The 288,358-nt window shown below is 40.7% G+C and overlaps 7 protein-coding genes and 1 long non-coding RNA gene across 8 annotated transcripts; 7 read left to right on the plus strand and 1 right to left on the minus strand.

Annotated features, from left to right (window-relative positions):
• The first annotated feature begins 4,466 nt into the window (after positions 1-4,466).
• LOC134221926 (uncharacterized) lies at positions 4,467-5,622 on the plus strand. Its single transcript, XM_062701091.1, has 2 exons — positions 4,467-5,164; positions 5,259-5,622. The coding sequence occupies exons 1-2, from the start codon at positions 4,467-4,469 to the stop codon at positions 5,620-5,622; spliced, it is 1,062 nt and encodes a 353-aa protein (XP_062557075.1).
• Positions 5,623-6,173: 551 nt separating this feature from the next.
• Positions 6,174-8,296, plus strand: LOC134221927 (uncharacterized). The gene is made up of 4 exons (XM_062701092.1): positions 6,174-6,727; positions 6,784-7,526; positions 7,884-8,192; positions 8,255-8,296. The coding sequence occupies exons 1-4, from the start codon at positions 6,174-6,176 to the stop codon at positions 8,272-8,274; spliced, it is 1,626 nt and encodes a 541-aa protein (XP_062557076.1). The 3' UTR covers positions 8,275-8,296.
• A 16,686-nt stretch (positions 8,297-24,982) lies between these two features.
• LOC134221928 (uncharacterized) lies at positions 24,983-103,561 on the plus strand. The gene is made up of 19 exons (XM_062701093.1): positions 24,983-25,366; positions 25,429-25,669; positions 26,779-26,998; positions 44,742-44,973; positions 45,035-45,263; positions 45,333-45,389; positions 45,800-45,878; positions 73,287-73,515; positions 73,582-73,801; positions 82,904-83,003; positions 83,141-83,185; positions 83,265-83,432; positions 83,586-83,651; positions 84,005-84,205; positions 84,436-84,493; positions 89,119-89,188; positions 102,317-102,458; positions 102,940-103,264; positions 103,326-103,561. The coding sequence occupies exons 1-19, from the start codon at positions 25,018-25,020 to the stop codon at positions 103,523-103,525; spliced, it is 3,231 nt and encodes a 1,076-aa protein (XP_062557077.1). The 5' UTR covers positions 24,983-25,017; the 3' UTR covers positions 103,526-103,561.
• On the plus strand, positions 45,396-74,401 carry LOC134225381 (apolipoprotein D-like). Its single transcript, XM_062705400.1, has 4 exons — positions 45,396-46,053; positions 73,287-73,515; positions 73,582-73,801; positions 73,948-74,401. Exons 1-4 carry the CDS (start codon positions 45,889-45,891, stop codon positions 73,988-73,990), a joined length of 657 nt encoding a protein of 218 aa, XP_062561384.1. The 5' UTR covers positions 45,396-45,888; the 3' UTR covers positions 73,991-74,401.
• On the plus strand, positions 82,259-83,570 carry LOC134225382 (uncharacterized). The gene is made up of 3 exons (XR_009983229.1): positions 82,259-82,431; positions 82,904-83,076; positions 83,141-83,570. It is a non-coding gene; the product is annotated as an uncharacterized LOC134225382 (long non-coding RNA).
• Positions 103,562-120,334: 16,773 nt separating the features above from the next.
• On the plus strand, positions 120,335-121,960 carry LOC134221929 (uncharacterized). Its single transcript, XM_062701094.1, has one exon. The coding sequence runs from the start codon at positions 120,335-120,337 to the stop codon at positions 121,958-121,960; it is 1,626 nt and encodes a 541-aa protein (XP_062557078.1).
• Positions 121,961-126,974: 5,014 nt separating this feature from the next.
• On the plus strand, positions 126,975-139,014 carry LOC134226730 (apolipoprotein D-like). The gene is made up of 4 exons (XM_062707694.1): positions 126,975-127,259; positions 127,360-127,606; positions 138,504-138,590; positions 138,657-139,014. The coding sequence occupies exons 1-4, from the start codon at positions 127,137-127,139 to the stop codon at positions 138,890-138,892; spliced, it is 693 nt and encodes a 230-aa protein (XP_062563678.1). The 5' UTR covers positions 126,975-127,136; the 3' UTR covers positions 138,893-139,014.
• Positions 139,015-209,570: 70,556 nt separating this feature from the next.
• On the minus strand, positions 209,571-211,797 carry LOC134220893 (mitochondrial import receptor subunit TOM40 homolog 2). Its single transcript, XM_062700056.1, has 4 exons — positions 211,454-211,797; positions 211,062-211,390; positions 210,047-210,271; positions 209,571-209,759 (listed from the first exon to the last, which is right to left on the minus strand). Exons 1-4 carry the CDS (start codon positions 211,769-211,771, stop codon positions 209,651-209,653), a joined length of 981 nt encoding a protein of 326 aa, XP_062556040.1. The 5' UTR covers positions 211,772-211,797; the 3' UTR covers positions 209,571-209,650.
• Between the last annotated feature and the right edge of the window lie 76,561 nt (positions 211,798-288,358).

Consider the following 288,358-nt stretch of genomic DNA (forward strand, 5'->3'; position numbering starts at 1 on the left):
TCGGCTACAGTTTACGGTTGAAGAGGAAGTGGGAGGTAAAATCAAGTTTTTGGACATGATGTTGGAACGGCAAACCCATGGAATAACAACTTCGTGGTTGCCGAAAAGTCCAAATGGACGGTATTTAGATTTCACTTCTAAAAGCCCATTCCAACACAAACAAAATACAGCTATTAAATTGACATGCGGAGATAAACGGGTGGAATCCTTAAAAAAGGCCACTCAGATTCTGATTAAAAATAACTATCCAGAATGGTTTATAAGCAGAATAAAGCAACGACGGGTCCATAAACATTATAACTCCCTGGAATAAAATAGTAACCCTGAACAACAACAAAAATATGTATCGGCCCCATACGTGCCATGCTTATGCGAGAAACTGAGGAAAATCTTGCAACGTAATAATGTGGTATTAGCTTCCAAACCACAAAATAAAATCAAGCACAAGATTTTCAGCAAGATGAAAGATGTAATACCACCAGGGAAGCAGAAAAATGTGGTGTACTCTATACCTTGTGGAACAGACGACGGTAAAGTATATATTGGCCAAACGAAACGGATGCTGGAGGTACGCATTGCGGAGCACACAGGGGGAGAAGGCGGAGCACTGAATCCCTACCCCAACATGTGCGACATCTGGATTTGGTTCTAAACTGTAAACAACAGTGTTAATTCTCTACCACCTTTTTGTTATGGCGAGGCAATTTTTATGCACACTTTTGTTTTCGATATTTTATTAAAATTAAACACTCAATCATGCAGCAATATAACGATGTGATATGCTTGAGATATCTGCTTGATTATAGGGACTCGAAAAAGAATTTATTTGCAGTAACTAACCGAATATAAAAATGCTCACATTAACGATTGCGCCCTAACACCGGTTCTAAGCTTCGATGCAGAGTACACGAGCTTTGTTCGCCAGTGACAGGCGTATGAGGCCCTTGGGAGCACAGGAATGACTGCACAAAGAGGAATCCAAAATCAGGCTTAGCAGTTCATATGATGAATGAAGGGCATCTGTTCAACTTCGAGAAAACCAAAGTGCTCGAACGAATCGCAAACCAGGAGGTCAGGACGATAGCGGAGGTCTTCCACATCAAGCAGCAAGGGGAAAGCAAAACGGTGAACCTGCAGCGAAAATGTGGAATTTTAACTCCATATACAACGGACTGTTGTATCGACTGGGTGGCGAGCTGCAGACGAGATCGAACACGAATAACAGCAACAACGATGACGCGATAAACGAGATGGGGTGTTGACCATATGCAGAGTAGGCTAAGCTTGGGATGGAAATTCTATTTAGTGTAATTTGACTGGCCAAGCTGACAGGCACTATGGTCCAGGATTCAGATTTACGCGGAAAGATGCATTTTACGCCAAAACTATATTTTTTAGAAAAAACTGTTGTTCTACAAAATTGTTCGAAATAGTAAGGCCATCATTATGGTTCTACCAAAAAATAGGGTGGCCCATCATATAAAAAAAATTAGAAATTTTTTTTTTTATTTCTCAGAATATTGACATGTTATGTTCTACAATGTTGTAGCGTAGCTTATTCCAATCAATTTTGCTAAAAAAACTTTTTCTGTAGCTCTTAAGTTGGCTGATTTAGATCAATTTTACCTAATTGGATTAGGGTGTACCTCAAAAAAACTGTATTTTTGATCTACTTGTTTTGTTTTACATTTCTCGAAAAAGTCGTCTTCAGGTGACTTTTAGAGCTCAAAAAATGCAACTTTTGATGGGTGAATATGCTCAATATCTATTTCTGATCAAAAGTTATAATCGTTTTTCTGTCAAAATTACATTTTTTCATAAGTTGATATCTCCGGTTAGGGCAGACCAAAAAAATATATTTACACAGCATTTGAAAGAGAAATTAATATTCTTTATTATGTCAAAAAATTGGGGATATGTTATTTTTTTATCTCAAGTTATATCAATTTTACTAAAATCATGGTTTTTCAAATAAATTGATATAACTCGACAACGGAAGAAGATACAGACGATATTCTTATAGCAAAACACGCATTTTAAAACGCCCCAAAAGTCTTCCGTAGATGACATTCGTGAGAAATGAAAAATGAAAAATCTACAGCTTAAACACTTTTTATAAATTTTATCATTATCATCGTATTGCAAGATTTGCGAGAAAAGATGCATTTTCGGTCTGAAGCATACTTTTAAGAAACAAAATTTGTTCTACAAAGTTGTTCTGGATACTTGGGCCCTTATTATAGAGTAACTGAAAAATAGGGTGGGCCATTTTATAAAAATGTGAAATTTTTTTTTTTTTATTTTGCGGAAAATTGACATAAAATGTTCTACAAAGTTGTAGCGCAGCTTTTTCCCATCAACTTTGCTATATAAACTTTTTATGTAGCTCTTAAGCTCACTTGTTTAGAGTAATTTTACTTACCAGGATTAGGGTGTCCCTCAAAAAAGAATATTTATAATCTGCTCATTTCATTTTTTATTTTTCACGGATGTCATCTTCTGAAAACTTTTGAGGCTTTCTAAAACGCGTATTTTGCTATAAGAATATAGTCTGTATCTTCTTCCGTTTTCGAGTTATATCAATTTATTTGAAAAAACATGATTTTAGTAAAATTGGTGAAACTTGAGATATAAAAATAACATATCCTAAATTTTTTGACATAATAAAGAATATTAATTTCTCTTTCAGATGCCGTGTAAAGATATTTTTTGGTCTGCCTAACCGGAGATATCAACTTATGAAAAAATGTAATTTTGACAGAAAACGATTATAACTTTTGATCGGAAAGATATTGAGCGTATTTACTCATCAAAATTGCATTTTTTGACCTCTAAAAGTCATCTGAAGACGACTTTTTCGAAAAATCTAAAACAAAAAAAGTAGATAAAAATAATGTTTTTTTGAGGTACACCCTAATCCAATGAGGTAAAATTGCTCTAAATCAGCCAACTTAAGAGCTACATAAAAAAAATTTAAGCAAAATTGATTGGCTTATTCCGCTACAACTTTGTAGAACATAAAATGTCAATATTCTGAGAAATGAAAACAATATTTTCAATTTTTTTATATGGTGGGCCACCCTATTTTTTGGTAGAACCATAATGATGGACTTACTATTTCGAACAATTTTGTAGAGCAACAGTTTTTTTTTCTAAAAAATATAGTTTTGGCGTAAAATGCATCTTTCCGCGTAAATCTGAATCCTGGACCATAGTGCAGTGTCCAAGCGAGGAATTCTGCGGCTGCTGATGAGCTTATTCGATCCCCATGGATTGATCTCCAACTTTCTCATCCATGGAAAAATTGTAATCCAAGACCTGTGGCGTAGCGGAGTGAGTTGGGATGAAGCGATTCCTCAAGAAATCTTTACTCGCTGGAAACGTTGGATCGGACAACTTCCCAATCTGCAGAATGTTCGTGTGCCAAGGTGCTATTTCCCAGAGTACAACGTAGACGACCTTCAAACTCTCGAGCTGCACGTTTTTGTCGACGCGAGTGAGTTGGCCTATGCTTGTGTGGCTTACTTTCGCATCATGGAGCAGGGTATACCTCGGTGCGCTTTCGTGTCTTTGAAAGCCAAGGTAGCGCCACTTAAATCGCTATCGATTCCACGCATGGAGCTGCAAGCAGGTGTAATCGGATGTCGGCTAGCGAAAACCATTAAAGAGAACCACACTCTTCCGATCAAGCGTACCGTCTACCATAGCGATGCTAGTACGTTACTGTCGTGGATTAGGTCAGACACACGGAAGTATCGGCAATACGTAGCAGTCAGGATAGGAGAAATCCTTGAAAGTACCAATATCTCCGAATGGCGGTGGGTTCCCACGAAACTAAATGTGGCAGACGAAGCAACGAAATGGACAAAAGAGCCTGCCGTTGAGCCTGACAGTCGATGGTTTGAAGGACCAGAGTTCTTGTATCTGCCGGAAAAATTATGGCCTCAGCAAGTTGCCCAACCAAAAGAAACGACTGAGGAGCTGCGTCCGGTTCACATGCACCAGGAGATAGTACGACCTTCTATTATCGACGTCTCTAGGTTTTCAAAATGGGAACGCATGTTAAGAAGTATGGCTTACGTTTTCCATTTCATTGATTGCTGCCGTACCAGAAGAGATGACAGAAGAAGCATACTGAGTCAAGAAGATTACAAGCGTGCTGAAAATGCCCTTTGGCGATTAACACAATCTGACGAATATGGAGATGAAATAGTGGAGTTAACTAGAAACTCGAAGGATACAGCCAGGCGGCAAATTAAGTCAGGCGTTTTACGCATGCTCTCACCCTTCTTGGATGAATTCGGGTGATAAGGATGGAAGGTCGCATTGAAGTATCGCCCTTCGCCTCCTATGAGGCAAAGTACCCAATTAATTATCCTTCCGAGAGGACATTACGTTACTAAACTTTTAGTTGATTGGTACCACAGGCGTCTAGGCACGGGTTTGGTGAAACAGTGGTGAACGAGATGAGGCAGAAATTCTATGTATCAAGCTTGCGTGTGCTGGTGCGTGGCGTAACAAGGCGTTGTACATTTTGCAAGATTCAAAGAGCCGAACCGAAGAGTCCAGGAATGGCTCCTCTTCCTGTGGCGCGAATAACTCCGTATGAACGGTCATTCTCCCAAGTAGGCATCGGTTATTTTGGAACATTCGCCATCAAGGTTCAACGAAGCAACGTAAAAAGGTGGGTAGGCTTGTTTACATGCCTGGTTACCCGCGCAGTGCTTTTAGAAGTAGTGGCGTCATTGTCCACGGAATCGTGCAAGTTAGCATTGCGGCGGTTTATAGATCGACGGGGTGTGCCAACTGAAATCTACACCGATAATGGGACAAATTTTCAAGGAACGTGTCGAGAGTTAACCAAGCAAATGACCACTGTGAATACAGGGTTAGCGGAGACGTTTACCGATGCCAACACCAAGTGGTCGTTCATTCCGCCGGCCTCTCCACATATGGGAGGAGCGTGGGAGCGCATGGTGCGATCTGTCAAGGCAGCTATGGATGGAATACGTCATCTGCGGGCGCCCACTGAGGAAGTATTCCAAACACTGTGTACAGAAGCTGAATCAATGGTGAATTCTAGACCTCTAACATACATACCGCTGGATGGCTCGGACCAAGAAGCCTTAACTCCCAACCATTTTCTTTTGTTGAGTTCTTCGGGGTTAAGCAAACAATCAAGAAGCCTACGAGCGATAAGATAGGGCTTCAGGTGACTGGGATCAATGCCAACTGATGCTTGACCGTTTCTGGACTAGGTGGATTCGCGAGTATCTACCTACCATCACCAGGAGAACAAAATGGTTCGAGGACGTTCAACCGATAGCAGAAGGCTCGCTGGTGTTCATCGTAAACGAAAAGGAACGTAATAGCTGGGTACGAGGTAAAGTGGTTAAGCTGATTTCCGGAGCAGATGGACGAATCAGACAAGCTGATGTGCAAGTGGCTACAGGAGGAGTTCTGCGACGAGCAGTAGCGAAGTTAGCAGTGCTAGATGTGCTGCAAAGTGGTAAGGCTGCCAGAGCCGGGCATCCTTACGGGTCGGGGAATGTAAGCACTGGCAACACGGACGGTCACATGGCTATGTGTGCAATAGATGGTGGCAATCAGGATCACCCTTAGATCACACGTTCGTAGATAGATGTGTATGTACCTATATTGTGTCAGATATGATGATTGGCGAAAATTGAATTAGTTGTTTACATCGGTAGTCATACAATTATATACTGTTTTATAAAACGTAGAGAATTTCAGTTAAATAATTAATAATTACTAACTGTGAGTAAACATTTCAGTGAATTTGATAGTGCCTAAACTTAATGCAATATAATTTAATCTTATAGCTAGTAATACGGATGAAAATAAGAGTTATTATTAGTACGGATACAGTTCAGTGAATCAGCTCTTAAGGTATACTATATCAAGTACGTTTTGAGATTTATTACCAATTAACTATGTTTGAATAGTCTTGCCAAGTGGATTGAATTGCTCGAGATTGTGGTCAAGAAGGGAGTTTCTAGTAGAAGTCACCGAAACTGTAAGTAGATGGTTTGATCAAAACACAACAAACAACTAAATTAGATTTTCGTCCGTAGCTTAAAAGCAACAACAAAACCAATAAATTTGTTCGCTAAAGAGACGTTGGCGCGTTTTCTTACCCCGTCGGCCACACCATGCATGGCGCCGTTTTATGGCAATCTCTCGACTTCTACCCATTGGTTCAAGTTATGCGACAAACCAACGAGCAGTTCTCCGGCATTCTCACAAAAATTGGCAACGGTGAGCGGATGTCGTCTGAGGAAATCGAGCTTATTGAAAGCAGGTTCCGTACGGAGGAGTGGTGTCGGCAGCATGTCCCTCGAGGGATCCGGTTATTCCATCGGAACGCTGATGTCGAACGGTATAACTCTGTGGCGTTGATGGATCGAGAGGCTGTCGAATGTACTGCAGATGACCTATACTCTGGTTATAAGGACAATTCCCAGCTGGCCAGTGCTCGCACAAAGGTGCATAAGATGAGTGTAGTAGAGACTGGTGGCTTACCGTATCTGTTGCGTCTTGTTCTTGGTACACCTTATATGCTGACCACCAACGTGGATGTCGAAGATGGCATCGTGAACGGAGCGATCGGAGAGCTCATGCATGTTGAGTACAACGAAGGAAATCCGCAGCAACAGGCAATCACGAGGCTTTGGATGGCATTCGAAAATGAGTCCATTGGGAAGATGTTGAGAGTGAAGGCCAGACCGCTGGTGTATTCGAGACCTGGGGTGCTACAAACAGGCTGGACTCAATCGTCAAACGATCGGCGAACGTAACCCTTAACGGTGGTGTTAAGTGCAAAAGAGTTCAGTTTCCCGTTGTAAGTGCGTGTGCCCTCACAGTCCATAAGTCCCAGGGAGGCACATTCTCGGAAGTCGTATATAATTACGATAAGGGTCAGGAACAGCAGCTAGTTTACGTTGGTCTTTCCAGGGTTACATCAATCGACGGATTGTATCTGACGAATGCCAGTAACTCATTCCGGTTCCACCACGGAAAGGGTTCTATGACCCCTAGAATGAACGACCTTCGGACGGAACTTGAACGTTTGAGTAACCATCGTATGCGCACCATTACAGACGATATCATGGAAGCTATAACCGCAAACAGGTTGGCTTGTACGTTGATGAGCATCAATGTACAAAGTTTGAATGCACACTCGTCGGACATTGCAACAGATCGGGTGCTTACCGCCGTTGATTTGCTTGCAATGAGCGAAACTTGGCTTGACAACGGCACAACCACAAACATCAATGGATACCTTTGTGTTTGTCAAGAGAAGCGTGACGGAACAAGAGCGGGAGGAGTGGCAATATTTGAACGTGCTGGTTCGTCAACTATGGCCGTTTCTCACGCCATTACGAAGCTCAATGAAAGCTATGACCCAGCATTGAGTGTAGCAGACGAATATGGGGACTGCTGTGCTGCAGAGGTTTCGATCATGGAAACCCGCACGTTACTGTTTGCGGTATATATTTCACCAGGTATAATCAAATTCTTCTTATTGGCATTACGTCCCAACACTGGGACAGAGCCACCTCGCAGCTTAGTGTTCATTAAGCACTTCCACAGTTATTAACTGCGAGGTTTCTAAGCCAGGTTACCATTTTTGCATTCGTATATCATGAGGCTAACACGATGATACTTTTATGCCCAGGGAAGTCGAGACAATTTCCAATCCGAAAATTGCCTAGACCGGCACCGGGAATCGAACCCAGCCACCCTCAGCATGGTCTTGCTTTGTGGCCGCGCGTCTTACCACACGGCTAAGGAGGGCCCCTCAAATAGTATAGTTGTGTTTGTCTTTAAGTATGTTGCATTAAATTTAGTATATTTACTAGGCACCACCCTGAAGCAAAAGAAATATTTCTTAGTGCGCAACCTCATAAAGTACACCCATGTTGCCATGCCCGTGGTAGTGTCGGGAGACTTTAATATTGATGTGACGAAAGAGGAGAACAGAGATTTCATCTGGTTCATGAAGCAGTTTCTCTATCTGGATTGTGCTTCGGATCCAACTATAGCGACTACTCTGGGTGGCACATGTCTCGATCTAACGTTCACCCGGAACGTAAGTGTGGAATGCAGGAGATACTGCACGTACTTCTCCTACCACCGGCCTATTTTGTCGATTCTTGCGGTGTCCCGAGGTAAAACTAATGATTTAGAATTAAACATAGTTCTCTTCATCAGTTATGTTATTTTATTCTAGAACCGATGCCATCCCAGTGAAGTGAATTAACGTCACTGATCGTCGTTAGTCCGCTAGTTCATCTGCCAAAACGTTCGATTTCAACCAGAATGACCAATCATTGACATCAGCCGGACAGTCCGTAGCAAAAATAGATAATTGATCCTGAAAATGAAACTTGAGTATTTGGCAATTAAATTTATATTTAGATCATAATGTATTTAATATGAAACATTCTTTCCGTTTTGTTCTTTTCTTTGTTTTCTACAGATTCAGCCCAACAGTGGATTGATGCATCCTTTAACATTCATCGGGACCACGGCGTACATCACTTCAAAAGGCTTCAAGCCAACATAAACAAACGGCCCTTTTCAGGGCCACCAAATATTCATGGAGGAAGATGTTGTTGAGGCTGTTGTTTACCGATCTTCTGTTTCTTTAATACTCTACTTATAGTTATAAACCGAAATGAGTTTATAGTAACAATCGGGTTTTCGCCCATTTATTTCCAGGATATGCGACATGTCGAGGATATTCCAACCCAGATTGAATATACAGCCCCATCTTCAAAAATCAGCACCAAGAAACATATTTAGAGTTTCAAAATAAAATCTTCTACACTTACGTAATCCTACGTCCAATTGGCGGTCGTGTCTCGGATACAACCTTCTACTTTTTTGTTACCAAATTTTACATTCAATTCCGTCGTGTCTAATTTTCATAATATCTAACTGTGAACGTCATTACTCAAAATACTATTTGGAGACCACATCACTGCCAGTCAGTGGGGGTGTTGCATTGTACATTTTTGATCACCTTTCCTTATATCTTATCATGGTGTGCTTTCTGGCATAGCTCAATAGCAGTGCTTGTCAATCTCTTTTGGTTTTTTTTTGTTTTTTGGAGTATCAATGAGAAACCAAACCCAGATAAGAACAGCATTAATGGCGAGGTATCGCGTGTCTAATATGCTTTGCAATAACAATACCATTTTGATTTAAATCTCGAACATAACTCATTATCGATTCTACGACACTATCCATAATTCCATTAATACCAATAATGCCATTACCCCGAAGGTCACTACCCAGAAAGCCATTACCTCGAATGGTATACTGCCCGGAATGAGCCAGTACCCCGAATTAGTCATTATTTCGAATTTATTTTTCATTTCAATGAAAACAATTGTTTGTTCAGAATTCTTGTGAATGATTAACAATTGTTTTACGAAATAATCAATAGCAATCCTTCGTCACCTTCTTTTTTCGTCTTCTTCAACAAGGTTCACCATGTAATGCTAGCAAGTAGTCGACAGTGCGTTGCGTTCTTCAAACTGGAATTGTCACAATACAATATAGAACGATTAATTCTTGTTTCGTAAAATTCCATTCCACTTCGTGTGCCTATTAAGATTGCAGCATTTTTCATGGAAAGAGAGTTGGTGTTTTTTTGATGGGTCGCCCTCTTATTCGATTCTATTTGATGCCCTACTGCTCTGGACAAAATTCCAGCCAAATCGGTCAACGTTTGGGTGGTGCTAAACTCGTTGGGAGTTTATATGCAAAAATGTATGCAGAAACATCCAAAAACAGTGATTTGCAGTTGGACGGCTTAATTTACAATGAAGAGCTATGATGCTTATTCAGTTTTTGGAGAATTAAATACAGAATTTTATGCTTAAAATCTCGAGGAGATTAGAGTTTATCAGGAAAATATATTAGCATTTTACTGGAGTGTTGTATGGGTGAATTGATTTCTTTTCAAAGGTAAAATAAACCAAATCTGCGAAACCCCACTTCAGAGAAATGTTAATAACTTCGCCGAGCAAACAGTAATCTTTTCGCGATTTTCAGCATAACATTCTGTATTAAATTCTTCACGATCTGAATGAGTAGCATAGTTCTTCATCGTAAATTGTGCCATCTAACTGCAAATCACTGTTTTTGGATGTTTCTGCATATTTTTTTGCATATAAACTCCCAACGAGATTAGCACCACCCAAACGTTGACCGATTTGGCTGAAATTTTGTCCAGAGCAGCAGGGCATCAAATAGAACCGAATAAGAGGGCCATCAAAAAATTGGAAAAAAAAGTTTTTTCCATACTAATTCCATAATGTATGGAAACCCGGCGGTATACCTTGTTGCACCAAGAAGAACGACAGACGACAAGAAGCTAGAAGGACAATAAAAGCGTTATCTCCCCTTTTTGTCTTTTTATCTTATTTTATAACAGGCAAAAAAGGAAAAGAAAAGCCAGACACACCGTCTTCGACCAGAGATCGTCACACTTAACACTTAACACCCAGCATGAGACAACATAACACCCAGAAGACCAGTGAAGTTTTTTTTTTCGATCACGAAAAGTTTCCTCCTTACCGATTCGGGAATCGAACCCGCACTCCATAGCTCATGCGCTTAGACGATTCACGTCGCTAACCGCAAGGCCATCAAGCCCACTATTATTTCTTCTTTTTGCATTATACCGGGCAGACGCATTAATTTACTAAAAGAAGCCATTATCTACCCTTTTTTTGTGTCTTTATTAAGGAGACTTTCAGCCCGAGGCTGGCTCGTCTCCGGACAAATTATCTATCCTTATACCGGTCAAACGCGTTCATTCGTTGAAGATATTTTTCTTCTTTCTGCCTCATACCGAGCAGACCCTTTGATTTTAAGAAGGCATTATCTCCACTGTTTGGCTTATAGCTGCATAGTTAAAAATTCTGAATATTACACGCTATGGAAATATTTGAACTCATATTTTTGTTTTCAATAGCTTCGAATTTCATAGTGCAGTAAGATGCGCCATCGTGTGATTGGGTGGCAGTCAATCAACGCAAGGATGTGCAAGCTGAGGATTAAAGGCCGTTTCTTCAACTATAGCATCATCAACGTGCACTGCCCACACGAAGGGAGACCCGACGACGAGAAAGAAGCGTTCTACGCACAGCTGGAGCAGACATACGATGGATGCCCACTGCGGGACGTCACAATCGTCATCGGTGACATGAACGCTCAGGTAGGAAGGGAGGAAATGTATAGACCGGTCAACGGCCAACGATGCATAAACTTTGACCACGTTCTAATCGACGTTAAATTCTTCTCCGACATCACGAACGTCCGCACTTACCGCAGTGCGAATATTGAATCCGACCACTACCTCGTTGCAGTACGCCTGCACTCAAAACTCTCGACGGTGTACAACACGCGTCGAAGTCGGACGCCGCGGCTTAACATTGGGCGGCTACAAGACGGTAGACTAGCCCAAGAATACGCGCAGCAGCTGGAAGTGGCACTCCCAACGGAAGAGCTGCTAGGCGCAGCATCTCTTGAATATGGCTGCAGAGATATTCGATCCACCATTGGTAGCACCGTAACCGCTGCACTTGGCACGGTGCCCCCGGATCAGAGAAACAACTGGTATGACGGCGAATGTGAGCAGTTAGTGGAAGAGAAGAATGCAGCATGGGCGAGATTGCTACAACACCGCACGAGGGCGAACGAGGCACGATATAAACAGGCGCGGAACAGACAAAACTTGATTTCCCGGAGGGAAAAGCGCCAGCAGGAAGATCGAGCCGTGAAGAGACGGAGCAACTGTACCGCGCTAATAACACACGAAAGTTCTATTAGAAGTTAAACCGTTCACGTAAGGGTCACGTGCCACAGCCTGATATGTGTAAAAGCATAAACGGGAACCTTCTTACGAACGAGCGGTGAGGTGAGGTGATCCAAAGGTGGCGGCAGCACTACGAAGAACACCTGAATGGCGATGTGGCAGACGAAGACGGCGGTATGGTGATGGACCTGGGAGAACGCGCGCAGCACATAATTTTACCGGTTCCGGATCTCCAGGAAATCCAGTAGGAGATTGGCCGGCTGAAGAACAACAAAGCCCCTGGAGTTGACCAACTACCAGGAGAGCTATTTAAATACGGTGGTAAGGTACTGGCTAGAGCGCTGCACTGGGCCATTACCAAGGTTTGGGAGGAGGAAGTTTTGCCGCAGGACTGGATGGAAGGTGTCGTGTGTCCCATCTACAAAAAGGGCGATAAGCTGGATTGTAGCAACTGCCGCGCAATCACTTTGCTAAACGCCGCCTACAAGGTACTCTCCCAAATTTCATGCCGTCGACTAGCACCAATTGCAAGGGAGTTGGTGGGGCAGTACCAGGCGGGTTTTATGGGCGAACGCTCCACCGCGGACCAGGTGTTCACCGTTCGCCAATTACTGCATAAATGCCGTGAATACAACGTGCCCACACATCATCTATTCATCGACTTCAAAGCCGCATATGATACAATCAATCGGGACCAGCTATGGCAGCTAATGCACGAACACGGTTTTCCGGATAAACTAACACGGTTGATCAAAGCGACAATGGATCGGGTGATGTGCGTAGTTCGAGTCCCTTCGAAACTCGCAGACGGTTACGGCAAGATGATGGTCTTTCGTGTCTGCTATTCAACATCGCTTTGGAAGGGGTAATACGAAGAGCAGGGATTAACACGAGTGATACAATTTTCAATAAGTCCGTCCAGCTATTTGGCTTCGCAGACGACATAGATATTATGGCACGTAACTTTGAGAAGATGGAGGAAGCCTACATCGTACTGAAGAGGGAAGCTGAGCGGATCGGACTTATCATCAACACGTCGAAGACGAAGTACATGATAGGAAGAGGTTCAAGAGAAGACAACCACCATCCGCGAGTTTGCATCGGTGGTAACGAAATCGAGGTGGTAGAAGAATTTGTGTACTTGGGCTCACTGGTGACCGCCGATAACGATACCAGCAGAGAAATTCGGAGGCGCATAGTGGCTGGAAATCGTACGTACTTTGGACTCCGCAAGACGCTCCGATCGAATAGAGTTCGCCGCCGTACCAAACTGACAATCTACAAAACGCTTATAAGACCGGTAGTTCTCTACGGACACGAGACCTGGACGATGCTCGTGGAGGACCAACGCGCACTTAGAGTTTTCGAAAGGAAAGTGTTGCGTACCATCTATGGTGGGGTGCAGATGACGGACGGTACGTGGAGGAGGCGAATGAACCACGAGTTGCATGAGATGCTAGGAGAACCATCCATCGCTCACACTGCGAAAATCGGGCGACTGCGGTGGGCCGGGCACGTAGTCAGAATGTCAGACAGTAACCCGGTGAAAATGGTTCTCGACAACGATCCGACGGGCACAAGAAGGCGAGGTGCACAGCGGGTAAGGTGGATCGATCAGGTGGAGGACGATTTGCGGACCCTCCGCAGACTGCGTGGTTGGCGAAGTGCAGCCATGGACCGAGCTGAAAGGAGAAGACTTTTATGTGCAGCACAGGCCACTCCGGTCTTAGTCTGATAATAAATAAATAAATAAACGTGTTGCTCGTGTGCCCACGTTTTCACGCAATGCGTGACCACATGTTTGCCCCATGTGGTCTGGACACTACTACTGTAAAGATGAAGTTGGCTGGAACGCCGTTTTGTCGGCTATCGTCCAAATCGTCTCGGAGCTACACAGAAGGTGGCGCGCGGACTCAAGGGTGGCTAGTTCAGGCGCAAATAAGAGGTGGTCCAAGGGTTCGGAGTCGGCTTCATGGGTCATACCGGTGGTCATGCCCTGGGGTCGAATTCGATCCTTTTATCAAACAAGTGGCCGTGCGGCATGTGTACTCGCGAGCATGATGCCTATCAAACTGGTGGTAGAGGAAGACGAGGAGTGCTACGCCCTCAGGGGCACCGATAACGCTCGAAGGAATATAAAGGCAGCAACGGTAGCCAAATGGCAGAGAGAGTGGGACAACTCGCCTAAGGGAAGGTGGACCCATCGCTTAGTCCCAAGTGTGTCGGCATGGATTAGCAGACCTCATGGGGAGCTAAACTTTGGCTTGACCCAGTTCTTAACAGGCCATGGATGCTTCAAGTGGTACCTACACAGGTTTGGTCACGCGGCTTCTCCCACCTGTCCGCAATGCCCAGACGTGACAGAAACGGCTGAACACATCCTGTTCACATGTCCTCGGTTCGAAACGGAGAGGAGTGCAATGTTGGGGGCATGCGGAACGGACACCAACACCGATAACATCGTCATAAAAATGTGCCAGAACCCAGAACAGTGGAGAGCGGTTGCAAGAGCGACGTCCAGGATAGCCGACATCCTGCAACGAAGTTGGCGCATAGAGCAGCAGCAGGCAGCCGTTACGGATAGCGGACCATGAGTCGTGGAAGTCGTGAATATATATGTCGATAATGGATGGGAACGACAGCGTCGCAACTGTATTCAGCTTGCGGCGAGCGCGTAGCCGCAGAACGTGGCGAAACGGCCGGGTTCGGAGGAGCTCCCGCTTTCGGGGAACTTCTCGTCGGAGTAGGTTAGATCCGCCGTCGGGGACTATCCGAGTCGTTCGCGATCGCGACCGAGGCGGGAGCTAAATAGCTCAATGAATAAGGTGAGAGCTGAATGGCTCAAGGCAAATAAAACTCGGTTATCGGAGTAGGCTAGGTCCACCGCCGGGGATCAGCTGAGTAGACCGTGGCGTGCGAATGTACCGGCTTCGGGTCGTCGGGGCACCATTGAACTGGAAGTTATCTCCACCCGGAATCTTTGGATTGACCTCGGCACTCGCCCGGTCACCCGTTGAGACGGGTCGTCGGTTACGGGGGAGCTTCCGACGTCGGGGAACTCCCCGGGTAGGATTGACCAGCGCCGGGGACTATCCGAGTAGTCCGCGACCAAGGTGAGAGCTGAATGGCTCATCGGTTAAGCAAGAAGCTGAAAGGCGCAGTTTATGGGAAATCGGTTAATCGGGTAGGCTGGGTCCACCGCCGGGGACCAGTTGAGTAGATCGTGCCGCGTGAATGCACCTGCTTCGGGTCGTCAGGGCACCACTGAACCGGAAGCTATCTCCACCGGAATCTTTGGCCTGACCTCGGCACTCGTCCGGTCACCCGTTGAAGTGAGAATGTGCGTAGGACTTGAGCGGATCTATGAACATGCATACCAGGTGAATGTGTAGTGTTGGTAATGTAACAGCCATCCACGAATGCGGGTCGTCGGTATCGGGGGAGCTTCCGCCGCCGGGGGACTCCCCGTCGGAGTAGGGTAGATCCGCCGCCGGGGGACTATCTGAGTAGCTTGCGAGCACGTTGAGAGCTAAATGGCTCTAAAAATAAAAGGAAAGTAGATGCGTTGCTGAATGGCACAAGGAAAAAAAAGTAAAGGGCTTAAGGGCCCACGCTTTTGTGTGCTTGCTGGCACCAATAAGGGAGCCAAAGGGCTCAGACGTATGACAAAACATCGAAGAGAGGCACTGTGAAAGGTGTTGTTTTGGGAGGAGTACTTTTAGTACTGCTTTTCCCCACAGAAGTAATACTGAAAGGTAGTCCCGGGGGGAATTGTGCATTAGAAGAGAGGGTAACTCAAGTAACCTTCTGTTGCTATGGTGGGTTTAGTGGGTCCGGCGGTCTGGCCTTCTGCCAACCGCGCCAACCCCACTCCCTGAGTGATAATTTCAGGTGTCTGTATGCAGATTTGCCTTCATCCCTCTATAAAAAAAAAAAAAAAAAAAAAAAAAAAAAAAAAACACACTCTTACTTGCTCATTTTATCTTAATCATTCACTTACTCACTTGCTCACTCTTGCTCACCAACTCACTCTTACTCACTCGCTCTTACTCACTCACTCATTTTTACTCACAAACATTCTTTTACTCACTCTCATTAACTCATTAACTCTTTTTTTTCAAGTTCGTTTATTTGGTGGGCTCAGGCGTGTATAACACTTTACGGAGCCATTGTTCTTTGTGATATATACAATCAATATCATTTAATTTTTCAGTTAGTAAGAGAGGGGTAGAAGCCAGCGTACTCGTGGTGACTCGAGGTTGGTCTACAATGTTTAAGGATGGACAGGGCTAAGGATTTGGGATCAGATAATTTCAGCTTCTCATCCGGGTATTAACTCATTAACTCTTACTCACTTACTCTTACTCGCTCACTCTTACTCACCCACTCAACCAATCATCGATTCCAAGACCACGCTTTAGCCATCATCCGTTGCTTTTACTACAGTGACCAAGAAACAACTTCAACCTTGTTGCCCGTGTAGCCATGCTGACGTTGATCGCAAATGCCTCAGGCTCTCTGCATTCAGCATAAGATCGTGCTGCATAATCTCCCTTTACCTTTCATGACTCTCTACCCTAGGGCCGGAAACCTCGTAAATAACGACAATAATAGTAATAGGGTATCCAATGATGGTTTGAACTAGTGAAAAGCGTATCATGGTTTGAATCATTTTGTAATCAGTCGAAATTACCATCTCATGAACCCAAAACAGTATGCATGGCATATTTAGGTATACTGGAAGTGATGGAGTTCATTTAAACTTTCGTATATATTGTTTAAGTAGAAAAATGGAGCGATTTAAAAACGTCCTGAATTTGCGCTTAAGGTCTGAGGAAGGGTTTTCCGTTAAAAAAGCACGTGGTAGCACTCTCTGAGAGAGAAAATTACCCAATTCAGCCCACCAGAATGACGCTGTCAGTGTCGCCAAGAGTGGTTCGGCGAGAGAACAGCAGCAGCGCCGACCAATCACGCAATGAGGAAATCAAAATAAACAAACTCCAGCTGGTTTTGGAAAATGAAAACATGAGCCGTTTCTAGAACAACATTAGAAAATATCGTGAGAGGATTTCTGTACAAGGTTCCTACAAAAGCTTTGAAAAGAATTTGGGTGATAACAGTGGTGCTGGTGTAAGTAAGACAAATAAGATAAATTATACAAATAAGATAGATAAGACTAAGAAGAAAAATAAAGTAAGTTCCTAAAGGAATTCCTTCGGAAGCTCCTCCAGGAATTCGTTCGGAAGTTCCTCCAGCAAATCCCTCGGAAGTTCCTCCTGGAATTCCTTCAGAAGTTCCTCCTGGAATTCCTTCGAAAGTTCCTCCAGGAATTCCTTCGAAAGTTCCTCCAAGAATTCCTTCGGAAGTTCCTCCAGGAACTCCTTCGGAAGTTCCTCCAGGAATTCCTTCGAAAACTCCTCCAGGAATTCCTCCTGAAGTTCCTCCAGGAATTCCTTGGGAAGTTCCTCCGGGAATTCCTCCAGAAGTTCCTCCGGAGGTTCCTCCGGGAATTCCTCCGGAAGTTTATCCGGGAATTTCTCCGGAAGTTCCTCTGGGAATTCCTACGGAAGTTCCTCTGAGAATTCTTCCGGAAATTCCTCCCGAAGTTCTTTCGGAAATTCCTCCGGAGGAATTCCCGGGGGAACTTCCGGAGGAATTCTCGAAGGAACTTCCGGAGGAATTCCCGAAGGAACTTCCGGAGGAGTTCTCGAAGGAACTTTCGAAGGAATTCCTGGAGGAACTTCTGAAGGAATTTCTGGAATAACTTCCGAAGGAATTCCTGAAGGAACTTCCTTCGGAATTCCTGGAGGAATTCCCGAAGGAATTCTTGGAGGAACTTCCAAAGGAATTCCAAGAAGAACATTCCGAAGGAATTCCTGGTGGAACTTCCTTAGGTATTCCTGGAAGAACTTCCGAATGAATTCCTGGAGGAACTTCTTTAGGAATTCCTGGAGGAACTGCCTTAGGAATTCCAGGAGGAACTTTCGAAGGAATTTGTCTTATTTGCTTTATTTGTCTTATTTGTTTAATTTGGCTTATTTATTTGATTTGTCTTATTTGTCTTATTTATTTTCAATTGTTTATCTCATCTCATTCCTAAATGAGATTTCAATTTATATATTTGGTATCCTCGTGTTCACAAATAGGAATACGCTTTTTTCTAGTGTCACGCTAGATACAAAGTTGGTGGACTTTCTTTCGCTCTCATCGCTCCTTCCCTGACGTGCGCCACAAGAAAATATGCTGTTGGCTGCTCTCCCGAAATGGTAACTTTTGTATGGAATTTAAAAAACTTGGTTGAAGTAAAAAAAGCTTCCTGCAAGTTTTATTGCGGTGACATATACTTTTTATTACATCAAAATGATCGTTGGAAAAATTCAAAACTTTTGTCAGTTGGGTTTTGCGAAATTCGGTTCCTTTGTGCCTCAAATCATCGGAGAGAAGTACTGAGAAGCGATAATTTCAGTTGTACAATTGTTCAGTATTTAGAGCTTAATTCAAATTTGAGAAATAGTAGGTCCATGAAGGTGGCAGAACTGTACACCCGCCTGAAACGTGAAGCAACAAAAGTCGGACTGGTGGTGAATGCGTCAAAGACAAAGTACATGCTTGTGGGCGGAACCGAGCGCGACAGGGCCCGCCTGGGAAGCAGTGTTACGATAGACGGGGATACCTTCGAGGTGGTCGAGGAATTCGTCTACCTAGGATCCTTGCTAACGGCTGACAACAACGTTAGTCGTGAAATACGAAGGCGCATCATCTGTGGAAGTCGGGCCTACTACGGGCTCCAGAAGAAACTGCGGTCGAAAAAGATTCGCCACCGCACCAAATGTGTCATGTACAAGACGTTAATAAGACCGGTTGTCCTCTACGGACATGAAACATGGACAATGCTCGAGGAGGACTTGCAAGCACTCGGAGTATTCGAGAGACGGGTGCTTAGGACCATCTTTGGCGGTGTGCAAGAAGACGGTGTGTGGCGGCGAAGAATGAACCATGAGCTCGCCCAACTCTACGGCGAACCCAGTATCCAGAAGGTAGCTAAAGCCGGAAGGGTACGATGGGCAGGACATGTTGCAAGAATGCCGGACAGCAACTCTGCAAAGATGGTGTTCGCTTCCGATCCGGCAGGTACGAGACGGCGTGGAGCGCAGCGAGCGAGATGGGCAGACCAGGTGCAGAACGACTTGGCGAGCGTGGGGCGTATCTGAGGATGGAGAGATGCGGCCTCGAACCGTGCATTGTGGCGTCAAATTGTTGATTCAGTGTTATCTGTTTAGATGTTAACTAAATAAATGAAATAAATGAAATGAAGGTCCATGAAATTTTGTAGGGACATTCCTTGATAAATTTCAAAGAGATTGTCAGTTGGGATAAGCAAAATTCGTTCCCAGTTTCGAGTTATAAACATTTTAGTACGAAAATAGCCAGAGGCGCGGCCACGTTCCGAGACGTGGGTAGGACAAGAACTGGAGTACTTTTATGGAATTTCAGCGACTTTATGGAGGTCCTCTCGGATGTCAAGAGATTTTTCGGACATCCTCAGACTCAGATAAGTAATAAAACTCCTTATGACTATTAGGACAATCATAACATTTCCAGTGTTTATAAAACATTTCTAAAAAAAACATGTCGTCAAACATTTATTCCAAAAGTGACTATGTATTCCTGTAAATTGTATAAAATATTGAATGATTTCAAGCAATTATCACTAATTTCTATAAATTCGAACCTTTAGAAATATTCAGAAATTTCACTACGACCTACCAGTAAAGCTTATTATCGTCTAAGAATCTTTAAGGGTGTTCAGTACTATTTAAGGGTTTTCAGAAATCTCAAGAGCAATGTTACACCGAATTTCAGACTTTTTCTTTCTAGCTTCTAAAATTTCTTACAAACGTAGGTATATTTGTAATTCCAACAGATTCCAATCAACTCTTAGAAGCTCTCAGAATTCTTCTGCTCATAGGCCTGCTACTAGACATCTGGATGTACTACAATCATCGTAAACTGCTTCATATTCGCATATTCCAAAGATTGTTCTCTCATATCCTTGTATAGTTTCTTAACTTTTGGAGATGAGTTCAGCAGTCTAGTCGCTTCTGCCTTATTGACAGGAGGTCTGGCATAGACTTCATCACTTTTCGAAGTGAATCCTGTTCATCTACCTTACAAGTTAAAGAAATCTTCTTTCCTTGCTATTGTGAGGATACAGAGGTTTTTTCGATCTCTAGTAGCATCAATAACTACACTACACACTAATAGTCCTTTCCTTTCCCAACTGGCTGGAGCCGTAGGTAGTTAATATCAATCTTTATTCATTTGGATCGTAACGCAGTTCATACCAGTTCTAAGTCACGGAGAAGCAACCATTGACAACTACAGTCGGTCTTTCTTAAGTTTAGCTAAGCTATATCCTTGTTTAGATATACAACTTTAGATTAATTCACATTCAGCCTGTCAATTCATATAAAATTTCAGATATTGTCTGAGCCTCCCTGAACTAGCAGCAATTACGTACAAAGTTTTCCACAATTTTATGGAAGAGCAGATACTATTAGAAACTTCAAGACTTCTTGGAAATACTCAATACATCATTGAGCACTTTTTGGAATGAATACAATTCCACAAAGACTCTAAGAAGCCTTTCGAAGCAATCTCTGGCAACCTCCACGATTGTCAGTTTAACCTCTGATAAACTTTTAAACCTCTGATTGACTTTGAAACATTTTAATGATATTTTTATAGATCTAGAAATTGAAATAGTATTGACAATATTAGATCTTTTAGTTATCCATGTGTATGTTCTTACCATAATCATGGGTAGGACATTGCTTCGACTGTCCTACCCAGGAATTTTCATGCGTAGGACATGTCCTACTTGTCCCACCCACTCCCGGCGCCACTGAAAATAGCGCTCTACCGCGAGAGAGCTTCCCTCAGACCTTAAATCCCTCTCCAGTGGAACAAGCTTAAAAAGCTCATAAAGGACGCATTTTATGACACAGTAGTGAGATCAATTATATTAAAAGAGAGCCATTTTTATCTGTAATCGAATGACATCATCGTACAATTGAGACACAGTTCTAAATAGTTAAAATAGCAACATTTATACAAGGTAAAAACTTATATCATGGTTTGCACTAAAATGTATTGTGGTTTGAACTTGAAAATGCAGTCATGTTCTATACTGCTGTCCGCTAGGAGCACTGCATGCACCTAGCTGGAGCATTTTGTTTACATTTCCAATGTGAAAAAATCGCAATTTTCATATCGATAATTTAGAAGATTTTCATGTCTCGAGTTACCAATCCAATGCGAGAAGATGAATAGTAAAACAAATTGCTTTCCTATAGGTTTCCTCAGCGCTTCATGCTTGTAATTAGTATTATATTTAGGAGCTGCTGGCAGTAGTTCAAATCATGGTACGAATTCAGTGCAAATTATGAACATTGTAGTTCAAACCACGGTACGAATCAAAGTTATGTAATTATTAAGTTTTTCAATGAAACTAAGCATAAATATTTGAACCCAGGATGTTTTCAGGAAGATAATGAACTAAGCTATAAACTAGTGTTCACAGTTGTAACATGTCTCTACAATAAAATATATGAACTTTGTTCTGGCGGCTCATCTGATGCCTGCCATTTGGTTCAAACCATGATTGAATACCGTACACTTTTAATAAGTTTTTTTTTTCCATTGGTCTGATGTATAAACTTGTATTAATGACTAATTCGGGGTACTGGCTCATTCGGGGAGTGTCGCATTAGGGGTAGTGGCATTCGGGGTAATGGCATTATGGATAGTGTTGTAGAGTTCCCCGCTCTCATTATCGCATAAGTTGAATTAGTCAAGTTTATTTTGTGCCAATCCAGGACACCTGATATATTGCATATTGTATATGTCATTTGAGATTACGTCATTGAATGGCATTTTGTCTCTCACGCCTCAGATTACATATTTACAGCAATGTCATGTATGACAGAGTCTTATGTGCATTTAAGCGCCACAAGTTTATCATACCTTCTGAAAACAGCTATCGGAAAATAATACAAATTAATGCTGATGATATTTTACAACACTGGCACCAATTAAGTATGATGATAATTTAATAATAAGTTCGGCCGATATCATTTACCTACAGTTTAGGTCATGCAATCCTGCAACGAGTAGATAGTGTTCGAGATTTGGGCGTAACAATGGATCAGTCACTGACATTTAACGAACACATAAACAGACTCATTAAGGACACATTGCAACTTTTTGCTCTCACCCGACGGTTTGGACGTGAGCTTACTGATCCACATGCAATTCTCACAATTTATGTTAGCCTCGTTAGGACTAAACTGGATTTTGCGAGTGTGGTGTGGCGGCCACAATATGAAGTTCATATTCAACGGTTGGAGGCAGTACAGAGAAAGTTTTTAAGATTTGCTGTGAGAAACCTTGGATGGAGAGAAGAGTTACCGGAGTATGAGAATCTCTGCTCGTTATTTGACCTCGACACCATCAGTAGCAGACACAAGATTGCTGACATCGTCTTTTTCTGTAGCATCTTGAGAGGGCGAATTAGTAGCCCATATCTCTACAATCGGCTCAACTTCAATACTAGCCCGGTTACTGTTCGTCGTCGGAGGGTCTTCGATCCTCCATTTAGATCAAGGAACTACACGCAGCACGAGCCCACCAGCAGATTCATGACTGAATTTAACAGACTACAAGATGTAATTTCTACAAACATGACAACAGATGTAATTCGTGATAGATTAAGATTATTTTTAAGAGGACAATTGTATATGTGACAACAATTATGTGTATAATGTTTTAAGTAGGGTAACGGGCTTACAGCCTATAGTCCAATAAATCAAATAAATTTGTATGTCTCCAGTAGCCTTGCGAGCAAAAGCGTAGGATTGTCAATCCGGAGATGGCGAGTTCGATACTCAGTTCGGCATAGGATGTTTTCGGGTCGAAAACATTCTCGACACCCTGCACGGGTAAAAATCCATTCCCGGGAATGAGAAAATAATTCATGATTTCATGAATCCAACGTGTTTTCATGTTATGAAAATACACCATGAAAATAAATCATGATTTCATGATTTATTTTCGCGTAACGCAACCAAAGCGTTACGATTTGGTTATTGAGATCGAAAAAAAAAAAACAACAGGGTTTTGAACTCGAGTACACCGAGTAAGAGTCCGGCGTGCTACTTTTCAGCCGTTCTCACTTCTTGGGAAGGAAGTGTTCGAAGTATAACCGGTTATGCATTTTGTCGACTGTTGAAGATTGCTCAGTACCATGAATAATGTTCCTGAAATCATGCATTATAATCATGATTTCATGAACTGGCATGATTCATGATTTCATGATTTTTTATTCATGATTGTGGGTATGCATTTGTTTCCGTGTGGGCATAGTGTACCCATTGTACTTGCCACACAAGATACATACTTATGCAATGGCGGGCATAGAAAAGCTTTCAATCAATAACTGAAGAAATGCTAATAAAATACTAGGTTGAAAAGCAGTTCCAGTTCCAGTTGAAATTTAGAGACATTGAAGAAGAAGAAGAATTTGTATGTCAGTTTAATATTTCAACATACTGCACGCCGCCGCAATAGAAGCAAATAAGATAATTTACTGGCCAAAATTATGTAGGTATCACGATTATCGTGTTATTTTCTATAATATGATGTTCAACTAAGGTTGAAAACTGATTTAGATAATTTAATTGCGATATTTAATTTTCGCCTCCATTAGTGATGTGGAGGCGAAAATTAAATATCGCAAATGGATTTTGCATAATGGACACCATGCTGTCATCGAGCCAGAGGAAAATTATCGCAACAGGCGTATTAAAATAAAGAAAAACCCAGTAAATTGTTATTAATACATAATAGACTTTTAACGACTAATTGTTATTGTAAACTTAGAATACTCTTATGGTTATTCTACAGACTATCATCGTGTGATATGGAGCTATATTGGGTTTATTCATTTTCATATTTTTGGTGCATGGCTAGGTTTTGACTCTAATCACTCCGTTGTGCGCTTTGGGTGTCGCACGGAACGCAACGCGCACACTGACTGTAGGTAGAGTCACGTGAAATTTAAGTCTGTGACCCCGAGTGGTTTTCCCGACTGATAACAATAATATTTTCGTATTGCTTATCAGTGTAGTACTTGCCACACACGAATTGACAGGCATACATTAAAAATATTGTCTCCTAATTTCCATAGAAATTTTGCTACTTCTTATTCTTCTATGGCTCTACATTCCAACTGGAGCTTGTCCTGCTTTTTAATTTAGTACTCTATTAGCATTTCCTCAGTTATTAGTTGAAAGCTTTCTATGCCCGCATGAGTAATGAGTATGTATCTTGTGTGGCAAGTAAAATGGATACACCTTGGCCAGGGAGTCGAGAATGTTTCACACCCGAAAACATCCTAGACCGGACCGAGAATCGAACTCGTCATCAACGCCTCTGCTTGCAAGGCCAACTGGAGAATTTGCACTAGAAAAGTATGTAAATATGGTTTTCTACGTTGTAATGTGACTTTTCTACGTTTCTTATTAATATGCAAATATTATATGGGCAAATATTATTTGATTTAAACAATGCCGATGAAAATGGCAGTTTTTACACTACTAAAAATCCATACATATTTATTCAAAATATCATATAGATTTAACTCATCCGCAAAAATCCATAGATTCAACTCATGATGTATATCAGCGCACACATAATCATTCTCCACGCGAACTACTAATAAAATATATATCCAAATAAATTTTATGTGTGGTCCCGAATTAGCAATTATTTAATTTATGTGTGGTTCTATTGTTCTATATCGATTATATTAGGGTGGAGCTATTGCAAAAATTTATAACGGCGACACATATATCTTATATAGATATTTTTGGCAGTGTAAGAAGTACATCAATTTTAATGGGGGAAATTAAAATTGCAACTCATTCGTTTTGTCAATGAATTGTCACTGATCTAATTACGTGTTTTATTCAAAGATACTCTTATCATTGATAGTATTCAAATTTTATCAGTGGTGCGCCTAGTCTCTTCATGACTACCTTATATAAACGAAGTTTCCACCTGAACGATGCTTCAAATCGTCTCCAGAATTATCAGTCCTCACAATGAATCTCGTGACAGCGAGTTTAGTTATACTGCTGGCAGCATCAACATCGGCTGATGTTTTCTACGACAGGCCCTGCCGGACCGACGTGGAAGTTGTGCAAGGCTTTTCCGTGGATCGCTATCTCGGCCGGTGGTATGAAACGCAGCGATACGAACAGGAGTTTGAAACCAACCTCGACTGCGCCCAAGCTTATTATGAATTGAGCGACGCGACGACGGTTTCTGTCCGGAATTCGGCATATAGTTTGATCAATGAAACGGCGATAGAGATACTTGGCACGGCGAAGCTCTCCTTCCCGGATGAAGAACCTCTGCCGGCAAAGCTGAATGTGGCTTTTTTCGGAGCTCGTAAGTAGTTAAATCGTTTTGAAATGGAGCCATGTTTTTAAGTGTATCTCGCGTATTTACAGCTAATGACAGATCGAACTACTGGGTGTTGGACACGGATTACGAAAACTACTCGGTAGTTTGGTCATGCGAATCTGTGGAAGAAAATCGCTCTCGTGAAAGTTTTTGGCTCCTGTCCAGAAGTCGTCAGCTCTCTCAGGATGAACAAGTTGAAGAAAAGGTGAATGACATTATTCAAAAGTACATCGATCCTGAGCAAATCAGAATAACTGATCAATCCGAGGACAGATGTCCAGATTTTTTGTGAAGTTAAATGACAAAGAAAAGATTTTGTGAGGTGCAGTAAATAAAATATAAATAAATGCAATTATAACAGATGCAATAAATCCGAAAATATTGAAAACCACGTGCTAAGTCGAGCACTAGCTGAAAGAACCAATACGCGAGTAGAGCAATCGACTTAAATTTGTACTCTATACGAAAATTATTGCGTAAGATTTGGGCTTTTTGAAATGGGATTAGAAAAACATGTTCACACATCGAAATCTCTCCAAAAATTTTCCTTAATTGACTGAGATCGATGTGGCAGACGTGCAATACGTAAATGATCTATCCCATCCGCTTGGTTAGTAATTTTCAAAAGCATAGTTCGACACCAATATTTCAAAAGGGCGAAACTGCTTTGGTAAACAAAAGCTTCTCACGTCGCTGGAGGGCTAATTTGAGCCCACCCACGCAATCCAACGCCACTGATGGAAGCAGCGAATCCTCTTCTTTCAATCAATGGTGCTGGATGTTGTGGGTGGGCTCAAATTAGGCCACCAGCGACGTGAGAAGCTTTTGTTTACAAAAACAGTTTCGCCCTTTTGAAATGCTGGTGCCGAGTTAGCCAGTATGGATTTTAAAACATTTTGTGGATTACATTGTCTATTACGTAGATTTAATAGACGAGCGGAGACACGGTTGAGTAATTAAGATTTAGTGTGCTTTTCTGCTTTTTCCACGCAAATTTGATGCCGTGATCATTCGGCTACACTAACTGGCATATGACAGTTCATTTGACTACACCCGCCTTTGTCTCAGCTCATCTATGAAAACGATAGTATCTATAAGTAAAACCCATGTTTCTAACAACTCAATCATAAGCTGTATAGAACTGTTAACATTGCCAATGATAAGTCACTTTATTTTTGATTAAAACCCCATCTTAGTTTGCGATGTTTGATTTCGTAGTGTAGCTTAGCCCGCTATCTAGGCAACACGCACTACACGAGCACTATACGTTCCACACAACTGGCGAACCTTTTCCGTTGCCGCAGCTTCGCGCCTCAACAAAACGCACGCACGTGTTGTCAGCTTTTTAGCTAATGTGTGCGCTAATGCCGCTCCCGCTAGGTCTTTATCTTTGGAAGATTCACCCTTTCGGTGGTCAGTTATAGGTGTTCGTTCGGACGACGCGGATCGGAATTGGTGTTCTTACAACGGAATTTGATAAAAATGCAGCGCTATAGTTTATTGCTTTTTGTGATGACTCAGCTCGTGTCCGAAGGATATGGATACATCGTGAAAGACGGGAATTGCTCTCTGGTGTCCAGCGATGTACCGGTGGTGACTAATTTCGATGTGGAAAAGGTTTGTAGTATGTTCAATGAGTGAAATTTTATTGCCCTCACGTTATTGTATAGATTCTACTCGGTGTTAGTGAAAAAGGATTTCTACTAAGTTACTGAATAATCTTCAATTTTGCTGAAGCCGAGTGAAAAAGGCCAAGGTAGATCCATGTATGTGCGTCATTGCGTTTTTTTTTCTTATTTGACAAGATATATCAGTGTACAATGGTTCGATCAAGAAACTTGACAGGAAGTGCGCACTTTTTATTTATTTTTGCAAAATAAAAATCAACTACAAAATTCACAGTCGAAATCCATCTTCAATTTCCGTGGAAATGATGTTAAATTTCCCTGACACTTTCTGTTGTCTCTTAAAAAAATTCTTCGGGACAATTCCGATGATTTTCTTAAAAAATCCAGGCAATATCTCGTTGAAATCTATTATCAATATGAAGAATTCCCCTTGGAAATTCTGAACAACCATTCTTTGAAGTCTAAAACAAATCTTTATTAGGTTTAAAATATTTTCCAAGCAAATTTCCTTTAAAATTCAGAAGAATTTCCAGAGGAAATTTTTGTAAATTTGGTGGACATTCCGAAATATTTTCCGTGGAATTTAAAAAAAAATCCAAGTAAATTTTGTGCAATTTCTTGAGGAAAATCCAAGTAATTTAGAATTTAGAAACAAAGCATCCTTTATAAGTTCCAAAGAATATTCCGTAGATGTTCAAAATAATTTAACGTGGAAGATTTTTAAATTTCTCGTGAAATTTTAAAGCGAAGCACCCGCGGAAATTGCAAAAAAATCTCATAGAATCTTCAAACAGTTTCAGTTCTCCAAGAGACTTTTCAATAATCTTAGAAGAATTTTCAATTCACAAGAATTTCATATTCAGATTCAGAAAAAGTCAGAATTCTGGTAAGGAAAATTTGTGGAGACGCGTAGTAGATTGTAGGTTAGTCGCACTAAGGTGTTTTGCCTAGCCAAAATGATAGATGTTTCATCAAAATGTGGATTTTTTTTTGTTACGAAACTCTACACGGTTTCTGGAACGCATTTCTTGTTCAGCCGCCCGTTACGGATCAGACGCCATTTAAGTTCGCCCCTAACATGGGGAACAGACGCTCATGCAGGTTTGATCAAAGTCTCCTCACTTCAGGACTAAGCTAGTGCGCTTTGAGCGGCACACGATAGCTTTGGGCCTGTTTTCCGATTTTCGCGGTGTGAACGATGGATGGTTCAGCTGTTGCAACTCGTGGTTTATTAGCCTCCTCCCTATACCGTTTTCAAAGATAGTACGCAAAGCTTCCCGAGCAGGAGCGACGACCTTGATAACAAAAATTGGTATGAACTAGCCTTGCAAAAGAGGTAAAATACCATAAAATAATACCAAAAATTAATATGCAAGGTACTTTAGGCATAACATGCTTATCCAGCTTTTTACGCAGCTAATGCTATAAAATCTGAATCACCCCCTTTGACATTAGCGTCGTCCACTATAATTTTTATAATTGGGTCAAAGTGTGCTCTGCTATTTTGGAAAAAAAAAGTTTATTTACAGAAACGTCAAAATTTCGCAAGTGATACTGATTCCATACAGCTAACATAATTTTTCAACATATTAATCTCAATTCAAATACATAATTACTAATTTTTAATTTATTTCAGCTCTCAATATAAATCGACTGACTATGGCAGTTAATTCTGCTCGATGGATCAAATAAATTCTCAGGTGTTTTGATGTAAACAAATTGATACTGGAAATCAGATTCGTATGAGAAAGTGGAGAATTTGCAAATCTGTTTTATTCATTTCCTTAATGATTTTACAAAATCTATGGAAAATTTGAAAAAAATGTCCATCGGTATTTTTTCTGAGCTTTAGGATTGATCGGATATCTAGGCCATATTTTTATCAGGATCTTTCCGGTTGTTAATGGTGATAAGTCAAAGCATTGTGATAAATTAGTGAAGACTCATAAACTATTGTTTAAAACCGAGAACGACGTTCATTTCGCTTTGTTCTAGAACCAGTTTGGGATAATATTTCCAAAATATCGAGAACGTTACCGAATGACACATTTGAGCTTCATCAACGAATAGAATTATGTGAGAAATGGCGATTGCGACTAGGGTAACCGTACCCTTAGTGGAGGTAGCACCAATAGTGGAGGTAGTGGGGTTTTGATGAGATTTATCATATTTATACACTTTACGATGGTTTCAGTTGATGCGTCGTGCTTTAAATATCCTTTTAAATGCAACTTACCTTAAGATTTCGCTTGAAAAACTATTGAAAACAATTATTTTCCTTAACAAAATTGACTATAGTGGTGCAACTGTACCAATAGTGGCGAGTCTCATAAGAAACCAATGGATAGCACCACTATAGGAGCCAAAATTATTTTTTACCGCCACTAAAGGAACAGTGTACCCATAGTGGTGCAAGCAATATTTGGTAATTGTTGATGTTAGATGACATCTATCTCATTTTTGTTAGCAAATTTATTAGTATATCTATTGACTAAGATAATAAAGCAATAAATTTCCCATAATTATCAATTTTTAAAAAATACTTTCTTTTGTGGATCTACTAATACCTCCACTATTGGTATCGTTACCCTATTCTCACTTGAATTCGCGTAAATCGAGTGGGAATGGGGATTATTATTTCATTTGATTCATCTCAGTTTACTCTACGTTTAGAAAAATAAGCATAATTATGGACATTTTCATCACCATCGCGTAGCGCTTACCCTCTGAACCAAATTGAAAACTTAAAAGGTAAAAATTGTTGTACATGTTTTTAATAGATGATCAGAGAGAGAAATTGAGAAATGTGTGTTTGGTATTTGAAACAATTAAATGTCGGCGACAACTTCTATTTGTGTCATGCGCCGAGATTTTTCTGGCTGTACGCTACAAAAAACGTTCTGAGCTCAATTCCAAATTAGTCAACTTCTTGGAGACTAAGCTCAAGTTACTCCTGCTTGAATTCTGAAAATAAAACATAAATTAGATGTCTTTTTACAATAAAAACCAAATCAAAAATCCTGAAAAGCTTGAATTTGTGATTTAAAAACATTTCCAAACGAAAAAATATGACAGTTAAATATTTACAGATAGATTCATGGCTACTGAGACAAAATTAGAATATTCTGTCCACAGCAAGTGTCAAAACCGATTCACCCCTTAGAAATTTAAAGCTAGCGTAAAAAGCTGGATTGCTTAATTAAAAATAATTTGTGATGCGTTTGCTATCCAGCTTTTTACGAGTCGGTGCCATAATACTTTGGATCTAGGATAGGATGTGCCAAGTAGTCAGTAAAAATCGTACCGATTTGCTGTCACAATCGTACCGGTTGCTGATTGGTTGAAAATGACAATCGATTACTTCGATTGGTGGTGGCGCGTTTTTCATAGGGCAGTATGTTGTTAGTTTGGCCGTGTTGCAGGTTTGTAAAGTTGATATTAAGCAAAATACGTAAATGATTGAGTTCCAGTTTTTGGTAAAAAAATAATTTATATGGAACTGCAAACGCCATATAAATTATTCTCAAGGGTTGTAATGGTTTAAAACTGTTGATTTTAAGCATTATCATTCACCTTTTTGTCATTTCTGATCTCAAAGTCACATTTTCTTTAGCGAAAACTACTATCTGTTAGTTTTTCGCTTCTCTTACATAAATAATGGATAGAACGGAAAGAAAACATGAAATTTTGATACCTGATATTTGGAAGATTTTGTACCAAATTAATTTGGCAGCACTGGCGACCACCTCGTCAGAGCAACCAACTAAAAAACAACAAGGCAGTCTCAATTGAGTTGTCACATACTATCCTAGCTTTGGATCACCCCTCTTGACACATGCTGTGTCCACTATAATATTCATAGATGGATCTTAGCAATCGGCGATTCATTGATTTTTTGTAAACATCATTGAACTGTCATAATTTTCCTTGAAATTCTAGCATGCCTTCATAACTTGGTTAAATATTTTATCCATTAAAATATATTATTAATTTGTACTTCTTTTAAGTATCTTGATAATATACACAGTTGAAATTTCTGATAAATACACACTATGGAAATATTTGAACCCATATTTTTGTGTTCATTGGCCCTTACATTTACATCCATCTTGTACGCAATATTGAATACAAGCTCCATAGTAACGACGACCTGTAATTTTGAAAAGTGTTTGAAAAACGAGTCGAATCAAACGGAGCCTTTTTGTTACATCATATATGCTGTAACATTTTTATACTGTGTAAGCTTGCCTAGCGATTTTGGTACGCATTGGGATTAATGGCGATTGAGCTTCCCTCAAGACTTCTCTGCATTTTTCTACAATACAAGAACACATGCGTTCCACGTCAGTGTGATCCTCTGATATTATCTTCATTTATTCATTTCATTTACTTAGTCTACATCTAAACAGATAACACTGAATCAACAATTTGACGCCACAATACACGGTTCGAGGCCGCATCTCTCCATCCTCGAATTCGTCCCACGCTCGCCAAGTCGTTCTGCACCTGGTCTGCCCATCATGCCCTGTCCATCGTACCCTTCCGGCTTTAGCTATCTTCTGGATACTGGGTTCGCCGTAGAGCTGGGCAAGCTCATGGTTCATTCTTCGCCGCCACACACCGTCTTCTTGCACACCGCCAAAGATGGTCCTAAGCACCCGTCTCTCGAATACTCCGAGTGCTTGCAAGTCCTCCTCGAGCATAGTCCATGTTTCATGTCCGTAGAGGACAACCGGTCTTATTAGCGTCTTGTACATGATACATTTGGTGCGTGGGCGAATCTTTTTTGACCGCAGTTTCTTCTGGAGCCCGTAGTAGGCCCGACTTCCACAGATGATGCGCCTTCGTATTTCACGACTAACGTTGTTGTCAGCCATTAGCAAGGATCCGAGGTAGACGAATTCCTCGACCACGAAGGTATCCCTGCCTATCGTAACACTGCTTCCCAGGCGGGCCCTGTCGCGCTCTGTTCCGCCCACAAGCATGTACTTTGTCTTTGACGGATTCACCACCAGTCCAACTTTTGTAGCTTCACGTTTCAGGCGGGTGAACAGTTCTGCCATCTTTGCAAATGTTCGGTCGACAATGTCCATGTCATCCGCGAAGCAAATAAATTGACTGGATCTGTTGAAAATCGTACCCCGGCTGTTACACCCGGCTCTCCGCATGACACCTTCTAGCGCAATGTTGAACAACAGGCACCAAAGTCCATCACTTTGTCTTAGTCTCCGGCGCGATTCGAACGAACTGGAGTGTTCGCCCGAAATCTTCACACAGTTTTGCACACCATCCACCGTTGCTTTGATCAGACTGGTAGCTTCCCAGGGAAGCTGTTCTCGTTCATAATTGTCCATAGCTCTGCGCGGTTTATACGTATATGCCGCCTTGAAACCAACGAACAGATGATGCGTTGGGACCTGGTAGTCACGGCATTTTTGAAGGATTTGCCGTACAGTAAAGATCTGGTCCGTTGTCGAGTGGCCGTCAACGAAGCCGGCTTGATAACTGCCCACGAACTCACAATTCGAACTCACAGATGATCTGGGATATCACTTTGTAGGCGGCATTAAGGATGGTGATCGCTCGAAAGTTCTCACACTCCAGCTTGTCGCCTTTCTTGTAGATGGGGCATATAACCCCTTCCTTCCACTCCTCCGGTAGCTGTTCAGTTTCCCAGATTCTGACTATCAATTTGTGCAGGCAAGTGGTTAGCTTTTCCGGGCCCATCTTGATGAGCTCAGCTCCGATACCATCCTTACCAGCTGCTTTATTGGTCTTTAGCTGTTGGATGGCATCCTTAACTTCCCTCAAGGTGGGGGCTGGTTGGCTTCCATCGTCCGCTGAACTGACGTAGTCATCTCCTCCGCTGCCTTGACTTTCACTGCCTGTACTCTCAGCGCCATTCAAATGTTCCTCGTAGTGCTGCTTCCACCTTTCGATCACACACGTTCGTCCGTCAAGATGCTCCCATCCTTACCCCGGCACATTTCGGCTCGCGGCACGAAGCCTTTGCGAGATGCGTTGAGCTTCTGATAGAACTTGCGTGTATCTTGAGAACGGCACAGCTGTTCCATCTCCTCGCACTCCGCTTCTTCCAGGCAGCGTTTCTTCTCCTGAAAAAGGCGGGTCTCCTGTCTCCGCTTCCGTCTATAACGTTCCATGTTCTGCCGGGTACCTTGCTACAGCGCGACCGCCCGCGTCCTTCTCCTCCAGAATCTGTCTGCATTCTTCGTCGAACCAATCGTTCCGTCGACTTCGTCCCATATACCCGACATTGTTCTCCATTATTTATTTATTTATTCAGACTAAGGCCGAAGTGGCCTGTGCAGTATGTAAGAGTCTTCTCCATTCGGCTCGGTCCATGGCAACACGTCGCCAGCCACGCAGTCTACGGAGGGTCCGCAAGTCATCTTCCACCTGATCGATCCACCTTGCCCGCTGCGCACCTCGCCTTCTTGTGCCCGTCGGATCGTTGTCGAGAACCATTTTCACCGGGTTATTGTCCGACATTCTGGCTACGTGCCCGGCCCACCGCAGTCGTCCGATTTTCGCGGTGTGAACGATGGATGGTTCTCCCAACAGCTGATGCAACTCGTGGTTCATTCGCCTCCTCCACGTACCGTCCGCCATCTGCACCCCACCATAGATGGTACGCAGCACTTTCCTTTCGAAAACTCCAAGTGCGCGTTGGTCCTCCACGAGCATCGTCCAGGTCTCGTGTCCGTAGAGGACTACCGGTCTAATGAGCGTTTTGTAGATTGTCAGTTTGGTACGGCGGCGAACTCTATTCGATCGAAGCGTCTTGCGGAGTCCAAAGTATGCACGATTTCCAGCCACTATACGCCTCCGAATTTCTCTGCTGGTATCATTTTCGGCAGTCACCAGTGAGCCCAAGTACACAAATTCTTCTACCACCTCGATTTCGTCACCACCGATGCCAATTCGCGGTGGGTGGCTCACATTGTCTTCTCTAGAACCTCTTCCTATCATGTACTTCGTCTTCGACGTGTTGATGACTAGTCCGATCCGCTTGGCTTCCCTCTTCAGTCTGATGTAGGCTTCCTCCATCTTCTCAAAGTTACGTGCCATAATATCTATGTCGTCGGCGAAGCCAAATAGCTGGACGGACTTATTGAAAATTGTGCCACTCGTGTTAATCCCCGCTCTTCGTATTACCCTTCCAAAGCGATGTTGTATAGCAGACACGAAAGACCATCACCTTGCCGTAACCCTCTGCGGGTTTCGAAGGGACTCGAGAATGCCCTGAAACTCGAACTACGCACATCACCCGATCCATCGTCGCTTTGATCAACCGTGTCAGTTTATCCGGAAATCCGTTTTCGTGCATTAGCTGCCATAGCTGGTCCCGATCGATTGAATCATATGCGGCTTTGAAGTCGATGAATAGATGATGTGTGGGCACGTTGTATTCGCGGCATTTCTGCAGTACTTGGCGAATGGCAAACACCTGGTCCGTGGTGGAGCGTTCGCCCATAAAACCCGCCTGGTACTGCCCCACGAACTCCCTTGCAATTGGTGCTAGTCGACGGCATATAATTTGGGAGAGTACCTTGTAGGCGGCGTTCAGCAATGTGATTGCGCGGTAGTTGCTACAATCCAGCTTATCGCCCTTTTTGTAGATGGGACTCACCTTTCATCCACTCCTGCGGCAGAACCTCATCCTCCCAAATCTTGGTAATGACCCAGTGCAGCGCTCTAGCCAGTGCCTCACCACCGTGTTTAAATAGCTCTCCTGGTAGTTGGTCAACCCCAGGGGCTTTGTTGTTCTTCAGCCGGCCAATCTCCTCCTGGATTTCCTGGAGATCCGGGGCCGGTAGAATTATGTCCTGCGCGCGTTCCCCTAGGTCCATCACCATACCGCCATCTTCGTCTGCCACATCGCCATTCAGGTGCTCTTCGTAGTGCTGCTGCCACCTTTGGATCACCTCACGCTCGTTCGTAAGAAGGTTCCGTTTATGTCCTTGCACATATCAGGCTGTGGCACGTGGCCCTTACGTGAACGGTTCAACTTCTCATAGAACTTTCGTGTGTTATTAGTGCGGTACAGTTGCTCCGTCTCTTCACGGTCTCGATCTTCCTGCTGACGCTTTTTCCTCCGGAAAATCGAGTTTTGTCTGTTCCGCGCCTGTTTATATCGTGCCTCGTTCGCCCTCGTGCGGTGTTGCAGCAATCTCGCCCATGCTGCATTCTTCTCTTCTACTAACTGCTCACATTCGCCGTCATACCAGTCGTTTCTCCGATCCGGGGCACCGTGCCAAGTGCAGCGGTTGCGGTGCTACCAATGGCGGATCGAATATCTCTCCAGCCATCTTCAAGAGACGCTGCGCCTAGCTGCTCTTCCGTTGGGAGTGCCACTTCCAGCTGCTGCGCGTATTCTTGGGCTAGCCTACCGTCTTGTAGCCGCCCAATATTAAGCCGCGGCGTCCGACTTCGACGCGTGTTGTACACCGTCGAGAGTTTTGAGCGCAGGCAAACTGCAACGAGGTAGTGGTCGGATTCAATATTCGCACTGCGGTAAGTGCGGACGTTCGTGATGTCGGAGAAGAATTTACCGTCGATTAGAACGTGGTCGATTTGGTTTTCCGTTTCTTGGTTAGGTGATCTCCATGTGGCCTTGTGGATATTTTTGCGGGGAAAGAAGGTGCTTCGGACTACCATTCCGCGGGAGGCTGCGAAGTTTATGACATTGTTCTCCAATGCGTCGTTAATGGCTGCTTTAACTGTATTCCAGTAGTCCTCAAGAGGGGCCCCATCGAGCTCACCCTCTTCCGGCAACGCTGCCTCGAGATGCTGCGCGTATGCAGTTGCGACATCATCTTATACTATCTCTGGTTTGTAAAATCTATGATTTTGTGGCTTCAAAATGATAGTCGGATAGTCTCTCGATGCCAATAAATCTATCACAGAGCTTTGTGAATGAGATCATTGTTGTATATTATCATAAATATGAGGTGCCTCTCTGAATGATCTTGTTGAAACTGCGTGTTTCCGGACTTAATTACTGACAAAATTCAATGTGAATCTACTAATCGAGAGACGAATAAGATGGTATGTGGCTTAATCTAAAACCTCACTAGTAAGATACGAGATATTTTGTTATAAATGGATTAGATAACAAATATTTAAGGTGTATTCGACTGAGACTCGTAGTCAGTTAGATTTCGAAAAAATCTAACTATGGCTCTGCCCTAGAAAAACCCTTGAGTGATTTGAGACGTAATTAGTTGAAGAATTTCACGATAGATGAAATCTGACTTAATAAGTGACAGCATGCAAAACTTTAACCTAGCCTTCAATAGAATTAAAACATGGAAAATAGCTGCAAAGGGTGTCGTCGCAGAGTCACGGTACGGGAGTCTCGGATTGTTTGTAGAGCCAAGGACGATCCTAAATTACTGGCGATCCATGGTACAGACCAAACAAACGATCTCTAAAGGCTTAATTTTCGACACCATTGCTGATACCAATTAAAATATCGTTATAGAATATTGTGGCCAAATTTCATAAAATTTGGTCGACAAAAACCCCCCTGACAATAATAGAACAAAACCTGTCAAAGCCGTCTTTTCTCCTACCTAAAATGGAAGAATGCTTAGGGTAAAATTTCCGATAGTCGTTGGTGTTCCTATAGTTGCAGTAGTATATGGTATACTCAAAATTTACAAATCAATCGCAGCAACCCACACTGTCAAACAGTTAGTATATCTGTCGGTTTCCGAACCGAGCCACAATATCTTTGGTAGCCCTTCTAAACTGGTAAATATCATCAAAATACCTTAAAAACTTTCATTTGTATACAAAGTGTTCCTATAGTTGCAAGTCCCATTAGAAAACAATGGGATTCGCAACTATAGGAACGCAAATTAAAAAATATCGCAACTATTGGAACATTGATCGGAGCTTTTTGCGGAGTCCATATGACGATTTTCTGTCATGATGCGTCTCTGAATTTCTCTGCCAGTATCGTGATCGTAGCCCAGGTACACGAATTCTTCAACAACGTTGATTTCGTCACCACCGATATAAACTTGTGGTGGATGGATTACATTACATCTTGAGCCTCTTCCTATCATGTACTTTGTCTTCGACGTATTGATGACTAGTCCGATCCGCTTTGCTTCCCTTTTCAGTCTGATGTATTAGGGGATGGACAAAATAAGTAAGATAGGCAAATTTTGGGTAAAATTATATGTGTTGTAAATATATCAGTTATAATCCGATTTTGACAATTCAGGCATGCCTGAACTAGACAATTAATGCAGTTTCACGGTATGCCCATGGAACCAACTACACAGTATGAAAATGTTACAGCATATATGATGTAACAAAAAGGCTACGCGATGAGAACATATTAGTGTGTACCAAAACTAGTCATTCTACGGCTCTTTTGTCATAGTTTGGATCAGGGAACAAAATATGAATATAAAATGAACCATTGGCGGCTTTGACCGCTTGCAGAACCAACGGATTATTCCTCGAGGGTGATCCGTAGGTTCGCTTGACTGTTTTTGGTGCTAAAACGAAAATGTCCCCTTCAATCAATTTATTTGTTTCGCGAATGACATGGACATTGTCAGCCGAACATTTGCAAAGGTGGTAGAACTGTACACACCCGCCTGAAACATGAAGCAACAAAAGTTGGACTGGTGATGAATGCATCGAAAGCATAGTACATGCTACTGGTCGGATCCAAGCGCGATAGGGCCCGCCTGGGAAGCATTGCTCGATAGCCGGGGATACATTTGAACTGTGCGATGAATTTTTCTATCTTGGATCCTTGATAACGGTTGATAATAATGTTATTCCACGGCATAAAAAAAACAAGGCAGGCTCAAGTAGGGTAAAATGCCCAATAGTGGACCCCCTAGTAGCGAAATTTTGCTCTTCCTGGCATTAGGAGTGGAATGTTTCAAAATATTAATTCTGCGTAATATCTAATATCAAGCTCTGTATCTCCTCTTCACGATACATACATGAAACACGCAAATACTCGACGTTATTCGTTGAAATTAATATTTTGAAGTCTGACTGAATTCGCCCTATAGTAGACCCCCTGGGGGTCCATAATAGGAAATTGCTTCCCTATAGTCGACACTTCATTTGATTTTTATGTTCCGTTTCGGGACGTTCTTCTTCCCTATTATGGACCACCCAAAATATTCCTATGATGGACACTCTCGTGTTTATTTTTTATAGAATTGTAAAAAATAATCTTTTTTTACTTTCCATAGCATTTCCAATGCATGTAATCAAATCATTGAACTGTAAGGTAGGTTCTCCCGATGGAATTTCATAGCAAAATGTTAACATTGTGCTGTAATAATGCAAAAATGGCTGGAGGGTCCAATATTGGTTGGGGGTCCACTATTGGGCACTTTACCCTACGTATGCAAACATTCAGTTTGAATATAAACATGGGACGTCACTCCTATCTTCGCACAAGCTGAGCCGAAACAATGCTCTACTACAGTTTCAGCGTGCCTACTTTTTACTCCAACATGTGGCGATAAAATTTACGTCTCTCTTGAAGTGTCATTTTTCTAACGAGCCTACCTTGTTTTCTCAGGTGGGTGTCATCCATACCTCGCACAATAGGCTTGTTTTGCGCGACTGGTCCCCACTGACATTTCTGGATCCCAATGGGAATCAAATCAGATGTTGGTAAACAACACAAATACTACCATTAATTTTACTTTGAGATGTTGGCCGCAAAACATGGCGTCGTGCCAGGTGGCTGTGTTTTCTGTATACCGTTTATCAAGGGCTAGGATAGGATGTGACAACTCAATTGAGACTGCCTTGTTGTTTTTTAGTCGGTTGCTCTGACGAGAGGGTCGCCAGTGCAGCCAAAGTAATTTGGTACAAAATCTTCTAAATATCATGTATCAAAACTTGATGTTTTTCTTCTCGTTCCATCCATTATTTATGTAAGAGAAGCAAAAGACTAACAGTGAGAATTTTTCGCTACTGAAAAAATGACTTTGAGATCGAAAATGACGGAAAGGTGAATGATAATGATTAAAATCAACAGTTTTAAACCTTTACAACCCTTGAGAATAATTTATATGGCGTTTGCAGTTCAATATAAATTTACTTTTTACCAAAAAATTGGAACCCAAACATTTACGTATTTTGCTTAATACCAACTTTACAAACCTGCAACACGGCCAAAATAACAACATGCTGCCCTACGAAAAACGCGCCACCACCAATCGAAGTAATCGATTGTCATTTTCAACCAATCAGCAACCGGTACGATTGTGACAGCAAATCGGTAGGATTTTTACTGACTACTTGGCACATCTTATCCTATAGGTCTGTGGAAGTCAGGCCTACTACGAGCTCTAGAAGGAAGGTCAAAAAAGATTCACACCCGCTCCAAATATGCCATGTACAAAACGCTCATAAGACCGGTAGTCCTCTACGGACATGAAACTTACTTAGTCCATAGGTCCATACTCGAGGAGGACTTGCAAGCAGTGATCCTATCTGCCAATACCCCGATTCCCCCAGGAGCTGCCGCTTTGATGTTTAGCCACAGAGAACAGACGTTCATCTTCATCCGCGTGCTTGTGTAAAAGTTTGTACTGGTCATTTTGAAGTATGTCGTTATGCCCCCGTTGCGCGGTGCTAGTGTGCAGATAAACATGGTTAAAATTCGCCGTGTTTTACTTTTTAGCACTAGTGTTCATTCCGAATCGCTCCTAGGCTCGCTCCTAGATGGCAGCACTACATTGTTTATGCAGTGTATGCCAACGCCATCACTTAGTGAGATTGAGTTTTTATGTCGGGTAGCCTGCGTTGGCGGCGCCGAGGTGCAATTTAAATCTTTATACACGTTTTTAACAAAACTTTTTTCGAGCATCCATGTCTGTTCTCTGTGGTTTAGCACTTTTTTTTCTGATGTTTAGCACTTTACGGATTTAATGATTTGTTTAGTAAAAATAAGTAAACGTCAGGATAATCAACATAATTTTTCACCGAGATTCGGGAGTTTATTACTGACAAACGTCGTTGGTCTACTAAAAACAAGAATTCCAGTAAAAAAGAAATTTTGCAGTTGAAACTCGGCAAACAAAATACCGAACATTGAAATGCTTATTAAGTGTGCGTGTGAGGCTTACTTGGGTGCTCAGTGCTCACCCTTTACGCACCATGTGTGACTAGCTTGGATGCCACCTGATTCATGCTCTAGCTCACCAATTTGCGACTTAATCACCACACTCTAGCACATTCTAGTAAACCCTGCCACTTCTTCTGACACACCATGTAGGACTTACTTAGGTTCACACTTCTGACATGCTATGCGAGGCTGACTTAGGTGCTCGCCTCTAACATACCACATGAGGCTACGTCTACAGGCACACACCTTGGAACTGTTGGACTTCATCAAATATACTCTATTACCAATAGAGTCCACTCTGGCTGATTTGAAGAGACAACGAAGTAGCGCCACGGTGTCACAAAAGACAAGCAATGTAGTGAAGAGACATTCCGAGGACTGTTTAAACGTTTAATTCAATATGCAGTATAACATGTCGAAATAGTATGTGAATCACTGCATGTTGAACCGACTTGCAGTTGTTGTCGATAACCACTTCCGTCTTATATTGAGCGAGCTCCAGGCCTCTAGCGCTCATCCAATCCTACACCGTGCTGATCGCGTGTGCTGCTTCTACCGCGGGAATTGGCTCCCCATAGACCTCCAAGGGTACGTCATCGGCGAAGCCGACGATCTTAACATCAAGAGGGAACTTAGGCTTCAGAATCCCGTCATATATAAGGTTCCAAAATACCGGGCCCAGTATTGAACCTTGCGGAACTCCTGCGGTAATAGGAACGCTTCACTGACCGGCATGCCGCGGCATCCGTTTCGTATAATGGAACACGGTTCTGGAAATAGCTTTCCAAAATCCGGTACAGGCCCATCGGCAGGCTAAGCCGGTATAACAAGAGCATCAAGTGTCACTAACGCACAGTATCGAATACCTCGCCTTTTCTGTTGGATCGCTATCTCGGCGGTCTTTACCACCGAGCTAATAGCGTCCAACGTGGACTTACCCTTGCGAAAACCGAACTGGTTGCTAGATAGGCCGTTCGTACCCTCTGAGTACGGGGTCAGCCTGTTGAGGATTATCCTCTCTAGCAACTTGCCCGTCGTGTCTATAAGGCAGATTGGTCTATGCGCCGATGGGTCGCCCGGCCCGGCTTTCGGCAACAACACCAATTTCCGATTTTTCCATCTTTCGGGGAATCTACACTCATCACGGGTCGGACAGGAGGGCGACATCGGTCCTCGACTGCGAGACCGACTGCCATAACAGCTGCTAGGCAGTTGCACAGAGGTTAAGATTCGGCTGTGTTATTTGCACGGCTTCTTCTTGTTCGTCTCTCCGATGGGACACGAAGATCCACCCATAACGTGGTTACAGGCATGCTTTTTGCTGGCACAGATGTGACACTTATCGCATTCCTGGGTGGTGTGCCCTTCCTCACCACAACGACGACACAGGTTGCTACGGTCTGGGCCCTCACTGAGCTCTATTACCTTTTTGGCTCCCGCAACCGGTAGCCTAAGGTAGGCTACCGGCGTGCCAAACGCCTCTTAGGCGTACAGAGCTCTTCTCGATCTCTGTACCGCACTGGTCTCTGACGGCAGAGACCACGTTGTCCGCGTTAGTGACCTCGTTGCACTGGAGGGTCATATCCGCCCCCAACGACCTCACCGCAGTGTCGTCACCCAAGACCTCTGTAGTCAGTCCTACTATCATGCACTCCGCTCAGAACCAAGATCATTTCACCGGTATTGATGCGTCTGATTCTTCGCACGTCCTGACCCAGCGCCGAAAGGCCTCGTCTCTGTCGTTAGCTTTCTTTGTGGGTCGAGACCCGTTCGACTTCCGCTTTGCCCTACTGACCAGCTGTCAGGGATTTTCGGAGTCTTGTGTCGATGGCACAGACCTGCTGGTACCCTCTTGCGGTACAGCAACTTGCATCTGGTTAGTGCCTTTCGCCTTTTTGGGCCGAGAAGTCTTCTTTTTGGGTCCACGCCCTTCAGGCTCCTCTGCACTCCGATCAGTTCCTTCCAGACGACGTTTGGTCTTTATGGTCGCACGTCGTTTGGCTTTGCTCTGAGCGCCTTCGCCGGATTGCTGCCTGAGCCGTTTCGGGTTAGGCGCAATCTTTTCTTCATTGGCCGTCAGGGCGAAATCAATCTCCCTCTTCCCACCACTCGCATGATGAACGCATCCTGCTCTTGTCTTGCGATTCGAACAGCCTGGTGGAGCATCCGAAGGTTCTGTTTCAGTTCCTTACTGATGTTCTGCCTTGCGCTCGCGACCTCGATTATATCATCGAGTTTTTCGACGACCACCCGCTACCCCATCACTGCTGGGGAGACTCCGGTGCTGTTAGTTGCAGCCTCCGTCACTCCGCTCTCCGCCTCCCTGGGAGGAGACCTCACCAAACCCCCCTTGGCATAGGGGTTTACCACCTCCATACCTGAATCATCGTTAAAAGAATTATTTTTAGTTTCACTCATTGTAATTGGGGCCCCCTTGAGGCTGCCCTCGAATCCTACTGGAATAGTCGCCTTTATTGATCCCATGTTTATCTATCTGTGGGAGGCCATGCAAGGGTGGACACTTACGTGTTCAGAGCCAGATCAGCGCAAGTCAGGAAAGGGCATCTGGACCTACTCACACCCAGCAGGCAACGTTTGGTGGCATCCTGATGTGCCAACTGGCACTCCCTGGGCTCCTGTGCGCTTTGAGCGGCACACAGTCGCTTTGATAGGGCCTGCTTGCGGACACATTCAGCTTTTGTAGAGGTTTAACAGAGCCCGTTGCCAAGACCCACCATGTCCTAGGCAAGTCCCCTAACTCGCAGAGGCCGTGGGGAGGGGTCGTTAAGCCCTTGGTCATAGTCCCTGCTGCCCCAAACTGAGTCTGCCTGTGTATATGTAAGTGTGCAAAACAAAACTCTATAATTTTTAGGCACTTATCTTCAATCAATTTGCTAGCAACGAGTTGCATTCGACGGGGAATCCCGCCCCATTATTTCCTATTGAAATTTGTTCAGATCGCAAGATGGGCCCAAAAGTTATAACTAAAATACTATTTTTTATATGCACGAGAAAGGTATCATCACCGCAAGGGTATTCATATACGCATTCACTGTATGTACAATGTTTTGATACAGTTCCTATATTTCAAGTAGAACAGGAACAATATTATAAAGCGCCGATTTGGTGCAATGAATTCTCATATATTCCCCCTAATAAGATAACAAAAAGGGAACAAGGAAATAATTACCTATAGAAGTTTTAATAATCGATGATTGATTAGCTACTGGTCAAACGTTATATGTCGATAATCATTAAATCTCATAAGATACAGATCATATGGAAGCAATGTTGGTATACCACTGCCACATACTCTTTTAAGAGAATAATATTCCAAATGCGTAATGTGATCGTTCATTTCGATTAGCTATATTTATTTATCATTTATTCTCTGACTTCTATGCCTAGGATCTATAGTCGTGAAGATGGGAAGTGAACCGACGCGACGCGACATGTGCACAACTAGAGAAGCAAATCCCTTGCCATTTGTTATTATGCGTTACTATTTAGTGTACATGAATGGAGGAGACACACAAATGGAATAAAGCAACAACCCGTGTGTACTACACCTTTGACTTGTGATCCGCCTTGATTTATTCACAGTAGATTGAAAAAGATTGACCTTTTCATTTGAGATTATTCGACACTCAAGAAGGCGTTATCCAACTGCACCCGAGATGCGGATGAGTCGCGTAATTTACCTGTTGGTACAGCTTCAGTCGGTCAAATGGTTTAAATCTAAACACAGCGTTGACGAAAAGATACCGAATTTACATAATTAGTCTTCTGCTTCAGAAATGTTAAGAGTTAATTTCTAATTGCGAGTATGGGATGGTCTTTGCTGAAGGAGTGTTTATCTTGGTCCGTTGCCGTTGGTACATGTGGGATTGCTTCGCAAAAACTGAGTTGCATAATGTATACGCAATGAATTCCGCGACGGTTGTTGATGTTGTTGAGCCTTAAACATAACAGAATCCGTTTATTGGCAAGGTGGCGCATGGGCGTTTCCACTTTGCATATCTATCGTTTGTTGTCCATCTAATTTGATGACGTGCGGCCCCTATTCTACGATGAATTCGGACGCCAATTTTGCACTCAGAATATTTTTGAAATGCAATATCAGAAGCATAGCATAGCATAATTACGGTGTACTTCGTAGATTGGACACTAGTGATACTCATGTTTTTCTTTTGAAATCCTTATTCAGATTGCTATCAGAAATCAAGGTGGGTGTGGTCCTTGATTTCAATCTATGATAAAAATCACAAAAGCATGAGGATTACTAATCCTGGCCACGCCCATTTTCACCGTAACTTGGGAGGTGAAGGAAATGTTGATGTACTTAACGAGAGGCCCCCGACTCAGTGACACCCTCATAAGCACCACGGAGTTGGATATTGGGGAAGGTATTCGTTGGGTCAGGATTTGCCTGTAGCTGACAATGAACCGTGGTAGATCTTACACCGTAACACACCACGTAAAGGTGTCTACCCAGCGTTACGGGGATATTTTTAAAATGCAATATCAGAAACACATAAAAACAAGTGAGAAACAAATGAAAATTGTTTTATTTTCAATATATTTACAGTACCTAGGAAAGTGGTATGAAATAGAACGCTACGAGCAGGACTATCAGAGAAATCTGGAGTGTGTAACAGCAGAGTTCACCAGAAGCAATCTGGATTCATCTTTGGATGTCAAAAGTAAAGGATTTCTACTATCAAAGGATGCCTACGCCTCGTTTTCTGGAATAGCTGTTATGTCAGATCCAACGGCTGATCCTGTCGATGGGAAGCTGAATGTTACTTATGGAATCAAAGGTACACCAAAGTAATTCAATAATAATTCTTTTCGTTATTAATTCTATTCTTATATTACCAGCAAGCGGTATTTCTAACTATTGGATCGTCGACACCGATTACGACCGGTACGCTGTAGTCTACACGTGCACCCCAATCGAAGACACTGAATCTGTTATCGAGGGCTATTGGTTGTATTCGCGGACTCCGACGCTCACTGAAGAGCCCCTGATCACAAGCAAACTACAATTCCTGCAGTCAAATTATTTTGTTCCATCCCACGTGAGGCCTACCAATCAAAGCGAATCACTGTAAGTAAATTCTCATTTTTACATCGCACCAATCTCGACAGTTTACCTTTATGATGTTCTTGTCAACAGATGCCGGAAAGAACCTGAATTGCCTCCTCTCCCCCAAACGGATTTTCTGCCACCACTGCTATAACATATCATATCATAATTCCACAGTCTCACATACTTTACCACGTAGTCACCATACGAAATGCCGCTCACCATCATCATTCAGTACAAAGTTACCTAATCATACGGTCGCATGTTCTCACTTTCCACCGTTAGAGTGCGAATCTCCATTGATACTTTTACCGCGCATCCGTCCAACGAGTTAATGTTATGTAAATAAATGCAACTGATTAAAAATCGTAGAAAACAAACAAAGTCCGGCCGACCGGGTAGCTGTGGGCAAGTTCACCTAACCGGTCGGTGTGACGATTAACGTTTTAGTATCGTTCCGAACTTGACCGACTCTGGTAGTGGCTATCGACACCGTCATCGGTAGCAGGCTGTCGCATCGCTCAACCCCACACAATCACCCGGTTGATTATCTCCAGTCGTCAACGCGGTTACCGTCGTGAAGGATCCCCGCTGGTGGTCAACCCGATCCGATATCGGTCGTCAGTGGGTGTGGTGGTGAGTAGAGATGAATGTGATGTTGATGTTGATGATGATGCCGCCGACCGTGGGGCTACTGAGCTGTGCGCTACTGTTGATGGCCTCGACGGGGGTCGCCAGTCAGCGAATCGTTCAACAGCCGTGCCCTGACCCGGAGACGCGACCGATTGTGAAAAATTTCGATTTGAACAAGGTGAGTTGGATTCCGGGAGTGGAATGTGAGTTGAAGTCTTGTATTTTGCACACATGTGTCAAGTATCAGGTATCACTTAGTCATACTTCGAGATTCTCAAACCTCCTGCTATTATAGGTCCTTTGTCCAAGGAAAATAAAAATAAAATATTTGCGGGGAGCGAGATCTTTGAGCATATTTTATTCTAATAAATGACAAACCGGTTAAAAATAATATCAAGAACATCGAATACTGAACAGTTGATTTAACAGAGAGTAAAAATAAACGTTGCGTAATACTTATCATTGAAGTATAGAAAACGAAGCCAATATAAAGTCTCGTTTGTGGTATGGCATGAAAACCTTGCATCGAAAATGGGGTTCAATCGCAGACATAGCTATTGCGATTGACATAACGTTTCCGATAACGACTTAATAATTTCTCCAAGACAAGGCGTGGTTTGGCTGCAAGCACCTGCTCAGTTTTTATCATAGATCTATAAAACAAACTTTGTTGGACGAAAAAGGCAAAACAGAAATGAATAAGGAGATTGGCATCTATAGAAGAGTCGTCACCTTGTGATGGATCGCAGATTTAAAATTCTATTTTCAGGATAATTTTAATATCTTGTCGCACCCTGCGACAACCTAACATCTGGCATTTCCATGCTCCAAGATCCTCTGGGCGTCGCATAGGTTGTTTGAAATAATTGATTTTATATGCGGCTTATCAAAAGCCAGTACCGTCCACAAGTGAAGAGGCTGAAGTTCGCCGGGATGAGGGCCTACCCTGGCACAATAAAGCCGCAAGAAAGGCAGCTGCAGCCAAGAAGAAAAGTGTGCGTAGAACTAATTGTGCAACGTTTAGAAAACGCGACAAATCATGAAATAGAAACAAGGTAATTATGTGTAAAGAAGATAATATAATCTCCTGGTGATATTGACATCATAATAGTAAAAGTATGTAACAATCGACTAGCTAATTGTTAGTCTCACAAACTACATAAACAATAGAAGAGAACGATACGCCAAAAATGGAACCCCGCTTCCGTGAACAGAGTAGCGCAACACAACAAAATCTTCATAACATAGGTTTATTCATTCCTCATTCTTTTGGACAAAGAAGAGGGAGAGAATCATAAATAGTTACTTGCCAGAGCTGGATCACCGGCGGGACGATGCACGAGGATTCGGATCGACAGCATAAGGAATATAGATGTCCGGAATTGTGTAATTACCGGCTGGACCAGAGGTTCTGAATCGCTTTTTGCAGGATAAGATCGATGAAATCGAGTAAGTGCCTAAATTAGAAGAAGGAGTTATATTCTTTCTTGCGTTCTGCCGGGAAAATGAGTCCCTCAACGAAGAGATCATATGTATCTCCACTTGCCTTAAACAGACCAAATGTCTAAATTTGAAAAAGGAGTCATTTACTCTCTTGCATTTTACTGGGCAAATGCAACCTTGGAAAGATGGAATCATATCCTCCTTGCCTTAAGCCGAGTGAATGCCTGAATTGAAAGAAGGAATTATATTCTCTCTTATCTTCTACCGAGCAAAGAAAATGATAAGTGGAAAAAGCAGAAACATCATCTCTCTTATAATCTAAAAGCTATTATAAAGAATTGAACATATTTTTCAGTTCAAGTTCATTACTACGGCATTATGCCCAGCGTCGCACAGTGGCGGGCCCTCATACAAATGCCGGACAAAACCTAATATGTTCTCGAATCTTCCACCAAAGAGTAATTTTGGGACGCTAAATTCACTTTAAGGTTAGAATTGTTATCGAACATATATTATGCTACTCGAGTACTTCTGGAAGCGCAAGCCTTAAGGTGTGAAGCATTAACAGCGTCCTCATTCTACATTGAAGCAGCCAATTTCCAGCTTTGGAGCAACTAGGAGAAAATCACCACACGGAAAATAGACCAAAAATAGATTTCAATACATGATACCAGATCGTTCCGAATCGTTCCCGAAAAAACTTTAGTAAAATTTTCTTTTTCTATACAAGTTTGTTCGGGAGATGCTTTACATCATTAACTTCAACAAGCCAACAGAAATTAAATTTACAAGCTACAATCATCAAATTTTGGAATCATGTCATTTAATATGCAATTAAAAAAAACGTTGTTTCACGAAATAAACAAAAAAAAATTTGAGGTTTTGTCTAGCACCGGACATATGATCCCTTCTTTGAGCGATACATTGGCCCGGCAAAAGGCAAGATAGAATATGACTCCCAAGTAACAATTTCATTGCTTCTTGGATTTATTTAATTCTTTTAGCGGATTTATAACAGCAATCGTCATAGCTAGTTGCTCAGTTTTATTGTCAATCTTATTGCTATCAATAAACCCCTTATAAGTATGCTGAAAATGCTTCAAACGTCAAACGCCTATTGATCTTATGAGCAGCTCTACGATAGTGATAAAGAGCGTGATAAACCCTATTTTCAAGGCTTGATAAAAGCTACAATTTTTGGTCGTAATGTGGTCAAATTAATTACCCCAATAAGGATATTTGCATTGCAAAGAGCTTATGACGGTATTTAATAAAAGCAACATTTTTCTGATCGAAATTTGTGATGGCCATGTTAAAAAGGGACAAGCATTTTAAGTCAATGCAATTTATCCCTGAAATTCGTGATTAGATAATGTTTCAACCGCGTAAAACGTTTTTTTTGGTGATTGATTTGCATTACAAATATTTTAGGGTGGAAAATCAATTGATTCAATTGAGATTTACGATATTGTTGTTATAATTATTCCAAATTAAATGCCCAGAACTACATTAGTTGGAGAGCGAGTGGTGTTCAATTTTATTGTTTCACTATATTTCCAATGAAATTGAACGCGCACCTCATTTAGATATAAGCGAATTGAAAAGCAATCCTGAAAGAAAATTATTTTATAGTCATCCTCACCATGATCGCCATCAACAATTTATTTTGTTTTTATTTTTCAGTACAGTTTCGTTTGCCTTTTTTAAGCAACATTTTTGACAGCTGCCGCAACCAATTTCCTTTTTTTGCGAGTGGTTTAAGGGGATACGGGAAACACGAACAATCATCAAATCGTCATCATTTTCAACATTGAATTCCTAATTTGTATTCTACAACAAATATGATTTGAAAAAGTATCAACGGCGTGTGCATACTCGCAATCTACATGCTGGTGCATTTACAGTTACATCAAACAACTGAAAAGCGAAATACTCCGCTCCAAAGTTACGAGGTGATAATGCTAGAAAGAGACAAAAGATAGGAAAAATAACACGGTGTGTATTGCTTCCCCGAGTCACCTTAAAAAGGATTTCTAATACTCTTATAATAGGTTTATAGTGGTTATCTAGCGTAGAGGTGGGCGCTCCGCTCAGGAGCTGTTCGAAAGATTCGCTTCCTTATATTGAGCTGATGAGCCATGGATCTTTTTTAAAGAACCCCAGTTCAGCAGCTCACTTTAAATTGATGAAAATATCATTTTCAAACACGCGCCTAGAGAAACTCCATCGAGCGTACGCACTCGAGTACGCGCGCTGTTGTAATTTATACAACATAAACGAAAATACCACGCTCGCGGTACACAACACAAGCGAGCTTGTATGAGCATTCCAGTCCAATACCGCGCCGTGCTGATCATTTATTATTTGCACCTCAAGCACCATCAAGCCAAGCGACAGCACCATCTGGCCAAGCAACAGAAATCAGGGGCTGTCCATAAACCACGTAGACTCTTGAGGGGAGGGAGGGTTTCGAAAAGTCTACGTTAGTCTACGAAGGGGGACGGGGGGATATACCAAAAGTCTACGTAGACTTTTTTTTATTTTTATTTTTTTGGAAAATAATTTATACAGAAGCTATGTGCAAAGTTCACTTGTTCGATTTTTTTAGGAACTCCCGAAAATTTTTGCAAGACTTTATCGAAATAATCTAATGAATTTATAGTAATAGTAATTTTGAAGTAATAGTCTGAACTACGGCTTAAAACTATATGGATATTCCCAGGAAATTCTTCTGTGCTGAGCAGGAAAATTCTACGGAGTATTCTATAAAAACTTTCGAGAAAATTTCAAAATTTCCACTTGGATTTTATTGCTATTTTTTTTTTAATTTTCCTCGTGATTCTTTATAATTTTCAAAATTTCCGCGAGAAACCCTTCACTGGAGATTTTCTGGGAGGTCCCCGGGATTTTTTTCTTAATTGCGGAAATTCTTCGGAAATTCTTCTTGCGGAAATTCTTTCTGATTTCCGATGTATCACAGCCGAAAATAAATAAACATACGCAATTTCCACACAGATTCTCTAAGAAATATAGGGTAAGACGGTGTAATATACGTTTATAATTTAGGGAGTTCTTTTCCAATGAACTACACTCGATGACTTTACATCCATGATTGATTTTATTTAACCATTTTGACTTAAGCTAAACTCTTGTGACCTGGAGGTATTTGAAGTCATTATATATTTTGTAGCCAATCAGTGATCAATACATAGAACGACAAGGAGAGAGACATGATTAAAAGAGAATGCACATTGCAGCGTTAGCACGCTCATGTGGCATGGGAACAGCGCCGGTTGGAAACAGGCGTAGAACATTGACTTGGTAAATTGATCCTTTCGTTGGAAATTTATTATGCAGTACATCGACCATTATGGCACGGTCGATGACTGACGAGGGTTGAACAATTCTGACCCGGAGTGGTGCAATGAAGAAATATGGGACATGTAGAATTTTGACTCAGCAGGACGCAACAATTGCGATCTGCTTTAGTCGAACGAGAATCGATGACATCTGTGATGCAGATGCCACACCATCCTCCTATAGGAAAAATGATTGAATTGCATGATGTCATTTTTATTATTGACTTCAAGTACCTCTCACAATTTAAAGAGCTGTGAATTACGAAATGTTGAAGAACACAATTTATTTGTTAATTTATTTATTTATTAATAGTTTATTCATCTAAGTTTACCCTTCCCGCTAGAGAAGAATGGTTTTATATATTGAAATCATTCGTTACAAAATTTTAACTATTTTTTTATTTGGAACTTTTTAAACCTATATTATATTGATAATATGCATTTCTAAGTTTATCATTATATGCATTTAATTTTTAATAATTCTATTTTTATGAACTGTTTGTTCTGCTTGGTTTACAATATTTCTTATTTTCACATTAGGGTGGTTTATATCAATAATCTCGAATGGTCCAGAATATACTGGATCCAATTTTCGTCTATTCTGCTGCTTCAACCAAACATGGTCTCCTATTGTTATACATATGGGTTTTGAAATTGTTTGCTGATTCTGAATTCTTGTACCTTTTGCTTTTTCTAACAGTGTTTTGCCTTACTGGACGCTAGTTTCATTTTATATCTCAATTCATACATATATGATTCGTGATTATATACTGGATCTACTTTTGTGACGTTCAAAATTGGCTAGGAATATTTGCTAATCTTCCAAAAACTAGTTCAAAAGGTGTGTAGGAATGATCGGTATGCGGTAAAGTGTTGTAGCAAAATGTGTAGTAGTTAAGCCAAGAATCCCAATCGTCTTTCTCATCGCTAGTAAAGTTTCTGAGGTATTCGTTGAGACAACGGTGGTTTCTTTCGAGGCTTCCTATTGTTTCTGGGTGATATGCTGTTGAAAACATTTGTTGAATTGATAATAATTTGCATACGTTGTCGAAAATTTCGTTCTTATATTCAGTTCCCAAATCTGATTTAATTGCTTTTGGGCAACCATATATTAGAATGCAATTTTCTACTAATGCTTTCGCTAATGTGTTCGCTTGTTTGTCAGGTATTGGGGTTGCAATCACGTATTTTGATAAATCGCACTGAACTGTTAGTGCATATCTATTTCCACTTTTAGATTTTGTTAAAGGACCAATAGTGTCTATTGAAATTAGATCGAAGCAATTGGTCGGTGTCGTAGTCTGTGTATAAGTTTCATTCGTATTTATTTGATGCTTATTTTGCTTACATTTCAAACATTGTTTGATATATGTGGATATGGTCTCTTTCATATTATACCAATAATATTTTGGTCTCAATCTTTTGAGTAATCTATTTATACCACAGTGACCTCCCATAGGCGTGTCGTGGTTTTCAGCGATTATCTTCTGTATAGTGTCCTCATCATTTATGATCCGGGCTGGTTCATAAATTAGGATTTTCACATTTTTCAAAATTTGGTTGCATATTACTTTAAATAATTGTCGAGGAATCAATGAAAATATGTTGTCAACGTCTTTTAGTGCTAGCAATTTTGTGTTTGTTTTGGCGGCCATTGTATTTATTGTCTGCAGACATTTTTGTAAATTAAATTTTCCTCTGTTATAGAATAATTGCTCTTGAGCGATAATTCTTTTCATGTTTTTCGTTAAAATTCGTAAATTTATAACGTTATCTTTTACTTCAAAAACAATCTTAGGTGTGTTGAATGCGTCTAGATTGTTAACCGATTCATAAGCTTTGAGGTGATCAGTCTCGTCAGCAGATAATTCAGTTTGTGTATCCTCATTAGTTGGATTTGTTTGTTGTCTCGTCATAGCTCTTGTTTGTATAGGTAGTATAGTTAAATTTTTCAGTTCCTCAGAGTCGAGCACTATACGGGATAAAGCGTCGGCGCCAACATTCTTTTTTCCGCATATGTATTCAACATCAAACTTGTACTCTTCTAAGTCTAGTCTCATTCTGGTCAATTTTGAATTGGGGTTTTTCATGGAAAATAGATAGACGAGAGGGCGGTGATCTGTTTTCACCAAAAACCGTCTACCATATAAATATGGTCTGAAATAGTCGATCGCCCAGTGTATGGCAGTCAACTCTTGTTCGATAGTGGATTTATTGCTTTCGCCTTTTGTAAACGTTCTGCTTGCATAGGCTATTGGCAATTCGATATCACCATGTAATTGCGCTAGTACAGCACCACATGCAATTTTTGATGCGTCTGTGCTTAGAATAAATTTTTCCTTATAATTTGGGAATTTTAGAATTGTGGGTGATAACAATTTTCGCTTTAAACAGTTAAAAGATTCTTTACATTTTTCGGTCCATTCAAATTTTACTCCTTTTCGCAGTAGCGAATTTAGAGGAGCTGCTATTTCTGAAAAGTATGGAATAAACCTTCTGTAATAATTACGGAAAGCAGTAAATCTTCTTACATCATCGGAATTTTTCGGTTCAGGGTAGTTGAGTATTGCTGAAAATTTAGATTTATCGGGTTGGATTCCTTCACTAGATATGTGATGACCTAGATAGGTTACGTCACTTCGGAAAAATATACACTTCATAGGATTCAACTTCAGGTTGAATTCTCGAAGTTTTCAAAACTTTTTCAAGATTGGATAAATGATGTTTTATGGAGCATCCAACAATAATAATATCATCAATGTAGAGGAAGGCGCTTTCTGGAGGAAGACCGCTCAGTGCTAGGGTCATCATCCTCTGGAAGCTGTTTGGTGAAATGTTTAGACCGAATGGTAATCTATTAAATTCAAAATGACCTTTCGAAGTGGAGAAGGCTGTATATTTTTTTGATGAGTCATCTAGTTCTATCTGGTGAAAACCAGACATTAAGTCTAGAGTTGTGAAATACCTCGCTCTACCTAATTGGTCGAGTATGTCATCGATCCTAGGGAGCGGAAATTTGTCAGCAATTATATTTTTATTAAGTCGTCTGTAGTCGACAACAAGTCTCCATTTTTTATTTATGCCATCGCTCGATTTTTTGGGCACGAGCAGGATAGGCGAATTGAAAGGAGATGTTGACGGACGAATTGTGTTTTCTGTCAATAATTTGTCTATCTGTTTATCTATTTCTTCTCGGTGTACTTCCGGAATTCGGTAATTTTTGGTGTAGACTGGTGTTTTGTCGTTAAGTAGAATTTCTTGCTTATAAAAGTTATTGCATGTTAGACTATCCTGTTGAAGTGCAAAAATATCACAAAATTTTGTACATAACTGTGTTAAGCTTGTTTTAGCCTCATTTGGAACACCTTCTAAATCGAGTTCATTAAGTAAGTTTACTTGCCTGTTTTGTGGATTGACTTCATTAAATGTAAAAATGTCATAATTTTCAAGAGGTTCATAGCTTCTTTCAAACTTTTACTTATTGTCGCTATTTCAGAGGTTGTGTTAATAATTTTATGAGATGTTTTGTTGTGTTTACTATTGATTTTGCGCATAGAACACCTGGAAGAATTTCTGTAGAGTCCATGAAGTAGTTTCCATGGGGTTTTTCGAATCAATGATTTTCAAAACCTCGCATCTCGGTGGGATTACAAAAATCCATTCAGATTATCATGTATTGGAATCTCGATTTGGTTACCCGCAATAAATGCTGTAAGTAACCATGAGTCATAGTTTATATTACAGCGAAATTTTGTTAGGAAATCCCTACCTAAAATTCCGTCTGTGGGTATCGGGAACTCTCGATCAATTAATTGAAACTTATGTTCAATGAAAATGTTATTAGAGCATATTAGATTAGTAGTTATTGTTCCAATGGTTTCTATTTTTTGTGAAGTAATACCTGTAACTGAGCATACTTCGTTAATATTTACTAGTTCAGATGGTTTAATTATATTGGATTTAAGTATAGATACGTCTGCTCCAGTATCTACCAGTAAAGTACATACCTGGTCAGACGCGTCTAATTGAATCTTAATAAAATTTGTACATGAAGTGTTTATATTGAAACATGTTAATGTCTCGTTAGATTGGCTAGTGCCACTTGTGTATTGTGCTGAGGCGCTTTCTGGTTTTGTTGGGGACCCCCAACACTCTGAGATTGGGGTTCGGTTGGTTTTCCGGCTGGGCATAGAAAACACGCGAGTGCTGATGGTGATTTCCACCCCGAAAATTATTTCCACCGCGATTACTGTGGCTGTTTTGATACGCATATCTACCACGACCTCGCGTTTGGTAGTTGTTTTGGTAGCCATGATTTCTACCATTATACTGGCCTCCACCTCGAAGAATATTTCCTCGAGCGTTACGACCTCGGTATCCTCCTCTGAATTGGTTGCTCGATGGGGCTCTGTAATAAAGCACCGTATTTGATGGTGGTGTTTTATCGTTTTCAATTGCCTTTGCTACCGCCTCGGCAAAAGTGTCAAATTTCCCAGCTTTAACAATCAGCTGAGTCTCTTTACATTTGAGGCCATTGGCCAATGCATTTGTGCCTGCTCTAGTTGCTAAACGAGCCGCAGTGACGGCTGGAACTTTTTCTGCGATATATGCATTTTCTAATTGGAGAGTTAGTTTTTCAAGTTGGTCGGTGAACTTAGCCAGTTCACCGGATTGTTTCTCGCCTGCAATTTTAGCCAGAAGTAATTCTGGTGTTTGAGTCGTAGCACATTTCGAATTCAAAGCATCTATTATTTCTTGCAATTCCAAGGATTTTCAGGTACAGCTGAGCGGGCCTTTCCTGATAGTTTAGATAAAATGACTTGAATCGCAGATGCTTTGTTAACGTCTGTAACCAGAGCCTGTAGCGCTTGAATCGCAGATACGACTCTGTTAAGTTTTCATAACTACCATCGAACTCAGGAATGAGTGTCGAGGCAATTTTGATAATTTCTAAAATCGACGTCATATCGTCTATTTCGTCGTCTGGGTCTGACTCTATTCCACTATTATCCTCACTTTCTACCGTTATTTCTACTCCTTTAGTTTCATCCAGGGATGGCTGTTTCATTCTTTGTAGAGCAAGTTCAATATCGTTTTTAATTTCCCGGTAACGCGTCACAAAAGTAGGATCGTTTTTTAATTCTTCGGTTTCCAAAATATGTAATTTTAATTTATTTTTAAGAGATATTAAAGTATTAGCATATTTTCCACTACTCTCAACAGAAAACTTAGATTTCTTTTTGATATTTGTTATGTTTGACCGAATAGCGTCCTCTAGTTTCAAATATTTATTCATCACAAAATTTAAATCTTGTCAAGATTGTTGGTGGACATACATCCCTTTTTAAAAGCTTTACGTTTTACGCGTTTATTATTCCACTTGTAAATGGCAAATAAAACCTGAGCGATATTAAATATAATAATGATCCATAATTTGAGGTTGTGATCGTCGTGGAATTCTGAATGCTGCTCTAATTGATTAATTATATTCACGTTGCTATCGCCTGACACTGCTGTTTTAGATTGGGGCTTTCCCATTGTGTTACGTTCAATTTCACTTGTTAAAAATTAAAGAGCACGCTTACCGGCATTTGGTTCGGTTGCACCTTCGTATCTGTTCCGTGTTGTGATGAAATTGAAAACGCTGCCTATTGTTGAAGTGCGGTTGCACTTTTTCCGTCCCTGCTGCCGGCCTCAGGCAGGGTCTCTGCTGCAGTTGATTAGTAGTTAATTTTTTTTTCACTAACGAATTTCTTCAGTTGCTTCTCGTGACATTTATTTAATTGTCTTTGCATTGGGAATGTTTGGCGACGAAAATAACTGTTGCTTGATCATCCAATATTTATTAACACTGGCACTGTCACAATTGCTTCTCGATTTTTCATGGTTCTTTGCTTTGGATTTCCCGCATTGTGTACATTGTCTCGTACTAATTTTGAGTGCTGAGCACACTGTAATTTTCTATGCACTTTTGACGCACTGGGGATTCACTGTCACATGACAATTTTGAAAAATAACTGCACTGCTTTGTGTTTGTTTCTTTGAACCAATGTTTGTAAAATTACAACTTTTGCTAATGGCTCTTTTGCCACAGTCAGCCATGTAATATACGTTTATAATTTAGGGAGTTCTTTTCCAATGAACTACACTCGATGACTTTACATCCATGATTGATTTTATTTAACCATTTTGACTTAAGCTAAACTCTTGTGACCTGGAGGTATTTGAAGTCATTATATATTTTGTAGCCAATCAGTGATCAATACATAGAACGACAAGGAGAGAGACATGATTAAAAGAGAATGCACATTGCAGCGTTAGCACGCTCATGTGGCATGGGAACAGCGCCGGTTGGAAACAGGCGTAGAACATTGACTTGGTAAATTGATCCTTTCGTTGAAATTTATTATGCAGTACATCGACCATTATGGCACGGTCGATGACTGACGAGGGTTGAACAATTCTGACCCGGAGGTGCAATGAAGAAATATGGGACATGTAGAATTTTGACTCAGCAGGACGCAACAATTGCGATCTGCTTTAGTCGAACGAGAATCGATGACATCTGTGATGCAGATGCCACAACGGTATAATGCGCCCCACCTGGCCAAAACGCCCCCCTTTGATTTCTAGAAAACTACAACTAATTAAGGGTCAGAATCAGTTGATACCTATAAGTATTTGTAAACCCATCATACTATGTGAATGTGGAAATATTTTTGTATTGCACAATGAAAATAATAGCAAAATACAAAAAGTTACAGTTTTGATGTAACTTTTCATGTTTGTTTGCTCAACATTCTGGAGCAACTCCAGCTTTATCCGCAAAACTTGCACTGGAACACTCAGTTGGGCAACAAAATAATTTTTCTCAGTGGTTAATATGATAAAAAATTGTTTCCATCTTCAAAAATGTAACGATTTTCGAAAACATGTTTCACTGGCCAAAACGCCCCAGTGTAGGCAGGACGATATGCCCTTACCAACTGGACACAAGCGCAGCGAGCCTGCAGCAGTTGCTTCCAAATTGTATGGAAAATATTGAAATGTGATTCACACCTGCTTAAATGGACTTTTGTTGGTTTTTTAATGTCAAGCGCATGAGGATTTGTAACCTTTTTATTATGGGATTGATAAAATACTTATGAAGGGCTATGAAACGTCTTTGGTTAAGGTGGAGCGTATTGCCCAGGCACTTTTTAAAATCCATTTTTTCACAACTTTCCAAATAAGCTTTATTACGTGTTATCTGTGATATTTTTATATGACTACTCACGGGCAATGCATTTGCGACTTACTGGACTACCAAATAAAACAAAGTTTGCATAAATTGCGTTGAAAAGTAAAAAGTTATCAAGGAGTTGCCTTAGGGGGGGCATATTATACCGTCTTATCCTAGTATTTAACTTTACTGATGTATGACAGTCCTTAAATTATTGTTGTTATTGATAAACAATCGATTTTTTAGAGTTCTGTCAAAAATCTACTTTTAAAATATTCGGGGGAAATTGATCCTTCTCCAAGAACTTGCTTTGATAAAATTAGAAAGGTGCCCTCAGATTTTTGAATATTTTTCCTTCAAAATACGCGCAATTTTCGAATTGCTGTGCGTATACATGAACGATTTTTGTTATTGAATTCGACAGCATATGCAATTTTAAAATTTGGGGAGACTTGATCCCCTTTCTATGATATCTACGCAATAAATAATTTTTCCTGCCAACCCTTCATCAAATCTGTCAAATCCACAAAAAATTAGAAGCCTGAGAACAGATTTATATTTTTTTGAATTTTTTCGCCAAATTTTTGTATGGGTGACTAATAGGGGATCAAATGTCCCCATATTGAAGCAATAACTTCAAATCCAAATATCCTAAAACTTTGATGGAATGTTGACATTTTCATCAGTACAAATCATTAGGCATATTTATGGCTTTGTGCTGTGAAAAAACGAAAGCATTTGGTCATTGCTATGAAAAGTTATTCAAATTTTGCGTGGCCAATAAAAAAATCTTTAGGAAGGTCAAAACATACAAACCGCCCTGCAGAATAAATAAGGTTGTCAATCCAAAAAATAACTCACCACATAAAGGTCGTTTGTCTAGAGGATCTATACTAAAAAATACGCTAGAACAAAACTACTTTAATTCTCGATAAAACAGGGGGTGATCAAGTCTCCCCGGGGATCAAGTCTACCCGTCTTCCCCTAAGCGAAATTCTTCGTATATTTTAGGGCAATTTCTTCGGGAGTACTAATGCAAATTCTTTGGAATGATCGATGGAAAATCTTAGGAATTTCCAAAGAAACTGTTGAAAATTTCCACGAGAAATTATTTGAATATCCCACCAAAAACTCTTTGAGTTTCCGTAAAAAAACGTTTGCCATTTTTGTAAGAAAGCTTTCGTAATTTTCTTGAAAAATTATTCGAAATTTTTACGAGAAATGCACACAAAATTTCAACTGAAAATTCTCTATAATTTCCACCGCAAATTATTCGGAAAAGTCTTTGAAATGTCTACAGGATATAAAAAAAAATCCTCAGGAAATTGTTCCAAATTTGCAAGCAAGAACGTAGGAAACCATTCCAAAATTCCACGGGAAATATTTCGGAATGTTCATTTAAACATAAAATTACCTCGGTAAATATTTCTAACTTTTCACGGAAATTCTGAAAATTCTTCGGTTTATACAAATTTGAACCGGCGTGAATAATTGTAGGTCAGATGTGTGACAGATTTTAAGCAGTGGCGCGCCGATAAAAGTGTCGGCAGCGGTGGTGCACACCTCTAGGAGGAATCGAATTCAACAGAAATTGAATTAATTGACTTGGAGGTATGGTTTCAGGAGCAGTGGACAGAGGATTAAATTTGATTTCGATTTTGATTGTCCAATCACATATGATATTTTGTTAAATTTGGAAAAGTCTACGTAGACTTCAAGGGGGTGGGGGAGGGGTTTCGGAAAAGTCTACGAAAGTCTACTAGGGGGGAGGGAGGGGTTTGAAAATGTGAAATTTCAGTCTACGTGGTTTGTGGACAGCCCCTCATTTCTGCTGCAGAAAGGAATAAGAAACACACAAGCAAAAATAATCTAGCTTGCCGTCTATTTCTAAACCCATACCCACATACTCGGCGCTACGAACGGACACACAAGAGATAGCTAGTAGTGTGGTAGCGAACGAACCGTAGCAAGCAAAAGATCCGAAGATCCGAACAACTCTCAGTTCCGCTCATGTCGTTGTCCAGCTCGAAATTTCTGTGACATGGAAGCGAGAGCTGCGCTACCAGCTCAGATCCGTGTGACACGGATCTCGATTCGAATCAGTCGCGACCGACTCTAGCGAACCGTGTGGTTCGAACGAACCTAAGGCTGATGACATACTGGGAGCGAAGAGAAGCGAAGCGAAGAGGTTGGTGATAAGCAAAGCGAAGTGAAGCGGCGATCAAAGCGAGCTATGACATACTGAAAGCGTTTTTCGGAGTGTTGATCTCGCAACAAATACAAGTGTAAAAGCATGGATTTGCTCAGATGTAGAATATTTTGCTTCTCCAAGCATATTTAGCACAAAGAGAAGAGTGTTGGGGAGATTTATAGAATGTAACAATTGAGAACCGATTTTATGATGTGAGCGATAGATTATCACCACATACAAACAGAAGTAGGGCGTAGCTATGGTAAAACTTTTTGGGCCATGTTTTATTCCTATTTTACGTTTGCTCCTATGGAAGATCCATTAATTACGTAACGGGAAATTTTCAACACGACCCCCCCCCTTTGTATGAAACTTCTGAAAATTTTGCATGGATCGTCACACTTCGCCGACAACACCCCTCCCCCTTCAAGCGTGACGTAATTTATAGACGTTCTTCTTACAACATTTCTCTACACTGAAGTTGATTTCTCGGGAGATACGCACATCATGAAAACAACTTCCACAAAAATCGTTTTGTCTCGGCAACCTTTTTGAAAAACGGCGTAAACAAACGCAAATCCCAAAAACCCGCAGAAAAAAGGGAAACCATTTCCCACCAATGGCCGGCGGATTGTTCCCGAAGTTTTAATATGCGGACATAAGCAAAAATTGCGCAAACCCGATTTTCGTTGAAATTGAAGGGCTTTTCAAGATACACGGTACGCGTAAAAACCGACTCCAGTGTAAACTCAATTATCAAAGCGATTGAACACAACAATTTCATTCGGTTCAAACGCGCATTACAGATGCGTAAAAAATCTATCATTTGAAACTAATCCTAAATACGAGAACGATATTAAAATAACAAGTTCAACATCCATTTGTCTGTGGTAACAGCAAAATACGTGTTTTTTTTGTTGCAAAGGGTTTCTAAATGTATGGACTGCACCAGAATATTCCCAATTTTAATGAGTACCGCTACTATGAAATACATCATATCAAGACAAAATTTTCAAAACGACTTATCTGCTTTTGTAAACAAAGATTCAAACGACGATTTGACGAATCTGATAGCTCTCCCACGCAAACTAACACCATCAATAGGTAGGTGAAGGATACCGCTACCTGTTGATTGTGTTGGCTTGCGTGGGAGAGCTATCAGATTCGTCGAATCGTCATTTGAATCTTTGTTTACAAAAGCAGATAAGTCGTTTTGAAAATTTTGTCTTGATATACATGTAGCTACAACCATACATATTTTAATGTTTTAATTAACCAAATTAACAAAATAAACAATGTTGTTTTCCTCTCCCGCAATACTATTCACCCACAGCCATTTTACACAACTGCGAACGAGGGTAAACTCAAATCAACAAACATACAGAAAGTGATCCTTTGCGATCCCGCGCGGCAAAGCACTCCACGACCTGCTTCGCCTCTTTGGCTACCGCTTCTCGCCTCTTCTCATCGCTTCCACTATGACAGGTATAAGCGATTTCCATATATCGCTCATTGAGGTAGCTTTCACGCGGACGCTTCGCTTCCCTCTCAACTCTCCTAATCGCTTCTCTTCTCTTCCAGTATGGCATCAGCCTAACTGGGAGCTGTGTCTTGCACGGAGCGGATCTTTTGCTTGCGACGGGTTTTCCTACTGCTACATGTGCACTCTGTTTGTTTGTAGCACCGTGCTCTGCATTTTTTACTCTCTTATTTTTAGTTCTCTCGCATTTCGGGGACCAATATAGATGAATTGGCTCGCTTAGATGAAAATGTCAACTACGCATGGTTAGAAGTGCGCGCAAACAAGGCATTGATTTACTGCACCCAGTGTGAAGAGAAAACTTATGAAACGTGATATGGTTCATATACATTAGGTTCTGCAGCGTCTGTACGTAACCTCAATCTGGTGACAGATTAGTAGTACTTCTTGTTGGACTCAGGGGCAGCCAACCAATCACGAACTCGACCTTTGTCGGAGTCAGTGGGAAGTACTACTGAACTGTCAAAAAAGTTCATTTGACGAGGACCGAATTCATTCGTGACGTCATGCTGCAGAACCTAATATCAGAGACTAGGGACTGAACTATTCAAATTAACGGATTGAGAAACGTTATCAACAAAATATAACTTAGAATTATGAATAGAAAATAATGTTGAGTTAATTTTTGTATAGAAATAAATGTGATGATTCTAAATGAACTCCTAGACTTCAAAGCTAGACGGTCACAAAAAGCGTAATAAATGTTATTAGTTTACAATTGTCAGTTCTTCAATAAAAAATATTACCTCACTATAGCTTAACATTTTAAAAATTTCAAAGTGAGGTAAATAGATGAATGATGAATGAATTAAAAGTCACAATCATGATTGTTGTTTGGAGTGCAAGCTGCATTTATCCCTTATTACTGTTGAAATTCGTTGCATTGATGAAAAGAAACCATCGATGAAAAAAAATCGATCAATGCAATTTCGCCCCTATAATCCTAGGCGCGAGATTTGCTAGACCAACATTCGAGAAATGCCAAAATTTATTCATTCTGATTCTTAGTCTTCATATAAACGTTTATATGTGGACAAAGAATCAGAAGAAGGCATAAATTTGTCTAACCCCTGTATATGTGGACGAAGGGGCCCTCCTTGGCCGTGCGGTAAGATGCGCGACTACAAAGAAAGACCACGCTGAGGGTGGCTGAGTTCGATTCCCGGTGCCGGTCTAAGCAATTTTCGGATTGGAAATTGTCTCGACTTCCCTGGGCAGAAAAGTATCATCGTGTTAGCCTCATGATAGATATACGAATGCAAAAATGGTAACATGGCTTAAAAACCTCGCAGTTAATAACTGTGGAAGTACTTAATGAACACTAAGCTGCGAGGCGGCTCTGTCCCAGTTTGGGGATGTAATGCCAATAAGAAGAAAAAGAAGAAGAAGAAGAAGATGTGGACGAAGAATAAGAAGGAATAAATGTTGGCTGTTATGCCCCTTTCAAATGTTGGTCTAGAACTGACGACCAGGCTTGACAAAACTCCTCACACTCGCTAGGGTTAAATAAAATCATCATCATCAAAGAGCACTGTCTGGCGGCTATACACATTCTTCATCAGTACTGATCAAGTAATGGCTGGTAGACTGGTTTGGTAGACTGGCAAATAGCTTACACAACCTTACTTGATCAGTACAGTTGCTGATAAAGAATGTGTATAGCCGCCAGACATTCTAAATACTCACGTTCCTCTAATGTGGACGTGTACTATACACATGTGGAAGCGTTGGCTTGAGAAATGGATTGCGAGTGATTTGACTTACTTACTTTTTACTTATGGATCCTGTACACCTCCGGTGGTGCAAAGGGCCGACTTGAAAGATCTCCATTCTGAGCGTTGCCCGGCTATCACTTTAACCTGTTGCCAGGTTAGATTTCGGTCGACTTCTTTTATTTCTTTATTGAGGCTTCGCCGCCATGAGCCTCTGGGTTTGCCTCTGCTACGATGTCCCGCTGGGTTCCAGTCTAATGCTTGTTTACAGATTTCGTTTCCGCTCCTACGTAGAGTGTGGCCGACCCAGTCCCACTTCCGATCCCGAATTTCTGTTGCTATCGGCCTCTGGTAGCAACGACGATGGAGCTCGTTGTTTGAGATCCAGTTGTGAGGCCACCAGGCCTGAATTATACACCGTATATATATACATATATACCTATCTTGGAAGTAATCGGCATGAGTTTTAATTGCTTATTCGTAAAAAATACGAATTTGAAGCCATTTGACCACTTGAAGGTGACACAAATTCGCTCAAAAGAACTCGGTAAGAATTTTAATCGTTTATTCGTGAAAAATCACGAATTTTGAGCTGTCGAACGGTACCAATATGTTCAAATTCGTAAATGTCCGCATTGGGTTTTTAACGGATATCAAGCAGCAATGTATCCTGAACCAACAACTTGGCCCTATAAATCTCAAATATAAGATATGTTTGCATTTAGATTCACCATTGATAGATTTTTCATGAACAAAATCATTTTTTCGTGAGTTTCTTGAACAAATTACAATCTGGGTTACTCTAGGTACCATACGGGGCTTTAGCCTCAATAACCGTTACGAAATTTCACGTCATCATACCATTTCCTGAATATATAATATCGATCCAACCTTGCCTGTTTTGTTAAAATCGGTTGATGATTTACAAAATAAGAGCAAATTGAAAAAAAAAAAATTTCAGTATTTTTTATTGCTGGTATCGTTAAGATGATATAATAAAATGGAGAAACGTACAATGAGCAGGTTTTCCTGCATATCGCACGCAAAAAAAAGCTTTCATGAACTCGTGAACTAACAAGTTCACGGTGTATTTTATCGTGAACAACAGCCACGGATTCGGAAACACAGTCACGTTTTTTGAAACGTTCTGGAAAACGTGACTGGCATTCCCGAATCCATGAAATAAATCACGGTGTATTTTTGCTGGTTCACGAATTCGAGAACGCTTTTTTTGCGTGCGTTACATAGAAAATAAAAACAGCCACCAATGCCAGTCTCGAATGTGAGCAGTTAGTTGAGAAGAAGAATGTCCGATATGTGTAAGGACATAAACGGGAACCTTCTTACAAACGAGCGTGAGGTGATCCAAAGGTGGCGGCAGCACTACGAAGAGCACCTGAATGGCGATGTGGCAGACAACGATGGCGGTATGGTAATGAACCAAGGAGCACGCGCGCAGGACATGCGACTTCCGGCTTCGAATTTCCAGGAAATCCAGGAGGAGATCAGTCGGCTGAAAACAACAAAGCTCCTGACCAACTACCAGGAGAGCTGTTTAAACACGGTGGTAAGGCACTGGCTAGAGCGCTGCACTGGGTAATTACCAAGGTTTGGGAGGATCAGGTTCTGCCGCAGGAGAGGATGGAAGCTATCGTGTGTCCCATCTACAAAAAGGGCGACGGATTGTAGCAACTACCGCGCAATCACATTGCTGAACGCCGCCTATAAGGTACTCTCCCAAATTTTATGCCGCCGACTAACACCAATTGCAAGAGAGTTCGTGGGGCAATACCAGACGGGATTTATGGGTGAACGCTCTACCACAGATCAGGTGTTCGCCGTACGTCAGGTATTGCAAAAATGTCGCGAATACAACGTACCCACACATCATCTATTTATCGACTTCAAAGCCGCATATGATACAATCGATCGGGACCAGCTATGGCAGCTAATGCACGAACATGGATTTCCGGATAAACTGGTACGGTTGATGGATCGAGGCGACGATGGATCGGGTGATGTGCGTACTTCGAGTTTCAGGGGCATTCTCGAGTCCCTTCGAAACGCGCAGAGGGTTACGGCAAGATGATGGTCTTTCGTGCCTGCTATTCAACATCGCTTTGAAAGGAGTAATACGAAGGGCAGGGATTAATTTTCCCGAAGTCCGTCCAGATATTTGGTTTCGCCGACGACATTGATTCATGGCACGCAACTTTGAGAGGATGGAGGAAGCCTACATCAGAATGAAAAGCGAAGCTAAATGGATTGGACTAGTCATCAACACGTCGAAGACGAAGTACATGATAGGAAGAGGCTCAATAGAGGTCAATGTAAGCCACCCAGTACGAGTTTCTATCGGTACCAAACTGACTATCTACAAAACGCTTATTAGACCGGTAGTTCTCTACAGACAAGAGACCTGGACGATGCTCGTGGAGGACCAACGCGCACTAGGAGTTTTCGAAAGGAATTACTGAATACCATCTATGGTGGGGTGCAGATGGCGGACGGTACGTGGAGGGAGCGAATGAGCCACGATCTGCATCAGCTGCTGGGAGAACCATCCATCACACCGCGAAAATTGGAAGACTGCGGTGGACCGGACACGTAGCCAGAATGTCGGACAGTAATCCGGTGAAAATGGTTCTCGACAACGACCCGCGGGAACAAGAAGGCGAGGTGCACAGCGGGCAAGGTGGATCGATCAGGTGGAGGACGATTTGCAAACTCTCCGCAGACGGCGTGGTTGCCGAAGATGAATGGAAAAGAATTTTATGTACAGCACAGGCCACTCCGGCCTTAGTCTGGTAATAAATAAAAAATAAATTATAAAATTGATTTACTTCATCATTTTTTTATGGTTCTCTTAGTTTCTATTGCGTAAAAGCGGATCACTTTAAAAATAGAGATCTTCTTGCAATTGAATCAACGACGAACATCTTACTTACATTTCATTCAAATTTTCAGAGACTGTTACGTATAACGAAGTGCTTAAGTGTATAGGTTTCGATGCCCCACGGTAAACCAACGGCAATTGAAATAAGCGAAAAATTGTTATCACTCTGAGTGAGCTTCCGAGATTGAGTGAGCATTACGAATCCTACCTGATGGTAAACTCTACATTCTCAGTCGTTCGATCAGATTACCTGCAGCGAACGGAATTCATAGACTGGACAATATCCAAGGGAGTTAATTTACGGCTGCTGATGAGCTTGTTTGATCACCATGTATTGATTTCCAAGTTTCTCATCCATGGAAAAATTGCAATCCAAAATGTTTGGCTTAGCGGAGTGGGTTGGGATGCAGCAATTCCTCAAACAAATCTTTGCCCACTGGAAACGTTGGATTTTCCAGAATACATCGTGGACTTTAAAACTATCGAACTCCACGTGTTAGTTAACGCAAAGGAGCCGGCCTATGTTTGTGTGGCCTATTTTTGCATCATTGAGCAGGATACATTTTCTGGTTTGTGATTTCATTAATTGAAATTGATTGGCTTTTTCCCGTGACGATGAAATCAAAAAAGCATTTTTCACGTAACGCGTTTCGGCCTACTATCCTTCAGCCATCATCAGACGTCTAAAAATAAACATTTATTATAAAAAAACTACAAACATATTACACAAATTTACATTCACAATTGAATGCGACCATTTCCCTTCCTCGGTTAAACTAAACTAATTTAATTTCCCACCACCCTTTACAATATCACAAATTTCTTAACGCCCATCTGCGCCTGTTTCGTTCTCCACTAGATCTGTTCAAATTTCAAAAAGTTTTTTAAAGTCGACCGGTCAACTGGTATTCACAATTATTATGGTAAGATAGACCTCTGGTGAAAATTTAAGCTCATTCGGTTAAAATTTAGGTGTGCTTCAAATCAATTTAGTGTTTTTGACATGTTTTCGCTCTTGAAAAAATCATAACTCAGAGTAGGATGATTGAAATGCTTTGCAACAACCTCTAAATTAAAGCTATGCCCTTCCTCGACCACTTTCTAGAACATTGTTTAACAATTGGAGGAGATTTTGTATGTGTTTCAACTGATTTGCTCCATCAAGATTCCAATAAATCGATATTTTTCGTTGAATTTTGCTTATACAATCTACATCCAGATTTATTTTGGGCCAAGTTACTCAGGAAGTTGCAGTCTCACATTCGCTTTAGCTCAGTCATGTATAAAATCTCATTTAGTTACCAAGAAAAAATGTTAAAAATTAATTAGTCGATTCATAGTTTAATTTGCTCCATTGGGTGGCATACCACAAAGACACGAACGACGGCAAATTTTTTTTTTTCAACAAGTTGCCATTGCTTTTCAATGATCATCATCAATTATTTTGCACTTGAGAAAATGCAATCATTGTTGCCTTGGTAGAATGTAGTTCTATGACAGCGTCTTACATCAACACCTAGCGTGTTTGGTTCAGGCGGTAGGGTGCTCGGCTGACAATCAAAATGTTCGGATATTGACTCGCGCGAATAGAACTAATTTTTTTTGCAGTTTGCTTAATTGGGGGGACATTTTTACGTGGCACATTATAATTTGTGCAAGTTGTGACAAAACTGTTACCGAATGTAATTGAGCAATTTGGTGATGTGCAATGTGTCCATTATGGAATATGGAATATTGAGACTTATGTTATAATGTACCTAATGTTATATTCATAAAATGAATTAGGACACAAGATCCACTATCTGTATTTCCATTTAGTTTAGAACAACATAGTGTAATTAATGTTTAGCAACACAGTGTAAAATCTTAGTATGCCTGGTAACAGATTCCGAATTGTCATTAAACATTTTTCAAGGAAAATGGAGGTTTCTAAAAGTGTCCAAGTGCCTGGCGTTGGTTTGGTTAATAACAACCTCAACAGGATCGGGCTACCTACAACAAAAAGCGTACTACAAGTGTTTTTTTATTATCTGCGTAAAGAGAAGAAGAGCGTCGCACAAAAATGAAAAATGAAATGCCGAAAATATTCAAACTCAGCGTCCGTGGCATATCGGAGAGAAAGTAAAAAGACTTTATGCAGACTGGAGAAAATACAAAATGAATTATAAAAGAAAGGGAAAATGTTTCGACAAATTGCGCCAAAGGTGGGAAGAAAAAATAAAAATTGTCTTCGATATTAGTAACCGAACTTGTCAACCGTTGGTACCACCGAAGGCGGAGTCTGTAAAAAGGATAGTTGAACGCAACGATTTCCGTAAGATATATAAATACAGTGACATCTTGTATACAAACCTTTAATTGTATTACGTGTAACGTTTATGGTTAATCCGGTTAAATATGAATCAGATGATGACGTGAAAGTTGAAGATGTATCGGGCGATGAATTCGTGGAACCGCGTCCCAAGAAGATGAAATCATTTCCTTGGAGCGATGGAACAATGTCAGTTCTAGACAGAGCTGTCTGGTGTCCGATAGTGCAGCAGCAGCTCTCCTGACAGCTAGTGTAAATGACCTAGGCCTTGATACCGATCGTTTCTCCACCAGTCACTCCTCAGTTCGCAGACATCGTGTTGTGCACACTTAAAATAAATCGCCGAATTCGGTAAAATTTTACCGAAATCTCAACAGCAGAACTGTTCGGTAAATAATTTAACTGATTTTCGGTGATTTTGACAGTTGAGCAATGGAAAAATTACAAAAAATCTGTAAAATAAATTACCGAACAGTTCTGCTGTTGAGATTTCGGTAAAATTTACCGAATACGGTGAAATGAGTTAAGTGTGTGGTAATTATTATGTTTGTTAAACATATTGAAAGCAAGTTGTCAATATAAACCTTTATAGAGCCGCAAGACCATACATAACATACAAAAGGAAAAATTTGTTTCGGGCGATGCCTTAGTAGTACACAATGATACTAAGCAATTATTAAAGCGTCCTAGCGAGAAACCAGAAGAACGACTGGCCGTTACAGTCTCAGGTAACGGAAACAAACAGCTCCTTGGGATTCCAAGCATTGAAAGTGGTTCAGGGAAGAATACTGTGGATAGTGTTTTTAATGAACTTAAAAAATGGAATATAACAGCTGATATAAAAGCAATAGCTTATGACACAACTGCATCAAACTCAGGAGTTCATAATGGTGCAGTTGTTCTTCTAGAGAAAAAACTAAATCGCAATTTACTCCATTTTCCATGCCGCCACCACATCCACGAACTTATTCTGGAGTCTGCATTTAAAACAGCAATGAATGAAAAATCAACTGGTCCGGAGGTCAATTTGTTTAAAAAATTTCAAAAATCCTGGAGAAGTATTGATAATAGTGAATATGAAGCAGCCGACTGTTTTTTCTCAGATAATGAAAAAATAATTTTCCACGAGAAAGCTGCTCGTCTGCTAGATATAGTATATTCACGCGCGGATTATAAAGAATTACTGCTGCTTGTACTCTTGCTGTTGGGCGTTGACGAGTACCAAGGTGTGAAGATCAAAGTAAAGCCTCCCGGTAAGCTAATAACTTGTTTTCAGAAACTTAAATTCTAATACTGATCTAATGTGCTATTAGGAGCAATGCACCGTGCCCAGTGGATGGCTAGAGCAATTTACAGTTTGAAGATTTATTTGTATAGAGGACAATTCGCGCTTAAAGCAGAAGAGCAGAGGGCTTGGAGAGAATGTCCCAGTTTATTATTAAAATATATTTACACGGTTGGTATTCGGCACATTTTGCAATCATCGCCCCAAGGAACGACTTTATGCTGTTGAATTCACTAGAAAAGTATAAAGAAATTGACAAGGAAATAGCATCGGCCGCCGAGTCAAAGCTGCTGCGTCATTTGGATTATCTTAATGAACAAAACGTATGCTTCGCATTTTTCGACAATGAAGTTCCGAACGACGTTAAGCGAAAAATGATCAAGAACCTTTCACGCAACACTATACCCGACCGGACAAAAACAATTTGTGGAGATTTGTCAGACTATGTCAGCCAGAAGTCTAAAATATTCTTTGAAGTGCTGGGTATTCCCTTAGATACACTATTGAGGCAGGATCCATCCGAATGGGCAACCAATGAAAGTTTCAATGAAGCGAGGAATATGTGTTCCACTTGTATGGGAGCCTCCCTTTCCAAAGGAGGAAGGGGTCTCGGGCCATCTTAAGAACCTTCCCCGGCCCCAAAAACCAATGTTCCAGTTGCGGGATGCGATTCTAATAGATATAATATACAAAGAGAATGCTTTTACTAGAGGAATCATATATTGCTCCAGAATAGACCAGGCAGATGCGAGATGAATAAATATATCCAACTAACTTCGAACATACGCTTTCTTAAAAATTATATAAAGCTGAAGGTATTCTTTACGAGTTTTTGCATTTTGCGGTAACGACAGATGCACGTGATGTGCAAATTGCTCAATTACATTCGGTATCAGTTTTGTCACAACTTGCACAAATTATAATGTGACACGTAAAAATGTTCCCCCAATCAATCAAACTGCAAAAAAATAGTTCTATTCGCATTTTGATTGTCAAGTGTCTACATTTTGATTGTCAGCCGAGCACCCTACCGCCTGAACCAAACACGCTAGGTGTTGATGTAAGACGCTGTCATAGAACTACATTCTACCAAGGCAACAATGATTGCATTTTCTCAAGTGCAAATTAATTGATGATGATCATTGAAAAGCAATGGCAACTTGTTGAGAAAAAAAGTTTGCCCTCGTTCGTGTCTTTGTGGTATGCCAGCCAATGGAGCAAATTAAACTATGAATCGACTAATTAATTTTAAACATTTTTTTCTTGGTAACTAAATGAGATTTTATACATGACTGAGCTAAAGCGAATGTGAGACTGCAACTTCCCGAGTAACTTGGCCCAAAAATAAAGCTGGATGTAGATTGTATAAGCAAAAATTCAACGAAAAATATCGATTTATTGGAATTTTGATGGAGGAAATCAGTTGAAACACATACAAGATCTCCTCCAATTGTTAAACAATGTTCTAGAAAGTGGTCGAGGAAGGGCATAGCTTTAATTTAGAGGTTGTTGCAAAGCATTTCAATCATCCTACTCTGAGTTATGATTTTTTCAAGAGCGAAAACATGTCAAAAACACTAAATTGATTTGAAGCACACCTAAATTTTAACCGAATGAGCTTAAATTTTCACCAGAGGTCTATCTTACCATAATAATTGTGAATACCAGTTGACCGGTCGACTTTAAAAAACTTTTTGAAATTTGAACAGATCTATTCTCCACATTATCGGTATCGTTAGTTGTTCGTTTGTGTTCGCCTTCTCGTAGCCTAGCCAATAGCACATTGTACATTTTGTTTCGCGCTCTCGTGCCTTCGAATTAACTGAACGAACTTATAGGGGGAATGACGGCTTTGGCAGGTTTTGTTCTATTATTGGCAGGAGGGTTTTTATGACTGACTAGGCTCAAATTTGGCCTAAACATTCTTTGCATATCAAAGAATATTGTGGCCAAGTTTCATAAAATTTGGTCGACAAAAACCCCCCTGCCAATAATAGAGCAAAACCTGCCAAAGCCGTCTTTCCCCCTATCACTATTGATTCCACTCATGGAGCTGCAAGCAGGTGTTATCGGCAGTCAACTGGGGAAATCTATGAAAGAAAACACACTTTTTCGATGAAGCGTACCGTCTACAACGATGCTAGTACGTTGCTGTCGTGGATAAAATCAGGCACACAAAAGTACCGAAATCACGTGGTAGTCAGGATAGGAGAAATCCTTAAAAGTACCAATATTTCCGAATGGTGGGGATCTCCCACGAAACTTAATGTGGCAGACGAAGTAACAAAATGGACGAGAGTGCCAGCCGTTGAGCCTCTTCCTGCGGCACGAGTAACCCCGTTTGAGCGATCATTCTCTCGCGTTAGGGTTTGATTATTTTGGATCATTTACCATCAAGATTCGACGTGGTGGGTAGCCTTGTTCACGTGCCTGGTTACCCGAGCAGTGCACTTTGAAGTAATGACATTGCAGCGGTTTCTAGACGACGGGGTCTACATCGAAAATCTACACCGGTAATACAATAAATTTTCCAGGGATCTATCGAGAGTTAGCCAAGCAAGTTAACACTGTGAACACAAGGTTAGTGGAGACCGATGCCAGCACCAAGTGGTCGATCATTCCATCGGCCCCTCCGTGATGGGAAGAGCGTGAGAGGCGTGTCAAGGCAGCGATGGATACACACTACACAGTTAATAATTCTTAAAATTACACGCTATGGAATTATATGTTTTCAATAGCCTTTTATAACAATAATTTTTACAATAACTTTTATTGTATGCAATATTAAATACAAGCTCCATAGTAACAACGACCTGTAAATTTAAAAAGTGGTGAAAAAATCGCACGGAGCTTTTTTGTTACATCTTGTATGCTGTAACTTTTTTATTCTGTGTAGAATACGTCATCTGCGGGCGCCTATTGAGGAAGTATTTCAGAAGATGAATTCTAGACCTGTGACATACATACCAATCCATAGCCGCTGGATATCTCGAACCATTACGCCTTAGTTAGGAAACCAGGCAAAATTGTTCAAAATGATCGAAACTGCACGAATAGCTGACAAACAAGAAAACAAAGAGTTTTGCAGAAATGTACAACAGCGAAGAGCTATTGTAACGAAGTCACGTGGATACTATGTACACGCTGCGAAAAGGATTGTTATTTCAACAATAATACTTTAATTTTGATTCTAAGATAGGAATGTGATTGAATCAACAACAGATATTATTAAATCTATTAAGTGATTTTTGAAACGATTGAGCGTTTTGTTGATTCAACAATATTATCATCAATTCAATCTATGATATTTGTAAATCAATGGAAAATATGATCAATCTTCAAATTCTATCGTGTAATATCGCACATTCATAATGGAAGAAAATACAAACATGCACACCAATCAAAATATGTAATGCAACACTTGTTTAACCGTCGATAATTTTTTATTGTAGTACATTTCTGGAAAGTGGTATGAAATCCTACGCTATGATCAGCACTTCGAAAAGGATTGTGACTGTGGGTACGCCACCTACACTCTCAAAAAAATAAACACCCTCAAGGTGGAAAATTGTTGCAAGCGTCTGCCCAATCTTGAGGTGCACTGCTCCATAGGCAAAGCAGTCGTCAGTTTCCCGGATGCGATTCCCCTGGAAGCCAAATTGAATGTCACTTTTGGAGGCCGTAAGTAATTAATAATATACCCTTTTCATTCACGGATTCCATTGAAGTCAGTAATAATTACCACAGCACCAAACAATTCCAATTATTGGATCATGGACACGGATTACGACAACTACGCCATTATTTATTCCTGCAAGAACTTGTCCGAAAACAAATCAGCAGAAGCAGCCTGGGTGCTCTCGAAGCAGCGAACCATTAAACAGGAGGTTCGTTTCAAAGTAGATCAGCTTGTAGATCAATATCTGGTTCGGTCCGATATGCGGGTGACGGAGCAAAGCCAATCAATGTAAGTTTAACTTCAATGCTGGACTCATCCCTGTATACTTTTCTTCTACGAATTCGATAAAGAAATCTTGTTTTTAATGGAATATCTTCAATTTGCCCACTTTTCGATTTCAACTTCTTCCATCTCTTCTGCTTCTTCCCCTTCAGATGCAAATACGAGGAGACGCCGACCGAAACTAGTCTTAATTGATCCGCAAAACTTTGCTCCGTAGAAGAAATTTCTTACCGCAGCTCATCATCATCATAAGCAGGAGCAGCATCACCACCACTATCCCGATGATGCACAGGCAACATTTCCCGGGCAGGCGAAGAAAAAACATCCATTGCTGCAGGCGATTTCCTCCATCCTAAGTGTACGAGTTTCAACGGAGTTGGTGATGATTATTTTCCAGGGACCGAAGGAACAAAGTGAATCCGGTTTGGTACTGCGGAGGAGAAGACAAGAACTCATCCGCCTCAATTTGCCATGTCTGACAAAAAACGAAACCGCAAAACTTTCGATAAAATTTCATTCAATCCGTTGATAGAAAAAGGCGGAGGAGGGGGAGTGAAAATCGAGGGTAATTTTGCTACTAAGCTAATAAATGAGAAATACTTCAGAGCGTTGTTGAGATTCGAATAGCAAAGTTTCATTCAATGGTGGTGCAATTAGTTTCAGGATTGCTTTACTCTAGTTTTTGAAAAACATTTAGGCATTAGAAATCGGTGTGAATTGATCCCGTAGCGAGGCAGCAAAATGCGCATGTGATAAAATATAAAACTTATCATACAAATCTGTCTCTATTTCACGAATCATGAACTTCTTAGAAATATGTTTTTGCTTGAGCAACTAACCAAGGCACTGACAGAACGCTTGGCTATGTTAAAAACATCGCAGGTATTGCAAATGGCACTCTATATTGACCCCCGTCTGAATTACTCCAATTCCAAACTTTTCAACGACGAAGAAAAGCTATATATTCAGGTATTTTCTGCTGATTTTTTAAATTCCATTTATTATTATTATTTATTTCATTTGCTCAGTGATTTTATTTGGGACTTTCAGTTTAGAAAGTATTCTGTATAGTCAACGTGTTGATTACATTCAAATAGTTCATGGGCCACCTCACGAAACGGTCTTACGGAACGCACCGAATCTACGCACTTCATGAACAACGTGTAAAAGGTTATGTTGGTTACTTGTAACCGACTTGAAATATTCTGCATAATTTTCAACAAATTTTTCAAAAGGGATCTGAGCAACAGGCAAATATTGTTTATACAAATCATTCGAACAAATTGTCACCGCACAGAACAAATTAGCAAAATTATTGAACTGTGGTTTATTTACAAATTCTGGCAAAATTGCTATCCTATGTAGTTCAGAAATGAGGCACATTCCGAAGCCTTCCAATGGCTTAAATAGTGTAATCCACGAACTTGGCGGTGTATTTCGACTGGATGCTTGACCGTATTTAGAATTTTATCAATAGCACTCACTGTGTGTGATGACCACTTTTCATAGTACTTATGACCATCTTTGTAAATAGATAACAACTTTTTGGTGATACCTAAATGTAACAGATGCAGTCACTCACAATGATATCTTCTACCATATCTATCGGTAGTCGTAAAAGAGGTGTTTCTACATAAACCAGCTTAGATTTACCATTATCACGAATTTTGTATGTTTGATGATGGCCATTGTAAATTTTGTTACGGAACCCGATATCGGTTCTTTTCGGGGCAATGGTAGTAAGAAAAATATTGATATGTAATTCGTTCTGGTGTTTTCCAACAACTGTGCACTTCAAACAACCGTGGAAAGCGTTGAAGCTCACAGATCCTAAAAAAATGGAATTATTTGAAACCAAAATCTATTAAATTATTTGTGATATTTATTACCTTTAATATATGCTCTGGCCGGTGAATCACATATGAATGATCGGATGCTGACTTTTAACAAATATCCATTGATTACTACGCTAGATTTGAGCATTGGAATCAGTGTTGGTAAAATCACTCATAAATCTCAATCAACGAGCACTCCCGGGCGAACGAAATCGTCTGCGATTTTAAAGTAATGCATCACGCTTGAATTTTTCATGCTAAAATGCATCATTTCACTCATTTGCTAAAAAATCATTTTGGTTTAAAAACGCATTTGAAATCAATTTGGGGGTAATTTATTGCTTGTGTGGCCCCGAATGGCCGGAGCGAATTGTTATGACAGCAGCTCTTCGTGGGTGCGTTTGCACGCCACGGAGGTCTGACCAGAAGAGGCCGAGTCATGGCTTGCTGCGCACTGATTGACACGCTGAGGTGTTAATGTATAATCACACGCTGATGGTAATATACTCAAACCCCACATTTCCCTTCTTTTCTCATTAAAAAAGGCAAAACAAATCCTCTAACATAGAACGCATTTGATTGGAGGTCGTGGGCTGATCAATGATGGGTTGCGAAAGATGAATCTTGATTCATTCTTTTGTCCCTATTTTGTCCCACAAATCTATCACAACCATTAGATTTAGATCTATGTAGTGAATGGAGAACAATAAATTTTGAGATTTTGTCAAATACAATGAAATCCAAACAATTCAAATCTAATCCAAATTCAATACAATTCCAATAAAAACCCAAGCCACATTCAATCCAATTCCAATCAACATCCAATCCAAATCCAATCTAAATCCAACTCAAATCCAATCCAAATCCATTCCACATTCAATCCAAATCCGTTCCACATCCATTCCAAATCCACTCCAATCAAAATCTAATCCAAATGCGATCCAAACCGAATCTAAATCTAACCAAAATCTAATCCAAATTCAATCCATATCCAATTCAAATCCATTCCAATCAAATCCAACCAAAATCTAATCCAAATCCGTTCGAATTCCAAATAATTTTCAATCCATTCAAAGTAATATAATGATGAAATATGACGCAATTCATAATGGTTTGTTCAATCTAACGTGCACTTATTTTTATCCAAATTCTAAAAGCCAATGTGGGAGGGTCGTAAGCAATATGCGATATGTCAGTAAATTCCAAGATAAACTTCAAGACAATATATTAAGCCTTCCAAACAACTTTGTAGCATACGATAGATCTCCATATCTCTCAGATTTCGATAGATCTAGCTTAACTGGTAGTCTCATGTACACTAAAGTCACTAAGTTATACATTTCAAACTATTTTTTTTTAACCAAAATAAATGCATCCATGACCTTGGGATTTTCTAAATTGTCAATTTTTTTCTCGGCAGTCTCCCAGACACGCCTTGTGGTATTGCAAACCACAAACCAGCGGTCTCCCATGCTTTGTGATTTTTCAAACCACAATCCATTTTCCAGCGGTCTCCAAGACGCGCTTTGTGATTTGCCAAACCAAACCAATCAATTTTCCAGCAGTCTTCCAAACGCGCTTTGTGATTTTCAAACCACAATCCATTTTCCAGCGGTCTTCCAGACGCGCTTTGTGATTTTCAAACCAGACGCGCTTTGTGATTTTCCAAACCACAATCCATTTTCCAGCGGTCTTCCAGACGCACTTTGTAGCAATACAAACCCATTGCCGAACCCATTGCCTTGTGTTTTTTTTTAATCATCAGATATTTTAACACATTGGCACATTACCAATTGAATTCAACTCACCTTTTGAAATCAGCGTCAGGAGCCAACAAATAACCTGGCAGGATCGCCAAAATGTGTAGCCCCGAATGGCCGGAGCGAATTGTTATGACAGCAGCTCTCCGTGGGTGCGTTTGCACGCCACGGAGGTCTGACCAGAAGAGGCCGAGTCATGGCTTACTGCGCACTGATTGACACGCTGAGGTGTTAATGTATAATCACACGCTGATGGTAATATACTCAAACTCCACATTGCTTATACATAAAAGACTGTCTAATATTTTAGCTTAGCTTAGCTTACTAGCTTAGACTGACTGTACATATCGATGGTTGCTACTCCGCGATTGATCAGAACTGGTGCAAATTGTACTTCGATCCAAATGAATAGTGGTTGGGATTTACCATCTATTCTCGAAGTGCACGTTTCAGCAGCTCGCAAATGTTGATCAATAACGGCGCCGGCCAAGTCCTTACAGTCAGTTAAGAAAGGGAGGGAATGTTAGTGTGTGGTTATTGTTGCTACTAGAGACCGAGAATACCTCTGCATCTCCAGAATTACCACGGGAAGGAAGTTTTGTTAGTTGGGTGGGGTAATCAGTAACAGATCGGGATTCACCATGGAAAGCGATGTGACCTATGCAACATCTACATAACAGTATTACCGTCGTGCGGGGCCTCTTTTGACTTCAGGGGCTACTTTATATTTTGGATTTTCTGAAAAAATTAAGCAAAAAAAAAACAAATTTGAAACAGAAAGTTAGCATCCAACTATCAACAAGACACCCGAATGGTTATGATGGCGATTTGAAAGTAATTTACGTTACAATTCTTGTTTTAAAATGTCCAAAGTAGCCCCCGATTTGCCAAAAGAAGCCCCGCACGACGGTAGCATTTTCTTAATTTGTTCAATTGGGTTGTTTAGGGGTATATATGTTTTTACATATTTTGAATCTGCATAAAAAAACTAAGCCTAACCCCAATTGGGTTGTTTAGCAGAGAAAAATATGAGGTTTTTTATAGTTTAACATAAAGAGCATGCTTTGCTGATCTCCAACATATTTTTATTTTGTTTGTAAACCTTTTATTTACATTTTTATACAGCAAACAATAAGCCATTTCAATCGATAGAATGACACTAACATTCATACAATGACAGTTGGCCCATGCAGCATAAGAACAAATTTTTAGTCCCATATAAATTTAAAATGCAAATTAAAAATAGTTCCGGGACTCCAAAAATTCTGAAAAATTGAGGTTAGGCTCAGATTTTTATGCAGATTCAGAATATGTAAAAACATACATACCCCTAAACAACCCAATTTTACAGAATTTTTGGAGCACCGGAACTATTTTTGATTTGCATTTTAAATTTATATGGGACTAAAAATTTGTTCTTATGCTGCATGGGTCAACTGTCATTCTATGAATCTTAGTGTCATTCTATCGATTGAAATGAATTATTGTTTGCTGTATAAAAATGTAAATAAAAGGTTTTCAAACAAAATAAAAATATGTTGGAGATCAGCAAAGCATGATCTTTATGTTAAACTATAAAAAAAACCTCATATTTTTCTTTGCTAAACAACCCAATTGTTCATCCTTCGCGAGAATAAACAGTCAATCGCTCAAAGTGAGCGATTGTTCATTTGAATTTCGGATTAGGCGCCCGCGTCATCATATCTTTAACGTAAGGAAAGTAAAAAGAACCGGGAATAAAATTGAAAATAAAGTAATATTTACGGCCGTTGAACTACATTGATAGTAATCGGAAAGCTAATGTCAATCAGCAACCCTTATTTTATCTCTATTTGAAGTTAAATAAGAATATTCACCAGACATATTTTGTTAATTTACGTTTATTTTACATGTCGTTTATTTTGCATTACTATCGCGCGCGTGGGTGTGTGTCGTTTGACGTGACCAGTATACCGAAATCAGGATCTCACTGGTCAGACCGCATCGTGCTTTCGTGCTGTGCGGTTCTTTCTCTCTTTGCGGAAGGAAGTTTTTAATACTACCCGAAGCTATTTAAATTTCAACGGTGCTTCTTAGCGCTATTTGTACCCACTGATCCCGTTACGATCTTTGCAAGGACCCGTGCCTTCGTTTTACGTTGGACCCGTTTGCGGAAGTAAAATTCCGACAAGCGGTGGTAATCCTGCAGGGACACAGTTCTGGGAAAAAACCTCCTAGAAGGTCCACGCTCAGCAATGAGCATTAATAAAAACAAGAGAAAAGATGAGTCTCTGAATTCTCCACTTCCTTCTAAGAAACAAGGTTTCAAGACCGTCCTGCCAAAGCGCGGAAAAAATAGAAGGAAGCTGGAGAATTCAGATATTCCTTCAAACTCTAATGTCGGAAATAATTTTTCTCCTATCGAACTGAGCAATCAGTTCGATTTGATTAATGATGATATTGAGCAAATCGAATCTAGCCCAGGTGATTCGATTCATGCGAAAAAGCAAAGGATTCCGCCGATTGTGGTATCTGTTGCCGAGTTTTCTGGCTTTAGGAATGAGATTTTGAGCAACCTTCAGGGGATCAAGGTTTCATTTCAGATTGCTAGGAAGGGTGACTGCCGCGTTTTGCCGGGATCCTTTGACGATCGCAAACGTCTTCTTCAGTATTTAACTGAGAAGCGCCATAAATTCTTCACATACGACGACAAAACTGAGCGATTGTTCAAAGTCGTCTTGGAAGGTCTCCCCAGTGATGATAAATCACTGGATGAGATTAAAATTGAAATTTCTCAATTACTTGGATTTTCACCAGTCCAAGTAATTAAGATGAAAAAGAAATCCCATTCTGGTACTTCCCAGAGGGGCATTTCTCAAGAATTTTATTTAGTTCATTTTAACAAAAGTGAACTAAATAATATGAAAAGTTTGGAAAAGGCCTGTATTATGTCTCATGTCCGTGTTACATGGGAACATTTCCGCAGGCCTGGGGGAAATTTCCAAACCCCCACCCAGTGCCGTAAGTGCCAAAAGTGGGGTCATGGAACCAAACATTGTCACATGGATGCTAAATGCATGATTTGTGGTGGAACCTCTCACGCCAAGGACGCATGTCCTGTGAGAGAAGATTCCAATAAATTTAAATGTGCTAATTGTGGAGGCAATCATAAATCCAATTTCTGGGAATGCCCTTCACACAAAAAAGTTTTGAATTCCCGTGCAAAATTGATGACGGGAAATTCCAATCGGATCCCAGATTCGACGGGTAGAAATTTTTCAAACGCTCAAATTTCGAAACCGGTTACCGGTCGAGCAATTCATACCCACCACAATTCACAAACAAATTTTGCCGCTCGTCAACGGGTAGCAAGCACTTCAGTAAATTCCAATTTTTCCAATGTACCTACGTATGCAAACATCGCTGCTGGTAGACACAATTTCTCTTCTCAAAATGAGGTTTATACCCATGCCCCAACGGAAAATAACGGTCATGTTGCCGATTCAGGTAGCATGACTGCTTCCGATTTTGATTTTTTAACTGAACAATTGCATCACATGATAGATGCAATGTTCAAAGCAAATACCATTCCTGAAGCTGTTCAGGTTGGTATAAAGTACACACAAAAAATTGTTATCGGACTCCGTTTCAATGGATCCAAATAATTGTGTGAAAGTTCTAAATTGGAATGCCCGCTCTCTAAAGGGTAAGGAAGATGAATTATTCAACTTCCTTTCAGTTCATAATGTGCATATTGCCATTATAACTGAAACGTATTTAAAACCAGGACTCTCCATTAAAAGAGATCCAAACTATTTTATCTACAGAAATGATCGTCTTGACAGCGCCTGTGGTGGGGTCGCCATTGTCATTAATAGACGTATCAAACATAAATTATTTTCTTCGTTTGAAACCAAAGTTTTTGAAACCTTGGGAGTTTCTGTTGAAACAAATTTTGGACAATTTTCCTTCATTGCAGCCTACTTGCCTTTTCAATGCAATGGGCAGCAAAAGCATTTGTTGAAAGCTGATCTTCAAATTCTGACTCGCAACAAATCAAAATTCTTCGTAATTGGTGACTTCAATGCCAAACACCGTTCATGGAATAATGCTCAAAGCAATTCCAATGGTAAAATTTTATTTGAAGATTGTTCTGCGGGATATTATACTATTCAATATCCCAATGGACCAACTTGTTTTTCTTCCAGTCGAAATCCTTCTACAATTGATTTAGTTTTAACGGATTCAAGTCAGCTGTGTGGCCAATTGGTAACTCATGCTGACTTTGACTCTGATCATCTTCCAGTGACATTTGAAATCTCACAAGAAGCCATTTATAATCCAATCAGCTCTACTTTCAATTATCATAGAGCTGATTGGGATTTATATAAAACGTATATCGATAGGAATTTTGATGTTGATATTCCTCTCGATACCAAAAGTGATATTGATAATGCGCTCGTATCTTTGACAAATTTAATTGTCGAAGCCAGAGGCATTGCAATTCCTAAATGTGAAATTAAATTCAACTCCATTATTATTGACGACGATCTTCAGCTACTGATCCGTCTTAAAAATGTGAGAAGAAGGCAATACCAAAGAACTCGCGATCCCGCGTTGAAAGTTATTTGGCGAGATTTGCAAAATGAAATTAAAAACCCAGATTAATCCACCTAGCGGCGATGATGCCTTTCTCGTGCATCGTAAAATGTACTGAAAAAATCACATAGGAAAGGTCAAAAAAGCACTTTAGGGGGATAGATCGCATATTTTCTATCATTTTTCATGTTTTTGCATTAATTACTATGCATTCCCACCATTCTTGAAAAAAAAATTTTTTTTCGATTTTGAAATTTTTTTTCCAAGGGGGGTGTAGGGCGCTTACCCGAATGAGTCCTACGTTGTGTCTTTTCTAATTCAATTTCCGACACTTCTGCCGGTCGGTAGTAGTGTATGCAGCAGGGGGGTCTGGGTTTCTCTTTTCTTTCGCAGGTAGCAGTAGCAGCAACGGAGCATCAACGGACGACGGAGGCACAGTACCGGGACAACGGTGGATCCACAGGTAGGTTTCGATACGCGGACGTTTAGAACACAGGTAAGACTTGAATTCATGCACTTATTTTATTAACTTTCAAACACTTAGTCTTACTATCAACACTTGATTTTATTGCTCCGTTCTGTTCAACTGCACTACTAATTATGAACTAACTGGGAAGGCGAGTAAAGGAGCGTCCAACGGTCTTTTTGTATCCTGGTTGCTAGTTTTATCAGGCGAAATATTCGTAAACGTCATGCTAACTGTTATACACCGTGTTGGAGCCTTAGCTACATAAAACTTGCATGAAAGTGACGTTCAAGATTAACCCATTTTGATTGATGTTTCAACATACCCGCCGCCTTGAATGATTGTGTCGTTCAACAAACGTCAATAACAAATTCAGTGATCATAACAATAATAAATAGTCTAGCTAATTTCGCGTTACAGGTAAGTATGATTATCTTAACTATTTTGTTTGTTTTTCTTATAATTTTAGGTACAAATATTCACAAATCGCTGGCATGTGGATTGTTGGTTGGATTTCTGGTGCTACATCGTTGGAATTCATCGAAAACTGCCGCGGATTGCGGTACCAGGCATGTTGTTATTTCGCTTCGTTGAACTTCGTCGGGATGATCAGCAAGCGGCAAGAGGCATATTTTGTTGATGGTACGTTTTATTATTCCCTTCGCTGTCCGAAGACTAACGACGCGACATAAATCGTCTCTTCCAGGATGTACGGCGACGATGCGGGCAAGTGGCCAACGGATTGCTGGTAGTGAGTCATCCGCAACGATGACCAGGCGACCAGGATGAATTTGGTTGTTGCAAGCTGCATATTTTGTATCGCGCATCAGCTCCTGCAGATATTCTCTCTTCCAATGGACCCAGAATTTTTGGACGAGCTGCTGCCAGTTTTGATACGTTCCGAGCAAGCCAGTCGGGAGATGCTGATAATCTGGGTCGGGCAAGGCGGTGGACGATGTTCCGATGAGGAAGTGCGCCGGTGTCAGCGCAGCCAGATCGTTCGGGTCGTCGGAGATGGGCAGCAGAGGACGAGAATTCATCATGGCTTCTATTTGTGTTAGCACCGTGTAATAGCCCTCGAATGTGAGACGAGTACTACCGAGTTGTCTGAATAAATGTTTTTTGGCACTTTTGACCGCGGCTTCCCAAAGGCCACCAAAATGCGGTGCCTTTGGGGTGTCAAGTGCCACGTGATCCCTCTTAGGGCGCAGGCGGAGGTAATTTCACTTGATCCCTTTCGCTGCGGAATCGGGCGAACAGTTCTGCGAGCTCCCCTTTGCGCCCTCGAAATTCTTCCCATTGTCCGAATGGATGTGGTTTGGGACTCCTTCTAGAAATAAACCTGCGTAGGGCGGCCAAAAACCCTGGAGTTGAGAGATCCCCACTAATTCCAAGTGCACGGCCTTGGTGGCGAAGCAGACAAAAACGCACAAGTAAGCTTTGGCAGGGCAGCACGCTTGTGTATGGGCTTCAGATAAATTGGTCCTGCGTAATCCACACCTGTTACTGAGAATGGACGACTTTGGGTAACCCTCGAGGATGGTAATTGACCGATTTGTTGCCGTGCTAGGACCGGTCGATGACGTGTACAGCGGAAGCAGTGCCGGACGATGCTTTTGACGAGGTTCCTGCCATTAAGTGGCCAATATTCCTCACGGATCGTGGACAGCAGAAGACGCCCGCCGCCATGAAGCAATTGGCGGTGGAAATGTTCGCCGATGAGCTGGGACAACGGATGGTTCTTAGGGAGGAGGACAGGGTGTTTCGATTGGTAAGGCAGCTGAGATAGATTAAGCCGACCACCTGCTCGCATGATTCCCATTGGGTCGATGAACGGGTGCAGACGCCGAGTGAATGAATGTTTTGGGAGTGGCTTTCCTCGAAGCAGTTCTCTGAGTTCTTCCTTGAACGCATCTTGTTGGGCAAAACGGATTAAGATTGTGTTCGCATTGGCAAGTTCTTCGACGGTTAATGCCTTTGAATTTATCTCTCTCTCTTCAGGTGTTGCATGTGGCTGAGTTCTGGCTTTCGAACGGGCTTTGGCAGCAAAGCGAAGGCAGTAAGCAACGGTATGAAGCAATCGTGTGTACGATGACCATCTTAGGAACCACGGATTGATGCAGCGTGCGGTTTGCACTGATACGACGACGGACCTTTCTTCTAATTCATCTTCTGGAACGACTACCGGGTTAGAAATCGGCCAATATTGTTGAGATTGAACTAACCAGCCAGGACCATGCTTCCATACGGCGCTATTAATGAATTCCGCAATTGGCATCCCTCGAGAAACCAGATCCGCTGGGTTTTCTGATCCGGATACGTGATTCCAGTTTCCACCGCGGGTGTAATGCTGCACTTCAGAGACTCTGTTGGCTACAAACGTCTTCCATGTGCTCGGTGATGCGCGAAGCCAGTGTAAACATACTGCTGAATCGGACCAGAAGAACGATGCCGACACGTTTACGCCGATAGATTCCCTCACGCGATGGTGGAGATGCGCCGCCAATACGCAGGCACACAGTTCTAGGCGGGCGATGGACAGACGTTTCAAGGGTGCGACCTTGCTTTTTGAAGCCAGTAAGGTGATTTTCACGGTTCCCCTGGCATTTGAACAGCGAACATAAGTGCATGCTCCATAGGCAGCTGTTGAAGCGTCGGCGAAGGTATGGAGTTCCACGTTGGATTCTGGAAGAAGTGCGCAACGGTCAACTCTGTAAACTGAAATCTTCGGTAGCTCACTGCGGAACTGTTCCCACTTTATTCGAGTAGCAGCCGGAACCGGGTCGTCCCATCCGCAGGCCAACGACCATAACTCCTGCATGAGGATTTTCGCAGTTACGACAACTGGTGCAACTAAACCAAGGGGGTCAAAAAGCTTGGCGATGTCAGATAGAATAGATCTCTTCGTAGGAGGATCATCGCGTGTTTGAAGTTGCGAGTCAAAACGTAGTTGATCCATTTCTGGCTCCCAACGAACGCCCAGTGCCTTGATGGTTTCGTTGGGACTAAACTGCAAGGTTGATTGCGTTCCAATCTGATCATCATCTAGCCCATGCAGAGTTTCTAAACGATTCGAGGTCCACTTCCTCAGCTCAAAACCTCCCTTGGTTAGTAACTCAGATAGCTCCTTTCGAAGCTGGATAGCTTCCTCAACTGAATTGGCCCCTCCAATAAAGTCGTCAACATAGAAATTCTTGCTTAACGATGGCCCAGCCAAAGGGTATGCATCGCCTTCATCTGTCGCAAGCTGCTGGAGTGTGCGAGTCGCGAGAAAGGAGGATGGAGCTAGTCCATAAGTTACTGTACGCAGTTCGTACGTCTGAACCGGAGTGTTTTTTGTGAAACGAAACATATTGCGCTGCAGAGGACGGTCATCGGGGTGTAGCAGCACCTGCCTATACATTTTGGCGATATCTTCAACGAGTGCCACTTGATAGGTCCGAAATCGTAGGATTATTGAAAGAAGATCATTCTGCACCACTGGACCCACGCATAGAGCTTCATTCAGCGAGAAGCCAGTTGAAGTACGAGCCGAACCGTCGAAAACAACTCGGACCTTGGTGGTCGTGCTTTCTTCCTTCATGACGGGGTGGTGCGGTAAGTAATACGCGTGTGAGATCGTTCCATCGTCCGTGTCGGCCAGCTGCATATGGCCGAGGGAGAGATACTCTTTCATGAAGTTGTTGTAATCTTCCTTCAATTGTGGATTTCGATCCAGTCTGCGTTCGAGTTGCTCGTACCGTCGGAGGGCGCTAACCTTGGACTCTCCGAGCATAGCATCGAAGTCTGGTTTCCGTGGCAGACGCAAGATGTAGCAGCCTGTATAATCTCTAGACGTAGTATTTACGTAGACCTCCTCGCAGCGTCGTTCTTCCACGGAGTAGTTATCACCGATACTTGATTCCTCTGTCTTCCAGAATCGCTCCAAATTCTCTTCGAGTGTCATCATCGAAACAGCAACAATGGTGGGAGTGGCCGACTGAGCAGAGTGAACTGTGCTAGCAGACCCCGTGACGACCCAGCCGAATACGCTGTCCACCATTATCGGAAGGTTGTGGGCCAGCTGAAGACGAGCAGTGCTTGGGAAAAACGAGTGAAAGTGCTTGGCGCCCAGGACCATGTCGATTTGTTGACTCTTGTTGAATGAGGGATCGGCCAAATCCAGATTCTGTGGAATACACCAATCCTTCACTGAGATGTCTTGTGTTGGCAGATCTGCAGTAACGGTATCCATCAACAGGAATTCTACGCCGCATTCAAAATTGTCATTTCTTGATTTAATGCGAGCAAAAATTGATTCACGAACCCTTTTAGACATACTTCCAGCCCCCTGAATGGTAACGTTGACGGGATTTCTCTTCAGATGCAGCCTGCGTGCAAAACGATTGGTTATGAGGTTTGGTTGAGAGGCGCTATCGAGTAGGGCACGAGCTAAATGGTCCTGACCGTAAGCATCGATAACCTTCACCAACACTGTCAGGAGAAGTACGTCCTCACGAGACTGTGGAGCAGATGCAGCGACAACGACACGAGGGACGACTTGAGTAGCTGAAACGGTTGATTGAGGAGATGATTCTATCGTTGAGCGAGCAGTGGCCTGTGCGGCTCGAGACGAAGCGGAAGCCCGAGCTGGAAAGCCGTCGTTGGCAGAACTAGAAGTGTCACCAAAATGTAACATGCTATGATGGCGTTGGTTGCAATGCTTGCAGTTGAAATTCGATGAGCATTTACGGGCAATGTGGTCACCTTTCAAGCAGTTGTGACACAAGCGCTTGCTTGAGACGAGCTGATGACGTTCGGAAGCTGATAAACGGTTGAATTTCGGGCACTTCATTAGGATATGGTCTAGATTGCAAGCTGGACACTTACTGCTGCCGGATCCAGCTGTGGATGCGTAGGATGAGAGGCGGAAGTGTGATTGCCGTTTGGAATTTGAAGTGGATCCAGCTGGCATCGAGGTTGGTTGATGATGGTTCACCTGAATAGATTCCAATACGCGCATCCTCCGCTGCAGGAATTCAATCAAACAGTCGTAGTTCGGTTGGTTGTTGGTTGACGCGTAGTCCTCCCAGGCCTTGATGGTTTCGTCCGGAAGCTTCGTGCAGAGAAGGTGCTCCAGAATGCTGCTCCAAGTATCCGTCGGTTCTCCTAACTGGCAGAGGATTTTCGTATGCCGCTGGAACTCGTCCACAAGCGAATGCAACGTAGCAGTTTCCTTTCTCACCGATGGGATGTCAAACAAAGCTTGAAGATGCCGCTTTTTCAGAAGATAGTCGTTAGCATACCTGTCGACGAGAGTTTGCCATGCCAAGTTGTAGTTGATGGAGCTGATCCCGATGGATTCAATCAGCTGTGCCGCTTCACCCTTTAGTGCTGCCCTTAGGTAGTGGAATTTCTGGATCGCTGGTACCTCCGAGTTCGAATGAATCAATGCCAAGAATGTATCGTGAAACCCCAGCCACTGCATGTAATCGCCATCAAACTCAGGAAGCGAAATAGTCGGCAGTTTTAACCCAGAGAGAGCGGAAGCTTGAAAACCAGATTCAGGGATGCGAGCAGGTTGAGTAATAACAGGAAGTTTAGAAAGTAGAGCGGCTTTTATTGCGAATAGCCTTGGTTCGAACTGGGAACGGACGTCACGATGGGCTTGCCTACCTTCTTCAGCCATTTCCAGATCCTCCAGCTGCCCCTGAACCTCCTCCAGAGTTGCCCACATGCTGTTGAAGTATTCCAGGCGAATTGGCACCTGGGCCTGGTCACGTTGCTCGTCGTATGATGCGATGAAAGCCTCTGCCCGACCCAAAGCATCGATCACGGTAGTCCTCCTCGACATCAACGTTGGAATGTGCTGCGGAAGCGCCATCTTCGATGCACAGAATGGCTTACGGCTTGCGTTTCCAGACAACGAGGGATCTGTTGAACAAAAACGACCACAGTAGATCCGGAGAGAGAGAATATAAGCGCTTGGAAAGGTACTCACCTATTCCAAGGCAAAACAATGCCTTGTATTTTTTTGGAAATCTGGAACCTGGAACAAATCACGGCAGCGTCTGTGTCAATCCGAGTCGATGGCGCAGCAGAGTGGCACTAGATCAGATGCCGGTTGGTGGCAGTCACTGGTGGACGATGTGGATCTAGAACAATGCCGAAAGATCGCTGAACAATGCGTTGATTCTTCCAGACTGGCGCCAAGTGCAATGGCGGAATGCTGTGGCCTGAGCAGTATTTCTTCAATGGAATATAATGGCCTAGAGAGAAGGGCGATCGCCCTACGATGACACGTCGTCCTTTGATGCACTTCGACAGGAAAATAGCGCGTCCGCCGTCGACAGAAAACATGCAAAGAAAAAACAGGAATCTAGAGGGCACCTGCGAGACCCCGCAACTTAATCGGACAGGTAATTACCTGTGGCCCGATATAACGAGCCTTGAATCTAATAACTTCGATTCCAAAGTATGGCGAAAACAAAATGGCAGCGCCCAGTAGGATCGTCCCACGTGCTTCACGGATGTTGAATCCCGGACGGTGTCGACGGATCCTGGTCACGGCACCACTTTTTATGTAGGGCGCTTACCCGAATGAGTCCTACGTTGTGTCTTTTCTAATTCAATTTCCGACACTTCTGCCGGTCGGTAGTAGTAGTGTATGCAGCAGGGGGTCTGGGTTTCCCTTTTCTTTCGCAGGTAGCAGTAGCAGCAACGGAGCATCAACGGACGACGGAGGCACAGTACCGGGACAACGGTGGATCCACAGGTAGGTTTCGATACGCGGACGTTTAGAACACAGGTAAGACTTGAATTCATGCACTTATTTTATTAACTTTCAAACACTTAGTCTTACTATCAACACTTGATTTTATTGCTCCGTTCTGTTCAACTGCACTACTAATTATGAACTAACTGGGAAGGCGAGTAAAGGAGCGTCCAACGGTCTTTTTGTATCCTGGTTGCTAGTTTTATCAGGCGAAATATTCGTAAACGTCATGCTAACTGTTATACACCGTGTTGGAGCCTTAGCTACATAAAACTTGCATGAAAGTGACGTTCAAGATTAACTCATTTTGATTGATGTTTCAACAGGGGGACCCTTGGGAAAAAACAATGATTTTTCAATAATTCCGAAATGCAATGTCCGATCAGGCAAATTTTCAATAGCAAACAATGGGACCGCATTCCCCGTCGAATGCGACTTGTTGCGAGTAAATCAGGTAATGCTAAGTTCCAAAAGTGTGTCTACAAAATTTGTACACATACACACATACACACACACACCCATACATACATACACACAAACAGACATCACCTCAATTCGTCGAGCTGAGTCGATTGGTATATAACACTATGGGTCTCCGAGCCCTCTATCAAAAGTTTGGTATAGCCTTTACGTATACTTAGTATACGAGAAAGGCAAAACGTTTCGCTATTCTGAGAAAAACCAACGTTGATAATAATGTCTCTAAGTTATATCCCAGTTCGAAACCCTTTCGTGAAATAACAAAAATTCTTAAAAAATCACAAAAGCCAATTCCAGTGCTTAAAGAGGGAAATAAAATTTTATTAACAAATGGCGAAAAGGCTCAAAAACTTGCTCAGCAGTTCGAGAGTGCCCATAATTTTAGTCTAGGTCTCACTAGTCCAATTGAGGATCAGGTTACACGGAGCTTCGAAGACATTCTCAATCAAGAGAATGTTTTTGACCCTTCGTTGGGAACTAATTTGGATGAAGTGAGATCTATTACTAGAAAATTTAAAAATATGAAAGCCCCGGGTGATGATGGTATTTTCTACATACTTATCAAAAAACTTCCTGAGAGCTCTTTATCCTTTTTGGTTAATTTATTTAACAAATGTTTTCAATTGGCATACTTTCCAGATAAATGGAAAATCGCCTAAGTTGTTCCAATTTTGAAGCCGGACAAAAATCCAGCTGATGCTTCTAGTTATCGCCCAATCAGTTTGCTTTCTTCAATAAGCAAACTGTTTGAAAAGATTATTTTAAATAGAATGATGGTTCATATTAATGACAATTCTATTTTTGCTGATGAACAATTTGGTTTTCGCCATGGGCATTCAACCACCCATCAGTTATTAAGAGTACCGTCAACTGGGGGGAAGATGATCATTTTTAAGACAAAACATGCAATGACAATGTGTGTTTACATTTTAAATCGAAACAAATATTTTCAAAACATGTACTGGTATACGTTGCAATAATCAACAACTTTAGTTTTCTGAAATGCGTTCGCATTTATTAAAATAAATTAAATTATCACACATTTTTTGAGTAATCTGGTTTGGGGTGAAGTTGATCAAGACAGCTGTACTAAAATCATTATGACCTAGTAGTCAAAATACACTAGGTTATTTGTATGAATGTTGAATTTACTACGTAAAGAAGTCTACGAAGTCAATATTTGAAACGAACATAGCGTCATTTGTGACTATCTCTCTCTTTCTTCCACAAAATACATTTTCATGATTATAATCGAAAAACTCGGATTTCTACCTAGCGGTAACATTACTTGAACGGAGAATATTGCTGTCTACCGTTTCATAAAAAAAATTGGCACTTTAGACTGACACATCAAATGATCATCTTCACCTCAATGATCACCTTCCCCCCAGTTGACGGTAACGAATTTAATTCGGCTCAACAAATCTGAAGGATATTCGACTGGAGTTGCTCTTCTTGATATAGAGAAAGCATTTGACAGTGTTTGGCATGAAGGTTTGATTGTAAAATTGATGAATTTTAATTTTCCTCTGTACATCATTAAACTGATCCAAAATTATTTATCAGATCGCTCGCTGCAGGTAAACTATCAGAATACTAAATCTGATAGATTACCTGTAAGGGCTGGTGTCCCCCAAGGCAGCATACTGGGGCCCATATTGTATAACATTTTTACTTCTGACTTACCTGATTTACCACCAGGGTGTCAAAAATCTTTGTTTGCAGATGACACAGGTCTCTCAGCCAAAGGGCGAAGCCTTCGTGTCATTTGTAGTAGATTGCAAAAAGTTTGGATATTTTCTCCACTTACTTGCAAAAATGGAAAATTTCCTGAATGCTTCCAAAACTCAGCTTATAATTTTCCCACATAAGCCGAGAGCTTCTTATTTGAAACCTTCTAGCAGACATATTGTCACTATGAATGGGGTTCCAATTAATTGGTCTAGCGAAGCTAAATATTTAGGACTTCTGCTAGATCAAAAATTAACTTTTAAAAATCACATTAAGGCCTTCAAGCCAAATGTAACAAATATATTAAGTGTCTATATCCACTTATAAACAGAAAATCAAAACTTTGTCTTAAGAACAAACTTTTGATTTACAAACAAATTTTAGACCTGCCATGTTGTATGCTGTGCCAATATGGACCAGTTGCTGCAATACCAGAAAGAAGGCACTCCAGAGGATTCAAAATAAAATTTTGAAAATGATTCTGAAGTTGCCTCCGTGGTATAGTACCAATGAACTTCATAGAATTTCTAATATTGAGACATTGCAACAAATGTCCAACAAAATAATTTCCAATTTTAGACAAAAATCGTTGCAATCTTCTATTGCAACGATTAACTCCTTGTACCCTTAGTATAAAATAGGTTAAGATTAGTTTAAGTTGAAAACATTGTAATTCCTACATGGTTCAATTCAACCAGAGGAAAAATTCTAACTGCCAGAGGCAATTGAAATGTATTAATAATAACTAAAAAGTAACATAGCAAATAAGGATGATAGTGTTAAGAAAACACGGAACACCTAGTCTAAGAGATGAATGCATGTATTAGATAATTAGCAAATAAAATTAGTTAAAAAAAAAAAAAAAAAAAAAAAAAAAGGGTCTCACTGGTATTAATTCTGATGTGCCGGTTGGTGCTTGTGCACTTTGAGCGGCACACGGTCACTTCCCAGTCAACATAAAATCGTACATGGTTCAATACAAGATGCTAAATTGAAGACGATATACATACATGTTGTATGGAGCAGTACCTCTATCGCCTCCACTTCCGCATACTACACGACACCATATACGTTCATGTGTTGACAGCTTTTCGTAGAGGTTTAACAGAGCCTACTATCAAACCCCACCAGAAAATGCGTTAGTATCATACTTTAGAACATCATAGTAATCAAAAGTCTAACTCAGGTATAAGATATATTGAAAATTATTTCCGGATGTAATCATTTCTAACATCAAATCAAATCTACATTTAATTCGCATCATATTCAATACATAGTTTTTAAATATGAATGAAAAATCGCCCGCAAATGGATCCCGAATGTTGCATACAGCTTTAGAAACAGTTCTGCAGAAAAAGCGTCAATGTTTTCCAAATTTCCAATACGATTAATGGAAATTGACACATATTTTTAACATTCTCATAGCAGATTCTATTATATCCAAAGCAAGAAAATTTTACTACCGAGTTTTTTTTTCACGGTTTGGTCTTAGTCGATTCCCACTAAAAAACTCACACAAAAACTAAGAAAATCCAGATGGTATTCCAAAAGCTGTGAAAATTCATGTTTGAACCGAGAAATTAATGAAATTCATTCGCGTAAAAAACCTGAGTGTAGTTGTTTCATTGATAACGTTCTTGCGCCCAGCTGCACTCCGATCAAAAAAACAATGGCTGGCGCCGCTAGTATTGAGCGTTACATTGGAAAAATTAGCTAAAATGTAGATAAAGAAACAACATTGGAACATCCTCACTGGTTTATCCTAGCTGATGTTAATTTCGTTGCCATCTGCAGTCCGTAGAATTACTCAAATTTAGATTTTTCAGCACCATATTCGCATTCAAAAAGGAATTTAAGAGGTGAGCCAGCCTAGGGCTGAAAGCCTCTCTAATAAAGAAAATAAAAAAAAGTAATTTGTTCTGTTACACTTGTAGTACGAAACATTTTTTGTGCATTAAACGACAAATTAAACAAATAGAATTGAATATGCACCCGCGTAATAAGCACTCGCTAAAGTTCTATAAGCCGAACACCAGCGAAAAAGACAGCAGAAAAATTCTGTCAATTTCAGTTTCACTTGTAGGGGTAACGGCTCAAACCTTGGCCCATTATGCTACGGTTGAGCACATTTATCGTTATAAATCTTCATATATTGCATTTCCAACCAGAATTATTCCACCAGCCGGCTTGCTTACATTTGGTTTTGACGCCAAATAGCAAAAAACGACGATGAATGTCCGCAATATCTCATTAAAACCAGCGAAAGTCTCGAGAGAAATGGACAAAACGTCGGCATCCTTGTCCCTATCAGGTGGATAATTTTTCAGCCCACTTGGGACGAGTGATTGTTGATTTCGAACATACGAGAGATAAAGATGGGTTGCTGTTTATAGTACCAGTCATTTTGCTTGCGTTGAATAAAGGCAGCATGCAAACAGAGAAAATCAAATCATCTTATTGAGCGTGAATTCTAATTGGTTGCATGTAAAATACTACCACACTGATTGTGAGAGTGCGTTTCAGATTCCCCCAACAGCACGCTTACCAAGGACATGCTAACGAAAATACTATTATATAAATCATTTATTTCCCAAATATTTACCATATTTGCAAGTGAAGAAGTTTAGAAAAATGAAAACTGTATTAAAAACTGCAATTGCAAAAGGGCTACATGTTCTAGCCCTCATGTTGTGCCTTCAAACAAATTTCATACGTTAATTATTGGCTGCCGCATAATTTTGAGATTTACTGCTAGTTGAAACCATGGCAGTTGTGTTGCTTTCGCTCTCGCGATACTCTCAAAGAAACTTTTTTCCAAAACGTAAACAATGCTTTAGGTGGGGATGATGCATAACGCACTACTGAAGAAAGCCAATTGTAAAACTTGTTCTAGGCAATTCCTTGCTTTGTACTGTGCATAAACAGTTATAACTGTGCCAACTACCTGATATTATTACAGAATTATTCATAAATACAATTATTGGATACTTGTTTTTAACTCTGCCTGCATTGAAGTTTCATGATTGGTACGTGCGTTTGATTCCACTCCTCTTTATATCGATCAGCTGTTGTGAATCCTCTTAAAACTCTCACGTGTTTCAAATTCCCGAGTTGAGAGAATATTTTTTCGGTATCATTTTACAGATCAAAATACTTTTTGCAAGCAATAATAAATCTAAATTATGATGAAGGTATTTGTCAAGTAATTTGACTTAAAATTATGCACATGAAATGACGTTGAAAGTTTATTTAATGAAACTTTCCATTATCAAATGAGAAAATGTTTGTAGGATTCGTGCGAAAGATGATAAAACTAAATATGCTTACACTAATTGAATCATTTCTCGGGTACTTATTCAAAAGGACGTATGTGATTTTGTAAACAAAGATTCAGACGTCGATTTGTCCGATCTGATTGCCCTCCCACGCAAACCATCACCATAGACAGATAGGGGAAGGCTTCTGCCACCTATTAGTGGTGTTGGTTTGCGTGTGAGTGCCATCAGATCGGACAAATCGACGTTTGAATCTTTGTTTACAAAATCACATACGTCCTTTTGAATAAGTACCCGAGATTTATTTGCAAAATTATGAAGAAAATGGTGTATTGAACCACGAAAGGTTGATGCTTGAATCATTTTTGCTTGAATCGTGTTTGAAAGCCGTAAGGTAGGCAATTATTTTTGGTATGTTCTGCGAATGAAAGCGATTATATCGTGATTCCAGAAAAGCATCATGAGGGCCCATTTACAAACTACAAGACGTTCTAGGTTGTGGGAAGGTACTTGTCTGAGCGTTAAGGACTTTATAAATTTCAGAAACCTACCATACATGAAGCATTACTAGAGGCTTGGTGTGGGTTGAGTTTAGCGTTATGTTATTTGCGAAACTTAACCGCTGAGTGGATTAACCTGTTTTTACAAAAATATCTTAGCAAACTAATCGCAACCATCGGATATTCCATCTGCAGCTTTCGGTTATTTTCTTCAGTACGGGTTATTGGTGAGAATGTGTTGATTTTAGGGTTTCACCTATACTAACGTAGTGCTACAAATCGAAAGCGCATGCCACCATTTGGCTACGGGTGCCCCCAGTATTGTCCAAAAATGTTTTGGTTAATTATGTCGTTATACTAATGGAAATTGTGAAATAAAAATGATAGCTGACATAGTGTGGTTGTTATCCATTCATCTGATGTGCGAAAGCAGGTATGTTCATTCATAAAACTCTTTTATTGGGCAAAAGAAAAACTCTAGCACAGCCAGCCTGCATAAGTCAACGAAACATGGCTGCTAAAAAAACCGAGTCAAAGTGATTTTTCACGCAAGATAATTGCTTTTAATAGTTTAAGAAGTGTATAAATCTAGAGTTATGAGGCAGATATATGTTTGATACACTTTTCTAAAGAAGCAATGGTTAATATCTCCCTACAAATCGACGTATTATCGATGAAATATTGATTAATTTGCGTGATGAGCCAATGTTACATCCAGGGCCAACATTACCGCCGGTTACCCTATCTATCATGACGGCCTACTTCGATCCCCAAAAAGACTGTCTAATAATTTATGCGACAAACGTCAATTCACTGCTTTTAACGAAGGAGAACAAAAGAAAACCTACGATGATTCAAATGGATGATTCAACTCATCCATGAGTTTTTAGGTGCTGAGTTGGGTGCGTTTCAACTCACGCTTGATTTGAATCATCCATGAGTTTTGAGATTTTGAGTTTTTACCAACAATGATTGGAATAGCTTCTTCAACAAAGGTTTCTAAAAATTCTTCTACTCGTTTCGGTTTTCATTTTCCATGAAAAATTCCTATGATCATAGGTTTCAGGCTTACGTTCTCCTGAACGTTGAACAGTATAGGCCAAACTTGATCTGTACCGTTTTTAAACAAAGGCAACCCGTCGATGTTGATATTAAGCTATATGCTTTTGGTATTATCAAGGTCGCTGAATGTGCAACGAAGGCAGTTTTCTGTGAAGTGAGCCTAATAATAGTATTGACATGCCATCGGATAGTTTAGAAACATACCAAGTCCATAATGCCAATAATGGCCTCCTTCGATGTCGACAATATTAGCCGCCTTCCTTGGAGTGTTCAACAGTCGTCGAGGGTCTTCAGGCAGAGTCCGGTCGTACTGAGATAATCGAACTAATAGAGGTTTCAATGCGACATGCGGTATTTTGTGGTCCAAACTCCAACTTTGGATAAACGACGTTAAATCTGACTCAAAACTGCCATGACCAACATCGATATCAAAGGAATCATCGTCTGAACTGTAATAACCTTCAAGCGTTGTAGATTTTGCATCATCTTCAACTATTTCTATTAAATTGGCTTCGTTATCGTTATCGAAGGAATGCGACTCAAGGAATGCGTTGTGTTGTACATTCGTTTCGTAAATATCTGGATCATTTAGAATAGGATGGATCGTTTCTTCATCTGTGCTTCCTTCTTTGTCTGATACGGATAATGTAATATCACTATATTTTTTTTACACTTCTGCTGTATGAACCACTTTTGACTATTCTGGACCACTTCTCAAAATTATCCATTTCTGAACTGATTTTTATATGAATACTTCTACTTTTTTTGTAACATTCAAAAACGACAGCGAGAAAAATAAGCCGGCAGCGTTAATGCTGTTGTAGTACTGATAAGCACTGAGGATGCTACATTAAATCTGCAAACCCTTGAATTGTACGGATGGTGCTAGTTACTGATCAGTTTGCATTCAAAATGCTGTTGAGAAACGAATAGCTTGTGATATGCGATTAAACGGCTGTCCAGGGGCTAACTCTAATGCTTGGTGGTTACTTGGGTAAGTATCCAAAAAGGCCTGACAGAGGGGGGAAGGGTGTCTACAAATCTTAAAAAGTAGTGGACGCCATAGTTGAATCGCCCTTAACAGAAGAAGCAATCTGTGATAAATCGACGGGTTCCCGTTTATATTATTATTATTTATTTAGACTAAGGCCGAAGTGGCCTGCCACGTCACTACTCGTCGCCAACCACGCAGTCTACGGAGGGTCCGCAAGTCATCTTCCACCTGATCGATCCACCTTGCCCGCTGCGCACCTCGCCTTCTTGTGCCCGTCGGATCGTTGTCGAGAACCATTTTCACCGGGTTACTGTCCGACATTCTGGCTACGTGGCCGGCCCACCGCAGTCGTCCGATTTTCGCAGTGTGAACGATGGATGGTTCTCCCAGCAGCTCCTGCAACTCGTGGTTCATTCGCCTCCTCCACGTACCGTCCACCATCTGCATAGATGGTACGCAACACTTTCCTTTCGAAAACTCTAAGTGCGCGTTGGTCCTCCACGAGTATCGTCCAGGTCTCGTGTCCGTAGAGAACTACCGGTCTAATAAGCGTTTTGTAGATAGTCAGTTTGGTACGGCGGCGAACTCTATTCGATCGGAGCGTCTTGCGGAGTCCAAAGTACGTACGATTTCCAACCACTATGCGTCTCCAAATTTCTCTGCTGGTATCATTTTCGGCAGTCACCAGTGAGCCCAAGTACACAAATTCTTCTACCACCTCGATTTCGTCACCACCTCGATTTCGGCTTCCTCCATCTTCTTAAAAATGGATGCCATAATATGTCTATGTCGTCGGCGAAGCCAAATAGCTGGACGGACTTATTAAAAATTGTACCACTCGTGTTAATCCCTGCCCTTCGTATTACCCCTTCCAAAGCGATGTTGAATAGCAGACACGAAAGACCATCCCCTTGCCGTAACCCTCTGCGGGTTTCGAAGGGACTCTAGAATGCCCCTGAAACTCGAACTACGCACATCACCCGATCCATCGTCGCTTTGATCAACCGTGTCAGTTTATCCGGAAATCCGTGTTCGTGCATTAGCTGCCATGGCTGGTCCTGATCGATTGTATCATATGCGACTTTGAAGTCGATGAATAGATGATGTGTGGGAACGTTGTATTCGCGGCATTTCTGCAGTACTTAACGAATGGCGAACACCTGGTCCGTGGTGAGCGTTCGCTCATAAAACCCGCCTGGTACTGCCGCACGAACTCTCTCGCAATTGGTGCTAGTCGGCGGCATAAAATTTAGGAGAGTACCTTGTAGGCGGCGTTCAGCAATGTGATTGTGAACGGTTCATCTTCTCCTAGAACTTTCGTGCATTACTAGCGCGGTACAGTTCCTCCGTCTCTTCACGGTCTCGATCTTCCTGTTGGCGCTTTTTCCTCCGAAAAATCGAGTTTTGTCTATTCCGCGCCCGTTTGTATCGTGCCTCGTTCGCCCTCGTGCGGTGTTGCAGCAATCTCGCCCATGCTGCATTCTTCTCCTCAACTAACTGCTCACATTCGCCGTCATACCAGTCGTTTCTCTGACCCGGAGCCACCGTGCCTAGTGCAGCGGTTGCGGTGCTTCCAATGACGGATCGAATATCTCTCCACCCATCTTCAAGAGATGCCCCGCCTAGCTGCTCTTCCGTTGGGAGTACCACTTCCAGCTGCTGGGCGTAGTCTTGGACTAGTCTACCGTCTTGTAGCCGCCCAATGTTTAGACGCGGCGAACGACTCCGAAGCGTGTTGCACACCGTCGAGAGTTTTGAGCGCAGACATACTGCAACGAGGTAGTGGTCGGATTCAATATTCGCACTGCGGTAAGTGCGTGCATAGAACGCTTCTTTGTCGTCGTCGGGTCTCCCTCGTGTGGGCAGTGCACGTTGATGATGCTATAGTTGAAGAAACGGCCTTTTATTCTCACATCCTGGCGTTGATTGGCTGCCACCCAATCACGCGTTGGCGCATCTTTCCCAGCACTATGAAGCCGGTTCCCAGCTCGTTGGTGGTGCCACAGCTTTGGTAGAAGGTAGCCGCTCGATGCCCGCTTTTCCACACTTTCTGTCCTGTCCAGCAGATTTCCTGCAGCGCTACGACATAGAAGTTGCGGGGATGTAATTCATCGTAGATTATCCTGTCGCAACCGGCGAAGCCTAGCGGCTTGCAGTTCCATGTTCCAAGCTTCCAATCGTGATCCTTTATTCGTCGCCTAGGTCGTTGCCGATTGTATCGAGTCGTATTATCTTCTATGTCGTTCGTAATAGTTGTTTTTAAAGGCGGCTTATTGGGCCTGCGCAAACCTCCTGTCTCGTCGGAGGGCCGTCGTGTCAGGGCTGTTTAGCGTCCCACCTAACACCAGGACTTGGGCTTGTGCGCTTTGAGCGGCACACGGTCGCTTTGGCGGAGCCTACTTGCGGATACATGCAGCTTTTTATAGAGGATTAACAGGGCCCACTGTCAAACCCCACCACATCCTAAGCAGGCACCACAAATCGCATAATGCTCTCGTATCTGTAACAAATTCAATTGTCGATGCCAGAGGCATTTCAATTCCTAAAAGTAAAATTAAATTCAACTCCATTATTATTGACGACGATCTTCAGCTAGTTATCCGTCTTAAAAATGTGAGGCAATACCAAAGAACTTGCGATCCCGCGTTGAAAGTTATTTGGCGAGATTTGCAAAATGAAATTAAAAAATACGGCAACTAAATTTGATGAAGAAAGATCTATTACTAGAAAATTTAAAAATATGAAAGCCCCGGGTGATGATGATATTTTCTACATACTTTTCAAAAAACTTCCTGAGAGCTCACTATCCTTTTTGGTTAATTTATTTAACAAATGTTTTCAATTGGCATACTTCCCAGCTAAATGGAAAAATGCCAAAGTTGTTCCAATTTTGAAGCCGGACAAAAATCCAGCTGAGGTTTCTAGTTATCGCCCAAACAGATTGCTTTCTTCAATAGGCAAACTGTTTGAAAAAAATATTTTAAATAGAATGATGGTTCATATTAATGACAACTCTATTTTTGCTGATGAGCAATTTGGTTTTTACCATGGGCATTCAACCACCCGTCAGTTATTAAGAGCTACGAATTTAATTCGGCTTAACAAATCTGAAGGATATTCGACTGGAGTTGCTCTTCTTGATATAGAGAAAGCATTTGACAGTGTTTGGCATGAAGGTTTGATTGTAAAATTGATGAATTTTAATTTTCCTCTGTACATTATTAAACTGATCCAAAATTATTTATCAGATCGCTCTCTGCAAATAAACTGTCAGAATTCTATATCTGATAGATTACCTGTAAGAGCTGGTGTTCCCCAATGCAGCGTACTGAGGCCAATATTGCATAACATTTTTACTTCTGACTTACCTGATTTACCACCAGGGAGTCAAAAATCTTTGTTTGCAGATGACACGGGCCTTTCCGCCAAAGGGCGAAGTCATTTGTAGTAGATTGCAAAAAAGTTTGGATATTTTCTCCACTTACTTGCGAAAATGGAAAATTTCCCCGAATGCTTCCAAAACTCAGCTTATAATTTTCCAACATAAGCCGAGAGCGTCTTACTTGAAACCTTCTAGCAGACATATTGTCACTATGAATGGGGTTCCAATTAATTGGTCTAGTGAAATATTTAGGACTTCTGCTAGATCAAAAATTAACGTTTAAAAGTAACATTCAAGGCATTCAAGCCAAATGTAACAAATATATTAAGTGTCTATATCCACTTATAAACAGAAAATCAAATTGTTAAGAAAATTATTTTGAGCTTTTTAGTGGAATGTCTTCACTTGTCATAAGACGAGTTTGTACAATCCCATCTTAAGAACAAACTTTCGATTTACAAACAAATTTTTAGACCAGCCATGTTGTATGCTGTGCCAATATGGACTAGTTGCTGCAATACCAGAAAGAAGGCACTCCAGAGGATTCAAAATAAAATTTTGAAAATGTTTCTGAAGTTGCCTCCGTGGTATAGTACCAATGAACTTCATAGAATTTCTAATATTGAGACATTGCAACAAATATCCAACAAAATAATTTCCAATCTTAGACAAATGTACCCTCATTGTACCCTTAGTATAAATTAGGTTAAGTTTAGTTTTAGTAAAAAACATTGTAATTTCAACAACATTCAACAAGAGGAAAAATCCCAACTGTCAGAGGCAATTGAAATGAATAATAACTAAAAATGTAACATAGCAAATAAGGATGATAGTGTTAAGAAAACACGGAACACCTAGTCTAAGAGATGAATGCATGTATTAGATAATTAGCAAATAAATTTATTTAAAAAAATGTTGGCAAGGCTGAAGAGACTCGATATTATAGGCGGATCGTCCTAATTCACCAACGGTTTTGTGGTGTTAGTGATGTACATTGATTCCCATGCATTAAGTCTCGAAACTTTCCTAACTGTTCTAATTGGTTTTGCGTTCGTCCTGTCTATATTGTGGCCACTATTTTTTGTATGCGCTGCCAACCTCAATTCGTTTCCTTTATTCGTGTCTACTGCGTTTCGGTGTTCTCGTAGACGAATCTTGATCTTACGGAATTTATCAGAACAGTCCGGAATTGATCAGATTCCTTGCGAAGACTGTACAACTGTTTACACTGATCAAACACACCGACCCCATCCACCGCCCACCCACATTTTCAAATCCGATAACAGATTTCATGCATGTAAATGTTTTTTTTTATATGGTGCGTAAGAAAACGCTAGCCCCCTCCCATTATAAGTGCTTACGTTTTATGAGTACGGCCAGTAATCTCTTTCCATGACTTATAATCATCTGTGTGAACATAAGAATGCTGCGTTCATTGCGGAAGGATCGTAATACGGTAGCACGGCGAGGTTTCAAGCCTTCTTGATACTTGTATCTTGATTGGAACGAGCTTTGTGACTCATACTATATTCGTATCTGTTACAATCTGCAACGATATCATATCAAAGTTGACTACATGCCAACAACGATAAGTTATCGTTCTTAAATGATTGGTGTAGAACAACTTAATTGTGGTAAGATAAGAAAACGCTAGTTGAGTCGTATAGTTTGAAACGAAGGAGAAACACTTTTGCAGGAACATTAATACCCGTTACAGCAGATCATCATGTACTCGTTGCTAGTCATCTTTGGTATTGTATTTTGTTTTTCGCGTAAAATTAACTGTTTGAGTGTAGACGGACCATGCCGAAATCTACCAGTAGAGGGTCAATTTAACGTTTCCCAGGTGAGTGTTTCATGTTCAACAGCTTCAGTAACTACTTGTTTTTAAAAAAAATCGCATCTTATTCTATTATAACCATTAATAAGCATGGAAGATGTTTTAACCTTTTCTCATTTTTATGACGATAAAATGATAACAATGATAACATTCGTGCTATAAGCAAAGGAGATTTTGTATTTTATGTCGTGAAATGTCAATGAAACTTATATTATCACATCTGCACAATAAATCATCTTATTATTTGAGCGTTGTTGGTGGTTCCACAGCAACTATATTGCTTCTAGTTCATGCAGAACTTATGTATATAAAATGCAGTAACTATTTGTATTTATGTTATTATTGTTGTTTCGAAATACTTATAATTTTGTTTTTACAGAAAACTTTCATATTGGCATAATACTACCAAGCTTTCATAGTTAATTTGTTGTGATTTGAAATTTCTTGAAAGATTCATTTGAAATAAAACTACTTCATTATTTTTTAGTACATGGGAACTTGGTTCGAGATAAAGCGTTACGTAAATGAATTCCAAGCCAATGGAGAGTGTGTAACCGCAAAATATACCCTTAATGCGACTTCAATGGAAGTCGCTATCGAAAACACTATGAGGCTTCTGCCAAACCAAGAGCCGTTGACGGTAACTGGACGGGCGGTTGTTGCCAATACCACTAATGGGGAAGCCAAGTTGATGATCCGGTTCAATAGTACCGCGGACAGTGAGCCGGATTCCAGCTATTGGGTACTGAAAACCGACTACCAACATTATGCCGTCGTATGGTCCTGCCGAGCGAATGGCGAAGGCTCCAGCGGTATGGTTGCTCTTAAAACTATTCTGAAATAGAATTTAGTTTAACTGGTTGAGTTTCTTAGAATCAGCATGGATCCTCTCGCGGAGTTCTGTGATGGATGCAGCCTCGAAATCCATTGTGGAGAGCGTAATCGGACAACATCTGAGTACAGTGTCTTTCCGTGACACGAAACAGGGTGATGAGTTTTGCAGCAACGCCACACTGCCAAAGATGTCTATTGTGTCACTGTTTGTTATTTTAATTACTGTCATGAATGTGTGAAATTGAATCAAAATATATTTAATTTAGACTAGAAGAGTGTGCCTTTTAGTAATAAAGTAATTGGATAATTGTTCTCTAAGCTCGATCTACTTTCTGCGCTATAATACACCCAGAATTTTAGTACACAGGATTTTGTTTTTACACGATTTTTTCTCGCTCGTATTTTTGATCGTGTGACTTCAATTTACCACCAAACTCTTCGCAACATATTTAAAAAAATCCAAAAAAAAATTTGCATTTGTATAGCACGAGAAAATTTCTAATCAATGATAATCTAAACCGAGAAAAGTTTAATCCAGCAACCGCCAGCAAACTCTTGCTTGGCAGCCACGTACGGTTACGGAAGGCCGACGCATCTATTTAAAGAAGGAGTTATATTTCCCTTCTCCTTATACCGGGCAGACGCGTTCTATTAAAGAAGACATTATCAATTTCTTCCACTTTATACCGGGCAGACGCATCCATTCAAAGAAGACATTATCTTTCCCCTTTGCTTTATACCGGACAGATGCGTTAATTCATAGAAGGAACTACCTCCTTTCTTTTCTTCATACCGAGCAAACGCGTCCATTTCAGGAAGGCATTTTTTCCTACTTTGCCTTATACCGACCTTCTTTCAATGCTTTAAATCACAAGCCAAAAGAATTTAGACCGGATTGCATGTAGTTTAGCAGAATTCAGTAAATATTTCAATGATAATTATTTTAACTGAATTCCGGCAAATGTCATTCCACGGAATGACTTTCGACGAAAAGGTACATTCCGCGAAGTGTCTTTCGGAAAAAAGGTGCATTCCGCGAAATGTGTTTCGGAAATTTGGTACATTCCGCGGAATGTCGTATCGCGACAAAAAATTCCGCGGAATGCTTTTCGGCGAAATAGTATACAACCCATGGTGGAGTATGGCAGTTAGCTTTGTTGAACTTCTATGAGAATCTACAACCGTGATCCACTCAAAGTATGCAAGTTCAAATCCTAGTGTTGAATGAGGCTTTAAACCAGTGATCCCCAAAGAGGGGCCTAATGCGGCCCTTTAAGCCTTTTCCTGCGGCTCGCGAAGGATTTCTCAGAATACACTACATGTGGCCAATTGATAAGCATTATATGACAGGAAAAGCTTTTTATCATTCTCAATATTTCGGTGTAGGTACTCGGGAACCTGTCAAGTTTACATCGGAGAAGGGTCGTTTGACCGAAACTCATCTGGCTGAAAGTCATTTGGCCAAACGGGTCACACGCCGAATAGGTTATTTGCCCGAATAGGTCATTTGTCCGAATAGTTCATTTGGCCGAATAGGTCATTAGGTCGAATAGGTCATTAGGTCAAAAAGGTCATTAGGTTGAATAGGTCATTTAGCCGAATAAGTCAGTTGGCCGAATGGGTTATTTGACCGAATAGGTCATTTGGCCGAATAGGTAATTTGGTCGAACAGATCATTTTCCCGAATAGGTCATCTGGCTAAATAGGTAATTTGGCTGAAAAGGTCATTTGGCCGAATAGGTCATTTACCCGACCAAGTCATTCGGCCGAATACGTTATTTGGCCAAATAGGTCATTTGACGTCTCACTTCTCTATCATTATACTTACTGTGAAAAGTGAAGAGGTGAGAAGTGAGAAGTGAGAAATGATAAGTGTGAAGCAATAAAAGAGACGTCTCACTTCTAACTCATCATTTCTCACTTCTCAATGTGAAAAGTAAGAAGTACGAAGTGAGTAGTGAGACGTCTAACTTCTCATTTCGCTTTCATCAGTTGTCACTGTAAGAAGTGAGAAGTGAGACGTGATAAGTGATAACACAGTGATAAGTGAGAATGATGATTGAGAAGTGATGACATGCAGTAATATCCCGATTACATCACCCCCTGGTGAATTTTGGGGTGTAAAATGTGACAAAATCGGAAAAACTTTTATTTCCAATTTTTTAATTTGTTTCACAAATATAAACCAATTTATGCCTTGGAAAGGCAAAATACGTTAACGGAACCCGTAATTTATTGTCGAAAATGCTTACAAAATTCTTGTCAGGGACTCAGAAATGATTCAAAATAAACCACAGGCGATGAAAGTATTTTCTTGAAATCATTGTTGTTGCGGTATTATTTAAAACAAAACAAGGAAGTACTATAACTTTCTAAATTTGTTTGGGTAACAAAATCGGGTCGAAAACGTGATAAAATCGGGGTGGACAAAATCGTGGATAGACAAAATCGGGGATAGACCTATTCCTATTCGGCTGAATGACTTGTTCAGTGTTGGTAAAAACTCAAAATCTCAAAACTCATGGACGATTCAAATCAAGCGTGAGTTGAAACGCACCCAACTCAGCACCTAAAAACTTATGGATGAGTTGAATCATCCATTTGAATCATCGTAGGTTTTCTTTTGTTCTCCTTTGTTAAAAACAATGAACTAACGTTTGTCGCATAAAATATTAGACACTAGTTTATTTGTGGACGCAGTAGCGCCCATGGCAAGTGTTTTTTTTTTCAATTTTCAATGTCTGGTTGTCTAAGGTTGTCACTGGTTTTGTTTTCTGCATCTGATAGTAAAAAAGAATTGAAGTGTCAATTTTTTTATGGGAATTTCCCCGCGTGCTGCATCTGGTTGGCTAGTCACCGGACAGACAAACAGGGCTATTATATATTGTACTATACTATTTTATGTATAAGCAATAAATTGCCCCTGTTACGGCCACTGGCAGCACTGGTGAAGTTGTGAGTGACAACCCCTCAGCTGTCCGACCCTGTCAATGAACGTCAAGCCCATGACGTTATCGTCGTTCGTAAACATCAAAACATCGTGACTCCGAGAATTATTACATCCAACCAAAACGTGCAATTTTCTTATAATTAATTCGAAGTCAGATTAACTGCTACGATCGATTTTTTTTTTTTTTTTTTTTTTTTTTTTTTAACTAATTTTATTTGCTAATTATCTAATACATGCATTCATCTCTTAGACTAGGTGTTCCGTGTTTTCTTAACACTATCATCCTTATTTGCTATGTTACGCTTTTAGTTATTATTAATACATTTCAATTGCCTCTGGCAGTTAGAATTTGTTCCTCTGGTTGAATTGAACCATGTAGGAATGACAATGTTTTCAACTTAAACTAAACTTAACCTATTTAAAACTAAGGGTACAAGGAGTTAATCGTTGCAATAGAAGATTGCAACGATTTTTATCTAAAATTGGAAATTATTTTGTTGGACATTTGTTGCAATGTCTCAATATTAGAAATTCTATGAAGTTCATTGGTACTATACCACGGAGGCAACTTCAGAATCATTTTCAAAATTTTATTTTGAATCCTCTGGAGTGCCTTCTTTCTGGTATTGCAGAAACTAGCCCATATTGGCACAGCATACAACATGGCTGGTCTAAAATTTGTTTGTAAATCAAAAGTTTGTTCTTAAGACAAAGTTTTGATTTTCTGTTTATAAGTGGATATAGGCACTTAATATATTTGTTACATTTGGCTTGAAGGCCTTCAATGTGATTTTTAAAAGTTAATTTTGATCTAGCAGAAGTCCTAAATATTTAGCTTCGCTAGACCAATTAATTGGAACCCCATTCATAGTGACAATATGTCTGCTAGAAGGTTTCAAATAAGAAGCTCTCGGCTTATGTGGGAAAATTATAAGCTGAGTTTTGGAAGCATTCAGGGAAATTTTCCATTTTGCAAGTAAGTGGAGAAAATATCCAAACTTTGCAATCTACTACAAATGACACGAAGGCTTCGCCCTTTGGCTGAAAGGCCCGTGTCATCTGCAAACAAAGATTTTGACACCCTGGTGGTAAATCAGGTAAGTCAGAAGTAAAAATGTTATACAAAATAGGCCCCAGTATGCTGCCTTGGGGACACCAGCTCTTACAGGTAATCTATCAGATTTAGAATTCTGATAGTTTACCTGCAGTGAGCGATCTGATAAATAATTTTGGATCAGTTTAATGATGTACAGAGGAAAATTAAAATTCATCAATTTTACAATCAAACCTTCATGCCAAACACTGTCAAATGCTTTCTCTATATCAAGAAGAGCAACTCCAGTCGAATATCCTTCAGATTTGTTGAGCCGAATTAAGTTCGTAACTCTTAATAACTGATGAGTGGTTGAATGCCCATGGCGAAAACCAAATTGCTCATCAGCAAAAATAGAATTGTCATTAATATGAACCATCATTCTATTTAAAATAATCTTTTCAAACAGTTTGCTTATTGAAGAAAGCAAACTGATTGGGCGATAACTAGAAGCCTCAGCTGGATTTTTGTCCGGCTTCAAAATTGGAACAACTTTGGCGTTTTTCCATTTATCTGGAAAGTATGCCAATTGAAAACATTTGTTAAATAAATTAACCAAAAAGGATAAAGAGCTCTCAGGAAGTATGTAGAAAATACCATCATCACCCGGGGCTTTCATATTTTTAAATTTTCTAGTAATAGATCTCACTTCATCCAAATTAGTTCCCAACGAAGGGTCAAAAACATTCTCTTGATTGAGAATGTCTTCGAAGCTCCGTGTAACCTGATCCTCAATTGGACTAGTGAGACCTAGACTAAAATTATGGGCACTCTCGAACTGCTGAGCAAGTTTTTGAGCCTTTTCGCCATTTGTTAATAAAATTTTATTTCCCTCTTTAAGCGCTGGAATTGGCTTTTGAGTTTTTTTTAAAGAATTTTCGTCAATTTCCAGAAGGGTTTCGAACTGGGATCCAACTTCGAGACATTATTCTCAAAGTTGGTATTTCTCAGAACAGCGAAACGTTTTGCCTCTCTCGTATATTTTTAATTTCATTTTGCAAATCTTGCCAAATAGCTTTCAACGCCTCACATTTTTAAGACGGATCAGTAGCTGAAGATCGTGGTCAATTATAATGGAGTTGAATTTAACTTCACATTTCGGAATTGCAATGCCTCTGGCTTCGACAATTAAATTTGTCAAAGATACGAGAGCATTATCAATATCACTTTTGGTATCGAGAGGAATATCAACATCAAAATTCCTATCGATATACGTTTTATAAATCCCAATCAGCTCTATGATAATTAAAAGTAGAGCTGATTGGATTATAAATGGCTTCTTGTGAGATTTCAAATGTCACAGGAAGGTGATCAGAGTCAAAGTCAGCATGAGTTACCAATTGGCCACACAGCTGACTTGAATCCGTTAAAATTAAATCAATTGTAGAAGGATTTCGACTGGAAGAAAAACAAGTTGGTCCATTGGGATATTGAATAGTATAATATCCCGCAGAACAATCTTCAAATAAAATTTTACCATTGGAATTGCTTTGAGCATTATTCCATGAACGGTGTTTGGCATTGAAGTCACCAATTACGAAGAATTTTGATTTGTTGCGAGTCAGAATTTGAAGATCAGCTTTCAACAAATTCTTTTGCTGCCCATTGCATTGAAAAGGCAAGTAGGCTGCAATGAAGGAAAATTGTCCAAAATTTGTTTCAACAGAAACTCCCAAGGTTTCAAAAACTTTGGTTTCAAACGAAGAAAATAATTTATGTTTGATACGTCTATTAATGACAATGGCGACCCCACCACAGGCGCTGTCAAGACGATCATTTCTGTAGATAAAATAATTTGGATCTCTTTTAATGGAGAGTCCTGGTTTTAAATACGTTTCAGTTATAATGGCAATATGCACATTATGAACTGAAAGGAAGTTGAATAATTCATCTTCCTTACCCTTTAGAGAGCGGGCATTCCAATTTAGAACTTTCACACAATTATTTGGATCCATTGAAACGGAGTCCGATAACAATTTTTTGTGTGTACTTTATACCAACCTGAACAGCTTCAGGAATGGTATTTGCTTTGAACATTGCATCAATCATGTGATGCAATTGTTCAGTTAAAAATCAAAATCGGAAGCAGTCATGCTACCTGAATCGGCAACATGACCGTTATTTTCCGTTGGGACATGGGTATAAACCTCATTTTGAGAAGAGAAATTTGGTCTACCAGCAGCGATGTTTGCATACGTAGGTACATTGGAAAAATTGGAATTTACTGAAGTGCTTGCTACCCGTTGACGAGCGGCAAAATTTGTTTGTGAATTGTGGTGGGTATGAATTGCTCGACCGGTAACCGGTTTCGAAATTTGAGCGTTTGAAAAATTTCTACCCGTCGAATCTGGGATCCGATTGGAATTTCCCGTCATCAATTTTGCACGGGAATTCAAAACTTTTTGCGTGAAGGGCATTCCCAGAAATTGGATTTATGATTGCCCCCACAGTTTGCGCACTTAAATTTATTGGAATCTTCTCTCACAGGACATGCGTCCTTGGCGTGAGAGGTTCCACCACAAATCATGCATTTAGCATCCATGTGACAATGTTTGGTTCCATGACCCCACTTTTGGCACTTACGGCACTGGGTAGGGTTTGGAAGTTTCCCCAGGCCTGCGGAAATGTTCCCATGTAACACGGACATGAGACATAATACAGGCCTTTTCCAAACTTTTCATATTATTTAGTTCACTTTTGTTAAAATGAACTAAATAAAATTCTTGAGAAATGCCCTCTGGGAAGTACCAGAATGGGATTTCTTTTCATCTTAATTACTTGGACTGGTGAAAATCCAAGTAATTGAGAAATTTCAATTTTAATCTCATCCAGTGATTTGTCATCACTGGGGAGACCTTTCAAGACGACTTTGAACAATCGCTCAGTTTTGTCGTCGTATGTGAAGAATTTATGGCGCTTCTCAGTTAAATAGTGAAGAAGACGTTTGCGATCGTCAAAGGATCCCGGCAAAACGCGGCAGTCACCCTTCCTAGCAATCTGAAATGAAACCTTGATCCCCTGAAGGTTACTCAAAATCTCATTCCGGAAGCCAGAAAACTCGGCAACAGATACCACAATTGGCGGAATCCTTTGCTTTTTCGCATGAATTGAATCACCTGGGCTAGAGGTAGATTCGATTTGCTCAATTTCATCATTAATCAAATCGAACTGATTGCTCAGTTCGATTGGAGAAGAATTATTTCCGATATTAGAGTTAGAAGGAATATCTGAATTCTCCAGCTTCCTTCTATTTTTTCCGCGCTTGGGCAGGACGGTCTTGAAACCTTGTTTCTTTGAAGGAAGTGGAGAATTCAGAGACTCCCCTTCCTCTTGTTTTTGTTAATACTCATTGCTGAGCGTGGAGACGTGACCTTCTAAGAGGTTTTTTCCCAGAACGGTGTCCCTGCAGGATTACCACCGCTTGTCGGAATTTTACTTCCGCAAACGGGTCCAACGTAAAACGAAGGCACGGGTCCTTGCAAAGATCGTAACGGGATCAGCGGGTACAAATAGCGCTAAGAAGCACCGTTGAAAATAAAATAGCTTCGGGTAGTATTAAAAACTTCCTTCCGCAAAGAGAGAAAGAACCGCACAGCACGAAAGCACGATGCGGTCTGAAAAAGTCTGCTACGATCGATTGTGAGAGGATTTAGTGGGCAACAAACCTTTGTTTAAGTAAGTGAAAATGAATTTGAAACTATTATACCGTGCAAACTCAAACTTCGGACGCTTAAGCATTTTCTGATATACAATCATCCTGTTTACTCACATTTTAAATCACACCGTTTATATCACCATTGCAATCACTAAGTATAGTATTCGTCTTTGAACTACGTATTTAATATGTGAAAGATATTGCAAAGTATGTTTGCAATTTATGAAAATGTCCGCCTTCTGTTTGATTCAAACCTCGGACACCCGCGGGTTTGGATTCATATTTCGGACACAAAGATTCAAACTTCGGACACCCGTTTACTCAGTACCGGGAAAAGTAATTGAAAACAATTTTCACCGCACAGATCAGACTGTCTTTTAATCATTTCGTCACATTGTTTTAACATGTCTTATTAGAATGTAATCATACTAAAACAAGCTAAAACTATTAGTCCTTTCGATCCAGCTTGAAGAAATATTTCGATGAAATATTTCAGAAAATTTCCCATACGAATTGCAGCGTCCGAAGTTTGAGTGTGTCCGATATTTGATTATCCACGGTATATAAACATACGATACTAGTGAATACTATTCGTTTAACCTAAAATCATTGTATTTAGGGCACAGCGTAGATCTAGTAGGGTATCAGTACGGGAACAATTTAGAAATCAGAACAGAACTTAAAGGTAGGCCTGCGCTAAAGTAAACTTATTGAAATCCGTGATAACCTACGTTATACGTTCCTTCAGAAACAACGTGGAAAAACCCTATAGCCCGACTCTGTGAATTTGTTTTGGATGACTAAGGGTGAAACTAAATGTAGGTATAGAGGTGTGCGCCGCCGCGCCACGCCGCCGCCGCCGGCAGTTTTTGGCACGCCGCCGCCGCCGACATTTTTGCATCGGCGCGCCGCCGTTTAAAATTTGCCACGCCGCTGATCTATAATTTTCCACGCCGATTTAAATTTTCAGTGGAAAGTCCTAAGATTCATTGGATTTTCCGCATAATTTGCTGATAGATCTCTACAACATTACGTTGAAACTTCAGAGAATTTTTCGTGAGGATACCAATTATTTCCATGGAAATTCCATACCATATCTTGTTAAAACTTCGAAGAGCTCTCCGTAAAACTAAGCGTGTGAAAATTGTGAAAAATGAAAAAATGAAATTGAAATTGAATTTTTGAACAGAAAAGAGTTGTTCGGGCAGAAAGTCACAAGTTGTAATGGCGAATCGTTTAACCGAAAAGACTAAGGCCGATACAAATATTTAAAATTTATTTTGTCTCACCCCCCTCGGATTTTTTTTGCCAAAAAATAATATTTTGAGGGGGCAACAAAATAAAATTCGGATAATTTTGAGGATTTTTAAAACATTCTTTAAGAAATCCGAGGAGTTTTTTTATTTTTTTCATCCCCCCCCCTTGACCTTTCGAAGACCAGTAGGACAAAAAGTCAATTAAATATTTGTAACGGCCTAATTGGTAGAAGCCTACCCGAGCAAAGCTTAAGAGCAAATCGATAACTTGTTTTAATGTTGTGAAATCATCGATTATGTTTACTTAATGGTCGTTTTAACGGTTAAAATAACAAAATGTATAGCAGAATTAGCTTACCGTGACATCAAATCAAAAACTATTCTGCTGTCGATGAGAGCAAATCGAAAACTAAATTTGATATTGGTTTCCGATGACAAAATAAGTACACAGCAACATGAGATCAAAATATGTAATCAATCATGATGATTTATACATATTTCAAAACAAAATATTCTATATGCTCTCATTATGTTTTCAGACTTTGTTAGGATATGTAGCCTATAGATTTTTGGCCGAGAATCTCATTTGGTCGAACAGTTCCTTTGGCTAAAAAAACGTGAACTTGTCCTTCGGCTGAAATAGTCATTTGGTAGAAAGGGCAATTTGGTCAAAATGGACATTCGGACGAAAGTGTCATTCGGCTCAATTGGTCATTTAGGATATTTTCACGACAATAACGGGAGAATCTTTTGAATTTCGCCTAAAAAAATTGATGAAATTCCCCAAAATTTTCCAGAATATTCATTTGAAAATAATTTTCAGATTTTCCACGGTAACTACTTTCACTTTTCAAGAGCTCTTTGTAATTACCAAGGGAAATTGTTTGGGATTTACATGAGAATCTCTACAGAGTTTGTACGGGAAGTTGTTCCAAATTTCTTCAGGAAAATATTCGGAATATTCACGGAAAGTTCCTACTGAGTCTCTGTTGAGTATTCTTTAAAATTCACACAGAAAGTTTTGACTAGTGAAAAGATGCTTTAACGTTGACTTCCCCAATCTACATTAATCAAGTCGGTTAGTGATTTTTTTTTCGCAGGTAGAAATTCATCATTAAACGGCTAGTTTGGCATAGCCAACTTTAAAATATCGGAAAAATGCTCGGAGTTTTTCAGGATTGTTTTTGGTTTCTTCAGAAAATTCTTTCTACTTTCGATTAAAAATTCTTGGTAAGTTTCATTCCATTCCAATAAGACCGAAAGTGACAGACGGCCGAGCTGGTAATTTGGGCGAAAAAGCCGTTTGCCCTAACAGGTCGTCTAGCCGAAACCATCGTTGCCCAAAAATGCCATTTAGCAGAAATTGTTTTTTGACAGAATGGGCCATTTGGCCAAAAATGTCATTTGGTCAAACGGGGTCATACGGCCAAATTTCAATGATTGAACCTCGTACTGAACGGGTAATATGGTCAGAAATGGCCACTTATTTGGCGAAATGGTCTTTTTGACAATTGACCATTGAACAAAATTTCGTGGTCTCTTTATTTTTAGGTCAATACTAGACTTTAGGCCAAAAGACATCTAGCCAGATACCATTTAGCAAAACGGAAACTGTTATCAGATCAAAACTGGTTTGACCGAAAATGTAGTTTGGCCGAAAGCGATGTAAAGAAAAGTTTGGACGGACTTGTAAAAAGTTGTTTACCCTAACAGGTCATTTAGCTGAAAATGCCGTTCGGGTGAAAAAGTCGTGTGACCGAATATACATCATTTGACCAAAAATGCCGTTTGGTAAAAAATGGCATTTGGCAGAAAGAGCCAGAAAAATATATAAAGCTCTTTTAGTGGAATGTATTCAACCGTCTAAGACGAATTAAGTACTCTCCATTTAATTCCACTAGTTAATTTTCGTTATCTTTGCATCTTTACTTAAGTCGAGTCAAGTACGAGACACTGAAGACGACCACACAGTTGTGGTCGAAATACGTATCTACAAAGATAACGAAAATTAACTAGTGGAATTAAATGGAGAGTACTTAATTTGTCTTAGACGGTTTAGAAAGAGCCATTTGACCCTTAAATGTCCCTTCTGCAACTTTCTTTGAAAAGTTTCGTTCGGTTGAATTGGTCATTTTGCCAAAGAAGACGTTTATCCGAATTGGTCATTTGACAGAAAATGCCGTTCGGTCAGAAGGGGTGTTTTGCAAAAATGACATTTTCGGGTCGATTTACCATTCCTACCAAACACCATTCTCGGGCAAATGATCTATTTGGTAAAACGATTTTTTCAGCCAAATTACCAGTTCAGCTGAATGTCCATTTCGGCTGTATGTCGTTTTCGGTAAAAATACATTTTTGGTCAGACCATTTTTGACCTGATAACAGTTTCGGATAAACGTTCAATTCGGCTTAATGGGATTTGGTTTGATGGCTTTTGGCTTAAATGTTAGTATCGATTTAAAAGAAGAGAGGTTACGAAATTTCGTTCAACAGTCTTTTCGACGTAAATGACCCATTCTGTCGGCCAATCGACATTTGTGGGCTGATGACCTATTCGGCAAAACGATCTGTTAGGGACTTTTTTAACGACTTTTTCAGCCAAATACGGCCGAATACGGCTTTCTGCAATGGAATTTCTAGACATTCTAGACGTCAAACATTTTTCAGACGTCGTCAAAATAAAAGTGCATCTGATTGTTCACCGCTATCACCGCTATTCACCGATCATCGACTTTGACATAGTTTTGAAGCTCAGCTGTTCGATAACTGCAAAACTGATGTAACTTTCGAAATGCGTTTAAAAGCATTGCAGTTAAATGACTAGCAGTTATCGAACGTCTACTGTATTAAGAATTTCCCGTAGAATTCCAAGAATTTCGAACAATTTTTCGTTGAATCGTTTTGAACAATCCTCCGCGGAAATTATAAAGAAGTTTCCGTTAAACTTACGGAGAATTTCTCCTGAACAGTCCAGAGAATTTTTCTCGAAAACTCCTTAGAGTCTCCCGCGGAAATTCTTAAGAATTGATTGTTTTATCGTTGGCCATGCCAAACAAGTCGTCTTTATTATTCTAGAATGAGAAAGCCAACGGTAAAGCACCCATTCAACCAGCCGCACTCTACTACAATTATCAATAATGTTCTGTACAAATTTGGAAGAATACTCAACAGAAACTCAACAAGACCTTTTCATAAATTTCCGAAGTTTTTCCTGTAGAAGTTAAGAACATTTTTTTGTAAAAATTCTGAAGTTTCTCATGTAAATTGCGACAAATTTTTTGCTGAAATTCCAAACAATTTTATTTGGGAATTCAAAAGAGCTTCTCTTGGTAATTCCAAAGATTTCTCGAAACTTCAATCCGAAAATATTTTCCAAATTTTGGTTTTTCTTCAGATTTTTCTGGAGAAGCTCATTAGATTTTTCATGCGAAAATAAAAAAAAATCTTCTTTTAATGTCTTGAATATGCCAAAAAAATGCAAAAAGATCTTAGAAAAACGCAATGAAACGCCGATTCACGCCGCCGCCGCCGCCGGGTAAAATGGCTTTCGGCGTGACGCCGAAAACGCCGCCGCCGCCGGCCAAAATTCTGACAAACGCCGCCGCCGACGAATATCGGACCGGCGCACACCTCTATGTAGGTAACCTTATAAAAACATGCGATTGAAAACACTAATAAATGGTATCTTTTCTAGCTTTGAGCTACATACGCCAAAAGGGTGGTTGCTACACAGAATTTCAGCCGTTATCCGAACAAATCTCAAAGATTTACCCACACTAGTCGGATTTGGGTACCCACTATTCCACTTCCCGGAAGGATGCCAGAGACAGAGCGTAATGATTGCAAAGTCTGCCGGAGGTCGAACAATGTAGACGACATGGTATTCTGCGCGGTGTGTGAGGAATGGTTCCACTACCGATGTGTAGGAGTGACCTCAGCCGTGGTCAACGAAAGCTGGATGTGCGCTGGGTGCTCGGCTCTGCCATCGTCAACACGGATCGGCGAGCTAGGAGCAGGCGACAAATCGATCGCTGTTACCATCGTGTCCTCGGGCGCCACTGGATCGTTACCGGCGATGACCCCATCTTCAAGCACTGTGCCGTTTTCAATGAATTCGGCATTTCCACTGGCTTTTACGGCAGCATCGTACAACGTGTCATCGACAGCACTTCCATCTTTACCCCCCGTAATTGCTGGGCCCTCCGGATTCCAACCTCGTGTTACAAATCCAGTCGCAGTACAAGCAACTAGTCCAGTCCAGTCTTTGTTGTCGGAACAGGCGCGTGCAAGCCTGCAGTGGATCAGAGATCAACGGATAATGCTTGAGCAGCACATGGAAGAAATGAACAAAAAGGAAATGGAAAGGAAGAAGGCGATGTTAGTACGAATCACGGAAAACGCTATGCAGGGAGTATTAAGCAGTGAGGCATCGAATGCTTTCAACGAGCAGTCCGCTGCGGTAGGAATCGGAAAGGTAGGTGACTGGCTGGGAGAGATGGTCGGCGAGATGAATAATCTGTCAATCACACCAGCGAGTGCAATGGGACAGGTAGCAGCATCAGCCATACCTGTGCTCAACGACAGTTCCACCCCGACAACTGCGGGCTCTTTCAACCGAAGTGTATTCGATCCGTCGCTGTCTTCAATATTTCTTGGCGGACTGAGTAGTTCAGCCAATAGTCTTAAGGGTCCGGTTCAGCCAATTCCGCTTACATCGATTGCCACTCCACTGTTGTCTGGGTACTCGCCGCTTGGTGTGAACAACTTTCATCAAACGAGTGCATTCACAATTAGCACTCAAGTTCCTTCGATGCCCAGGTTGGCGAATGATAATATGACAAATGTGGTTACTGCCTGCCCTACCATCCCAACGGCTTCGATACCGCAGACACAACCTTATGGTGCGTCAGCAATAAGCACACACATTCCCAGAATACAACCTAGGCCGCTTTTTCCACAAGCCTCCTTAGGGGGGCATTCTCCAGTACACTTCACTCCTGCACCTCCGATGTCGTATCTGGTGGGCCCTTCGCAGCATCAGTTGATGGCGAGACAGGTCATGCCAAAGGAGCTCCCGCCATTCCGAGGAGATCCAGAAGATTGGCCGTTATTTTATAGTGCGTACATGAATTCCACAAATGCGTGCGGCTATTCCGATGTCGAGAATTTGGCCCGACTCCAACGTGCGCTGCAGGGTAAGGCGTTCGAATCGGTGAAAAGCCGTTTGCTTCTACCGGCTTGTGTCCCGCAAGTAATGTCTACTTTGTACATGCTATATGGAAGACCGGAGCTGATCATCCAGACGCTACTGGACAAGGTTCGCGATACTCCAGCACCAAGGGCGGACAAGTTGGAGACGCTGATAACATTCGGGATGGCGGTCCAAAACCTGTGTGACCATGTTGAAGCTTCTGGGCAAGTGGCACACCTGTGTAACCCAGTTCTTCTACGGGAACTGGTAGAGAAGATTCCGGCGCAACAGCGTCTGAATTGGGCGCTGTACAAACAACAGTTTGCGGCGGTTGATTTGCGTACATTCGCTGGCTATATGTCTATGCTGGTGACTGCTGCTTCGGATGTCACCATCACAACGGAATGTAAGCAGTCGCGTCCGAGCAGGTCGGATCGTGCAAGAGAGAAAAACTTTCTCAATGCCCACCTAGCCAGCGAACTATCCAAGAAGACGAACTGAAAAGGAAGGAGTCCAAAGAGCTGTTGTGTTTGGCGTGTAACGGAAGCAGCCATAAGGTGAAAGATTGCGCAACGTTTAAGATGTGGAGCCTGAAAGCCGCTGGAAGATCGTTCAAAATCACCACCTCTGCCGCACGTGTCTAGGAAAGCACGGACGACGCCCTTGCAAGCTGCAAGCTCACTGTGGCGTGGATGGCTGCCAGCAACGACACCATCGGCTGATGCACTCGCGAGCACCTAAGCATCAATCACCACGCAAAGAAGAACAAACGACAGTGAAACAATGCGAGACCCCAAGGCACGGACTGAATGCACATCATGCTACCAAAAGATCTACACTATTTCGAATCCTTCCCGTAAAGTTAGTTTGGAAGGGTAAATCTGTAGAAACTTTCGCGTTCCTGGATGACGGATCGGACATGACTCTGGTCGAACAATCAATTGCTGACCGATTAGGCATCGATGACGGTGAACCACTTCCCCTTTGTCTAACATGGACCAGCAACGTAACTCGACAGGAACCTAAGTCTCAACGGATTCGCTTGGAGGTCTCTGGAGAAGGAAAAAGCGAACTGTTCACACTGTACGATGCAAGGACGGTCGCTAGCCTCAATCTTCCGAAGCAAACGTTGAACTATGCAGATTTGGCACGGCAGTACACCTATCTTCGGGGCTTACCAGTCAGTAGCTACGAAACAGCCACACCTGGTATCCTTATCGGTTCCAATAATGCCAGCTTGATTGCAACACTGAACTTGCGTGAAGGTCGACTAGGCGATCCTCTAGCCAGCAAGACACGTCTTGGCTGGTCAATTTATGGGTACACCGCTGATGGACAAAAGGCGACAAACTTCACGCTGCACGTTTGCGAATGTCAAGGTGATCACCAAGCTGACCAAGAACTGCATGATCTCGTCAAGCGACACTTCACGGTAGAGAGCGTTGGTGTCTCAGCAGACAAAGGTCCGGAATCGATAGAGGACCAGCGAGCCCGTCAGATTTTAGAAACAACAACGAAGCGCATTGGTACTAGGTTCGAGACAGGGCTGCTTTGGCGGTATGATCGAGTTAATTTCCCCAATAGTTTCCCCATGGCAAAGCGTCGTTGGGAATGCTTTGAGAGAAGGATGAGTAAAGACCCAGAGCTGCAAGCGAGCGTACAGCGGCAAATCACCGAGTATTTGGAATGCAACTACATCCATGAAGTGACGCCGATGGAAATTGAAACGACGGAACCTCACAGGGTGTGGCACTTACCCTTGGGTGCTGTGAGAAACCCCAAAAAGCCGGGTAAAATTAGACTTATTTGGGATGCGGCGGCGAAGGTCGAAGATGTTTCGCTGAACACCATTCTCCCCAAAGGGAACGGATCTGTCAACTCTACTCGCTTCGGTGCTTTGCAAAATCCGTGAGCGGCCGGTTGCAGTTTGCGGAGACTTGAATCAAATGTTTCACCAGTTCAAAATTCGAAAACAGGATGCCCACAACCAGAGGTTTTTGTATCGCCAACACCACTCGGAACCAGTGAAAACATTCGTGATGGATGTAGGCAGCTTTGACGCCACATGGTCTCCCTGTTAGGCCCAATACATTAAGAATCTGAACGCGAAGGAGCATGCAGCGGAGTTCCCGGAGGCAGCTAAAGCGATTATAGAGAAGCACTACGTCGACGACTACCTCGACAGTTTCGACACAAAAGCGGAAGCAATTAAAATAGTACTCGAAGTAAAAGAAGTTCACACACGGGGAGGATTCGAGATGCGAAACTGGCATTCTACAACGGGTCGGGGAAACTAAGCGACTCCAATCGGATGCCATCAATATCGATGCAGAATACGGCGCGGAACGAGTTTTGGGACTCCTGTGGCTCCCGAAAGACGACGTTCTCGCTTTTTCCACTGAGCTCCAGCTGGAGGGGATTGCGCTAACGAAGCGGAACATTTTGCGCTGCGTAATGACTCTCTTTGATTCTCAAGGAATCTTGTCGCACATCACGATTCAGGGCAGGATGATCATCCAAGATACTTGGCGCAACCAGACGAAGTGGGACGACGAGGTAGACAAAGTAGTCTACTCGCGCTGGGTCCGATGGACTAAGCTGTTCGAAAATGTTGGCCAGATGAGACTACCTAGAGCCTATTTTCCAGGACTTACTGCAGTGGATATTGGTCCGGTAGAGCTCCACGTCTTTACAGATGCGAGCGAAGAGGCATATGCTTGTGCAGCCTACTATCGGGCCGTGATCAACGGAAAAGTGCGAGTTGCGCTAGTTATGGCCAAGGCAAAGGTGGCACCGTTAAAGACACTATCCGTTCCCCGTTTGGAGCTGATGGGGCCCTCTTAGGAGCGACGCTAGCCAAGGCGGCGGAGGAGTATCACACATTCCCCATCAAACGTCGTATGATGTGGACAGATTCAAAAACAACGCTCGCTTGGATCCAATCGCAACATCGCCGCTACCGACAGTTTGTAGCATTTCGAGTCGGAGAAATCCTTAGCAAAACCGAATCGTACGAGTGGAAATATGTTCCAACTCAGCACAACCCTGCCGACGATGCAACAAAGTGGGGAAAAGGACCTAGTACAGATGTGACGTCCCGCTGGTTTCTAGGGCCCGAATTTCTCTACCAACCTGAAGCAGAATGGCCTGAGCAAAGGTCGACAGAATCGCTGAATACAGAGGAAGAACTACGGGCCTGTCTTACACATCAACAGCGTCAAGTTGAGGACGTGTACCAAATCAACAAATTCTCCAAGTGGAATCATCTTCTGCGAACAGCGGCTTACGTGCACCGCTACATCGATAATCACCATCACCATCATCACCATCTCACCAAGCTCATCATCGACTGGTACCATTGCCGATATCTGCACGCCAACCATGCGACGGTTCAAAACGAAGTTCGTCAGCGGTTCCACGTCTCCAACCTTCGTACTTTGATTCGACGGGTATCGAAGGATTGTTACTCCTGCAAGATTACCAAAGCTATTCCAGTAACACCTAGGATGGCTCCTCTGCCAGACTCACGTCTGGCGGCCATGATACGTCCTTTTTCCTACGTTGGCCTAGACTATTTTGGGCCCACCCAGGTTCGAGTTGGTCGCAGCTGCGTTAAACGCTGGATCGCGTTGTTTACGTGCCTCACCGTGAGAGCCGTGCATCTAGAGGTCGTGTATTCTTTGTCCACCGAGTCGTGTAAAATGGCTATTCGTCGGTTTATTGCACGCCGAGGATCGCCCGTTGAAATTCGCTCGGATAATGGGACTAACTTCCAGGGGGCCAGTCGAGAGTTGCGTGAAGAGATCATAGCGATTGAACATGAGCTAGCAGAGACCTTTACTAACTCTGCTACCAAGTGGATCTTCAATCCTCCGTCGGCACCGCACTTTGGTGGTGCATGGGAACGTCTCGTTAGATCTGTCAAAGTGGCACTTAACTCACTGTGTGGCGATAGGAACCCGGATGACGAGACACTGTGGACGATCGTGTTGGAAGCTGAATCAATCGTAAATTCCAGGCCGTTAACTGCCATTTCATTGCACAGCGCCAACCAGGAAGCCTTAACGCCGAATCACTTCATTTTACTTAGCTCAAGTGGGGTCGTTCAACCTCCTAGGACGTTGTCGGAGCCATTGAAGGTCACGCGTACAAATTGGAACTTGGCCAGGCAGCTCGTGGACCACTTCTGGCGGCGTTGGATTCACGAGTACCTTCCGACGATTGCCAATAGGACAAAATGGTTTAGCGACGCAAAAAATCTAGCTGAAAACGATCTAGTGCTGATAGTCGACGAAGGTCGTCGCAACGGCTGGATTGGAGGTCAGGTTTTGACGGTGATTCCTGGTAGGGATGGACGAATTCGTCAAGCTATGATCCGAACATCAAAAGGGGTATTCAAGCGTCCGGTAACCAAGCTGGCAGTGCTTCAGATTGAAGGAGATAGTAACGAAGAATCGGTAGTAGGACCGGAGGTTCGTTACGGGGCGGGGATGTTACGGCCACTGGCAGCACTGGTGAAGTTGTGGTGACAACCCCTCAGCTGTCCGACCCTGTCAATGAACGTCAAGCCCATGACGTTATCGTCGTTCGTAAACATCAAAACATCGTGACTCCGAGAATTATTACATCCAACCAAAACGTGCAATTTTCTTATAATTAATTCCAAGTCAGATTAACTGCTACGATCGATTGTGATAGGATTTAGTGGGCAACAAACCTTTGTTTAAGTAAGTGAAAATGAATTTGAAACTATTATATATAAACATACGATACTAGTGAATACTATTCGTTTAACCTAAAATCATTGTATTTAGGGCACAGCGTAGATCCAGTAGGGTATCAGTACGGGAACAATTTAGAAATCAGAACAGAACTTAAAGGTAGGCCTGCGCTAAAGTAAACTTATTGAAATCCGTGATAACCTACGTTATACGTTCCTTCAGAAACAACGTGGAAAAACCCTATAGCCCGACTCTTTGAATTTGTTTTGGATGACTAAGGGTGAAACTAAATGTAGGTAACCTTATAAAAACATGCGATTGAAAACACTAATAAATGGTATCTTTTCTAGCTTTGAGCTACATACGCCAAAAGGGTGGTTGCTACACAGAATTTCAGCCGTTATCCGAACAGCCCCCAAATTGATTTCAAATGCGTTTTTAAACCATAATGATTTTTTGGCAAATGAGTGAAATGATGCGTTTTAGCATGAAAAATATAAGCGTGATGCATTCCTTTAAAATCGCAGACGATTTCGATCGCACGGGAGCGCTCGTTGATTGAGATTTATGAGTGATGATACCAACACTGCGTGCTGTCAAATGACCTGTTCGGCCAAATGACTTCCGGCCTAATGGTCTGTTCTGTTCGGCCAAATGGCGGCTTTCGGCCGAATAGGTTTCGGCCAAACAGCCTCAAAATAGGTTAAGTTTTAGCGAAATAGAACTGAAATTTAGCTTGATTTTTACTTCAAGAAAATACGTTGAACATCAACTATGGATTCTGCTCAAAATATTTGCTCAAATCCGAAATAGATGATGTTTAGAATTTCAAACAGAATTTTAATCAGACTATTTTCAAAATTTCAAACGAATTCCGAAAAGATACTTCTCCGAAACTCGATTGGAATTCTGATTCTGTTTAAATTCTTACGAATTTTGCTCAAAATCTTGAGTGGATAATTCATAGAATCTCGAGCGAATGTTGCTCAGAACTCTTCGTTATTTGCTACAAGTTATAGTGCACAACAAATGTCAACCATAAAAAACATAAGATCGAAATTACAAAATCGATCGAAATATGTATGAGCATGAGCATGATTTACCGCCCACGGTTGCTACTCCGTCATTGCCAGGTCAGCTGTAATTACACAGAAAACCAACAGATGATGTTTGGGACTAACATCATCCTCAATGTGTAAGAACTGGTGACCCAGCGCCGGCCGAGTCCGAATGCAGGTCAATTAAGGAATGGGTAGGAAAATGTTGACGTGATACTCGCTTTGATGAAAGCCGACGAGTCATCTGCACTTCCACGAGAAATCACTGGGATGTTGGAAACATGGGGTAGGTATTGTAGCAGGGTTCGTTTTGGTAAACGGAATGCCGGGTGTAGCGTGTAGTTTGATCAAGGTTAAAAAACACAATCGAACGCGCACTAATTAATTGACTTACCGACCATACAAAGTAGAACAAAGTATTACGATGATCGCGCGATCGTTCTGCTTGGTCAATAAAACATGATATAACGCGCACTGGTTTTTATTTGTTAATTGATTAACTCACTCGCACAAAGCAGAACAAAGTATTCCGATGATCGCGCGATCGTTCTGCGAGGTCATCAAAACACGATAGAACAAACACTGATTTTTATTTGCTAGTAAACTCACCCGCACAAAGCAGAACAAAGTTTCAATAATCGCGCGATCTTTTTGCGTGGTCACGAAACACGATAGGATAGGCACTCAACTGGGATATCACCGTCAAAATTCAAACTAATAAAGCAAGGAAACTCAACTATTCTGTATTCCAATCGAGGGAAAAATCCAGTAAATGAGGATGTCGAGTTTGGGGGGTATCTTTGAAATTTGGTTCGAGGTTCTCTATTATTCGTTTCTGCCTGAATGAACAAAATATACAATTATTTATATATATTTGCACTAAAAACAATTAGTAGAAGATAATATAAAAAACAGATTAATCCACATAGCAGTGACTATGCCATTCTTGTGCATTATTACCCTTTTCTCTGTGCTCTGGGGTCAATATGAGGTCATCAAAGTGGCTGCTACAGAGAACTTTTTTCAAAAAACTTACGTTGTCTGTGCTCTGGGGTCAAATTGACCCCAAATTGAAATTGTTATAACTTTTTCAATGTTTGGCCGATTTTGGATTTTTGGGGCTGTTTCTAAAGATAATTTAATCATCTTTCAGTTTTTCTACAACCCTGACTAATGGGTCGTTGTTTAAATTCCTAGTAGTAACGGAGTTATAGCTATAGTTACAGTAGCTTAGACTAAATGATAACAAAATTCCAATTATTTAGTTTAGGTTACTACAACTAGCGTTATAACTCCGTTATTAGTTGAATTCTAACCGAACCATTAGGCAGAGTTGTAGAAAAACTTTTGCACTAGAAGTCCACCATACAATACATTTTGAAATTCAGCTTCTGGAATGAGTTATCGAAAAACTACTAAATTATCGAACGCAAACTACTAAATGATCGATAACATCCTCGCAACGTAATAGTGAAATGTTGTAGATTGAAATATTTTATCTAAATAATGAACGCCGTAGTTATATTTCCTTAACAAAATAAAATCAATAACCAGTATCAGAAATGAAGCATCGAAATTGTTTCATCTAACGACATGCCAGAACCCCCTGAAGGCGGCATCCTGTCTCTGTTCACATATGACACCTCTCTCGTCAGCAAAACTAGAGTGATCAGAGCGGTAGTAGCAAAACTCAAACGAGGTCTGGATGTCCTGACAGGGTACCTCTCCAGCTGAAAGAATTGTATTAACGCGGCGAAGGCACAGGCCATTGTCTTCCCCTAACCCTCAAGCGGAACATGCTTGTGGGGCATGTTCCGCCTGATGATTACTGTGGAATGGACCACTGACTGGGGCCGACTACCTGGCTTGACGCTCGGCATTAAGCTTATTTGCCAACACGTTGACGGTGTCAAAGTGCGTTGGCTTTAAACGACTTTTTTAGGCTGCGTGCACGCGGCGCCCACGCAAGGTACCCAGCATCAGTAAAAGTAATACATGTGTATTGTGTATGACTTTGATGGGTACCTTGTGTGGACGCGGCGTGCGCGCAATTTGAAAAAACCCTACATGGGCATTGGCCCCAAAATTACAACGGGTTCAAAACAAATTCCTGCGGTTTATCGTCTGGCCAGGATGAAGACATTAGATGAACGCTTTGGAGAGTTTAAGGGTTGGTTGCTTACACTCCAACCTGGATCTGCCTCTGTTGCGAAGTCCTGTCGAATTCCTCTCTAGCACTTGTTTGCAGATTTCGTCTCCGCTCTCTCATAATGTGTGGCTGACCCAGCTAATTCCTGTTAATGTCGGGTTTTGATGGCATCATCGATTGAGCTAAGCATTCTAGATCAAATTGTAAGGCCACCACTCACTTGGCCCGAATTATGAAACGTAGGCATCGATTAATGTCTACTTGTTACTCTACTCTAAACTAGCAAAAACAGCTGCTGACTTCTTGATCCGCGTTCTTGATTTCGCCGTCCGACACTAGCTGGCTGCCAAAATATTGAAAGTTATTGGCCTTCCCCACTGCTTACCAGGTGCCCATAAAGTTAAAGAAGTTGGCCGTCCACTGTTCTTTTATGCTGCCACCTTCCAGAATATCCGCTGCCCGAGTTCCAAGTTCTTCTCGAACAATTTCTTCGGAGCTGATCGTCTAATTGGCGTATGTTAAATCGTTGTCCGCTGCTGAATCCAGACAATGCGTAATCGGATCTCGCCAATTAGAAGGGGTTTTATCCGAACATCACGAAGGCTCCATTTAAATTTATGGATGGTGAAGATATTTTCGATGGTTCGAACATTATCCAATTTTTCAAAAAAAAAATACTTCTTTGATTGATTAATTATTGGGAAACTGCGACACATTTGCTTATTATGCTATTCTTTCTAATTAGGTTTTTTCTTTGATATTTCTATTATTGAAGGTTAATGTCTGTTGGTTGATCGTTCTCGTTCGATCCTGGCAGCTGCAAAGTATATGCGTTCTTATGTTTGTAACATCGGGACAGGGTTCTTCTTCTTTTTCTATGGTTCTACACCCTCCGTCTTTACTCGTAAGACTACTGGAGACTCCGGGACCGGGACGAGTTAGTACTTATTTGTCAGTGGAAGAAATATTTAAATTTTTCGGTTACTTCAAACTTCTACGGTTAAGAAATTTATAATATTTTACCGAACAGCTTGGCAGTTCCAAACTTTTACCAATCAGTTAGTTTCGTAGAAAAAAATACCGGGCATAAAAGGTCTGGTGTAGTCATTTATTTTAGTTTCGATTATCACATAAATTTAGGAATTGAGATTCTATTATGGGAGATTCTTCTATGACAGCTTACTCGATCGTGAAGATCAAAAATGTAGCTACATAGCTTAGGTATGGCTTTTGATAGTTTTATTAACAGTTGCATTAAGCTTTATATTTTAGATACGTGTTTACGCTTTGAAACCTTTTTAAACATTTTAAAAATCTGTATGTTACTTATTACTGAAGACCTAAGATTAAATCATGTCGTATTCACCATATATGGTATAATAAATTCACTAGACCAATCAGTAATGCATCCACCCTAGTTTACTTCGAATAAATACAGATTTCAACAACTACATACACAAAACAGCGTAGCAGAATTTGCGAGTTTTGTTTTCACATTCTGTTCATAACGCTTCGAATCTGTATTCCAAATGTGGTCTAAATGCCAAACCTGCCCATATACGCAGAATCAAAGTATGAACCGTATATGCATATTCCGTTTGAGTCTGAGTCACAGTCCGTTGTTGTTCGCGAGCACGTTTTCGCTTAGTCGTTGTTGGTCGATCGACAGAGCAGCCAGCAACATCAGTGTGTGATCGATCTTTGTTCTCGCTGTGCGTCGCCACAATCCTTATCGCTCAAAGCACACACACGGTACGGAACGCGGTGGGCGTCCAAAATGAAGTCCCTAACAATCGTTGCCGTGTTCCTGCTGCTCGCCGTAATCCACACGATACAAGCCGTTATCTACGAGAAACATTGTCTGATTTTTGAAGAGTCCTACGATTTCGACGAAAGCCGGGTAAGTTTTCAAAGCGGAATTCCAATCGCGGGCGGGGATCCCGCCGAGTCAGCGATGTGATTTTTTTTTATGGTGATTGATGGTTAATGTCGTCCAATAGTATGCCGGCAAATGGTACGAGATGCGCCGTCTGTACGATCCCAACGTCGTCGAGCTGGAGGACTGCGTGCAGGAGCAGTACAGTAGGGCGGAGGGTAGCCTTGATTTCGATATCTTACGAGCAGCGCAGGAAGGCCCCACCGGGGAGGTAGTCTACTCGACCGGCACTGCGACGCCCAAGGTGTTCCACCATGCCAAGGTGCCGCAGTTTATTTTGCGTTACAATACAACGGATCCGGCTGATCCAGGTAAGCTGCAGAGCGTTGTTTGTGAGATCGATTGCAACTTTGTTGTGAAAGCTACCGGAAACCACAAATATTTAATAATATTCATTTTGTATGTGGAATTACCCGTGATTTACCTGACAAGTTACAATGCAGTTAATACTAGGTTTTACATCTAAAAACATGATAACTGCAATAAGATAATTTCAATGGAGTATGCGGTTGGTTGGTGGGAATCCAATCCCCACAAGCACACGGTCAAGCATGTTTGACAAACATTGGCTCAGCTCCGAGGAATTTAGACAAGTTGACGCTATGTTTGATCGAGTTGATCAAATTGGTTCGTCAAACAGTTCTACAACAATGTATCAACTTGTCAATTTTCCTGGGGCGGAGTCTGACCGACAGGTTTAACCATCTGTATGGGGGGAAACAGACGAAGATCTTGTAGATAATATTGGAATATCAAAATTATGAGTCCAGTAGCGACTTAGCATGCATCTATGTAAATCACATTCGCAAACAGAGCGATTTCTGCTTAATGTGTGTCGTTTTTATTGCTAGCATGTGTACTAGCTGCTGGAAAAATCATAAAAATAGGAAATAAATCAATTTGCGCTTTGTATCTTCGCTTTCAAATGTGATTGTTCTGGATGCATGCCTGCACATTTAATTTTTCCATTAAATTTTTCTTAGCTCCCCTTGGAAATACTCCTAAATTACTTGAGAAAAAACTTCTGTTGACGCGTGGCAGACGATCATTGTCCTACTCTATTGTACTTTGGGACAATTACATGGGAAAGAGATCCCATAACGTCTATCTGAGGGAAAACGCCTTTTGGGTATTCCCTCATCTTCTTCTTATTGGCATTACATCCCCACACTGGACAGAGCCGCCTCGCAGCTTATTGTTCATTAAGCACGTCCACAGTTATTAACTGCGAGGTTTCTAAGCCAGGTTACCATTTTTGCATTCGTATATCACGTCATGAGGGTAACACGATGATGATTTTATGCCCAGGGAAGTCGAGATAATTTCCAATCCGAAAATTGCCTAGACCGGCACCGGGAATCGAACCCAGCCACCCTCAGCATGGTCTTGTTTTGTAGCCGCGCATCTTACCGCACGGCTGATGAGGAACCCTAATATTTATTGTAATTGAGATGGGCGTCACAACAAACAAAATCTAAAATTATATAGGTTAGACGAACGAAGTGTCAAAAACAGATAAGAAGGTACGAAAAACCGATTTTTTTCTCATTTGGATTTTTAGCGAGACAAATCGTAGGACTAGCAATGTACTACGCGCCTCTATGCTCAAAGCCGAGCTACTGGAATTTGGCTTTTTGTAAATGTACGGTGGTTGGTTATACTTGGAGAGAGCAATCAACAAATTGAATAAAGAGAGGCGTACACTATCAATATCAATCAAGTCACTGTTTCAATATCAATCAAGTCAATATTTCAAGGTTTTAACTATTTCCACATAATTATATTTCAAAAAGATTTATGAATAATAATATTTGAAAATTTTAAGATAAGTGAATACAATTGGAAAGGGCTCACTAAATTTACATGAACAATTGAAGTTGCTATGCCACTCCTTTACGGAATATTTATCTGCTAAGGGAGCGTTACTTAAGGAAATTTTAAATCTGTACTTGTCAATGACACTTGATAATCTATTGGACTTCTTAGTCCGACCTAGCCAACTTTGGCAAAATATGTGCAGGAATTATTTCGGAAATTTTGGGTAAAAAAATTCTTCCAGAAAATTATTGAAGAATTAAATAGGAAATCCTGTAGGAATTTTCGGAGGAGTTTCAAACGGAAAATCTGAAATAATATCTGAAGGAATTCTCGATGGAACTTCTAAAAGATTTCCCGGAATTCTTTCAAAAAATCTTTTAGGAACTCCTTTGGTTATTTTTCTGTTTTTTTAGCAAAACTTTCATTAATTCCTTTATACATTTTCCTTTAAGCATTCTTTCGGAAATCTCTTCAGAAAATTATTTATGAATTGTTTTAAAAAATGATTTTCTGAAGAGATTCCCAAAAGAATGCTCAAATGAAAATGTCTCAAAGAATTAATGAAAGAGTTGCTAAAAAAACAAGAGGAATTACCGACGGAATTCCTAAAAGAATTTTTGAAAGAATTCCTGGATGAAGTTCTGAAGAAATTCCTGAGAGAAATTTCAAAGGAATACCAAGAATTTTTTCCAATACTTTCCAAAGAGATTTATTGAGCGATTTCAGAAAGAATTCCTAGAATATGTTGTTTTATTTTCAAAAAAATCTCCAAAGGAATTTTCAAAGATTTTTCTAAAGAAATTTCGGAAGGATTTTTTCTAAAGGGATTTCCGAAGGTATTTCTAAACCAATTTCCGTAGGTACTTCTGAAGGAATTTCCGAAGGTTTTTATAAAATAATATCTGATGAGATTCCTAAGAGATTCCTTCCGAATGAATTTTCGAAAGTTTTTCTCTTTTCTTTTATTTTTCGAAAAAATATCTTGAGGAATTTCTGGATTTAGCTACGAAGTAATTTTCTAAGGATTTGCTGAAAAAAACCTTGGAGGTGTGGTGTGAGGTGAGGTGTGCGCCGCCACGCCACGGCGCCGCCGCCGACAGTTTTTGGCACTCCGCCGCCGCCTACTTTTTTGCACTGGCGCGCCGCCGTTTCAAATTTGTCACGCCGCTGATCTATAATTTTCCACGCCGATTCAAATTTTCAGTGGAAACTCCAAAGATTCAGTGCAATTTCCATATAATTTCCTAATATATTCCTACAACATAACGTTGAAACTCCAGAGAATTATTTCCATGAAAATTCCATACAATATCTTGTTGAAACTTTGAAAAGCTCTCCAAAAATTAAAAAAGAATCTAATTGAAATTGAATATTTGAACAAAAAAGAGTCGTTCGGCAGAAAGCCACAAGGCTGAAAGTTGTTAGGCCGAATATGTCGTTTAACCGAAAAAACTATATGGTAGAAGCCTTCCCGAGCAAACCGATAACTTTTTTTGTCTTTCTCGTACAACAAAGTTGTACCGAAATGCTATCATTGCACTCCAAAATCGAACTTTTTATAGAAGTCTCGGAGACCCATAGTGTTATATACCAATCGACTCAGCTCGACGAACTGAACAAATGTCTGTCTGTCCGTGTGTATGTGTGTGTGGGTGCACACGAAACCCGAAAAACATTAGCCACTTTTTCATGTAGTAATTCTTAACCGATTTTTTCGCAACAAGTTGCATTCGAAAGAGGATAAAGCCTTGTTGATCACTATTGAATTTGATAACGATCGACCATTGCGTTTAAAAGTTATTAAGAAAATGGAGTCGAACTATATAAGCGCCATATAAGGTTGGTGTCTTAGCTAAATGCGAGAAAAGCAGTATCACCACTGGGTGAATTAAGTTGGGTTTCAATGTTGTGAAATCGTCGATTGAGTTTACTTAATTTGATATCTTTTTGGTCGTTTTAACGGCTGAAATAACAAAACGTAATAGCAGAAATATCTTACATTCATTTTAAAATTCTTTAAGAAATTTCTTTGGTAATTTGTTTCGAATTCCTAAGAAAAACCCTTCGGAAATTCTTTTTTTCCTCAAAGTGCCCAGCTTGCGATGTATGAACTATTTTTAGGAAACATAATAACCTATTGCCTATACAAAATTTCGTCCGAATCAAAAGAGGTGTGTTTTTGCAAATCAACTTAAAATTTTCAAATACTTTTATTCGAGAATTTGACTGATTTTTCGATAGTCACCCATACAAAACTTTTTTGTTACAAAGTCTACATGTCTAGAAAGGTGGGTGATATGTACCAACATTTATTCGAGTTGGGACGAAATCCCTCAAAGACATCGCCCACTCCCCTCGTCGTACGGGCGAAGCTGCTCGCACGGTGCCCCGGTAGACCGTTATTATAAAATAGAAATGTCCATCAAAACCAAGTACAGGGCTCGATTCCTGTGGTAATTCTGCAGCTCGGGACCAATTTTTAAAAAAATCCCTAGGAGGAATCTTGAGAAATCTTGATTTGAAGTTTAAAGTTAAGAAATTTCAAAAGAATCCATATAGGAATCCAAAAATATCACAAAAAACCCTGATTAATCCACCTAGATAGATGTCCTTCAATTCTTCTTGTACCTGCCGGTCGAAAGTAACCACCAGCTTTGCAGGGTTGCTATCCGGCATTCTTGAAATATGCCCTGCCCATCGTACCCTTCCAGCTTTAGCTACCTTCTGGGTACTGGGTTCGCCGTAGAGCTGGGCGAGCTCTTGTTTCATCCTTCGCCGCCACACACCATTCTCTTGCACAACGCCAAAGATGGCCCTAAGCACGCGTTGCCGTTATTAGAACTATAAATATTTACAACTGACTTATCTTACCAAACTGACTTTAGTATGTTTTTATATGGCTAACTTGCTCGAGTTTAGTATAAGACGAATTTCGCGCCAACCCTTCTATGGGGCTGGCAGCACCATCTCAGAATCGAATGAAACTTGGTGGGCATAAAGATATGGCATTTCTACGCCACTCTGCATACTTAGTTTTTCAAAAATTGTCAAGAGTAACATTTGATGAGGGCCTATTTTTTCTCATGGATTTTTTATAAATCGATGTAACTCTAAAATGACAAGACCTACAAAAAAGTGTTGTATGGCGGACTGTCGTGAAATTCCCAGAATTTTTTTTAGAAAAATAGAATACCGATTTCTACACTGAAAAAAATTAGTTTTAAAAATTAAAATCGGTATTACAAAAAAACCTCATCTTTGAAATCGATGAAATTTTTTCTGCAGATAGGTATTTTAATTATCTAACTTTTCTGGGAATAATGTTCCTGTGACATATTTAAGGAAAAAAAGGTTTTCTAACAAAAACTTTTTTCATGTCCGTATTGAGTGAAAATTTATCAGCGTGTTTTATGCCTACAGCGCCAATTATAGGTTCAGCAGCCTATCATCAACCAACGACACATTTTGGACGTATAAAAATTTGTTTGGGAAGCAATTTAGCATAATCTAACATATTTGTGGACCAACATTTGAAAAGGGTTTATGTTTTATTTGACTTTTTGTATCGAAGTAACTTAAAAACAATTACAAAAAAATAATTACTTTGAAAACGGGCAATGTTGCCGAAACGAAACTGAAGTGATATTTAATTGTAATAGTGGAAAAGAAGATGTTGTTTTCCAGCAAAGGCTAACCACTGAACGGTGTAATTTAGAAACCGTTATAAAGCCTGTAGATGATTTTGTATCGTATTTTATTGAAGAAATTGATAAACTTATAACTTATGACATTATTTGCAGACAACAATACACTTGTACTGTTAGATTTATCTGAAAATTATCCATTCATTATCCAAAATGGTGCTAAAGGTTGTAATAATTCGGAAAAGGCCCTTGCGAAGCTATTGGTGGCACTCTCAAACGAATGGCAAAACGAGCAACTCTTGCCAAAGATTATGGAAATACTATCAAGGCTCCTCGAGAGTTGTACGAATGGGCGAATGGGCACGTTTTCATTCAAACAAAAATATCACTATATTACATTTCTGTTATATCACGAATGAGCAATACCGCCATCGGGGCTGGCAATAGGTCTGGGAGTGAGAATGGGTCATCACTCTCACATCGAGCATGGAGGGTGTAGAGCAAAATCGTTCAAAAAGGTCTCTTATATTTTTGTCTTCTTGTCCTCCGATACATCCATTCTACAAGCATTCTAAGTAGTTGAAACAGTGACCCCCAGTCTCACCCCCATTTGACCCATTGTCACCCCCGACGACAGTACTCAACAAGAGTTTGATGAACTTTTCAAAAAAGCAAAAACTATAATTGGCACACAAAAGCTTCATTCTTTTATACCAATCGCTCATAATAAAATCCTAAAAAAAAAATTCCATCTCAGATAAAGACCCAAAAGTCTTTGAAAGGTTCGACTGAGTTTACAAAATAAATTAAACAAATAAAATTGAAGAAAATTTTTTAAAAAATGCGGAAAAAATATTATTTTTTAAAAGTGCGTTTATCGGAAATCCGTTTGGAATCAAAATGTTTATCTGATAAAAAATCGACCTCCAATTTTTATTTTTGCTAAACCAATTTTAATCATTAATTTATTAATTTATTTTCTCGGTGAACGAAACGCTCTTTTATGTTTCAGACTTCATAGACAATATTCCATCAAACTTAACAATTTTGTAAATCTGGTCATTTGTGTGTAACATTGATATAAACAATCTAGGAAAAAATACGCCCTTTCCAAATGTTGGTCCACATTAATGTTAGATTATGCTAAATTGCTTCCCAAACAATTTTTTATACTTCCAAAATGTGTCGTTGGTTGATGATAGGCTGCTGAACCTATAATTGGCGCTGTAGGTATAAAACACGCTGATAAATTTTCACTCAATATGGACATGAAAAAAGTTTTTGTTAGAAAAACTTTTTTTCCTTAAATATGTCACAGGAACATTATTCCCAGAAAAGTTAGATAATTAAAATACCTATCTGCAGAAAAAAATTCATCGATTTCTGAGATGAGGTTTTTTTGTAATATCGGTTTTAATTTTTAAGACTAATGTTTTACAGTGTAGAAATCGGTATTTTATTTTTTGGATACTTTTCCAGAAATTCCGGGAATTTCACGACAGTCCGCCATACAACACTTTTTTGTAGGTTTTGTCATTTTAGAGTTTTTAAATTTTTAGATTTTTAAAAAATCCATGAAAAAAATTAGGCCCTCATCAAATGTTACTCTTGACAATTTTTGAAAAACTAAGTATGCAGAGTAGCGTAGAAATACCATTTCTTTATGCCCACCAAGTTTCATTCGATTCTGAGATGGTGCTGCCAACCGCTGGTCGAGTTGGCGCGAAATTCGTCATAAGTGTTGTTTTCAATGTATAATAGAATGAAAGGTAAAAATTAATTTTAATTTAGTGTTTATGTTCATAATGGAGAGAAGTAAGACCAGAGTTCGTGTAGAGTAATAGTAATTAGAAGCGGTTATACTCGATCACAGCACTTATGAATTGATCTTTGCTGCCAAATCTCGTCAAAGTTCTAATCAACGGACAAGAAAAGGCATGTTTGATATGTAAGCCAAAACCTATTCCGGTACCTCTTGAGAACTCTAGAACATGATAATTCAAGATATGGTACTTTGACGTGAATGGAAGCTGCGGCTTTTACCAGCTGCTAGCAAAGCCATCAATTGCTTCCTCAAAACCATGCTCACTATTTTGAAATCATTCAGAACCTGCTGATTGAAATATTGATTAGAAAATTGCTAATGTTTAAACATAGTAATGATGTGATCCGAAAGATCGGGATTCTAGTGAACTCTATGCAATTTGTTGATGCCTCATCTGCACTTGGTTCACCCATAAATTTACTCAACATGGCGCTTTTCGAGAAACTTTAAAATTGTATTAACAATTCCGAACTAGATGTGTAGTGACGGAGATAAGCAAAGGTTCATTTTGTTTCTTTATTAAAGTGTTTTTAAAAGTTAAAATTTAATATTTTATCTTCGTCGTAACGGAAAACCCAAAAGAATATGCACGAAGTTTGTAATTTTTTTTCTTTCTCTTGTGCATTTTTCCTGATGTTTTCCTTGGTTCTCGAGATCTCATTATATATGCCGAGCTCACTCTTGAAAATCGTAGCTTTTCCTTACCGCCATCTTTGGAGTCATTACCAGTCCGATGATCCTTTTGCGTGGAAATCTCAGAATATGATAAAGCTCCGTCAATTCTCTTGTTACAGCATCTAACGAAGATCTAACCTGTTATATAATGCTAGTTGTTTACACTACTTTGAACAAATCTTTAAGCAGTTGGTTTATTTCATCATTTTTTTCCGTACTCAAATCTTTACTTCTGAATCGAGCATCATTTGTGGATACAATAAAAAAAATACAAAATTTAATCTGAATGGCATTCAACAAAGAATCTGCAGCCTGCACGTGAATTCATGAATGGTTCTGAACGAGAGGTAGCACTCTTGAAGATAGACGACTTCAAGCCATACAAAAAGCAATATAAAAAACATACCTAAGTCAGCTTGGTGAGCTTAATCAGTTGTAAAAATTTATAATTGTAATAAAGGCAACAAATGCAAACTTGTTGAAAACAACTTGGACCACTTTTTGGACGGCTTTGAAGGTATTTTTGGGATATTATTGAATTAAAATATAGATTCTTTTAAAATTTCTTAATTAAAAACTTCAAATCGAGATTTTTCGAGATTCCTCCTAGGGATTTTTTTTTTAATTGGTCCAGAGGTGCAGAATTACCACAGGAATCGAGCCCTGTACTTGGTTTTGATGGACATTTTTATTTTATAATAATGGTCTACCGGGGCACCGTGGCTCGATCTTGTTCAGGTTGATTTGAGGTTGATGGTTTTCTTCGGAACACATGAAAACGCATTTTTAAACAAATCCATTTTCTTGTGAAAGATTTCGTGTAGCAGATCCAATTGATCACAAATCGTACTGGATATCCCTCCACCCTATAACTGAGGATATCCAACAGCGAATGTACACGCAAATATACCCTATGTAGCATCCCTAGTCAAAATCGGAAAAAGTGGTCTTCCTGTGAAGCTTAAAAACCTTTTCTCATCTCCTAGTGGGAAGTATATTAACGCGCGTACATGCATCCAGAACAAGCGTATCCTACTGATGTCGACTTTCTGACATGATAATTAATTCCAAATTTGCTAATCATAAACGGCAAAAGGCAATCGAACAAATCAAATAGGTTTGAATAAGTTGCGCATTCATCAGAAAGATCCATATAGGACCAAGCACTAGCTACCAGGCTACACGGAATGAATTCATTCCCATGACATGAAAGCACGCTATATTCACGAAATAATCATGAATAAATTTCTTATTTCTGGGAACAAAATTACTACCGTGTATAAATGCTATTACTCACCATTGCAAGTAACTATAACTGCCTGAGCAGGCTGCACAAATAGTTTCGAACACACGAGCCTGCATTGGATAAAGAGCAAAACAGATGTTTAGTTTATCCATGATCAAATATTAGTGCAGATGGGCGAACATGATTGAATTCCAGATAAGTATAGCTGTAACTGGTAAGCGGGTGTTCCTATGAGAAAAATCGAAACACGTCACCTTTCAGCTGCGATGATTAACGCAACAAATTCCTGAATGATTGATAATAGGTTACAGATAACTATAATGTTTTCTTAAAATTTCATGGGAGTGATATCCTTCTACTACACATACTTTAAGTAATGACCTCGAATTTCGATAAGCAGTAATTATATATCAATGAGGACTGTTCAGTTTATTGAGAGGATACTTTTACATGACGATATAAAACAGACAGATTGGTCAATTTTGATGGGGTATCCTTTATCGTATATTATAATACACTATCAATCAATTGTTATTTTTGAAAACATAGATAAAACAGTTTAAATTCAACAAAATGGCGCCTATTGTCATATCGTCTCGAATTTCGAGTAAACATAAGTTTCCCAACAGTTTTGTTTTTGTAAGCAAAATTTACAGTTTGTAAAAAAAATTACATCGGCATGTCAACAAAATCATCAAGAAGATCGGAAAGAAACACATTGTCAATGATTTGTCGATATCCAGAAACAGTAGAGCCTGTGGCAGCCCGAAAACGGAATATAAACGGTTGGAGCTGTTGAAAATCCAATAAATTGAGATTGTTATGAATATCGCAAATTTCTTAGTTAGAATTGTTTCGTTGATAAATGGATTTTATTTCTAGAAGGTCAGACAATAGTTTCATCGAGAAAAAAAAGATTTCTAATAAGATTGATGGTTTGAAAAGCATCGACAATACAAAGTGTCCTCTTCATAAACTGAACAATCCTTAATTTGTCGTTACCTTGCACTTAAAAAAATATCCAATTCCGGATCATAAAACTTGGGTTGATAGTTCGTGTTTGATTAATAAAATTTCGCCTATTCATTTTCCTACAGCTTTGTAGTAAGTGCTATGACCATTATAGCATTCAAATTATAACAGTCATTTGTTTGGCATCATGAAAACCAGAGCGTTAATGAATAAAGCTTCCAATGAATGATTAAATTTGTTATGATTAAATCATTCAATTCTATGATTAAAGATTATGATTAATGATTTATTCATTTTTGACAATGAATAATGATTATGATTAATGATTAAATTAATTTTTGACAATGATTAACGATTATGATTAATGAATAAAACGTTTGAAGTATGATTAATGATTACCGATCGTGATTAAATGTTGACACAATATGTGTATGATTAATGATTAACGATCGATATGATTAATGATTAATTATTATGAATAATCAAATTAAATGATTTGCATAGTGATCAATAATCAAGTAACCGTTCGACCAAATTATGTTTTTTTACCTATGAAATTGTATGATTATGATTAAAGATTAATGAATAAAAGCGATGTATGCAATGATTAAAATTAATGATTAATGAATAAACTCAAAACAATCATGAATATGATTAGTGATTAATGATTAAATGCAAAAATCTATGAATAATGATAAGTGATTAATGATTGAATCGTATTTTTTGTATGATTATGATTAATGAATAATGATTAAATAACCCATTATTCATTAATCATGATTAAATCTATGATTAATCACTAACGCTCTGATGAAAACCCAATAATGAACCATCACTCACATGACCACATTTTCCACATGACATTCCATGACCACATGACCACCTAGTTAAATGGAAATCCACAAATTGATTATAATTTCTCAAATAAGATGTTCAAAGTTTAAGCCGATTCGTACTTAACTCCACTTAAAGGAAGCCATCGCTTAGTTATTTTCGACCCACTATATTTAATTACCTTTTTCTTACAGATACCGCCTTGGACATTGTTAAAACGGATTATCTCAACTATGCTATCGTGTATTCCTGCAATCCCGTCAATACGACAATGGTTTCTGGTAATATTATAATTAATAGAACATAACTCTAGGTTGCCTCCCATGGAAAACATTTCATTTCCACAGAATCCGCTTGGGTCATCTCTCGGGATCCTGTACTGAAAAAGCATACTGCCGATTTGATCAACAAGTTCATCGAGAAGCATTTCAACCATCCGGAGCACAAGTGGCGCACCACCGAACAATCGGCCAAAACTTGTAAGCCGAATATCCTCCCCAGCAGCGCTGCTATACGAATCTCGCTGTTCGGTAGTTTGCTACAGTTTTGCGTTGCATTAATGGCAGTTAAAATGTTCTTATAAGATAATTCAGTAAATGACGTCTGATGAAACATAGTCATACTTGGGAATCTCATTGTACAATCTATGCGTTAGAGAAGTGTTTGAAGTCGAGCATGATTTAAATAAAATTAAGTAAAGAAAGACCTATGTGCACTTTTATCAACTCTTACTTACACGCTGCTATTTGAATACATTTGAAACTGGATTGCATCATTTCATAGCATCGCAGTGATTTCCAACAGACAGTTAATTATTAATACTCCCAATCCCAAAAGACTGTTTTGAAAAACGACAGTGCTTAGAGAGGGTTCTTCATAAACTACATGAATTTAATTTTTACATTACTTTATTCGTGTACCACATTCGCAACAGCATTTTTTGAATTTGGTTCCATCAATACGTGATTCTCGAACATCCCTACAGGTCTAATGGCACACATTCTCCCATAATGTGTTCACAGTGAGTCCTTGTGAAAGCGATGAAAAACTCTCTTGGGAAGACACAAATTAACTTGGCATTGAAGTCATTTCCCGGCCGATGCCAGCACCAAGCGCGACGCCGATTGAAGCAAAAAATGGCAATGAAGTGAGATATTAAACTTTAATTAAAATACTAAAGATTTATTTGCATTAGCGCGTATGCCGTAAAGCATCATGCGGAAAGCCCATTTGAGACTGACGCGCAGAATTTTATTATCAGCTCACTGACTGTGTAGAAGGAGAACCGACGAGAAGAAAAGCGGTAATTAAAATTTAATTTTCCAAATGAATGACGTTCGGCGAACAGGCCGGATTTTATTGTCATTATGAACATTTGACGGGATATGCAAGTGAAATGCTCGCATGCCGGTTGTTGGTAGGTAAAATTTTAACAATTTTTATCCAGCCATTATGATGATGGGGAAACGATCGTTTATAAACAATTTGCATTGTGCAAGCAACTCATAGAGCTTGAATTTTTAATAGACGGATCTCTCACCTAAATCAATCGGGAGATTGCTTAGATGCAGATATATTGCCAGTCGGTAAGTACAAGAAATCGTTGATAGGTATATGTTTTTGTACTCCTCTGCTATGCATAATTAGTTGTCTTTTTTTTTTTTTTGGAAGGTTTACTGGTGGGACTCTGAATAGAGTAGAAACCTCTGCACCAGGCCTTTGATGATACCGTAGCATAATTCCATTCGAAGCAGTTTGCCAGCCGTACACGGAACATGTCGTCCAAGAAGACGCTGTTGCAACTGAATCAGAGGGATTTACGTTCATAAATAGTCGGAGAGGTCTCATGCTAACTTACATCGTAATAGTTTAAAGTCCTTTTTGTCATTTTCTTGTCAAAGTCAAATTATTTAGCCAGTTTTTATGCTATTTATACGTCTATTGTCATTGTACGCGCTCAAAATCGACCGAAGCAGTTTATCCGACTTACATGGAACATGTTGCCCAATGCTATAAGAAATATAAGAAAGTGTTCAATCCCCGATTTATAAAAAAAGACATGTTAATAACTTTTGAAGCAGTTTTCCAGCCGTACAAGGATCATGTCGTCCATTAAGACACTGTTGAACTGACTCAAAAGACATTACATTTACAACTCTAATAGATACTATCTCCCATTATCTCATTCCTAATCACATAGATTTTTTTTAATCTTTCGTTTATTTTGGAGGCTCAATTGCCGAATCATATAGTTTGATCTGTACGATGACATTCTTGTCTTTATGGTCAGAAGGTATGAAGTATGCGTTCCTTGAATTACTTTGTTTGCCTAAGTTATTGGTTCATCCTGTGTCAATACTATCAAACACAATGTAAGTTATGTCTTGTAAAAAGTGGAAACTGTTCGTGCATTTAGTCTATTTTATTGTTATTCCTTTGTCAAGGTATTACTATTATTATGTTCTAAAAAGTAGCTTGATCGTTTCCAAACTAACTGTCATTATCTATCATGTTCTAATGATCAGTTATGGAGTCAGCTATAGGATTCACTTTTCGGTGGCAAAGTAAAGCTTCATCACGCCTATTCCTACTATTAGTAAAAATTATCGAGAATGAAGCCGTCATATGATTGTACATATACCATCAATATAATGTGTAGTATTTTTATTATTGCTTTTCGAAGTCAGGCATAACAAAATAAAACTGGCACCACGTTCCTAGTTTTGAAAAAACTTCTACTCAGTGAATCCAGCAGTCGATTCCCTACGAATTTCTTGAATACTTTGTTTTTCGATAAATGCCTAGCTAGCTAAATGTAAGCGTGGCTACGACTCATCGTCACAGGGAACGCATCAGAAAAGTATTGCCGAAAAGAAGAGAACTCATATCCAGGGTGGCCACCGAACCGGGAAAAACGGGAAAAGCGGGAAAAAGACGGGAAATTGAAGTCACCGGGAAAAAAGCGGGAAAAACCGGGAATTCAGGACATGTACCGGGAAAAATAATTTTTGTCAAATTACATTCAAAATTCTTTTCAATTATGTTGATATAAGGAAAAAAACTAAAACTTAACAATATTTATTACTCAGTCGCATTCTGACTGAATTATTTAATTTCAGTACTTGGTGTGTGATACCTAATTAAGTAGATTCCAAATCCAATTTGTGTTGTCTAGATAATTTTGATATCAATTTCTACTGACATATGGTCGGGGTTGCCAAAACGCACCAAGCGCCAACGAAAAATTACCCATTTTTCTGCCCAAACTTTCGTTTAGCAGATTTAATTGATCGCAAATCGTATCGGACATCCCTCAATCCAAAAAATGAGGATATCCTATTGCAAATGTACGCTTGAATTGATATGAAACGATTTTCGTTGTCCTTGTACGAACAGTCAGTCAAAAAGCCGCTTGGTGCGTTTTGGCTGAACCCCGACCATATATTGTGTTACGACTTACGAGCAATTTTTCAATCTTTATTATTGTGAATTTTTATGTTTTCGAAATTCATTACGTAGTTACGAGGCAAGCTTAGAATAGAATATCGAAATTTTCATTCTTTTAAATAAAAGTATTCATCTTTAAGTTACTCTTCTAATCTCCAAGCTCGTCTTAAGACGAAAATTCTTCTATTTTTATTTTAGCAATTTTCAATTGCACAGAATTCGAAACAAAAAATAAATAAGGTGAATAATATATATTTTGATACATCTTCAAGAGTTGTTTGGAATTATATTCAAAAAATTTACAAATAATAAAAAAATGTCTTCGTGATTTAGTCTGTTTTATTTTGAAGTATGACAGTTCAGTATTTTTCCACAACTAACCTAATATAATATAAGGTTATGATGGTGAAAGATATTCTATAAGATATTTTTTAACTTATTTATTTGAAAATAAAGAATAAGTTCCAAAACCTTGAAAACTGCAATATTCCAATATTCCAAGAACGTTCAAACTTCTTAATAATAGATTCAAGATTTTAATTTAATGGATAGAAGACTGGAAAAAGAAAACAAAATTCTAGAACTTTAAAATGTAATTGACTGGCACGCAATGTCAATTGGCTCTGTCAAAAGCTTACGAAAGTTTCGCAGCCAACAAAAAAATACGATGGTTTTGCAACTAACAAAAGATTCAAACCATTTTCATCAGGTGCTAATGTGGTATTACCATATTGATTAAATGTTCACTTCATGGTCACGAGGCGGACAATTTCAATGTGTCTTCTGATTTGATGCATTTCGCATAACACGTTGTTGTAATTTAATGTATTTATTTCAAAAGTTCGTTACAAATCATCAGTTGCTATTATTACAAATTATAAAACAAATATGGTCAAAAATAGAACACCTAGTTAAGGTCAAACAACTCTTTCCCTTTTTTTCAAATTAAATAAAACCGGGAAAATTTGACAAAATTTATCGGGAAAAGCGGGAAAAAACCGGGAATTTGAAAATCGAATTTTAGTGGCCACCCTGCATATCATTATCACTGATGAAAAAGGCCTCTGCATGACTGCACTACCATTCAAGGCTCCACGACACGAGATCCGTTGGATCACATGCAAATGCCGTAAATTAGTGCGTCAATGCCAGATATGTAACGCGGCACCAAACAAAAATAGTCAACATGTGATACCACCACGACAGGATATGTCTTTGGTTGCCATATCAGTGCTAATGGCGTCCGTAAGCCGACCCACCGCGGCAAGGTAACATATCCGAGGGGAAGGATAAGTACAAGAAATCGTTGATAGGTATATGTTTTTGTACTCCTCTGCTATGCATAATTAGTTGTTATATCAAAAATCACCTCAATGAAGGAATAAAAAACATATACCTACATACTTCAGAGAGCACAACTATGGAACTCGGCTTGAAAACAACCAAACATCATGGAAATCGCTTGAATAATATTGTCGGGGTTCTGCAAAGCCGCACTAAGCGTCTTTTTGACTGACTTGTAATATTTTGTTTACAGAAGGAGAACGAAAATTACTTACCTGGATACATGATTGGCCACAGCGTCGATACAATACGCCTGACGTATTGTAGAGCTCCATAAACGTCGGTCTTGGGTGATGTTCCTCCAGGTCCGATTCAACCGCGTGCAGTAAGCGTGTTCGTGGCCTTCAACGAAGTCGCCGGTCTCTGTCCGATTTTCAGTTGAATATTGTTTTCGCTATTCTTTCTTCCGACATTCTTACTAAGTCACAATATTTTCTTCGGATCCTATGCAACCGTGTGACCATAGTGCCGTTTCTCTGCACGCCAAATTACCTAATCGACTGCAATATTGAACAATAAATTCGGAAATGCATCACCCTGCTTCAATCCATCTAAGGTCGCATACTTCGTCTGCCATCCGCATACTAGATTTCTAGCCATCAAACGTTGCACGTATCAGCCTAATCAGTTTCGGCGGAAAACCATGTTAAGGGGCCATCCACAAAGTACGTCACGCTCTTGGGGGGGGGGGGTTTCCGAGCAGCGTGACGACTCATACAAAAATTTTGGAGTTTTAATACAAAAATGTGACGAAGGGGAGGGGGTTGAAAATCGCCAATTTTTGCGTGACGTACTTTATGGATCTTCCCTAAGACATTATCTGCCACTTTTTCACCGCTGCTTTAAAATTAATGAACAGATGGTGAGTCTGCAAGTTGTACTACCGGAATTTATCAAGGATCATTCGAAGGCTAAACATCTGATACGTCGTTAATCAGCTCTCTTTATTTTTCATTTAGTATTTTATTCATCGGACTGTACGTCTGTACAGTTTTAATGAAGTCTGATGGAGAAAAGCCATGTTGAGCGACTTCCCATGTAACTGGCGTAAAAACTCTACAGCTTTTCAACATCATTACAAGATAAGAGAAAAAATAAAAACAATACAAAACATTTGGCGTACGGAATACTCTCATGAAAACCTGCTTGTTATATACCGTCGAGGAAATCTCAAGTCTCAAAGGAAATCTCAAATCTGAAGTCAGTCTGTCATTTTAATTGTGTGACTAGCAGACCCGACGAACTTCGTTTCGCTTAAAATTGATTTATTTTCTGATTAATTCTCGTGTTATGAAGAAATTGCTGTTTCATTTGTATGGAAGCCCCCTTTTGCAAAGGGGTGAGGGGTCTCGAACCATCTCAAGAACCTTCCCCGGCCCCAAAAACCTCTGCATTCAAATTTTCACGCCGATCGGTTCAGTAGTTTCGGAGTCTACAAGGGCGTAGCCAGAGAGGGCCAGGGGGCTGGGTTGGTGGCATTAAGGGTATCCAGGATCCATAATATATGAAAGTTCAAAACAACTCGAAACATTTCGGGCTCAAGAATTCTCCTTGAAATACTTCTAGAAGCTCCCCTGAGAACTTCTAAATTCCTCCACAAATTCCTCCACAAATTCCTCTGAAAATCCTTCGAAAATCCTTCTCCTGTAATTGTAATTTCTCCTTATCTAGAAACCCCTCACTATTTTTTTTTCGGGAAATTCATATTTCTCGCAGATATCTTTTCTTCTGTCCAAGTTTTACTTCTAGACATTTTTCTGGCTATTCTTTCAGAAAAATCTCCGGCATTTCCTACAGGAATGCATTCTAGAGTTCCTTCAAGAATACATACGGAATTTCCTCCCAAAATTTCACTAGAAGTTTCTTCAGAAGTTTATGACGGAAATCCTCCGATTTCGCTTCATAATGGCACTTGTAAATCTATAAGCAACTTCTCCGGGCATTACTCCAGGAACTCTACTTTTAATTCCTCCGGGATAACTTTCAGGATTTTTTCCGGGAATACCTCCATAAATTCAATAGCGAAATCCTCTAGGATTTCATTATGGAATTCTTTCCGCAATTACTTCAGAATATCCTTCAAGAATTCCTCTAGAAATATCTTTGGGAATTTCTTCAGGAACTCGTCCAAGTATTTCCCCGAAAATTCTTCCAGGTATTTTTCCGGGATATCCTTCAGATATTTCTCCAGAAATTCCGTCCGTCATAGACTTCTAAAAGAATTATTTCAGGACTTCCTTGTGAGAATTCCTCCGGAAGTGCTTGTGGGAGTTTCTCCGGGAGCTCCTCCAGGAGTTTTTCCCAGGGTTCCTCTGTTAATCCCATCAGTAACTTCACAGGGAATTCCTGGAGGATATTTGGCAAAAATTTCAAGGAAAATGGGATTTCGGAAGTTCCTCTAGAAATTCAACTCCGGGTATTCCACCGGCTGTTCCTCTGAAAATTCCTCCGGGAGTTCCACCAGTAGTTCCTCCCGGAATTCATTCAGGCTTTCTTTCAGGAATTCATTTAGACTTTCTTTGGGAATTTATCTACAAACTCCTCCAAAAGTTCCTCGGAGAATTTCTCTGGGAGTTCCTCCGGGAGGTTTTTCAAGAATTCTTCCAGGAGTTCCTCCTGAATTTCTTACGGAAGTTCATTTGGGAGTTCATCCAGGAGTTCTGAAGAGAGTTCCTCCAGGATTTCCTCCGGAAATTCTTCCAGTAGTTCTTCAAGAAATTCATCCAGAAGTTCCACCGGCAGTTCCTCCGAAAATTCCTTCAGAAATTCCTCTGGAAATTACTCCGGGAGTTCCTTCTCAGAGGAATACCAAGAGAAACTGCCGATGAAACTTCTGGAGAAATGCTCATAGAAACTGCCGGTGTACCTCCCAGAGGAATTCCCGTAGGAACTGCCGGAGGAGCTCCCGTAAGAACTCCCGGAGGAATTTCAGGAGAAACTTCTAAAAGAATTCCTAGAGGTCCTCCCGGAGGAACTCCCAGAGAAACTATCGGAAGAACTTCGGGAGGAATTTCAGCTATATTTCTGAAGAAAGCCTAAATGATTTCCCGAAAAAAGTCTGAATGATTTCCTGGAAAAGCTACTGGTGGAACTTCTGGAAGATTTGCCGGGGGAACTTCCGGAGGAATTTCTGAAGAAATTCCCGGGAAAACTTTCAAATGTACCCCCGGAGGAACTGCCAGTGAAACTACCAGAAGAATTCTCGGAAAAAATCTTGGAGAATTCATCTTATAGACAAATCTCGTCTAGCTGAAATCTTTGTAGGGGGTATGTAGCTGGACCATCATCATCATCAGAGGACCTTCCGAAGAATTCCTTGAGGAGCTCCCAAGGAAATTCTCGAAGGTGCTTCTGAAGAAGCCTAAATAAATTCCAGATAGAAAGCCTGAATGAATTACGGAGGAAATTCAGGAGAAATTCTTGGAAGAATTTTCAGAGGAACCCCCGTAAGAACTGTCGATAGAACTACCGGAATAATTCTCGAAGGAAATCATGCCAGTGGAAGTCCTGGAAGAATTCCCGGAGGAATTTTCGGAGAAACTCCTGGAGGATGTCCCAGTGGAAATCTTGAAGTTTACATCGGAATTCTTTCAGGAATTCTTTGGGAATTAATCTCGGAATTCTTCCGAAAATTCCATTGTTGATTTCATTTTCGGTATAATTCCTGTATAAATTTTTGGTGGAATTCCTGGAGAAATTCTTTGAGATTTTCACAAGAAATTATTCGAAACTTTCACGGAAAATTTTTTGGAATTTAGACAAGAAATTTGAAGATTGTTTGCGAAATTCTCAGGAATATTAACTGGCAATTTTGCGGAATTTCCACGGAATATTTTAAGAATTCCACGGTGCAATTTTTCAGATATTTTTATGGGAAACAGCGCGAAAGGATAATCTGAAGAATTCCCTACAGAACTTATAAAGATATTCATGGAGGATTACTTGGAGTAAATAATGGTGGAATTTTCGGATCAATTCCCGGCGAAATTGATGGTGGAATTTCTGAAGACATTGCCGAAGAAGCTGCTGGAGGCATTCCTGAGAATCCGGGCGTGAATGCGTCACGTTTATTGGCGTTGCGTTTTAGTACAAAACGCTGACGCGCAACGCGCTATTGTGATCCAGCCTTTACTGTTGGTTGTGGATTTGGTTTCAAAGTGTTTGGAACTTAGAAGGAAAAAGTACCGAGCACTAATATTCATGTGTTTTTATAAAACTTAAATTTCTGCATAACTCAAGAACTAATCATAAAATAAATCAATTTTAGGTGAAACGAAGTTCGTCGGGTCTGCTAGTTGTTCAATACGACCAATTAGAACGGCTGCAAATTACCTTAGGTAAAGAATGGGGAGCTTTTTTATTGGTCCTTGGTACGAGTTAGCAGAGCCCGGTCATATGAAAGTGAAATAAATATGTACGAACGTGCACATATACTGAAATATGTACGCGCCCCCATTGAATTCCTGTCACAAGCTCGAAAAACAATGAGTCAAAACACATGTTTAGAAGAAACTCAGAAGTAATATGCTTTCATTGGTTTTAGCGTCCAGGACGGGGATTAAACTAATAACGGAAAATCTGCCGTGTCACCTAGTGTTCATGAATGCTCAAAAGCTTTTCAATAGTTGATGGTAAACTTTTCGTAGCGCTTGTTTCACTTTTTGGATAACTTATCGTTTTCCGAAACCCCAAAATATTAATATTTTGTCAACCTGTACAACAGCTCACAGATCGCATTGCATATTTCTGCCGCAACATGGCAAGGCGTCGGCACCGATGAAGTTTATATTAAAAATCAAGAAACAAAATGCAAAATCCCTCCCGTCCGAACCTGTTCATACAGCATTGCATAGCCTAAGATGGGGAGCACTGAGTGAGACAGGGGAGTGTAAATGATTTTATTATTTTCTTTATTCAGGAAACTTTTAGCCCTAGGCTAGCTTATCTCTAGTAAATGTTTGCAATGCCTTTCAGAGATTTTTTTTTAAATCTTTATTAGTGAGGTTTTTAGCCCTAGGCTAGTTCACTTCAGAAACTTTCAGAGATGATTTTTTGTATTATTTAGGGTTACTGCTCCTGGACTTCATCTCATAGCTCCGATATTCGTCTTGCGAAAAACAAAGCAATGAAAAGATATTTGATTTGTTTATTGTTTATGTGATTTTTTCAGCAGTGAGCACGCATGTTAGCAAAAACAAGCGACGAAACTGGTGCCGTATTTCTTTGTTTCGCGATGAGATGAATATTTGTTAAGTGAGATGGAAGACGGAACAATTCCCCTAACATTTAAACTGTTGCACTTACACGATTCATGTCTTCAGATGTAGAATCAAAGCTTTCCTCGTAGTCTTCAATAAATGTATAAACACGTGAGTGAGAGTACTGCAGTGAATTGTCAGTACACACGCTCGTATAGTTTTCGTTAGATTGACATGACATTTATACATCTCTTTTCTCAAGGAAGAGGGCTTATATCGGCACGTTTGATCAACAACGACTTCACCGAGGATAATCATGGAAGTAAAACCCACAACGTGAGACTTTCGGGATCAATCCAATGATATAAGACCCCATCTCTGCAGTGACAGGGCAGCCTGGGAACCCCAATCCGGGTCATGGGTCCTCTTTCCAACCCAAATTGCAAAGCTCAACAAAGTCACTGACTTGCTCTGCTCGGGTTGCTCGACCGCTCTTTTCTTCGAACCAATCGGTTGCTGCTTTGATTGTACTCCAGCAGCTCTTAAGGTCTGAGGGAAGCTCTCTCGCGGTAGAGCGCTATTTTCGTACTAAAATGTCTATAACTCGGAATTGGGAACGAATTTCGCTTATCCCAACTGACAATCTCTTTGAAATTTATCAAGGAATGTTCCTACAAAATTTCATGGACCTACTATTTTCCAAATTTGAATTAAGCTCTAAATACTGAACTATTGTACAACTGAAATTTTCGGTTCTCAGTACCTCTCTCCGATGATTTGAGGCACAAAGGAACCGAATTTCGCAAAACCCAACTGACAAAAGTTTTGAATTTTTCCAACGATCATTTTGATGTAATAAACAGTATACGTCTCCGCAATAAATTTTGCAGGAAGCTCTTTTTACTTCAACCAAGTTTTTAAATTCCATACAAAGTTACCATTTCAGGAGAACAGCCAACAGCATATTTTCTTGTGGCGCACGGAAGGAAAGGAGCGATGAGAGCGGTGGAAAGTCCGTCAACTTTGTATCTAGCGTGACACTAGAAAAAGCGTATTCATATTTTTGAACACGATGATACCAAATATAAATATAAATTGAATTCAAATATAGGAATGAGATAAGATAAACAATTGAAAATAAATAAGTCAAATAAGACAAATAAAACAAATAAGCCAAACGAAACAAATAAGACAAATAAACTAATAAAACACATAAGACAAATAAGACAAATTCCTACAAAACAAGTAATCCTACAAGTTCTTCCGGGAATTCCTCCGGAAGTTCCTCCGAATTCCTCCGGAAGTTCCTCCGGAATTCCTCCGGAAGTTCCTCCACAACTTTCTCCGGAAGTTCCTCCGGGAATTCCTCCGGAAGTTCCTCCAGGAATTCCTCCGGAAGTTCCTCCGGGAATTCCTCCGGAAGTTCTTGGGAATACCTCCGGAAGTTCTCCCGGAAATTCCTCCGGAAGTTCCTCCGGGAATTCCTCCGGAAGTTCCTCCGGGAATTCCTCCGGAAGTTCCTCCGGGAATTCCTCCGGAAGTTCCACCGGGAATTCCTTCGGAAGTTCCTCCGGGAATTCCTCTGGAAGTTCCTCCGGAAGTTCCTTCGGAAGTTCCTCCGGAAGTTACTCCGGAATTCCTCCGGAAGTTCCACCGGGAATTCCTCCGGAAGTTCCTCCGGGAGTTCCTCCGGGAATTCCTCCGGAAGTTCCTCCGGAAGTTCCTCCGGAAGTTCCTCCGGAATTCCTCCGGAAGTTCCACCGGAAGTTCCTCCGGGAATTCCTCCGGAAGTTCCTCCGGGAATTCCTCCGGAAGTTCCTCCGGGAATTCCTCCGGGAATTCCTCCGGAAGTTCCTCCGGAAGTTCCTCCGGGAATTCCTCCGGGAATTCCTCCGGAAGTTCCTCCGGGAATTCCTCCGGAAGTTCCTCCGGGAATTCCTCCGGAAGTTCCTCCGGAAGTTCCTCCGGAAGTTCCTCCGGAAGTTCCTCCGGGAATTCCTCCGGAAGTTCCTCCGGGAATAAACAAACAAACATTTCCCAGCCAGTTTTACTGTCCCGGGGTTCGGGATGAAAATTCTTGAATATCCCGGCATCCCTGGAATTTTCGATGTTTTTAAAAACATTTGTTTTTTGAAAAGTTTTTTCGAAGTTCCTCCCGAACTTCCTCCCGAAGTTCCTCCGGAAGTTCCTCCGGAAGTTCCTCCGGAAGTTCCTCCGGAAGTTCCTCGGAAGTTCCTCCGGAAGTTCCTCCGGAAGTTCCTCCGGAAGTTCCTCCGGAAGTTCCTCCGGAAGTTCCTCCGGAAGTTCCTCCGGAAGTTCCTCCGGAAGTTCCTCCGGAAGTTCCTCCGGAAGTTCCTCCGGAAGTACCTCGGAAGGTCCTCCGGAAGTTCCTCCGGAAGTTCCTCCGGAAGTTCCTCCGGAAGTTCCTCCGGAAGTTCCGCCGGAAGTTCCTCCGGAAGTTCCTCCGGAAGTTCCTCCGGAAGTTCCTCCGGAAGTTCCTCCGGAAATTCCTCCGGAAGTTCCTCCGGAAATTCCTCCGGAAGTTCCTCCGGAAATTCCTCCGGAAGTTCCTCCGGAAATTCCTCCGGAAGTTCCTCCGGAAATTCCTCCGGAAGTTCCTCCGGAAATTCCTCCGGAAGTTCCTCCGGAAATTCCTCCGGAAGTTCCTCCGGAAATTCCTCCAGAAGTTCCTCCGGAAATTCCTCCGGAAGTTCTTCCGGAAGTTCCTCCGAAAGGTCCTCCGGCAATTCCTCTGGAAGTTCCTCGGAAATTCCTCCGGAAGTTCCTCCGGAAACATCCGAAGGATTTCTGGAGGAACTTCCGAAGGAATTCCTGGAGGAACTTCCGAAAGAATTCCTGGAGGAACTTCCGAAGGAATTCCTGGAGGAACTTCCGAACGAATTTCTGGAGGAACTTCTGAAGGAATTCCTGGAGGAACTTCTGAAGGAATTCCTGGAGGAACTTCCGAAGGAAATCCTGCAGGAACTTCCGAAGGAAATCCTGCAGGAACTTCCGAAGGAATTCCTGGAGGAACTTCCGAAGGAATTCCTGGAGGAACTTCCGAAGGAATTCCTGGAGGAACTTCCGAATGAATTCCTGGAGGAACTTCCGAAGAAATTCCTGGAGGAACTTCCGAAGGAATTCCTGGAGGAACTTCCGAAGGAATTCCTGGAGGAACTTCCGAAGGAATTCCTGGAGGAACTTCCGAAGGAATTCCTGGAGGAACTTCCGAAGGAATTCCTGGAGGAACTTCCGAAGGAATTCCTGGAGGAATTTTCAGATGAATTCCTGGAGGAACTTCCGAAGGAATTCCTGGAGGAACTTCCGAAGGAATTCGTGGAGGAACTTCCGAAGGAATTCGTGGAGGAACTTCCGAAGGAATTCCTGGAGGAACTTCCGAAGGAATTCCTGGAGGAACTTCCGAAGGAATTCCTGGAGGAACTTCAGAAGGAATTCCTGGAGGAACTTTCGAAGACAATTCCTGGAGGAACTTCCGAAGACAATTCCTGGAGGAACTTCTGAACGAACTCCTGGAGGAACTTCCGAAGGAATTCCCGGAGGAACTTACTTTATTTTTCTTCTTAGTCTTATCTATCTTTTTTGTCTTATTTGTCTTATTTGTCTTATTTGTCTTATTTGTCTTATTTGTCTTATTTGTCTTATTTGTCTTATTTGTCTTATTTGTCTTATTTGTCTTATTTGTCTTATTTGTCTTATTTGTCTTATTTGTCTTATTTGTCTTATTTGTCTTATTTGTCTTTTTGTCTTTTTGTCTTATTTGACTTATTTGACTTATTTGTCTTATTTGTCTTATTTGTCTTATTTGTCTTACTTACACCAGCACCACTGTTATTACCGAAATCCTTTCCAAAGCTTGTGTGGAAACCTTGTACAGAAATCCTCTTGCGATATTTTCTAATGTTGTTCTAGAAACGGCTCATGTTTTCATTTTCCAAAACCAGCTGGAGTTTGTTTATTTTGATTTCCTCATTGCGTGATTGGTCGGCGCTGCTGCTGTTCTCTCGCCGAACCACTGCATGAGTGATAAATTTCTTCCCCATTGTTGCCAATTCCTTTTTTTCTCCGTTTACGGCAAATTCTCAAGCAATTGTAAACTGCATAATGATGAAATAATTTTGGCGACACTGACAGCGTCATACTGGCGGGCTGAATTGGGCAATTTTCTCTCTCAGAGAGTGCTACCACGTGCTTTTTTAACGGAAACCCCTTCCCTCAGACCTTAATAGGGGTCCCAGCCACCTCATCCCTTTCTGGCAACGCTGCATCAAGATGCTGCGCGGATACAAAAGCTATTGCTTCTGCCGCTCCATGTATAGAATCGGGGTGGCCGTCTGTATCGAATAATGTTGATTGTGAATAGTATTGGACGCAGTTTCCACGATAGGACCTGACGTCTATAGTAGCGAAAAGCTATCGTCCATCAAATAGAAAGTCGTCGATTTGCGTTTCTGTCTGCAATGATGATCTTTAGGTGTATCGATTCGATATGGAAGGCTATGCTGTAGAGTTTCCATTTCCCGGCCATTTTTGCTGTCCCGGGATTCGGGATGAAAATTCTTGTATATCCCGGGAATTTTCGATGTTTTTAAAAACTTTTTTTTTGTTTTGAAAAAGTGTTTTTCCGAAGTTTAGGGGTAAAATTCATATTTTAGATAGGCCAGATGATACAGAATTCAAATAAAACTAAATTCTGGAAGAAATGTTCGCCGATTTCGAAAAGAAGCGTTCGCTGTCCGTCGAAATAGGCTTGATTGTTTGTATTGTATATAATAAAAATAAAATGGTCTGTGAACGTATCCGCATAACTCGAAAACGAATGGAAGGGTTTTGTTCATTCCTTCGGCAGATATGTTCGTTATAGTTTCCAACGGGTTTTATATGATATGTCCTAATGCAAAAATAAGTAAGGTTGAGTAAATGGCGAAAACCCGAAATTAAGATTTGTATAGGAATTTCACATGGGCAGTTCAGAATGCGCATTTTCGCCTACTATGCAGGACAACGTCTGCCGGGTCGTCTAGTATATATTGGATTTAGACCATTTCTAAGTTTTCATTCAAGCAGCGTATTTTCTGTGGCAATACTAGGTCATGTCAGACACCTCGCTGTAGACGAAAGATGCGCAGTGGAATCGTACTGGGTCCAGAGGCCTACGAGTCACAACGAAAACACAATAGTAGAGTTCCCTATACTCCATTGCAGGTTACTGACTGATACTTCTACCAGCAGTTACAGCTCCCCCATTTCATCAACAGGTTATAGGCCCAGGAGTGGTTCCAGATCTATAACTTAGTGTCGATAAACTAGTCCCTAAAACTTTATCAAAGACCAACTAATTAAGTAACTAATCTTTGACGTATTCGCAGTACGGGATCCATGAATCGGTTGTATAAGTCGCGTGACGCCGTGGGATCATGAATTCACTGCTTTAATCATGGGTATCAGCGTACCGAATTTCTCGGGACAGGTCAGCAAAAGTCTAAGAAGAGCTTTAGTCCAAAACATTCAGAAGCTGGTCAGCAGAACTCGGACCAAAACATAAACATAGGGGACGAAGAGCTCCTTTGCGTCCTTTTTATGCTCCAATGTGCATCAAAATAAATGTAAATTTACAAAATAGAGAAGCTGTGTAGAGAAATGCTGAAATATGTATCGGATAGTGTGCGACTCATCGTTGTAGACGGAAGATAAGCAGGAACTATACACCAGTTAGATGTATCTGCTTTTTTGTAATGTTAAGGAATATTTTTAGCTAACGATATATTGTAGATACTTGTTGTTTAAATATAAGAGAGCTGCAGTTGCTGGCAGAAGGACACTATTAGTAAGCCTGAAGTTGTCCCGGGTATTTCGGGATTTTAAAATAATATCCAGGAATCAGGAAATCCCGGATTTCCCTAAACATCATCCGGCATCAATAGAATCAATCCATCATTTTTTTCGCAGAAATCCTTATCCAAAAGTTGTCTTTTTTTCTCACTTCCGAAAGAAAATAAACCACCATCAGCAGACCGTTTATGGCAAGAAAGATCAGCACATAAGTTTATATTTAAGCATTTCCAAAACATACTTTTCCAGATTGGCAGTCGGCAGTATGACCACTTCACACCAGGAACCTACACATGAAAAGGATTATGAGGCAGACTAGAACTCGTGCTTCTTTGAAGTTGTGGAAGTCATCTAGATTTTTTTCTGCTTATTGGGCCCGTTTTACTAGATCGTTTTACTAGCAAACACTTCCACAGTTCTGGCGTGAAATAAACATGAGGTCTAGAGCTTCTAAAGCAATGCAAAAGCCGTGTATTGCTACCCAACCAACCGGATGGTTCGATTCACAATGCTGCAATTCAAAGCTTCAAACTGAACTGGTTTTTCAGTTGGTTGATAAGGCACTGCCCGGGCGATAGCACTAACTAACAGTACGAATTTTAGCAATTGAACAACAAAATCAATAAATTGAAAATACAATTAAAACACGGCCCGAAAACATCCACAAGGGACGCCTTGACAGAAGGGAAAAAACAATTTTACAGGTTAGCGTTACGCTGATTTCAGGTAATTGTTGGTATATGTTCTTGACTTGTTCCATGACTCTGATTTATGTTTCCACGTCTCATTTTTGATGACTCAGCGTCATGTTTTTATGACACAACGTCATGAAAACATGACCTAGAGTCATGATATTTTATTCATAAAAATACGTGTAGTACTTGGATAACGCTTCTGGCGATCATAGCCTTTGTTTATGAAAAAACCCTGATTAATCCACCTGGCGGTGATGGTGCCTTTCTCGTGCATTATAAAAATAGTATTTTGGCCATTACTTTTGAGCCCATAGTCTGATCTTGGCCAATTTTCAATAGGAAACAATGGTAGAGTATTCTGCGTCGAATGCAACTTGTTGCGGGCAAATCGGTTGAGCATAAGTGCTCAATTGCACAGAATTCGAAACAAAAAATAAATAAGGTGAATAATATATATTTTGATACATCTTCAAGAGTTGTTTGGAATTATATTCAAAAAATTTACAAATCATAAAAAAATATCTTCGTGATTTAGTCTGTTTTATTTTGAAGTATGACAGTTCAGTATTTTTCCTGAGCTAACCTAATATAATATAAGGTTATGATGGTGAAAGATATTCTATAAGATATTTTTAACTTATTTATTTGAAAATAAAGAATAAGTTCCAAAACCTTGAAAACTGCAATATTCAATATTCCAAGAATGTTCAAACTTCTTAATAATAGATTCAAGAATTTAATTTAATGGATAGAAAACTGAAAAAAGATAAAAAAAAATCTAGAACTTTAAAATGTAATTGACTGGCACGCAATGTCAATTGGCTCTGTCAAAAGCTTACGAAAGTTTCGCAGCCAACAAAAAAATACGATGGTTTTGCAACTAACAAAAGATTCAAACCATTTTCATCAGGTGCTAATGTGGTATTACCATATTGATTAAATGTTCACTTCATGGTCACGAGGCGGACAATTTCAATGTGTCTTCTGATTTGATGCATTTCGCATAACACGTTGTTGTAATTTAATGTATTTATTTCAAAAGTTCGTTACAAATCATCAGTTGCTATTATTACAAATTATAAAACAAATATGGTCAAAAATAGAACACCTAGTTAAGGTCAAACAACTCTTTCCCTTTTTTTCAAATTAAATAAAACCAGGAAAATTTGACAAAATTTATCGGGAAAAGCGGTACAAAACCGGGAATTTGAAAATGGAATTTCAGTGGCCACCCTGCATATCATTATCACTGATGAAAAAGGCCTCTGCATGACTGCACTACCATTCAAGGCTCCACGACACGAGATCCGTTGGATCACATGCAAATGCCGTAAATTAGTGCGTCAATGCCAGATATGTAACGCGGCACCAAACAAAAATAGTCAACATGTGATACCACCACGACAGGATATGTCTTTGGTTGCCATATCAGTGCTAATGGCGTCCGTAAGCCGACCCACCGCGGCAAGGTAACATATCCGAGGGGAAGGATAAGTACAAGAAATCGTTGGTAGTATATGATTTTGTACTCCTCTGCTATGCATGATTAGTTGTTATATCAAAATCACCCCAATGAAGGAATAAAAAAACATATACCTACATACTTCAGAGAGCACATGCAACTATGGAACTCGGCTTAAAAACAACAAACATCATGGAAATCGCTTGAATAATATTGTCGGGGTTCTGCAAAGCCGCACCAAGCGTCTTTTTGACTGACTTGTAATATTTTGTTTACAGAAGGAGAACGAAAATTACTTACCTGGATACATGATTGGCCACAGCGTCGATACAATACGCCTGACGTATTGTAGAGCTCCATAAACGTCGGTCTTGGGTGATGTTCCTCCAGGTCCGATTCAACCGCGTGCAGTAAGCGTGTTCGTGGCCTTCAACGAAGTCGCCGGTCTCTGTCCGATTTTCAGTTGAATATTGTTTTCGCTATTCTTTCTTCCGACATTCTTACTAAGTCACAATATTTTCTTCGGATCCTATGCAACCGTGTGACCATAGTGCCGTTTCTCTGCACGCCAAATTACCTAATCGACTGCAATATAGAATAATAAATTCGGAAATGCATCACCATCTAAGGTCACAAACTTCGTCTGCCATCCGAATATGTACTAGATTTCTAGCCATGAAACGTTGCACGTATCAGCCTCATCAGTTTCGGCGGAAAACCATGTTAAGGGGCCATCCACAAAGTACGTCACGCTCTTGGGGGGGGGGGGGGGGGTTTCGAGCAGCGTGACGACTCATACAAAAATTTTGGAGTTTTAATACAAAAAGTGTGACGAAGGGGGGGGGGGGGGGGGTTGAAAATCGCCAATTTTTGCGTGACGTACTTTATGGATCTTCCCTAAGACATTATCTGCCACTTTTTCACCGCTGCTTTAAAATTAATGAACAGATGGTGAGTCTGCAAGTTGTACTACCGGAATTTATCAAGGATCATTCGAAGGCTAAACATCTGATACGTTGTTAATCAGCTCTCTTTATTCTTCATTTAGTATTTTATTCATCGGACTGTACGTCTGTACAGTTTTAATGAAGTCTGATGGAGAAAAGCCATGTTGAGCGACTTCCCATGTAACTAACTCAATATGGCGTAAAAACTCCAGATCTTTTCAACATCATTACAAGATAAGAGAATAAATAAAAACAATACAAAACATTTGGCGTACGGAATACTCTCATGAAAACCTGCTTGTTATATACCGTCGAGGAAATCTCAAATCTCAAGTCAGTCTGTCATTTTAATTGTGTGACTAGCAGACCCGACGAACTTCGTTTCGCTTATCATTGATTTATTTTCTGATTAATTCTCGTGTTATGAAAAAATTGCTGTTTCATTTGAATGGAAGCCCCCTTTTGCAAAGGGGTGAGGGGTCTCGAACCAGCTCAAGAACCATCCCCGGTCCCAAAAACTCTGCATTCAAATTTTCACGCCGATCGGTTCAGTAGTTTCGGAGTCTACAAGGGCGTAGCCAGAGAGGGCCAGGGGGCTGGGTTGGGGGCATTAAGGGTACCCAGGATCCATAATATATGAAAGTTCAAAACAACTTGAAACATTTCGGGCTCAAGAATTCTCCTTGAAATACTTCTAGAAGCTCCCCTGAGAACTTCTAAATTCCTCCACAAATTCCTCTGAAATCCTTCTCCTGTAATTGTAATTTCTCTTTATCTAGAAACCCCTCACTATTTTTTTCAGGAAATTCATGAGGATATTTCTCGCAGATATCTTTTCTTCTGTCCAAGTTTTACTTCTAGACATTTTTCTGGCTATTCTTTCAGAAAAATCTCCGGCATTTCCTACAGGAATGCATTCTAGAGCTCCTTCAAGAATACATACGGAATTTCCTCCCAAAATTTCACTAGAAGTTTCTTCAGAAATTTATGACGGAAATCCTCCGATTTCGCTTCATAATGTCACTTGTAAATCTATAAGAAACTTCTCCGGGCATTCCTTCAGAAACTCTACTTTTAATTCCTCCGGGATAACTTCCAGGATTTTTTGCGGGAATACCTCCATAAATTCAATAGCGAAATCCTCTAGGATTTCATTCTGGAATTCTTTCCGCAATTACTTCAGAATATCCTTCAAGAATTCCTCTAGAAATATCTTTGGGAATTTCTTCAGGAACTCGTCCAAGTATTTCCCCGGAAATTCTTCCAGGTATTTTTCCGGGAAATCCTTCAGATATTTCTCCAGAAATTCCGTCATGAACTTTATTCCTGAGAAGAATTATTTCAGGACTTCCTTGTGAGAATTCCTCCGGAAGTGCTTGTGGGAGTTTCTCCGGGAGCTCCTCCAGGAGTTTTTCCCAGAGTTCCTCTGGTAATCCCTCCAGGAACTTCACAGGGAATTCCTGGAGGATATTTGGCAAAAATTTCAAGGGAAATGGGATTTCGGAAGTTCCTCTAGAAATTCAACTCCGGGTATTCCACCGGCTGTTCCTCTGAAAATTCCTCCGGGAGTTCCACCAGTAGTTCCTCCCGGAATTCATTCAGGCTTTCTTTCAGGAATTCATTTAGACTTTCTTTGGGAATTTATCTACAAAATCCTCAAAAGTTCCTCGGAGAATTTCTCTGGGAGTTCCTCCGGGAGGTCCTTTAAGAATTCTTCCAGGAGTTTTCCTGGATTTCTTACGGAAGTTCATTTGGGAGTTCATCCAGGAGTTCTGAAGAGAGTTCCTCAAGGATTTCCTCCGGAAATTCTTCCAGTAGTTCTTCAAGAAATTCATCCAGAAGTTCCATCGGCAGTTCCTCCGAAAATTCCTTCAGAAATTCCTCTGGAAATTACTCCGGGAGTTCCTTCTCAGAAGAATACCCAGAGAAACTGCCGATGAAATTTCTGGAGAAATGCTCATAGAAACTGCCGGTGTACCTCCCAGAGAAATTCCCGTAGGAACTGCCGGAGGAGCTCCCGTAAGAACTCCCGGAGGAATTTCAGGAGAAACTTCTAAAAGAATTCCTAGAGGTCCTCCCGGCGGAACTCCCAGAGAAACTATCGGAAGAACTTCGGGAGGAATTCCAGCTATAATTCTGAAGAAAGCCTAAATGATTTCCCGAAAAAAGTCTGAATGATTTCCTGGAAAAGCTACTGGTGGAACTTCTGGAAGATTTACCGGGGAACTTCCGGAGGAATTTCTGAAGAAATTCCCGGGAAAACTTTCAAATGTACCCCCGGAGGAACTGTCAGTGAAACTACCAGAAGAATTCCCGGAAAAAATTTTGGAGAATTCATCTTATAGACAAATCTCGTCTATCGTAGGGGGTATGTAGCTGGACCATCATCATCATCAGAGGACCTTCCGGAGAATTCCTTGAGGAGCTCCCAAGGAAATTCTCGAAGGTGCTTCTGAAGAAGCCTATATAAATTCCAGATAGAAAGCCTGAATGAATTACGGAGGAAATTCAGAAGAAATTCTTGGAAGAATTTTCAGAGAAACCCCCGTAAGAACTGTCGATAGAACTACCGGAATAATTCTCGAAGGAAATCATGCCAATGGAAGTCCTGGAAGAATTCCCGGAGGAATTTTCGGAGAAACTCCTGGAGGATGTCCCAGTGGAAATCTTGAAGTTTCCATCGGAATTCTTTCAGGAATTCTTTGGGAATTAATCTCGGAATTCTTCCGAAAATTCCATTGTTGATTTCATTTTCGGTATTCCTGTATAAATTTTTGGTGGAACTCCTGGAGGAATTCTTTGAAATTTTCACAAGAAATTATTCGAAACTTTCACGGAAAATTTTATGGAATTTAGACAAGAAATTTGAAGAATGTTCGCGAAATTCTTAGGAATATTTACTGGCAATTTTGCGGAATTTCCACGGAATATTTTAAGAATTCCACGGTGCAATTTTTAAGATATTTTATAGAAAACAGCGCGAAAGGATAATTTGAAGAATTCCTACAGAACTTATAAAGATATTCATGGAGGATTACTTGGAGTAAATAATGGTGAAATTTTCGGATCAATTCCCGGCGAAATTGATGATGGAATTTCTGAAGACATTGCCGGAGAAGCTGCTGGAGGCATTCCTAAGAATCCGGACGTGAATGCGTCACGTTTATTGGCGTTGCGCTTTAGTACAGAATGCTGACGCGCAACGCGTGATCCAGCCTTTACTGTTGGTTGTGGATTTGGTTTCAAAGTGTTTGGAACTTGGAAGGAAAAAGTACCGAGCACTAATATTCATGTGTTTTTATAAAACTTAAATTTCTGCATAACTCAAGAACTAATCATAAAATAAATCAATTTTAGGTGAAACGAAGTTCGTCGGGTCTGCTAGTTGTTCAATACGACCAATTAGAACGGCTGCAAATTACCTTAGGTAAAGAATGGGGAGCTTTTTTATTGGTCCTTGGTACGAGTTAGCAGAGCTCGGTTATAAGTATGAAAGTGAAATAAGTATGCACGAATGTGCACATATACTGAAATATGTACGCGCCCCCATTGAATTCCTGTCACAAGCTCGAAAAACAATGAGAGCGATGCTCCTATGTCAACCCAGTCAAAACACATGTTTAGAAGAAACGCAGAAGTAATATGCTTTCATTGGTTTTAGCGCCCAGGACGGGGATTAAACTAATAACGGAAAATCTGCCGTGTCACCTAGTGTTCATGAATGGAAATGCCAATGCTCAAAAGCTTTTCAATAGTTGGTGGTAAACTTGGCGTAGCGCTTATTTCACTTTTTGGATAACTTATCGTTTTCCGAAACCCCAAAATATTAATATTTTGTCAACCTGTACAACAGCTCACAGATCGCATTGCATATTTCTGCCGCAACATGGCAAGGCGTCGGCACCGATGAAGTTTATATTAAAAATCAAGAAACAAAATGCAAAATCCCTCCCGTCCGAACCTGTTCATACAGCATTGCATAGCCTAAGATGGGGAGCACTGAGTGAGACGGGGAGTGTAAATGTTATTATTATTTTCTTTATTCAGGAAACTTTTAGCCCTAGGCTAGCTTATCTCTAGTAAATGTTTGCAATGCCTTTCAGAGATTTTTTAAAATCTTTATTAGTGAGGTTTTTAGCCCTAGGCTAGTTCACTTCAGAAACTTTCAGAGATGATTTTTTGTATTATTTAGGGTTACTGCTCCTGGACCTCATCTCATAGCTCCGATATTCATCTTGCGAAAAACAAAGCAATGGAAAGATATTTGATTTGTTTATTGTTTATGTGATTTTTTTCAGCAGTGAGCACGCATGTTAGCAAAAACAAGCGACGAAACTGGTGCCGTATTCCTTTGTTTCGCGATGAGATGAATATTTGTTAAGTGAGATGGAAGACGGAACAATTCCCCTAACAGGTTTTCTTTTAAACTGTTGCACTTACACGATTCATGTCTTCAGATGTAGAATCAAAGCTTTCCTCGTAGTCTTCAATAAATGTATAAGCACGTGAGTGAGAGCACTGCAGTGAATTGTCAGTACACGCGCTCGTATGGTTTTCGATTGACATGACATTTATACATCTCTTTTCTCAAGGATGAGGGCTTATATAGGCACGTTTGATCAACAACGACTTCACCGAGGATAATCTCGGGAGTAAAACCCACAACGTGAGACTTTCGGGATCAATCCAAGGATATAATACCCCATCTCTCCAGTGATAGGGCAGCCTGGGAACCCCAATCCGGATCGTGGGTCCTCTTTCCAACCCAAATTGCAAAGCTCAACAAAGTCACTGACTTGCTTTGCTCGGGTTGCGCAACCGCTCTTTTCTTCGAACCAATCGGTTGCTGCTTTGATTGTACTCCAGCAGCTCTTAAGGTCTGAGGGAAGCTCTCTCGCGGTAGAGCGCTATTTTCGTACTAAAATGTCTATAACTCGGAATTGGGAACGAATTTCGCTTATCCCAACTGACAATCTCTTTGAAATTTATCAAGGAATGTTCCTACAAAATTTCATGGACCTACTATTTTCCAAATTTGAATTAAGCTCTAAATACTGAACTATTGTACAACTGAAATTTTCGCTTCTCAGTACCTCTCTCCGATGATTTGAGGCACAAAGGAACCGAATTTCGCAAAACCCAACTGACAAAAGTTTTGAATTTTTCCAACGATCATTTTGATGTAATAAACAGAATACGTCTCCGCAATAAATTTTGCAGGAAGCTCTTTTTACTTCAACCAAGTTTTTTAAATTCCATACAAAAGTTACCATTTCGGGAGAACAGCCAACAGCATATTTTCTTGTGGCGCACGGAAGGAAAGGAGCGATGAGAGCGGTAGAAAGTCCGTCAACTTTGTATCTAGCGTGACACTAGAAAACAGCGTATTCTTATTTGTGAACACAATGATACCAAATATATATATAAATTGAATTCAAATATAGGAATGAGATAAGATAAACAATTGAAAATAAATAAGTCAAATAAGACAAATAAAACAAATAAGCCAAACGAAACAAATAAGACAAATAAACTAATAAAACACATAAGACAAATAAGACAAATTCCTACAAAACAAGTAATCCTACAAGTTCCTCCGGGAATTCCTCCGGAAGTTCCTCCGGGAATTCCTCCGGAAGTTCCTCCGGGAATTCCTCCGGAAGTTCCTCCGGGAATTTCTCCGGAAGTTCCTCCGGGAATTCCTCCGGAAGTTCCTCCAGGAATTCCTCCGGAAGTTCCTCCGGGAATTCCTCCGGAAGTTCTTCCGGGAATTCCTCCGGAAGTTCTTCCGGGAATTCCTCCGGAAGTTCCTCCGGGAATTCCTCCGGAAGTTCCTCCGGGAATTCCTCCGGAAGTTCCTCCGGAAGTTCCTCCAGGAAGTTCCACTGGAATTCCTCCGGAAGTTCCTCCGGAAATTCCTCCGGAAGTTCCTCCGGGAATTCCTCCGGAAGTTCCTCCGGGATTCCTCCGGAAGTTCCTCCGGGAATTCCTCCGGAAGTTCCTCCGGAAGTTCCTCCGGGAATTCCTCCGGAAGTTCCTCCGGAATTCCTCCGAAAGTTCCGCCGAAAATTCCTCAGGAAGTTCCTCCGGGAATTCCTCCGGAAGTTCCTCCGGGAATTCCTCCGGAAGTTCCTCCGGGAATTCCTCCGGAAGTTCCTCCGGGAATTCCTCAGGAATTCCTCCGGAAGTTCCTCGGAAGTTCCTCCGGAATTCCTCCGGAATTCCTCCGGAAGTTCCTCCGGGAGTTCCTCCGGAAGTTCCTCCGGGAATTCCTCCGGAAGTTCCTCCGGGAATTCCTCCGGAAGTTCCTCCGGGAATTCCTCCGGAAGTTCCTCCGGAAGTTCCTCCGGAAGTTCCTCCGGAAGTTCCTCCGGGAATTCCTCCGGAAGTTCCTCCGGGAATAAACAAACAAACATTTCCCAGCCAGTTTTACTGTCCCGGGGTTCGGGATGAAAATTCTTGAATATCCCGGCATCCCTGGAATTTTCGATGTTTTTAAAAACATTTGTTTTTTTGAAAAAGTTTTTTTCGAAGTTCCTCCGGAAGTTCCTCCGGAAGTTCCTCCGGAAGTTCCTCCGGAAGTTCCTCCGGAAGTTCCTCCGGAAGTTCCTCCGGAAGTTCCTCCGGAAGTTCCTCCGGAAGTTCCTCCGGAAGTTCCTCCGGAAGTTCCTCCGGAAGTTCCTCCGGAAGTTCCTCCGGAAGTTCCTCCGGAAGTTCCTCCGGAAGTTCCTCCGGAAGTTCCTCCGGAAGTTCCTCCGGAAGTTCCTCCGGAAGTTCCTCCGGAAGTTCCTCCGGAAGTTCCTCCGGAAGTTCCTCCGGAAGTTCCTCCGGAAGTTCCTCCGGAAGTTCCTCCGGAAGTTCCTCCGGAAGTTCCTCCGGAAGTTCCTCCGGAAGTTCCTCCGGAAGTTCCTCCGGAAGTTCCTCCGGAAATTCCTCCGGAAGTTCCTCCGGAAATTCCTCCGGAAGTTCCTCCGGAAATTCCTCCGGAAGTTCCTCCGGAAATTCCTCCGGAAGTTCCTCCGGAAATTCCTCCGGAAGTTCCTCCGGAAATTCCTCCAGAAGTTCCTCCGGAAATTCCTCCGGAAGTTCCTCCGGAAATTCCTCCAGAAGTTCCTCCGGAAATTCCTCCGGAAGTTCCTCCGGAAATTCCTCCGGAAGTTCCTCCGGAAACATCCGAAGGATTTCTGGGGGAACTTCCGAAGGAATTCCTGGAGGAACTTTCGAAAGAATTCCTGGAGGAACTTCCGAAGGAATTCCTGGAGGAACTTCCGAACGAATTTCTGGAGGAACTTCTGAATTAATTCCTGGAGGAACTTCTGAAGGAATTCCTGGAGGAACTTCCGAAGGAAATCCTGGAGGAACTTTCAAAGGAATTCCTGGAGGAACTTCCGAAGGAATTCCTGGAGGAACTTCCGAAGGAATTCCTGGAGGAACTTCCGAAGGAATTCCTGGAGGAACTTCAGAAGGAATTCCTGGAGGAACTTCCGAAGAAATTCCTGGAGGAACTTCCGAAGGAATTCCTGGAGGAACTTCCGAAGGAATTCCTGGAGGAACTTCCGAAGGAATTCCTGGAGGAACTTCCGAAGGAATTCCTGGAGGAACTTTCGAAGGAATTCCTGGAGGAACTTCCGAAGGAATTCCTGGAGGAACTTCCGAAGGAATTCCTGGAGGAACTTCCGAAGGAATTCCTGGAGGAACTTCCGAAGGAATTCCTGGAGGAACTTCCGAAGGAATTCGTGGAGGAACTTCCGAAGGAATTCGTGGAGGAACTTCCGAAGGAATTCCTGGAGGAACTTCCGAAGGAATTCCTGGAGGAACTTCCGAAGGAATTCCTGGAGGAACTTCCGAAGGAATTCCTGGAGGAACTTTCGAAGACAATTCCTGGAGAAACTTCCGAAGGAATTGCAGGAGGAACTTCCGAACGAACTCCTGGAGGAAATACCGAAGGAATTTCCTGAGAAACTTACTTTATTTTTCTTCTTAGTCTTATCTTTTTTGTCTTATTTGTCTTATTTGTCTTATTTGTCTTATTTGTCTTATTTGTCTTATTTGTCTTATTTGTCTTATTTGTCTTATTTGTCTTATTTGTCTTATTTGTCTTATTTGTCTTATTTGTCTTATTTGTCTTATTTGTCTTATTTGTCTTATTTGTCTTTTTTGTCTTTTTTGTCTTATTTGTCTTATTTGTCTTATTTGTCTTATTTGTCTTATTTGTCTTATTTGTCTTACTTACACCAGCACCACTGTTATCACCGAAATCCTTTCCAAAGCTTATGTGGAAACCTTGTACAGAAATCCTCTTGCGATATTTTCTAATGTTGTTCTAGAAACGGCTCATGTTTTCATTTTCCAAAACCAGCTGGAGTTTGTTTATTTTGATTTCCTCATTGCGTGATTGGTCGGCGCTGCTGCTGTTCTCTCGCCGAACCACTGCATGAGTGATAAATTTCTTCCCCATTGTTGCCAATTCCTTTTTTTCTCCGTTTACGGCAAATTCTCAAGCAATTGTAAACTGCATAATGATGAAATAATTTTGGCGACACTGACAGCGTCATACTGGCGGGCTGAATTGGGCAATTTTCTCTCTCAGAGAGTGCTACCACGTGCTTTTTTAACGGAAACCCCTTCCCTCAGACCTTAATAGGGGTCCCAGCCACCTCATCCTCTTCTGGCAACGCTGCATCAAGATGCTGCGCGGATACAAAAGCTATTGCTTCTGCCGCTCCATGTATAGAATCGGGGTGGCCGTCTGTATCGAATAATGTTGATTGTGAATAGTATTGGACGCAGTTTCCACGATAGGACCTGACGTCTATAGTAGCGAAAAGCTATCGTCCATCAAATAGAAAGTCGTCGATTTGCGTTTCTGTCTGCAATGATGATCTTTAGGTGTATCGATTCGATATGGAAGGCTATGCTGTAGAGTTTCCATTTCCCAGCCAGTTTTACTGTCCCGGGGTTCGGGATGAAAATTCTTGAATATCCCGGCATCCCTGGAATTTTCGATGTTTTTAAAAACATTTGTTTTTTTGAAAAAGTTTTTTTCGAAGGTTAGAGTTAATGTTCGTATTTTAGAAAGGCCAGATGATACAGAATTCAAATAAAAACTAAATTCTGGAAGAAATGTTCGCCGATTTCGAAAAGAAGCGTTCGCTGTCCGTCGAAATAGGCTTGATTGTTTGTATTGTATATAATAAAAATTAAATGGTCTGTGTTCGTATCCGCATAACTCGAAAACGGCTAGATGGGCTTTCTTCATTCCTTCAGCAGATATGTTCGTTATAGTTTCCAACGGGTTTATATGATATGTCCTAATGCAAAAATAAGTAAGGTTGAGTAAATGGCGAAAACCCGAAATTAAGATTTGTATAGGAATTTCACATGGGCAGTTCAGAATGCGCATTTTCGCCTACTATGCAGGACAACGTCTGCCGGGTCGTCTAGTATATATTAGATTTAGACCATTTCTAAGTTTTCATTCAAGCAGCGTATTTTCTGTGGCAATACTAGGTATTATCAGACACCTCGCTGTAGACGGAAGATGCGCAGTGGAATCGTACTGGGCCCATAGGCTCAAGAGTCACAACGAAAACACAATAGTAGAGTTTCCTATACTCCATTGCAGGTTACTGACTGATACTTCTACCAGCAGCTACAATTCCCTCTATTCATCAACAGGTTATATGCCAAGGGATGGTTCCAGATCTACAACTTAGTGTCGATAAACTAGTCCCACAGACAAGACCAACTAATTAAGTAACTAATCTTTGACGTAATCGCAGTACGGGATCCATGAATCGGTTGTATAAGTCGCGTGACGCCGTGGGATCATGAATTCACTGCGTTAATCATGGGTAGCAGCGTACCGAATTTATCGGGACAGGTCAGCAAAAGTCTAAGAAGAGCTTTAATCCAAAACATTCAGAAGCTGGTCAGCAGAACTCGGACCAAAACATAAACATAGGGGACGAAGAGCTCCTTTGCGTCCTTTTTTATGCTCCAATGTGTATCAAAATAAATGTAAATGTACAAAATATTTCAGGCTGTGGAGAGAAATGCTGAAATATGTATCGGATAGTGTGCGACTCATCGTTGTAGACGGGAGATAAGCAGGAACTATACACCAATTAGATGTATCTGATCTTTTGTAATGTTAAGGAATATTTTTAGCTAACGATATATTGTAGATACTTGTTGTTTAAATATAAGAGAGCTGCAGTTGCTGGCAGAAGGACACTATTAGTAAGCCTGAAGTTGTCCCGGGTATTTCGGGATTTTAAAAATAATATCCCGGGAATCGGGAAATCCCGGATTTCCCTAAACATCATCCGGCATCAATAGAATCAATCCATCATTTTTTTCGCAGAAATCCTTATCCAAAAGTTGTCTTTTTTTCTCACTTCCGAAAGAAAATAAACCACCATCAGCAGACCGTTTATGGCAAGAAAGATCAGCACATAAGTTTATATTTAAGCATTTCCAAAACATACTTTTCCAGATTGGCAGTCGGCAGTATGACCACTTCACACCAGGAACCTACACATGAATAGGATGATGAGGCAGACTAGAACTCGTGCTTCTTTGAAGTTGTGGAAGTCATCTAGGTTTTTTTCTGGTTATTGGTCCCAAGAAGGTGCGCCAAGATCGTTTTACTAGCAAATGCTTCCACAGTTCTGGCGTGATATAAACATGAGGTCTAGAGCTTCTAAAGCAATGCAAAAGCCGTGTATTGCTACCCAACCAACCGGATGGTTCGATTCACAATGCTGCAATTCAAAGCTTCAAACTGAACTGGTTTTTCAGTTGGTTGATAAGGCACTGCCCGGGCGATAGCACTAACTAACAGTACGAATTTTAGCAATTGAACAACAAAATCAATAAATTGAAAATACAATTAAAACACGGCCCGAAAACATCCTCAAGGGACGCCTTGACAGAAGGAAAAAAACAATTTTACAGGTTAGCGTTACGCTGATTTCAGGTAATTGTTGGTATATGTTCTTGACTTGTTCCATGACTCTGATTTATGTTTCCACGTCTCATTTTTGATGACTCAGCGTCATGTTTTTATGACACAACGTCATGAAAACATGACCTAGAGTCATGATATTTTCTTCATAAAAATACGTGTAGTACTTGGATAACGCTTCTGGCGATCATAGCCTTTGTTTATGAAAAAACCCTGATTAATCTACTTAGCGTTGATGGTGCCTTTCTCGTGCATTATAAAAATAGTATTTTGGCCATTACTCTTGAGCCCATAGTCCGATCTTGGCCAATTTTCAATAGGAAACAATGGTAGAGTATTCTGCGTCGAATGCAACTTGTTGCGGGCAAATCGGTTGAGCATAAGTGCTTGAAAAATGAGTGACACTTTTTTACGCGATTATTCCGTAAACAAAAATTTTTAGCCATAACTTCCGATCCCATAGTCCGATCATGCCAATTTTCTATAGGAAACAATGAGACACGATTCTGCGTCGAATACAACTTGTGGCGAGCAAATCGGTTAAGGATAAATGCCTGAAAAATGAGTGACATTTTTTAATCAATTTTTCTATAAAAGAGGGGTATTTTGGCCATAACTTCCGATCCCATCGTCCGATCTAACCAATTTTCAATAGGAAACAATGGTGGAGTATTTTGCGTCGAATGCAACTTGTTGCAAGTAAATCGGTTAAGGATAAGTGCCTGAAAAATGAGTGACATTTTTTTACACGATTATTCCGTAAAAAAAAGTATTTTTGCCATAACTTTCGATCTCATAGTCCGATCATCCAATTTTGATCATCCAAATCATGCCAATTTTCTACAGGAATCGGTTGAGGATAAGTGCCCGAAAAACGAGCGGTACAGTGTAGCAAGGGCAGAAGAGAAACGAATCCAACGCATAAAAAAGGCAACATGAAGAGAGTGTGATAGCTGAGCGTAGGAGAACATGGATAGAAACGATATGCGGAGGTTTTACGCAACTGTCCAATGGCGCGCGGCATAAGACTGCGCCAGTGCCCGCCATGTGCAATGACCGAGAGGGGATTTTGCTGACAGACAAGACTATGGTGGCAGCCAGGTGGAAGGAGCACTTTGAAGATTTGTTGAACGGTGACAATGAAGGTGTATTAAGGAGCAGGATGGACATAGTCGGCGACGGTCAAGCTGTGGAACCACCAACGCTGGACGAGGTTAATGAGGCTCTAAACGAGCTGAAAAACAGTAAAGCTGCTGGGAAAGACAAGACCCCGGTCAAACACGGAAGTGAGTTGCTGAATCAATCAAGCCACCAGATTACCCAGAAAATATGAGAGGACGAAGAACTGCCTGCCGGCTGGTTTGATGAACTCATATGCCCAATCTATAAGAAAGGGCACAGACTACAGTGTGCCAATTACAGAGGGATCACCCTTCTGAACTCGGCGTACAAAATCCTGTCTCGTATCCTGTTTAACAGACTGAGATCGTTGGCGAATACCAGGCAGGTTTTCGTAAGGGCCGATCAACGACGGATCAGATGTTGAGCATGCGAATGATCCTTGATAAATTCCGGGGGTACAACTTGCAGGCTCACCATCTGTTCATTGATTTCAAAGCAGCGTACGATTCAGTGAAGAGAAATGAGCTGTGGCAGATAATGTCCGAACATGGTTTTCCGAAAAACCTGATTAGACTGATACGTGCAACGCTGGATGGCTCGAAATCAAGTATTTGGATTGCAGACGTCAAACTCGTTTGTGACCTTGGACGGATTAAAACAGGGTGATGTACTTTCGAATTTATTGTTCAACATTGCCCTCGAGGGCGCGATTAGGAGATCTGGCGTGTAGAGGAACTCCACTATCATCACACGGTCGCATATGCTCCTGGGCTTTGTGGACGACATTGACCTTATTGGAATCGATCACAGAGCAGTAGTTTGGATTTTGTCCCACTGAAGAGGCGGCGAGGATAGGCTTAACTATTAACTCTACCAAGACAAAATACATGGTGGCAGGTTGAGACAGAGGAAGACCTAGTGGTGTTGGTGCAGAGGTAGCGCTTGATGGGGATGTGTTGGAAGTTGTTGAAAAATTTGTTTACCTTGGAACGCTTGTGAAATGTGATAATGACGTTACCCGTGAAGTGAAAAGTCGTATTGCTGCTGCGAATAGGGCCTTCTACGGATTACGTAACCAGCTTAGGTCCCGCAACATGCAGACGGAAACGAAATTTGCTCTATACAAAACTCTGATTCTACCAGTGGCCCTTTATGGACATGAAGCATGGACATTAAAAGAGGCGGACTGGAGAGCTTTCGGGCGAAAAGTGCTGCGTACAATACTCGAAGGGAAACTAGAAAATGGTGTGTGGCGCAGACGCATGAATCATGAGCTGTATCAAATATACAAAGAAGAAAATATTGTGAATCGTATAAAATACGGCAGACTTCTGTGGACATAGAACCTGATAGGGGCCGGCGATTTCGTGGAAGGCCACGGACACGCTGGCTGCACGCGGTGGAATCGGATCTGGGGACCCTAAACGTTCGGGGAAACCGGAGAAAGACCGACAATTATGGAGCTCTACAATACGCCAGGCATAGGTGTATCGACGCTGTAGCCAACCAGGCAGGTAATTAACTTAAACCTCCTTCAATGTATTGTTATCTTATGAGGTCGGCGGATTTCGGTCCCTCGCGGTAGACTTTTATCAAAATTTGGTTGAATATGACTAAGCCAGAAACGTTAAAAAACGAGTGCAGTAAAGGACAAGCTTTGGAACAAATTACACATCAATCCTCACCAGAGGCGCGGCCACGATCCCAGACGTGGGTAGGACAAAAACTGGATTTTTAAATCTATAGAATACTTTTATGGAATTTCTGCGACTTTCCGGAGATCCTCTCGGATTTCAAAAGATTTTTTCGGACATCCTCAAATATCTCCTCATGATTATTAAGTCATTTCCAAAAAGCAAAAGTGATTATGTATTCCTGTAAATTTATTAAAATTTCAGAATTTTAAAGCAATTTCACTAACTTCTAGGAATTCGAACCTTTAGATCTACCAGTAAAGCTTATGATTGTTCAAGATTCTTTAAGGGTATTTAGTACTTTTTACGGATTTTCAGAAATCTCAAGAAGAATGCTACTGAATTTCAGACTTTGTTCTTTCTGACTTCTAAGATTTCATGCAATTGTGATTCCTACATTGCCTGTAACCGCATATTTGTTCCATCTTTGCTGGGTTTCCTATTCATATGAAACAGATATGCGATTATAGGCAGTACAGATTCCAATAAACTCTTAGAAACTTACAGAGTTTTTCTTCTCATAGGTGTGCTACCAGATATCCGATTGCAAAGACTACATCACTTTTCTAAGCGAATCATCGGTCAATACTTCATCTACCTTAGCGAGTTAACGAAATTACCTTTCCGTGGTATTGTGGGGATGCAGCGGTTTTCTTAGTCTCTAGTAGCAACTACACACTAGCATTCCTCTCCTTTCCCAACTACAAACAGTACAAACCTTTAGTCACTTGGATCGTAGCGCAATGTATACCAGTTCACGGAGAAGTAACCATCGACAAGTACAGCCAGTCTTAGCTAAGTTAAGCTGCTAAGCTATATCCTTGTTTAGATATTCAACTTTTAATTAATTCACCTGTCAATCTATCAATTCTTATAAAATTTCAGAAATTCTCTGAGCCTCCCTGAACTAGCAAAAATAATTACAAACTTCCAGAAAAATTTTAAACATTTTATGGAAGAGCAGAAACTATTAGAAACTTCAAAACTTCTTGGAAAATCTCAATACATCATTGAGCACTTTTTGGAATGAAAAGAATTCCTCATAGACTCTGAGAAGGAGAAGCCTTTATACAATCCCGGAAACCTCCACGATTGTCAGTGAATCTCTAATTCACTTTGAAACGTTTTAATATTTTTTAGATCGAGAAATTGAAACATTATTGATAACATTAGATCTTTTAGTTATTTATATGGTATGTTCTTACCATAATCATGGGTAGGACAATGCTTCGACTGTCCTACCCAGGTATTTTCATGCGTAGGACATGTCCTACTTGTCCCACCCACTCCCGGCGCCACTGATCCTCACTAATTTCTAGACTAGTCGAGCTGACAGACGTTGTCCTGCATAGTAGCCAAAAATGTTCGTTGTGAACAGCCTATGCAAAATTATCATACGATCCTCATTTTTAATTTTTCACGATTTAATCAACCTTACTTGTGATTTTCGCTTTAGTAAATATCATATAAACCTGTCGGATAACAAACATATTTGCTGAAGGAATGAAAAAAATTCACCCAGTCGTGTTTTAGTTATGTGGATACGAACACAGATCATTTCATTTTTATTACATACATAGAAGATAGATAGATGGAATAGATACATGATTTGAATGAGTCCTATAATAGTATCATAATGGTTATTGGTTTTTTAAATGTTGTTCATAAGATTAGTAGCGCCATCATTGATAATTATCGTAATTATGCATCTACCATTTATGGATCTATAAGAAAACAGAGCTTTGCTAAGTAAGCAAGAGGAAGTTTTCTGTTGATGTCAAGACTCCTTCAATCACATGCGATGTGTCTGTCGCTTGGCGATTACGATTGTTGGTCATGCTAGTGTATGTGTAGATCGAATCGAATCAGCCAAAAACTATGTAAAAGTTCATTTAATCGTCGTACAATCTTCTGTGAAATTGTTCTGTAACATACCAACTGCCCTTTCTGCAATTCTGAACTCAATCGAACAATCAGAACCGATTTCAAGATCGAATTAGTGACGGAGAAGTATTTTCCTATACATTTTAATTGAAATCTCCATACAAACTTCAAATCAAATGCGCCAGCTTATGCAACCAGCGATTGAGCTGAAAATTTGAGAGATTGATTTTCTCACCCAAAGACACAATCCTGGGGGTGCCCCGTGGAATTCGACAACATTTTTTTCTCCCCATAATAAGCTGGGCCAGTCTAGTGTAGATGCGCCATTGGAACCTTACATGCAGCGTCCCAGTGATATAGTAGCGGCGATAGTCGCCCATGATTGACATGAAGAGAGCATGCCTATCTTTAAGTTAGACTAACAGTTAGCCTACACCAAGAGTCTTGTCAACGGATTTTAACCATGTTATTTTTTCAAAGGACGGAGTTGGAGAGATTTCGGAAGATAAAACAAATTCCACTCATTCAAACTACATGAGGACCGAATTTGATACAAATTTCACAAGCATTTCACGTGACAAATTGAAATCGATGTAGCCCACCTTAAGCCACGTTCCCCTGACGTAACACCTCATAGCCTTCCGGACACGGTAGCTGCCAACCAAACACGGCACGTCCCAAAGCCGAAAGCTGTCAAGTGTGTATTCACCAACCAGCCAGCCAAGGCGAAAAGCAATTTTAACACTCACTGACTGTGCGCGCCGGTCTTCGGAGGAAAACTCGCAATACGGAGCGTAATTTATGTTAAGTAGATTATAAAATCTCCTTTTCGTCTCCTTTCGTCTTGTGATCCATCGCTGTCCCAATCTTACCCGTACCTTAAAAAGAAGTTTTCCGGGAGATCGGCAACGTTCACACATACACGTAGCTACCGGCGGCGGTGGTGGCGACGGCTTGAGAAAGTGTACACAACGCAATAAGTGCAAACTTTCCACCCTCATTGTTATGCTATTCGATGTAGAGATTTTCCAGTTTTTCCTTTCGCAATTTGAAGTATCGAAGTACTTATCATAAATTATGCAGTAGCATAGCAGCTATACTATTGGATGGGAAGAATGGGAAACCAAGAAGCACTGCGACAACTGTGCGATTGTTTGGAGAAACATTGGGATGAGTTTACTGCATTGAAACAGCGAGAACAGAACAACAAATTGGATTGGCTGGCCTGTTATGGGACAGATGGGGTAAGGATCTCTGGCTTCGTTATCGAGTATCATCAGGGATGGAAATACTCGCATCATAGGTACAAAAATTACACTATTGGGCTTACCCAAGATCCTAAATACTCCTGACACTGTAGTCTACGGTTTTATTGTCACTTGATTTGTTCGCGAGTGATTGGAAGAGCAAAGCACACACATATCGTTGTTCGCGAATATGTATTAATTAATCTTTCTTCTTCTAGTCTATTTATAAAAATGAATTTGCATTTCCTTTGAGGCAATATAACTCACTACCCGACTAGAAGAGCATGACAGAAACTGAACACAATTTTAACACATTCTGATATTTATAACTTATTTTGATACAATTTTGTTCTTAGTAGCCATTATCTTTCAAATGTTGTATCAGGATTTTATCATAAAATGATTTAAAAAATGCTTAACACCGAATAGCCCAACAGTAGGCAATTAAAATAGATGTACTTAAGTCTCCCAGCATAGATATCACAACGCTGATATTATTTGAAAAGGTTGTCTTATTTGTAATGTTGTTAGTTTCATGTTCTCGAAAAATGCTTGCTTAGACAAAAACAAAAATTTCTGATTGTTGATCACAATCTGCAGACCTATCTTATTTATTTATCATCAGACTAAGGCCGGAGTGGCCTGTGCTGCACATAAAAGACTTCTCCATTCAGCTCGGTTCATGGCTGCACTTCGCCAACCACGCAGTCTGCGGAGGGTCCGCAAGTCGTCCTCCACCTGATCGATCCACCTTGCCCGCTGTGCACCTCGCCTTCTTGTTCCCGTCGGATCGTTGTCGAGAACCATTTTCACCGGATTACTGTCCGACATTCTGGCTACGTGCCCGGCCCACCGCAGTCTTCCGATTTTCGCGGTGTGAACGATGGATGGTTCTCCCAACAGCTGATGCAACTCGTGGTTCATTCGCCTCCTCCACGTACCGTCCGCCATCTGCAACCCACCATAGATGGTACGCAACACTTTCCTTTCGAAAACTCCCAGTGCGCGTTGGTCCTCCACGAGCATCGTCCAGGTCTCGTGTCCGTAGAGAGCTACCGGTCTTATAAGCGTTTTGTAGATAGTCAGTTTGGTACGGCGGCGAACTCTATTCGATCGGAGCGTCTTGCGGAGTCCAAAGTACGTACGATTTCCAGCCACTATGCGTCTCCGAATTTCTCTGCTGGTATCGTTATCGGCGGTCACCAGTGAGCCCAAGTACACGAATTCTTCAACCACCTCGATTTCGTCACCACCGATAGAAACTCGTGGTGGGTGGCTCACATTGACCTCTCTTGAGCTGCTTCCTATCATGTACTTCGTCTTCGACGTGTTGATGACTAGTCCAATCCGTTTAGCTTCGCTTTTCAGTCTGATGTAGGCTTCCTCCTTCCTCTCAAAGTTACGTGCCATGATATCAATGTCGTCGGCGAAACCAAATAACTGGACGGACTTCGTGAAAATCGTACCACTCGTGTCAATCCCTGCCCTTTCGTATTACTCCCTCCAAAGCGATGTTGAATAGCAGACACGAAAGACCATCACCTTGCCGTAACCCTCTACGAGTTTCGAAGGGACTCGAGAATGCCCCTGAAACTCGAACTACGCACATCACCCGATCCATCGTCGCCTTGATCAACCGTATCAGTTTATCCGGAAATCCGTTTTCGTGCATTAGCTGCCATAGCTGGTCCCGATCGATTGTATCATATGCGGCTTTGAAGTCGATAAATAGATGATGTGTGGGCACGTTGTATTCGCGGCATTTCTGCAATACCTGACGTATGGCGAACACCTGGTCTGTGGTAGAGCGTTCACCCATAAAACCCGCCTGGTACTGCCCCACGAACTCTCTTGCAATTGGTGTTAGTCGACGGCATAAAATTTGGGAGAGTACCTTGTAGGCGGCGTTCAGCAATGTGATTGCGCGGTAGTTGCTACAATCCAGCTTATCGCCCTTTTGTAGATGGGATACACGACACCTCTCATCCACTCCTGCGGCAGAACCTCATCCTCCCAAACCTTGGTAATCACTCAGTGCAGCGCTCTAGCCAGTGCCTCACCACCGTTTTTAAACAGCTCTCCTGGTAGTTGATTAACTCCAGGAGCTTTGTTGTTTTCAGCCGGCCAATCTCCTCCTGGATTTCCTGGAGATTTGGAACCGGAAGTCGCATGTCCTGCGCGCGTGCTCCTAGTTTCATTACCATACCGCAACCGTTGTCTGCCATATCGCCATTCAGGTCCTCTTCGTAGTGCTGCCGCCACCTTTGGATCACCTCACGCTCGTTCGTAAGAAGGTTCCCGTTTATGTCCTTACACATATCGGGGTGTGCAGACCTATTATGAACTGTAAAAAATTGCAGCTGCAGAGAAACAATATGTTTTATATCTGATTCTGCTGTGAATTTCAAACAAAATATGTTATTTTTATGATAAAATTGTAACAAAATATGATAGTTTTTTGTTTCCAGTAGTGTAATTTTTGATAGAATTTTAGATATTTTAACAACATCCTGCACCATGTTTCTAACAAATTTTGTTATAAGAATTTAGCAAAACATAATAACATAGGTTGATATAATTTTGATATGACCTTCTAGTCGGGTTACGAATGGACCGATTTGTACGATTTTCTCACTAATCGATTCGTCTTAGGATCCGCTGTGTTTGTATGTTTGGAAAACCGGAAAATTCTGTTGGGAAAGCAGGATAATTATGAAAATACAACAGTCTGGTGTGTTGTGGTGATAACAATCATGCTTGCAGTGAAGTCGATCTAGAGTGCCGGTGCCGCGCTGCATTAAGCTCATCTATTGACAGTTTGAAGGCAAAAAATACAAACCCGAGCAAGATCGGGCGGGTTCTACTTGCCTTCTCTTCTTCTTCTATATTTTTCTATATATAAAAATGAGTTCGCATTTTCTTTGAGGCAATATAACTTGCGAACGGGTGGGTCGATTTACGATATTTCCCTACCCATCGTCTATCTGGTGTGTTGTGGAGAAAATAATCATGCTCGCACTGAAGTCGATCTAGAGTGCGCCGCTCAACTATTGACAATTTGAACGCGAAAATGGGATCCCGAGCATGGTCGGATGGGTTCAACCAGTAAATATATCTAGACCAACATTTGAAAAGGACGTAACAACTAAAATTGATTCCTTCTGATTCATCGTCTACATATATAGCTATTAGAGTGGGGCGTCATGGTCATATTTTCAAATCAATGGTTTTTCGAAGCCATTCTGGGTCTTAAACAACTGTGCAGAATTTGGGACCGACTGGTTGCTTCTTCGCTTTCCGCATCGCGTTTGAAGTTTGTATGAAAATTAGTATGGGAGAACGTATATTTTTGCATTTCCACTACTAGAGGTTTCAGTTCATCGTAAACCAAGTGGCACATTGCGTTAAAGTATAACTCAAAGGATGCCGAAAAACTTTGCCGAAGAAGGCACGTTGCTGGAACATCCACGAAAAAAGTTATAATGCTTTGAAGATTAGTGTTCAAACCATATGCAAAAAATCGTTTATTCTGCCAGCACTGCCGAATTACGTAGACCAATAATTTAACTGAATGTTATTTCAAAATAATTGATCTTATAGGGCTTTAGAGCTAATGGGAGCTATCCGGAATCATTTCACAAAGAAAAAAATCCGACAAGAAGGAAGATGGGTTTTGCTCTTCGATAACCATAAGTCATCCGGTAGTGCTGGCAGAAACATTAATTTCTTGCATATGGTTTGAACAATCAATTTTCAAAACGTATTAACATTTTTTGTAGACCTTCCAGCTACGTACCTTCTTCGGGAAAGTCTTTCGGCATCTTCCAGACTATATGCTAACGTATTGAGTCACGTGATTGATGATAAATTGAAGCCGCTAATAGCAAAAATATAAAAAAGTACGTTTTCCCATACTAATCTCCATGTAAAATTAAAACGCGATGCGGCATGCGAGGTCGCAACCAATCGAGACCATATTGTGCACAGTTGATTGGGGTCCCAAAACGATTCAGAAAAACCTTGATCTCATTTGATCGGACGAAGTATGCGTTTTTCCATACAGCTGTGCCCCACTCTAATAGCTATATATGTGGACAAAGAATGAGAAGGAATAAATTTTGGCTGTTGGTCTAGATATAACAATAAATGGATGTATTTCAATTCTTTTTCTACGCGGGCTACCTCTGTGTTTACTATACCGGGATTCACTTTGCGATTGCGAAAAATCGGAAAACGTCATGAAAATATGATAAACTTTGTAGAATTATTTACTATAAACAATTTTTCAATGAATTAGCAATCGGCAAAATTTTAGATTTTCGCAAGGTTTAGACTTTCGTTTGGGAGCTCTTATTGATTGAAAGACGCATTGTATTCTTCTTCTTCTTCTTCTTCTTATTGGCATTACATCCCACACTAGGACAGAGCCGCCTCGCAGCTTAGTGTTCATTAAGCACTTCCACAGGTATTAACTGCGAGGTTTCTAAGCCAGGTTACCATTTTTGCATTCGTATATCATGAGGCTAACACAATGATACTTTTATGCCCAGGGAAGTCGAGACAATTTCCAATCCGAAAATTGTCTGGACCGGCACCAGGAATCAAACCCTGCCACCCTCAGCATGGTCTTGCTTTGTAGCCGCGCATCTTGTTCATATGTACAAAGAATTTACAAATTTGACGGGAAAGTTTCAAAAAATCGATAAATACTGCATCCACCCGCATATCAGTCTCAAAGTTCCAAATCGCATAAAGTACATTAGAAATGAGTATTATTCATTGTGTTAACTCAAAAGTGATGAAAAGTCAAATGGGACTGTTATGCGAGTGGGGGCAGAATAATAAAGAGAGAAAACCAATGCAATTACACGAAAATTGGTCTCAAGTGCGGCGTCGCAAAAAAACTCATAAATTGACATTTAGAATACAACAACAAACCCGAGCAACGCAGAGTACGTACTGCTAGTTGAGAATAAATCGAACCTTTTTAGAACCAGCATTTAATCTTCTTCTTTTATGCCTCTATATTCCAACTGGAACTTGGCCTGCTTTTCAACTTCTGTTCTATTAGCAATTCCTCAGTTATTAAGGACAAAGTTGAAAGAGTACCATGACGGCAGTCAGTAAGGCACCCGTCCGCTAATGGGTCCCTACCACCTATCTCCCATTCCTCTCCCACCAACATTCCACCATGGGGAATCAGGTGGCCGAACATCAAAAATCGACTTTCACCTATTCGTAATTCAAGTTGATCTACCAGAAGCTAATGCTTCGAAGCATCAAACCCCAGTGTTCGCTCGTATCCATATGTTCAAACCTCACTGTAAATTTGATTATGCTTGTATGAATAATTTTGTATTAGTTATCCTCACTGTACTGACGTCTGGACGAAACCAAAAGTGTAGGGGAAGGAGGGGAAATATGCCCTAGGGCAAAAGATCCAATAGTCGTGGATAGTTGTCTATCAATTTGTTGACCTGTCATTACTCGAAATAAAAGAAAACAGATAAGAAAATCCCTCCAAATCGGTAAAGTATCACTAAATTACCTTATCTTTTTCTTAGCTTTGCACCAATGCGGTAGTGGTAGTTTTCCAATAGTTGCGAGTCCCATAAGAAAACATTGGGATTCGCAACTATAGGAATACAAATTAAAAAATACCGCAACTATTGAAACACTGCACAATAATAGTTTCTGCAGCGTTTGGAATACTTTTCGTTTAAAATATAATCGATGAGCTGTTGGTTAAGTACTTAAGGTAAGCATGATATGCATAAACATGAAATATAGATTTGGTGTAAGCGAAAAAAACAGTGGTGGAACGCGCTTAGTTCCTCCATTATTGGGTCTTTTACCCTACCTAAGCAAAGACTGCTTTAATGTCTTAGCTGTAATTATTTTCAGGGGTATTTTTACCTCATACAACAGTTAAACAATATAGCTAACGGATGCCATCTAAAAATTGTAATTGTAATTGTAATTTATCAGCCTTCACCCTGGCCAACAGCGTTCGCCCATCTACACTTAAGTTAGGTGAAGACCTACCAAGCCTTCACCGTTATCATGCGCTAGACCGTATAGTACACCGGCTTCCAACCACAAGCAGGCGCTGGGTTTAACCAGTCCCACAAGTATCGGATACATTAAAAGAAAAGAGAGTTGATAGGATAGGGAAATGTAGTTGAGAAGATTTACGTTTGCTGAAACGAGACAATGATTTTATGGTTAGTATAGTAACTCCACGTAGATGGATAACGATTATCTCTTAGATCCATGTATTCAACTCCATGCCTCTCTGTCAACTGAAACTCCATGTTGGATGTTGCTGTTCTTCAAAAGCCGGTCGTCTGTAACAAAAAAATAATGAGGGGGCCTCCATCATTGGCCCCAAAGCATTAGTGATTGTTCTTTAGACCGTTTTTACGATAATAATTGGAGAATATATGCATTGCATAAAGGTAGGTATTTTCAATCGACTTCTTTCACTACTATTAGAATATTTGATTTTAATTCCAGTTCTACCCGTTTCGAATCTCAAGTGCAAATCACATTGCTACATTGCTCCTATTTATTTAATGAATAAAACAATGAAGATTTGAATCATACAACTAGACAACACAATATGTTTCCTGCGTCGCGATATGTTGAGAAACAAGCTCCCTATCATTTGCTGCCTAAGAATATAAATAATCAAACTGAATTAAAATAATCACACCAAACCTAAAAAACTCCTTATCGATCCCGAGTCAGCCGGCTGACACGCGTCAAAAATATGTTCCATGCGTGCCCTCCACATTAAGTAATATTATGAGTGCTGATCACTTATGACATCGAAAGATCGTGACTAAAATAGAGGGAGATAGATGTTGATTCCGCTTATCAGTTTAGCATCACCAGTGGAAAATTATTCAAATCAACTTTGGTTATCAAAATGATATCCTTACCGCCCCGAAACTGCCATTACTCACTGAATCGGGAAATAAATGCAATGTTACGCAGAGTTTAAACCCTCTCTTGCGCTAAGTAATACTGAAAACAAACCTTCTAATAATATGATGCGTAGAAACAATCCTAAAATTGTGCGTGGTAAAATAAGTTATATTATTAGTTAATTTTGTTAAACCCTAACTACCCCACATTACACTGGCCCGCTTGGAGTCAACCGGTGGCACTTGGTCTTAGCATTCGTTTTCTTTTTAAATTCTATAACAATTAACCACGCTTACCCCCATATTAGTAATATGTAGAACGAATGCTTGACTATTACTATACTAAGTATAGTAAAAGACCGGAAGTAATAATTGGGCCAGCCACCACCGATATAGCTAACGGATGCCATCTAAAAATTGTAAAAAAGCTCAATCATACTGATAATATACACATTTAAAAAAAGTGGTGATATTTCTCTGCCGGAAAACTCATGAGGCAAAACGCCTTGTAGCTGGCAGCTATTAGGGAACAACGCACCACGCGTCGGCGAATCAGCATTCTATACGCGTGTATACGCGTAGTACATTGTAGGTTAGTTGCCCTAGGGCGTTTTGCCTCGCCGAAATGTTAGATGTTTCGTTAAAATGTCGGTTTTTCCAGCCTGTTATTTTGACACTTTTTTCGCCTAACCTACATAATTTTAGGTCTAGTTTCGTTACGGCCATGCCAAATACGGTAAATATGAGGGAATACCCAAAAGGCGTTTTGCCTCGGAGGGCGTTTTGGGGCCTCTTCCCCTAAGTGCTTGTCCGTTGTTATTTGTGCAATTAATTATTGTGAATAAATGTTTACAGTTTCGAGTGTCTGGCGGAACGCATCACTGGAAAACACGTTTCTGTCCAACGTCCGAAAACGAACACCGCGGGATGAATTCCCGTCGTAACACCCAGAATATCAACATTCTAAGCCATATGGTTACCGAGATATAGGCATCAGAACCAAGCACTTTTTAGATTTTGAAAAGCCTATGCATTGTTCAACTGTCAATATTCTCGGCTACAGTAACTCTTTTCCAACTCTTTTTAAAGTTTCTGAAAGCTTATTTCATGGACTTTCGAATAGATAACAAGCGGAGAAATAGGTAGCAAAACATCCTAAAAGGACCCAATGAAAAATTAAAAATTATTTCATACAAAATGTTTCATACAAAAAAAAATTTCGCCTAGGGACTACCACTACGTCTTTCTTTGGACTTCTCAGCATGCATTAGAACAAAATCTAGCTGCTTATCAGCCGCTGGGTGCCAGGCAGACGCTGTTTGAGCCGCACCTCCTGGTGAACAAACGCTCGAGGCGTACCTTCTTACTCTAACTGATGTCAGAAGGACAACAGTGCACAGTAGACTGATTCAAATTTTGACTTTTTCGCTCCCCTATGCTTAAACGATGACATTTGATGTTTTATTAACCCTCCTAAATTTTTAGCTAATTTGGATGTAACTAGACTGAGCACGCGCAGTTTGAAGTTTGTATGGAAATTACTATAGGAATTGCCACATAAGTGAAAAACTGTTCCGTGTTGCGGCCCATTAACTATTCAAATGTAATCGACACGGTGCTTTCATAGAATACTTCCTAAGCGAGAGGCCAGTTGTTGCTGCGAAGCGATATGACTTTTGTAAGCAAAGTTATTAATGAAATAAAAATGCTCATTATTGATATTGATGTTATTCTTTTACGTGTTAAATTGAATTTACCACGATTCAGTATTTCTCTAATAACTTATCTTGCAAGCATAGAATCGTTTCGCAACAAAAACGATTATTTCATTGCAACATTTTTTTTATTGACAACATATTTATATGTTTTTAGAGCCTAATGAGCAACGTTGCGGAACGGTTTTCCACAAAAGTGACTGTTTTCATAGTCATTTTCATACAAACTTGAAACTGCGCGTGCTCAGTCTAGTTACATCCAAATTAGCTAAAAAATTAGGAGGATTAACAAAACATCAAATGTCATCGTTTAAGCATAGGGGAGCGAAAAAGTCAAAATTTGAATCACTCTAGTGCACAGGCTGCACTACCAGCTAAGTACACAACCCTTGGCTGGCGGTCTTTTTTCATCGGACGACCCGTGTGGAAGCGTGAGATAGGAACTTGTGGGGACCAGAGCTATGTTGGGCGCTCCTTCCTTGGTGTCAACCCACCGTGGTTGCAGCCTAACGAGCTTCTATATTGATAACTAAATTGAACTTTATATAATTGAAATATTATTCCCGCGAACGAGGTAACTGAGAACAGGAGCAAATATTTTCAACCAACAAATCCTCAGAGCTTGCCCCCCTGCACTAAATTTTTGACTCAAATAAGAAAACTTTTCACCTGTTAGTTGCTATAGGTTCGACAAAAAGCCACATCTCTGGATTAAATTATGGAAATCGGTCAAAATGACCGGCACGAATATCTGCTCCCAAAATGGTTTATTTTCGTAACAACTTCTCCTCCGCCCGTATCGAACAAACCCTAGATGCACAGCACATGGTTTCCCCGAATGGTGCTAGCTGGAAATTATTTTCCCTTCTTTTTTTCTCTTTTTCTTGGAATGTGGAAAACTTTTTAACCACATCAATTGTATGATTACCGGTTGGAGAAACTGGTACCTATACCGCATACAACCGGAACTGACACTAACGGGACTAGACTGAAATGATATACGTAGGGTTACTGTACCAGTTTTGACCATGTTCCTTCTTCGTTGTTGAAACTGATCGATATTTTTTGGAAAATATGCATTTTTCTGGGTTGGCCAAATAAGGCACTAAGGTAGCCAAAACCGGTTCACTCACTCTATATATTTACAGATATATCTACCTGCTGATTTTTTTTCCATCATATGATGTTTTTGACATATTTAGCGATTTAAATTGAAATTAATAAGCGGTAATGAAGTAGTAATTGAAACATATGATGACCACTCAAAGTCTTGGAAATGATTAGAGCCTAAGTGTATGTATCGTCCATGTGCGATTGAAACAAGTCATACCAATTGGATTTGCTGCCACGGCCACCCACAATGGAGGCGTTTGGGTTATCATAAACGCGATGCAAACGTATTCTTGTGGCCCATAGTTAGGCAGAACCAGGTTGCGTGAAAATGAAAATTATTATATTCAGAAGACAATGAAATACGGCACAGTCATTAATCATCATCGGATAGCATCCTTCCTCACATTAAAGATTGCGTATCACTTCGACATAGTTGTGATATTTTTCCGGTTAACCCGTCAATGCTCAACGGTCTCCAATGAGCCTTGGGCGCAAAGGTTTAGGATTGCCAATCCGGAGATGGCGAGTTCGATTCTGGGTCTGGTCTAGGATGTTTTCGGGCTGGAAACATTCCCGATATCCGGGACATATACTCATGCAATGACGGGCATAAAAGGCTTTTAATTATTAACTGAGGAAATGCTAATAGAATATTGAAAGCAGGCCAAGTTCCAATTGGAATGTAGAGCCATAGAAGAAGAATGTTCAAATCCTAAAACCACTGATGTTGCATACTATTATAATATAGTAATGTGAATAGTCCACTTTGGATCCCTACAAAAATTTGCATAACAATGCAAACGCACACTCACACTTTGATTCATCCACTTGCATAACCGCACTAGGCTGATCCATGAAAATAATGTTCAAACATTAATTTGCAATATAGAAATATTCAAGTGCGGGTTCACATATTTACCCACCTAACCCGACCAGTAGATAGTAACAGATTTATATCAGAACATGTTATTCTGTTACAGCAGATTTTTATAACAACGGTTGTTATAAAACATGTACCATTAGTAGTTGAAATAAAAATATAACTCGATGTGTTACATAAAAGTGGTGGAACTTTTCCTGAATTTCGAGGGCCGTGAAATAAATATTATAAATAACATGATAGCGTCAACGTATTAGATAGTTTTTCTATGAACGATGAAGGATTTTTTTCATACCAAAAAGACTCCTTCCCTTTTGGCAGCACGATGCGAGAAGTTCATATGCCGAGGTGATTTTTTGTTCGGTTTGAGGATACAGTTTTAAATGTATTCTAATATGTTTATATTAGTTCTAGTTCTAGTGAAACGAACATATAGAAAAGATTAAAGTGCGTGAGTTTAGAATTATTGTGTGGTGATTAAGATCTTCAAGCAATGATTTTATCGAGAACTGTAACGATTTTCAGGAAGGTGTTTATATGAAAATACCGTTTGGTAACAGTGGAAAGATTCACTCCGGCTCAGTGGCTCAGAGCTTTAAATAATGAATCGCCTGCTTTGAGCGTGCTTACAGTGGGAGTTAGCTTTCTGAAATCAGTATGGCGAAAGGCATCTAAGGTTAGATTTCTCATAATTAAGCACCTTAATCCAAAAAATATTTGGTAGGCGTAGTAGCGGGAACCATCCTTTATAACCGGTACCAAACAGTTTTTCATGAAAAATTCCTAATTTTGAGAAAACCCACGTTAGATGTCTTTCGCCATACAAATTTCTGACGGTTACCCGACCAGTACATAGTAACAGATTTATAACAGAACTTGTTATTCTGTTACGACAGTTTTTTTTATAAACAGCGGTTGTTATAAAAAACGTAACATTAGTACCTGTCATAAGACGAGTTTGAACAATCCCATTGAATTCCACCACTTAATTGTATCCTGACAGATACGTATTTCGACCTCAACAGTAAGGCCGTCTTCAGTGTCTTGTACTTGACTCGTAAAAATGTTATACAATATGGGCCCCAGTATGCTGCCTTGGGGGACACCAGCCCTTACAGGTAATCTATCAGATTTAGTATTCTGATAGTTTACCTGCAGCGAGCGATCTGATAAATAATTTTGGATCAGTTTAATGATGTACAGAGGAAAATTAAAATTCATCAATTTTACAATCAAACCTTCATGCCAAACACTGTCAAATGCTTTCTCTATATCTAGAAGAGCAACTCCAGTCGAATATCCTTCAGATTTGTTGAGCCGAATTAAGTTCGTAACTCTTAATAACTTAATAACTCTTAATAACTAATTAAGTGGTTGAATGTCCATGGCGAAAACCAAATTGCTCATCAGCAAAAATAGAATTGTCATTAATATGAACCATCATTCTATTTAAAATAATCTTTTCAAACAGTTTGCTTATTGAAGAACTAGAAGCCTCAGCTGGATTTTTGTCCGGCTTCAAAATTGGAACAACTTTGGCGTTTTTTCATTTATCTGGAAAGTATGCCAATTGAAAACATTTGTTAAATAAATTAACCAAAAAGGATAAAGAGCTCTCAGGAAGTTTTTTGATAAGTATGTAGAAAATACCATCATCACCCGGGGCTTTCATATTTTTACATTTTCTAGTAATAGATCTCACTTCATCCAAATTAGTTCCCAACGAAGGATCAAAAACATTATCTTGATTGAGAATGTCTTCGAAGCTCCGTGTAACCTGATCCTCAATTGGACTAGTGAGACCTAGACTAAAATTATGGGCACTCTCGAACTGCTGAGCAAGTTTTTGAGCCTTTTCGCCATTTGTTAATAAAATTTTATTTCCCTCTTTAAGCGCTGGAATTGGCTTTTGAGGTTTTTTAAGAATTTTGTTAATTTCAAAAGGGTTTCGAACTGGGATCCAACTTCGAGACATTATTCTCAAAGTTGGTATTTCTCAGAATAGCGAAACGTTTTTTAATTTCATTTTGCAAATCTCGCCAAATAACTTTCAACGCGGGATCGCGAGTTCTTTGGTATTGCCTTCTTCTCACATTTTTAAGACGGATCAGTAGCTGAAGATCGTCGTCAATAATAATGGAGTTGAATTTAACTTCACATTTCGGAATTGCAATGCCTCTGGCTTCGACAATTAAATTTGTCAAAGATACGAGCGCATTGTCAATATCACTTGGTATCGAGAGGAATATCAACATCAAAATTCCTATCGATATATGTTTTATATAAATCCCAATCAGCTCTATGATAATTAAAAGTAGAGCTGATTGGATTATAAATGGCTTCTTGTGAGATTTCAAACGTCACAGGAAGGTGATCAGAGTCAAAGTCAGCATGAGTTACCAATTGGCCACACAGCTGACTTGAATCCGTTAAAACTAAATCAATTGTAGAAGGATTTCGACTGGAAGAAAAACAAGTTGGTCCATTGGGATATTGAATAGTATAATATCCCGCAGAACAATCTTCAAATAAAATTTTACCATTGGAATTGCTTTGAGCATTATTCCATGAACGGTGTTTGGCATTGAAGTCACCAATTACGAAGAATTTTGATTTGTTGCGAGTCAGAATTTGAAGATCAGCTTTCAACAAATTCTTTTGCTGCCCATTGCATTGAAAAGGCAAGTAGGCTGCAATGAAGGAAAATTGTCCAAAATTTGTTTCAACAGAAACTCCCAAGGTTTCAAAAACTTTGGTTTCAAACGAAGAAAATAATTTATGTTTGATACGTCTATTAATGGCAATGGCGACCCCACCACAGGCGCTGTCAAGACGATCATTTCTGTAGATAAAATAGTTTGGATCTCTTTTAATGGAGAGTCCTGGTTTTAAATACGTTTCAGTTATAATGGCAATATGCACATTATGAACTGAAAGGAAGTTGAATAATTCATCTTCCTTACCCTTTAGAGAGCGGGCATTCCAATTTAGAACTTTCACACAATTATTTTGATCCATGGAAACGGAGTCCGATTACAATTTTGTGTGTGTACTTTTTACCAACCTGAATAGCTTCAGGAATGTTATTTGCTTTGAACATTGCATCATTCATGTGATGTAATTGTTCAGTTAAAAAATCAAATCGGAAGCAGTCATGCTACCTGAATCGGCAACATGACCATTATTTTCCGTTGGGACATGGGTATAAACCTCATTTTGAGAAGAGAAATTTGGTCTACCAGCAGCGATGTTTGCATACGTAGGTACATTGGAAAAATTGGAATTTACTGAAGTGCTTGCTACCCGTTGACGAGCGGCAAAATTTGTTTGTGAATTGTGGTGGGTATGAATTGCTCGACCGGTAACCGGTTTCGAAATTTGAGCGTTTGAAAATTTCTACCCGTCGAATCTGGGATCCGATTGGAATTTCCGTCATCAATTTTGCACGGGAATTCAAAACTTTTTGCGTGAAGGGCATTCCCAGAAATTGGATTTGTGATTGCCCCACAGTTTGCGCACTTAAATTTATTGGAATCTTCTCTCACAGGACATGCGTCCTTGGCGTGAGAGGTTCCACCACAAATCATGCATTTAGCATCCATGTGACAATGTTTGGTTCCATGACCCCACTTTTGGCACTTACGGCACTGGGTAGGGTTTTGGAAATTTCCCCCAGGCCTGCGGAAATGTTCCCATGTAACACGGACATGGGACATAATACAGGCCTTTTCCAAACTTTTCATATTATTTAGTTCACTTTTGTTAAAATGAACTAAATAAAATTCTTGAGAAATGCCCTTTGGGAAGTACCAGAGTGAGATTTCTTTTTCATCTTAATTACTTGGACTGGTGAAAATCCAAGTAGTTGAGAAATTTCAATTTTAATCTCATCCAATGATTTATCATCACTGGGAGACCTTTCAAGACGACTTTGAACAATCGCTCAGTTTTGTCGTCGTATGTGAAGAATTTATGGCGCTTCTCAGTTAAATAGTGAAGAAGACGTTTGCGATCGTCAAAGGATCCCGGCAAAACGCGGCAGTCACCCTTCCTAGCAATCTGAAATGAAACCTTGATCCCCTGAAGGTAACTCAAAATCTCATTCCGGAAGCCAGAAAACTCGGCAACAGATACCACAATTGGCGGAATCCTTTGCTTTTTCGCATGAATCGAATCACCTGGGCTAGAGGTAGATTCGATTTGCTCAATATCATCATTAATCAAATCGAACTGATTGCTCAGTTCGATTGGAGAAGAATTATTTCCGATATTAGAGTTAGAAGGAATATCTGAATTCTCCAGCTTCCTTCTATTTTTCCGCGCTTGGGCAGGACGGTCTTGAAACCTTGTTTCTTTGAAGGAAGTGGAGAATTCAGAGACTCCCCTTCCTCTTGTTTTTGTTAATACTCATTGCTGAGCGTGGAGACGTGACCTTCTAAGAGGTTTTTTCCCAGAACGGTGTCCCTGCAGGATTACCACCGCTTGTCGGAATTTTACTTCCGCAAACGGGTCCAACGTAAAACGAAGGCACGGGTCCTTGCAAAGATCGTAACGGGATCAGTGGGTACAAATAGCGCTAAGAAGCACCGTTGAAATTAAAATAGCTTCGGGTAGTATTAAAAACTTCCTTCCGCAAAGAGAGAAAGAACCGCACAGCACGAAAGCACGATGCGGTCTAAAAATGATAGACTTTAAACTTTAATATCTAAGCCGTTTCTCGATGGATTTTAAATTTGTTTTGGACCATTCGTTCAAGGATGAGTCAACGCTTCTTTTTATATATCTGAAAATATTGATTTTTAACTATTTATTATCGATAATTGATAAAAAGCTTAGAAATATGTAAACTCAGAAATATGTAAATTCACTTACACGCATCACTAGCACATACATCAAAAATCAATCACTTGCGGGTTTTGATCTAATCCTCAGTTTGAACAAGATTTTACGCAGAGCAGACGCATCAAAGCGATCGCAGCGGAGCGGACACAGCATCACGGAGGCGCTAATAACATTTTCAAAGAAAATCCATCGCATTGGTGGTGGTGCTCGATGTGTTGCTGCAGATCATTCAACCTCAACAAACCAGCATTTCATATAAAGAAAGGGTTGACCATAAAAATAGCACTGTGGCGATCCCACACCGACAGTGCCGATGCTGTGGTGTCAGTTAGTTGGAAGAGAACATTGGGAAAAGAAAATTGGTTCTTCTCAGGACCAACATTTTATGAATAGAAAGAGTTTATTGCGAAATTGGCATCGGGTTTGGCGTGGTAGTTTGGTTAATGTTAGTGATTCCATCCAAAAAAAATCACTACATCATCTCCCTCCGACGCGCTATCAAATTCGCTATTTACGATTGAGTTTTGCACTTTGAAGAAAGTTTATTTCGGATAGTCGGATCAACCTTCTTTTGTATAAAATCAATGAAGACGCCACCTCAGTGGAAACTATCTACAGCAACCACCCATTGGTAAACGTCGCTCGGACAGACAGATGCCGAAAGATAATGTTTTGTAATATGAAGAAACTTCGTCTTGAGTCAAATTTCTGTTGTCATTCCTCGCAACAATACGCATCTTAGATAAACAACATCTCATAACCAAATTCAGATTCTTGCGAGAAAATTTCATAGGATTCTTAGAATTTGTCATTCTCCGAACGGTCCGTTGTCTACGGAATCCCGATCGAAATGGCTCGCGCGCGCCCGAAATGCAGCTTTCTTATATCTAATGAAGTAATTCCATTAGCCCCGTTCCTTCATTAATCGTTATGAGTGCACATTATATTTGCACTCATATCAGCTCACAAAGGGGCGGGGCTAACGGGCTTAATATATTTAATACAAGAAAGCTGCTGTTTGGCGCGCGCGAGCCATTTTGATTGAGATTCCACAGAGAGCGGTTCGACATTCGATGCAGTGAAGCGGACACAGCAGCACGAAGTGGCTGGCAGTGTGGTAATGCTGCAAATTTATTTCAACCTTTGGAGGTTTAGCGAAAAATCATCAAGTGGCGGTCGGACAGTTGCAACGCAAGGTGTCGACAAGCGATTGGATGCAAGGTTAAAAAATTTCAAACTTCCATTTACTTCCACTATAATCTTATAAAGATTATAGTGGAAGTAAATGGAAGTTTGAAATTTTTTAACCTTGTAACATTTTCCCCTAAGACGCTCAATATTAATTATTTCATGATTGGATGCAGTTAGTTATTGGAATGAGAATTGGGAAAAGAAAATTGGTTCTTCTCAGGACCAACATTTTACGAACAGAAAGAGGTAATTGCGAAAATGGACTGTTGCGGTGCACGGTGGAGTAGCTAGAACAAATGGCTGGCCAAAAACCCTTTCTCGTTTTTCGAACTTTTGCATAGTATTATATTTTTAGAATATTCTTCAATATTATCTCCATTATGTGTCATTGAAATTTTTACGTTTGTTCCTTATTAGTATTAATGACAACCTATCAAAAATCATGTTAATTTGATGGTTTTTAGCGTGCCGTAAGACAAAGATCAGTTACCACTGCTGACTAATCTAAACAACACATATAATGTTAGGTTTATAGTACACAAAACATCATTCATAGACTGCCCTAGGACCTCCATGAGTTGAAATGAATTATATTTAACATTAGGATATTATTTCATAAACATAAATAACATAGAGTTTTTGACATTTTTTAACAAACTTCATTATTAAAAAAGTAGAAGTACTCCCTCGTATTCCGCTACGAGATTGTACACACATGAAAATATAGGTTTTCATCTTTCCATTGCGGGTTAAAGATCATCCGCACTCGTCCGCAAACGAATTTGCGAGTAACTTCTATTCTAAAATTTCTTCTTCAAAATAGGTTGTTTTCATATTTTCCGCCATTGTTTTCAACAGTATATAGGCAGAAAAATTCCGCAGATAACTTTTCTGGTCTTCGAGGCATTTGACTCATAGACATGATTGAATACAATAGTAACATACTCTTTTTTTTGTTATTCATTCGTTCATTTGGTAGGCTCAAATGCTGTAGGGCATTACGGAGCCGATTAAAAAATTTTTTTTAATACAATTTTGTAACCTAACCCTCAAATAATAATGTTAGTTTGGGGCATTTGCTGCTCATTTAAATCTCTACAAAGCATAGCGCATGCTCCATTATCTTTCATCTCCTTCCCATTAACCAATCTTATGAAAAATCTAAATAATATGAGGTAGGGGATAAAACGGGCAAGTGCCACTTCAAGCTAAATAGAAACAATTTGAATAAGCAGTCTACTTGGTCTTAAGTGAAGTAACCACTTGAGGCAACCTTGTACATAGGACCTAAACAGGAAATAGAAAGAAACATTTCCTCTCCAAAAATAATCGATCCTATGTTATTGTAAGATGAAGATGATTTGAGCAAAAAGTTGATGAACGACCCATAAGGGTGCAAAAACAATAGCCAGACTTTTGTTTAATCAATTTCAAATTTTTCGATGCAACTGATGTTATGCGTGAGTGATCAGTGTTGATTGTACGTTCTGGGTAGCTTTCGCTGCTAAAAATATAATAAATTTGTGAAATGGGAGCTGAAAATCTAATGTTTTGTTTTAAATCGATTAATGTTTACCTTTCTGTAATAGGCCCTTATCAAATTCTACGTGAGATTTTTCACGTTTCCCACGCGAATTAAGGACAAAAGTGAGTGAAAAATGAACTGTCACGGAGCTGTCGCTTCTGTTTATAATTTCATTTTTGAACATATCAAGAAAGGTCATTTATCACTGGTAGGTGAATTTTCACCTGTAAAAACGTTCGAAAATCGATTGTTACTATGTTTTTGCATCATAAATGCAAAACCTACCAGAAAACACCGAAATATAATTTTGGCCAGGATTTTGGTCCAGTTACCCCTTAGTGCGGTGGCATTGGGGTTGGCGTGGTAGCATGGTTGCTGTTAGTGATTCCATCCATTAAAATTCACTGCATCATCTCCCTCCGACACGCTATCAAATTCGCTATTTACGATTGATCTCATAACCAAATTCAGAATCTAGCGAGAAAATTTCATAGGATTTCACAAGGAGCGGTTTGACATTCGATGCAGCGGACATAGCAGCACGAAGGAGTGGGTGGCAGTGTGGCAATGCTGGAAATTCATTTCAAATATTGGAGGCTGAGCGAAAAATCATCAAGTGGCGGTCGGACAGTTGTAACGCAAGGTGTCGACAAGCGATTGGATGCAGTTAGTTATTGGAAAGGCGCATTGAACTCAGAATCAACATTTTACGAAAAGAAAGAGTTAATTTCGTTAATGGACTGTTTCGGTGGCATCGGGTTTGGCGTTGTAGCTTGGTTGCTGTTAGTGATTCCATCCATTAAAATTCACTACATCATCTCCCTCCGACGCGCTATCAAATTCGCTATTTACGATTGAGTTTTGCACTTTGAAGAAAGTTTGTTTCGGATAGTCGGATCAAGTTTTGTATAAAATCAATGAAGACGCCACCTTTGTGAAAACTATCTACAGCAACTACCCATCAGTGAACGTCGCTTGGACAGACAGAAGCCAAGAGATAATGTTTGGTAATATGAAGAAACTTTGTCTTGAGTCAAATTTCTGTTGTTATTCTTCGCAACAATACGCATCTCAGATAAAGAACATCTCATAACCAAATTCAGAATCTTGCGAGAAATTTCACAGGATTCTTAGAGTTTGTCATTCTCCGAACGGTCTGTTGTCTGCTGCGGAATCCCGATCAAAAGCTCGCGCGCGTCGAAAAGCAGCTTTCTTATATCTAATGAAGAAATTCCATAAGCCCCGCCCCTTCATTAATCGTTATGAGTGCACATTATATTTAGACCCATTCAGATCACAAAGGGGCGGGGCTAACGGGCTTAATTTATTGAATACAAGAAAGCTGCTTTCCGGCGCGCGCGAGCCATTTTGATCGGGATTCCACGGAAAGAGCGGCATCTACGGTTCGACAAAATTTGATGCAGCGGAGCGGACACAGCAGCACGAAGGCGTGGGTAGCAGTGGCAATGCTTAAATTTTTTTTCCAAATGGTGGAGGTTTAGCGAAAAATCATCAAGTGGCGGTCGGACAATTTCAACGCAAGGTGCTGACAAGCGTTTGGATGCAGTTAGTTATTAGAAAGACGCATTGGGAAAAGAAAATTAGTTTTTCTCAGGACCAGCATTTTATGGAAAGAAAGAGTTGATTGCGAGCATGGATTGTTTCGGCGGCATCGGGTTTAGTGTGGTAGCTTGGTTGCTGTTAATGATTCCATCCGTTCAAATTAATTGCATCTCCCTCCGCCGCGCTATCAAATTTGCTAGTTACGATTGAGTTTTGCACTTTGAAGAAAGTTCATATCGGATTGTTGGATCAACCTTATTTTGTATAAAGACCTTTTTGGAGGACACCATCCTCAAAAATGGCCGAAATAAAGAAGAAATAAGCTGAATCAGAAGTGGCGTGAAACCAAACGCAAATATATTTATTTGCAACGTTTGGCTTTCACCCGCGATGTAAGCGTATGTGGCAAAGTAAGGATTGTGATGTCCCCGACTGAAAGCCAGTCGAGTGGCTTCAGCAGCCGATGAAAAAAACGCGTAATTGTTTTTTAAACGGTTCCCAAAATCTGCATATTTCCATAAAAACAACATAAAACCCAAAAAAAACCTATTCGGCTAAATAGCTTTTTCTGCCAATCGTCCATTTAAGCCAAATGACATATTCGGCTGTATGTCCCGTTTGGTTAAATGGCCCTTTGCCAAATGAGCATATCGGCCAACTGGTATTTTTGGTCAAAAAACCTGTTCGAACAAAAGATGTTTTCGGCTAAGTGATGATTTTAAACTATATTTAAAAGCCTGATTATACCACCTGCTGGTGTTAGTGCTTTTCTCGATTTAAAAGGTGAATTGTGTATGCGAAATGTTTTAAATAGAACCTTCAGGCGCATAGCCCCATTATCCATATTTGGTTTTATCAAGGTCCTTTGTCAAACGCAGCTTGTTGCGAACAAATCAGATGAGTATAAGTTCCAAAATAGTAGTTTATGCAACTAGTTCCAAAAAGATGATTTTTTCAGCACGAGTTGTACGTTGTAAATTCTACGAGTGCTGAAAAATCAAGTTTTGCAACTAGTTCCACACGCTATTTTTTGCAATGACAAGAATTGATAAATCTGTACTAAAATGCTACAGTCTATCTTACTACTTATGATTATTCTTGCAAATAAATCATGTAACTGCAGAGAACAATCAACATCGTGCCACATTGCATAGTTCGATAGACCATGAATCGATAAATGAACCTGCCTTCGAAAAATTTCGATGATGTCTATTAATGTATTTTATTTATAATGCAGAGAATTCACTATTTGACTGCTATCATGAATTTTATGCAACTCATTTGAGTTGCATAATGGTCATTAAAGCACCCATTTCGTTGGTATGGAAAAGTTGGCCATTCAATCACCCAATCATAAACTGTAAATCAGGTAGTATGATCAGAAATCGCAAAAAATATTTTTTTTATATTATACATTAGAGTGGCCCAGCCTAGTATGGGGAGAAAAAAAAGTCGTCGGATTCTACGGGGCCTGATCGGTTATTGCCTAATCGGTTATCTTTCAGCCTGATCGGTTATTGCATAAGCTGGCACAATTGATTTGAAGTTAATAAGGGGGTTTCAGCCGAAATATATGAGAAAATACACCTCTGTTACTATTTCGTACAGGGAATTGGATGGAAGAGCCCGATTGAGCCCAGATTTGCAGGAAATGAAGTAAACATGCCCATTAACCCAATGCCCCCCCCCCCCGTGGCTACGCCACTGCTGGGCCAGTCTATTATACATGTTTCAAAGTTTGTACTTTAGCCATAACTTCTTATAACATCTTATAGTTCGATCAAAACAACTTTCAACAGGGAACAATGGAACAGGATTTTCCGTCGAATGCAACTTGTGACAAACAAATCGGTCAAGGATAAGCCTAAAAAATTGGCGAAACTTTTGTATGCGCTTTTAGATGGTATAAATATTTTTAACCATAACTTTTCATCCCATTGTCCGATCCAATCGAATCGGTTAAGGATAAGTGCCTAAAAAATGGCAAGGTTATTTGCGCACATACATACTCATACGCACATACATACACACACACACAAAAATTAGCTCAATTCGTCGAACTGAGTCGATCGGTACAAAACATTATGAGTTACCGGGCCTCCTATAAAAAGTTTGGTTTTGGAGCGAACATGTGTATAGCCTTTCGGTACACTTAGTGGCAAAAAAAAGCATCTCAGAAACTAAAATATCTCATTGCATTCAGTACTGGAAAAGGTCGTGATCGTCATAAGACAGACATCAAAGCGCCTTTTACTATTTCAGGCGACCAAATGAAAGAATCGTGGGTACTTTGATCAATTTCGCATGAAAGGCAGTCATGAAAGGATGTTGTGCTTTATTTTAAAATTTAAATTTCTATGTTATTTTAATAGATACATGCGAAAAATAGTAACTAATCGATAAATTAATCATACTTCTTTAATCCACCGAATTGAAAGTGAAAATAAACACAAAAATAAAGTAAATATTGCACACTTTCATGACCTGTCACGGAACAAATATTTTTTGAGTTTTTTGTAGCATGCTATTCATCCTTCGCGTTTCAACAGAATTTGAAAGGGGCAGATATGGAAACCTCGCGTGATATCTCTGATTGAAAATGAGAAATTCCAGTACTGATTGCAATTGAAAGATTTGGATCAGTCTAGGCCCTCGCGGACCGCTGCTTGGTATGCCAATAAATTTGCATTCGTTGATGTGCAATCAACGGTGCGTTAATTTTACTGCAAATTCCGGTGCGGATTCGTGTCGCAGCCAGACCATTCACCAATATGGTGACAGGTAACTAGACGGATCCGACTCCGGACACAGGTTTTGCGGCGATGCCCAACAGAGAGGAAAGGAAGAACATATCTAAACCAAGGCGGATAATTATATGCAGTAAAATCGAGCTCACTAAGCAGAGGTGGCAGAAACAGTAGTTGCAATTTGGCCAAACTGACGTACGTTCTGATTAGCCGTTAATCGACTAGTGAGAGAGTTATATTATATTACGATTTTGAGCATTTATGTCAGAACGAGTTCTATACTTCGAAAGTATATTGAGGTTTCAGCTGAGCAAACTTATTTGCAAGATGTTGGTCACATGAACTTCAGAGACATTTCCTATATTTCTGCATCAACTTTTAAGAGACTCAAAACAGAAAATCAATTATCTTCAATAACTTCGATATAGGGTAAACTGGGGTAATATGCACCCCCGGGGCAAAACGACCTTTTGGCTTTTTTAGCGGGGTTCCAGGAATATTTTCAAGAATGTTAACTACTGAGTTGGTAGTTCGAGATCCGAACTACATGCTCTGTAGTAAATACTATCGAAAAACTGCCGATAATGTACTCAAAAATGTCAAAGGGTCGTTTTGCCCCGGGGGTGCATATTACCCCAGTTTCCCCTATTACCATAATTGCATAGCAATTTCCATTTTCACTTACATCATTTCGGCGCCATTTACACGTGTCGTTGATGCAAAGCCAAACCAGTGTCAAATGATTTCAACAGAACCGACATTTTTATTGAAATAATTCTTTCTTTCCATACTGTCAGCAATGGTTGCACAAATTCGGGTTTATCTACAAAATACGTAATGACATAGGAGGGAGACAGTGTGGCCTTTTATTAAATTCATACCAAAAATATCGAAATAAAAAAACTCTTAGAATAGGGTAGAAAAAGTGTTGAAAGTTCTGAAAAAATGTAATATAGGGATGCACCCTCGGAAATGCGGATTTAAATAAACCGCTGCATCAGCGGCGGTGCAATTTCAAGCATTCAACGTCCGATATTAAAATTCGGGACAGCGGAACATAAGGGAACGAAGTGAAATACAACTGACCTATCGAATTGTAACAGATTCGTGTAATCGCTGATACTGTTTCCGGTTACAATATTTTCAATGAATCCATCTGGCGGTGAGATGCTTTTCTTGCATGAAAACTAGATAACAATTATACAAATGTAGACAAAAAGTCAGCCACGTTTGTAACCTTGGATGGATTGAAGCAGGGTGATGCCCTTCAAAATTTATTGTTAAACATTGCCCTCGAGGGCGCGATTAGGAGATCTGGCGTGTAGAGGAACTCCACTATCATCACATGGTCGCATAGTCCTAGGCTTTGCGGACAACTTCGACCTCATTGGAATCGATCGCAGGGCAGTAGTGGAGGCTTTTGTACCCACGAACAAGTAAATTAACTCTACCAAGACAAAGTACATGGTTGCGGGAAGAGATAGAGGGAGACCTAGTGATGCTGAGGTATAGTGCTTGATGGGGATGTGTTTGAAGTTGTTGAAGAATTTGTACATGCAAATGAAAACGAATTTTGCTCTGCATAAACTCAAAATCTTACTTTGGTTTCATTTTTGTTAGTGATAGGAAATGAGCATTAGTGTAGATAAATTGGTTCTTTTCTTTTATTTTTTTATTTTTTTTTTATTTTTTATGAAGGTTTACTGGCGGGACTCTGAATAGAGTAGAAACCTCTGCACCAGGCCTTTGATGATACCGTTGCATAATTCCTTTCGAAGCAGTTTGCCAGCCGTACACGGAACATGTCGTCCAAGAAGACGCTGTTGCAACTGAATCAGAGGGAATTACGTTCATAAATAGTCAGACAGGTCTCATGCTAACTAACATCGTTATAGTTTAAAGTCATTTTGTCATTTTCTTGTCAGAATCAAACTATTTTGTCAGTTTTATGCTATTTAGACGTCTATTGTCATTGTACGCGCTCAAAATCGACCGAAGCAGTTTATTCGTCTCACATGGAACATGTTGCCAATGCTTCATCGTAGAAACTGAGCCGGAAGTTTTTTTATCAAGTATAAGAAAGTGTTCAATCCCCGATTTATAAAAAATGAAGTGTTAATAACTTTTGAAGCAGTTTCCCAGCCGTACAAGGATCATGTCGTCCATTAAGACACTGTTGAACTGGCTCAAAAGACATTACATTTACAACTCTAATAGATACTCTCCCATTATCTTATTCCTAATCACATACATTTTTTTAATCTTTCGTTTATTTTGGAGGCTCAATTGCCGAATCATATATATTGATCTGTACGATGTCATTCTTGTCTTTATGGTCAGAAGGTATGAAGTATGCGTTTCTTGAATTACTTTGTTTGCCTAAGTTATTGGTTCATCCTGTGTCAATACTATCAAACGCAATGTAAGTTATGTCTTGTAAAAAGTGGAAACTGTTCGTGCATTTAGTCTTTTTCATTGTTATTCCTTTGTCAAGGTATTACTATTATTATGTTCTAATAAGTAGCTTGATCGTTTCCAAACTAACTGTCATTATCTATCATGTACTAATGATCAGTTATGAGTCAGCTATAGGATTCACTTTTCGGTGGCAAAGTAAAGCTTCATCACGCCTATTCCTACTATTAGTAAAATTATCGTGAATGACGCCGTCATAAGATTGTTCATATACCATCATTATAATGTGTGGTATTTTTTATTATTGCTCTTCGAAGTGAGGCATAACAAAATAAAACTGGCACCACGTTCCTAGTTTTGAAAAAACTTCTACTCAGTGAATCCAGCAGTCAATTCCCTACGAATGTCTTGAATACTTTGTTTTTTTTTTTGACGTAAACTACGTCTAAGGGGAAGACTCGGATACAGGGTGACAAATGAAAATTTCCAAATCCGAGACCGTCACGAAATCATGTAAGATTTTGAACGTTAATAGCGCATTCATTTTTCGATGGATTTTTGAGATTTATATATCAATCGACTCGGAAACTCTCCACCAATTTTCCAGTTATATTGAAACATTTGATTATCAACGTTAAAGTAGGGTATTGGACCATTTTGGCAGCACCTCTTTTTCCCGTTCGCAACGTGAGTCTCATTTGGCCGTCGTTCAGTGTAGTTGGTTTTTGGGCTCTTCTTTTTGTGCGGTGCTTCGCACCAGTTTGCCACAAAAAGTATGGTCAGAGTGACCGCAGTCGGCGATATACATACAAGCGCATGTTTGTGCAAGGATAGGATGATCGATTGTTAGCAACGGCAATGCAATGTCATAATGCGATAATCGCAATGCAAATGAACAAACATGTTCGATTCAAAGATAACTTAGGAAAATGGTAATCAATTTTATGATAAACTGCAAATTGTTAATTATATTTTTATTATAAAATATGCGCCAAAATCAAAAGAATTTAATTTTAATTCAGGAAGTTTGAATGCACTTCAGATACTCTGTGGGTACAATCATGCGGGGCTTATTGTAAACGGCTGTAGCTTCGGAACGCATACTTTATTGAAACGGGCTATAGGTTACAATAGAACTATTACTTTCTAGCTCCCGGATCTAAGATTCTTGCAATTATATTAATAATATGGTTGCACGAATATGTTACCCATAATGCCACTGCCAGATAGTGGGAGTTAGATTGTAATAAAATAGCACAAATACCCTATTCCCGTCCGCAGCGTTTACTACTCTGGCGCATCTCAACCGAATGGCTTGGTTTTTGGTACCGTTCTGACTCAAATCCCGTATATGACTCATATTCCGAACACTGGCGTTTTAGCGCCCTAAAACTAAAACTGTCATTGGTTTTCCGCACTGAGGATCAAGATTACAAACGAATTCAAACTCCTGTGGAGAAAATTACACGATTAAAGTTAAAATGGGCATTTAAAAGCTAAATTTCGGAATAAGAGTCATGTTCGGAATTTGAGTCAAAACGGTACATAGCTAGTATTTGTTGATTTCTAGTTGGCGCAACCGGGTTTTATCGACTCACGCTTCTTTGTCGGACTCAACAATACGACTATCCCTTCTCTGCCAACTATTCCTCGTCACTCCAAATAACAGAAGGCTGAGATTCTGCCAAAGGTCCACGGCTCGTATTCTTCCACCAGTGATGACTCGATGTTCTGACTACCATTGGACAGAGGCACCTGTTTGTCCGTAGCCAGAGCAGAGATTCTTTGCAAGGTCCAAGGCCGATGCGTATCGTCTCGCATCTGTCGTAAAATCGCTAAATCGTGGTACACGCACTCACCAGTATTCACCCCCAGCAACAAACATATTGCACATCGATCACAGTAACTTATATGTGCTCGAATTCTCTCACATTATGGTTACTGCAACAAGATTGGCTCAACGTGTGCTGCTTGGGATATCATAACCATATAACGCTAGTGAGTTATTTTTATTTCAGAATAGTATTATTCAATAATCATACTCCACTATTTCCACATATATATTACTACAAATAAACTAGAATAGTGGTCGAAAATTTGGAATGAAACTGAATCCCTACTAATTTCACTCTAAGGGTCTGTCTCATTTGGAGAATTAAACTTAAAAGTGACAGTTCGAAAATTAGCAAATAACCCGGTAATAAGAATGGCTGGTGCTGCCCAGCAATTCCAATAAGACATCGATGCAAAATGATTCGATATCTGTCAAAAGTAATCTTGCTCTGCGAGCAGGGTTATTCTTTTAAGTTTAATTTCAGTTTAATTCTCCAAATGAGACAGACCCTAAGTCGAATGCAACAGTTGGAATTGCGAAAAGCATTATTACCACTTGGGGTTTTAAAGTTAATATTCTAAGTTATCGTACCGTCGTCGGGGAGACAACGGGTCAAATGGGGGTGAAAATGGGTCACTGTTTCAACTACATAGAATGCTTGTAGAATAGATTTAATGTATCTGAGAACAATAAAACAGAATTATAAGTGACCTTTTTGAACGATTTTGTTATCCGACCTCCAGACTGTCGGTGAGGGCTCGGACGTCATTCCTGACTACGGTATCCAACTTTTTTTTATATTTTAGGTTATGGTAATTTTGTTCTAAACCAGTGACATAAGTAATCAAATGAATTATCTTGAAACATGACTACATTCCTCAATGCACCAAACTGTTCTACGTAGTTTACGTTGGGCGGTCGTGGCTTGTACATAACCCTTCAGATTTTTTTTAATAAATACCTAGCTAGCTAAATGTAAGCGTGGCTACGACTCATCGTCACAGGGAACGCATCAGAAAAGTATTGCCGAAAAGAAGAGAACTCACATCATTATCACTGATGAAAAAAGCCTCTGCCTGACTGCACTACCATTCAAGGCTCCAAGACACGATGTCCGTTGGATTACATGCATATGCCGTAAATTAGTGCGTCAATGCCAGATATGTAACGCGGCACCAAACAAAAATAGTCAACATGTGATACCACCACGACAGGATATGTCTTTGGTTGCCATATCAGTGCTAATGGCGTAAGCCGACCCACCGCGGCAAGGTAACATATCCGAGGGGAAGGTAGATAAATTGGTTCTTTTCGTACCAATTTGCGACAATATATAGTAGATTGCTCAATTCAAGCTCTGTCTGGTAAGGGGGCGGGTGTCGCGGGAGAGGGTTCTCTTCGTCGACTTCCCCTCATTTGAATGAAAGTGACAGGCAGGGAGTTTCTTTGCAGTTTATCACCTCAGAATGCAAGTTCGCATTGTTTTCTTTCGTTCTGAAGTGATAAACCAGAGAGAGATCTGCTGCTTGTCACTTTTGTTTAAGGGGGAGGGGGTCGGCGGGGAGAGTCTTCTCTTGCGACATTCGCCCTTATTCCGGATGGAGCTTGAATTGAGCATTGTATAGCCACCCACGATTTGTACAATCACATATGCTATGCTATGCTATAAATTGGTTCTTTTCCGTACCACCATTTTATTACATAATTTTTTTTATACAAGTCAAAGTTTTTTTTTTAAGGTTTACTGGTGGGACTCTGAATAGAGTAGAAACCTCTGCACCAGGCCTTTGATGATATCGTAAGATAATTGAATCATTTGTTTGAGAAACTGCATAAGTCCATTTTACACTATTTCGAGAAAACAACAAAAAACTGTTGTTGAACAAATTTACACCGAATCTTTCGATTTCTTCGATACAGATCAATAGTTTTTGGCAAAACTCAACACCCTGGGGCACTTTCAGTGCAAAAAAAGTAAGCAGTACTCCACAATTGCTCTTCAAAGTACGTGGACATATGTAGTTTCTCAAACAAACGAAAAAAAATTCATACATTCCTGAACAAAAATTTTTTTTTCGTGTTTTTTGTCAGAATACGTATTTTTGGACGAGGATTCAGAATATATAAAAATCTCATTTTGGCCAAAAATGTTACATATGCAGTTTCTCAAACAAACGGTTCAATTCCTTTCGAAGCAGTTTTCCAGCTGTACACGGAACATGTCGTCCAAGAAGACGCTGTTGCAACTGAATCAGAGGGAATTACGTTCATAAATAGTCAGAGAGGTCTCATGCTAACTAACATCGTAATAGTATAAAGTAATTTTTGTCATTTTCTTGTCAGAGTCAAATTATTTAGCCAGTTTTTATGCTATTTAGACGTCTATTGTCATTGTCCGCGCTCAAAATCGACCGAAGCAGTTTATCCGACTCACATGGAACATGTTGCCCCAGTGGCGCCGGGAGTGGGTGGGACAAGTAGGACATGTCCTACGCATGAAAATACCTGGGTAGGACAGTCGAAGTATTGTCCTACCCATGATTATGGTCAGAACATACCATATGGATAACTTAAAAATTTAATACTATCAATACTATTTCAATTTCTAGATCTATAAAAATAACATTTAAACGTTTCAAAGTTAATCAGAGGTTGAAGAGGTGGAGGTTTGCAGGGATTGTGAAGGAGAAATCTATCCCGAATAGCTTCTCAGAGTCCATGGGGAATCTTTTCATTCCAAAAAGTACTCAATGGTATATCGGGATTTTCAAAGAAGTCTTGAAGTTTCTAATAGTATCTGCTCTTCCATAAAACTGTGTAAAACTTTCTGGATGTACGTAATAATTTCTGATAGTATAGGGAGGCTCATATAATCTCTGAAATTTAATAAATTGATCAAAAGTTGAATATTTAAACAAGGATATAGTTTAGCTTAACTTAGCTAAGACTGACTATACTTGTCAATGGTTGCTTCTACGTAACTGGTTAGAACTGGTGTAAATTTCGTTACGATCCAAATGAATAAAGGTTGGTATTTACTATAGATAGTAGAATCTATAGATGAGCGAAAGCATGGTTGAGTCGCTTTTTTTAACCGTGCACACGTGCATATGACGTCACAGCCCTTAACACTTCCATTGAAATCGTGACGTCATGCTCGTTTGGAGACACGTTTGACAGTTCGTTTGGAGACAGAGAATTTATCTTCGCTCATCTATATATTTCACTATCTATAGTATTTACTACCTACGGATTCAGTCAGTTTAGGAAGGAGAGGAATATTAGTGTGTTGTTATTGTTGCTACTAGCGACCGAGAAAACCTCTCCATCCCCACAATACCACGGAAAGGAAATTTCGTTAACTCGGTAAGGTAGACGAACAGAAATATAAATCAAGGATTTACTTAGAAAAGTGATGTAGTCATTGCCAGACCTCCTGTCTACAAGACAGAAGCGGTATTCCCTTCCTTTCCTATTGTATAATTGTATAATTGTACTCCCTAACCTCGACAAAATCGCGAGTCTTTCGGTTCCCCAAAACTATCATTAGTGCATAAGAATCATGAAAAATTGAAATTGAAACATGATTTTGGCTACGTAACGCTTAACGGCAAATTAGCCTTCCAAATAAATGATAGTTTAAAAAAAAAAAGACAGAAGCGGTAGTCACTAGACTGCTGAGCTCAACTCCAAAAGTTGAGATACTAGACAAGGATATGAGAAAACAATTGCTGAAATATGCAAATGAGCAGTTTATGATGTTTGTAGCACATCTCGATGTCTGGTAGCAGGCCTATGAAAAGAAGAATTCTGAAAAAAGAGTTTATTAGGATCTGTAGAAATCACAAATATACCTATGTTTGTAAGAAATCTTAGAAGTAAGAAAGAAAAAAATCCGAAATTCGGAGATTTATTGAGATTGAGATTTCTGAAAACCCGTAAATAGTACTGAACACCCTTAAAGATTCTTGGACGATGATAAGCTTTACTGGTAGATCGTAGTGAAATTGCTGAAGATTTCTAAAGGTTCGAATTCCTAGAAGTTAATGATAATTGCTTGAACTCATACAATATTTTATAAAATTTACAGGAATCAAAGTGAGTTTTATAGCTTATCTGGGCATGTCCAAAAAATCTCTTGAAATCCGAGAGGATCTCCAGAAATTCCAGAAAAGTATTCTATCGATTTGATCCAATTTTTGTCCTACCCACGTCTCGGAACGTGGCCGCGCCTCTGTGTTGCCCAATGCTTCATCGTAGAAACTGAGCCGGAAGTTTTTTTTATCAAATATAAGTAAGTGTTCAATCTCCGATTTATAAAAATGACAAGCTAATAACTTTTGAAGCAGTTTTCCAGCCGTACAAGGATCATGTCGTCCATTAAGACACTGTTGAACTGGCTCAAAAGACATTATATGTACAACTTTAATAGATATTCTCTCCCATTATCTCATTCTTAATTATATAGATTGATGTGTACGATGTCATTTTTGTCTTTATGGTCAGAAGGTATGAAGTATGCGTTCCTCGAATTACTTTGTTCACCTAAGTTATTGGTTCTTCATGGTTTTCGTTCTGTGTAATTACTATCAAACATAATGTAATGTCGTTTTCGTTTTTGAGGTGTAGGTACACCCAGGGTTACTGGAAATCGCATCAAGTATCTCGCATTCACTCATACTTTGCGAACTGAATCGGAAAAGAACGATAAATGATGCATCCCGAATGAACCGCACAAAATATATCTTCCCAAAGCTGACGAGTGAATCCTGTATGAATATGTTTCGTATTTATTCGTACTGCATTAGCTTCGGGTTTGATTCATCACCATGTGGTGAGTGACTCCGGTGTGTGCAAAAGTGTTGTACTGTCGTACTGCTTTTGCATCGGCCTCGATTTATCTCCAGCAGAATTTGGAGATTTGCGATCGGATGCGATGATGAATGGCGATGAGTGGTGATGATGATAGAAAAATTGAAAACGTGTTTATGTAAGTTTCTATTGAGATTGTTATGCGGATATCGGGACTGCTTTGCGATTTGGGCGTAACTTATTTTGTAAACAAACATTGGAAGGAAAATTCCTGCTAAACCAAGCATTTTTTGATAACACCACCGTATGTAACCGACAGAATAGGCTTTCCTCTATCAGATAAGAGAATTAGTTTTGCAGTAAAATGCTTGCATTCTACGGAATCGATAAAACAATGTTTGTTTACAAAATAAGTTACGCCCAAATCGCAAATCAGTCCCGATATATTTAATACTGGTAAACATGGCTTTGCATTTCTTATTAAGATCAAAAACAGAGTGTGCTATGCATCATCCTACCACATTGGTTTATGTGATTAGCACTGTTCAAAGAATTTATTCATTATAATGCATTGAAGAAGTTATGAATTGGGGTAAAACATTAGCCAAGATTTCAACGTGATAGCAAAAATTCATTTTCCAATAGGTTTTCGATATGTTGATGGCGCTACAACATTTAAAGTATAATTAATTTCCTTGTTTGGACAAATCACCCATTCTCACCATGCGTAGTTCTCACCAACTACGCAACTCATCGATATAAAATACGGATAAAAAATGCTTGGAATATTTAATAGGTTTCAACAACACAACACAACACAAGAGCTTTCATTATGTCTCCATACTAAACTTTAGTTGTTTACTTTAAATTTCTTCAAGGCCAATGTTGCCAATATTGCCACAAATTTTTTTTTCCAATTTCGTTTATTTGGTAGGCTCAGGCGTGTATAACACTTTACGGAGCCATTGTTCTTTGTGATATATACAATCAATATCATTTTATTATACGGTTAGTAAGAGGGGGTAGAAGCCAGCGTACTCGTGGTGACTCGAGGTTAGTTTACAATGTTTAAGGATGGACGGGGCTTAGGATTTGGGATCAGGAAATTTCAGCTTCTCATCCGGGCATTTGGCGTCAGTGACAATGTGGCGTGTCGTCGTGCTCTAGGAATGGTTCGACTGGGAGCATCTTCCGGATGGCAAGAGCTATGGAGCTCTACGGAACAAAAAGGCAGAGACAGAACAAAAAAAAACTTTAAAGAAAGAAAGAAAAAAAAAAAAATGTTAGATTTTGATGTCAGAAGCACAAAGAAAACTATAAATGGCCTGCATATAGACAACATCACGATCTCCCAAAACACCGCGAACTTCCCTGAAGGGTTGTTTACCTCGGGCCACAAGGGTATCCAATAATTGCTCTCTAGAGGCGTCGTTTTCCGAGCAGGACCAAACTACGTGATCGATGTCATCATAACCGGCTCCGCACCTACATAAGTTGCTATCGACAAGGTTTATTCTGTACAGATGTGCGTTTAGTGAATAGTGATTAGACATAAGTCTCGACATCACGCGAATGAAGCCTCGACTTAAGTCCTCACCTCTGAACCACGCTCGCCCAGAAATTGCCACAAATTTTCCAATGTTTCTGAACTTTTTAATGCATAACAAACATTCATTCAAGTTTAATACCATGTAAACATTGCGTCTTATTGTTGTTTTTGTTAGTTTATTGTTTAGATTCGTCTGCCTTTCAAAGAGCAAAATCGTATAGGTTTCGACCCCATTACGTCGTCGCTTATACGCTACCACTGTCAAGCGGATGCATCCCTGAACTCATCTTCAACTAAAAGCCCGAGATCTCCCAAATAACTTTAATTGAGACTAAGCGTCTATCTTTTAAGTTTGAAGCGATATAACAATAATTAACGTCTAAATGTACTAAATACAAAGCTCGTGGGCTCGCGCTTCAAATGTTCCGAAAGGCTAAAGCAGAACCTCTAGGTTTATATCCACAAGAGAATCCTGTGTAAAGGCTCCCCCAAACCTAAGCGATTTCATCGCCGCGACGGCGACAACTAGTCGCCGCGGTTCTATCGTGGGGTCGCTGCAGGCAATACTCTATTTACGCTTCCATACCAACGGCGACAGAATCGATGTCGCCAAGCGATAGAATCGCGTCGCGACTGTCGTGTCGCGTGTGTTTGGGGGAGCCTTAACGCTCCCTACAACTTCCAATCATACCCAATCATCATCACTCGCGATGCGTTTTGGCGATCCATCGCTCGTGATGCAATCAACAAGGAATCCGATGAACACTTTATACGCAAAGCAAGAATCCGTGCAGATACGAATAACTGGTGAGTGCCGTTTGCTTCCAATTTGCAGATAGTGGTAACTCAGTGATTGGCAAAAGCACAGATGAAAAGGGAAGCCCAAAATGTATGTTTTGGTTCATTGCGTATCGTGTTCTCACGCGTGACGAAGACACACGAACAAAAGCTGTGGTATTCATAACTGAGCGGCATCTCAAGCGAAAGATGATGCTATGTAGGAATCAGTAACCCTGGGTACACCGTTTAGTGCAGCATTTTGCACGGCAAAAACGAACGTTTTTAGTGTAGTTGGGTTTTTTTGGATACCTGATGGATACCATAAAAAGAAAACAATAACAACGGGAGAAACTTGACAACAAACTACACTACACGGCACACTTACATGATTTTTTTGGTGTTACACTACCTGTTTCAGTGCAAGAAAAATGCTACATTGGTGTAGCACGAAAATCAAAAACGAACATTTTTGGTGCAAAAGTGTAGCACCAGTGTAGCTACACCGCAAAAACGAAAACGACATAAGTTATGTCTTGTAAAAAGTGGAAACTGTTCGTGCATTTAGTCTTTTTTACTGTTATTTCTTTGTCAAGGTAGTCTAAGACTATTATTATGTTCTAAGAAGTAGCTTAATCGTTTCTAAACTGTCATATCTATAATGTACTAATGATCAGCTATGAGTCAGCTATAGGATTCACCGCGGCAAGGTAACATATCCGAGGGGAAGGATAATTTTATACAAGACAAAGTTGAAGGAATTTTGTCCAAATTATAAAACACAAACGCAGAGAATATATGACGTCTATTCACACATTTTCATTCTCTAATAATAATTCATAAGAACAGAAAAGCCACATGGTAGGATAACTGAACCCTTATTGGAGTTTTAATGAGATCTATCATAATGATACACTTGACGATGGTTTCACTTGATGCGTCGTACTTTAAATATCCTGCAACGCATCCTAAGATTTCGCTTGAAAGACTATTGAAAACAATGATTTTCCTTAATAAAATTTATTAAATAAGTGCAGCTATAGTGGTGCAACTGTACCAATATAATAGTGGCGATTCTCATAAGAAATCAAAGGATAGCACCACTATGGGAACCAAAATTAATTTTTACCGCCACTAAAGGAAGAATGTACCCATTAGTGATCCAAGCAAATTTTGTAGTTGTTGATGTTAAATGACATCAATCTAATTTTTGTTAGCAAATTTAATAGTCTACTGATTGAGTTATTAAAGCTGTAAATTTCCCATTACTATCAACTTTAAAAAAATATTTTCTTTTGTGGATCTACTAAAACCTCGACTATTGGCACTGTTACCCTATTCAAAATTAAATATTTTATCCTTCACTTCCCTTCACGTAATCCTACGTCTAAATGGCGACTGTGTCTCGGATACAACCTTCTACTTTTTGTTACGAATTTCGGAATCATAAAGGCTTACTCAACCAGTTGCTTAAAATTCTATAAATTTTGTATAAGAATATATTCAATGATCCACTACATATATTATCGATTGACTGTTCTATCCTTTTATTCGTCAATATCGCGGAAAATGGAAGCATAGTGAATCCGATTATAGCAAATTAGAGTCTAAATCAATTTTGAATCCACACTGGAATGTGTTTTTCGGAATGCAGAATAATAGACTGATACCGATACCAATTGGCATATCTGTTAGCTTCCTGTGTTTGATTGGATCGGTTTTCAACGTTGGGTCAGCAAAAAGTTTACGTACGGGCGAGCAAATGCGTCCCAGATCCGATTTGAATGCATGCCGCATTGAATCGCAAGCGTGAAAAGAAACAGAAGCGAATGAAAAAGAAATTAATTCAGTGTTTAATCCGATTTAGGCAGGGCTGATGTGCGTGTGAGTGTCGAAATTCGCACGATGGCATCAGTTTGTTTGGAGGGCTTTTTTTAGGAACTTTTCGGGTGATATCGATTTGCGCGAGATTAATTTTCCACTCACCTCTGGTGCGTAAACCCGACGGACCAATCCGAATCGAATAGGCCTCGTATGGTGCAGCTGGGTCGCTCTACTCGATAATAAACGGCGCCTATGGCCTTGCCTTCCCGGTGGCTGCACGCCAGTGACGAACCGATTTGCAGGCTATGGTTGACTTTTCGCCAGTAGCTGAGGTCAAACGCTTCCCGGGAGCCGGTGAGCGCCAATGAGAACTTTTCGCGACTGTATCTGCAACGACGAAATATTATATATGGTGAATATGAATGAAATTCATTGCCAGTTATGATATATTGTCACTGACCGCAAGTCAGTTGTAGGATTGATTGCGGTTTATGGCATTACGTTGCGTAATCATTCCATGCTCACATAACTTTGATTTTGGACAAGGTACAAAATCTCTCCTATTTCAAAGTAAAATATGATCCATAATTGTGAACGGAAAAATTGATAGGGATAACGTTGAATCTTTTTTTTTATTAATATGCTTTTCAATTTGAACTTCATTCGTTTTCCCATCGTTCAAATTTAAAATTGCTCGAATCTCATTTAGCATGTGGCATAGCGAAAAAAATGGAGAAAAAACAGATTACGAGGCAAAGTTAAAAAGACTAAAACGGATATAAAATACTGAAAATATGCAATTCGAAGTTCCTGTTGGATGTTCTTTATGAGCTAACCTAAATGATTGGAAAACAGGTTTGGAAATTAAAATCATATGATGGAGAAAGTGATACAGAGGAAGACTATTTTGTAGGAAGATTACTGCGCTCCACTACGCCGATCAAAATCATTCATTTCTTTGCCAAGTTCTACTTTGCTTAACGATATTGCTTTCATTAGTTATCGAGCCAGTACTGGGATTACCTGTCTTCACTATTTTGCATATACCTATCAGCCAATCAATTGGAAGCCAATTTAGCAATGAGGGAAAATCAATTGACATGACATGGTATGTCCACGCAGTGCCGGAAGCAATTTCGCATTACATTAGGCAAACATCTTCGCCGCGTGCATTTACCTGGCGGCGATTGCCATCTGAGCGTTAGTGGTTTCCCGGTACCACTCGTACAGCAGTTCCGCACCGAATGCCAGCCGGTCGTTGTAGCTCATCAAGTGATCCAGCGTAATTCGACAGGACTGGTTGGTCGGCTTGTAGCAGCGCAGCGTGGTAGTGGTTCGCGTCCCGGTATGCTGCAGCGAAAGCGTATCAATTAACGGACTTGAATGGGTTTGCGGTTTCAGCTGGACGCTCATCTCCGCGCAGATTGAAGCCATCGGCCGGTACAGTAGGAAGATGTTCGAAGCAAGCGTGCCTGGGTTTACGTCGAACGCAAGAATTGGTGTTTTCTGGGGTTATCGTGTGCCAATTAGTCGTACCGTGATAGAGCAACAAAGCAAACTGTCACTTACCAGAACGCTGTCGCTGCATTTCCGGTGCAGTTGAGCCCCCACGCGGAAACCGGTTGGCGTGATGTGACTCAGATTCCAGCTGGCGCGAATGATGCGGTGGACGGCCAGTATTTTGGACGCGTTCAGTTGGAAGCCCTCGAACCATTCCGGCCGCAAGTCGTACGTTCGTTGATGGAGGCTTGAGAAGTCACCCGGATTTAGGGCATGTGAAATGCCCTGAACCGTAACTAGCGGCTGAGGGAAGTTGTGTCGCCGTTTGTTTTGATATCCAGTCGGGTGGCACGATTCTCGGAAGCAGTCGTTTGGGCTGGATGACATGTTGAGGTCACGTGTGGAAAAATCGCTATCAGTTTGCTTTGATTGTTTTACAATTCTAGGAATCGTCAAAGTTTCGTCATTTTTTCCTATCGGGGACATCCAACGGGAGCAGTTCGTTCTCATATCATGTATAGGTACATCACTGACTTTTTCTATTGACTTCAATTATTTTTAATTTGTTTCGTTTCGATGTTACAATAATTTACATGATAAGAGGTTTGCAACATAGCCCTTCAGCTTTAGTTATTTAGTATTTTTAACATGGGAACTCTATTTTTAAGAGGGATCCCAAGTAACATTTTAAGTTTTATAATACTCTCGAAGGACATAATTTACTCTTGAAGAGTGTTATAAAACCAGCATAAAACCAAAATGTTTCTAGGGATATTTTGCCTTTCTCGTACCGAAAAACTATAGCATTACCCCAAAAACAAATTTGATAGACGGCCCGGAGATCCATAGTGTTATATACTGACCGACTCAGTTCGACGAACCGAGGTGATGTCTGTATGTGTGTTTATGTGTGTATGTGTGTATGTGTACCAATTTTGTAGACACACTTTTTGGAACTCAGCATTACACGAGTTACTCGCAACGAGTTGCATTCGACGGGGAATGGGGTCCCATTGTTTGCTTTTGAAATCTCTCGCTCGATAGGACATTGCATTATTAAATTATTGAAACATATTTGTTTTTTTTTTCAAAGGTCGCCTGGTCCGAAGCGATCTTTACACTCATCAAAGCGTTCATGTAATGTTTTCATCCCGACCAGAGCTGCCGTAATCTGAAAATGACACCCAGTATAGTAAAGAAAGACGTAAGTCCTACGTCAAAAAGTGACGTATACGCCATTTTTCAAAAATAGTGTTAACGAGTACTACTCATCGAGCTCTTTAACAGAAAAATGGAAAACATGCATGTTGTAAAATGGCTGTTACGTCATTTTTCCAGATTACGGCAGAGAGGGTGGACCTCGGATGTTCTTGTCCTGGGGTTAGTGCTGAGGATCATCCTCAGAAACTTGTTTTATACTCGTTGGAGTTCCAGATGATAAGTTTTAGCACAGCTCTGCCAGACCGGCATGCCGTATTCTATCACAGGGAGGATGATTTCCTTGCAGGTAGCAAGCTTATTTTTCAGGGACAATAACGACCGTCGGTTGATCAAAGGGTACAGTAATTTCAACCAAACGTTACACTTTGTAACCGTCTTGCCAACCTGATGTCGGAAAATAAGCTTGCTGTCAAGGGTCAAGCCGAAGTAGTCATCAGGTTCATTTTACAGTCGTGCCATTGAGGATGATTTTATAGTCTTCATGCGGAACTCAGAGTCTCTTAATTCTCGTGTATACATAGATGAGACAGTGTGCCATGAGCTACAAAAGCTCACGTAGCACCGATTCTGTGCGACGAGAGAAGCTAGCGCGCGCATAAAATAACTGAGTGAGCGTGTCTCAAAGTACGTCTCATGAGCAGGGATCGTAATTCTCACTCATTCTCATGAGCAGAGAATGCTCCCTCACGCTGATTTTCACTGAGAAATCGGTTTGCGGGAAAAGAAAAAAGGTTTGATGAGAGATAACCATTTCGCCCTTGTGCAATTCAACATCGCGCAGATTAATCACCCATCATGTTTGCACTACCTGCACTCGCGAGAAAGATGGGATTGACTGACTGCGAATGTGTATACTCACGATGACAAACAGGATCTGTTATTTGACACATGCTTGCTAGGCCTGTTTATGATAATAGGCCTGTCCAATGCCACACATCTCCCCTCTTCTCAAAAAAAAAAATGCTATCACCCTTTTCTTCTGCATGGAAAAAAATAACACCCACGACATATTATGTATCATTCAATTGCTCTCTCATCATGACACGAAAGCATCTTCCAGCAAACAACCATTCCCGGCACACCATTCTATTGCCAGCATCTCATTTCATAATCGAAGAACACAAATAGTGGCACACCTAAATATGGAAAGCACTCTCAATGAACTCCCGTGCAGTGGGCGTCTCGACTCGCAATTGTACTCGCAATTCGTGAAGTAATATTTCACTTGTACTTCAAATCACTACCACTACTTCTACTTTTTTCGAATACACGTCCAATCCACTGTGCAGTCAAACAACCAGCAACAAAAACCATACCGCAAGTAAAAAAACAGCTCCAAATCATGGCCGAATATCTATTCTCAATTGAATTAAACCTTCCGTGTACCTGTGACCTTCCGGATTCGCAATACCAAACTACTTGTAGGCCATCGACCATTGCTGAGCAAGAGGCTCTTGGATGAACTGTAATCATCCACAATAACACCGTTCTTCTTGCGGGCGTCCCACCAACGCAGAGGAAGAAACACTAGAATGCGGGCGTCCCACCACGCAGAATTGTGATCATTCTGATCCACAATAACACCGTTCTTCTTGCGGGCGTCCCACCAACGCAGAGGAAGAAACACTAGAATGCGGGCGTCCCACCACGCAGAATTGTGATCATTATGATCCACAATAACACTATTCTTCTTGCGGGCGTCCCACCAACGCAGAGGAAGAAACACTTGAATGCGGGCGTCCCACCACGCAGAATTGTGATCATTCTGATCCACAATAACACCGTTCTTCTTGCGGGCGTCCCACCAACGCAGAGGAAGAAACACTTGAATGCGGGCGTCCCACCACGCAGAATTGTGATCATTCCGATCCACAATAACACCATTCTTCTTGCGGGCGTCCCACCAACGCAGAGGAAGAAACACTTGAACGCGAACATTCACCACGCAGAATTGTGATTCGTCTACAGCTACAACAATCAAACTCTCCTTATTAAACTCTATCGCTCCCCGAGACAACGCATGCAAAAAAACGGTTCTCCTTTTTCATGGTTTGTCTTTTATTCTTCTTCTTATCACAGTTGACCGACTTTTCATAACGGTATAAGTGATTCCAATTCGCGAAAGGGTAATTTATATTTCACAATGGTTTCCATATCGGGATAAAACACATTCATAACTATATAATATCAGGAATCACGGCTATGTTGGAATACTCTTCAAAGGGGAGAAGCCTTCGATAATCAAAGGTAATTCAAAATATTTTATTCGAGATGCTAGATGCATCAGATAGTTCGTGGTGGTAGCGTTTGGCTGAATGCAGATGACGTTACATTTGAAAAACCATTAAAGAGTACCCCGATCTTTCGAAACTTAGCCAACCTTGTAGCCGACACTAGCTATCAACAAAGTAGAAAATTTCTGTCACACATTCCAATCCATTGCACTTATATTCAAAGAACAGTACGAAGACGTGTTTTTGATAATTCAAATTTCAAACCATTGTAATAAAAAAACTCTTAAACATTATAACATTTAGTTTTCAAAATGAACTTGTTTTGAAAATAAAACTTAGAAGTTGGGAACAACACGTTCTTATTGGTGTATTTAAGTCTATCGCCACATACTTGGTTAATCCATTAACAATCGAATCAAATTAGCGAGATCTGATCTAAGAAACTACTTCTCTTAACAAATTGAAAGAAACTTTGACAAACAAGCATATCTGATTGCGGTCCAACAAAAACGATACAAACCTACTTCATTCAATCAATTTGTGCATCATTACCCATCAGCCGAACCAAATCAAACTAAGATAATGAAATCGTCCCGCAGAAATAACTCTTTTTGACATGTAATAAAGAGTGTTTACAAAAAACTAAAACATAATCGTCTGAAGAAGGCTATTTTTGGTTGAATAAGCGCTCTATCCCCTTCCAATGTTTGTTGGGGTCTTATCTGAGTCACCAATATGCGAATGCAACGTATACAATTCTGATGGTGAAAATGATGCAAAACGTGCAAATGTGTAAACAGTGCATCTGTAAGTTGCATTCTGATTAATTGGGCAAATTAGTTGGATTTTCTTTTAATTTTTAAACATGATATTAGGCGCATTCAGTGGTGGGGGCGTTTTGCATAATTTTCTCCTGTAACATTCAAAATTTGCGCACACACTTTCACAAAAGAAATCAGTGTTGAGGTAATTTGACACTGGGGGATGAATTTATCCCCCAAATAAGAGCGAGCAAACAAAACTGTAAAAACCATTGTGAAAAAACGGTGTTGGGTTCGCGGACAACACCCTAAAAGTAGAATCCCTCTCATTTACAAAGATACATTTATCGTCACTCTTCTTACCGGTGCAAAAAATCTCCGCTGCTTTAACTTTTTCGGCTACGTCCGAAATTATTTTTTTCACTCACTTCTATAAACATGATGGGTGATTTCATGCGAAATATGTTTATACACTCCTGGCAGGATCGCCAAATGTGCAATTCAACATCGCGCAGATTAATCACCCATCATGTTTGCACTACCTGCACTCGCGAGAAAGATGGGATTGACTGACTGCGAATGTGTATACTCACGATGACAAACAGGATCTGTTATTTGACACATGCTTGCTAGGCCTGTTTATGATAATAGGCCTGTCCAATGCCACACAGCCCTCACTACCAGTGCCGCGATTGCTCGTTTTCTCACTCCTTAGGGTATAATGTCAAATAGTGAGCCCCTAACCAATAGTGGGCCCTCCAGCCATTTTTGCATTATTACAGCACAATGTAAACATTTTACTATGAAATTCCATCGGGAGAATTTACCTTACAGTCCTATGATTTGATTACGAGCATTGGAAATGCTATGGAAAGTAAAATTAAATGATTTTTTACAATTCTATAAAAAATAAACACGAGAGTGTCCATTATAGGAATTTTTTGGGGGGTCCATAATAGGTAAGAAGAACGTCCCGAAACGGAACATAAAAATCAAATGAAGTGTAGACTATAGGGAAGCAAATTCCTATTATGGACCCCCAGGGGGTCTACTATAGGGCAAATTCAGCCAGTCTTTAAAATGTTAATTTCAACGAATAACGTCGTGTATTTGAGTGTTTTATGCATGTATCGTGAAGAGGAGATGCAGAACTTGGTATTAAATGTCAAGGGGCTGTCCATAAACCACGTAGACTCTTGAGGGGGAGGGAGGGGTTTTGAAAAAGTCTACGATAGTCTACGAAGGGGGACGGAGGGGTATACCAAAAGTCTACGTAGACTTTTTAATTTAATGTTTTTTAAAAGCGATTTATACAGCAGCTTCGTGCGAAGCTCACTTGATTGATTTTTGGGCGGTTCCGTTTTTTTTTGCATGACTTTACCGAAATAATCTTTTGCATTTCTCCTTAAAAATTTAATGAATTTCACTAAAGTAAAAGTCTGAGCTACGGCTTAAAACTATCATGGATTTCACCAGGAAATTCTTCTGTGTAAAGCAAGAAAATTCTCCAAAGTATTCTATAAACACTTTCGATTTTTGCCTTTCTCGTACAACAAAGTTGTACCAGAAGGCTATAATTTCCTCAAAAGCCAAATTTTGATAGAAGGCTCGGAGACCCATAGTGTTATATACCAATCGACTTAGCTCGAAAAACTGAGCACATATCTGACTGTGTGTGTGTGTGTGTGTGTGTGTGTGTGTGTGTGTGTGTGTGTGTGTGTGTGTGTGTGTGTGTGTGTGTGTGTGTGTGTGTGTGTGTGTGTGTGTGTGTGTGTGTGTGTGTGTGTGTGTGTGTGTGTGTGTGTGTGTGTGTGTGTGTGTGTGTGTGTGTGTGTGTGTGTGTGTGTGTGTGTGTGTGTGTGTGTGTGTGTGTGTGTGTGTGTGTGTGTGTGTGTGTGTGTGTGTGTGTGTGTTTTTTTTTTTTTTTTACAAGGGTTAAAGGCCATCAAAAATCTGCGCGACAGACACCTCGAGCATCCACACTATGCTCGAAGGCGAACAGGGATGGGCTCCTCCCGACCTGCTAAAAATGTGCCTCCCGGGTCCCTTATATTCCTTGCCTCGATCCCCGGGACCACGGGATGCTGCGACTACTTCGGGGGCTGTGCTCATGCACTTCTTCTAAAATTCCGGCCCCTAGCTTAGGCTAGTTCGCCGACTGGCTGGCTAATCCACTGCTCCACTGCAACGTAGTCTCGATCCCTCGACGGTCATGCACCGATCTTCCTGACTCGAATCCTCCTGACTTCCCCCGGCGTCGAGGGTGGTCCACCAGTTCCGGTGAAGGAAACTTCCGCACTGATGGTGCCCCGACTACCGGCGGCTATCGCAGGGGACGCTTTCGCGCATTGCGCCGTCTTCGTCTTCGGGTTGCAGAGGTGGTCCGACAGTTCCGGTGGTGGGTGACGTCCGCACTGGCGGTGCCCTACATACCCGAAGCACTTCCTTCTTCTTTCTTCAGCAGGTTGGCAATTCGAGTGCCGAGGTCGGTCCAACGATTCCGGTTGGCAGAAGACTTCCGGTTCGCTGGCGCCCCGACGACCCGAGGCCAAACACTGCTCACTGCACTGGATTTCCCCTCGAGACGACGCTTATTCGCTGGTCACTTCTCCATCTACGCTGCAGCTCTGACAGTATTTGCGTCACGACTCTGCTGACCACATTCCACGTGCCTTCTTCGTGACACATTCCTCTACGTACTTCCGCAAACCTCGGGCAATCGAATACCACGTGTTCTGGAGTCTCTTCGACATTCTCGCACTCTGGACATAACGGTGAATTAGTATGTCCAAACCGATGTAAGTACTTCCGGAAGCATCCGTGACCCGACAGAAACTGCGTCAGGTGAAAGTTCACTTCACCATGCTTTCTGTTCATCCACACCGACAGGTTTGGGATGAGCCGGTGGGTCCACCTCCCTTTCTCCGTACTGTCCCACTCTTGTTGCCATCTCGCCATCGATCGGATTCTCACCTCCTTCCTTACGTTTCTGGTGTCTCTTCGCTGATAACACTCGATGTCTTCCTCCAGGGTGATGCAGATGGGTTGCATCCCAGCAATAACGCATACAGCCTCTGACGATATCGTTCTATATGCGCTCGCGACTCGAATGGCCATCAGCCGGAACACACTTTTCAGCTTTTCCCGGTTCCGCTTGGTTTGCAGTGCATTACCCCAAGCAGGAACCCCATATCGCAGTATCGATGACGAGACACTAGCTAGCAGACGCCTCGTGCTGCTTCTAGGACCGCCTACGTTTGGCATGATCCTCGCTATTGCGTTCATTGCCTTCGCCGACTTTTCACAGGCGTAGTCAACGTGGCTGTTGAAATTTAGCCGATCGTCGATCATCACTCCCAAGTGCTTCAGTGATCGCTTCGAAGTAATCGCATGGCCTCCGACGACGATCTCCATCCGCTGGATCGCTTTGCAGTTGCTGACTAATAGCACCTCCGTTTTGTGGTGAGCTATCTGCAGCTTAACACCGCTCATCCAGCGCTCGATCATGGCTATCGTCTCCATCACCAACACCTCCACTTCTTCAAGAGTCTCGCCCATCACCGCTAGTGACACGTCGTCCGCAAAACCCACGATTTTCACTTTCCTGGGTAGCTGCAAAGTCAACACTCCGTCGTACATCCCGTTCCAAAGAGTTGGACCAAGTATGGAGCCCTGGGGAACACCAGCTGTAACGCGCATCGATTTATGTCCTTCGTTCGTATCGTACGTCAGAACTCTACCCTGAAAATAACTTTTCAGGATATTGCACAGATAGTTGGGGACCCGCATTCTGTGCAGCGCCGTCGCGATGGCTTCAAAGCTGGCGCTGTTGAACGCGTTCTTCACGTCTATCGTGACCACTGCGCAGTACCGATCTCCTCGTCTCTTCTGCTTGGACGCCTTCTCAGCACTCTCGAGCACTGTTCGAATGGCATCCACCGTCGAAACTGCTCTACGGAATCCGAACTGCATATTCGACAACCCGCGTTCTCCCTCTGTACATTTCGTTAGCCTGTTGAGGATGATTCTCTCAAGGAGCTTCCCGAGCGTGTCTAATAGGCATATAGGCCTGTACGCGGCCGGATTGCCGGGTGACTTTCCTGGCTTAGGCAGCAACACCAGCTTCTGGATCTTCCACATTTCTGGAAAATTGCCTTCGTCCAGGCACTTTTGCAGCGCCTTCCTGAACATGTCCGGATATGCCAGGATCGCAGCTTTTAACGCAACGTTCGGTATTCCATCCGGACCCGGGGCTTTCTTCGCTTTCAGGCGTTTAGTCGCTTCCGCAAGCTCACTATTGGACACTTGTCGATCTAAGGGGTTTGCTTCTCCTTCTTCGTCGTACGGTGTTGGCGGCCACATGGTCGGATCATGTTTCGGAAAAAGACCCTCCACAATTGCCTTCAACTTGTCCGGGCACATTTCAGCTGGCGTCGATGGGCCTTTGATCTTCGCCATCACGACCCGATACGCGTCCCCCCAGGGGTTGGCGTCTGCTTCTCGGCACAGCTCCTTGTAGCAGTCTGACTTGCTGAGCTGGATAGCCCGTTTCAATGCGGTCCTAGCTTCCCGGAACACCGCTTTGCGTTCCTCTCTCTCTGGTTCCGTCCTTGCTCTCTGTGCCCGCCTCCGAGCTTTGAGGCAAGCAGCGCGTAGCGTACTGAGCCTATCGTTCCACCAGTAAGCTGGACGCCGATTACTTCTCGGTTCTAGTTTTCGTGGCATCGTAGCGTCGCAAGCCCTTACCATCATTCTTGTTAGCTCGGCCGCATCAATGATCTCAGTACTGCTGTCCGGTCGAAGTGCTTCAACGAATAGGTCTTTGTTAAAGGCTTTCGTTTTCCACCTCCGATCACTGGATATCCTTCTTCGTGTTGCACCAGGATTTCGTTGGCCAATACGGTAGCGAATCGCCTGGTGGTCGCTGTGGGTGTACTCCTCGCTAACTCTCCAGTCCATACTTGCCATCAACGAAGGACTGCAGAATGTGATGTCGATGATAGACTCCCTCCCATCCCTCCGAAACGTGCTCACCGAGCCTTCATTACACAATCGTACATCTAGCTTCGCCAGAGCTTCCTGCAGGATATATCCTCTTGTGTTGGTCACTCGACTGCCCCATTCCACGGCCCAGGCATTGAAGTCACCTCCTATGACTACCGGCCTTCGTCCGATCAGCTTATCGGTCAACAGATCCAATATCTGGCTAAACTGATCCACGGTCCACCTTGGAGGTGCATAGCAGCTGCATATGAAGACGCCGTTAATTCTGGCAATCACGAAGCCTTCGCACGAACTCTCCACCACTTCTTGAATAGGGAATTTGCCCATGACTTGTATCGCAGCCAAACCCGTTCTGTCTGTCACCCAGTTACCGTTATCAGGGGAACTCGATACGGCTCTGCAATTATCGCGACATCGCACATCGTTTCTGCTGTAGACTGCCATAACAGTTGTTGTGCGGTTTCACAATGATTCAGATTAATCTGAATTATCTGCATTACTGCTGGCCTGCGATCGCCCTCTTGTAGGCTGGGCATTTGTAGCCACCCGTCTGATGGTCATTTCCGTCCTCTGAAGTGCAAAGCATACACTTCGGTCTTTGCGTGCAGTCTCTCGCAAGATGACCCGTTTCCCCACATTTCCAGCACATGTTAGATCTGTCTGGACCTTTACAAGCTCCTGCTCGGTGTCCAAAGCCCAAACACTTGAAGCATCTCTCCATAGATTTGCTCACTTCTGGGGCGGCTTTCAATGGGCATTTCGACCATCCAACCGTCAGTTTGCCTACTTCCAGTGCCTTATGAGCAGCGGTTACTGGCAGACGAATCATCGCTGTCTGTGTGCCTCCGTACGCCTTTCTAATCCGGATCGACATTTGTACCTCGCCTATATTGCACTGCGCCTGTAGTGCTACCCGCAGCTCTTCTTCCGACGTGATCTCGTCTAGGTCTCTGCACAAAATCACCATCTCTGGAGTTAAGGCTTTGACCTCCGCCTCTGAGCCCAATGATTTCGCAATGCGCTCCTGCATAACCGAGCTGTGAACCGCAGGGTCCTTCTTCAACTCGAAGAGCATCTCTCCGGTTTGTGTGCGCCTGGTCCTTATCACGTTTTCGCCCAAGTCCCTCAACTCAGGATCTTCTCTAACTTTTTGAGAAGCGCTGCATACGTCGTAGCGTCGTTAGCCTTTACTAGCACAGCTTCCCCTTCGGCGTCTTTCTATGAGGCTTTTCTTTCCCGTTCTGCTCCATCCTTGCCTCTTTTCGCTTCAGCTCTTTCTTTCTCTTCTCCTTCTGACCTACTACGGTACTCCATCCTTCTCCCTGTGGAGTAGCGTCTGTCCCTTCGACGGCGACAGCTTCCGCCCGTGTCTGCCTCTTGAGTCCGCCTGGCCTGTCATCTCCCGGTGAGGTTCTTGCCCTTTGGGAGTCATGGAGGCTGGTGAACTCTCCACCCCGAGCAGTTTCCCTTTCCCCTGCTTCTTAGGATATAACGGAAATGTCCTGATACCTCCCTGTTCCGGCGGAACTGCAACAGCATGTGCCTTAGTTTGTGCCAATGCGCGCTCCGCTACATCGGCCCTCAGCGTTGCTGTATCGAATTCGTTCACTGCCGATAATAACGCCTTACGGATCCTGTGAACCATGTCCTTAATCTCCTTATGGACGTTGTTCCTCCCATCCACGAAATTGTGAAGTTCCTCCACCAATCTCTTCGCGGCCACTATTTTCGGCTTTTGTGGGGGCTTGTCCAGCTCACTCTGCCCTGGCCGTTGCTCCTGCAGTTGTTCCTGCTTCTTCTGCTCCTTTTGCTCCTGCTTCTGCCGCTGTTGTTGCTGTAGCACTACTGCCACTGACGGCGGTGATCTCACCAACCCACTACTGGCGAACGGGTTCGCCGCTCCTGCATCTGCTTCTGCGTGATTTGTTGAATTATTCATTCTATAGGGTCCCCCCTCCAAACCGTTATCTCCACCCGTCGTACGTAGTCGCTTATGATCCATGGATTATCTTTGCAAGCAGTGAGGTCCATGCGAGGGTTGACACGGACGCACTTATATGGCCGTGTTCAGAGCCGATCGCGCAATCGGGAAAATCTCAACCGAGCCTAGTACTCACCAAGAAACTTGGTGGACGAGTATTGAACGTATTCGGAGGACTGCTAGTTTTTTACCGGGACGGAGGCGGCCGTACTGTTGGCCCACTCGCCATTTCAAGCCGGTGTCACCCTACCTTACTCAGGGAGTAGAACAGCACGACCGTCAGCCCAATGTCATCGTTTCCAATCCACTATCCAGATTCTGTCCGTTGTCGTAAGCCGTGACCAGTATATCGTAATTAGGACCTTACTGGTATCGATCCTAATGTGCCGGTTGGCACTCCTGTTGATGGGGCTGAAGTGCTTTGGAAGCGGCACGGGTCGCTTGTACAGAGCTGCTTGTAGACATGTGGTTGTAAGTGATGTTTCAACAGAGCCCACTGTCAAACCTCCGCCACGTCCCCTAGGCAGATTCCGCTTGGGCTGGCTGGGAACCAGTGAACTGGTACCAGGGCCCGGTCATCTCCCGAGAGAAACGCCGATTGGTGGTTTTTCATTGGCGCTCGGGAACAAGTCCCGAGCTCCCACCTCCACCTGTGTGTGTGTGTGTGTGTGTGTGTGTGTGTGTGTGTGTGTGTGTGTGTGTGTGTGTGTGTGTGTGTGTGTGTGTGTGTGTGTGTGTGTGTGTGTGTGTGTGTGTGTGTGTGTGTGTGTGTGTGTGTGTGTGTGTGTGTGTGTGTGTGTGTGTGTGTGTGTGTGTGTGTGTGTGTGTGTGTGTGTGTGTGTGTGTGTGTGTGTGTGTGTGTGTGTGTGTGTGTGTGTGTGTGTGTGTGTGTGTGTGTGTGTGTGTGTGTGTGTGTGTGTGTGTGTGTGTGTGTGTGTGTGTGTGTGTGTGTGTGTGTGTGTGTGTGTGTGTGTGTGTGTGTGTGTGTGTGTGTGTGTGTGTGTGTGTGTGTGTGTGTGTGTGTGTGTGTGTGTGTGTGTGTGTGTGTGTGTGTGTGTGTGTGTGTGTGTGTGTGTGTGTGTGTGTGTGTGTGTGTGTGTGTGTGTGTGTGTGTGTGTGTGTGTGTGTGTGTGTGTGTGTGTGTGTGTGTGTGTGTGTGTGTGTGTGTGTGTGTGTGTGTGTGTGTGTGTGTGTGTGTGTGTGTGTGTGTGTGTGTGTGTGTGTGTGTGTGTGTGTGTGTGTGTGTGTGTGTGTATGGCCTAGTTTTTATTGTTAAACACGTTTCATATAGAAGGACTTGACTGATTCGAGTGCAACTAGTTTCATTCGACGGAGAAACTTTCCTAGTTGGACATTATTGTTTTTGTTTGCTAATATCTCATGCGGTTTTAATAATATTTCTATTTTTCTTTTATCAAATACGCTGTGTACATGCAAATTTTGAATCGTTAATCAATTTAGTCGTGACGCAAATCATTACTCTCATAGTTGACTAATTCTCGAGCAGCTTGATAAAGTCGCATCAAAGCTTTGAACCGCCGAAATGTAGGCAATTTACGTTGCATTTACCATACTAGTAATTCGAATTCAACACATTGAATCGAGAAAGGCATAATCACCACAGGGGATAAATTTGGGTTTTTTTCAAAATCTTCACTTGGATTTTACTGCCGATTCTACTAGAATTTCATTTGATTTTCGGCAGGAACTTCTTTGCAAACTATGGAAATTATGTCGTACTTCGACGGATTTTTAATTTACAAAGGAAGTATTTTGGAATATTGTGATTCTCAAGATATTATAGCATTTTGCTCATTCACCTCTACCTCGCTTAGTTGTGCGCCGCTAAGGTACTTTATCATATTGTGGTACTCACTCACTTTAAGTGAAGGATATTACATCACAAATTTAACACAGTTTCACTAATAAGATCCACTCAAACAATATACCAAACGCAACGCAGGCGAGAGAAAAGCAAAAAACTACTAAAAATCGATCAATTTCACTAAAGAATATATTTTATAGAGGGATAACAATATCCTGCATACCTTAGAAGTGAATAAGGAAAAGCTTACCGAAAGCTCACATCTGTTTGACATTGGTTTATTTACTTTTTGCATGGCGCACAACTCGGCGCGTGGGACCTGGCGCGTAACCGTTGAGCCAGTATGCTAATTTTAGAAGAGAATCGCAATATCCAAGAAAAGTCTTTGGAATGTCCAAAAGATATTCTTTGGAACTTGTAATGGGAAATCACCGAAATTTCTGCGAGAAACCCTTCAGGATATTCACTGGAGATTTTTTGGGAAGTCCCCGAAATTTTTTGCTTAATTTCGGAAATTCTTCGGAATTTTGGCGAGGAATTCTTTGCAGTTTGCTAACTGTGCGCCTTTTAACTGGACTGTTTTTTAACTGAGCGTTCGCTAACTGGGCCAAAGCCCAGTTAAAAAGCAGTTATCCGTCAAAAACAACAACAAAGACTCGGTGACGAGGGATTCTGAATGGTATATTCTTTAAGCTTAATGTAAAACACGATCACAACAATGCATCGCGAATTCCCTCGTCAGCCCAGTTAAAAAGCGGCGTTCGGTAACTGGGCTGGTGTTTTAGCCCAGTTAGCGAACGGTTGCTGTATAAGCAAAATTGTTCGAAATGCCCGTGGAAAATTCTTATTCGTAAATTTCCTCGGCAGTTCTAATGCAAATTCTTTGGAATTATCGATGGAAAATTTTCGGAATTTCTAAATAAATTTCTGAAAACTCCCACGAGAAATTATTTGAAATTCCCACCAAAAACAGTTTGTGTTTCCACAAAAAAAATTTATTTGCAATTTTTGTAAAAAAGCCCTACTAATTTTCACGAAAATTTATTCGATATTTTTTAATAATATATATATAAAAACCAATCTATGTATGTATGTTCGCTAACTACTTCTGAACCACTTGGCCGAATTTAACCAAATTTGGTACAACCATTCTCCATCCTCAGTAGAAGTTAACAAAGGGGTGGGATGGTCATTTGAAAAAGGGGGAGGGGTGGTGGGAGGGGTTTTGTTCAGAAAACGAACAATTCTGTGTAACTTTCAACTCCCAGGACCGATTTCAACCAAATTTGGTACAGACATTCTCTATCCTCAGAGGAAGTTAACAAAAGGGCGGGATGGCCACGTAGAAAAGGGGAGGGTGGTGGGGGGGGTTTTGTTCAGAAAACGAACAATTCTGTGTAACTTTCAACTCCCAGGACCGATTTCAACCAAATTTGGTACAGACATTCTCTATCCTCAGAGGAAGTTAACAAAGGGGTGGGATGGTCATGTAGAAAAGGGGAGGGTGGTGGGAGGGTTTTGTTCAGAAAACGAACAATTCTGTGTAACTTTCAACTCCCAGGACCGATTTCAACCAAATTTTGTACACATATTCACTACGAGGAGGTAATCATATGGGAGGGATTTGGGAAAGGGGAGGGTCTGGAGGGAGGGGTTTTGTTTAGAAAACGGGCAATTCAAAGTAAATCATGAACCCCTGTACCGATTTCAACCAAATTTGGTACACACATTCTACATCATAAGGGAAAGGTAACAAAGGGGAGGGGATGGTCATTGGAAAAAGGGAGGGTATAGGGGAGGTGTTGTCTTTGGAAAACGAGCAACTCAGTATAACTCCCAACCCCCTGGCCCGATGTCAATCAGATTTTGTACACATATTCACTATGAGGAGCCGATCGTACGGGAGGAAATTTGGATAAGGGGGTAGGGGTCTGAAGGGAGGGTATTGTTCAGAAAACGGGCAATTTAGTGTAACTTCTGAACCCCTGTACCGATTTCAACCAAATTTGGTACACACATTTTCTATCCCTAGGAGAAGATAACAAAGGGGGTGAAATGGCCGTTGAGAAAAGAGGAAGGGTAAAGGGAAAGCGGTTGTCTTTAGAAAACGGGCAATTCAGTGTAACTCCTGACCCCAGGACCAATTCTAAGCAGATTAAATGATTAAATCATTCAACTCTATGATTAAAGATTATGATTAATGAATTATAATTTTTGAAAATGATGACTGATAATGATTAATGATTAAATTCATTTTTGACAATAATTAACGATTATGAATAATAGATGAAAAAACCGTTGGATTATGATTAACGATTACCGATCGTGATTAAATGTTGACACACTATGTGTATGGTTAATGATTAACGATCGATATGATTAATGATTGATGATTATGAATGATCAAATTGCATAGTGATCCATAATCGAGTAACCTTTATTCCAAATTTTAAAAGGTATGATAATTATATGATAATGATTCAAGATTAATAAATAAAAGCAAGGTATGCAATGATCCAATGTTCCAGCATAACTTCTGTACCCTTGCCCGATTTCAACCAAATTTGGAACAAACATTCTTTTTCTTAAGAAGGCGAAGATGACAGGGATCGATCAACTCAACACTTCATCGAAATCATGGTTTGCCCAGAGAAAAGCAATGATTAAAGTGTTTCCTTCTGGACGGTAAATGTGATCATTTCTTTAAAAATAGACGTTTTTCCGGAATAAGGCATCGGTGTATGTTTTTCCTTCTTTAGAAATAGACGTTTGCCCGGAATAAAGCGATTTTGGGTTTGATCCCATTTTCAAAATCAGTCAATGTTTTCAAATGTAATCTACCTTCTTTTAATCAAATGATGAAATATCAATAAGAAAACACAATTATCCTTTTGACCTATTCCAATTCCGATGGTGAAAAAAACTGCGAATTAAACTGGCAACTCCGAGCAAGGCCGGGTACATAAAGCTAGTAATAATAATAATAAGAAGTTCACAAAAAGTTCAACTGAAAATTCTCCATAATTTCCACCGAAAATTATTCAGAAAATATTTTTTGGAATGCCCATAAAATTTATTTAAATTTCCTCAAGAAATTGCTCCAAATTTGCAAGACAAATTGAAAAATATCGTAGGAAACCATTCTAAATTTCCACGGGAAATATTTCGGAATGTCCGTTTAAACTAAAAATTACCTCGGGAAATAATTCTAAATTTTCACGGAAAATTACTCGGTTTTTTAACGGGGAATCTTTTGGAATTTAGAAGAAAAATCTTGGGATTTCAACAGATGATTATTCAGTGGGATATTGCATGGAATTTTCAAGAAAAGCATCGGAATTATCACGGAGAGTTATTTGGAGTATTTCAAGGTTATCAATTGGGAAATTTTACGAATTTTCCACGCAAAACTTATTGGAATGTAGACTTGACATTCTCGAAATTTCAACTCGAAATTTTTCTGAATTCTGTAAATTCACGATTTTCACAATTGTGAACCGGCGTTGAGAATTATAGGTCAGATGCGTGACAGATTTTATCAGTGGCGCGCCGATGCAGAAATGTCGGCGATGGTGGTGCACACTTCTAGGAGGAGTTGAATTCAACAGTAATTTAATTAATTGGGTTTGAGATTTGATTTCAGGATTTAGGGACAGAGGATTAAATTTGATTTCGTTTCAATTTGATTTTTGTTTTGTTGGATTTTGCTCAGTGTGATTTTGTTAAGTTTGAAATTCGAATTTTGTTGTAATGTTTACATGGAAATAAAATTGAATAGCTGAATTGCTTAAAACTTGGTTGATTTCCATATTTTTCCAATCACGTATGATGGTTTGTGAAATTTGGTAAAGTCTACGTAGACATCAGGGGGGGGGAGGGGTTTTGAAAAAGTCTACGAAAGTCTACTAGGGGGACGGGGGGTTTGAAAAAGTGAAATTTTGGTCTACGTGGTTTGTGGACAGCCCCCAAGCAGAATTAATATGTTAGAAAGTTCTACTCCTTATGACAAAAAGAGCAAAATTTCGCTACTAGGGGGTCCACTATTGGGCATTTTACCCTACTTCCTTTTCGTGCCATCACCAATTGCAAACAGAGTGGGGTTTATGGAACAAACAACCTAATCCCTACATGCAGTCGCTGTGGTGGTATGGCTACAGTGACCGCATCCCATCGCCATTTTTGTTGATGTTCTAGGTTCGAATCCCGTTGCGGTCGTAAAATTTTTGAAATTGCTTAGGGGCTGTCCACAAACTACGTAGACCGAAATTTCACTTTTTCAGCCCCCCCGTCCCCCCTAGTAGACTTTCGAAGACGTTTTCAAAACCCCTCACTCCCCTCCCATGATGTCTACGTAGACTTTACCAAATTTTACAAAACATCATATGTGATTGGAAAAATATGGAAATCAACCAAGTTTTAAGCAATGCAGCTATTCAATTTTATTTCCATGTAAACATTACAACAAAATTCGAATTTCCAACCTAACAAAATCACACTGAGCAAAATCCAACAAAACAAAAATCAAATTGAAACGAAATCAAATTTAATCCTCTGTCCCAAAATCCCGAAATCAAATCTCAAACCCAATTAATTAAATTACTGTTGAATTCAACTCCTCCTAGAAGTGTGCACCACCATCGCCGACATTTCTGCATCAGCGCGCCACTGATAAAATCTGTCACGTATCTGACCTATAATTGTCAACGCCGGTTCACAATTGTGAAAATCGTGAATTTTCAGAATTTAGAAAAATTTCGAGTTGAAATTTCGAGAATGTCAAGTCTACATTTCAATAAGTTTTGCGTGGAAATTTCGTAAAATTTCCCAATTGATAACCTTGAAATACTCCAAAGAACTCTCCGTGATAATTCCGATTTGAAAATTCCATGCAATATCCGGCTGAATGATCATCTGTTGAAATCCTAAGATTTTTCTTCTGAATTGCAAAAGTTTCCCCATTAAAAAAACGAGTAATTTTCCGTGAAAATTTAGAATTATTTCCCGAGGTAATTTTTAGTTTAAACAGTTTAGTTTAGTTATTTCCCGTGGAAATTTAGAATGGTTTCCTACGAAATTTTTCAATTTCTCTTGCAAATTTGGAGCAATTTCTTGAGGAAATTTAAATAAATTTTATGGGCATTTCAAAAAATATATTTTTTGTATAATTTTCGGTGGAAATTATGGAGAATTTTCAGTTGAACTTTTTGTGAACTTCTTATTATTATTATTATTAAAAAATATCGAATAAATTTTCGTGAAAATTAGTAGGGCTTTTTTACAAAAATTGCAAATAAATTTTTTTTGTGGAAACACAAACTGTTTTTGGTGGGAAATTCAAATAATTTCTCGTAGGAGTTTTCAGAAATTTATTTAGAAATTCCGAAAATTTTCCATCGATAATTCCAAAGAATTTGCATTAGAACTGCCGAGGAAATTTACGAATAAGAATTTTCCACGGGCATTTCGAACAATTTTGCTTATACAGCAACCGTTCGCTAACTGGGCTAAAACACCAGCCCAGTTACCGAACGCCGCTTTTTAACTGGGCTGACGAGGGAATTCGCGATGCATTGTTGTGATCGTGTTTTACATGAAGCTTAAAGAATATACCATTCAGAATCCCCTCGTCACCGAGTCTTTGTTGTTGTTTTTTGACGGATAACTGCTTTTTAACTGGGCTTTGGCCCAGTTAGCGAACGCTCAGTTAAAAAACAGTCCAGTTAAAAGGCGCACAGTTAGCAAACTGCAAAGAATTCCTCGCCAAAATTCCGAAGAACTTTCGAAATTAAGCAAAAAATTTCGGGGACTTCCCAAAAAATCTCCAGTGAATATCCTGAAGGGTTTCTCGCAGAAATTTCGGTGATTTCCCATTACAAGTTCCAAAGAATATCTTTTGGACATTCCAAAGACTTTTCTTGGATATTGCGATTCTCTTCTAAAATTAGCATACTGGCTCAACGGTTACGCGCCAGGTCCCACGCGCCGAGTTGTGCGCCATGCAAAAAGTAAATAAACCAATGTCAAACAGATGTGAGCTTTCGGCGAGCTTTTCCACATTCACTTCTAAGGTATGCAGCATATTGTTGTCCCTTTACAAAAATATATTCTTTAGTGAAATTGATCGATTTTTAGTAGTTTTTTGCTTTTCTCTCGCCTGCGTTGCGTTTGGTATATTGTTTGAGTGGATCTTATTAGTGAAATTGTGTTAAACTTGTGATGTAATATCCTTCACTTAAAGTGAGTGAGTACCACAATATGATAAAGTACCTTAGCGGCGCACAACTAAGCGAGGTAGAGGTGAATGAGCAAAATGCTATAATATCTTGAGAATCACAATATTCCAAAATACTTCCTTTGTAAATTAAAAAAAATCCGTCGAAGTACGACATAATTTCCATAGTTTGCAAAGAAGTTCCTGCCGAAAATCAAATGAAATTCTAGTAGAATCGGCAGTAAAATCCAAGTGAAGATTTTGAAAAAAACCCAAATTTATCCCCCTGTGGTGATTATGCCTTTCTCGATTCAATGTGTTGAATTCGAATTAGTATGGTAAATGCAACGTAAATTGCCTACATTTAGGCGGTTAATAGCTTTGATGCGATTTTATCACGCTGCTTAAAAATAACTCAACTATGAGAGTAATGGATTGCGTCACGGCTAAATTGATTAATGATTTAAAATGTGCATGTACACAGCGTATTTGATAAAAGAAAAATAGAAATATTATTAAAACCGCATGAGATATTAGCAAACAAAAACAATAGTGTCCAACTAGGAAAGTTTCTCCGTCGAATGAAACTAGTTGCACTCGAATCGGTCAAGTCCTTCTATATGAAACGTGTTTAACAATAAAAAATTCCTGGGGCTACACACACACACACACACACACACACACACACACACACACACACACACACAAACAACAAACACACACACACACACACACACACACACACACACACAGTCAGACATGTGCTCAGTTTTTCGAGCTGAGTCGATTGGTATATAACACTATGGGTCTCCGAGCCTTCTATCAAAATTTGGCTTTTGGAGTGAAATTATAGCCTTCTGGTACAACTTTGTTGTACGAGAAAGGCAAAAATCGAAAATTTTTATAGAATACTTTGGAGAATTTTCTTGCTTTACACAGAAGAATTTCCTGGTGAAATCCATGATAGTTTTAAGCCGTAGCTCAGACTTTTACTTTAGTGAAATTCATTAAATTTTTAAGGAGAAATGCAAAAGATTATTTCGGTAAAGTCATGCAAAAAAACGGAACCGCCCAAAAATCAAACAAGTGAGCTTCGCACGAAGCTGCTGTATAAATCGCTTTTAAAAAACATTAAATTAAAAAGTCTACGTAGACTTTTGGTATACCCCTCCGTCCCCCTTCGTAGACTATCGTAGACTTTTTCAAAACCCCTCCCTCCCCCTCAAGAGTCTACGTGGTTTATGGACAGCCCCTTACCGAAAATTTTCGCGAAAAGTGAGTGAGGCGTAAAAGTGATGAAACGAAAAAAGAAATTCATCAAGTGATTTTCGCTTATCTTCTAGGTTCGCTCTAGAGAAAAGAGGGTTGGAAGAGAAATGTTTTTCACTACTAACTCCGAAAAAAGATTCTCCCCCGACCCGAAAATCGTTTGATTTCGCCTCATCGAAACGAAAAGTACGAACCCTGCTCATGAGGCTCATCTCATGCGCTTGGAATGCATAGGTGGCGTTACTTAGGCGACGATATTATTGAAAGAAAATTTCCCGCCCAAGCTGTTTTACGCACTTTCGCTGTTGTTTGTAAAGGTTTGCCATGGCAAACATCGCATGAGCTCTATGTGAGGTACACAAGCCTCGTGAGACTCGCGTGCGCTAAATTTTATGTGCGCGTAGCAGTCGTTGCTCAATCTCATCCTTTTTTGTACGCGTGCATGATGTCTGTGCGGAACATGTTTAGGGGATTTAGAGTGGGGAAAAATGAAGACCTGGGTCTTCGCCGCGTTGATACAAATCTTCCAGCTGGTGAGGTACTGTGTCAGGGCATCCAGGCCTCTTTGAAATTGTGCCACTGGCGCTCTTTTCACTATACCTTGGTAGACAATAGAGGTGTCATCTGCGAACAGAGACAAGGTGCTGTCTTATTAAGGATCTGGCATGTCGGAGGTGAACAGGTTTAACATCAGGGGCCTGAGGATACTGTCCTGGGGGACGTCTGTGACAATGGTGTGCCCATTGGAACTTGATCCGCTGATTGAAACCCGGAATGTCCTTGCCGACAGGTAATTATTGATGATTTTCACTACACCGAGAAAATTCTTTATATTGAATATATTTGTCGCACACTTACATTTTTGCAATGTAGCTGGGAAGATTCTAGCGTTGTAGTTTGTACACGGACGTGGTAGATCGACCGGGCCGGAAGCCAAACTGTACCTCAAATAAGATGTTGAGGTGTTCGGCTGATTCAGTTACCCAGCTGTGAATCGCCTTTTCAAATAGCTTGGATAATTCTATAAGAGAAGGCTGATGGGCCGGTAAATTTTTGGTAATGAAGGATCCTCCCACGCTTCTGGATGGAGATGACTTTTGCTGACTTCATGGGAAATGGATGGGAAGTAGCTATGACGGAGACACTGATTAAAAAGTAGCGAAAGGTGCTCGAAAAGCACTGTGTTTGAGTTCGAGATTAAGGGTGTTGTCGAAACCTGGAACCTTCATGTTTTTCGATGGTTAGATATAGGCCATCAATTCGCCAGCTGAGATCTTCATCTCCTCCGAAAAGTCGTTGGGAGTCAAATGGATGTTATTAGCATACGCGTTAATAGCTGCTCGGTGTGGAATGACCATGAGAATATGCGAGCTGACGAAGTGACTGTGAGGGTAAGATATATGTTGTAAAATAGGTAGTTTACCCGCAGTGTGTCTTTAGTTGATAGATACAATATTCTTCCGTATAACGCATAATATGATAGCATTTGAGCAACCAACAGTAGGTCATCACTTGTCCCCTTTCTTCATCGGACAACCAACGAGCGTGGACGCAGCTAAGCGAGGCCGCACATTTGGCGATCCTGCCAAATTAATCATGGTAGGAAATAATTACGAGTGGAGATTGCTTCAGTTTCGGATTGATTGTTTTGTTCTTCATCGCTTTCGGCTTGTGATGTCGAAGATACTCTAAAAGAGCGCCGCATTGATTTTCATCGGTTTCAGCCTAAGATGCCGAAGGTGCTCTGGAAAAGCACCGGATTTATTGTTTTGTTTTTCATCGGTTTTGGCTTGTAATGTCAAAGGCACTCTAGACGCTCTTCTAGTGCCTTTGACATTACAAGGATTGATTGTTATATGTTTGCATCGGTTTCGGCTTGAAGCACCAGCAACATTTCCGTTTTGTGGCGAGCAAGCTGCAGCTTGACTCCATTAATCCAGGTTTACAGAGAGTCGAACGTCTCCGCCACCAGCCATTCCACCTCTTCTAGCGACTCACCGGTTATCGTTAAGACGTACCTGGTCTCAAGTAGTACCAGCGTATGGATCTTCCAGGTATCCGGAAAGTAGCCATCTACTAAACACTTCTGCAGCACCAACTTGAATAAGTCCGGAAACGCCAAAATTGCGAATTTTAAACCTACATTTCGATTTCCATCGGGACCCGGGGCTTTCTTCATCGTCAAACCTTTCTCCACTGATGACAGCTCGTCATGGGAGACTTGCTTGAATTCAACTAATAACGGAGTTATAGCGCTAGTTTTTAAGCCAAGATTTTATTATGAGCGATTGGTATACCGTGGACCCCCGATAATTTGAACGGTACCTCATTCAAATTAACGGGGTTCATTTTTAATTTGAACTTCTGGTTACTCTATTTGCATCAGAAAAACTGGTTTCTGGCCGCTCTCTTTGCTGATTTGTTTTGATTCTGCGTTTCGTTTCACGATGTTTTATTTATCTTCTCTCGATTCCACGTGCTAAATGACGTTTGAACCATTTTTAATTTGAACGATGTTCAAACCAACGGGGTTCAAACTAAAAAGTGTTCAGATTAAAAGCGGTCATATTACCGGGGGTCTGCGGTAAACGAATGAAACTTTTGTGTGTAAGTTATAGTTATTACTTTTTTGAAATGTTCATCAAACTCTACAGCCATTGTTGAGTATTGCTCATTCGATATATAACAGAAATGTAATTTAGTGATATTTTTGTATGTTTGTGTTACTGCCCATTCGTACAACTCCCGAAGAGTATTTCCATAATCTTTGGCAAGACTTGCTCGTTTTGCCATTCGTTTTAGAATAACACCAATAGCATCGCATGGGCCTTTTCCGTGCGATGTTGCAAAAAAGTGCTATTCTGCTTCTAAGCTATGTTCAGAATTGAAATTACACAGACTTGCAAAGTTCTTTTTATTTTTATATTGTGCTGCAGCTCCATCAGGCAGAAAAGTAAATTTTGTTAAATCGATCGACTGTTCCAAAAAGTCAATTAATTTTGAAATGAATAAGTGAACAGATTTTGTGTCATGGGTCATTACTTCTGATATTATAATAAAGCTTTCGTTTGCGTTTTCTAATTTACCGTTTATTTTAAAGTAAACTTCAAATGGATGTACTGTTGCCTGGAAATTATTCCAATGATGAGCAGCATTTACGATAATGAATGAATAATTTTCAGAGAAATCCAACAGTACAAGTATTTAACTTTGACTTAAAATACTCCTATTTTCAAAGCAATTATTTGTTTTTTTGTGAACCCAATTGTTTTTAAGTTACTTTGATACTTAAAGTCAAAGAAAATATAAACACTTTTCAAATGTTGGTTCACATTAATGTTAGATTATTCTAAATTGCTTCCTAAGCAAATTTTTATATGTTCAAAATATGTCGTTGGATGATAGGCTGTTGAACCTATATTTGGCACTGAACGCATAAAACACGCTGATAAATGTTCACTTAATATGGACAAGTTTGTTAGAAAAACTTTTTTTCCTTAAATATTTCACAGCAACATTATTTCCAAAAAATTTGGATAAGTGAAACACCTATGGGCAGAAAAAATTTCATCGATTTCTGAAATGAGGTTTTTATTGTAATATCGATTTTAATTTCTAAAACTTTTTTTTCATTTTTTGGATATTCTTCCAAAAAACTTCTGGGAATATCATAACATTCCGCCATACAACACTTTTTTGTAAGTCTTGCTTTTCATGATCGTAATACATTGTGGTCACCTGTTACGCGGTTATATTATATCAATTTCATGGTCTACCTCAAATTCCACAGCTTTTCAAAAATCTTCTGATTTTTCTTTAATATTTTTGTGAGAAAACTTGATGAAATCATTGTCTTGACAAATCCAAAGGCCTTAAATAATCAAAAACAAACCGCAGACCCCAGTCTAAGCCCAAAGTTGTCTTGGGATATTAAAAATAAGTCTCCATACTGAAAACGGCCACAATCATGGCCTCTATTTTTCCAACCCATCGTAGTACAGTGCTTTTCAATTTTCGTACCATCCAAATTGACACGGACGCCATGACTTGAATGGCAGATGAGAACATGGATGGTTGGCGCCAAAAAAAAGCGCAAAACACTGCCATTGCAAGGGGACTTTCCCGGCAGAAGGACTTCACTGCAGCAAACTGCTTCCGATTATTAATAATAACTTTTATCGATGCTCTCTTTTCTTTCTTTCTGGTATAATCGAGTTTCACTGAAAGGTATAGGTTTACTTCGAAATCGATTTTTGATAGAAGGCTTGATTGTAAACAAAAAACTGGATACGCATTAAAAAAAATCGATGGCGATTTCGGTGTAATTTTTCATTAATAAAAAATAATTTTGTATTGTAGAAATGAAAAAAAAAACAATTTCATTGAGATTAAAAAACCGAACATTTTTCTAAATGTGAAATGCTATTTTTTGGCGTTTCTTCTACGTTTTTTTTTCTTTTATTTTTTTACGCTTTTTTGTTGTGTTGAGAAAAACGCCAACACCGCAAGTTGAATTATTCACATTCTTTTTATATATGGCGTTGGACGACTGCGACATTATTCCGCCTGTTTTGCGCTACGTTTTCCACTTTCAGATATTGTTCTGCAGCAATCCATACTTCAACTTGATAGAATCGGAAGGCTGGCAGGGCCAGAGCACCGAATAGTTTGACAATAATGTGACATCGGATAATGTATTGATTTGTACTTCAATCTATAATCGGGCGCTCTATACGTCGAGTGGAAACTCAACTGTACTTATCTCAATTGTGCTTGTTGAAAAACGTTGGATGTTACTACCCAATGTAAAATATATGTTTCAATATTGGATGTTGGACTGTATATCACTGATACCAGCAGTAGATGCATATCTGAATGATTTAATTGTTTCTTGTCGCTTCTAAATCATGGTTTGTTTCCGATTGATACAAGATACGATCACAAATTAGATTTGATTCGTTGAAGTTTTATTTTCGCAATTCAGATTACGATATATTTGCACTTTGTGACGCCGTGGTTTCCGTAGACCAAGCTTTAATCTATAACACTATAGTCGACAAAAGGAACGAAAAATGTCGATGCGAAGTTTGATATAACACGTTTTTTTCGTAGGTTCAGCGTCGATACACCTATGCCTGGCGTATTGTAGAGCTTCATAATCGTTGGTCCCCAGGTGCTGCCGCGTGCAGCAAGCGGGTTCGTGGCCTTCCATGAAGTCGCCGGCCCCTATCTGGTTCTCTGTTGAATATTGTTTTTGCTATTCTTTCTTCCGAAATTGGCACTAAGTGACCAGCCCAAGTCTGCCGTATTTCATACAATTTACATGCTTCATGTCCATAAAGGGCCACTGGTAGAATCAGAGTTTTGTACACTTTAATAAAGCTAAAAAAAAATTTGCCCTAATTTAAATTGATAAATTTAATTAAAAAAAAAACACGTAAATAACGAAATCCGCTTTAAAAATCGCGAAAATCCCAAAAAACGTCGCGTAAAAAAACGTACAAAGCGACCCCAGTGTACTTGATTTCGAACCATCCAGCGTTGCACGTATCAGTCTAATCAGTTTCGCCGGAAAACCATGCTCGGACATTATCTGCCCACAGTTCATTTCTTTTCACTGAATCGTACGCTGCTTTGAAATCAAGTGGTGAGTCTGCAAGTTTTGTTCCCGGAATTTATCAAGGACCAGTCGCAGGCAAAACATCTCATCTGTAGTTGATCGGCCCTCACGAAAACCTTCCTGGTATTCGCCGACGAACGACTCCTCAAGCGATTTCAGTCTGTTAAATAGGGTACGCGACAGGATTTTGTACCCCGAGTTCATAAGGCTGATCCCTCTGTAATCGTCACACTCTATAGTCTGTGTCCTTTCTTATGTATAGGGCATATGAGGACATCCAACCAGTCGGCAATGTTACGTGCTATGTAATGATGTCCATTGGATCTATTCCAACTAACAAGCATGCAAGTTTGGGAACCTGCGCATCACTCTGAAGATCTTGACTCAATCAGACTCAAGAATATTCTGGAGTTCCGTAATTATTCTGAAAATGTTGGATTTTGTATATACTGGTGTAATGATGTCCCATGGGGCTTCTCCAACTAACAAACAAACTAGGGAGTCTATGAATCACTCTGCTAGTCTTGTATTGCCGCTAACTGCGAGTCGAGCACATCTGTATATGAGGCTCCATATACAGATGTGGTCGACTTGCGGTTAGCGGCAGTGTAAACCTTCAATATCCAGGCTCAAGAATATTCTGGAGTTCCGTTATTATTCTGGGAATACTGTGATTCTTTATCCACATATATAGCTTTATATGTAGCATCGGGCTTAAAGTCTCCTCAATAAAGACATAAAAAAAAGCTTTATATGTAGACGAAGAATCAGAAGGAATACATTTTGGTTGTTCCGCCCTTTTCAAATGTTGGTCTTGATTTTTTCATGGTTTGCATCCGCTTTTGAAGTAGTATGTCCATAATTTATGTTGAAATAAGGTGAAAAAAAATCCGTATCGAATCGGTTAAACCTGCTTCTCTATAATTTGAAAAAAAATGGGGACGAATTGAAAGTAAGTAAAAATATGTAAGGTACACCGGGGCAAGTTGAAATGCGGGGTAAGTTGAAACAGAAGCTGTAATTCAGAAAGGAAATGACCGAATGTTCTGACAATTTTTTTTCAACAAACTACTCGCCTAAACGCATTTTCTGACTGCCATTCCCGAAAGATTGCAGCTTTCAAAAGCAATCCCTGCCATTGTTTATTTTTCGCCCTTTGCAAAATCCAAACCAACTTTTGACGTGCCAATGAAACAGGTCTCAAAACGATGTTTGGAAAAGTTTTTTCATCAAATTTTCATGGGAGGTAATCATTCAATGTTGAATAAGCATAATGATTATGAAAAATCGATAAAAGACCCGTTTTAATTTTTGTATTTTGGTTGTTTGATATTGCTCTGCATGTTCAACTCATCGGGGCAAATAGAAATGCACCACGCGGGGCAAGTTGAAACAACGATTCAAAACGTCACCCTCGCAATTAAAAGTTTTTTTTTCCAAAATTCAACATGGTCCGTAAATACATTCGAAAAACATAAATTTGTAAAAACATGCAAACTTCTGAACATAAATTTAATTAATTTCCGCCCATTCTGTCATGAATGCAACCTTCCTACAATCTCCACTAGAATAAAAAAAGGGTCATGTTTAAACTGCAGTTTTGAGATTCTCAATCTTCTGAGTACTGACTCTCAGAAAATAAAACATAGAGTATGTAAACATTTCATTAACTCCACCTTTCACTTCCCCAGCTGCCTATTTCTCCAATCGAAGAGTTTATGAGAGATATGATGGCTGGAATTAATGTGCATTTATGAAGAAGCCACAACAGAATTAATCAACTGCGCAATATACAAGTGAACCAAATAATGAAGCATCCTGAATAGTAATCCGAGTGGTCACCAGTAGGAGAAAATCAATTTGATAAATTTACAGCGTACTGCGTTCTCCAGAATTTTGTTCCTGAAAATACGATTGTGACTTTGTTGTACACTGCCCTTATTCGCATAAGAGTCCCATGTCACTTTCGCCGACTTAGTAATATGCCGTTGAATTTATCAAACTTGTTTTACATTGAGAAATACGAAAAAAATAATGAATTGAAAAAAAATGCTATCTTTCCAAAAAAATTACATAATATTCTTTATCCATCTTTATTGCTGTGGGACAATTAAATGAACCATACTTAAGTTTATTTTTTGTGTAAAAGAGTACCTATCAAAATGTGGAATCTGATTTGTATGCGAGTAAATATCAAGGTGAGACAACAAAATTGGGATTTGTTTTCAAATTTCTAGAACAAAGCCTACTATTTTATCAGTTTTTCTTAAACAGGAGACAATTTTAAGCTAATTTTTGAAAGAAAAACGAAATCGTCAAAAACTTACATTGGACTCTTATGCGAATCCTGGCAGTATTATAGTCCCCTTTACAACCTCGTGCTTATTGAGTCTCACTGAGTACATACATTTTGTTATTAATACGGAAGATTACCTTACGTCTGAATATAACGAAGTATTTCAACTTGCCCCGATTCGCAAGTTGAAACGATGCATATAAAAAAAATATTTAAAAAAAAGTTTGTTAAGGTTGTTTATTTTTGATGCACAATATTTGGCCCGAACTAGCAAACAGCGCAAACGGATTCAAAATATATCAAAGGGTGATTTTTACAGCACTTCGAATTTCAACTTTGAAAAAACTGTTTCAACTTGCCTCGGTGTACCTTAATGAAGTATAAGGTAAAAATATTATCTCCTGCACTTAGCTTGCCAACCTAGTTGGAATAAACTATTTTATTTGTTAAAACCACTCAAATTACTTTGTTTTTTTTTTGTTATTGTGATATAAAATCAGTTTTAAGGATAACATGACCTTTATTATTTGATTCCACGTCGAGCATCCGTGCGAGACGGTTGTAAGTCCGCGTACGGTCTGCTTCTCATTCGGTTTTTTTTCCTGAAGTACAGGTAGTGGTTTTTTTCCGAAAGTGTTTTGAAGCATAGTGCTTGAGTGGAAGTGGTGCTTAGCTGTAGCAGTTAAGTAGCCATTTCGTTGGTTTTGCAACTACGCAAAACTTTGCAGTTTATTCGGCGTCCATCGCAGGCGCAGGCATCATCGTCCCACGCCGACAGTCATCATCCATCGTGCGTCTCCACCAACACAGACGCCGCCGTCCTGCCACCATCCATCCACCCAGTTGCAGTGTTGGGTGCGGCGAGAACACCAACAATAGCGTGGTTCGCTTCGACCGCACCACCGGCGAGTGTCCATCGAGCTAGTGTGTGCTGCCAGAACTGTTAGCCGGCAACACAGCAGTGTGAACGCAAGTATTTAATTGAGCTCCCTCTCATTGTTCCCTCTCTTCTCCATCTTATTGGAATAGTTTTTTCTTTCTTTTTACTCGTCTTCCCGTCTGTCCCAAATCATTATTTTGTTTGTGTGTGTTTTTTTCTGCCCTTGTGATAATTGTTTAGTTTTAAAAGAGATTGTGCCTCGCTGCAGCGGCGCATTTCGTGTCCGCAATGCGCGAAGGCGAAGTTGGCGGGGTACTTCGTATTCCATGTCAGATGTTTCGTTGCATTCAGGTGTTCCAAACCAAAACGAAATGGACACCAGCAACGCTAAAATTTCCTCTACGAGCCCCGTCCCAAGGTCTACCCTCACGACTCTAGTGGGCCGTATGTTGTTTTCTTTCGACCCAAAGGCAAACGTTTGAATATCAGCCAGATTAGCAAAGATCTGGAAAAGCGATTTTCGTCTGTCACGACCATTGACATGGTTGGGTCCAGTACACTCCGTGTCACGGTCAGTAATCGCAAGCAGGCCAACGATATTGTCACCTGTGAGCGTTTCACTCACGTATATAGGGTGCATGTACCGTCAGCGGTGTATGAGATCGCGGGGTGGTGACGGAGGAAGTATGACATGCGACGATTTGAAACAAGGTTTCGGTCGTTTCAAGAACGTTTCTTTGCCTCCTGTTGCGATACTGGATTGCAAACAAATGTATTCGGTGTCGCAGGAGGGAGAGAAGCGGAGTTATTCCCCGTCTGACTCTTTCTGCGTCACTTTTTCCGGGTCCGCACTGCCTGACTACGTAGTGATTGGCAAACTTCGTCTACCTGTTCGGCTGTATGTACCGAAGGTGATTGATTGTGTTAATTGTGAATGGAAGATTATTGTTTATTAGAGTATGAATGAATGAGTAAACGAACGCGATAAACCAATAAATGAAGATATAATCGTACGAGAGAATGAGCAACTGCTTAAGCGAGTGAGTGAGTAAGCAAACGAGTGAATAAATGAGAGAATGAAAAAGTGAGTAAACGAGCAAGTAATTAAGAGTAAGTGAGTGGAAGAATGAGCAAGTGATTGAGTAAATGAGTGTAAGTGAGCAAGTGAGTTAATGAGTGGGTGAGTAAGTGAGTTAGTAATTGAGTCAGTGAATAAGTGAGTGAGTGGAAAGGTGATCAGATGATGAAGAAAGCTAGAGAGTGAGAAAAATGTAACGAACGAGGACACTCGTGTGAGTGAGTAAGTAAAAGGACTAGTTAATCAATTAGGGAGGAAGTAAGCATGTGAAGCCGTGAGTGACTGATTGGGTGAGTGAGCAAATGAATAATTTAGTAAGTGAGTGAATGAGGTGGAAGTGAGTAAGCGAGAGAACAAATTAATGATTATTTGGGTAAGAATAAGAAAAACGGAGGAATTAAGAAATAGGTGAGAAAGTGAGTGAGTTAGTGATTAGTATTGAGTATTGTAATTGTAATTGAGTAAGCAAATGTAAAAGTATAATAGTGGGCAAGAAAGTTAGTAGATGAGATAACGAGACAATATGTGTGTATGTTAGTGACTGAATGAATGAGTGAGAATGTGATTGAGTGAAAAAGTGAAAGAGTTAGAGGGTATAATTGAATGTATAGGAAAATGAGTTTGTGAGTAGTTGAGAAAAAAATATTGAGCGAATATGTGAATGTGCGATAATGTTAGTGAGCGAATGTTTAAGATTGATAAAAATAATGAATGAGTTAGTCTTCACTACACCATTCAAACATCGCATTGATTTCACTTTTTGTGCCAAGGCATCATCATTCTTCGTAATTCGTCTACCAGCTAACCATCATTTATTTTTTCTAGGAAAAGTTTTGATGTTCTCCGTGGTGACAACTTGCTCCAACGAAATCATTTTGTTTACACTGGGGTCGCTTTTTAAGCGACCTACGCATTTTTTACGCGAATTCCCATATAAGTTTTCTTAGTGCGATTTTTTAAAAAGATCAAAATAATAACCTGAAAAGTCGATTTTTGGTGAAGTAATTTTTACCCGGTTTTTATTTCACGCGGATTTTATAGTTTTCGCAGTTTTTGTAATTCACGTGGTTTTGATTTACATTAAACGTATCCCTCGTGTAAAAACCGACTTCAGTGTACTTTTTTATTCAGTTCAACCTTTCAACCATGTTTAGCTTAACGTCTCAACACTTTGTATGACAATTTTGTTTTTTATCCTTTTATGTTATATTATTGTTTTGGAGTCATTCACAAATCACAACCTTCCTAGACGCCATTTAGCAACTTTTCAAATAATAACAGAAAGACTTGTATTGTATTGGATTTATGAAATTAATTTAACATCAAAGTTGTGAATAATAGACAATCACGAACATTCCTTCCAGTCGTTATAAATTATCGTTTTATGGTAAAACTTTTACCCCATGTTAAAACATCCCCCAAGCGTAATACAGCTGATTAAAATCTCGTTAATATGAATAATATCTTGTTATATACTATTATATAATAAGTCGACACTTTTTTCTAATCTTTCGTTTATTTGGAAGGCTCATTTGCCGTGAAGCGTTACGGAGCCGAAATCAAGTTTAACAATACATTTCTCGATTCTTATACATAGTGTTAGTTTTGGGGAACCGAAAGACTCGCGGTTTAGTCGAGGTTAGAGAATACAATAATACAGTAGGAAAGGAAAGGATTTTATGGTACTTAAGTAATTACGATGCTGATGATCACAAAGTTGACATTCCTCGCATTTTCACATCTGTAACGGGACAAACAAACTTTTTTGGGAGACAACGACGAGAGGACGACATACGGGGAAGGGATTAACGACAGACATTGAAATGTACAACAAGAGGAAGACATTCGTAATGGGGTACGATAGACAAGGGAATGGGTTGACAATAATTACAGTCTTACATCAGCAACTTTCAAAAATCGCACGCCCACACGACATGATCGATATTCCTATAATCCTCGCCGCAAACACAGAGATTTCCTTCTGATAGCCCCACTCTGGAAAGATGGGAATTTAAAGTGTAGTGATTGGACATTAGACGGTTCGAATGAAGTCTCGTCCCATATTCAATTAGTTGAACCATGTACGCATCGACACCAGCGGGCGAATTGAATACAGCCATCTACCCAACTCCCCATTTGTCCATTTCTGTTACTAGCTTTTCAAGGTTTCCTGACGAACTAATGTGAAAAATTCATCGAAAGTGATTTTCCGATCGTAAATACCACCTTCACCGCGCACCTTGGCCAAAATGCCCGCTTTCTTATTTCCCGGGATCGAGCAATGAGAAGGGACCCAAGCCATTGATTGTGTAAGACCGTTGTGATTAGGCACTCAAAGCTTTCCGTATCCCATTCAGAAGATACGCTGAGTGCTTAACCGGTTACATTGACCGAGCAGCTTCCAAGGAACTTAGACTGTCGGTGAAGATGAAAAAGTGGTCAGGAGGTAGGGATGCGATTTGCTCTAGTGAATAGTGTATAGCTGCTAGCTCAGCCGTATACACGGAACAAGGCTCTTGGAGCTTAAAGTATGCGCTATGAAAAACGTTGAAAACACCGAAACCAGTGCAGTGAAGTCATCCATTTTTGACCCGTCTGTGAAAAAGCTTCTCTCCTCGCAGGCGTGCCTGTATTTGCTAGCAAATAATGGAGGTATGAATTCCGCACGAAGGAAGTCTGGTATTCCATGAGCCTCCTGCTTCATCGACAGATCAAGAGTAACAGAGGAACTGTAAGAGTCTAAGAAGAAGTCGACAACTATACGCTTAGAAAGTGAGATGGTAAGATCATCGCACCTGGAAAAAACTAGCATTTCAAATAAATATTTTAACTTTCGAGACCCCGAATTTGAAATGGTGCAAATTTGTGCATGATTTTATTTCTGGGTTACAAAACATGGATGTATATTTAGAGGCTATGTACTGAAATAGGGGAAGAGGCCACAAAACGCTCCCCCGATGCAAAACGCCTTTTGTGGTTTCCCTCATATTTACCGTCATGTCCGTAACAAAACTAGATCTAAAATTATGTAGGATAGGCGAAGAAAGTTTCAAAATAGTGCATGGGAAGGTCGGAAAAACCGAAAATTTCCACATTTTGAAGAAACATCTAACATTTTGGCGAGGCAAAACGCCCTAGTGGCAATAACAAGTACTTGCGTCTCCACGGACTATCCATACTAGAATGCTGATTCGCCGACGCATGGTACTTTGTTCCCTAGGAGCCGCCAGCTGAAAGGCGTTTTGCCTCAAGAGTTTTCCGGCAACAAAATATCACCACTTTTTTGAAATGTGAATATTATCAATATGATTGAGATTTTTGACAATTTTTGAATGGCATCAACTAGCTATCTTGTTTAAGGTCACTCCTGACGGAATCCAAGATTAAAAGTGCTCGCGTTTTCGGGGGCACACCACTCGATTCAGAGGCGGCGCACAACTGTCATTTTTGTTTATTTAGCTTTGCTGCGTCGCAGCATGCGTGAAATAATAAAAATGACAGTTGTGCGTTGCCTCCGTACCGAGTGGTGTGCCCCCGAAAACGCGAGCACTTTTAATCTTGGATTCCGTCAGGAGTGACCTTAACTGATGCATAATGTAATAATACCCATGAATAGCGTTACAAATAAGACAATAGAGCAGTGTTTGCTTAGCTAGGGCATATTGCCCCCCCTTCCCCTATTATCAAATATCGCCGAATAACGAAATGCCAGACCAATGAAATTGTGATTTTTTCATCTTTTATTTAAAAGTAACAACTATTGATTCCTCCATATACAGTCGCGATCCGCTGGTTGGGCCACGACCTCGGCCCAACTAACGAATTTGATTTTATAGTCGGGCCAACTGACAGCCATTTGAACACGTGTATTTCGACTTGAGCATCACAAATGATGTCCAGTGACGCCCAATCCCGTTTTCCGTGTTTACATTGAATTTTGACGTACGGTTGCTTTTTAGTTGGGCCATGGCCCAACCAGCGGAGGCCCAACTAAAAAGTGACCTAAGTATTAAAATCCCAACCAGCGAATCCCGACTGTATCACAAAACAATCAATTTTTTCTATGAATTAAATATGTATGGACTACTATTATATTACCACCATAATCATCATCCGTGGTAATAATGTAAATTAAGGTTATACATAATGAGCACCAAAATAATTAAAATCGTGGTATAAAAAAGCAAGCCGCAAAAATAAAAATGTTAGTTAAAAACCGCAAAGTTTCAAAGAGTTTCATAACAAATACAAAAATTAAAACAGATAGCAGGTCCCACACTATTCAGCTACTTTTTACATATTTTTACGCTACGGAAAAGCCATTTTTTTTAAATCAACTTTATTCCGGGTAGATAACCCTATGTGCGACATCACGAGATATAACATACGGAGATTACGTAAGACTGAGGCTAATTCATTAGGAATAGGTAAACCGCCGACGAAAACGAACGCATTACTGCAGTTAGATAATTTTTTGAAGCATAAAAAATCAAAAGTTAGTTTTTATTTCAGCGAAAAAAAGGTTTGAATGAATAATTAGTAAGCGATGATTGAAACCTGTTGAAGAAAAAAGGAGAGGACCATTGCTAGTCGCAAGATTGGTTAGTTCATCTACAAAAAATATATGAAACCAATCAAAACTTGCACCAAACAAACAAATGGTTGAATCCTTTTTTACGCTCCTATGACGTAAAAGAGGGAGCTCTACTACATTCTGTTTGCGTAAAAAGATGGAGCATAAAAATAGGTTTCACTGTATGTATGTACGTATACAAAAAATCATGTCGTCTGAATTAGAATGCGCCCAAATAATAACGTTGTGGCAAAATTATGGAGTGCTGCTCAACTGAACCTTCTCCCTATATACGATATCGGCTTTAAAAATAGTAAATTCGCTGCACATTTCAGTACGATGGCTGTGATAAATCGGTCAGTGAGAACAATGCCATGAGGTTGATCCCCATCAGTAGCACCAGATTCACTAAGCCGTTCAGCGAGACCGCAATAAAGCAAAATTGGTCGGATTTTTTTGTTTTCCGCTTCCGGTGCATGATACGCGCTCACTGCACTGCACAAATGCGGTCACAAATTTGCAAACACATTAAAAGATGTGGAAATTGCGGCTTGATTGTTGCTATTCGGGTGGATGATGCAATCCGCTACTGTTTCCTGCACCGCATGTATTAAAAAGTTGCGGTTGGTTTGATGATTTTTACCGAAATAAAATTTGTTTAAAAATATATCCTGTCACGACATATCTCCTCTTTCATAAAGAGTCGTAGATAGAAACATCACCATGCTGAAATTCGTCCACAGAAGCTCAGCGTGGCTCTTCGAATATCATGTAAAGTGTATTTCTCACACCTATATCCAGTGAATAACCAGTGCAGATTTTTTGGAGAAATGCCATTTCCGAAATGCTTCGCTCTTGCATTATTGCTAGCGCATTGCATTGTTCTAAATCAAACACATTTCGGCTTCTATTGAAATTCAATTACTCAACCGATGAAAACTACATTTTCCATTTGTATTCCCCACCGACATCCCAAGTGTCACCACCGCCACAGATTTCCATTTAGGCGACTATGGAGAATGGATATCAACATGTTCGGCTGAAAAGAGGTACAATTGATGCCAACTGCAAATTCTTTCTTTCTGGCGCAAAGCGCCACTGTTGTAGCCTGAATTCCATCCTAGTGGCGGACTGTGTTAGATACCGACCGATGTAAAAGCATTGCAGTGGCAACAGCAGCCAAGCCAAAAACAGGAAAGTAGTCCGCCGCACCATCGCGCAGCTTCTCGGAGATGGGACCAAGCCGGAAAGACATTTTCTGCGTTATTATTGTTTGTTATTCGTTTGCAGATGCATTTTCTTTCTCTTACCACCTCCGCCTCCTCGTAGTCAGGATCAGCACAGTCCGTTTGTCTCCTTCACGCCATTTGCGTGGTTCAATTTATCTTATAGGGATTGCTTCCGCGGTATGAAGTGTTAGGGATTATTTGGAAACTTTCTGAACGGATTGTGATGATCGTGAATTGATTTCCAATAATCTTCAAATTCAGATAGACAATTCTAACCACTAGGTGGATTATACTGCGTTTTTCATTACGCCATAAAAAATTGAAGTTATAGTCACTGATGTATTCAAATCATCACTATATTCAAATATTCGTACACCGCACTGAGGCGTTGAGTTTTCCTGCGACCCGTGTTCAAGCAAGGTACTATCTTTCAGTTCGTTTTGCCGCTGTTAGTGCTAGAGTAATAATTCATTTCAAATGCAGTGATACTTTACGATTGGTCCTTCACTGACGGCGTTCACAGAAACGGACCCGGCCAGCAATATTAGCGCATCCGTTCCGATGCTTTATTCACTGACATTCCGCTGCAAAATTGTCGACTACGAACAGAACAAGGGACCAACTGCGGGGCAGTGGGCGCGGCGCGATGCAAGTCTCCGACACCAAGAAAGCCAGCCAGCAACTTTGGTTGCTCTATTCGGTTGGTAATATGCGGAATGTAATAACCGGAGACTGTGCTTCGTAAGCAATGCGTCTTTTTATGCTTTCAGTTCACCAGATGTACCTTCGTCCAGCCCTTCCGTGGTTCGGTTTTCGCAAATAATGCGGTGGAAATTTTGCAGCTGCTGGTACTGAAAATGCAATTATCGTGATGATACTTTTTTGTCCTATTGTTCTACGCTTTCACGACAAGGTTTACCCTTTCCTCGGAATAATGGTCGGAATGGTGTATTATTTCAAACTAATTTCGAGGGGTTAATTGGATCTGTTATCTGTGTAGGATCTAAGTGATTTGGTAATGAGTGGATTCTGTTTTGGTTTTACCATTCGTCAGAATTGTTTGTTTTTGTACTGAATGAATTATTCTGCGAAACTGCACCAAACGCGTTTTGATGCGATTTGGCAGAATCGCGACCAATTCGACTCTTTTAGATCGAGCATGAGCATTATGGCCATAAAATTTGTAGTTGCTACTCTGTGATTGATAAGGTGGTGATGTTAGCATATGATGGAATGTTAGCTCATTACGCTTATAAATCAATAATTCAACGGTTATACATCGCTTTGAAGGGACATATTTATCACCGAATTTCAATGAAAAGTGTGTCAAGCATATTTTAGTTACATTACGCTAGATTCCTGCACTTTTCCACTGATAAACGCAATAAACTTACGTGGAAAATCACTTTGACTCCATTTTTTAGCAGTCATGTTTGATCGACTTAAGCAGGCAGGCTGTTCAATATTTTTTCTTTTGCCCAATAAAGGAGTTTTCTTTCATCGTGTTCCTTCTTTCTTTTTACTTTAGGAATAAAGAAAAACATAAAGAAAGAAGCAATATGGATTTATTTCGCACTTTTCAATACTTCTTATTTTTCGCTTCTCTTATTTTACATCCCACTTCTAACTTTCCAGTTCTCATTTTTTACTTCGCAGATCTCACTCCTTGCATCTTTGTTCTCACTTCTGCTTTCTCACTTCTCACTTCATAATTCTCATTTCTCAGTCTCAGTTCCCAGTTCTCAGTTTTTACACATTCAGTTTTTATTTCTGCAGCTCGGCAAAATCCGCACAGCCGTGTGCCCAGCAAAATAAAAACTGATATCCCGTCAAAAATGAGGTTTGTTAGCTGGGTTTCGGCAAATTATTTACTGATTTTCAGCAAATTTGACAGATATCTCGGCGAAAAACATGTTTGTTGGGCTCCAGCGATGCCAGATCTACGGAAATTTCCGTAGATTTACGGAATTGAATGCTTTCTACGGATCTACGGATCCGTAGATAAAAACTACGGAAATTAAAAAATTTCTGCGGAAATCTACGGATTTTTGTAAAGCGAATTTTTATTTTCAATTGGAGTATCTGTGATTTAAATCACCAGTGGTTAACATTGTACTGGGACACTGTGCTGAATTCGAAATCATCTGAATCTGAAACATGCATTTGCCCTGCAGACCGTACTTGATTCGTCTCAACAGTTGAAATGAAAGAGCTGTATGCCCATTGATCAACGATGTGAGATGATGCGGTGTGTTTTTTAGTTAGTAGTTAAAGTAGTAAGTAGTCAAACATTCTCACTTGATTTCAAATTTAGTTCAATTTGAGTAAGCAATGCGTAAGTTCTTGGTATATGGGTTGGGTTTCTATTGGGAGGGAAAGGGCGTTACAAATATTTATTAAAAGTCCTACTGGTCTCCGAAAAGTCAAGAAGGAACAATTAAATCTAATTTTTGAATGACAAAAAAATTAAAACTCCTTGGATTTGTAAAAGAACATTTTGAAAACCCTCAAAATTTTCTGGAAATTTTATTGCTGTCCCCTCAATTTATTATTTTCAGGAAAAATAATCCGAGGGGGACATATTTTTTTTAAATATTTGTATCCTCCAGAAATACTTTCGGGAGCTCCTCCAGGAGTTCCAAATAATATTCAAAAAATCAGCTAGTAGTTCCATTGAACATTCTTCCAGAGATACCTTCAGAAAAGCCTTTGTTAATTTCTTCATAAGTTTCTTCGAAGGTTCCTATGGGAGGTCCTCTGAAAATTCTATGAAATCCATATAAAATTTTCCAAAAGAAATATTCTGGAGGCAGGTCTGAAGAAAGTTCTAAGGGATATTCCGAAAGAATTATTAGAAGTCTTTCTTTGGACTTTCAAAAGAATATATGAAAGAGATTCCTAAGAATTTTCAGAATTTATTTTTGAAGTTATTTTCCAAAAAAATCTCTGGGGGAAATTCCAAAAGAATTTTTAGATGAATGTCCAAAGAAATTCTTGAAGAAATATGAAAATTTGGGAAATTCTTTAGAAAATCCTTTGAAATTCGTTCGAATATTCCTAGCGTTTCGTCTTTCTGGAGGAAGCTCCAAATCAAGTACTGGATACATTTCCGAAGAAATTGAGTTTTCACTGTAGCGATTTTTCTGGGAATTGAATAAACTATTTCTGAATGAATTACTGTAAGAGTTTCTAAAAATATTACTAAAGGATTTTTTGGAATATTTCTCTTAAGAATCCTTAGAAGAATTTCTGAACGAATTTCCGGAAGATTTTCCTATAGAAATTTCCGTAGGAATTTGTCGGAAGTTGATGAAATGCAATAGAAACTGGTGATGAAACATTACCACAGCTTCATTAATTGAATTAATAATTTGAAATATTCTGAAAAATAGGAAGTCCATAATACTTAACTGATTCTATGTTGAATCAATTAAAGTTCAATAAATAAAATGCAAAAACGGTAGTCTCAGCGTTGGAAACACTTACTGTCAAAAATATGTAAGTATAGCAACTGCCATTATGACGAGTATAGAAAACTATATAGGGCACTGTGCCTACGAATATCATTCTTTTTGGATTATCATGAAAGGAAATATCAAGACCACACAGATAATAATATGTTGTGATTTTAAATGTATTTTTATGCACATATTTGGAGCATGCAAATAAATGTAACATTCAATCGATCTCACTATTCTTTTAAATGGAAATAAATTTAAACTATGCTTGCTTGTAAAATTCAGTCAAATGTTATAGAATATCAAATGTTAATTCGTTCGATGGGATAAGCTGCAATTTTAAACGTCGTTGAGTTTAAAAAAATATTTGCTGTGCAGTAACCTTAAATTTTGACGGTCTTGTTTTTTTCTAATTTCCATGCATTGAGAAAAGTTAGAGATCTGTCGTGTAACGTTCTGTATACTATACTAGGATTGTATGTAGATGAGCACGGAAATAGAACTAGCCAATTTTTTTGAGTGAATCTACGGAATTAATGTTGAAACAATCTGGCATCGCTGTTGGGCTCGGCTGTGCGAAACTCGGTAAAAGTTAAACAAATTGCTGAGATCCCGGTAAAAAAAATAAGTGTGTAGTTCTCAGTTCTTGATTCCCAGTTTTCGCCAAATGGCATTCGGCCAAATAGCTTGACGCCGTTGAATACGAAAAACCTTAAAACAACGGTTTACATTTTACTATTTTTGTTAACATGCTCTCTGGTAAGCGTGTTTCTGGGGGAGCCCGGGACACACTCTCACAGTTGGCCGGTGCAACCTGTGAGTTACAACTAACCCGTTTTGTTTAGTCTTGTCGCCGAGTGTATTTTGGGTGGTTTGGTGTCGCTTCAACTGGCTACCCATTATGCTTTTGTTTTGTACACCATACACCACCACTGTGGATTGTAAATATTTAAAGTTGTTTGTTTTTCAATTAAATTTTGTTTACATTGTTTTGTAACGGGTTTTGATTTGTTGAATGTAAATTACAGTGCTTGTTTAAATAGGTTTTTAAATAAAGTTAACGCCAAAGCTACTTCCGTAGGCCTTAAAGCGGCGCTACATACATGAGCAGCATATTTTTTTAAAATCTTTATTTAGGTGTTTTTTTAATTCTAGATTAAGTTCAACACCGCGCAGCATAACAGCCGAGCACGGTGGCAGGGTGGCAGTAGCGATGGTTTGTTTTGATGTAGTCGATGACGTGCAGGAGAAAAAGAGAGAGTTGCGAACCGCGAACCGCGTTTCTTCTCTAAGTTTTGGTGCCGGATATCCATCAGCAACGTCGGGAGTGGAAAAGGGGTTCCCCCGAAAAGTGCCGGTTCGGGAGCAAAGAAAAATGCTGTGTTAGTGCAGTGCAGAAGTAGGATCGCGGCCATACTGGGAAGCTCATCGTAAAGGAGTGTTTCGCTTCCCAGCGGTTCTCACTGTGGGGGCTCAGTCAATAGAGTTCGCCTCCACAGTTAACAGCCAAAGAGAGCGAGGACAGGTGCGTACAAAGGGGCGCACCACCTGTAGTAGTGAACTGTCTACGGCGAGTTGGCAGGTTCGGTGATTTTACACCAGCGTCGCTAGGGGGATCCGACAAAGGAGCTTGCCATTCCCCCTAGCTAAAAGTAAAGGACGGCTGCCTGAGGCAGTCCATAAAGCCCGAAAGTAATATGAAGAGAAGTCAAGTGAAAAGGGAGAAGAAGGTGAAGAAGAAGACGTAGAACGCGGAAAGCAAGGAGAAAGAAGAAGAGGAAAGCGGAGACCAGTTCGCCTGCTGCTGATGTGTTGCTGTCCAAGAAGGGGCCCCCAACGAGAGTAGTGAGTCGACCAGTGCCGAGGGGAAACAAGAGGTCAGATTAGAATATACGGTTTTTAATTTGAATTATTTCTTCTTATTGCTCATTTGTCCATCCGAAATCCGAAGGTAAGTGGGAGTACCCTGCTCTAGGCCACCCTGCCGAGGCAAATCAGTAAGTGGAGCCCTCAGACCTTTCACCGGGGTTCTGCCAAAACACACCAAGCGTCAACGAAAAATCACCCAATTTTTCGTCAAACTTTTCGAGTAGTCGATCCAATCAATCACAAATTGTACGAAATCACTTGTCCCAAGTGGGCAGAAAAAGCATCTACCCAAGGGTTCAGATTGAGAGAATATGCCAAAATTTTGTGAGATCTTCCATAGCTTGCAGTAGCCATCGGGAAAGTAAGTAGAGTAGAGTGGGGCAAGAGTACGCACTTAGTTTTCAATTGATCATGTGGCCCTTATAAAGCAAGCTTCTGCATATCAATCAATGTCGATGATTCATATACTCTTCCTATATGTGACCCAGGGAAAAAATTATTGAAATTATTGAGATTCGTTTTAGTAGAACCCTTATTGCAAGACAAGTGAAAAACGCACTCTTACCCCACCGGTGGGGTAAGAGTGCGCATCAGGTGGGGTAAGAGTACGCATTTATTCAATCATGTGCTTTAAGTATATATACGTGAATAACATTTAATTGATGTTTAATGAACATATATTAGGGAATGTTTAAGGATTACGTAACATTTCAAGGGGGAGGGGGTCCTAGAAATGTGCATTTTCATACGAAAAACCATGTTTTGCCTTTCTCGTACACTAAGTGTACGTAAAGGCTATAATATTGCTTCAAAAACAAAATTTTGATAGGAGGCCCGGAGGGCCGATTTTTATATACCGATCGACTCAGCTCGACGAATTGAGGTGATGTCTGTATGTGTGTATGTATGTATGTGTGTGTGTGTGTATGTGTGTATGTGTACAAATTTTGTAGACACACTTTTTTGAACTTAGCATTATCCGATTTACTCGCAACAAGTTGCATTCGACGGGGAATGCGGTCCCATTGTTTGCTATTGAAAATTGGCTCGATCGGACATTGCATTTCGGAATTATTGAAAAATCATTGTTTTTTCCCAAGGGTCCCCCTTGGAAAAAAAATTCAAAGCCAAAAAAAAATGATTTTCCGAAAATGGTGGCGATGCATTTTAACTAATGCAAAACCATGAAAAATGATCAAAAAATGTGATCTATTCTCCTAAAAAGCTTATTCTTTCAATATATTTTATAATGCACGAGAAAGGCATCATCACTGCTAGGTGGATTAATCTGGGTTTTTATATTCAAATAACTAAAAAAAAGGTAAAAATATATCAGGTTTCGCGTGGCGTAAACAAAGGAACTTTCCTCAAAGAAAGTCCACCAATCACGTAACGTAAAACTTGGCTATTTCATCACCCCTCCTTCCTATCTTACACTTTTTGTGTGAATCCCCTAAAAATTATATGGATCGTCATACATCTTGCAACCCCGCCCAGCCAAACGTTGCGTGATTTATCAATGTTTCTTTTGACTTAATGATATTATCATTAATATGAAATTGTATTTTCGTACTATGTTTAGGTGTACAGCAAGTCCAAGTTCAATTTCATTATTTCGCTTCAATGCTTTGTTCGCAAAGTCCTTTCTAACACCAAATTACTTCAACTTATCCTTAAAACTTGTGATAATTTTCGATTTCTGTCCCTTTTTTCTCAGTTGTGGATCTTTACGCTTTGGAAGTAGTCTTATCTCGGCCGGAGATACGGGTTTGACATCAAAACTTGAAGATCCACATGCGTACTCTTGCCCCACCCGTTCCTGCGTACTTTTACCCCACAGTCCCAAAATTTATTCAAGTAATGGTTTTGACTTCTTGGAAAACCAACCAGATTGGTGTTCTGCACCATAAAGTCCTCTATACAATAGGTTATCGAAATGGTATAATGTTCGGGTTAGGGACAAAAGGTCGAAAGGGCAAAAGGTCGAAAGACAAAACGTCTAAAGACAAAAGGTCGAAGGGACAAATGGTCGAAAAGGACAAAAGGTCGAAAGGAACAAAAGGTCGAAAGGAAAAAACGTCGAACGGGACAAAAGGTCGAAACGACAAAACATCGAACGGGACAACAGGTCGAAAAGGACATAAGTTTGAACATGACAAGAAACTGAAACGGAGAAAATTAATCTCGCACCAGAGTTGCCCTACATAGTTAGCAGAAACGCTGCTCTTTTGTTTCTATAATTTTTAACAATTAAATAAAATTCATTCAATAAGTACCAGTAAAAGATGGATGTTTGAGTTTTCTGTCACTTCGATCAAATACACCGGCGTGTATTATACGCCAGTGTATTTTCAATGCGTGCGCCTGCTCCGTGGCTGCGTGCACTATTTTGACAGATCGAAGTGGCATTCAGAAACCTAGATAACATGTATTATTGGCACTTATTGGATGAATTTTATTTAATTGTTAAAAATAGTGAAAAATAAAAGAGCATTTTTTGCCAACTGTATAGGACAACTCTGTCTCGCAAAATACAAGCTTTATTCATTTCTTATTAACAATCTTTTTTATCTCTTTCAGAACTATCTAGATATTCATAATATTGTCTTATACTAATTACTCCTTCTTTGAAAATTGCTCATTCTTCAACTTCGATTAATTAGATGAGTGCGTTATTTCTGCTTGAAGTTAAATGCATTTTATAATTATTTTTTTTGGAATACTCCTAACTTGTACTCAACTTGTTCTTGATAGACATTTGGTCCCTTTCGAACTTTTGTCCTTTTTCGACATTTTGTCCCTTTCGACTTTTTGACCTTTTCGACCTTTTGTCCCGTTCGACTTTTTGTCCTTTCGACCTTTTGTCTTTCGACCTTTTGTCATTGATTCATAATGTTCACCTGATTGAACGTATATATGGTTATGAAATACTAGTTGCGAAAACACAATTATTTTTAGCAAAATGACCAAAAAAATATCTAACTCCATATCTTCCTTGTTGTTTATTCAAATCGTTCACAATTACACATGATAATAGTTGGCCAGAATACCTGTCAAACTGATGCAGTGCTGCTAGTTTATTTTTTTCTATTACTTAAAAAAATCGAAAACGTACTCTTACCCCACGCGCACTCTTGCCCCACTCTACGCTACAGTGCGTGTTATTCGTATCACGAGCAGAAAAAAAAAACATTTTTTTGATACCGTGTGGGACCGAAATCCGTACAGCACAGAAATCCATCCACTTCATGAGATATCAATCAATTAAACGGGGTTTAAGGTAATTTATTTAGAAAATAGGACGAATGAGCGTGGGTGGACTGCCCGGCCGACGCCACTGATTAACTGAAACATTGTCTTGAGTACTTCGAACAACTTCTTCAAGTTTTATCACTCGATCAACCATCACTATCCCCCTGACACGAATGCACCTTTCTGGTGTAAAATGTCAATAATAAATAAACAAACAAACAAACATCACTATCCCGCATCAGAGCCCCATCATCCGAAGCACGGAATTCGATAAGGCCTCGAGAATCGCCCGCATACTTACTTCATACTTGATGGGCTACAGCTCTTCGATGAACCTACGCCGAGTGGAGTATCCTTCTCCACTGGACTCGATCCTGGGCCAATCGCTTCCAGTCGCCCTGAACATTGAGCGCCCTCAGGTCTGCTATTCAACTGCAAAAAGCCATCGTGTACGCGGCCTTCCACGAAGCCTGCGGCCTCTTCCGGGTTCTCTTTTAAATATTATCTTCGCTTGAAGTTTTTCCGGCATACGAACCACGTGTCCAGCCCACTGGAGTCTGCCGTGTTGAATAAGCTTAACAATATCCAGCCCTTTACGCACCTGGTACAACTCGTGATTCATGCGACGCCGCCAGATACCGTTTTTCCACAGACAAACAGACATAACACATTGAACATTTACTCATCAAATTCATCGTCGTTCAAACACTAACGACATCTGGTGATTTCAGTTAGTTGGGCAAATCACGCACCAGATGGCGGTAGTGAGCAAACGTCAAACTCGAGCAAAAACGATGCGCGCGCCACGAGTGATCGATTGGCCAACTAATGATTATTTGAATTGACCAGTAAATCAGTGAACGATGAAAATTTGTCGAGTGTTATGTCTGTTTGTCTGTGGTTCTTCTGTTTACCGCCGAGTATTATCCGCAACACCTTACGTGCAAGCACTCCAAAAGCTCTCCGGTCAGCCTCCTTCAACGTACATGTTTAATGGTATTATACAGCGCAAATTTGCAGACTACTGGACTTAAGCTGGTTACAAAGTCCGTAATAATCCCTATTTGCAGCTGCACTACGCCTTTTCACCTCGCGGGTAACATCATTATCGCACGTCACTAATAGCATAACATAGCATAGCATATGTGATTGTACAAATCGTGGGTGGCTATACAATGCTCAATTGAGCAATCTACTGTATATTGTCGCAAATTGGTACTTGGGATTAGTACCATTTCCTATACAGTAGCAGTTGTATACCTGGCCACGTCCTTACAATCACGGAAGGAAGGGAAGGAATGTTAGTTCAACTTCTACTAGTGAAGATGCAGGGAACCCATACTACCTTCATAGATGTCTCGGGAAGGAAAATTTGTGTTAGTGGGAAAGGTGAATAATAGGGAGCTCTATTCGACAATATAGAGCGTTTGTCAATAACAGTATATGCTGTAAAAATAATAAAATATATTCATCAATTTACTTACGAACCGTCCTAAGGGGTCATCCACAAATTACGTAAGGGTTTATTTGCCATTTTTTAACCCCCCTCCCTCCCTTGTAAGGCATCATAAGATTTTCAAAGACCCCCCTCCCCTCCCTAACATCTTAGTAAGATTTCATTTTTTTTTCATTAAAATTATTCAAATTTGCTTGTGAAATGTTTTTAAAGCAGTTTATGTTTTATTGAAGCTTTGGATACAAAAGAAAGTTGAATAAAAAATTAGAAATCAGTTTTGGCGCAAACGAATCAGCAGAATCATCAATTTATGTGCTCTTACGATTCAGCAAACATAAATGATTAATCAGCTGCTGTGAACTCATTTGTTACCCAGGCTTCGACGGCTTGAATCTCAGCAAAATAATCGTCCATTGATTGTGGCGGGAAATCAGTTGCGTTGTCGGTATCAACATCCTCTTCATCCATTCAGTCAACGTCTTCAGCTCCTGTGTAATCATCACGGATCACGCACAGCAATTCCTTACATCGGCGAGCTGCTACTCGCACGGGACGAACTTTACCAGATTGTTTGTTGCACGAAGATCCATGAACCGATTCAGTGTGTATATCAGCAGCTTTCATCGATGCGAAATACAAACCACAAGTCTTACAGGTTCTTTGCTTAATTTCATTACGAAGCGAAGGGCAGTACATGTCGTATGGTACATTAACCATGTCAGAATCAACAGGTATAGGTCTCAATGGGCAAGGTAGTGGAAGGAACCTGTTCGGTAAAACATAGAGATAGCTACTTCGGAATGGCTTGCAGCATCCAGTATTTTCACATTTAACGATTTGCAAGGATATTGAGATTCGCGTACATGGTCCTTGTACCACTCATGATCTGGCAAGCTAGGAGGATCACATGCTTTCCTTGGTTCTTTATATTCGGCTACATCTGGGAATCCATCAATGACCAATGCACTCCATAGTTGACCCAATGCTTCACCCGCTGCTGTGAAGTGAAGTTTTTCTTTTCGAGTTCTCCATCTATGGTTTTACCTCTTTCATCAAGATGGGATCCATATGAATCTGCAGGCAGGATCACTCCAGCTAGTTGGGAGCTGAGTGGCGCCATTTTCCGCTCTACGCGATTGAACGCGCTTCTTCCAGGCGCATTGGTCATCACAAGCATTGCATCAAGGTCATATCGAAGAAAGTGTTGTACAGCATACAAAATAACTTTTGGGTATATGAAAAATGGATTTAACTGAAATACACATCTATACGTATATATGAGCCCCCATCGACGGAGATAATCATGACCGGTTTTACAAATCCATCTTCAGTTTTCATGAAACTTTGAAAAGCTTCAATATCCATCAAAGTATCTAAATCATCCGAATGCGTTGCGGCATTGGAAGCATCATGCTTGAGGCTTCTAATAGCAATATACGTTGGCCCTGAATAAGTCACAGCTTCTGGATAGCCTTGTCCATGTGGTTTAACTACAATCGCACTGTAGACGAAAGGTGTAAGTTTGTGTTTTGGGGCTACTTCCCAGTCATGGTCAGGTAGACTAACTCGGTACTCAAGGTGCATAAGTAGAGGTGACTGTTTGTGTGCCGCTGTGAGTCCAATCGGGACTTTAGCTTTGTCGTCCTGACTGATAAAGATAACCTGATCGCCCACCCAGAGTGAGGCAATGGATTCAATGTTTCGAATTGTTGAGACGCAGAACGTACTATCTGGATGCTGTTTATGTTGATCCGCTTGAGCCTTGCATAGCTTTACCTGAAATTTGCGATAACACAACATTTTTTTTTGTTTTACTTCTTCAGAACTCATTTTGTAAAATATTTAAATAGGGGGATTCATATTCCGGCAATTTTGCATCACTTCGTCAGAAGCATTTTTTAAAACTTACATAGCACAAACTCGGCAACAACATGCTTCCTATAATTCTGCGTTAGCATATCGAGTTTCAAGTAAAGCGATCAATAAAAAACCCCCATGACGAAGTGATTCTTGGGGGTGCCGAAGTGCAGCGAAGCCCTACTTATAAATTTATTTGACCGAATCGTTTGAAGATCCAAAAAAAAGCCAAAAGTCCACAAAAATTTAATGAGGGCCGTTTAAGAAAATTTAGACGAAACAGATCATGCATATGGATACTATAAAAAAAATTATCGCTGAGGCAAATAAAATGTAATATATTATTATTAGTCATATAATATAAACTTTATTATGTATTACCAAATCAGGATTATAGAATTAGATTAACGCAGAGCATCGTAGCACAGACAAACAGACATAACATTTGTGAAATTCTCATTGTTCACTGATTTACTGGTCAAGGTAAATCATCATTAGTTGGCCAATCGATCATTCGTGGCGCGCGCATCGTATTGGCTCGAGTGTGACGTTTGCTCACTACCGCCGTCTGGTTCGTGGTATGCTCAACTTAATGAAAACAACAGATGTCGTTAGGGTTTGTACGACGATGAATTTCATTAGTGAATTTTCAATATGTTATGTCTGTGATCGTAGTTAATATTCTGAATGAAATTTACCCAAAATAGCTCCGATAAAAACAGTAAAAAAAAGAGAACATAAATTTGGATTCAAATTCTAATAATCCTGATGCACTAAATATGACAGTCGAATCAATATTTTATCATAAAATAGCTATAATCAAATCTCAATCCTTTCATATTCACAATTGGCGAGAAAAGAGAGGCTCTGGGGCTGTTGACAAAACAGTTAGGCCGTTACAAATCATTTTAAAACAAGAGGGAAGACAGTGAGTAATTGAAAGTAACTCTGAGCAATCCTGAGTATATATTAGGGTGGTTCAAAAAATCGAGTTTGCTCCACACCGCTCATCCGATTCTGTCCCAAATCCTGGATGTTCTCCGAAAATTTGAGCTGTTTTTGATAAAAACTGACTTAGCACAAGCCGTTTCAAGTTTGCATGGAAATTAGTATGGAGAAATTAAATTTTCCATTGTACTGACTATAACGCTTCCACATTGAACGCAGGCAAAAAGAAAACTCACATAGCTAAAAGAAATACTCAAGATCGTTCCAATGATTAGTAATCGATTTTTATCTCTATCGTAGTTTTCTGGCGCTAATTGTGTAACTACTCAACAGGCAACATTGCTGCTTCTGGCGCGAAAAGTAAGAAGGACAAATCCAGACTACCATTTTGCACTGCACGATTTAGTGATGCCCTCAGAGAAGTTTAATGATCAGAAGATTATTTAATTAAATATATTATTCAAATTTTTATATATATTCTTATCTTACGTAAGATTTTAACAAATCTCCCCTCGCTCCATCGTAAGCAAATGTAAGAAAACTTGGAACCCCCTCCCTATTCCCTTACATAATTTGTGGATGACCCCTAAGGAAAAACAAAACAAAAATCGCGCGATCGTTCTGCCGTCCGAAACAAGAGCCAACACGCACTGAACTAATTAAATTTATTACCGACATCATTATCGCACGTCACTAATGTTCCAAAATGTACAAATTCTTCTACCACTTCAAATTTTTCACCATCCAGCACCATTTCGCTACCACCACCACTAATGAACTCACGTTGATTGCCAGCGACCATGTACTTCGTTTTGCTGGTATTGATCGTGAGTCCAATCCTCGCTGTCTCCCTCTTAAAAGGCACAAAAGCCTCTTCCACGGAACGGCGATCATTCCCGATAATATTGATATCGTCCGCAAAACCCAGGAGCATATGCGATCTTGTGATAATGGTACCGCTTCTTTGCACGCCAGCTCTCCTAATCGCTCCCTCGAGCGCTATATTGAACAGTAGATTTTAGAGTGCACCACCCTGCTACAATCCATCTAAGGTAACAATCGATGTCGATATTTTATCCGCAACCCTTACACTTGATTTCGATCCGTCCAACGTTATACGAATCAGCCGTATCAGTTTCGCCGGAAAACCATGTTCAAGCATAATTTGCCATAATTCATTCCGTTTCACTGAATAGTACGCCGCCTTAAAATTAAGAAATAGATTATGTGTCTGCCGGAATACGGAATTCATCAAGGATTTGTCTCAGGGTAAACATTTAATCCGTCGTTGCTCGGCCCTCACGAAAACCTGCCTGGTATCCGCCGACGAAGGATTCTTCAAGTGGTCTCAATCTGTGGTCTCAAACATGTTGGGTAACTATCTGTCAAAACGTACAGATTTTTCCTTCGTTGACATTCAGTGCCCTATACTCGCCCGCAAAAGATGATTCGCAAGTGATGACAACGACAATCTTCCTCTATAGTTTATTACCTCTATTGCAGAACTTCATAAAGCTGCTCAGGTCCTTCCCCGCAGCCTTATTGTTTTTCAGCTATTTAATAGCTTTTCCAAGCTCATCTTGTAAGCCGACTCCACAGCTTGTCCATCGTCACTAATACTTATTCTGTTCACCGATGTACCGTGACTTCCATTATTCAACAACGTCTCGAAGAGTTGCTTCCACCTGGCAGCTACTTCGGTTTTATCTGCCAGCAAATTCCCTTCTTGGTCGTTGCACATGACGGTAGATGGCAGAGGTCTTTCTTCGCACGCCTTTGACAGTCTCATAAAATCTCCGCATATCATTCTGCTCCAACATCCAGCTTCTGGTAACGTTCTTTTTATCTGTCAATCTCTGACAATCCACATCGAACCAACCCGTCCTGGAACGCCTCTGTGGAGTGCCTACCACTTCTCGTGCTGTTGTGATCACCGCAACATGGATCGACTCCCAAAGATCGTTGATTTTGTCGCTAACGTTAGTTGCACTTATCCGTGCTTCTGGCGGTACTCAGCCGATACTTCTTCCGCCGACAATCGCTGTATATTGTAACGCATCGTTCGCTGTGATCTTTCGTTTGATACAGTTGACAACCGTGATCGATTTTTACTGACAACGAGTTATTGATCAGAGTCGGACCTCTGAATGTCCGCACATCGATATCATCCGAGAAAAGCAAATTTCACCATTCAAGTATCTCCAGGTGTGCTTTCGGATGTTCTTTCGTGCAAATGCCAACCCTCTGGCAGCAGCGAAACTTACTAACCGTAGGCCGTTATCATTGGTAGCGAAAGGCTCTCCCTACCGATTATGGGACGGAAAAGTCCTTTCTACCGACCTGAGAGTTAGCGTCTCCGATAACAATTTTAACGTCATGCTCTGAGCTACCTCCTTAGGGGCAAGCCAGAGTAAACGCGACGAGCGATGCGACGCGACGCGACTCACGTAAAAGAATAACAATCATTATCAACAGGCTGTCAAATTGCACTGTCGCGTCGCGTCGCATCGCACGTCGCGTTTACTCTGGCGGGCACCTTAGGCTTTATTAAGAAATTCATAAAGATAAATAATTTGCCCCGTATCCTCAACACACAGATTCGTTCGCAAATAGGTTTCCAATTAATCGCTTCATCTGCTTGCCCATCACAACGAAAGCTACTCCATGCTCCGCTTTTTCGCTACCACTGTGATAGATGTTGTATTTGAATGCAGTGTTGGTCGTGGGGTCCACGGCTCTGAATTCAAGTTCTCCGGATCTTAGACTAGATCATCGAACTTCTTGCATAGCGGCCACGTTTCTTTGTTAAGCTAAAACTAAAACTTTGTAGATTAGCAAATTAGAGAGCACATCGCCCGGTTGTCTCACCAGATATTCTGACGCTCGATCTGGATTCACCTAGCATCACACGAATCAGCCAAATAAGCTTTATCGGAAGGCCATGTTCTAGCATTATGTTCCACAGTTCGTTCTGTTTCACAGAATCGTACGCTGCCTTACAATCCAAAAACAGTGTATGAGCCAACAAGCTGTATTTCCGGAATTGATCAAGGATTGCGGAATCCGTAAAATATCGAAAAGTTCGAACTGTGAGGGCTGGAAGTTTCAAACATTTTCAAATAATAGTTAGTTTAATGTATATGGTTGTGAAAGTATTGAAAGATTCGCCGAAAGTTAATACAACTTATTACCGTAATGATAAATTTGTAACCCATTTATGGTTTTGCTCGTTAGTATCGACGTCGAATTCCGATTGGTTCTTGAATCCTTACGATACCGCAGTGGCATCAGTAAAATTATGTTTCTTCCAGATTCCCTCTTTCCGCAATCTAAAATTTCTATACAATCGGGGCTGCTTGTTTGGTGACCGCATCGATACGTCTGAACAATGTGCTCCGGTATGGTTTATATTTACTGCTTTGCTCGTTTCGTATTGCCCTCCCTTTTGGGTCTGGGACTTGGACGCGCAGGATGTGTATGACCACGCCAGGAGAAAGCTGCCGCTTCTTGGATCGAAAGACTATTTTCTCGCTTAATAGTTTCGATGAAAATATTAAATTGATTTCTCGGGAGGCGCCCCATTCCGGCAGGCTACCAGCAGACGATAGAATCCCGGGCTCATAGATTTCGTCCTGGAAGAAGTACGATCTCTTGTTGAATGAAAGTTGGCGGTTTTCGGTTATCATCGCACAACCAAGAACTCTGCCAGTTGGCTGCAGGCTGCCGCCTCTGTTGCTGTTTTTCCGTCGGTCGAGTTTGAATTTATGGAGCGGAAAATTGATTCTCCAACGCCATTGTTGGCAAAGTGTGGTTGTTTGGTTTTCCCACGAGGGCGAAGTAAGTGGGTTGGAATTATGTTTTGTTTGCCAGTTATTTTGTGGTTGTATTGAATACATTATTATGATGTGCATTTTGGAATAGTTGAGCGGATTCTAAAAAATGAGGAAAAGTTAGCCATTATGGAATTAGTAAAACTACTAGTAAAATACAATTTGAAGATCTGAGGAAAAAATATATCATAACTCGGATAACTTCACCAGAAAAAGAACTAACTATCACCATTGTTTAGCCTTTATCAATAAAATAATGAGTTAATCAACATGATAATTTGGTGGGCTTCGTGGCCGTGCGATTAGTGACGCCAGTCGGCTAGACGCATGTGCTGTGGACGTGGAGTGTGGGTTTGATTCCCATCCTGGTAAGGAGAAAACAATTCGCAACGCGGAAAATTCTCCACTGGTTCACTGGATGTTGTGTAAATGGTTCTGCCCGTTGTCTAATGCAATATATTAAGTGTTCAGTCTGGGCGACCTTTGGTAGAAGATTAGGTTTTTTTTAAATAATAACAAAAAGCAATAAAAAATTGAAAAGAATTTGTATGTAGAGCTTTTAATGGAAGTATTAAACCTTTTAATTCCATCACTTGTTTATAACTTTACAAATGCGTATTTTGACTTGAACAGTAAGGCCATATTCTGTGTTGCGCTAATCCAGATTTAAACGCTAGTTATAATTGACCTTTGCCGTCAAACATTTTCATTCGCTCAATCGATTCTTTAGCTCATTTCCCAAAGAACCCATATTGTTTGCCGCCTCTAAGTATTTTTAAAATTTAAAACATAAATCGAAAAAGTGCTGTTTTTTTTAATTTGGCTTGATTTTGAACGAATATCAGGTGATTTTTTCAGGCCGGTTCACACGTGCAGCACTTTTTCGGTTTTCGTTTTCGATTTTAAAAATAGTTAGAGGCTTCAAATAATATGGGTTCTTGACACGGTATACAGAGAACAAGGTTGGCTCGTTAGAAAAATAACACTTCGAATGTGACGCATATTTTATCCCCACATGTTGGAGTACAAAAGTAAGCATGCTGCGATCGTATAGCATCGTCTCAGTTCAGCTTGTGCGAGTATAGCAGTGACGTCACATGTTTACATTCAAACTAAATGTTTACATACGTGATGAGCCTGCCTTGTTTTTTGTATGCCGTGGGTTCTTGATGGGAAAGTTGACCTTGAATAAGCCAAAGAATCGACTGCGATAATGAAACGAGATACAATTTTTGACGGGAATGTCAATTTTCATGAGAGGTTATTCAATCCTCATTATAGAAATATCGAAGTAGCCTTGAACTTATCTTTTTTATTTTCTATCTGTCATCAACCTTAACTAACTTGTTGATAAATGCTTCCATATAACGGAAAATTGATTGTGATCCCAATTAGTGTTTTTATTCTAGATTATTCGAATGAGCATCAAATTTAAAAACCACAGATGATCTGGAGTCGGTATTCAACTATTTCAGAAAATATATTAGCTCTTTTAGTGGAATGTATTCAACCGTCTAAGACAAATTAAGTACTCTCCATTTAATTCCACCAGTTAATTTTCGTTATCTTTGCAGATACGATAGTGACCTGTGGAGTACACAAAAGTCTTCTCTATTCGGCTCAATTCATGCATGCACGTCGCCAAAAAAAACAGTCTACGGAGGGTCCGTAAATCGTCCTCCATCTGATCCGTCCGATTTTCGCGGTATGAACAATGGATGGTTCTCCCATCAGCTGATGCAACTCGTGGTTGATTCACCTCATCTACGTACCGTCCGCCATCTGCACTCCACCGTAGACTGTATGCAGCACTTTACTTTCGAAAACTCTAAGTACGCGTTGGTCCTCCACGAGCATTATCCAAATGTCGTATCCGTAGAGGACTACCGGTCTAATGAGCGTTTTGTAGACTGTCAGTTTGATACGGCAGCGAACTCTATTCGATCGGAGCGGAGTTGCGGAGTCCAAAGTACGTACGATTTCCAGCCACTATGCGTCTCCGAATTTCTTTGCTGTTATCATTTTCGGCAGACACCAGTGAGCCCAAGTACACGAATTCTTTGACCACCTCGATGGCTCACGTTGTCTTCTCTTGAACCTCTTCCTACCATGTATTTCGTCTTCGACGTGTTGATGACTAGTACAAACCGGTTAGCCTCACCCTTCAGTCTGATGTAGGCTTCCTCCATCCTATCAAAGCTACGTGCAATAATATCTATGTCGTCGGCGAATCCAAATAACTGGACGGACTTAGTGAAAATCGTACCACTCGTGTCGATGCCTGACCTTCGTATTACTCCTTCCAAAGCGATGTAGAACAGCAGACACGAAAGACCATCACCTTGCCGTAACTATCTGAACGTTTTGAAGCCTCCATTTTATAAACATAAAGGCTTTTTCTAAAAAGCTCAGAGGCTTAGCAGCAAAAGGCTTGAAAGCCCTCTATTAAGACTCCAAAGCTTCCTTTCAAAATGCACGAAAGTCTTCTTTCAAGAGGCTCGGAAGCCTCCATGTGAGAGGCTCGGAAGCCTCCTTTCAAGAGGCTCGGAAGCCTCCTTTCAAGAGGCTCGGAAGCCTCCTTTCAAGAGGCTCGGAAGCCTCCTTTCAAGAGGCTCGGAAGCCTCCTTTCAAGAGGCTCGGAATCCTCCTTTCAAGACGCTCAGAAGCCTCCTTTCAAGTGGCTCGGAAACCTCCTTTCAAGAGTCTCGGGAACCTCCTTTCAAGACGCTCAGAAGCCTCCTTTCAATACGCTCAGAAGCCTCCTTTCAAGTGGCTCGGAAGCCTCCTTTCAAGAGGCTCGGGAACCTCCTTTAAAGAGGCTCGGAAGCCTCCTTTCAAGAGGCACGGAAGCCTCCTTTCAAGAGGCACGGAAGCCTCCTTTCAAGAGGCACGGAAGCCTCCTTTCAAGAGGCTCGGAAGCCTCCTTTTAAGAGGCCTGGAAGCCTCCTTTCAAGAGGCCTGGAAGCCTCCTTACAAGAGGCCTGGAAGCCTCCTTTCAAGAGGCTCGGAAGCCTCCTTTCAAGAGGCCTGGAAGCCTCCTTTCAAGAGGCCTGGAAGCCTCCTTTCAAGAGGCCTGGAAGCCTCCTTTAAGAGGCCTGGAAGCCTCCATTCAAGAGGCCTGGAAGCCTCCTTTCAAGAGGCCTGGAAGCCTCCTTTTAAGAGGCCTGGAAGACTTCTTTCAAGAGACTCCGGATGCCTCCCTTTCAAGAAGCTCTGGAAGCCTCCTTTCAAGAGGCCTGGAAGCCTCCTTCAAGAGGCCTGGAAGCTTCCTTCAAGAGGCCTGGAAGCCTACTTTCAAGAGGCTCAGAAGCCTACTTTCAAGAGGCCTGGAAGCCTCCTTCAAGATGCTCGGAAGCCTCCTTTCAAGAGGCCTGGAAGCCTACTTTCAAGAGGCCTGGAAGCCTCCTTTCAAGATGCCTGGAAGCCTCCTTTCAAGAGGCTCCAAGCCTCCTTTCAAGAAGCCTGGAAGCCTCCTTCAAGAGGCCCAGAAGCCTCCTTCAAGAGGCTCGGAAGCCTCCTTTCAAGAGGCCTGGAAGCCTCCTTCAAGAGGCCCAGAAGCCTCCTTTAAGAGGCTCGGAAGCCTCCTTTCAAGAGGCCTGGAAGCCTCCTTTCAAGAGGCTCGGAAGCCTCCTTTCAAGAGGCTCAGAGCCTCCTTCAAGAGGCCTGGAAGCCTCCTTTCAAGAGGCTCAGCCTCCTTTCAAGAGGCCTGGAAGCCTCCTTTCAAGAGGCTCAGAAGCCTCCTTCAAGAGGCCTGGAAGCCTCCTTTCAAGAGGCCCAGAAGCCTCCTTTCAAGAGGCTCAAGCCTCCTTTCAAGAGGCCTGGAAGCCTCCTTTCAGAGGCTAGGAAGCCTCCTTTCAAGAGGCTCGGAAGCCTCCTTTCAAGAGGCTCGGAAGCCTCCTTTCAAGAGGCTCGGAAGCCTCCTTTCAAGAGGCTCGGAAGCCTCCTTTCAAGAGGCTCGGAAGCCTCCTTTAAGAGGCTCGGAAGCCTCCATTCAAGAGGCTTGGAAGCCTCCTTTCAAGAGGCTCGGAAGCCTCCTTTCAAGAGGCTCGGAAGCCTTCTTTCAAGAGACTCGGAAGCCTCCATGTGAGAGGCTCGGAAGCCTCCTTTCAAGAGGCTCGGAAGCCTCCTTTAAGAGGCTCGGAAGCCTCCATTCAAGAGGCTTGGAAGCCTCCTTTCAAGAGGCTCGGAAGCCTCCTTTCAAGAGGCTCGGAAGCCTTCTTTCAAGAGACTCGGAAGCCTCCATGTGAGAGGCTCGGAAGCCTCCTTTCAAGAGGCTCGGAAGCCTCCTTTCAAGAGGCTCGGAAGCCTCCTTTCAAGAGGCTCGGAAGCCTCCTTTAAGAGGCTCGGAAGCCTCCATTCAAGAGGCTTGGAAGCCTCCTTTCAAGAGGCTCGGAAGCCTCCTTTCAAGAGGCTCGGAAGCCTTCTTTCAAGAGACTCGGAAGCCTCCATGTGAGAGGCTCGGAAGCCTCCTTTCAAGAGGCTCGGAAGCCTCCTTTCAAGACGCTCAGAAGCCTCCTTTCAAGACGCTCAGAAGCCTCCTTTCAAGTTGCTCGGAAGCCTCCTTTCAAGAGGCTCGGAAGCCTCCTTTCAAGAGGCTCGGAAGCCTCCTTTAAGAGGCCTGGAAGCCTCCATTCAAGAGGTTTGGAAACCTACTTCCAAGAGGTTTGGAAACCTACTTTCAAGAGGCCTGGAAGCCTCCTTCAAGAGGCCCGGAAGCCTCCTTTCAAGAGGCTCAAGCCTCCTTTCAAGAGGCCTGGAAGCCTCCTTTCAAGAGGCCTCAAGCCTCCTTCAAGAGGCCTGGAAGCCTCCTTTCAAGAGGCCTGGAAGCCTCCTTTCAAGAGGCCTGGAAGCCTCCTTCAAAAGGCCTGGAAGCTCCTTTCAAAGGCCTGGAAGCCTCCTTTCAAGAGGCCTGAAAGCCTCCTTCCGAGAGGCCTGAAAGCCTCCTTTCAAGAGGCCCGGAAGCCTCCTTTTAAGAGGCCCGGAAGCCTCCTTTCAAGAGGCCCGGAAGCCTCCTTTCAAGAGGCCCGGAAGCCTCCTTTCGAGAGGCTCGGAAGCCTCCTGTCAAGAGGCCTAGAAGCCTTCTTTCAAGAGGCCTGGAAGCCTTCTTTCAAGAGGCCTGGAAGCCTCCTTTCAAGAGGCTCGGAAGCCTCCTTTCAATAGGCCTGGAAGCCTCCTTTCAAGGGGCCTGGAAGCCTCCTTTCAAGAGGCTCGGAAGCCTCCTTTCAAGAGGCTCGGAAGCCTCCTTTCAAGAGGCTCGGAAGCCTCCTTTCAAGAGGCTCGGAATCTTCTTTTCAAGAGTCGGATACTCCTTTTAAGAGGCTTGGAAGCTTCTTTTCAAGAGGCTCAAAAGCTTTTTTTTTTCAAGATGCTCGGAAGCCTTCTTTAAGAGGCTCGGAAGTTTCCTCCCAAAAGGGTCGGAATCCTTCTTCCAAGAGGCTCGGATGCCTCTTTCCTAGAGGCTCGGAAGTCTCTTTTTAAGAAACTCGGAAGTCTGTAAGTTTTCAGGACCGTTTTTCATATACCTCATGGGCTAAGCTTATTTTTATTTAAAACGAAAAAATAGGGGGACCTCAATGAATGTAAAAGCTCGAAGGGGTACCTCTCAAGAAAAAAGTTGGGAACTGCTGATATAGAAGGCAAAGTTCTAGCTGTTTATGCACAATATAAAGCAAGTAATTTCCTAGAATAAGTTTTACAATTGAATGTCTTCGTTGGTGCATTTTGCGGCATTCCCACCTACCGCTTTGTCTACGTTTTGGGAAAAAAATCTCTCGGGAGCATCGCTCCACAAGAGCAGGTGTTTTGATCTCCTGCTTTCATTTGCATGCTGCCTTTATTCAACGTAAGTGAAATTGCAATCAACCAAACAGCAACCCATCTTTATATTTCGTATGTTCAACATCAACAGCCACATGTCCCATGAGGGCTGAAAAAATCATCCAGCAATTATTTGAGTAAAAGAAAAGAAAAAAACGCCCGTTTTTGTCATTATAGATTGTTTTGGCACTAGAAGCCTGAATATGTATTCAACTATGTTCTTAACATATTCTAGAAGACCAGGAGATATGGTGAGATTGTCTTGGGACATCCTAGATTATCCAAACCTTCCTTGAGCCCAGAGCTTGCGATCTACAACCACGACTTTAGCTTTTTTCGTCATTCGAATCTTGAATATGTATTCAAATATGTTCCTTACTTATTCATTAAGACCAAGAGATATGATAAGATGGTTTGGGACATCCTGGGATATCCAAACTGTCCTTGAGCTTAGAACTTGTGATCTACAGCCATCACTCTAGCTTTTTAGCGCTCCAAGCTTGAATATGTATTCAACTATATCAATAATATACTTGTGAAGATCAGGATACATGGTTAGATGGTGGTGGGATATTCTGGGTCATCTAAATTGTTATTGAGTTCAGAACTTGCGATCTACAGCCACGAAACTAGATTTTTCGGCACTAGAAGCTTGGATATATATTTAACTATGTCCATAACATATTCCAGAAGACCAGGAAACATGATAAGATTGTCTTGGGACTCTAGCCACCACTCCACCACTCTAATTCTAGCCACCGCTATAGCTTTTTCCATCGCTTCAAGCTTGGATATGTATTCAACTAGATCCATAACATATTTGTGAAGATCAGCAGACATGGTAAGATGGTTTTGGGATATCCTGGGTCATCCAAACTGCCCTTGATTTCAGAACTTGCGATCTACAACTCCGAAACTCGATATTTTTCGGTACTAGAAGCTTGAATATGTATTCAATTATGTCCGTTACATATTCCAGAAGACCAGGAGACATGGTAAGATGGTTTTAGGACATCCTGGGTTATCCAAACCGTCCTTCAGTTCAGAACTTGTGATCTACAGCTGCAAGAAAATTGAATTTCTCAGAATTTCTCAAAACGATTTTACGACATCTGTTGATGTTCCAGGATATGTAATAGATATATTTGAATGCATTTTTTTTTTTGTGTCTTTATTAAGGAGACTTTCAGCCCTATTTGAATGCATATTAAAGCTTTGAGTACCGAAAAAAGCTTGAAAGCAGCTGTACATCGCAAGCCCCGAACTCAAGAATAGTTTGGATAACCCAGAATATCCTAGAACTACCTTGCGGTGTTTTTATTACCATCTATAAGATGTAATGAACACGGTTGAATACTCAAACAATAAACATTGAGTAACGAAAAAAAAGCTTTTTTGTAGCTGGAGATTTCAAGCCCTGAACTCAAGGATAGTTTGGATGACCTAGGACGTCCAAGGAAAATAAAAAAAAAGTTTATTGTACATCACAGTAACTCTACGGATACGTTTGAATGAAAATCTTTTTTTAACAATACAATCCGCTGCCAATACAACTAAAGTTTTTTCTTTCGTAACTTCGACGTGTTCTAGGTTGTCGTAGGCCCTTGATCGCCCATGTCTGATATTTTTCCCTGAAAGGGGAGTTAATTTCAAGCAATTTTGCTGAAGATAGTGTGCACTTTTATCCATCGTGCGATTTATACATCCATTTTTCTGTTAGGGTCATATATGAGCCCGTGGGCCTGAAAGGGTTAAGTTGCTTTGATCGAAGACCAAAGTGCGTTAGCTGTAGGAAAGCGTGCTGTAGAAATTTGATTTATGTACTGCCCTACTGACTGCTAGAAGCCACTGCAAAAATACCGCTATATAAAATTCTTTTCTAAAATTCCAACATCCTCATTTTTGGCTTCCCAACTTTCCCGGCTTCAAAATTGAATCAACCTCTAAAATACTGGCCCATCAGAAACGCAACACAAAGTGCTAATATATCATATTTTCGTCATATGTCAGTGGTCCGGTGATGCGAAGCGGCTTGCCATGCCAGATATGCCACAACAAAGCCGCCCAATGTGAAAAGTCATAAGCCTCCAGGCATTCCGGGGGTTGCCTTTTTGGTACTTTTCACCAACCGGAACAGCAGTAAAATTTGTTCAACCAAGTGGACGAACCACCGCTCCCGGCAGCCCGTTTCCACTATCTGCGTGCTTCCCTTATGGAGGCTTCCTTTTTGAGAAAAATGAAAAGTGAAGATAAATTAGTCAATTTGGGAAAAATATGTTATGCTATTAGGGGTGAAATTTTATTTTCGTTTCAACGCTTCTGGAAAACGGATCTGCTGCGGATGCTTGAACCGCACACATACACCCGGGAGGAAAGCAAAGTCTAACAACGTCAATAATGCTGAGGCAGGAGGCGACATACGATGACACAGGAAGTGACTTTCGTAACTTATCCTTTCATATGGACCAAAGAACAGCGTCACATGGAGTGGAATTGATATCCGTACATGGCATCGTAAAACTTTACAATGGTTGTAATGCAATGTGCAAGGAGGACGTAGTGGCCTTTCGTACAAATGGATCCAGTTGCAACCTATGAGAGTGAGACAAATGAATACAAACCGGCAAGAACCACAGTTGTATGAAAGGTTGGTTTTTTGCCAGAGCTTTTTTGAGACTAGTTCTCAAGAATTAGTAACTTTTATCACGTAGATAAGTTAGGAGTATTCGGAACCGATCTCGTTTTTCCGGTTGCGGTTACACACCATACAATTGGCTTATCTCGAACGGTCAAACTTTACACGATTCAGGCAAAACTTTCCCTCGCTTACACGACTAGCTGGCGTAATAGCCGTGGCAAAACAGGACATAAAATATTCAATAAGAAATTTAATGAACCAAACTTCCGTACAACACCAGAAGTGTCGGTTTTGGTTTCGGTACGCTCGTAGCTTGCTGGAAACCACAACAGCCTCTCCTCGCCATTCAACACTACAATATCAGTACACATGGGTCGCAGACTGGTTGTTTGTTCTGGGTTATCTTTTCCTCTGTTGAACTTTCGACTTATTTTGCAGGCGAAGAGGAAAATGCCCTTCTTCATCGGCAGCCATCCAATGGAGCGTTAAGTCAGCAGTTTGGACTAGCACAAGAAGTTTAGCCGGGTCCGTTTCCGCTCCACATGCAATGAGAGCCATTCTTCGAGATCATGGTGTGTAATGTTTCCCTTCCTGATTTGTTGCGGCACGGAATTCACTTTTCATGACCGATTGCGTCCAGCTGGGACGGAGATGCCTATATGTAAGAATAGTGTTAGAATGTTTTACGTCACATGTAGGTTGCACGCAAAAAATCATTTACCTTTTGGAAACTTATCTTTAACCGATTGACTTGCATTTGACTTGTTTTGTTTTGTCTTAGCTCATGCACAGCCAGTATTGAAAAGCATCCTGGGAATGTCGGTTGTATTTCCGAGCATTTTTTATCAGTATCAATATTTGCAGTAGATATATCATAAATATGACACAAATATTAAAACAGACAGGCTCACCATTAACTCGCATTTGTTACATTTATCTCGGAATCCGGTCTAATTGTTGTCTATCGAAATTGGCCGTATGACTGATGAAACAGAATGCAATCAATAATTAATTTAATGCGTAACGAAATATGTACACCTATACACAAGTAGATACTCTTATCATATTCTTCAAAGCAATATGCAGAGTGCTGAGGTCATATACCAAGTTTTTATTATGTACATTAGGTACCTGCATGTGAATCTTCTTCCTATCTTCTCCTTATATCTTCTTCTCTTCCAGTCTTTTTTTCTTCTTTCCATATATAAAAATGAGTTTGCTTTTCCTTTGAGGGATTATAACTCACGAACGTTTGGACCGATTTTCAAAATTTCTTCACTGATCGATTCGTCTTGGGATCAAGATCAGCATACTTAGAGTTGATAAATTTACAGAGAAAATAAGGAAAATTGTAAAAAGTAAGTAAAATTGCAAGGATTTCATGAGTTCTGAAGAAAGCCATCAAGGTCCAACATTAATTGATCTAGAGTGTGACGCTGCAATCAATTAAAGATTGACATTTGGATCGAGAGGGAAAAAATACAAGCGAGATCTGGCAGATTCTTGGAGACAGTGCATAGTCCGCGTACGATCGATTATTCTTCCGTTTTTTTTCCTCGAAGCTGAAGTGCTAGAGTTAAAGTGTGCTTATTTGAAGCAAATATTTGAAAAGTTTTCATCGTTTTTCACAAAAACAGACTTTTTTTGCAAACTTATCGGCGTCCATCGTCACGCAGGCGAAGTCATCATCGCCCAAAGCCGACAGTCCCACCACCATCATCATTGATCGTGCGCCTCCACCAACACAGGCGCTGTTGTCCCGACACCCGCAGCTGTAGCCTCGATCGCGGCACGGGCGAGATGCCGTCTGTTCGGTGTGTGCTGCTACAAGTCCCAGCCGGTGACATTGTAGTGTGAAGGCTAAGCTAAGTATATTTTTGATCTCTCTCTAACTCGTTGTAACCCCTTTCTTCCCCTCTTTTGATAATATGAACCACGTCTGTCTTTGATAATCCGTTTTCCCTGTGTGTTTGTTAATTAGTTTTGTGTTATTTTTTTTATAATTGTGTGTGACATTTAAAGTCTGCAATGCGCGAAGGCGATGATGGCGGGGGTACATCGTATTCCTCGTCAAATAATGCCTTGTTGGCTTCTGATGCTCTGCGTCAAAATAAAATGGACACAAGCAACACCAATGTTTCCCCCACGACCCTCCGCCTCGAAGCCTACCCTCCCGATTCTAGTGGGCCATATGTTGTTTTCTTCAGACCCAAAGGCCAACGGTTGAATATAAGTCAGATCAGCAAAGATCTAGAAAAGCGATTCTCGTCTGCCACGACCATTGACCTGGTTGGGTCCAGTAAGCTTTGCGTCACGGTAAGTGATCGCAAACAGGCCAACGAGTGAGTGCCACCAGTGAGCTTTTCACTCTCGAATATAAGATCTATTTACCGTCAGCAGTTTGGGAGATTTCGGGGGTGGTGACGGAGGGAAGTATGACATGTGACGATTTGAAACAAGGTTTCGGTCGTGTCAAGAACGCTTCTTTGCCTCCTGTTGCGATACTGGATTGCAAGCAAATGTATTCGGTGTCGCAAGAGGGAGAGAAGCGAGTTTATTCTCCGTCTGATTCTTTCTGCGTCACCTTCTCCGGGTCCGCACTGCCTGACTACGTAGTGATTGGCTAACTTCGTTTACCTGTTCGTCTGTATGTACCGAAGGTAATGAATTGTGTTAATTGCAAGCAGCTGGGCCACACCGCTCAGTACTGCTGCAATAAACCTCGCTGTGCATCGTTCGGAGAGAAGCATGTGGATGGCGCATGCAAAACGTGACCGAAATGTGTCTATTGCAACGAAGGCCCTCCACATGCTCTTGAAGCTTGCCCGACGTACATACAGCGCCGAATCCACCAGAAGCGTTCTCTTCAACAGTGTTCTCGACGTAGCTACGCCGAAATGCTGAGGAAGGCCGCTTCACCAGTTGTATCTGACATCATCTACTCGTCTCTTCCTTTGGACGATCAAGGTAGCTCTGACTCCGAAGTTGGAAATGGTGCCTTTGTTTTCAAAGGCTTAACGAGGAAACGAGTAAAACAAAGCCAGCGTCCCTCGAAAAAGCCTGGGAAACAGTCTCAAAGAGAGCCCCATTCCAACATGGCAAAATCAAACGCAGGTGGAACTCAAAAACGATCAACTTTTGTGGTTTCACATCAGGATGAACGAGAGTTTCCACCGCTTCCGGGGACATCTAAAATCCCAGATGCCCCATTTTTTGCGATTTCTCAGCCAGAAAGAGAGCATAGAGAACGAGCACAACAACCTCCGAGCGCTCCAATGTTCACACTTTCTGGCATCGTGGAGCTCATCCTCAACTTCTTCGATGCTTCCGACCCAGTGAAGAACATGGTCAAAACTGTTTTTCCTATTCTGACTCCTCTCCTGAAGCAGCTGGCTTCAAAAATGCCCCTCCTCGAGTCATTCGTATCCTTCGGTGACTAATTTCGTCGATAAGGGTCATATGATTTCGATTCTACAGTGGAACTGTCGAAGTATTCTTCCAAAATTAGATATTTGCAAATTTTTAGTTAACAAATTACAATGCGATGTTTTTGCTTTATGTGGAACATGGCTAACATCAGATGTAATCCTTCATTTTCCCGATTTTAACATCATTCGCCGCGATCGGGCAAATCCATATGGAGGGGTGGTTTTAGGGATCAAAAAACAGCACTCCTTCTATAGGGTCGATTTTGCTCCGATGTCAGGCACCAAAGCTGTCGCATGTCAGGTGACTATTCGAGGAAAAGACCTCAGTATCGCCTCGATATATCTTCCTCCAAACACCGCGATATCTCGTAGAGATCTTTCGCACATCTGCTCGGTTATGCCCGAGCCACGTTTGCTCTTGGGAGATTTTAACTCCCACGGAACAGGCTGGGGGGAACTGTACGACGACAACCGTTCATCAATGATATACGACCTCTGTCACGACTTCAATATGTCAATTTTGAATACAGGAGAAGTTACACGAGTGGCTTCTCCAGCAAGAGATAGATCTTTCCATTTGTTCGAGCTCATTATCGTTGGACTGTACTTGGAAGGTGGTCCAAGATCCCCATGGTAGTGATCATTTGCCGATCGAAGTTTTAATTTCCAATGGACATAATCAATCCGCTTCTATCGACCTCTCATATGACCTCACAAAGCACATCGATTGGGGGAAATATGGGGAGGCCATGATTGATGACATACAGTCGATAGAAACACTTCCACCGCGGGAAGAGTAGGGGAGGAGGTTCGGTTGTGGGCACCCTTTTGTGTTTGGTCCATAACTTTGGCCCTGGTTGATCTTATGTCGACATTTGCATAGCAATCGAAAGCTAAACTTATAACCTTACTACTAGCAAAGAAATTAATATGATTTCATCGATTTAGAGAAAAATATTGACAATTTAGAAAAATTGACATTTTTGGACATTTTCATTTCGTGGTTCGGTTGAGGGCACTAGAGTGGCTCAAAAAACATTTTTTCAAATTTTTTGATGGGCCGCCCTCTTATTCGGTTCTATTTGATGCCTTGATGCTCTGGACAAAATTTCAGCCAATCGGTCAACGTTTGGGCGGTGCTAAACACGTTGGAAATTTATATGGAAAAATGTATGCAGAAACATCCAAAAACAGTGATTTTCAGTTGGACGTCACAATTTACGATCAAGAACAATGAAACTCATTTAGTTCTTGTAGAATTAAATACAGAATGTTATGCTGAAAACCGCGAGAAGATTAGAGTTTATAAGGCGAAGATATTAGCATTTTACTTGAGTGTTGTAGGGGTGAATTTATTTCTTTTCAAAGGTAAAAGAAACGAAATTTGCTCAAACCCCACTTCAGAGAAATGCTAATAACTTAGCCGGGCAAACTCTAATCTTCTCGCGGTTTTCTGCATAACCTTCTGTATTAAATTCTTCAAGATCTGAATGAGTGTCATAGTTCTTCATCGTAAGTTGTGCCGTCCAACTGCAATTCACTGTTTTTGGATGTTTCTGCATACATTTTTCCATATAAACTTCCGACGAGTTTAGCACCCGGATTTAAAGACAAGGAATAGTTTATTCATTCTAAAAGCCAGGGGACGCTAAAAAAACTCAAATCAATTCACCTAGCAGTGATGATGCCTCCCTCGGTGCATTAAGGAGGATGTTGAAAAAAAAATCACATAAGAAAGGTTTTTCTTTGATTTACGTTTTATTGGTATGCATCGCAGTTAAAAAATCCAGATTAATCGCCCTAACGGTAATAGTGCCTTTCTCGCTCATTTCAAAAAATAATATTTTGACCATAAATTTTGATCCCATAGTCCGATCTGACCAATTTTCAATAGGAAACAATGGGAAAGCATCTCCCGTCGAATGCAACTTGTTGCAAGCAAATCGGTCAACGCTTTGTTCCAAAAAGTATGTGTATAATGACTAGACATGCCCAAAGAACAAAAATATCAAATAAACTCATTATTGCGAACAACTATGTCAAACTAATTAAAAAACTGCCTTAAAACGTTATTAAAAATAAGTTAAGGGACAAGTAAAACGATATTGAATGATTTATCAATAAAATGAGGGTGCCCATAACCGAACCAATAAAGGTGCCTACAACCGAATTTCGCAGCCTTTTTGGAACGAGAAGAAAAAAAATCGCGCTAAAATTTTAATGGCAATCGACATTGGGCCTCAAAATAGATTAAATTTACTGTGTAGATACGCATTAGAACTCACTTTTGAATTAAATCCTTTAATTTATGACACTTTGAAAAAGGCCAAAAAACTTTCGTGTTGTTTTTCTTGTACGAAAAATTTATTTGTTTCTAGTTCAAAGTAGAGATGCCCATCTGGTTTGATATTAAGCACAAAACATCATGCTATTACAGCAAACAAATGGCGGTTGTCAGAATGACAGCATCTCTTATCTGTCAAAAGATACATAGGGGTGCCCATAACCAAACCATCCATCGAAACAATAATGATTAAAACAATAATGGATTTAAAAATGCGTGATTCATTGCTCATCAGATATTTTTCAATAAAGTGAGAAAAATATTAACGAACTTAGTATTCAGAAAGAATATAAATCCGGCTCTAACAATTATTATAAAAATCCTGTATTCTTCCATAAGTCTTGTCCTATGCATTCTTCCATAAGTTTAAGAACACTAGAACCATACATCTGAATTTCTAAACAAATCCTCTCTGAAACAATATTTATTATAAAATAGGCAAAAAAATCAATATGCAAGCTTTCTCCAGGAATTCCTTCGACAATCGCTCCTGGCATTCTATCCGAAATTCTATCACGGATTCTTTAGGAATGCCTCCAGCAACTTATTCGGCAGTGTCTTCAGGAATTCCACCATAAATTTTGCCAGAATTGATCCGAAAATTCCACCATTATTTACTCAAAGAAAATCTTCACGAACTTCTTTATAAGTTCTGCAGAACTCTCTGCAATAATTCAAATAATTTTGTGCTGTTTCCCATAATTTTTAAGAATAAGAATATTCCGTGGAAATTCCGCAGAATTGCCAGTAAACATTCCTGAGAATTTAACGAAAAATCTTCGAATTTCTTGTGTAAATTCCATAAAATTTTCCATGAATTGTTTTGAATAATTTCTTGTGAAAATTTCAAAGAATTTCTCCAGGAATTCCACCGGAAATTTATACAGAAATTATACCGAAAATGAAATCAACAATGGAATTTTCGGAGGAATTCCTAGATTAATTCGCAATGAAATCCTGAAAGAATTCCGGTGGAAACTTCAAGATTTCCACTGGGAGATCCTCCAGGAGTTTCTCCGAAAGTTCCTCCTGGAATTCTTCCAGAAGTTTCACCAGCATTTCCCATTTCTCTAGGATTTCCTTCGAGAAATAATGCCGGTAGTTCAATCGGCAGTTCCTCTGAAAATTCTTCCGGGAATTTCGGCAGAATTGGAATTTATTTAGGCTTCTTCAGGAATTTATCTAGATTTTCCACCAGAAGCTCCTCTGAGAATTTCTCTACGAGCTCCTCAGGGAATTCTCCGGGAGGGCCTCTGATGATGATAATGGTCCAGCTACAAACCCCAACAAAGGTTTCAGCTAGACGAGATTTGTCTATAAGATGAATTATCTTGTTTCCGAGAATGCTTCTGGTAGTTTCCCTGGGGTTCCTTTGAAAATTCTCCCGGGAGTTTCTTCAGAAATTCTTCTAGAAAATTCCTTCGAGAGTTCCTCCGGGAATTCCACCAGCAATTCATCCGGGAATTTCTCCGAAAATTCCTCCGGGAGTTCCACCAGAAACTATTTCAGGAAATTATTCAGGCTTTTTTTCAAGAAATCATTTAGGCTTTCTTAAGAAATTAAGCTGGAAATTCCTCCAAAAGTTCTTCCGATAGTTTCTCTGGGAGTTCCTCCGGGAGGTCCTATAGGAATTCCTCTAGGAGTTCTAACTGAAATTCCTCCGGGAGTTCTTACGAGAGCCCTTTCGGCAGTTCCTTCGGGAATTCCTCCGGGAGATCCACCAGCAGTTTCTACGAGAATCCCTCCGGGAGTTTCACCGGCAGTTTCTCCGGGTGTTTCTCTGAAAAAAAAAACTCCCGGATGTACTCCCAGAGTAATTTCCGGAGGAACTCCCGGGGGATTTTCTATAGGAATTTCCGGAGAAATTATCAGAGGAATTCTCAGAGGAACTGCCGGTGGAACTTCTGGAGGAATTTATTGAAGAACTACAGGAAGAATTTCCGGAGAAAATCCTGGAGGAACTCTCGTAAGAATTCTAGGATGAACTCCCAAAGGAACATCCGTAAGAATTCCAGGAGGAACTCCTGGAAGAATTCTTAAAAGAACCTCCCAGAGGAATTCCCGTAAGAACTCACAGAGAAACTTCCGAAACTCAGAAACTCCGAGGAACTTCTGGAGGAATTTGTAGATAAATGCCTAAAGAAATGCTAAATGAATTCCTGGAAGAAAGCCTGAACTACTGATGGAACTTCAGAGGAACATCCGGTGGAATACCCTAGATGAAGAGAAAAAATATTTCTGAAGGAACTTCCGAAATCCTATTTCCCGTGAAATTCCTGCCAAATATCGTCCAGGAATTCCCTGTAAAGTTCTTGGAGGTATTACCGGAGAATTTCTTGGAAAAACTCCTGGAAGAACTCCCGGAGGAACTCCAACAAGCACTTCCGGAGGAATTCCCACATGGAAGTCCGATAAAATATCTGAAGGAATTCCCAGAAAAATACCAGGAGGAATTAATGCAGAAATTCCCAGATGAAATCCTGAAAGTATTCCCAGATGAATTGCTGAAGAAAATCCCTGTGGATTGTTCCGAAGAAATTTCTGGAAGAACTCTTGGCAGATATCCGAATAAAGTCCGGAAGGAATTCTAGTACACTTCCGCGGAAAATCTCCCGGGAAAATTCCTGGAGAAGTACCTGAAGAAACTCCCGAAAAAATACCTGTAAGAATTTCTGGGGAAATACTTGGACGAATTCCAGGAGAAATTCATGAAGATATTTCTAGAGGATTTCTTGAAGGATATTCTGAAGTAATTGCGAAAAGAATTCCAGATTGGAATGATAGATGATTTCGCTATCGAATGTTTGGAGGTATTCCCGGAATTAAAGCAAGAGTTCCGAGAGAAATGCCCGGAGAAGTTCCTAGAAGAATTTCCTAAGGAATTTCTTATAGATTTACAAGTGAAATTATGGAGCTAAATCGGAGGATTTCCGTCATGAATTTTTGAAGAAACTTCTGGTAGAATTTTAGGAAGAAATTCCGTATGTATTCTTGACGGAATTCTCGAATGCATGCCTGAAGAGAATAACCGAAGAAATATCTAGAAGTAAATCTTGGAGAGAAGAAGAGAAATCTTCAAGGAATTTCCTAGTCAATTTCCTAAAAAAAAAAATTAGTGGGGGTTTCTAGATAAGGAGGAGTTACAATTACATGAGAAGGATTTTCGAACGATTTTCAGAGGAATTTGTGGATAACGGAGGAATTCAGAAGTTCCCAGGGGAGCTTCTAGAAGGATTTCAAGGAGAATTTTTGAGTCCGAAATGTTTCGAGTTGTTTTGAACTTTCATATATTATGGATCCTGGATGCCCTAATAAGTTTTGGGAATCTTTTGAATTTCAACCACCTATTTCTGTACATGATTGGATCGTAAAGTGCACATGTTTAAGGGAATTCATTTCAGTACCCGTGCAATCTTTCCACTATTTAGGGGGGCAACGGCCCCCCCTGCCCCCCCTTGGCTACGCCCATGCCCCTACCAGTTTCTATCTCAGTTGGTTATTGACAGCACTCTCCATGCACAACGCCGGCCGGTGCCAGGAGCTTCGGTTCGTAGGAAACCACATAGTCCGTGGTGGGACACCGAGTGCACACAGCTCAATCGTGAGAAATCTAACGCGTTTAAGGAATTTCGGAAACACGGATCGATCGTTCTTCACAAACGGTACATCGCGCTCGAGATCCAGTTCAAGAAGCTGGTCAAAGTGAAGAAACGTGGATATTTGCGAACTTTTGTTGAAGGTTTATCGCGCGAGACCTCAATGAAAACTCTGTGGACCGTCGGGAGAAGAATGCGCAACGCGTCGTCCGTAAACGAAGATCCTGAAAGCTCGTCGCGGTGAATACTAGATTTTGCAAAGAAAGTTTGTCCGGATTCGGTGCCGGTGAAGCAAGTGTCACGTGATGCTTTTGCTGACAGGGATAATATGGATCGGCCATTTTCGATGATTGAATTCTCGCTTGCTCTCCTTTCATGTAACATTTCTGCTCCAGGGATGGATAGAATCAGGTTCAATTTGCTAAAAAAAACCTTCCAGACGTCGCGAAGAGGCGTCTATTGAGCTTGTTCAACCAGTTACTGGAGTGCAACATTGTTCCGGATGATTGGAGGCAAGTGAGGGTGATAGCCATCCAAAAGCCTGGGCGATGTTGTCCTGTCTTCGGAAGTTGTTGGAGAAGATGATTCTCTTCCGGCTAGACGAATGGATTGAATCGAATGGTTTATTGTCAGACACACAATTTGGTTTCCGCAGGGGTAAGGGAACGAACGACTGTCTTGCGTTGCTTTCTTCAGAAATTCAGCTAATTCAGCTTTAGCTTCGCTAAAAAAGAGCAAATGGGCTCAGTGTTTTTGGACATTAAGGGGGCTTTTGATTCAGTTTGTGTCGATGTCTTATCCGACAAACTCCACAAGTGTGGGCTTTCACCAATGTTGAACAACTATTTGTACAATTTGTTGTCAGGGAAGCGTATGAGTTTTTCTCATGGTGACTCGGCAACTTAGCTACATTGGATTAGCTACATGGCTCATGTTTAAGTCCTCTTCTTTACAATTTTTATGTCGAAGACATTGATGAATGTCTCATGCCAAATTGCTCGTTAAGACAGCTTGCAGATGATTGTATTGTATCCGTTTCGGGGCCAACAAGCGGTTGATCTTCAAGGACCATTGCAAGATACTTTGGACAATTTGTCTACTTGGGCTTTAAATCTGGGTATCGCATTCTCTCCGGAGAAAACTGAGATGGTTGTCTTTTCAAAAAAACATAAGCCGGCAAAATTTGCGCTCCAACTGATGGGTAAGGCAATCACTCATAGCATGTCTTCTAAATACTTCGGGGTCTGGTTCGACTCTAAATGTGCCTTTAGGAGGCACATTGTGTATCTGACACAAAAATGCCAGAAAAGAATCAACTTCATGCGAACGATAATGGGAACTTGGTGGGGAGCGCATCCCGAAGATCTTATCACGTTGTACCAAACAATCATTCTGTCGGTTCTCGAATACGGTAGTTTCTGCTTCCAGTCCGCGGCTAAAACACACATGCTGAAGCTTCAACGGATTCAGTACCGCTGTCTCCGTATCGCGTAGGGTTTTATGAATTCGACTCATACGATGAGCCTGGAAGCAGGGTTCTTATATCAGGGTTCACTCACTTCGACAGTAGATGGGAGAGACTAGCGCGGGGGTGAAAAATTCATTTTCAGTGCAAAACATAAACAAACTCGGTGGCTGCCCCATATAAAAATCCAAGACGGCTGAATCATGTAATTGGCATACTGCTACACCTGTTTGTATTCACCTTGCCTGGAAGTACTTACGGGAGTACTGCCTCTGACAGATCGTTTCGCGGAATTATCGCTCCGGTTCCTCCTCCGTTGTGAGGTTCTCAATCAATTGGTCATTAACAACTTCAAGAAGCTGCTTGAACAAAACCCTCAATCTCGTTTCATGAGTATTTACCACTGGTATATGACGCTGGAGGTAAGCCCATCTTCGGTTGATCATGCTAACTTCTTGGACTCTTACAGTTCCTCTGTTACTTTTGATCTGTCCATGAAGCAGGAGGTTCATGGAATACCAGACTTTCTTCGAGCGGAGGTCATACCTCCATTATTCAAAAAATTGAATATAGGACGAGACTTCATTCGAACCATGTGTCGTCTAATGTCCAATCACTACACTTTAAACGCACATCTTTTCAGAGTGGGGCTCTCGGAAAGCAATCTCTGTGTTTGCGGCGAGGATTATCAGGACATCAGTCAGCTACCAGGCCTAGACGAAAGGCCATTTCTTTCCCAAGCCAACCAGCAAGCTAGATAGATGTTTCTGGTTAAGTTAAGTGATTATTAACCTTGAAGATTATTCAAAGTGAAGCCGTGTTTTAGTGCTTTAAATAGGCTTGTGGTGAAAGTCTGCTTGCACAGAGAACAAGCAAGAGTCAAGTATGACAATAAGTGAATGGACCGGTTAGCTCGAACATTATCCTCTTTTCCAATTCTCCTAATAAGGACCCATAGGTATTTATTACCTAAGCCCTCGTGGCCAGCCCCGAGCATCCGAGGGTCTCGAAAGAGTCGATCAGAAGAGCTGAACTCCCACGAATCCCTTGTAACCGTTGGAGAAGTCCGCAATAGCGACGTGTACCCTTACCATCCACATCGGCTCAGGAAACTGGATTTGTGCTCCGAGAGAGCCAATCGGGACCAGCTTTCGTCCACGGCCCTCGATTCCTCCGTCTCAGAACCACTGGGGAACTCAAGAGAGGCGTAGTTCTAGCGTCGTCTGCGTCAGCCGAACGTCCCCGTGGTAACGTACACCAGCGCATGCTCCCTATCGGTGATCCGCTGCCACCAAAGTTCTATCGTCGTCTACATCAGCCGATCGTCCGCGTGGTAACGTACACCAGCGCATGATCCCCTTCCCTATCATCAGTGACAGTCACGCCGGCCGGCCGCCACCCGTACACTACACACTCACACTACCATTGTAAGTAACAATATATTTTGTAAAAAGCATAGACCGTGTTTGTATTTCCGATCAGTATTCCGAGCCGACCCTGAAATAGATTCTGGAGGGCAAAGCTGGTAGCGGAGCTCAGAGGGAGTCCCAGCAAGTAATAAACGGCAATGATAAAAGTGTTTGACAACATACGGGTGGTTCTGTTATTCTTTTATTAGGGTATGACGGTATAATATGCCTCCCAAGGCAATACCTATGATAACTTTTTACTTTTCAACGCAATGTATGCAAACTTTGTGTTATTTGGTAGTCCAGGAAGCCGCAATCGCATTGCCTGTGAGTAGTCATATAAAATTATTACAAAGAACACGTAATGAAGCTGTTTTCGTCGTGTCAAATGTCGTGTCAAAATGGATTTCAACAAATGCTTGGACGAACGAACGATTGACATAAGATGACCACATCACTAGTGTTACATGTTGCTTGAATATAAAAGCGTATGCACGCCATTGTTATCGTCACTTTTTCGACGGATGCTGAACTACCAGCTACAGCTACGCTGTATTTGGAGCGTGAGATCCGCCTGGAGGACCGACTGGGGTTACCATTTCAAAACCTAAGTCACTATAGTATGTATGGTAGAACAAAACTACTTTCAGAAAAATATATAAAGCCCTTTTAGTGGAATGCATTCAACCGTCTATGACGAATTAAGTACTGTCCATTTAATTCCACCAGTTAATTTTCGTTATCTTTGCAGATACGTATTTCGACCTGCTTTCGACTTGGTCGAGTCAAGTACGAGACACTGAAGACGACCACACAGTTGTGGTCGAAATACGTATCTGCAAAGATAACGAAAATTAACTGGTGGAATTAAATGGACAGTACTTAATTCGTCTTAGACGGTTGAAAACTACTTTGTTGTTTGGTAAAACAAATGGAACCAAAGTCTCTAGGAAACAAGTCTTCTCATCTTCCCCCACCATTCCGACTCCTTCTGGAGGCTGGATACCCCCACTTGATACCGAATCAAACAATCAGACTGTGCGAAGAAATGTGACTAGAACTTATAGCGAACAAAAATGGGTGCCACTCAACATTCCAAAAGTTGCTACTTCAGCAAAATATGAAAGCGCTTGTAAGAAGGTGCTAAATTCACTCAGTAAATGGTTCGCATTCTTTACGCAGCACAAAAGTCGACCCTCAAACAAAAGTTATCAGCACAAAAGTATTACAATCAAACTTCGCTAACAATCCATTTTTCGGATTTTACAGTAATAGGCGGAAAATGGAATCGAAAAAAGCTACCCATCCGTAGTCTTTTCACAGCAGTTGTACTTTTTCGTTGTTCCAACTTGTACTTTTGCATCAACAACATAAAAGCAGCACGTTTGGTGCCATACGCAAAACTTTCCAGAACCAAGTCTTCGTTGTTCTACGCTCTAATATCTTCCCTCTTGTGTGGCCCCACTTTACGCGGCAGCTGAATGGGTACATGTCAAACAGAAAACCGAGCAGCAACATTAACCCGGCTCGAAGATGACGAAAACGAAGGCTCCATGTTGCTGAGAGACGAACTAGGCCCCACTGCATAGATGGAAAATCGCACCTCCTCACGTTACCTTCCAAGCTCTTGCTGTATAGGTTCAGTCTAGTCTTGTACATCCTGTTTTTTTCTTGAGGAAATTTATGCTTTCGTTTTGAAGAGCATTAGTTTTCCGAAGTCAATTTGCAGCGAATTGTGTACAGCTATTTGAAATTCAAAAACATCTCCCACCGGGGAGTCGTTGCCATTGTTGTTCGCTTCGTTGAAAGCAGGAAGCATATAGATTCGGATTCACATCGTGAGGTTTTTGGCACAGGCATTGTTGTAGGTCTCCTCGGTGAAAGTTCGTTTAGGTTTTTTTTGTATTATTATGACACGACTGTTGCTCATGTGCTCTGTTGCGGAAGCATGTGATACAGATGTGCCTCTAAAGAAGGTACAGTTTTTGAACTCAGATTGCGGAAATTGGTAGAAAAATGTTTTTTTCTTTACAAAAAATGAAAGTTTCAAAACACTACCTCTCCTAATCGCTCTCCCGAGCGCAATATAGAACAAAACAATCGAGAGTGTATCGCCTTGCTTTAATCCATCTAAAGTTATGAAGGATGTCGATAGCTCATCTGCAATATTTATACTTGATTTAGATCTATCCAACGTTATACCAAAGGTTACCGTATTGGTATCATGAGAATGCGCTTTAGCATGCATGAGCATTATTAACACGTACGTCCCCAACCCCCATTTTACAACAAAACTCAAAATTCAAAACCATGCAGCTCAGCCAATTTCTAACGGATTTTCAAGCAATCTTCTGGAATCGATCACAAAATTCCTATAGTTGTAGGAACCGAGGTCAATTTTTGTGCAATGGCCATGGTTCCGGATATATTCCGGGGAGTACTGGGGTTACCTCCCTCCCGGAAAAAATGGTCACTGGCAGATCGACTTCGAAATCCATCGTGCGACATGTCAAACTTCATGATTTTGCAAAACAAGTACACTGGAGTACATTTCGGCGATTTTCGATCGAATTGACCACCCTTCGGGTACTTCCAGGGCCTGGTTCCCTTGGGGAAGTGGCCAATTTTCATTCGCTTTTGGAACCCATCTTGCGACATATCAAACTTCATGATTTTGTAAAACAAGTACAATGGAGTAAATTTTGGCGATTTTAGATCGAATTGACCACTATCCGGGTACTTCCAGGGCCTGGTTCCCTTGGGGAAGTGGCCAATTTTCATTCGATTTTGGAACCCATCTTGCGACATATCAAACTTCATGATTTTGTAAAACAAGTACAATGGAGTAAATTTTGGCGATTTTCGATCGAATTGACCACCTTTCGGGTACTTCCAGGGCCTGGTTCCCTTGGGGAAGTGGCCAGTTTTCATTCGATTTTGGAACCCATCTTGCGACATATCAAACTTCATGATTTTGCAAAACAAGTACACTGGAGTAAATTTTGGCGATTTTGGATCGAATTGACCACTATCCGGGTACTTCCAGGGCCTGGTTCCCTTGGGGAAGTGGCCAATTTTCATTCAATCTTGGAACCCATCTTGCGACATATCAAACTTCATGATTTTGCAAAACAAGTACAATGGAGTACATTTTGGCGATTTTAGATCGAATTGACCACTATCCGGATACTTCCAGGGCCTGGACCCTTGGGGAAGTGGCCAGTTTTCATTCAATCTTGGAACCCATCTTGCGACATATCAAACTTCATGATTTTGTAAAACAAGTACAATGGAGTAAATTTTGGCGATTTTAGATCGAATTGACCACTATCCGGATACTTCCAGGGCCTGGTTCCCTTGGGGAGGTGGCCAATTTTCATTCAATCTTGGAACCCATCTTGCGACATATCAAACTTCATGATTTT

This window comes from Armigeres subalbatus, chromosome 3 (assembly GCF_024139115.2).
Source record: "Armigeres subalbatus isolate Guangzhou_Male chromosome 3, GZ_Asu_2, whole genome shotgun sequence".
In the NCBI taxonomy this organism is placed as follows: Eukaryota; Metazoa; Arthropoda; class Insecta; order Diptera; family Culicidae; genus Armigeres; species Armigeres subalbatus.

What these genes read in the sequence shown, in the direction of transcription:
- LOC134221926 (XM_062701091.1), top strand. Translation starts at nt 4,467, where the DNA reads ATGAGGCAGAAATTCTATGTATCAAGCTTGCGTGTGCTGGTGCGTGGC. An exon ending in CTTTTGTTGAGTTCTTCGGG is followed by an intron (nt 5,165 to 5,258) that starts GTTAAGCAAACA and finishes TTTCTGGACTAG; the next exon opens with GTGGATTCGCGAGTATCTAC.
- LOC134221927 (XM_062701092.1), top strand. Translation starts at nt 6,174, where the DNA reads ATGCATGGCGCCGTTTTATGGCAATCTCTCGACTTCTACCCATTGGTT. An exon ending in AATGAGTCCATTGGGAAGAT is followed by an intron (nt 6,728 to 6,783) that starts GTTGAGAGTGAA and finishes TGCTACAAACAG; the next exon opens with GCTGGACTCAATCGTCAAAC. An exon ending in GATTCTTGCGGTGTCCCGAG is followed by an intron (nt 8,193 to 8,254) that starts GTAAAACTAATG and finishes ATTTTATTCTAG; the next exon opens with AACCGATGCCATCCCAGTGA.
- LOC134221928 (XM_062701093.1), top strand. Translation starts at nt 25,018, where the DNA reads ATGAATCTCGTGACAGCGAGTTTAGTTATACTGCTGGCAGCATCAACA. An exon ending in GAATGTCACTTTTGGAGGCC is followed by an intron (nt 73,516 to 73,581) that starts GTAAGTAATTAA and finishes TAATTACCACAG; the next exon opens with CACCAAACAATTCCAATTAT. An exon ending in GTCAATTTAACGTTTCCCAG is followed by an intron (nt 102,459 to 102,939) that starts GTGAGTGTTTCA and finishes ATTATTTTTTAG; the next exon opens with TACATGGGAACTTGGTTCGA.
- LOC134225381 (XM_062705400.1), top strand. Translation starts at nt 45,889, where the DNA reads ATGAATGTGATGTTGATGTTGATGATGATGCCGCCGACCGTGGGGCTA. An exon ending in AAAATTTCGATTTGAACAAG is followed by an intron (nt 46,054 to 73,286) that starts GTGAGTTGGATT and finishes TTTTTATTGTAG; the next exon opens with TACATTTCTGGAAAGTGGTA. An exon ending in GAATGTCACTTTTGGAGGCC is followed by an intron (nt 73,516 to 73,581) that starts GTAAGTAATTAA and finishes TAATTACCACAG; the next exon opens with CACCAAACAATTCCAATTAT.
- LOC134221929 (XM_062701094.1), top strand. Translation starts at nt 120,335, where the DNA reads ATGTGGACAGATTCAAAAACAACGCTCGCTTGGATCCAATCGCAACAT.
- LOC134226730 (XM_062707694.1), top strand. Translation starts at nt 127,137, where the DNA reads ATGAAGTCCCTAACAATCGTTGCCGTGTTCCTGCTGCTCGCCGTAATC. An exon ending in ACGATTTCGACGAAAGCCGG is followed by an intron (nt 127,260 to 127,359) that starts GTAAGTTTTCAA and finishes GTCGTCCAATAG; the next exon opens with TATGCCGGCAAATGGTACGA. An exon ending in AACGGATCCGGCTGATCCAG is followed by an intron (nt 127,607 to 138,503) that starts GTAAGCTGCAGA and finishes TTTTTCTTACAG; the next exon opens with ATACCGCCTTGGACATTGTT.
- LOC134220893 (XM_062700056.1), bottom strand. Translation starts at nt 211,771, where the DNA reads ATGTCATCCAGCCCAAACGACTGCTTCCGAGAATCGTGCCACCCGACT. An exon ending in AATGCAGCGACAGCGTTCTG is followed by an intron (nt 211,391 to 211,453) that starts GTAAGTGACAGT and finishes CGATAACCCCAG; the next exon opens with AAAACACCAATTCTTGCGTT. An exon ending in GTCGGGTTTACGCACCAGAG is followed by an intron (nt 209,760 to 210,046) that starts GTGAGTGGAAAA and finishes AATCAAACACAG; the next exon opens with GAAGCTAACAGATATGCCAA.